The 288,358-nt window shown below is 34.5% G+C and overlaps 1 long non-coding RNA gene across 2 annotated transcripts; it reads left to right on the plus strand.

Annotated features, from left to right (window-relative positions):
- The first annotated feature begins 7,669 nt into the window (after positions 1-7,669).
- Positions 7,670-232,903, plus strand: LOC141581539 (uncharacterized). Of its 2 annotated transcripts, XR_012514237.1 has the most exons (4): positions 7,670-7,762; positions 148,312-148,417; positions 227,909-228,067; positions 232,206-232,903. It is a non-coding gene; the product is annotated as an uncharacterized LOC141581539 (long non-coding RNA). The 2 variants fall into 2 exon arrangements; XR_012514236.1 differs by lacking the exon at positions 7,670-7,762 and having other exon boundaries at positions 148,125-148,417.
- The last annotated feature ends 55,455 nt before the right edge of the window (positions 232,904-288,358 follow it).

The following is a 288,358-nucleotide window of genomic DNA, read 5'->3' on the forward strand; positions in this document are numbered from 1 at the left end:
TTGTCTTGAACATGCTTTATTATCACAAAGAGTAGTGACAAGTAGCTGTATCTCACTTCATGAACACCAAACTTACTGCAGATATGTAAATGAGAAGCTACAAAGCTAGAGAAGAGCCTGGAGATATTAACATCTGTGTGAATGAAACAGCCATTTCACAACTCAGTGGACCTTAAACACAGCAGACACTGAAATCTGTTCAGTACATGGGGTGGATTTTTAAATATGTTCAATTACTGCTTGTCTCCCAGCTGTTGTTTGAGCATGGCTTCTGTAATATTATGGAGTCTGCTTTGACATCACTGACATATAAAAGTCGTGTCCTTGATTAACAGTTACTACTAGACTAAATAGCCATGTAAAATTCATAAGTTCAAATTTGAATTGCACCATGCTCTAAATCTCTCCCTTGGGGTGAAGAGTTTAGAAAATATTTACTAAGAAGTAGAAAAAGATAAGAAGAATGACCTCAGACAGTCTTGCTTGTTGTGAGTTTTAAGTGTTACCTTCTGAGTATGAATATTTAATAACCTGATTGTATGTAAAAACACTTTGACATAAATTATTTTTAATGCTATATTTGGAAATCAAAAACAGTTTTGAGTAGGCAGTGCTCAGTCATAAGAAGGTAATGAGCATTTTGAAAGACTATATTCATTTTTCTCCAAAAGAGTAAAAGTCAAATATTGTATTAATGATCATTTAAAAATAAAGACAATCTTAAGAACTTTGGGATTATTTTATAAAATATGTGTAAGGTTACTACATTATAAATACTTGGAGAGCACAGGAATATGAATGAGAATGATCCAGTATAGTTCTAAAAGCACAACCATCATACTTGTAAAAAAAAATTAAAAATCAAATTGCTATAGCACATAAAGTGCCAAAAACCTTTCCCATTACATTATGGATTCCTGTCTCTTATTAGTTTGAAAGCATGTAATTATAAGTTTTCCAACATAATTTATAGAATTACATTATCTACTCTTTTTAAAAATCAAAATAGTTTTTGTCTTGCTGAATATTTGCAGAAATGTCACCATTACCATTTAAAATGCCAATTATAAGAACTTTGGGGTGTATAATGGTAGTAAATTATTATTTTTCTTTATGGCTGATGTCTTTGCGATTATAATAGTCTATTTCATCAATTAGTCTCTTTCGTAAAATCCAGGTGACATATGTTTTTTAAATTTATGCCAATTATTTATTGTAAAAATATCCTTTAGATTAGGCTGTAAGAACCTAAAGTAAGCAACAAATATTTTAAACAGTCATTCAGACTACTTAAACTCCATGTTTACTTTATAATTGAGAGAATTCTTAGGTAAATTAAAGATGATAGGTTGCATATGAATCTTCAGCTCTCTAAGCTTATCAGACCTAGAAAGTAAGTAAGGACTTTCTATGACACACTTTTAGAGGCCATAACTTTCTCAGAATTATGTTGCAAGTTGTTTTTATTACTCTCAAAACCTTTCTGTAATGTCATTTCTTGGCCTTTAAAAGAGTCATATTTTTATTTCTTCCATGTGAAGGGGTTGTGGATTGCTATGTAAAATAAGTTGGAGTTAATTAGTGTTGCTAAACTTTACGGAAGCTTATGTAAGTGACCTGGATTTGAAGGGTATTATGCTAATCATAATTTTTGAAGCTTAAACTTCTTTGTTTTCCATAAGATATAGAAAATTTGTAGTGAAATAGTAACAGATTCTAAAACATTTTAATAAGTCAAACATAATCATCATTTGTTTGAAGCAGTATGCTACTGACTGACAAAGGTCAGTGCTGTCAAATATCTCAAGAAAAATATTTTTTAGAACAGAATTTCATATAGTAATTTCATCTATTATCAATGTGTTACAGCAAAAGTGGTTGTAAAATTATTTTCTCGTTGCTTTACGTTATAAAAGCTAAGACAATTCCCAAGAGGCAGAACTATAAATGAGCAAATCCTTGCAAAGCAATAAATAACCCAATAACTTTTAGCATATGTGGATATGTTTCTAAACAAGATATTGTTCATTACTATTATTATTACTTTACAAAACAGCTTTTATTCATTTCACATTTTAGGCACCTCATATTTATCAGGTATTCTTCTAGGATTTGTAGATTTAAGGGAAAAAGTCATAAAAATCTTTGCCTTCAAGAAGCTTTCTTGCAGTAAAATATGACAGAAAAATATCCATAAACAAATAAACACAAATGAACAAATATAAATAAAGGGAACAGTTCTGAAGCAGGTTAATTTTGTGTGAGATGGTCAGGGAAGGCATTGCTGAGAATATTCATGTAAGCAAGGACTTGAAGGAGAGGTGTGAGTAAGCCACTTTACTATTTGGGAAAATAATTCTAAGCAGACAGAAGAGCAAATACAAAAACCCTGAGATGGAAACGTACCTGGTTGAGACGATATTGGAACATTCCTTTATGATTGTTCTTTTGATACAAACACACATCAAATTTCAAGATTATTTATCAATAGGAAAAAAAAAATTACAACTAGGGAATAATCAAGTTAAAAATAACCAAGAGAGGGAAGTAGCTTCTAGAAGACTTAGTATGTTTTTAATAAATAATCTGCTATGTCACAAATTAATTGCAAATATAATTAGCAAAATATGCTATGACTCCATTTCAATCTGTCTCACAAATGATACAGAACGCACAAAAACCAAAACTATACTAAGATGCAAAGTTTACAGTTATATCAGCAAGTAATCTTTTGATTGTGGACATCAATAATGTTATGAAAAAAAGAAAACAATAAGTGAAATATTAGGTATGCAGTGTAAACATTACCTTTTTGTTATATTTCTTAAAAAGTTTTTTTCTTCATATTTATCAAGCTTAGAAATATTATACTATAACTCATTAAGCCCCTTAAAATTGTGTGTCTGATTTTTTTTTTTAATAATCTTTTTCTCTTTTTCATTTAGAAAACTGCATTTGTTGTGAAAAGTTATACTGCTTGGATGATTTTTGTCCCTTAATGAATCCTTTTTTTTTTTTTTTTTTTTTTTTAGCAGAATTTAAGAAAGTTCTTTTCTTTCTTGTTTTCTTTTTGAAAAATAAGTATGTAGATTATTTGTGCAATATATATTTACCAAACCCAAGTTATAATTTCACTGAACCCAAGTACAATGTGAATCAATTTTACTTTTTGAGGTCTAGTTATGGGACTATCTCCGAGCAGCCAAGCTGTGTTTAGAAGTCTGTGCATTGCTTATGTGTTCTCTTTTTCATCTTCTAGAGCTCAAGTAGAGAGCTCAGCTGGGACATGGAGAGTCATAATTCATAAGGTTTGTCCCAGCTGTTTTTTGTGTGTAATTTGATTAAAAGCTGTCTATCACTCCTGAGCTAGGCTTTACAGCACAGTCATTTCTACTTTACTTAGGATGAGACATTTGAAGTATTTGTCCAATACAAGGTCAGTCATGAAGCCTTTACTCAGAATGAGAATAATAGCCCTACACGTTTATTTCCGGAGATTCACCCATCTTTACCCTTAAGTATTTTCTATTTTCCTTCTTGCGGTGGGAAAGAAAGGGTTATGAGTTCTGGACATAATATTAATGTAAAATATTTGAAAAGAGAGAGAACTGTGTGCCTCAGCCTTCCTACCCTTACCTGACTTTTTTCTCCTTGTTTATTTTGTTTTTGCCCTTTTCATATTTAAAATCTCACATTTCTATATATTAGAATCTATTAGTTAGAACTCTAATCCTCTTTTTACATTAAAATTATGTTTTGTTATGATGATGAATCACATCATATGCTGTACTTAACTAAGCTCCTTTAATGGCTTCTCAGTACTCTTACAGTAAAATCCAGACTTGTCAGGGAGTATAAACTGTAAATTACCTAGCCCCTAGAAATATTTAACCTCATCTTATTTCACTCTTATTTCCATACACAGCACATCAGTTACACCAATCCTCCTTTCCTAAAATAGTTACAGAAATTGAAACAATTTGTGTGTGTGTGTGTGTGTGTGTGTGTGTGTGTGTGTGCGTGTCTATTTTCTAAATCTGAGTGGTCTTAAAAAAATAACATCCTGATACTGGTGAGGTGGTGCCTGCCTCTAATCCCAGCTATGTGGGAAACAGAGGTGAAGGATCACTTGAACCCAGGAATTTGAGATTAGGCTGGGCAACATAGACTCCCACTCCAACTACAAAAGAATAAGAAATAAACACAACCTGGCAGTGAGAACATCTAGCATCTATATACTGGTTTCTAAATACCATTTCCCAGCAAAACAAAACAAACCTCTTGAAAAAATTCTTAACTCTGGGACTGTGGTCAGGAAAGCGTAAGGTGAGCCTGTAATATGTTGTGCCAGAAAATAATGAATTGCAAAAAAAAAAAAAAAAAAAAAAAAGGAGTGAATTAAAAGATTATGAAGGTTATTTTCAGCAATAAAATAAGCCATGTTGCTATTGGAGTAAAACATAAAATATAAAATAAATATCCATGACCACATAAAGCTATAAATAATAAGGGAAGTGAATTAATGGCAAAGAAAAAAATTCTTTAGAATTCAGAACAATGAAAATAAAAGGAATTGTAGCCATAGACAATCACTAGTGGCAAATACAACATTAAGAATTACTGCAGCCAAGAATAATTAAAGAATGTTAAATTTGGTGCACAAAAATAATAAACAGGATATTTTCATAGTGACAAAAATTCTTCCCTCAAGATAGTGCTAAATTACAAATGAAAAAACAGAAATATATGGTAGAGAATTCTGACACATACATCTCAATAAAATGTTCTAATATTTCTAGGAAGGAGACATGTCAACATTATTTACTGACATAATACCCTGGGAAGAGCAAAACATCACTTCTCTTATACCTGCCAAAATTGCACAAAGTCAGTCTAATTTGAGGAAACATCATATAGATTGATACCAAGGGATATTCTACAAAATAATCAACCACTACTTTTCAAGAGTGTCAAGGTCATATAAGACAAGTAAAATTGAAGGACTATTCACAATTGAAACAGGCTAAGGAGGAATGACAATTAACTGTAATGGACAATCCTGGACAGATCCTGGGTCAGAAAAAGGACAATATTGGGGAAGCTGTTAAAATTTGAATGAGGTCTGTGAATTAGTTAATAATATTGTATCATTGTTAATTTCCTAGTTTTAATAAGTGCACTATGATTATATAAGATGCTAACAGTATGGGAAACTTGCATTAAAGAAATACAGGTTCTTGAAATAGAATTTTTGTAACTTTCTTCAAAAGATCATATTACTTTTTTGCATAAAAATTATCTAATAACTTCCTACTTCACTCATAGCAAATTTCAAGAATATTAACATGGCTTACAAGATACTACATGATCCAGACCTAGATACTTCTCTGACGTCAATCTTTTTTCATACTTCATTGACACATTGTCTTTATTTGTCCCACACAGTTCTAATTATGTCTCATCTTGCCTAAAGCTTTTGAAATATCTGTTATTTCTTGTCTGGAAGTCATTTCCCCAAGTACCCAAATGGATCACTTTCTTATGAAATTCCTTCAGGTTTCTTAAAACCCTATGACATAAAATAACAGTCCTTGTACCTCATTATCACTTACTATCCATTTGACTGGCTTTATTTTGCTTCATAGGACATACCATACCTTGATATATTGTGTCACCAGTTTTAATTTTTGATTCCTTCCTCGTGCATCAAGCAACTAATTGTTTGAAGACACACAGTTCTTTCTAATTAAATAAGACACTTCTTGGAAAGAGAATGTGAGCATGTGATTACATTCCCAATTTCATATTCTAACTTAGTAGAGCCACAGGATTACTAGTAGCAAAGGAAATTTTAGAATAAGTAATGTTTCTTCTGAGTTAACAATCATGTGTACCCTCCCAAGAGGCATTTTTTCCTACCTGTCACTTAATGAAGAGGACTCTGAGGCCTCGCTGATTCACATTATGAAGGAATGATACTTTTTAAAATAGGAGGAAGCCCATGTGACAAGGAGCATTTGTGGTAGATGGTAACATAAGAACATAGGCCAGGCTCTGTGGCTCATGACTGTAATCCCAGCACTTTGGAAAGCTGAGGCAGGCAGATCACCTGAGGTTGAGATTTTGAGACCAGCCTGACCAACAAGGAGAAACCTGTCTCTACTAATAATACAAAAATTAGATGGGCATGGTGGCACATGTCTGTAATCCCAGCTATTTGGGAGGCTGAGGCACAAGAATCAAGAATTGCTTGAACCTGGGGGGCAGAAGTTGCAGTGAGCCGAGATTGCTCCATTTCACTTCAGCCTGATCAACAAGAGCAAAACTCCATCTCAAAAAAAAAAAAAAAATAAAGGTTAATATAAGTTGCTGAGATTTCAGTTTGTATTTTATAACACCTAGAATTACCTAAAATAATGAATTTTTTTTTTTTTTTTTTTTTTTTTTAAGTAGAGCTTAGCTAGGTCATAGGCTTAGTCGGCAGCATAGAAAATAAAATCATTTTGAGATAGACAGGTGGGAGGGCATCCCCAGAGAAACTCCAACCAGCCTGCTGCGCACTTAGGTGGAGCCTCCGGAAGTTCACGTGCCATTTGCTGCCGGGAGGAGCTTGGCCCCGCCTCTTCCTGTGAGGAACCTGGATTCAAACTGCTGAGTGGGAATCCTCTAGTGGAGGGACTCTGGGCTTGCGAGAGTCCCTGTTTCCCGCTCCCCCCACCCTTTTTGCCCAATAAAATCTTGCTTCACTCACCGTTTAAAATGTCTGTAAGCCTGAATTTACGTGGCCAGAAGACAAAGAATGCCCTTTTATGGCTCAACTAAGGAAAAATCCTGGAACTATTTCTGACACAACATTCAAGGCTGAGTATGTACTCTCTGAAATATATACTCTCTGAGTATATACCTCTAAGGAAACATGTTGGAAAGTAGAATGCTAGTTATCTGTTTTTCCTAGTAAAAAATAAACCTGTGACTTTTGAGCATTAATAAAATAGCTCTCTAGTCATAAACTTGGAAAGACTAAAAGCTGACCACAAAAGTGTACATCACTTCATAAAGTCATACGTTCCTATTTTGACTTCAGATGTTGCTAAGGAGAATAAAGCACAAAGGAGAATTCTCTGTTTGCATAGCAGAGCAAAGAATCTTGGGGGAAAAGGGATGAGGGAGTTTCTACTAAAAATAAGAACTGATATCTTGCCTAAATGGGGGGCTATCATCTTCGCACTGCCATGCAACTCAGACAGCATCATTGTTATGAAGCGTAAGTGTTGCATGGCCCCAGTTCTTTTTTCAAGTGTCGTGTTGTTCCTGCTTGCATTAGTTTTAGCCACGGTTAATTTTCCCGGCTCTACTCCTATAGATTCAGAGTTGGAGGGGCAGATATTTATCTATTTTAGCTTACAGTTTGCTACCTTGAGAGAACCACATCGACCTCTTGTGGAGATGACTCTTCATGACCTGGACTTTAAATTGGATACAGTTATTAGAGAAGATTTGAGTTGTCATCTTTGGGGAGAGGACACAATGTTCTGTCTGTGAGAAAAAAAGTCAAAGAGGTATTTGTTCCTTGCAGTATGGGACAGTTGCAATAACAGCTGATGATAATGAGTCTTTATTTCTCTCTACAGAGTATAATTTTGCTTGGAAGCAGTTGTGAAATCAGGAGTGACATTTCCCCGTAGTCCTAAGTGGTGCTCTGAAACTCGTTCTCATCGATGGATGTAAGAAAAAGTGATTTTCCCCTTTCTAACTGAAGCAGGTAAGAGACTGCTGTGGTTTTTCATGTTCTTTCTTCATTGGCCATCTAGGTGTTAAGTTCATTCTATGGTGACATAAACAAGAAATAAGCTTTTATTTGTTTAATCTAATTTGGATTTATCCATTACGGGAACTAGCATTACTTGAATTAAGTATCATATTAGAATGTTAGCTTCATGAAAACTGTGTTGTTGTTGTTCACTGCTTTGTCCACGCATGTGGAACTGTGAGGGGTACTAAATAAATAAAGGTAATAATGAATGAATCGAAGAAGAAAAGGTAGAGGAAAACTAAAATGTATTTATTACCAACTTTTTATTTTTCTATGTGCGAATATTCAAAATAAGAGTAACAATATGCCATTCAATATCAGCATAACTGAGAAGTCTATGCCATTATAATAATCTGTATTATAAGAAGAACCTATAAATTATAAATCACAGCTCTTAAAACTCCACATATTTAAATGTATGTTTATGTGCACGCACATTGTTTTGTTACTGTTTTTGTTCTTACTTTAGTTTGCCAATGGCAGATTGAAAAAACTTTATTGAAACCCCATAAATGTGTACATTGTTGTTTGGGAATGGAAGTTTCTCAAACAAAAGTATCACACTCAGGGTTTTTTTAGCAAATTTAGAATAGACTTAGAATTTAACTTTTAACAAATGTGAAATCTCAGCACATTGCTTGGTACACAGTAGTATTACATAAAATTTGTATAATTTTATTCGCCTCTTAAGTAGTGAGGAAGAGAGCACGCTAATTTATTTGTATTCTTTATAAAAATAAGAAAATCATATTCAGGGATTATTTATCAAGTTTCATGTACAGTTAAGCCATCATTTCACATATATAATGTAGGAACACGAATGTTGAATGCCTTGCAGAAAGTCATATAGCTAGTCTGTAATACAGTGATCTTGAAACTTGTGTTGTTTTCCCCATTATGTTACTAAGCAAGCCTGAAGAGTCATTATGTTCCCGTAAGTAAATGTCTGATAATGCTGTCTACTCCTCACTCTAACACAAAACACTGTGAGCAGAAATTTTCTAGTTTCCTTAACTAAGATGAATTTGTTAGAGCTTGTTATAGTATAGGCTTTGTACATGACTATTCATGCAACAAAAGAATTGAATTTATTTTAAAAAAGAATTCTTCCAAGGCTCTTATAGTAAACATTATATTCTTTCAATATGATTCAAAAATGATAATACATTTTTGTTAGACACCTGAAAAATAATGCATATGCCTTTGACAACAAAAATTACACAGTAGCCTCAAATGAAAACAACATCTCTAGATCATCTAAGCTTTAAGATTACTAGATAAACCTTAAAATAATCTTAATAGCAAGGAAAAAAAGAAATTAATTATAAACCTAACCCCCAAAATACACTATTACAAGACAGTTTTCCAGTTTTACAGGTGGTCTTAGACTGGCGCAGTTCCCTCTTTTCTTGCTGGTTTTATTTTTTCCAGGAATAACTATAGAATGCCCTGGGAATATAATATCTTGAGTAAGAAAGTACTGTCTGAAATAGTGCAGGACTGTTTTTGACACTCTTATGGAATGTAATATCTTGAGTTAGGAGGGAAAGGTTCAGGAAAGCCCAGTCTTTGTTCCTCTTTCCCCTGGAAGCAGAATGCCCATCAAAGCATTGCCCAGCATGTCATATGACTCCTGATTTGTATAACTTAGTGTGGGCCACCTTTTAGGGTTCTTCAGCTGTGGTGCAAAGTGGATCATGTGAAGTCAAGACTTCCTGTATCCTGGGAGGCTTTCTTGAGTCTTAGGAGACCCGTTCACACTGGATTCTAGGGTGTATTTCCACTTGTTGTAAATCCACTTCATGTAATTTGTGTATGAATATGTTCTGTTTCACTAAACTCACACAACTTGGTAACCAGTGCATGATAGACCTGCTATAAACTTTGACCATTTTTTTTTCCTAAAAATTAAAAAGATGCTTTTGCCTATTTGAAATCAATTTAAAGTAAAAAGACATTGTTTTCTTTTTCATTGCATAAACCCAAAGATATTATAATGCAGCTTGGTAAAATGTCCTTAGCATTTAAAGTAATTTTTTAATATAATTCAATGATTTTTTTTCAAAGAAAATCAGTGATTTTCCTCCAAAGGAAAACAGTCACACAATCATGGAACATTAGATTATGTGCGTGCCAACCAAAGAAAGCCAAGGACCAGATGGATTCACAGCCAATTTTTTTTTTTCTTTGAGACAGACTCTTACTCTGTCTCTGGCTGGATTGCAGGGGCACAATCTTGGCTCACTGCAGCCTCTTCCTTCTGGGTTCAAGTGATTCTCCTGCCTCAGCCTCCCAAGGATTAGGGATTATAGGTGTGTGTCACTGTGCCAAGCCCAGATTCTAACAGATGTACAAAAAAGAGCTGGTTCCAATTCTAGTGACACTATTTCAAAAATCCAGGAAGAAGTACACTTACTTAACCCATTCCGTGAAGCCAGCATCACGCTAATACCAAAACATGGTAAAGACACAATGAAAAACAAACTACTGGTCAATGTCCCTGATGAACATAGATACAAACAAATCTTCATCAAAGTACTAGCAAACTCAATACAACAGCAAGTCAAATGTTAATTCACCATGATCAAGTAGGCTTCATTCCTAGGATGCAAGGCTGGTTCAACATATGCAAATTAATAAATCTGATTCACCACATATTGCTTTTAAATAATTAAAAGCAAAAACAAACTGATCATCACAATAGACACTGAAACATTTTTGGGAAATTTCCAACATTTCTTCCTGACCAAAACCCTCAAGAAACCGAGCATCAGAGTAATGTCCCTTAAAATAATGAGAGCCATCTATGACAAACCCACAGCCAACATCCTGCTGAATGGGCAACCATAAACATTCCCCTTGTGAATTGGAACAAGACAAGAATGTTCACTCTCAGGAATCCTATTCAACACAGTATTGGAAGTGCTAGCCAGAGCAATCAGGCATAAAAGGAATCCAAATAGGAAAAGAAGTCAAACTATCTCTCTTCCTGGTTGATACAATGCTATACCTAGAATAATTATGGAAACCATAAAGACTCTGTTAAAAGGCTTCTGGAACTGATAAATTTCAAGGTACGAAATCCATGTACAAAAATCAGTCGCATTTTTATACACCAATAACATGCAAAGTGAGAACCTTATCAAGAATTCAACCCCATTTTAAATATCCATTAAAAAATATTGAGAAATAGATCTAACAAGGAGATAAGAGATCTCTACAAGAAAAATTAGAAAACACTGAAAGAAATTAGAGATGACATAAATAAATGGGGAAAACAATCTATTGGTTATGAATTAAAAGAATCAGTCTCATTAAAATGTCCATACTACTAAAGGCAATTTATAGATTCAACGTTATTTCTATCAAACTACTAACATCATTTTTCATAGAACTAGGAATTAAAAAAAAAAAAAAAAGATCTTAAAGTTCATGTGGAACCACAAAAGAGCTTGAATAGCCAAAGCAATCCTAAGCAAAAAGAACAAAGCTGAAGGCACCAAATTACTCACATGAAACTAAATTATAAAGCTACACTAACCAAAATAGCATGGTACTGGTACAAATACAGACTTATAAAGCAATAGAACAGAATAGAGAGTTCAGGAATAGAGTCACACACCTACAGCCATATGGTTTTTCACAAAGTCAACAAAAATAAGCAATGGGGAAACAATTTTCTATTCAGTAAGTGGTGCTGGGATAGCTCGCTATCCATATACCAAAAATGAAATAATACCCCTACCTTTCACCATATATGAAAATTAACTCAAGATGAACGGAAGTGTTAAATTTAAGGTCTCAAATTATAATGATCTGATATGGTTTGGCTCTGTGTCCTCACCCAAATTTCATCTTGACTTGTACTCCCATAATTCCCATGTGTTGTGGGAGGGACCTGGTGGGAGAAAATTTGAATCATGGGGTGGTTTTACACATACTATTCTCATGGTAGTGAATAAGTCTCAGAAGATGTGATGATTTTATCAGGGTTTCTGCTTTTGAATCTTTGTCATTTTCTCTTGCTGCTGCCATGTAAGAAGTATATTTTGTCTCCTGTTGTGATTCTGAGGCTTCGCCAGCCATGTGGAACTGTAAGTCCAATTAAACCTCTTTTTCTTCCCACTCTCAGGTTTGTCTTTATCAGCAGTGTGAAAGCTCACTAAGACAGTGAATTGGTACGGTAGAGTAGGGCATTGCTGAAAAGATATCCAATAATGTGGAGGCAACTTTGGAAGTGGGTGACAGGCATAGATTGGAACAGTTTTAAGGGCTCAAAAGAAGGCAGGAAAATGTGGGAAAGTTTGAATCTTCCTAGAGACTTGTTGAATGGCTTAGACCAAAAGCCTGATAAAAATATGGACAATAAGGTCCAGACTGAGGTGGTCTCAGATGGAGATGAGGAACTTTCTCGGAAATGGAGCAAAGATGACTTTTCTTACGTTTTAGCAGAGACTACTGGCAGTTTGCTCCTGCCCTAGAGATTTGTGGAACTTTCAACTTGAGAGAAATGATTCAGGATATCTGGCAGAAGAAATTTCTAAGCATCAAAGTATTCAAGAGGTGATTTGGGTGCTGTTAAATGCATTCAGTTTTGTAAGGGAAGCAGAGCATAAAAGTTTGGAAAATTTGCACCATGACAATGCGATAGAAAAGAAAAACTCATTTTCTGAGGAAAAATTCAAGCTGCTGACTGCACAAATTTGCATAAGTAAGGAGGAGCCTAATGTTAATCCCCAAGACCATGGGCAAATGTGTCCAGGGCATGTCAGAGGTCATGATGGCAGCTGCTCCCTTCACAGGCCTCGAGGTTTCATGTGCCGGGCCCAAGGTCCCCATGCTGTGTGTATCCTAGGAACTTGGTGCCCTGTGTTCCAGCTGCTCCAGCTGTGGCTCAAAGGGGTCAATATAAATCTTGGGCTGTGGATTCAGAGGGTGCAAGCCCCAAGGCTTGGCAGCTTTCATGTGGTGTTGAGCCTGCAAGTGCATGGAAGTCAAGAATTGGGGTTTGGGAATGCTTGTCTAAATTTCAGATGGAGTTGAGGGACTTTCTCAGAAATGGAGCAAAGATGACTCTTGTTATGTTTTAGCAAAGAGACTACTGGCATTTTGCTCCTGCCAGTGGAAATGCCTGGATACCTAAGTAGAAGTTTACTGCAGGGCAATGCAGAAGGGAAATGTGGGGTCAGAGCCCCCACAGAGAGTCCCTACTGGGGTATTACCTACTGGAGCTGTGGGAAGAGAGCCACTGTCCTCCAGACCCTAGAATGATAGATTCTCTGACAGCTTGCACCATGCCCCTGGAAAAGCTGCAGATACTCAATACCAGCCTGTAAAGGCTGCTGGGGGCGAGATTGTACCTTGCAAAGCCATGGGGCAGAGTTGCCCAAGATCATAGGAACCCAACACTTGCATCAGTGTGACCTGGCTGTGAGACCTGGAATCAAAGGAGATCATTTTGGAGCTTTTAAATCATCTGGATTTCAGACTTGCACGGACCCTGCAAATTTATTCCATTTAGAATGGCTGTACTTACCCAATACCTGTGCCCCCATTGGATCTAGGAAGTAACTAGCTTGCTTTTGATTTTACAGGCTTATAGGCAGAAGGGACTTGCCTTGTCTCACATGAGACTTTGGACTGTGGACTTTTTGGTTAACACTGAAATAAGTTAAGACTTTGGGTGACTGTAGGGAAGGCATGATTGATTTTGAAATGTGAGGACATGAGATTTGGAGGGGCCAGGGCAGAAACATATAGTTTGGCTGTGTGTCCCCACTCAAATGTCATCTTGAATTTAGCCATAATTCCCATGTGTTGCGGGAGGGACCCAGTGGGAGATAATTTGAATTATGGGAGCAGTTTTCTCATGGTAGTGAATAAGTCTCCTGAGATCTGATGGTTTTTATCAAGGGTTTCCACTTTGGCATCATCCTCATTTTCCCTTACCGCCACCATGTTAAGAAGTACCTTTTGCCTCCTACCATGATTCTGAGGCCTTCACAACCATGTGGAATGCTAAGTCCAGTTAAACCTCTTTTTCTTCCCATTCTCAGTTATGAAAGCATGAAAATGTGCTAATACAGAATCCTAGAGAAAAATCTAGGAAACATCATTCTGGACATCAGCTTTGGGTAAGAATTTAGGACTAGATCCTCAAAAGCAATTGCAAGAACAACGAAAATTGCCAGCTAGATTCATTAAATTTTATATCCAAAAAGGCTATAATGTCATCAATATGATGAATAAACATGGTTTGATTAATAAAATATTACTAAAAATTTTTAATGAATAATAGAATCATAGCAAGTCACCTCATCTTAATCTTGTTCCCAAAACAGAATCTTTCTAATTTTTACTGTTCTTTAGTAGGCTGTGCCTCCATATTTCTAAGTAAAATACTTCTATTTTTAATTTAGAAAATGTAGATTTTATTTATTTGTGTCATTTTGTAAGAATGAGGTTTATCTCTGTTTCAACTTTGTGATGTATTCCTTCTCCAATTCCTTGGGCAGTTAGATTATAATTTTAGTTGATCATTTGTATGTGTTTATATTAATATGACTGTGTAAATACTATACAGCAGAGGGCTGAATGCTAAATGTCCTGTTTGTTATCATGAGATTGATAATTTCTTCACTGTTATTTTGATATCTTTTTGTTAAGTTCTTAATTATTCTCCATTCTTCTTAAATATTTGCCAGTTTTTGCCATATTCTTTCATATTCATTATTTTGAGATTTATCTTGCCTATTTGTCCGATTTCCTGAATCTTGTGTCTTCCTTCATTTTTGCTTTATATTTATTTGGTGAAGAGTGTTCTTCATGTATTCTAAGGAAAGAAAATCGCAAATCTGAATTATCCAATTAGAATTTAATTTGATAAATTATCTAAAAATTTATTACTTTAATTAACTAAATTTTTTTAATTGACAAATTAGCTAAGTTTAAAAATAAATTTTTCTCTCAGAATTTTGAGGCCATTTTACATAGGCCTTTTTTTTTTTTTTAGAATTCAATGCTGCTTTTTACAATCCACATATTATTTCATTTCTCATTTTAACCTATGTACCTTTTCTTCTATCTTCCTGAAAGGTGTTAGCATTTCTAGTATTCTAAAATAATGTAATAATACCATTAGATGGTTCTTCCCTTTTTCTTATATTGTATACAGCATTAAATAAACCTTTAAATTTATATATAACTTTATATTAATTCTGTCAACTTTTCTTAGTTTACTTCATTACTGTTTGCTTCCTTCTGGATTATCTGCAATTCCTGAATCTTCTGTTAGTCTGGATATTGGATCTCCTGGGTTAATTAAATACTTATACTTATTTTCCTTCAAGAAATAGATTTTAACACTAGATTATTCTTGCACATTATTTCTGTTTCTGTTGCCTAGTTTTTTTTTTATTTTAAAGCTACATACAAAGAATTGCTGAACTTCTTAGTTCCATCTTCCAAATTTCTTAGCACTTACGAAGTTTATATGTGTGTATGCATGTGTAAAATTTCTGTACCACCTGAATATAGTAAGTAATTCCCTCTGCTTTATATTCTTCTTCATTAATTCTTTTCTCTGCTGCATGGAGTCTGTTGTTTAATTCTCCACTAGTTTTTTTTTCTTTTTAATAAACATTTTTTTTTTTTTTTTTTGAGACGGAGTTTCGCTCTCGTTACCCAGGCTGGAGTGCAATGGCGCGATCTCGGCTCACCGCAACCTCCGCCTCCTGGGTTCAAGCAATTCTCCTGCCTCAGCCTCCTGAGTAGCTGGGATTACAGGCACGCGCCATGATGCCCAGCTACTTTTTTGTATTTTTAGTAGAGACGGGGTTTCACCATGTTGACCAGGATGGTCTCGATCTCTCGACCTCGTGATCCACCCACCTCGGCCTCTCAATGTGCTGGGATTACAGACTTGAGCCACCGCGCCCGGCTAATAAACATATTTTTATTACCAAAAGTTACTTTTGGCTATCTTTCTTAAATCTATGTTATTTTTCACAATCATTAAAAAATGCGTTTATCTGAATATTATAATCTTATTAATCTGCATAGTCTCATTCAAATAGGGCTTTTTTTTTAAGATTGTAGAGTATCAACCACATTTTTAATGAATACTAATGATGAATACCCTGTGTGTGCACATTGTAATTATACATGACACTGTCTCTTAAGAGTAGTTTTACCATTTTCTTCTGCCAGAGCCAGTAAACTTAACACCAGCTCAGGGAAAATTCCTTGAAATTATCCTTTAAGATTTATAGCAGTTTATTTGCCAATCATATGTACTTAATTTCTCAGGAGAGTTTTTCCATTCTCTAATATATTTTTTTACATTTTATATTGTTTTTGTTCTTTATTTCTTAGGACATAAATATGTATTTGTTCATTTGTTTGTTTTTAGTTAACCTTTATGCATGCAAGAATGGCTCTGTTTTCTCCAAGTTAATTTTGTAATGGAATGGTTTTGGGTTTTTTGGCTTTTTCTTGTTAGATAATTCCCTAAAATACCATGATATTTAGCTCTTGCTTAATTCACTTTATATTGAAAATCAGGGCATAAAAATCTTTGATTGAAAGTTTGCTTTCAGAGGAAACACCTATCGGCTTTTAGTCAGTGATGAGAGTGCCCACCAGATATACTTAATGTCTTTTTTCCCCTGTGATTCCAGCTATCTTTGTCTGAAGGCAAATCTCTTGTCTGCTGCCATTCTTAGTATTAAAAAAATATATAGTGAGTGATTAGGTTCACTGTTCATGATGTAGAATTTTGCTTGTTATCAGAAAGTTTCCTTAGCCACAAATAAGACTTTTGCATTAAAGTATCAAGCCTTTTTGTGGCCAATTCTGTGTTTTATAGTCCCAGTTTTCCATATATACCGATGCTTTAAACTTTATTTTTACTTTAATGGTGCTTCAGAAGGGGAAAAAAATTAAACACGTATATGGCCAAATTACCATCCTTAATTACAAGTCATATTTAGACATAATTAGAAATTGTATTTTTTTCTCAATCTTTGCACTAGGACACAAGCCAAAACTAGGAAGAGCTAAGGGACAACTTTCTGCTTAGATGGCTATAAATTACCACAGCTGTGGAATTAATCATAGATTTTCTCTATTAAAAGGAAGCTGTGTTAAAACAGATATTATATCTTTAATCCAAAAATATTTATTCGATTCTTTTCATATTTACATGTTCCTCTTTTACCCCCTGATCTACTTCAGGTAAATTTAGGTACTATGATTGAGTTACTTAAAAAACATTTCTGTAATATGGTGTAAAGCCACATCATACAGGACATCACTCATTTTTGAACGTCAATATCACTTTGGAAATAATTTGTCTGTTTATCTCCCATCACTGCTAAACTACCATTTAAAGAAGAAATCAAATTTTTGAAGATAAATGTCTAATTAATGTCTATATAATATCTACTATAAACCTTATGATAGAATCACCTAATTCCAAGAAGCCAGTCTTACGGACTTTCACAGAGACTCTTCCCTACAGTGAAAGTATATTCACTTTCTTTAACTACCCACAATTTTAGACGTTGTCATACTATTGGCAACTGGTAAAAGAATCAACCCAGGTCACCCAAGTGAATCGGCTGGGTTTCTTTTGGTCATTCAAATATTGCTACAAAGCTCTACCAGCAAATACTATCTTTCAGAAAAAGTCATTAAAAAGTGGGATCAGATCTGCCATTCCATTTATTACATCATTACTACCTTTTCATTTTCTATACCTTGTACATCTCTGAGCTCTTTTAGGGAGACAAATATTAAACATCAGTAATTCCATTCTGTAATCATTTCTGGTTTTGAATTCTATAGTTTACTAGTTTGGGCCCGCTTTTCAGTTTATTTATAATTTATAAATTATTCACAAGCTTTGAAATTAATTTAAAGAAACGGTAAAATTTCAAAAATAGGTGTCCTCAATTATTTTAGTATACTTTAGTGTTTATTAATCTTATATACTCTACTTGTCACTCTAGCTATGTGACTTGCTCACTTCTACACAACCAGTTAATAATCAGAATCCATAATCAAAAATAAACCTTTAAAAAATTTAATGAGTATTTGATAAAGCAGTTAAAAGGAAATTAACAAATCCATGTCAAAGTTAAATGGTGTTTTAGGTTTTTTTTGAGGAGGGGGTAGGGTTATTGTTTTTATTGTTTTCTGGAGAAAGGGTCTCACTCCATCACCCAGGCTGGGGTGCAGTAGTGCAGTTACAGGTAGTGAGCTGTAATCAACCTCAGCCTCAACATCCTGTGCTCAAGTAATCCTCTCACTAAAGCTTCCCAATTAGCTGAGCCTATAAGCACATGCCTCATGCCCAGCTAATTTTTGTATTTTTGGTACAGATGAGGTTTCACCATGTTGCCCAGGCTGTTTTTTTTTTTTTTTTAAATAGCAATAATGAAATTATTCTAATGGGTTGTATGCATACAGGATAGTAACTGAAGTGTTTGCTACTGAAGCAAATGACATATAAAGAATATTATTGTAATTCAATTACATCACAAAGAAAAAAATAAAGCATTAAACTACCAAATGGAACTCAATAAGAAACACTTGTTTTCAAAAGCAGGACTGTTTAATTCAAAATAATATTTTCTTATTTTTGTCTACAAAGCAGGATTAAAAAAATAATAAAATTCATTCACTAACAAATATTGAAGAACACTCTTGACAGCACTGGATTTATCATTAGGTGGACTACCAGGAGTTTTTCCAACAAAGCAAAATCCTTTTATTATACTCCTTTACACATTTACTGAAATTGAAATGAAAGGAAACTTTTTTTTTTTGTACAACAAATAAGTACCAAATATTAAATTGTTATAGCATTGGCAGATTTAAAGATGCAATATCAAATTATGGGAAATAAAGATTCTTCCTTGGGAGTAGCATTTATAAACTCTATATGTAGAATAGTGTTTACAAATTGTGGTAGACCATTTCTTTGTTGGAAGCACATTCTTTTAGATAGAGAACTTGGTTTCAGAGCTTCTTGATGAACTCCTTGCTATGTATTTGACCCTTCTGAAGATCTATCACTATGCTTCTATGAGCTGTGTAATAACAGTAATGGCAACTAGATATTTGATTTTATGACAAAGGACTACATAATGTGAAAGTTGTCAAGCTGCAGAAGGTGGAGGCTATAAAAAATACACTGGGATGAAAAGCTCTATATATTCTCTTGGTAGAAAACTGCTGTATAATAAAGCAACTACACTAAGATAAAAATATGCATTTCCATAAAAATATCATTATTATGAGAAACATATCATCTTTCTTGTCATCATACCATTTTGAAGACAATCTTGAAGAATCTATGACTATAACTGAACTTTCACTGCATGGAAGAGTGATACTATGAAACCTGACAACTGACCCATATTCAATTCAGTTTGATTCAGTTCAACAAATATTCACTGAGCACCAAGTGCAAGGCATTGGACCAGTCATTTTCAGAAGCACTCTGACGAATAAGGTGTGCAATGATAAATAAAGAGATGTCATTTCCTCCAATGGAGAAGATGACTGACATACATTTATGTATACAGCAATATGGAATGTTGTAAAGGAAAAAAAGCTTTGGAGAATGTTAAATTTTTCATGAAATATATATGTATCAATATAAAGTGAAAGAATTCATAAGTACATTATCTACATAAGCACAATCTAGGAAGTAGAATATTGGCTGTGATGTTACTCGAAGAGCTATGCCAACTTATGACCTTCTGAAAATAGTAATAAATAAATATGTAATTGAAAATGATTAGCTGTGTTATACAGTAGGGTTTTCTCATTAATTTGAAGTTTTTCTCATTTAACAGAGCTAGTATGATTTGGAAAATCATGATGTTACCATGGACATTTGTGTAGATTGTCATGGGAACAATTTAAAGTGGCACTTCACCCTAACCTAAAGGGTAAAATAAAGTTTTAAAAATGATATAGAGGATAATCTATGACCTAAAGACAAATAGGCATTATCTGGAGAAATAATACAAGGAAAAGCACCAGGTAGATGTTGATTATAAACCAGAAACAAGCAAAATCATAAAACTTCTTGAAAATGATAATGCAACCCTGGAAGGGGGTTGTAAAAGCATAAAGGTCTTAGTGAGGTTTATAAGTGCATGAACATTTTTTAAAGGTAGGAGAATTTTAAGTGAGAAAAAGATGTAATCAGATTTTTCTTTAAAATGAAACATTGGCTGGGCGCAGTGACGCCTGTAATCCCAGCACTTTGGGAGGCCGAGGCTGGCAGATCACTTGAGGTCGGGAGTTGGAGACCAGCCTGATCAACATGGTGAAACCTTATGTCTACTAAAAATACAAAATTAGCCAGATGTGGTGGCAAATGCCTCTAATCTCAGCTATTTGGGAGGCTGAGGCAGGAGATTCACTTGAACTCAGGAGGCGGAGGTTGCAGTGAGCTGAGATCATGTTACTGCACTCCAGCCTGGGCAACAAGAGCAAAATTCCATCTCAAAATAAATAAATAAGATAAAATAAAATAAAACATTTGCATTGACTAATTACATAGTTGAAGAGATATTTAGCAATACTATTTAGCGATACTGTGAATAAAATATTTTTCACGTTTATTGGTATTGGGATTTGAATATTGACTATAATAGTTATGGTCCTGAAATCTTCAGATTGAAAGAATGTAGTTGGGATCAAAACTCGGTAGAAAGCATGTCAGTTTTATAAGTCTTTTCTAATTTCTATAAATATTATAGCTGACTCTGTCCCCAAAGTAAGAATTTAAACTTTGAGGGAAACCTACTGGATTTCTACTGGATAATATGGTAGAATTCCTACTGGATAATCCTGAGGAATTCCTATTGAATAGATAAAAATAGACATTTAAAGTATCTAAAATTGATAAGTTTAAATACTTTAAAGGTAAAATAGATATTTAGATTTTAAAGTTTTCCCCAGATGACAAAGGAATGAATAATGATTTATGTCTGGCTTTCTACCAAATACTTTTTGACTGATTTCCTCAAAAGATAAAAATGAGCTTTCTTCTCTTGTCTTGCCTGAAGCAGAAAAAGGCTGACTCAGTTTGGGATTTTCCCCTTATTCTTCCCCAGATTGTTATATCCTACCTTCATTTTCTCCTCTTATCTTGTGACTATCTTCCACATTATTTTTTTGAAGGTTGAAGTTTGAAGGACAATTTGCTCTCTATGATTTTAGTAAACTTGGTGAACCATCACAACACTTTTGAATATTTTATTACAGAAAGAAGTTAAAACACTTCATGCCGAAATTGATTTAAATTTCCAAATATTATATTCATTTAATTTTAAACCAATTATTTAATATATTCTACTTATTTTGTAATATATAGCAAAGTTATAGTGAGATCTTTTCCACGCTAAACACTGTTTTGTAATATCGATATATAGATTTTACTCTATATAAATGCAGGCACCTAAGCTCAAATCAGTTGCTCTATTCTAATGATTTTAGACAGCCCTCATGTATTTAATATCTCTGAACAGTACATTTAAAAATGGCCCAAGATAGTAAATTTTGTAATATATGTATTCATCACAACATAAAAATACCCATGTGTATACCATGAAGAAAAGACTCAATTATTTGCTTTAAGAATATATTATAGCTGCATATACAAAAATAAGTGATTAAAAATTAAAACATTTATGTACACATTGCTTTTATCTACACATCACCAAATAATTTATCTTCTGCTAAAATGTCTTTATACAATATAAAGTCACATCCTATCAAAAATGTAAATGTAGAGTGAGTTAAGATTAGGTTTTATCAATTGTACACAATACAATATGTAAATAATTATCTATATCAAATGGGAGAGTAGTCAAAATATACAGTGGTGCATTAAATGATGGTGAAGGTAGCACACTGTGTTCTCCTCTCATATTTCCTAACAAAATGACTAAAAGTAAAGTGGCTCCAGTAATTTCAAGGTTATACTACCTGTTCCAAATTTGGAAATTACTGTGGGAGATGCTAAACCAAAATTTTTGGCAGAAGCATAGAGATCTTTTATTTAGATTTCTAATAAACTAGAACCTTTTCAAAGAGCATAACATATCATCAATCCCCCATAGTTAAATAAAATAAGGGATTATATCACCTATTTATTTGATTCTAGTATGTACAAACAATAGCAGAGTGTTGAGTTCTTTGTGGTTTCTATTTTCCTCTAGAGAGTAGCTGCTGGTTCTAGTAATTTCAAATACATAGAGTCATTTTGATCAGAATACATTCACTTACAACACTGATTATGCCAATCTGTTATGAGATGCACAGATAAGAAGAGAATTGAATTTAGCCAATCAAGTTTTACCAAGGAAACTATAAAATTATTTTTCTGTACCTTTATTGGTTTAGTTTTAAATGTTAAATGGTAGTTGAAAATTATGTTAGAAATTACCTAATTTACAAGTACTACTTTACACTGGAAAAGCCCACAATAACATCTTTCTTGTTCTAGTATTTCTACTATATAGAAATAGGAGAAGCCATAATATAATATATTTCTAGCACTCTCTGTAAGTTGAATAAAGATAACCAATTCAAAGTAGCTATGAATGTTTTGTTTAAAATTTGCTATGCTTTTTATTATGGAAATAACAGGGTTAAAAGAAGTCTCTTGTACACACACATACACACACACGCACACACAAACACAAATGTAAATTGTTTATATTAACAAAATTTTATTGACTATCATTTTATATGAAAAATTAATAAAATAGAATACAAACTATTCAGTTAATACATTTAAGCTAGAGTGTTGTAATATCTACTTTGTCTTACATCTAATATAGAAACATAATATGCTTAGCTATGTATACCCATGTATATCTGTCACCCTTGAACTCTGTTTCTTTAATTTTTGCATGATTTTTTAAAATGAATTTGACTGGTAGACATTAACTTAATTGGCATTTGGCTGATCTATATAAATGCCAGCAGTCTTTTATTCTCCTGAATAAAAGAAGAACCTGTATAACTAAGGAAAGTGGTCACGATTATTTACTGTGCTTATTATCATCAGTGTATATACCTTGAGGTTTTACTATCTAATGTGATATGTTGCTTTAAATCGTTGCCTTAATATGTAATACAAAAAAGTACATTAGCCTAAAAAGATCTATTGATATATCATAGAAAGTATTAGATTAGTAAATGTTTGGGGAAGACTCTACTATGTGTAGTATAATATAGTATAGCTGTCACATAAACAATTTAGTTTAAAGGCATTCAAATTTGATAATTTCATAATAATTTGTTAAGAAATAGGAAGAAGAGAATTAAAACCACAAGTTAGACTACTAAAATATGCTCTTTATAGTCAATTAGACATATGTTACTTGTTAATTAGCTTTTTGTCAGAGTATAATTTTATGATAGTCAGGATTTTTAGATTGTATTTCAATCAAAGATCACTGACAAAACTCACACTGCTTGATTTAAAGTTTGGCTCTATGCACATGAATGAGCCTGACCTTAAGTCTCACTAACTAGGTTTAGGGTAACTCTATATCTAAGGATTCTAAAAGAATGCGAAAATATTTGATTGATTCCAAAATAATTTATTTTTATATGAAGGTTTCATAAGTATAATGATAAGGAATGTGAACTCTGTATATTTTAACTATTTTAACTTTACAACAATGAAAACAAATTAGAAAAATATAACAAACATTAAACTTCATTATTTATATTTTTTAATGGAATGTCATTTAAATTCATGTTGAGAATTATTACCTGAACAGCAGATTATGTAGATGCTCATATCATACGGATATATTCTGCTTGCTCCATTGGTTAAAACAGGGACTGGAGTACTGAGAATTGTAAAATAAGTGTTTATTCTAAAACTAAAACACTAGTTCACATTCCCTTATTGGGAAGGTGCTTTGACATGGGAAATGGCTCTGGGAAGAACATGCCTTACTTCCTGTTGGAACTGAGGGACTGACATAGGAATCTGTTCTCTATGGCATGTGAGAAGATTCCACAAAATGTGGAGCCTGTGACTAAAGAATAGTCAGCCTAAGAAACATTTTAGTTGCGAGAGTAGAAAGTGATTGCCGTGGGTAATTTTCCAGGGTCTTGGCAAAACCAAGTGAGTATATTTTAAAAAGAAATAATATCACATATGGATGAGTAATTTTTATAGAGATGATTAATGAGCTTCTATGTAGAAGGAACAAAAAAGGATCCAAGAGTTTCAGAATTTATAAATATATGTTAGTAATAATTAGCAGTAATTTGAGTCAAAGCTGTGAAACCCAGATGGCTGTAGAATCACTCCTTGAAATTGATCATAAAATTTTGTATTCTTTTAAATGATCTAAAGAACTTCTCGCTGAAAGGGCATGAGGAAGATGACAATGACACTCAATCATATAATCTGCATTAATTTAACCTTGAATTCTCAGATGTTCCTTGCTGTTCTGACATGGAGACTTTATCAAATTATTTGTTGTCGGTGACATAGCAAGTCACTTAAGCCTAGCAACAGGAACATAGTTTCAGAGACCCAGCAGCTAAGAAAGTAAACAAGTTCATTCAAAAAACAAGTGTCAACTAAAAAATGACAGCCATTATCTATTTCTGTCCAAAATAATAACTAAATACTATTCCACAAATTAATCTACTTATGATTTTTAAATGGTAAATAATCAAGGAAGTTTTGGAAATTATTTTGTGAAAAGTCACTTTTCCTTTCATCATTGTTCCTTTGTTTCCCAGCTTCTCTCCCAGAAGCAACTGTTTCTTATTCATCTCGTTTCTTCTGTATCTTTTTAGAGACATTCTCAGCACAGACATGGAGATAACATTAACAAGGCAGGTGGATCACCTGAGGTCAGGATTTCAAGGCCAGTCTGGCCAACATGGTGAAACCCCATCTCTACTAAAAATGCAGAAAATTAGCTGGTTGTGGTGGTGCATGCCTGTAATTCCAGCTACTTGGGAGGCTGAGGCAGGAGAATTGCTTGAACCTGGGAGGCAGAGATTTCAGTGAGCCAAGATTGTGCCACTGTACTCTAGCCTGGGTAGCAGAGTGAGACTCCATATCAAAAAAAAAAAAAAAAGTAAAAATACTAAAAAAAAAAAAAAATCAGTAAGAAAAACCAAAATGAGTCGTTATTTGCATTGTATGTCTATCATGACTTTCATCTAAGAGTTTTGTTGTTTTATTTTTTAAGACAGAGTTTGCTCTTGTTACCCAGGCTGGAGGGCAATGGCGCAATCTCGGCTCACCGCAACCTCCGCCTCCTGGGTTCAAGCAATTCTCCTGCCTCCAAGAGTTTTTTAAGGTAGAAAGTTTGTAGATTAGGTGGTCCCTCAAAATTTATGCCATAAAATTCTCTTCTCCCTAAACCTGCAATATTGTGACTGCAACCTCAGAAGTGGGGCTAGCACATTATGACTTGACACCTAAAATACTTACAGAAGAAATAATTATATGTCACCTCTGTTCATGTCACAGTGTAGTATGAATGGGCAAGAATTAAAACACCCAAATCATATTACATTATAAGCCATATATATGCATTTCTTCAAAAACATTTATCAGCATTTACTTTAACTAGAAGCATTCTGCTATTTTCTGGGATAAAGAAATAAACAAGACAATATATATGCACCAAAGAGATTAAGAGTTTTGAAGGAAGATAGAAAAGCACATATTCACTCATTCTTTATTTAACCACTTGCAGCTTCATTCTTTCATTTAACTTGTAGTTTTAGAACTAAAATAGAGAATTATGCTAGCATGCAGATGGTGGAGTCAGAATTAATAGATTCTGAAGTCTTTGTCTTATTCAGAATTAAGGTAAATGTATTGATTAATATTTTATTAAGATGAACATACATAAAAATTTAAAATAATATTAAAGCTGTTATGCAATCTAGCAGAGAGCAGCCGATTTATATATAAACATGTTAATATACACATTCATATGACTTTAAGCTCAATAATAGATAATTTTCTAAAATAACAGAAAAATACAGAAAAATCAAACAAATGATAACAAAATTAGACAATAATAACAGAAAATATATTACATGCCAATGCCATTTATGAATATATATGTAAAAATACTAATGAAACAATTAGGACAGAGAGTATAGAAATATATTAAAAGAAAACAGTCAAGAGAAATTAGAAGACAAACCAGAGTGGAAAATAGAATTTGCTAAAGGCATATCTAATCATAAACTGTTACTGAAAATATCCCCAAAACACTTAAAACTTTACATTAGGGAAATGAACAATAATTTTTAAAATAGAGAAAAATAACTGAACAGATGTCTCATCAAAGAAGATATACAAGTAATGCCAAATAAGCATATGAAAAGAAGCTTAATATGATGTTATGAGGGAACTTAAAATTAATTAAAGTAACAATGACATCATAACTACACATCTATTAGAATGGCCAAAATCCACAATGCTGATAGCAAATGCTGGTGAGTATGTGGAGCAACGGTAACTCTCATTCCTTGCTGGTGAGAATCCAAAATGGGACAGCGGCTTTGACAAATAGTTTGGTGGTTTCTTAAAAAACTAAATGTACTCTTTCCATATGATCCAGCAACCACACTCCTTGGTATTTACTCAAAGGAGTTTAAAACTTAGGCCCACACAAAAACCTGCATTTAGATGTTTACAGAAGTCTTATTGATAACTGCCAAAACTTGAGTAGGTGAATAAATATGGTCTATCCAGATAATGAAATATTATTCAGTGATAAAAAGAGGTAAGGAGTCAAACTGAAATGACGCATAGGAAACTTAAATGCATATTAGTGTAAGAACTCACTCTCAAAAGACTATATAGTATACAATTCCAGCTATATGACATTCTTTTTCTCTGGAAAGGCAAAACTATAGGTAGAGTGAAAAGATCAGTAATTTGCGGGGCTTCTCAGAGAGAGAGATGAATAGACAAAGCACAAAGGTATTCAGGGCAGGAAAACTATTTTGCAAGTTACTATAGTAATGGATACATTGTAGTCCAAATTTTTATACATTTGTCTAAACCAATAGAATATACTGACTTTAAAAGCAATAAATTATTAAAATGCCCATACTCTCTGAAGTAATACCATTGACGCTTTTATTAGCCATGGAATAAAACAATTTTAAAGTTCAGATAACTTTAAAAGCAAAATTATAAACATTGAATGATTAACATTTCAATAAAACACAAATTTAAGGATTTTATTATCAATAAAAGGAAAACGATAGATAATATCCAAAGTATATAAATACACATGTGAGAAACAAGAAGCATTGAAAAGTGTATAGGAGCCGTAAAGATGAAAAATAAAAAAGAAAAATATGCAAGTAAGAATATAACAGTTTTTAGACATCTAGAAGAATCTTGTTTCTTTTACTGTTCTTGCATCAGTAAACCTGCTTCTGAAAATATTTGCTTACAGAGATTTTCTGAAAAACCTTGGTTTAATATATGTAGTAGGTTTAACTTTTCAGTCTTTATATTTGAATATGGCTTTTTTGTTGAATTAGACATATCCAGAGATCAATCATTTTTATTTTACTCTGATAAAAAGAATCAATAATATCTGATAATTTCTTTTTTGGTGATTGCTGTATGTTGAAACCTAATCCTCATTGCAATAATATTAACAGGTGTAGGCCTTCAGGAGGTTATTTGGTCATGAAGGTAGAGCCCTTGTGAATGGGATTAGTGCCTTCATAAAGGAGAACCAAGGGAGTTAGTTTGACCCTTCTGCCATGTGAGAATGCAGTAAAAGCACACATGGTATGAGGAAAAGGACTTCACTAGATACTTAATCTCCTGGTACGTTGACCTTCAACTTCCCTGCCTCCAGGACTGTAAGCAATATATTCTACTGTTTATAAATTACCTAGTGTATAGCATTTTGTAACAGCAGCCTGGACAAAGGCCATGATACTGAAAGGCTCAGAACTCTCCTGTTATCTTTGCTAGAATACAAACTTACCCAATTTCAATGTATTTAGGGGTGCATTGGATGGTTGGTGAGACTAGGCAGTCTGTAGTTCTTGATGGCAAAATGAAAAGTGCTGAGTGTTACTATGGGTGAAGATATTTCATGTAATGTCACAGTTGTTAGTCACTTAGAGTCTGACTTTCTAAGGAGAAAAAGTATGGGTTTGGTAGAGCTGAGGGAAGAATTATAGGCCATAAGAGATGAAAGAAGACTGTTAGTTTAATTAAATATAATTTGAAATTTTCTTCGTATTTGTTGAAACTTTCCAAAGATTGTGCAAGATAAGGCAGTCTTTTATTGATTTCAATGTGATTTTAGACTTAAAACTCCATTTACATATTTCTTCTTTCTGTTCACCCCTTTCATAATTTGTCAGGTTCTTATGAAATATAACGTGTTCTCAGTACACTGTTCAGCACCATGAGTGGTGGACTGGGAAAGGACACAATGGAAGATTTTAGAGTGATGTTTTTTATATCTTGATTTTGATAATGAGTATGTTCAAGAATATATGACTTTGACAAAAAAACACAGAACGTATACTTAAAATTGGTGCTTTTTATTGTAAATATACATCAATACAGTTTATTGTATTAAATGATGCTTTGAGTTTTTTTCATGTGTTTCAAGGACCAATAAGAGATTGGAATTCATACCTCAGAAGTAGGCATGTTTGGTTTAAGCTACATTGTTCATGGAATCGTATTTTTGATCTTTAAAATCTTTCACCTTGGAACTGCATATAAAACATTAGAAGAAAAATTAGTGCCATTTCTGCTAGGCTAACTATTGGTTATTTTAAAGTGGCTTACACTATAGAATGATAAGTGTTGTCAAAAAATATTGGCAGAGAGAGTATTTTAATATGGGATTTATAAATTGTTAGACATTTTATTATAACAGCTTCATAACTCACATCATGTGTGGAGAATGCAGTCTTGGTTAATGGTCATTTCAGCAGAGACTGGGAATAAAATGAAAACATAATCAAGATGAAGAATCTCTTATATATTTTAGTTTGACTTAGAAGAACATATACATGTTAGTAAGAAAATTGCAAGGAAGTAATTCAAAATAAATTATTCAACTTTTAAAGAGTAATATTATTGAAGTTGTAGAAACATTTTGATTATATTAAATTGCTTCTGTTAATTATTTCATTTATAGATCAGCAAATAACTTTTATATCTTTAGGCAGACATAGGTTCTGTATTAGAGTTCTCTAGAAAAACAAACAATATTATCTATATCCATCTATCTATATGCCTATCTATAGTCTATCTACAGAGATGTTTATTATTAAAGATACCCCATCTGATTATGGAGGCCTAGAAATTCTACCTATTGCAAGCCAGAGAATTAGGAAAGCAGGTGATGTAATTCAGTGAGTCCAGAGGTATGAGAACCTGGTAAGCCAATGGTGTAACCCTCAGTCTGAAGCTACAGGCTTGAGAACAGTAAGGCTGGGAAGAATGAGGCAGAGAACCAGCTCTGATGTCCAAAGCAGGACAAGACAAATGTCTCAGTTGAAGATTGATGTACAGGGTCAAAATTCATCCTTTTTCTACCTTTCTGTTTTATTCAGGCCCTGAAGGAATTGGATGAAGCCCAGTCACCTTGGTGAGGGCATAGCTTTTTACTCAGTTTACTAATTCAAAGGCTAATGTCTTCTGAAACACCCTTATAGATAGATGCAGAAAGGATGTCTTATCAGCTATCTGAGCATCCCTTAGCTCAGTCAAATTGACACAAAAAATTAACAATTATGATTCCTGTACTTACCAAGCAGGCACTCTAAAGGGGAAGTATAGTAAGTTAATTATGCTGTAATTAATGTTTGTGACAAATGCTGATAAAGAAAAAATAAAGTGCTAATAGAATATATTACAGAAAAATTTCACTTTGAGAATATCTTCTAAAGAAGTGACTTAAGCTGAGCAATAAATTTTATGTATGAATATATAAACTGCTTTTCAGCATACAATATTAACTACAAAGGTGTCAATTTTGCCAAAAGATGACTTTTTTGAAGAATAGTGCATGTTGAATGTTTAGTTAATACCTATTCTTATTTGAATAGGCATTTTTTACATTGGACTGAATTTTAAGATGACTTCAAATGATAGTTTTGGCTGAGTAATAACTTCCTTTTATGTACTATTATGATATGTGATACTATTTTAGAGAAAGAATGACACTAGGAGCACTTTTGAAAACTTAATTCAAAAAAAAGTTAAAATGGAGTTTTTAAAATATACTATTTTATAGCAATGGTAATACTATATTATTAAACACATTTTACAATCAATAATTTTGAATAAAATCAAATAATAACATGTTTTATGCATATGTTGTATCAGTTTCCCATATTAAAACAAAAATATATTTTCATAGAAGCTCTCTTCATCTTGATGTGCCACGGATCTAGCTTGTTTTAATGTTGTGGTCTTTGGGGAAATATTTAGAAGAAAGTCAGTGGATTTAGTATTAATTAATTTGTGACAACACAAACATATGGTAATTTTATAACATTATCTTCATAACCTTTATCATGTGTGGAGAATCCATTCTGACCTAGCAATTGTTTCAGCAGAGGTTGGGATTATGAAGAGAACATGATCAAGATGAGAAATCACTTATGATATTTTTCAGTTTGATTAGGAAGACCAGATGAATGCTAGTAAGGAAATTAGAAGGAAGTACATTCTGTAACCAAATGTTCATATTTCATTAAGTCTCCCTGAATAATTTTTTAAAAGTAAAATTTTCTCTTCTTACATATTAAATTAAAATAATAAAGTCTGAAATTATGTTTGCAATATTGTTAGGGATTGTGTGGCATATGGAATGTTCCAAGACTACAATAATAATTACAATAACTATTTTATTAACCGGTAACAGATAATAATATTCATCATATTGTCCTGCTTTGTTAATTTTCAAATCTTTAACTAGAACTTGTGTTTCTTAAGTTCAAGGTCTTTTTTCTAGCATAGTGTTAGTCACACTTAGTAGGTGATGGGTAAATGTTTGTTTCTTTCATTTATTTTCTTAAAAAATTCTTTAGGCTCGGCCGGGCACAGTGGCTCAAACTTGTAATCCCAGCACTTTGGGAGGCCGAGGCGGGTGGATCACGAGGTCAAGAGATCGAGACCATCCTAGTCAACATGGTGAAACCCCGTCTCTACTAAAAATACAAAAAAATTAGCTGGGCATGGTGGCATGTGCCTGTAATCCCAGCTACTCAGGAGGCTGAGGCAGGAGAATTGCCTGAACCCAGGAGGCGGAGGTTGCGGTGAGCCAAGATCGGGCCCTTGCACTCTAGCCTGGGTAAAAAGAGTGAAACTCCGTCTCAAAAAAAAAAAAAAAAAAAAAATTCTTTAGGCTCATACTAATCAGAAACTATGCTTCTGAAGAATTATTTTATTAGTTTTCACAATACAGGATGGAATCTCACTGTCACCCAGGCTGGAGTACAGTGGTATGATCTTGGCTAATTGCAACCTCCACCTCCCAGGTTCAGATGATTCTCCTGCCTCAGTCTCCTGAGTAGCTAGGACTACAGGCATGCACCACCACACCCAGTTAATGTTTGTATTTTTAGTAGAGACAAGGTTTTGCCCTGCTGGCTAGGCTGGTCTTGAACTCTCAATCTCAAGTGACCTGCCTGCCTTGGACTCCCAGAGTGCTGAGATTACAGGTGTGAGCTACCATGCCTGGCCAGGAAAGGGGTTTAATTGACTCACCATTCCACATGACTGTGGAGGCCTCAGGAAACTTAAAATCATTGTGGGGAGGCAAGGAGAAGGAAGTACCTTCTTTACAAACCAACAGGAAAGAAAGTGTAAAGAAGAAACTGTGAAATACTTATAACACCATTGTATTTTGTGACAATTCACTCACTATCATGAAAATAGCATGGTGTAACCACCCCCATGATCCGATCATCTGCCACCAGGTCCCTTTCTCAACACATGGGGATGATGAGATTACAGTTTAAGATGAAATTTGAGTGGGGACACAGAGCCAGACTGTATCATTCTGACCCTGGACTCTCCAGTATCTCATGTCCTTTTTACACTTCAAAACCAGTCATGACTTCCTGATAGTCCCCAAAAGTCTTAACTCATTCTATCATTAACCCAAAAGTCCAAGTGTAACATCTCATCTGACACAAGGCAAGTGCCTCCTGCCTAGGAGCCTATAAAATCAAAAAGCAAGTTAGTTACTTCCAAGATATAATGACATTGGATAATATAGACATATAGGCATTAGATAAATGCTTCCATTCCAAATGGGAGAAATTGTCCAAAACAAAGGGGCTATAGACCTCATGCAAGTCTGAAATCCAGTCATTAAATCTTAAAACTCTGAAATAGTCTCCTTTGGCTCATTGTCTGACATTCAGGGCATGCTGATGCAAGGGGTGGGCTCCCACAGCCTTGGGCAGACCCCTTGACAGGCTGGCATTGAGTGCCTGTGACTTTTCTAGGTACATGGTTCAAGCTGTCAGTGGATCTACTATTATTCTGGAGTCTGGAGGACAGTGACAATCTTTACACATCCCCACTAGGCAGTACCCTAGGCGATTCTGTGTAAGGGCTCCAACCACACATTTCCTTTCCACACTGCCCTAGCAGAGTTCCTCCATGAGGGCTGCACCCCTGCAGCAGACCTCTGCCTGGACATCCAGGCATTTTCATATGTTCTCTGAAATCTAGGCAGAGGTTCCCAAACCTCAGTTCTTGACTTCTGTGCACCAGCTGGCCCAACACCACATGGAAACTGCCAAGGCTTGGGGATTTCACCCTCTGAAACAATAATCTGAGCTGTACCTGGGCCCCTTTTAGCCATGGCTGGAGCTTCAGTGGCTGGAACACAGGGAGCTAAGTTCTGAACAAAGAACCTGGGCAGTGAGCCAGACCCAAGAAAACATTTTTTCTTTCTAGGTTCTGGGCCTATGATGGGAGGGGCTGTTGTGAATGTCTGTGACATGCCCGGAAGACATTTTTCCCATTTTCTTGGGTATTAACATTTATCACCTTGTTACTTACGCAAATTTCTGCAGAAAGCTTTAATTTCCCCCTAGAAAATATATTTTTCTTTTCTACCACATTGTCAGGCTGCAAAATTTTGAAGCTTTTAAGCTCTGCTTCATTTTTAAACATCTCAAGTTTCAATTTGAGATCATCTCTCTCTAGTTTCAAGTTCCACAGATCTTTGAGGCAGGGGCAGAATGCCACCAGTCTCTTTGCTAAGCATACCAAAAGTGATCTTTGCTCTAGTTTCTCATCTCCATCTAAGACCACTTCTGCCTGGACTTCATTACTTATATTACTTTCAGTATTTTGGTTAAAACAATTCAACAATTCTCCAGAAAGCTCCAAACATTTTCACATCTTCCTGTCTTCTTCTGAGTTCTCCAAACTGTTCCAACCTCTGCCTGTTACCCAGTTCCAAGGTTGCTTTCATGTTTTCAGGTTATCTTTATAGCAGTGCCTCACTTTCTGCAGTACCAATTTACTGTATTAATCCATTTTCTCACTGCTATAAAGATACTATCTGAGAATGGGTAATTCATAAAGGAAATAGGTTTAATTGACTCACATCTTTATATGGCTGTGGAGGTCTCTAGAAACTTACCTTCATGGAGGAAGTCCAAGGAAAAGCTAATGCCTTCTTCCCAAGGTGGCAGGAAAGAGATTTTGTCAAAGACGAACTGTCTTAACACTTGTAAAACCATCATATCTCATGAGAACTCATTTACTGTCACAAGAACAGCATGAAGAAAACTGCCTCCTGGTCCAGTCACCTTCTACTCTGTCCCTCTGTTGACATGTGGGGTTTATGGACATTACAGTTTGCGATGAGATTTGGGCAGGGACATGGAGATAGATTATATTAATTATATTTTAATTTTAACAAAAAAACTATATGAATCAATATCTCAGTTATTAGAAACTGGAATAAATTCTTCCTGACTACTTATGGGAAAAAGGAAGAAAAAGGTGTTGGAAGAGCAAAATAGAAGAAAATAAAAAGATCCATTTAATATACTAGTATTCAATTTGTATGCGTATCATACGCCTCACTATAATGCAAGAAATACCAGCAGCAATACATGCAAACATACCCACATTTTATGTTGTATCACTAGGTTTTTTTCTAATCTGATCTGGATATTAATTTAAATTAATTTCATTGGAATGAAAACATAGTAAGGTGAAAGGGAAGAATTACATGATGGTTTTAAGTCTTTAACCACTGTTAGAAATAGAAAATGATAGAAATAATATTTTAAAAAAGCATTGTGTGCTGGGTGTGGTGGCTCACGCCTGTAATCCCAGCACTTTGGGAGGCCCAGGCCGGTGGATCACGAGGTCAAGAGATCAAGACCATCCTGGTCAACATGGTGAAACCCCGTCTCTACTAAAAATACAAAAAATTAGCTGGGCATGGTGGTGTGTGCCTGTAATCCCAGCTACTCAGGAGGCTGAAGCAGGAGAATTGCTTGAACCTAGGAGGCAGAGGTTGTGGTGAGCCGAGATCGGGCCATTGCACTCCAGCCTGGGTAAAAGGAGCGAAACTCCGTCTCAAAAAAAAAAAAAAAAAAAAAGCATTTTGTAAATTGTGATAGATGACATCATTATTATTTCATCCTTTATCAATTTATAATTTCATAATATGACATTTAAAAATTTAAGACATTTCAGACAGAACCATATCTATATTATCATTCAGTAGATTACGCAATATTTTCAAATCTCTCTTATAGATTTATACTAACATCATATAACTTGGTTAAGTACTCTTTCTTTTGTGACTGTGATGCATATGGAAATGAAGAGGGGCTATTCGCAGACCTCCTTGGAGCACATATTGTCTATAGAAAGATCCAGTGCCTGAGAGAAAGTAAATTATTACCTCAGATTTTGCTTTTCTAAATCTCAGTTGGGTACTGAAAGCCCCTTCGTAATGGTTTGCTTTTCTCCCATTCTGTGGACTAAATATGGTCCTGCATACTCTCCTTTCTATCCTACTTTTTCTTATGCATATATACATTTTTAAATTTCCTGAAATGCTTTTGCTCCAATAAATACAGTATTACATATTGGGAGAAACATAGCAAAAAGTATAATAAATTAAAAAATTTAGTCACCCCAAACATAATGTTGTTAGAACATAATTGGAATATTTGTTGAATTTAATGTCATTTCTTTCAGCTCTTAGGATTCTTCAGTTTTGCCTGTTATACATGATGATTTTATATCCTATCCAAATCTCAAACACCCATTTCTTTCCTAGTGAGAATACTTGAAAAAGTAAAATCAATTTGTTTGTATAAATATTCCATGCAGTTTTTATCTTAAATATCTTTTTAAGAAATTATAATACTGCATATCTTAACAGTTGAAACAATAATACAGTTGCTGCAAAAAAGACAGGATGTTTTGCTTAGACACATAATTATTAATTTCCATGCTTCCTCATTCTCTAGCTCTTTTTTATTTCACAAGAATATTCCTTGACCTTACATTCTTAAATTATTTCTCTAATAACATGTTGAAAATTGGATAAGAATAAAATGTTAATTTTACCTTACGAAATAAGTAATTTTTGGTGTACATGAAGCTCTTAGCATATTCTCAGAAAATACTAAATTTATACCAGGATTTTGTTGTAAACCAATTGCTCCCTGTTTGTTGTATATTCAGTAGAAAGTGAGCACCTAAGGACAGAAATCAGACTCCATTGTCCTACTTTTTAAGTATATAAATAATGAATCACCCTAACAGGCCTCTCATGGGGAAGTCTGTCTATAGCACTTACTAATCATTTTTATACAAAACCTTTACTGCTTAATTTATTCAATTTAATGTCAAGATAATTAGGTCAAGTGAGTCTTAAACTCTTTCTAGTTCTTATGTAACACATTACTATAGCTTGTATTATTCATTTTATAAATACCTGGTAAATATATACTGTAAGGTATTCTTCTTTTCCCTTAAGGTTTAATGTTATTTAATTAAACAGATACACACACACACACACACACACACACACACGCACACACACACACACAATTTGGCCAGTAAGTATGGACTACTGTGACCTCTGAAATAATATTTGTCAAATATCCCAATGATTATCTTTATAATTTAGAAAATTCTGAATAGTGTTAGACAAAGATTCAGAATTCCACTAAATCTTATGTATTGTATTTGATGATGAAACCAAGTGTCATGTATGAGTGATACAACACAATTTTTATTACTGCTGAAACAATTTTAACTGCATGAATACAGTGACTGATACATAGAAGTATTTTTTGTTAGTCAAGTTATTTAGAAATTTAGCAACTTTGAGTCTGCCAGAACCATTTATTTCATAAAGTTATCTTTCTATACCTCTATCAGTCAATAATGTCAAAGACGCCAACAAATAATACAGTAAGTCGTAAGAACTAGTGTTTGTCCAGGTGGGTAACACAAGCCTGTAATTCCAGAACTTTGGAAGGCTGGAAGGTAGGAAGATTGCTGGAAATTCTCTTTGTCAAGCTAAATTTTAAGTGAGTTTGTTTAATTATATAGATTTAAGTAAAAATTATATTCCAGACTAGTTAGCTTCGTAATTTCTTACTTTCTTAGATTTGCTTCTTTTACTGAAAATATACATTATAAATAGATAAAATTTAAAAATTATAAAGCTAAATTACACACACATGCACGCATGCACGCACGCACACACACACAAGCACACACTGGTAGATCAGGAACCAAGCCAAAGCAAACAAACAAAAACAGTGAATGAAGTATAATAAGAGAATAATAGATAATACATGAGGTATAATAATAGAAATTGAGACTCACATTCTTGGTTTTAAAAAAGGGCCTACAAATTCTCTTTATCAAGCTAAAAACTAATGAGTTACGATGAGAAAGTCAAGACTGCAGTGAACCATGATTGTGCCACTGTACTTCAAACTGGGTGACAGAGTCAGACCCTGTTTATCCATGGTGGGTTTTGGAGGGCGGATGACCCACATTAAAGTGCTACTTCATCACATAATAGTGATGTAATCTAGTGAAAGTTACTTAACTGACTTATAGTCTCTGTAAATACAAGTTTATAAATAGTCTGTTTTAATAACATTATAAATAACAGAGTAAGCTTTTATTAACACCATCACCGAAAGGCACATTAATTAATGTATAACATTTAACTAATTACAAATAGTTACATTTTATCTTTAATTTGATATATATAATTATTATCCAGCTATTATTAAAATATCCTTGCTGGAATATGACTGTTTTTCACAAAATTTTTCCTTATCTTATTTTATTATTTTCAAAGGTGGCATACATTGATGCTTGCAGTTAAAAATTTACTTTTGAATACAAGTTTTATTAACATGATGCATATTTATTGTGGACATTTTGTATGATAGCTTTCTTAGTAGATTATGAGCATACAGTGAGAATAACATAGATGAGATTTTGTACTCACAATAACACCATGCACATTGAATATAAACTTCTTAGTGTGCAATATTGCATTATAACCTATAGGTCACATACAGAAAATAATTTACTATTAACTCTTTGACAAGATTGTAGTCTTAATATAACATGATAGAATATATGTAGCACGAAAGAGTTTAATTCTTATGAATTAACTGCAAGTTTCTATATTTAATTTATTTTTTCATTACATTACTGAAACTGTTAATAAGGTTGGAAGAGAGGCATACAGTGCAAGAAAATAAAAACACCTGTCTTGTGAAAGGTATGCATGCTAATTTAATTTGATTTTAGTATTTTTCAGGTTTTAAAAGCATTTTTTGTTGATTTTATTCAACTCATGGAAGGAAATGTATTTTAAGAGTTATACCTTGCTGTGTTACCAAAAGTGCATCTGAAATATAAAATTTGAAACTTCTGTGGGGGGCGAGGCCCTTGGTCTCCCAGAGATTCACTGAAGAATCACTGACGGGAGGAAGATTAATTATAGGAGAAAAAACATACAATTTATCAGAAGACCCAAAGATACAGGGAAATGTGTTCATTTTTATGCTTAAATTCAACAAAGTATGGACAGACATGTAGCAATATAATTGGACGAATAGAGTATAATCTTATATTAGTAGATCGAGCATAGACCCAAGAAGGCCTGTCTCTCTAGCTTCTTCTTGGCCTCTCTGAGCATGCATTACTTCCTTCTGGGCATGTGGCAGGATCCTCTCTGGAATGGTGTTCTTATGACCTACAAACAGGGTAGGTCAGTTAATTTTTTTTGTGGCCAGTTCTCATACAGATAAGGTTGAAGAAACAGAGTAATAATTTTAGGTTTTATGGCTGGCTTTGAGAAAAGGGATTCTGGTTTCTATTAGCTCCCTTGAAGAAAAGGAATTCTAGTTGCTAAGGCTAGCCTTGGTGGAAAATGGGACTGAGGACAGGAGGGAAGAAAAAAGTCAGAGAAAAACTTTTGTTTCTGAGGCTGCTGCTGAAGCCTTCATTTTGAAGTATTGTATCTAAGCTCCAACACTTCAGAAAAAAATGTATTGTTGTAAGTTATTCTTCTTTAGCCTTAAGAAATAAAATGGGCTTGAATTTTCTACATCCACTTTCTATTTATATACTGAGAAATAATTAAAATTGATGCAATAACATATAATTGATACTTTGCTCACTTAAGCACAAAGGAGTTTTTCTAAACACAGATCTGTCTCTGACTTAATTTTATGTTGTTTATAATAATAAATTAAGCCCTTGAAAAAAGAACTTTATATTCATAGAATTATTTGGTTTCTCTTAAATTTAGGAATTATTCTATAGTTGCTGAAACATTTTTTAAAACATAGAATGGTATCACTAAATATTATTTACATGATATTTCCAGTAGCTTGGGGTTTAATTTAATTCAGTCTTCTACCCGTGATTTATGTGACTCTACTTGAATCCTGAATTTTCTGTTTTGAAAAATGAATCACATGTAAACCCTAATTTAATTGAATGTTGTAAAAAGTGAAAGTAAGTAATGTGTAAAACACTTAAATTAGTACTTGGCAAATAGTAAACACTCAATAAATGACAATTAATACCAAATCCTAACGATAGATATACTGTAATAATAATTACGTGTATATAATCCTTTCTATCAAAATAATTAAGATTCATTTGAATACAGTTGTACAAGTTGGTGTTTTGAAAAACAGATGTCAGTTCCTTAGGAACTTTGATTTGTATACTTTTATCATAATTTCTAAGACATCATATATTTACTCAAAACATATTATATCTTTACCATGAATATATATCTCAATAAATTTGAGCTAATCTCATTTCACTTATATAATAAATTGATTTTGCTGATCTAGGCTTAAAATAAAATATAATGCTAAATGCAAAATACTAAAATTAGAATATAAATTAAAAATCAGACTTTTTTTCTTTTCAAAATTATTTTTCTTTTATGTAAATAAATATATTTAGTATTATTTGCATCATTGAGTAAATAATTCAGCAACGTGTTCGAAATAGTTGTATTGCTATCACTTTCTACTATGATAAGCCAGGTATAAATTTTAAGTGAATTTGTTTAATTATCCAAATTTAAGTAAAAATTATATTCGAGACTAGTTAGCTCCTTAATTTCTTGCTTTGATTTGCTTCTTTTACTGAAAATATACATTATACATGGATAAAATTTACAAATAAAACCTTTAAAAATTACAAAGCTAGATCACACACACACACACACACACACACACACACACACACACACGTAGATTAGAAATCAAGCCAAAGCAAACAGACAAAAACAGTGAATGAGGTATAATAATAGAATAATAGCTAATAGATGAAATATAATAATAGAAATTGAGGCTCACATTCCAGGTTTTTAAGAAGGGCCTACAAATTATCAAGCTGAAAACTAATGAGTTATGGCTATAGACACATACAATAGAAAGACAAGAAAATGGCACAGAGAGATATGGCTAAAGGAAAGAAAGGAAAAAAAAAACAATATTCTCTCAGTCAAGCTGAGGCAATAATCAGACTTTCAAAGCACATAAATAAATTCTAAACACACATACACAAACTAAATATAAACAAAGTCCTATTGAAACTAATTTAATCAGAATGTCTAACAAAAACTTTGCAACTACATATTTAGGAGGCTAAATGTAATTGGGAATGAAAGGTTGGCTTCCATTTTCCCTTCAATAGGTTTTCCTGGGGAGAAGAAAAATGAAAAATAAATTATCTGGCCAAATCTCATTAAATAATGAAGAATGAATTTTTACTAAATATTTTCAACAGGATATACCTGTTCTTTCTAGGTTGTTTATAGTCTAAAATCCTCAAATTTATGACTTCATGAGGCATATTAAAATATTAGTACCACCTATGTAATTATCAGAATACAAATCAAACATATTTTGTAACTGAAAAAGTTCCTTCTGTATAAAGGATGCACTACATGCCTTTTTACTGCATCCTCACAGGGTGTAAGTTGGAAGAACAAATAGTAGACTAATGTTGTGTCTTCACATAACAGAAGAAGAGAAGAAAGCAAACCCATTTTCACAAGCTATTTTAATAATGACAATAATCCATTCATGAAAATAAAGTCCTTGTCGCCTAAACATCCCTGATTAAGCCTCACTTCCCAACATCCTTGCACTGGTGATTAAGTTTCCAACACATTAATTAGCGTAGAGGGGGAAATTCAGATCATAGCATGCCCTAAATACTGAAATGTTTTTAATATATCTACAAATTAAAGTTCTGGCTTAATATAATTTGACTAAGCTTTGGCCTAAGCCTCATATTAAAATTACTGGATCTATAATTTTGGAGATACTGACATTTTAGTTGCTAAACTAAGTGATTAAATAAAATGAACTTAAAAAAAATGTTAATTTTACTGATTTTCGATAGCCGATGAGTTGTCTGTACTCATTTATTTCTACAAATCCTGTGACATTTGTATAAGAGTTTATGTCCATAAAATTAAGTGTAGCATGAAAGTATTCAGTTTATATTAATAAATACATACACATATAAATAAATGATACTTATACTAATTGTTTGCCAACTCTACAAAGATTTTCACAGTTTAGGAAGAATATGACAAGGATTCTTTAGCCAAAACAGGGTCATGTTGTTTCAAAAACTGCTAAAATATAGTATTTGGAAATAATGAATGATTTTTGAAGTCTCTTTCATAGACAGAAAGCATTTGTAAAGCATATAATGTTGTAAAAAAGCAATTATTTAAATAATATAAATTCTAAAATTAACTTACCTTAAGGGCTAAAATGCCTCAGGGAATCATCTTAAGTTTTTTTGCACAGTTAATACCAAGAAGATAGATTAGATATAATCTACTAACTTCTCTCTGCAGAGAACACATTGACACAGATGTAGATAATAATTATAAGCCCGAATCTCTGGGCTGAATGCAATTCACTTTTAAATGGTAATTTCCATAATAAATAGCAAACACCAACGTAATACACAAATGAGCAGTGGATTTAATTCAAAGTCATTTTCAAGCCTTAACCAGTAGGCGGAGATAATCTTTTATACATATGTTGGAGTATATTATGGTCATATCATGGTGATTCATTATAGGGTGGATTTTAATATGTTGACAAAAATGTTCAGAATTTTATATTTTACAAAACTATTTACAGCACAGGGAATTGCACTGCAAAAGCTCAGGAGGAAGAAAATTATTTTCAATTCCATATACAAGTGGCAGACTAACCCTGCACTACTATGGCATCATCAAAATAAATCCATACCGCTGTGTAGTCATAAGACCACACTGTCACATTTTGGTGAATGACAGACTATACAACATTGGTCCTAAAAGATTATTATATCATATTTTTAACTGGACCTTTTCTAAGTTTATGTATGTTTAGATACACAAACATGTTCCGTTGTATTGCAATTGCTTACAATATTGAATACAGTAACATTCTGTGGAGGTTTGTAGGCTAGGGGTAATAGCCTAGGCTCTACCATCTCTGTGATGTTCACAAGGTGACAAAATTGCGTGATGACAAATTTATCATGATGTGCCTCCATTGTTGAGTGACATATAACTGTACATAAATAGTGTTTGAGAATCTATGTCCAGATGCTTAATGACAACAGGAAACATTGATAAAAATCTTTTAAGACTGTAAATGAAGTGATTTAAAAGTGACATGGTATTTATTCATGATTAAATTCATGAGAATAAATCAATGCTGACGTAAAAGTGCAAATGACCACTGAAAAAGACTTTGCCTTTCAAAAATACTGAGTTTGGCTCTATTTTCCAAAGGAAGATTTTTAGCAAACTCATATTCTACTCTCTTACGTAAATAGATTAATTTTCACATGTTTTATTTTAGTTCCAAGAGCAAGAGTCATTTTCTTTTCATTTCTTGATTATTGGTGCTTCAAATAGGTGCCCAGAAAAGTTTTAAATATTTTGAAATGTAAAATCTTTTATTTACCTCATAATTTAATTTGCAAACACTGTGCATGTAGTATACTTTTCTGTTTATTAAAAAGTAGAATACTCAAAGTTTTCTCTATTATGTAATGGCAAAAAATAACACAAACAAAATAAATTTTAAAAATTATTTGTATTCAGAATTTTTACTACAGTTCCAAATATTGCTAGTCACATAGATAGAATAACATAATATTCCATTAATCAAATCTCATCAAAAAAGGATATATTTATTCTTCAATATTTCTATTTCATACTGACAAACCTGTAAGTATATGTGAATTTTCTCATTTTTAATGAAATATTCTGAAAATAATTATAAATAGAAGGTGAGAGGAGATTAGAAACATGTTTTAAGTTTAACTTAAAAAAATCACAGTAAGTGCTCTAGAAGAAACTAACGCAATTCAGTAATTGATAATTATATTTTTGACTGGAGTTTCTACTAGCTAACATGGCCAGAAAAAAATATCTCTGAGAAAAGAATGTAAGTTGAGACTTGAAAAGTGAGAAGCAATCAGTTACACAGAAACACCAAGTAGAGACAAGAAACTTTTAGACTGCACAAACCCCCTAAACCATGAAATAGCCTCAACATTAAAGGCACTAAAGGAATATGAGCTAACAGAGGGTGGTGAATATCAGAAAGAGTGAATTCAGAAGAGTTTAGAAAATGATCCACAGGTCAATATCAGATTAAAAATGTGCTTTGTATAGTGTGCTCACTATTTTCCATAATGTTATTCAGTAACCAATGGGAAACCATTGAAAAATGCTAATTTATTTAAATGAATGACAAGATACAATATGTATTAAATAGATTACTGTGGCTTCTATTGGGAGAAAAGACTTGAAGTTTGCAAAAGTAGAGGCAGAGATTATTATGACAGACCTTCCTAGTCTCAACAGTGTCTTCCTGTGTCCCTCTTTCATGCATGCATATATTTTTAGACAAGAAAAAAACCAGATCACAGAATAGAGAGTAATAAGCAAGGTCACTCCTTTCCTCCAGAGAGCAAAATGTGATTATTTGAATGAACTTTTCTCATTGCCAGAGCAAAGTGAGCAGACAGTGTATATTCAGAGGGATTTAATTATTATTCCACATCAGTAACTGCTGTGAGTCTGTCAATATATCCTTCCAAACATCAATGTTTATTGTCATTATCCTTTCCTTTTTTAATCCTTATATATAGAATATAGTATAGTGGGAGAAAGAATTTGTCTTATTAATTCATAGGCCACTGGACTACAGGGACCCACAGACCAAGGAGTTCCACTATCAATACTAAATTAGAAGAAAAACCACTTACTATGTCTTAGCACTGACTAGGCAAGATTGGCATTGATTCTTCATTCTGTCACCAAGTCACAGTACAGGGAGTCAGTGCCCTGAGGGTGAATTTTCTTTCCTCAGTGAAAGGCAGGAAGTAGAAAGAAGCCAGCAGGCAAATTGATTGCCATCTCCCCACACCCCCACCCTGCTCACCCATCCACAATGGACTGTTTGAGACTCAGTGATTTCAATAGTCTCTGGTGACATTTTGCATGACTAAGCAATCATCTGTGACATTGTGGTGCTGTGACAAGTGTTCCTTTTTGGCTGCCTTGCTTCTCCTTTTTTCCCTAATTTTTACTTTTCTGAGATGCCCTCCCACCACCACAATACAACCTAAGTGTTATTAGGTAAGTATTCTCTTAGCCTCTCTTGTATGAAAGCTTGGCTAAGGCAGTCCTGGAAAGTGTAGGATTTCACTGCAAACATTTACATCAGTAAGATTAAACAATTATTGTTGAGTACTTAACACATAAGGCCCCCTAAATCTTTTTTAACCTTATTATTTATTTTGTGTAAATATGTAATAACCATGCCTTCGTATATCTCTTTCACAGATACTTGTAGATAGAAATGTGATCTTATTTTACAAATTACAGTTTCTTGAATATGTCAGTTTTATTCACAGTTATTTTTAATTTGTGAAAACAATGATTTGATAGGAAAAAGACCTTGAAATGGATAGGCTAACACTTTTTAGTTATAATTTATAAATCAGTTTAAGCAGTGAAATTTTAAATTGTCCTTTGAGTACTATGAAATTGCCTAATATAACTTGGCAGTCCTGTTAGTTCATTGCTCAATTAACTGGATAATGCATTTTGTGCCCAGAAATCCCTATTCAAAATTCAATATTATAAGTAGTTTGGTGCTTCATAATTATATACTATAAATACGTGACTAAATTCCAATTTCTACATGGCAATTCATATATTTATACTCTTAGTTGACTCAAGAGTACTACTTTTTTTCCCCTATCCTATTTTGTTATGAAGCTCAGAATTCAGCTTTTGGATATGAAGCCAAAATTCTGGAAGTGAAAAGAAAAAAGTCTAGGGTATTAATTACTTTTCTATTTTAAGTCAAAAGTTAAAGCTGACTTTTAAGAATTTATTATTTGTATATTTGTATATTACATTTAGAGCCTCTACATAGTCTTATCCTGTCCATATTGCTGAACTATTTGAGAATCTGCTGTTTTTCTTTCCTGTCATTTTTACACTCATATATCTATCATTTGTCCTTTTATTCTTGATCATTAATTTACCATAACTTATTGAAAGTATTTGGGCATACTTTTCTTCTTTGAGTACTGACTAAGATGACTTTAACATTCCCTTCATCTTGATTAACCTTTAGAAGGTTTCTTTCTGACCTTATGCCCCTGATTAGCTTTTGCTGGAATATTCACTTTAAAAAACTTGTAATTGCAGATATTTCTCTGCCCCTTTTAAATGTAAATCTTCTCTCAGCCCTTTGCCATTGCAAACCAAGAACAACTTTTTTCTCAAGGACCCCAAAAGTATTTATTTGAAATGTCATCATTGCAATAGCTAGAGACCCTCTCTCCCAGTGTCTATGGGAGGGTGGGATCCTAACAGCAATAAGTGACAGTTACCAAACACAGATCACCTACTCACATTGATCCACTTCTCCCTTTAATGTTCTGTCCTTTTGTATTTTTTCATTAGTTCATCTCAGAGTTTAAAAATTTTCCCATCTTTTGTTTCAGTGGAGTTAAGTTCAGTTTTTCTCCTTTATTGTGATAGTCTTGACCCTTATCATAGTTTTGAATAAAATCTTCCTTGCTTATTTAACTGCATTAATGCAGTTTGTCTTTGACAGCTCATTTTAGGTATTCATTCTCGGCAGACACTTGCTATGAAGAGGCAGGTCTGATTTCCACATTAAGCTGTAGAGCCAGGGGAATTTATGGCCCACCACTACTAAAAAAAGAATAGATAAGTATGTTGTGGTTCTGGATTAATTACATAGTTCTGAGAAAAGAAACTTGTATTTTCTTAACAAAGAGAATAAAACCCCTATGAAAACAATGTTTTAAACACACACACACACACACACACACAGAGATACACACACATATACATATGTACATACATGCATATATATGGTTTAAAAATAAATGTTAATTTATAATTAGCAATTGAAAGAATATTCTACAAATTTGTTATGATTTATATCTTATAAATTCCCAAATCTTGATGTTGAACTTGTTTTTATCTCAGATTTGAACAGATTTTAGCAAATTCATAAAATAATCTCAAGTATTTAAATCTTTAATTCTATCTCCTATATTTCAATGTAATAAGCTCTTGTCTGCATAAATAAAATACTTTATAATTTTTTATTCTTTCTTTTAGTTTGGTTGTTAGAAGTCAAATTTGAAATACATACAAGTAATATTAATATAAAGGGTTTCTAAAAGTCCTAAAATCTAAGGCTACCTTGGCCACCTAAGTAACTGTATTTTGTAGTTTTGATACATGAGCAAATATTTTATTCATTTTTGATAGAGTAAATTTTAATATGATAAAAGAATCACATGACTATAGATACAAACTTGACCCATGCTCTCAATTTTTGCCTTTTCAATCTGTTCACCCATCAGAAGTGAGTGTCCTTATTTCCCCAAATCCATTTAATTATATCACAACAAATACCCTAAAGAATGGGCACAAAATTACTGTGAAACATATGGTGTTAGAGATCAGAGTGTTAATGGGTTTGGGGATTATTTTCTCCTTGTCACTCACTCTGTATATTAAAAAATCAAACACATATATAAATGCAATACGGTTTCCAAGAATAATAAAGTCAAACAAAACTTCTTCCACTACTGCATTGCAACATTTTAAGCATAAAGTGTAACCAAGTTGAGAAAAATATTATAATATTACTAAAATGAGTTATTTTTTTCCTATGTAGACTTGTAGAAAAAAATTATATTAAAGGTTTTTTTCCCTTATCTACATTATGGGCAAAAAAAAAATACATAGATATTAAATCATTTTTTAAATGTAAATTAAAGCCCCACTTTGAGCATTTTTCAGATTTTACACTGTTAGAGCAGAAGAAGAAGGAAACCTGGAAAAAAGAAGACAATAAACTCAAATTATCTTATTAAAAATGGCTTTTTGGTGCACAGAATGAGAATGATGCACTTAATTATTTTTTAAAAACTTTTACCCATAGGCAATCCATTTTTCTTTTCTGGAGTGAGAATGATTCCTAAACATCAGAGACACATGAGATTACAAACCTTATGAGTTCAGAAAACTGTATAGTTTCTATTTTAGTTGTTTTTGTGTGTAAATAAATATTTACTTACATAGAGATACTAATTTGAATCTGTGAAAGCTGGGAGGTAGTATTTTAGTGTTTATAGAACCATAGGTATTAAGGGAAATGACACAGTCACAGCAAGTAGGTGCCATTTTTCCTCCTGTATGTGCAAAGACTTGCAAGACATCAATTACATAAAATAACTCAATATTTTAAATCATAAGTGATAATACACATTGAAATTATTTATTTGAAACAATATAAATATTCTAATATTTGCTGTTTTGTACATGCATGTATAAAATTGTAAAAATAGAAAATAATGCAATTACTTGGAACACTATTAATCTGCTATAATGGCACCTGTCTATGTAGCAGCTCTATTTTAAGTTTGTGTATATATGTCTTTTATTCCATATACTATATATGTCCTTTTTCTGCTTATTTTATATTTGACAAAATTATTTCTTGTCCCATCTTATATACTGCTAAGTATCTATATATGTAGTTTAGTTTAGTTTAGTTTTGTGTTTGAGGTAGAGTCTCACTCTTGTTGTCCAGGCTAGAGTGTAGTGGCCCAATCTTGGCTCACTGCAACCTCTGACTCCCAAGTTCAAGCAATTCTCCTGCCTCAGCCTCCTGAGTAGCTGGGATAATAGGCATGTGCCACCACACCCAGCTAATTTTGTATTTTTTAGCAGACATGGAGTTTCTCCATGCTAGTCAGGCTGGTCTCGAAATCCCAACCTCAGGTGATCTGCACCCCTCAGCCTCCCAAAGTGCTGGGATTATAGGTGTGAACCACCTCACCCAGCCCAGAATTTCTTTAGATGTCTGATGTATCTAACACTTCCAGAGTAAGCCGATAGTCTTTTTATTTTGTAATTACAAATCTTAGAAACGTTTCTGAAGCACTTTCCTGCCTGTAAGGTTGGTGTAAAATCTTCAATTATTTTTCTTCTACTTGCATTGTAAGTGAATAGAAAATAGTATTATGTTAGATGATAATTCTGTTTCACCATTTGTTAGAGAACATTCCACTAATTGATGTCATAGAACTTCAGAATTAAATGTTACAACATAAGCAGGCAGCTATGTTGCAAAAAGAATTTAAAGTTCTGGATTGGGATTATGACTTTGCTATTTATAATTGATACAAGCTTGGATAACCACTTTGTCTCTCTCCACCTCTTGGTCTTTTCAATTAGACTGGGATAACAATTACATTTTTAGTGTAAATTAAATGAGAAAGTGCATCAGATTCTTTGAATTAATTTAAGATGGAGATACTACTGAAATCATGTCAGTTTTGGTAAAATGAAGAAATAAACTCTTGGATGAGATTAGGATGACAATAGGAAATCAAATTTTTAAATGCTAGTTGGATAAACCAAAATAATGTATGATGAGTGCCTACTATGCTGATTACACTATAAATATGAATGTCCAGTGAAAAGAAGAAAATTAGTATTTATTTGTCCACTTAACTGACATTTATATTGTTGAAAACAGATTATTATGATAGATGCTGGTATTTAAGGTAAAACAGAATATCTGTCCCCCAAAAAGCTTACAGACAAGATAGAAGAAGACAAAATAGAGTAATAATGATAGTTATTATTCCTAAATGTAATAGTAGAATCAAAAGGAAAATGCTAAGAAACAAATGAAATATATTATTAACATGTATTAATTATATAATATAAAATACTTTCCCTGCCATATATTTATATTATACTGTTTATATTGAACACTTAAAGTTTGATACAAGATGTTTTAATTTTTAAAATATTTTCATATACTTAACAGTTATTCATGTTTTCTGCAAGACAGTCTTCATTTTTTTTTCATATCTTCTTTTTATTGTGATTGTTAGTTTTTCTTTTTCTACACTTTATGGATTTATTGAAATACTTCTTGCTAATTCATTACTTATTTTTCTATTGCCTTTATAAATTTTGTTTCTATATTTTATTTTAGTGTATTCTATTTTTGTTTTTTACCCAGGTGCTTGAATATAAATCTTGCTTTTCCTGTCAAATTAGCTGAGTGCTTGAACAAATACCTTAGTTGTTAACCCCCGTTCCAGCTTTTGCTTCTGTTGGACTGGGATAAACAATAATATCTACCTGCCAAAACTGTTATGATGATTAAATAATTTAACTTCTCCTGATATTAATAGGTTACATTTTTGGAGTGTATTACCACAATTAATGAATCAATATGGATACACTGTTAGTCACTAAAATCTATACTTTATTTATTTATTTATTTTTTTTGAGACAGAGTTTCACTCTTGTTACCCAGGCTGGAGTGCAATGGCAGGATCTCAGCTCACCGCAACCTCCACCTCCTGGGTTCAGGCAATTCTCCTGCCTCAGCCTCCTGAGTAGCTGGATTACAGGCACGCGCCACCAGGCCCAGCTAATTTTTTGTATTTTTAGTAGAGACGGGGTTTCACCATGTTGACCAGGATGGTCTCGATCTCTTGACCTCGTGATCCACCCGCCTCAGCCTCCCAAAGTGCTTGGATTACAGGCTTGAGCCACCGCGCCCGGCCATATATACGTTATTTAATATATATTTCTTTAGTTTTTACTCAATGACATTTTCTGTTGTAGAATTTTGTCCAGGATACCATATGAAATTTAGTTGTCATGTCTCCTTAGGCACCTCTTGGCTGTTACAGTCTTACTCTTTTTTACTTAAAAATCATAATAGTAATAAATGTTATTTTTAGAGCAGTTTTAGGTTCATAAAATTGAGCAGAAAACAAAGAGAGTTATACCATAGATGGAGCCACCTGCTTCCACACACACATAGTCCCACCTAGTCTGGCCCCTACTCTCAATTTCCTCCACCAGTTTATTTGCTGTAATTGAGGAACCTACATTAATACATTATTATTGCTCAAAGTCCAGAGTTTATTTTAGGATTTAGAGCAGGCATCCCCAAACTACGGCACGAGGGCCGCATGCAACCCCCTGAGGCCATTTATCCGGCCCCCGCTGCACTTCAGGAAGGGGCACCTCTTTCATTGGTGGTCAGTGAGAGGAGCACAGTATGTGGTGGCCCTCCAACGGTCTAAGGGACAGTGAACTGGCCCCCTGTGTAAAAAGTTTGGGGACGCCTGATTTAGAGTATGGGTATTTTAATAATATTTTTTCTTTCAGTTCATACACATGCAGTATCCTTCCACTGATGTTCTTTCATCAGTGATTTACAGTTTTCAGTGTAGAGGTTTTCCATGTCCTTGATTATGTTTATTCTTAGGTATCATTTTTTTTTTTTTTTTTTGGTAACTATTGTAAATGGGATTCTTTTCTAGATTTCTTTTTCATATAGTTTACTACTGGTGTGGCTTGAAGTCTGGGGCAGTGGGGGTCTACCAGGTGCTGAATTGTTTGTATGTGTGTGGCAGGCCTAGTATTGGGGTTCAAGCTAGAGTCCTATGCTCTAAAGAAAAAAAAGAGTCCTTTTTTTCTTTTCCATAAGCATCTGTTATTCTTCTCTGTGATTTGCTGCCTGAGATTAGGGAAGGGGTGATGCAGGTAATATAAAATTTTCCTTCCTGGCTCTTTAAGGCATCCTTTCTTGTTATTTGTGCTACAGCCAGGTACTATGATCTCTCACTTGGCTTTCTTAACTCTTGTGAAGGCATTTTCTGTATATATAGCTGTTCAAATTGATGTTTCTTCTGGGTGACAATTGCTAGAGAGACCTATTTCACCACCTTGCTCTGCCCCTTCTCTCTCAATTACAAGAATTTTTCACACTAGCATCTCATTGTGAAAGATGCAGTCTATTAAATCAGATTTTGTTTTGTTTTGTTTTGTTTCTTATAAGGGAAGCAAAACCACTTATCAAGGTAAACGGTATTATAGATGTAAACACGGTAATTTCAAAGCAGACTTTTTGTTTTTACACAGGAAGACAAACCATTAAATAAATCTTAGCATTTGCTTGTTTCAGGCAGTTATTTGTTGCAGAGTAAGTGGTATTTAATTTCACCACCATTTACAAATCAGATAAACACTTCAGCATGGCATTTATGGGTGAAATCTGTTGAATCATCAACCTATATTGAGAAGATGTTGTTTATTACATGAAACCTCTTCAGCCTCAAGTGACATATCATCAATACATTTATGTATATTACTTTTGTGAGTAGAGCCTTTTCAGTTTCTCATTTTACATCTTGTGTCAGCATTTACTCCATATAATTTACATGCTGGAATTACTAGGTTCTCAGAAGCTGAATGGTATTTCCTTTTTTAGTCATTTAGTTCTGCATCTACAAATTTTGCTTTTTGAGGCTTTCCACTAAATTTTTTTTTTAAAAAGGCATTTTTCTGTTCCATTTGAGAGTCTAATGGCTATATAAAACAATCAGATATTTTACTTGTTAAATGCAGTTTATTTGTAACTACTTGTCTAAAATCACTGCATATTTTAAAGCTGCTTGCCATGTATGACACCAGGTGGAATAGAGTGTCTTAGATTACAGGTCATGTAAATCCATGGATGAATCACTTTTATTGTAACAACTGGTTTTGTGTCTGTGTGCCTTAGAGACATGCTGTGAAATGACTCAGAGGAGTGTTATCTCTCATCATCAGCCTTCTAAGAATTGGTTATAGGCCTAGAATTTTTCTCTGATGTTGTGCCTCACCGCTCCTACACCCATATCACTGTTGCTTGATTCTTTAAATAAAAAATAAATTAACTGCAATAATAAAAATTATATTTTAAAAATACATTTCAAATAATCAGAGTAAGACTTTTGAGTGTACATTTTTTTCAAAAGTGAAGTAACTGACATTCTTGTGGCATCTACTGTAAGTTCAGGTAAAAAGTTAACAAGATAAAATAAATTTATTTTACTGTTGTTGATATGACCACAATGTTTTATAAACCACAGTATAGTATTTAAAACAATATTTTCCCATTAATAAAATAAGTTCTAGGGAGAGGAGGCAGATCAAGATGACAGAATAGAAAGCTCCACCAGTTGTCTCCCACTGCAAGGAGACCTAGCTAACAACCATCTACACAGAACAAATTACCTTCATAAGAACCAAAAGTAGGTGAGTACTCATAGTACCTGGTTTGAACTTCATGTCGCTGAAGGAGGCACTGAAGAAATAGGAAAAAACATCTTGAATCACTGATGTTACCTCTCCCACACCCTCTGCAGTAGTGGTATGGTTGTGGAGAGAGCCTCTGAGTGCTGGACAACGGAGAACATAGCCATTCTGAGGTTTGAACTTTGTGCTGTCCTGTTAGAGAGGAAAGGAAATTAGGACCAAACCTAGCTAATGCCTCCCTATGGAGGGAGCATTAACACCAGACCTAAAAAAGGGGAATTACTGATCCTGGTGGTCCAAACTTGAGTGCCTGCAAACCTTGCCACCAAGGGATACAGCACTCTGTGTCTCTAAGTAAACTTAAAGGCAGTCTAGGCCATAAGGGATGCAAATATTAAGCAAGTCTTGGGGAAGAATTAGGCCCAGAAACAGTGGGCTGAGGCAGGCACACAGCATACGGAGACACCCACTGGGGCAGCTAAGGGAGTGATGGTATCATCCCTCCCCTAATCCCAGGTTCCACAGCTCGAGGCTCCAAAAGAGATGCCTTCCTTCCACTTAAGGAGAGGAGAGGGAAGAGTGGGAAGGACTTTGGCATCTTGGATACCAGCTCAGCCACAGCAGAAGAGAGCAATGATCAGAGTCATGAAGTTCCCATTTCAGATCCTAATTCTCAAGTGACATTTCTAGACATACCCTTGGCAAGGAGGGAAGCCACTACCTTGAAGGAAAGGACCCAGTTCTGGTAGCATTTATCACCTGCTAACTGAAGAGCCAATGGGACCTGAATAAGCAACAGTAATACCCAGGTACTACGTCAAGGGTCTTAGGTGAGGCTTTGAGACTTGCTAGCTTAAAGTGAGACGCAGCATGTTACGAGCTATCATGGCTATAAGACAAAACTCCTTGAGAAAAGCAAAGGAAAAAATAAGGAGATTTTGTCTTGCACCTTAGGTACCAGCACATCCACAGGGGTTAGAGCACCAAACAGGCTCTTGGGGTCCCTAATTCCAGGACTTGACTCCTGGATGGCATTTTTGGACCTACCCTGCACCAGAGGAAAGTCCACTCATTGCCCTAAAGGGTGAGTTCCAGGTCAGGCAGCATTCATGACAAAGCTGACTTAAGAGACCTTGGACCTTAAGAGAACATCTGCAGTAGCCTCACAGTACTCATGGTGGCTACGAGGTGAAACTCCTCTGTCTTTGAAAAGGGAAGAGAAGAGTGGGAAGAACTGCATCTTGTGGTTTGAGTGCCAGCTCAGCCACAATATAGTCTATTATCAGGTAGACTTCTAAGTTTTTTACTCTAGCCTCTGGCTCCTGTAAGGCAGTTCTGGACCATTCCAGGGCCTGGGAGAACTCACTGCCCTAAAGAAAAAGACACAGGCCTATCTGACCTTGCCATTGGCTTGTTATAGAGCCCAAGCCCAAGATCCTAGAACACACTTAAGCAGTAGCTATGAAGGTGTTACAGCCTAGGCCTTGCGCGAGACTGAATGCTGTGCTGACTTTAGGTCTAAACCAGGGAAGCCTGCCACTCCTGAATGGAAACCATTGCCTTAGACTGGGAGGTAGAGGCAAAGGGCAATCCTGTGTTCATAATTGCACCCACTTGAAATAGGGCTTTCATCATGCTGAGCTGGGGAAGAGTGAGGGACAGATCATGGCTCATCTGACGGCCACAGGCTGTCACTGTTTCTAAACTAATGAGCACATTTTCCTTAACGAATATTTTCTCATATCCTATGTATCAACAATTTCCAGAGATATTAAATTGTTGTTTCCTCATATCCTATGTATCTTTATATAGTATTAACAGATGTTTTCTCATATCCTACATCTTCAGGACAATTTCTAGAGATATTCAATTGGGGTATGTGTGTGTGTGTGCGTGTGTGTTTATACCAAATTTTCAACAATTATGGTTGACTCAATGGAAATAAAGTCTGAAAAGCTCTTTATGCCACCATTCTGGAAGTGCATCTCTTCAGAGTGAACAGTTGACCAAAAATGTGAAAATATAGCAAAACACAGCCCCACCTTAAATGTAACATAATTAGCATATCCCACCTATAAAATGTTATGCATTATTAAAGCACCACTTTTATAATTAAAATATTATCTAATGTGTGTACTCTGTATTTTTTTTTCATTTTGAGGGTTATTTCTTCATATACATTTGCCATGATATAATACCCAATTTATGTGAAATTCCATTTTAAGGTTTTTTTTTTTTATAAATTATTATTGGTGTAAGTTATGTTTTCCTTAGCTCTAAGTATAAACCTTATTATCTATACAATTTATTTCCAGAAGTTTGTTGTGTTCTACTTTTTTTGACATAGAGAACACTACAAACTTCTGGAAAGTTTGTATAACTGGAATTGTATATATTCACATATTTTAAGTTTTCTTTTAATGAATTATTTCATTGTTTAAGCTTGAAGAGGTCAGATCCTTTGAAAACTTGGAAGTATCATCAATAATAATTTTATGTCACTCTGTGTTTAATCGTTTTTTGTTTGTTTGTTGTTGGTTTTTTTTTTTGAGACGGAGTTTCGCTCTTGTTACCCAGGCTGGAGTGCAATGGCACGATCTCGGCTCACCACAACCTCCTGGGTTCAAGCAATTCTCCTGCCTCAGCCTCCCGAGTAGCTGGGACTACAGGCACATGCCACCATGCCCAGCTAATTTTTGTATTTTTAGTAGAGACGGGGTTTCACCATGTTGACCAGGATGGTCTTGATCTCTTGACCTTGTGATCCACCCCTCTCAGCCTCCCAAAGTGCCGGGATTATAGGCGTGAGCCACCACGCCCAGCCTTAATCGACTTTTTTAAATTTAACTTTTTTTATCCATTTAATGAATATCGTCATGGGCATACTGAGGCAAAGGTCTAAGCAAATTTATATTTTTCAAAAAATCAAGCATTAATGTAGCTACTTTGAACATTCTTTCCTACTGATTTGAGATGATATATTTTTTTTCTACATTAAGGTATCATACATTGTATACAGTGCTCTCTTTAGGCTACATTAATTTAATCATTGATAATTTATAATAGATTTCAACATTCATGAGGTAAAGTTTCTCATATTTTTAATTTCTTATCTATTCTAGCCTGCTTTTTCCAGATGACATTAGAATCATGCTACAAAATTGAGATACATTAATTCGTAAAGAGTTGTCACACAAAATTCAGATGGGAACTATTCAGACATGCAGCTTGTATGGAGCAAAGCATTTCAGGCAGAAGAGACACCAAGTGGTATTAAGGCATGAGAATGCCTAGAATGTTCCAAGAAGAAAGCACAAAAGCCAGAATGGCTGGAATAAGGTGAATGAGAGCAGGGAGTAGTGGGAGATGATGTCAGAGAATATCATAGAATAGTGGCAAGGGAGCCACATCACACAGGGTAGACATTATTTGCTGAGTGAAGTAGCATACCAAAGATGGATTTTAATTAGAAGAGAGTAAAACGAAATAATAATAAAGAAAAGAAAGAATTACTAAAGCAATGTCCTTTCATATAATTGTCTGCAAAAAAGATATTTTAACCTAGGAAGGAACAAAGCTAGCTCATCTTAAATATAGAGGATGTGGGAACAGACTGAGGTGGCAAAAGAGTGGTGAATATTTCTAAAAATTCAATTTTTTTCAATTTTCTCAGTAAAATATAATTATCATTAGCTACGAAAGTGCGAGGGCATGTTGGAAGTTGGAGAAGAAAAGAGAAAATGTAAAATTATTAAAGGAATGGAAAAGAGATTGAACTAATACTTATAGGTTAGTAATAAAGTGGTTCATTTTCATGCCTGGTGAGTGTTTACCCAAAACTTTATCTACCAGATAAGAATTTTACCTATGACTTGGAACTATTCTATACTTTTTGTATTATTGTTTGTTTTTCTATTTGACCTGATTTTTATAACAGATTTTGTATCCCAGAATAAAAAAATGTATTTAGTACTTTCCATATGATATATATTGTACATCCATTTTTAGGCAGATAAATTTATTACGTTAGAATGTTTGAATAAATACTGAAGGAGCCATTTAGGTTGGGACTTCTTTTTTTTTTTTTTTTTTTTTTTTTGAGACAAGGTCTTAATCTTGTATCCAGGCTGGAGGACAGTGATGCAAACAGAGTTCATTGTAGTCTCGACCTCCGGGGCTCAAGCTATCCTCCCACCTCAACCTCCTAAATAGGTGGAACCACAGGTGCATGCCAGGATGCCAGACTAATTTTTAATTTTTCTGTGGAAACAGTGTCATCATGTTACCTGAGCTAGTCTCAAACTCCTGGGCTCAAGTGATCCTCCCACTTCAGCCTTTCAAAATGTTGTGATTACAGGCCTGAGCCACTGTACCCATCCTGGGCTGAGGCATTTATGTAAATATATTTTATATACCTGAAAAAATGTAGTCTCTTCAGATTTATTTTCTTAATGAATAAATACTCATAACTTGTATTTTAGAAAATTATCCATTCATTTTATTATAGAACATAATTTAAATAAGCAATAAAAGTATTTTATTTCTAGTCCTGATTTATTTTCCAGTATTATTTTCACTAAACCAAACTTTCTCTAAAATGAAAAGCAAAAAACAAAATACAATGAACAGTGAGTGATATTACATTCAAATATTCAATTTTATATGTTGAAAACAGATAATTCATAACACTGCATATACACTCAGGTATTTTGTCCCTTTACAGTTTATCCCCATTCTTCCAGGAATAAGAAAACAAATAAAAACTAACTCTGGTTATATTACTTAAAAATGATAATATGACCCTTTCATGGCAGGACTTTAAATCTTGCCATCAACTAAATTCATTGTGAAGAAGTATATTTATGCTCTTCAAAGCATAAATAATTTTCATATTATATTCTACAATACCTGGGCAAAACAAGATAAGTTAAATATAGAACTGCACCCTTTGCTTCAATTTTGTTGCTTTTATGTATTTAAACCTGACCATTAATGTACTTTTGCTGATTTAATTTCCTACACAATCATACTTAATTGCTTGCCATGTTATATAATGTTCAATAAAGCAAACCAATGAAGCAAAAAATAGCAAGACCTTTTAGAGAGGTTAAAAGAAACCTGTATTAGGACAAGAGTGAAAAACACCTCCATACTAATTCCCACTGAATGGCTGAAGCTTATAAATCGTGAAAACTCTCATTAATGCTATTGAAAGGTAAGTTTCAATTATATATGGTCAGGTAAATCAGTGTAACTTGGTGGTCAGATTACTTCTTAATGTTAACTTGTTATATTTATTTGTATTTTACAAAAGCATTTTTCTCAGTTATGAAAATGCAATAAAAATTATGTATAGTTTTTAAAAAGTTATAAGAACATAATATAAATGGTGTATAATATTGAAAAATATCACAAGATAACAATTTGAAAACAGTAAATAGAAATTGTTATTTTGTGTTTGGAAATATTGTAGATACGCTATTTTTCCAAAAAGCAAAAAAAAAAAAATCTGATAATTGTTTCATTCCTTTCTACCTTTTGAACCACCTGGTTCTATTAATTAATCTGTTTTTATCTATCTATCTATCCATCTATCTATCTATCTATCTATCTGTCTGTCTGTCTGTCTGTCTGTCTGTCTGTCTGTCTGTCTATCTGTTTTGCTTACTAATTTCCCCTAAGTAGCCCTACTGCTCAGGTTAAAAAAATCATTTGTCATCTAAAAAAACCCATTTCTCATCCATTTTTATGTATCTACTCTCATGACTAATGCACTTACATTTGAAAGTCAATGATTATCACAGTGGTAATGAAAAGTCACAGAAGACATTATTGAAGATATGCTTTCATACCAATGCCACAAATTGTGGATGGAGTAGGCATTTTAAACTGTGCTGAAACATGAGTAGAACTTGAATATTCAAAGTAGAACAGGTAGATTCCAGAAAGTGGATAGAAAATGGGAACTCTTGAGGTTGAAATTTAAAGTGGGTTATTGCTGAGATCTATAAAACTAACTTTAGTGGATACTTGTACTGTGACGTGAAAGAAGATAATGTTTAATCTATAATGTAAGAATGGATGTAATATGTGCTACTCAGAGTTTGGATTTTATTCTGTGATCAGTTATTTATATGTTCAACTTATTGAGTAAAAAACTTAAAAAGGAATCAAAGGTACATTTTAAGAAAATGTATTTGGCTATTTTGAGAGATGACTTTTATCACCAGTTGTCAGTATAGTCACAAAAACGTTTGTGACCTTCATCTGTGTGATTGTGGCCTCTGCTAAGAGACAAAAAAAATGAGTTCTAGGAATTTTGCTTACTAACTATGGATGTTTTGAACTTTCCTTACAACTCGTGAATTATGCCAATTAAATTCCCTGCCCAGAAATATGGGTAAGCTCTTTAATACATGAATGATTTTACTCTTTGCAGCTGAGTGATCTCTGTTGAGTACAAAGAGATAAATGAATTACAGAACTTCAAAGTGTTGTGAAAGTGGTATAAAATTAAGCATTATGTAATGGGCTTAAAACTTTAAGGGCCACTTGTAAATTTTAAAGAAATTCATTATTCCCACTTGTGATAGTGACATTTTTTTGTGTCAACTTAGCTAACCTATGGTGCTCAGTTGTTTGTCAGGGACTACTCTGTCTGTTACTAAAAAAGAAATTATAGAGATGTGATTTAAATTTCTCATCAGTGGTTCTTACATAAAGGAGATCATTCTGGATAATGTGGACAGGACTCATTCAATCAGTTGAACGCCTTAAGAGCAAAGACAGGTTTCCCAGAAAAGAAGCAAGTCTGGTTCAATATTGTACTGTTGAAATCCCATTTATCTGTCTATCCTGTTGGCATGCCCTGTGAACCTACAAATTTTGGACTTACCAGCTTCTACAAATCTATGAGCAAATTCCTTAAATTAAATCCTTCTCTAGACACACACATGCACACACACACACACACACACACACACACACTCATTCACACACTGTCCTTCTGGTTCAGCTTTCCTGAAACATATAGACTGATACATCAGTGTTTCCCTAAATTGCCATAATCAGAATGCTACTTTAAAATACAGAATTATAACAACACATTTTATACATTAGTAACATTTACATTAATAAGCCTTATTGAATTATATTATCTAAATAATAATGTTACTTTCATGGAGATAAACAAGAAACAACCCTAAGGATAAGTTCTGTATGTTAGAAAAACATACAAAGCCATTTTTTAAAGAAAGTGTAAGTCATAACCAAATAAAAATACAATTTAATTCACAACAAATATCGATTGTGACATATTAGTTTCCAAATGATGACAATGTTAGTTTTAAACTAATAGTAACCTTAGTGTTAGTCTTTAAAGTGCCTTTAAACATCCTAACGAAAATGTATATGTAAATGTACAATATTTTACATCAGTTAACTTCTTAGAGAGTGTTTATTTGTAATATTGTAAGTATCTTTTGTGTATATTAAAAATTAACTTATTTGGGTGCACTTACTGCCATTCTTAATCATAATAAACACTTAGAGGTTATTTGTTCAAGAAAAAAATCAAACTTAAAAAACAATTAAGTACATATAAGGATAGTATGGATTGCTATAGTTACAAGTAGGTGTCAAAGGATATCAGGTGAAATTCCAAATTTGAAATACATACTTGAGAATTATTAGCCAAGGTATGGTATTTGATGTTGCAAAAACTATTAGTTTATAAAAACTAGAGAGGTATGAGATTAAAAAATATATATAATGAAGAAAAAGAAATATAGATGCAGAAAGTAAAGAAGAAACAATAAAGGGGAAAAGTTGATAAACACGTGAAGAAAAGAAACATAAAAGAAAGATAAGGTTATTTTTGTTGTTTGTTTTTAATAAACAATGGAAAATGCAAAGAAAACATTTAGTAAATCCATTTTAGTAAATGGATTTACTAAAAATATATTAAAACTTCAGAATTAAAATTCTGCATTTTTAAAGGAAACATGTAGTCTTTTATACTTTCTTTAGCTGGCACTTTAAATTTCAGTTGACCTTCCAAAGAAGACTTTTAAATAAAATGTGAGCCTATTATTTATTAGAGTGTTATATAATATATATTTAGTATAATTAATATATTAAAATATACATTTTCTTCAGTAAAGGTCATTAATTATTGAAAAATCATTTGGCAAAAAGGTAATTGAAACTGTTCAATTACTTTCTATACTGTGCTAGTTTCTACATCAGAAGCTTGATTTGTAATCTTCATTAAATCTATAATGCTATAAAATTTACATATATTCAAGTTTTTCAAAGAATAATTGAATTAACCCAAACACTTTTTAAATTTGCGTCAGTAGGTTAGTTAAGTAAAGCCAATCATTCTCTTTTAAGTGCTATTTATATCAAAGGTTTCCAATCTTCTGAGAAATCAATTGTTTATGAATATATTGAGAATTCTCTCCTAACATTGTAAAAGTCATATTCTTAAGATACACTATTTCATTTATTTGTGTATTTTTGAATTTAAATTAATATTGTATATATTTATGGTGCACAATATGATATTTACTATGCATGCATTGTGAAATGGCTAAATCATGCTAATTAATATATACATTAGTTCACATATTTTTTGTGGTGAAAATGTAAAATTTACTTTCTTACCATTTTCAAGTATGTAATATATTAATAACTGCAATCATCATTGTTATTAACTATAGCCAGTACATTGTTGTTAACATAGTAATCTACAATAGATACCTTGAAGTTTTTTTCTATCTAAAATTTCATATCCCTTCACCAAAATCTTCGCACCCCAGTGCCCCAAATCCTCAGCATATGATAAATACCATTCGACTTTCTGTTTCTATGAGTTCAATTGTTTAAGATTTCAAAAATAAATGAGATCTTATTTATATTTCTGTACCTGCCTTATTTCACTGAACATAGTGTTCTCCAAGTTCATCCATTTCTTACTAATTGGAAAAAAATGTCTTCTTACATCTTTGTCATAAAACCAATACTAACAGGCCAATTGCATTACATTGGAAATACAGTTTATTTTTCTTGTCATTTGCCAATGAGATTAATATAATCCCATTTGTCTATTTTTGCCCTTGCTGTCTTTGCTTTTGGGTATGTATTGAAAACATCATTACCTTAGACCAATATTAGAGATTTTCCTCTGTATTTTCTTCTAATAAGTTTGGTAGTTTTAAGTCTTATGTTTTTTTAATCCATTTTGAGTTGGATTTTGTATGCGGTGTGACATGGGATCTAAGTTTATTATTCTGCATGTGGATATCCAGTTTTTCCAATTTCATTTATTGAGAATACTGTCATTTACTCATTTTATATTCTTGAGATTTTTGCCAAAAATCAATTGGTCTGAAATGTATGGATTTATTTCTGGACTCTCTATTCTCTTCCATTGGTCAATTTGTCCTTTTAATGGCAGTACAATGCTCTTTTGAATACTGTATTTTTGTAGTTTATTTTAAAATCAAATAGTATGATATCTGCAGCTTTGTTTTACTTGCTTAATATTCCTTTGATTATTTAGCATCTTTAGTTGTTCCATACAAGTATTAGAATTGTTTTATCTATTTATGTGGAAAAAAATCATTAAAATTTTCATTGGTTTTGCATTGATTTTCTAGATTGCTCTGGTATTATGGGAACTTTAACAATATTGATTCTTTCAATCTATTGCTTTCTCTTCGTATTAATGTTTTCAGAAGGGAGAACATTAGTTGTCTATTACTACTTGGAAAATTAAATCGTTACATCTCTGTTGTAAAACCAATGCTAAAAGGCCGAGGCTATTACACTGAAAACAAAATTTCTTCTTCTTCACATTTGTCATCATTCTGATCATCTCTAATAATGGAACATCAAAACTTTATGTCAATCCTATTTATTATTTTCAAGAAGTAAAAATGTTCAAAGATAGGACTTTATCATCTTAGTTGTGTTAATTCTTCACATGTAATCAGAAACTACTCCACTGCAAATTCTTTATTTCAGCTTTTCTAGCCTCTATCTTTAATATTCTATCATATTCCATTATTCTAATTATGTCATAGTCCAATATTCCATTATTCTAATACTTCAATTTTTTATCTTCATTGACATTCCCAAATCCAACATGCTCATCAATTCTTCACTTTTTGCCAACACATTGATGATCTCTCTTTCTTTTTATTAACATTTTCCATTGGAATATATTTATAGCCATTCTTTTAAATGGACTCAACTGTGTTGGCCGCCTTTCCTGTATACTTACCTCAAAAATTAAAACAGATTAGGGAATCTGTTTTAATCTATCTTTCACATAAACAGTTTTATTTTGTAAAGTAAAGAGACAAAAAAAATACAAATAATTTTGACTTATTTCTCTTTAAATTAATGGGCTCTCAACATTATATGATAATTCAAATATATATTTTTATTTTAAGATTTCTTTTCCCAAAAAGTAATATCAAATTATCTACTCTTATCAAATTTTCAGTGTAGCTACCCAATCCTACTCCCAATGGTTAACTTCATGTTATATTTTTCTTGATAAAAATCTTTGTACCTTTATACAAGTCCTTTGCGTTTAATATTTTCTATAATGTAAAAAAGAGTTTGCTTTGCTTTAACTCATCCACTTAATGCTCTAGATCACATTAGTATTGCTTTTTCCAAATTTTGCCTTTGCATAGATGTCTTCATCATATTTAAAAAATAATTTGCCATTTTCATTAGATTTTTTACATCAGCATAAAAACATGTTCTAATGCCACAATTTATTAATATTTTGTATGATTGTGTTTTTGATAGTCCATTGAAGCCATTGGATCTCTTCTGAAAAAAGTTATTTGCATAAAATAAAACCATGGGATTACAGGGGAAGTTAATTATACTGACATAAACTTACCACATGAGTTAGTGGGAAAGGATCAAGGTGGCTTAATGTATGTACAAAGGGAAAGGTACAGAAATAATGGTAGCTATATGTATAGACATGGATTAGTAAATACATAAATATTCCTTCGCCCTGTCCACTGAGACAGTACAGAAACAGTGATTTCCTAATAACAACACACCCCACACTCGAACTTTGTTTTCTAAGTACCATTCTCCAATAATAGGAATCAGGACTTCTTAAAGAGATAGCTGACATTGGGCTGCAGCAGAATATTATGAGCACAGCATATAAAGCATAGCCTCATATCAGAAATATATCAGAAAAACCCAAATTGAAAGAAATATTGTACAGAATATCTGATCAGATGTATTTCTTCAATCATAAATAATAAAAAACTATGAAAGACCGAAAACTGTCACAGACCACAGATAGTTAAGGAAATATGATCACTAATGTGGCCTATTGACTTAGGTCATGGAACAGAAAAACAATGTCAGTATAAAAACTTGAAATCAGTATTAAGATTAAGAATTTACTTGATAGTAATGTGCTAATGTTTTGTTGTTGTTTGATTTTGACAAGGTTACAGTGGTAATGTAAAATATTGCATTAGTAAAAAGTGGTTGAAGGAACTATGAAATTATTTGTGCAAATTTGTATAAAAATAAATTACAGTTGAACTTTGAATAACATAAGTTTGAAATGTGCAGGTGATTTCTATAAATATATGGGAACAATTTAAGATTTTTGACAAATTGAAAAAACTCGAACTTCACGGAATAGATAAATGTTTTAAAATAAGAAAAAGTTAGATATGTTACGAATGCAAAAATATATTTTAGTCTATTTTATCGTTTACTAGTCTATTTTATCTTTTACTACTATAAATATACAAAAATATATTTTTGTATATTTGTGTTAATTGTGTTAATTTGTGTTAATTCTTCACATGTAATCAGAAACTGCTCCACTGCAAATTCTTGATTTGCTAGTCTATTTTATCTTTTACTACTATAAATATACAAAAACCTATTAAAAGTTAAAAATATACCAAAACTGATGCACACAATCACAGATCATACATAGCTCCATTTGCAGTAGAGATAAATGTAAACAAATACTAAGATACTGTTTTAAATTATAACTACATAAAATTTCCTGAATTGTGTACTGTGCTACTGTAATAATTTTGCAGCTACCTCCCGTTGCTATTGAGGTGAGCTCAAGTGTTGCAAGTATCTGCTTAAAACACCATGTGACACTAATCATTTCCATGTGAGCAGTTCATCTCTTCAGTAAATTGTGTATCACAGTGAAAAATGATCTCTTGTTGTTTTTGTGTTTTTCATCATGTTTGGCACAATACCGTAAACCTTGAATAACAGCATGGGACCCATACAAAGTGCCACTAATGATGCTAGAAGTGCTCCCAAGAAGCATAGAAAAGCTATGACATAGAAAAAGTTAAATTGCTGGGTATGTTTTATAGATTGAGGTCTACAGCTATGATTGCAGAGGATTCATCTTGTTAACAGATGATATAGACTTACAGTATTAACAAGTACGGTAGAATACTATAGATGCATCTTCTCCTGCTTACGATTTTCTTAACATTTCATTTTCTCTAGCTTATTTTGTCACAAGGGTACGGTATGTAATACATATACCAAACAAAGTATGTGTTGACTGTTTAGGTTATTATTAGGCTTCTGGCGAACAGTAAGTTACTAATACTTAGCTTTTTGTGGAGTCAGAAGTTATAGCTGAATTTTCAACTGTGGAGGGTATGTTCCACTAACTCCTGCATTATTCAAAAGTCAAATGTATTTCAAAATGAAAATATTATTTAAAACATTATTAATAACAAAGTTTAGTTATAGTAATGCATGCACTTTATAAAGTAACAATAATTAGCAGCATGACTTGTAACAATAATTTCTGAGTAAGATTGTAAGTAATATATCTGGGGTAACTATGACATTATTTGAAAATGACCAAAATGTAATAAAAAAACGACTGATTTCTACTGCTGATGCAATGACAGATATGGCTAAATTCCTTACATTTTTTTCTCTACATTAATAATTTAAATAAATGTTAAATTTAATTAGAAATTAGTGAAAATTAGCGTGAAGATTTTCTCTTATTCAATTCCATAAACCTTGTGAATTCTATTCACAAACCTTATCTTAAGAATTTCACTCTATCATTTTTCAACTATGAAAATAAGGCAACAAAGCATCATCTCTATTTCCTGGTATACCTTATTTCTCAGTTTCTTATTTTATCAAAATGTCTTAAAAGAAATGATTTACTCTGGTTCTGCATCTCGGGTACAGTTAAGAATTCAAACTGATTTTTATCTGAAATTATTCTTGTCAAGGTTAGTAACAAACTTCATGTCCCTAACTCACTTTTCATTTCTTTATCCTCATCTAATTCAAATTATCCCTAGTGTTTTACCTAATTTTCCATTCTGCCTTCCAAATAGTTTATCCTATTAAGCTTTCCCTGACACCTCACTTTCCTAGCTCTACTCTTACCAAACTGATGGCTCACTCCCAATTATCTTGCTTCTTCTCAGTTTGTTGGGTTTCTTGTCTCTTATCTTATACAACTGGAGACCACAAGCATGTAAACAATTTATATCTGTATTTTTCACTGTAACATGAGTAGCAAAATTCTGGAGATCCATAAATATTTATTATATAAAATGGTATCTCATTAATATGGATGGAAGCGTAATCTGTTCATCTGTGAAACTTTTGCTCTATAAAATGCAATGTTGTTGCTTGAAAAATTATATACTTTCGACTGCTAGAATTGAGTATGCTGACATAGGGAAGTGTAATGAATATGTAAGTCTTTTTCTAACCACTGATATGTAGTGCCCTAATTTCTCTCAGTAAAGCAATTATTATTTTTTTAAATCTTCCAATACCTACTTTATGCCTATTAGAGTGCCTGGAGTATAGCAGCTGCTTAATGTTTTGTTGAAGTAATAAATTAATGCATGACCAGGTACTATCTATCCCTACTTCATGTTTTCAGATTAAAGAATCATGAGATCTGAAGTGAGAGAGTTTAAGGAAGAGAGAAGGCAGGAACTGATATGATCTATGTTCTAAGGCAGTACTTTCTGCCCCACTGAATCATCAACCCCATTATTTGTCTGCATAATTTAAAAGTGCTAATGACATTTTAAAAATTTTTACTAAATTAATTTTAGTCCAATTAAATGCATTATGTGTTAGTTCTTCTCAGGTCACATTTAATAAACTTATTAATATTTTGTTAAATAAATTTTATTTTAATAACCTCAAGGAGAGAATGTGTGTAACCATTTTGAAAGACCTTCATTGGCTTCAAGGGATGAATTAATACAGAAGAGGCTGTTCCCCCAATCTGACAAAATAATATTGTGTCAGATTGGGGGAACAGACTCTTCTGTATTAATTGCGTGCCAGAAATAAATTGCCTTTAAAATTATACTCACAAATAATTTTCAACACACTTTTAAAGAATTGCTTTAGGCATCTTAATGTATTTTCTAGAATGCCACAAGATGCAATTAAATGCTTCCACTTAATAACTTTGTTCATTGGACAACAGTGGGTACCTAGAGTATATTACAAAAACGTTTACCATTGTCTATCAAATTAAGGAATTTAGCAAGTAAAACTAGAGACAAAAACTGTTGGCTCTTGTCTATCTCTGTGTCTCATCAAATCATGTCTGATTATAGCTAGATTCCCTAGTATTTAACTATTATTGAATGCAGTAATGAAAGAAGCCATAGAGATACTTAATTATCCACACAGTGGGTGTCCAATGGAGAAGCTTCTTTTTAACCTTTTCCTCTGTGATAAGATAATTACTGTCTGGTGCAATTGCTACTAATATAAATATTCACTGATTGCAAACTGTGGCCTAAAGGCTGCTCCTGATAAAAGCTTCTCTGTGACCCTGTGGGGGTGCCATTGCTCATTTATAAACAAATAAGGCTTTATCAACCAAAGAACCATCAGTGTTTCTAGAAAATTTAAATAAAATTAGAAGATAATTTCTGGCAAAGCATTATAAATCCATTTTACTAAATCAAATATTCAGTAATGTTTCTTACTTTTTATTTAAAATAGACCCAGATAATCATCCATGAGAATATGAATTAGTGTTAGGATGATTATCCTGTTATGTTTTCGTAAATTATTGTGAAAATGTAATGCAGATTCTTTTCTCCAGGCAGTATTTCTAACCATCTATGTTTAATAAGAGGATATTTCATTGCTCAGGGTAGTGGAATCAATTTGCAGTTTCTTATTATACTAAATATTCAACAAATTATCAATGACAAATAATGATAGATGGTACCTTTATGCTTCATCATTCCGTGCCGAGAAATTGTAAAGATTTTGACCCTAAGAAGTTTTGTGATTCTTTTGAATCAACAGATGAAATTTTGTTCAACTTGGTTTTTATACTGTACACTAATACCGTGCTCGAATTCCTTAAACATGGGTGGTTCGTATATTTCTTGACTTACACTCTTTTGTGGATCAGAATATGCAATTAAAACTCCCATTATTAATTTAATACTATAATGAAGCTGAGTTGATGAGAATGAATATTTTAAAAGAAACATATGTTTTGTTCTCTGACTTCTTGGTATAAAATACATATCCCAAAGAAATCATCATTTTTTATATATTTATGAGTAATCAGACACAAAATTGCATTCCAGTGTTATTTCCTTGTTGGGAAAAGGTAATAGGAACTTACTAAGGTGTAAGTATGTAACAATATTAAAATTACCCACCTCTCAATCCCTCCTAGTGTGCCTTCTGCAACTGTTATTCCAAACTTAGCAAAATCGGTGTATTCTCAATATTTTCACATATCTCTACTAACTGGAATTAAAATCTGGTCCCATTCTAAGGGCGCTCTTCCAGTAGGTTGTGAGAAAGAGCATTTTGATTTTTTTTCTCACAATTTTATGTGGAGAGAGATTTGGTTCATTATTATGTTTGAAATGTATGTTTTTGTGACAAACATTCTAAACTTTAACTTACCTAATAAATACAATATTTTGTTCTTATTGTACTTAATATTAGCATGCTGATTAATAATGATTAGACCAACTTTATTTCTGTTGCCTTTCAGTACAAAACACCAGCTCTCTTCCTGCTCCTTTTTGTGCAGGCGCTTTTACAATGTTATTAAAAATTATTTTCTTTCAAGTCTCAGGTGAAGAACTTCTCTCTTCTTTTGTCCCTTGATGACCCCATCCAATTACCACCTCTATGTGAAATTAGTTTGATATGATTTCCAGACTCACATATCCAACTCATTATATCATATCTTTATTGAAATTTCTCAAAAGTCATCTGACCTTCAAATCATCATTCAGACATTGAAATATTGATCAATGTCTACTCCTCACAGTTATTCTCCAATATTAAGAAAGATTTTGAAATAGACCAAAAGATTACTGGATGTCTTTAATGAAAAATTGGATACTGTCTGGCATAGCTATCTGTGAATTCTGTGAATTTTTTGGCATTATATTGCATTTCCTTGTCTGTGAGCTATTGACAACAGATGACTTATGACTGATAGCAGTTCACATTATTTTTATCCATAGTTACAAGTAAATTTTGTCTGGAAGAAACTCAGTTGATTTCCATTCCTTACTATGAAATAAACCACTTTTGCTATTGAACAAACTCATTTTAGCATTCCATTCCTGATTGCCTATATATTTGTTATGCACTTTTAAACTACAGGTAGTTGTAGCTTCTTAAAAAGTCTCCTAATCAGTAAAATAAAACAAGCCAGCTTGTAATATTAAAAGTTTTGAAATGTGTTTCTTTTAAATTTGCTTGAAAATAATGATTATACCTTTCAAATATTATTCTTAATAAAATTAATAATTACTTTATTATGTAAAATAGAAATAAAAAACACAGATCGACACATTATTCCTCACCTACATTGCCAATTCTAAACAAATCCTGTTTTTACTTTTTTAATATATTTTAGTGCAGTCAACTCCCCATTATTGTCATCTTAGTCAAAATTATCATAATCTCTCTCAAGGACTATTGCAACAGATGTCCCACATCTATTTCTTCTCTCTTCTAAATTACATACTGTATACAAAAAAATCATTTTAAAACCCATTAATATCAATTGTACACCTGAATTTTAACAGTTCAAAAATCTTTTTTAAAGTGAAAATCAAAATATTGAAAGTTTGACATGTTCTCCATTGCACCTGTCTCTAAGATTTCATCTCTCACCATGCCTCACACATTTTTACATTTATCTTATTTTAGTTTGAATTTGTCATAAACCTTCATAGTGCCAGATCTTTGAAAAATGTGATTTCTACTGTTAGGAATGAGTTTATCATAGAAGCCTTCTGTCACAGGATCTTTTGGGTGTCACTTCACCAGCCAGAAGTTTCTGTGGCTGGCAGCACCTCTGCTTGAGTTTTTGCTGATGCATTTCACCTACTCAGCCCAGCAGGCTGCACTTGGCTCCTGCTACTGACCTAGATCCCATGCCTGTTGAGGGCAAACCAGGCACAGAGCATTGAGGAGTGTGTGAGCAAGTGAGTGCAGGGTCCAGCTATTGCACACAGGTGTATTGACTGCTGTGGTGGAGTGGGCAGCTCCCAGTGTTGGCACAGGCACTGGCTCCATGTGAGGCCGCAACTGGACCAAGCATACCACAAACAGCTTTCACTTTTGGTGACAGCATCTGGATGAGGAGAATTTGGTGGCTCCCAAAAAAGAGACACTAGCGACCCTGAAGCCCCAAGGTCAGGGGTGTTCTAAAGCCCTCTTGGAAGAGAGAGCTTCCCGCCATCCACAGCTCAGTGACTGGCAGGGGGCTTGTTTCAGCTGGTATAGTCCTGCTACCTCGCACCAGACCCTGGCTTCCAGGGTGGCCTAGCCCTTTCCATCTCATGGAGTGGCTGCCTGACCCTATCAGAGGGCAGGAGGGCCATAGTGTTTCAGGTCTGGGTCCCCAGAAGAGTCACCACTCTTCATTCCTGCAGTCCAGCAAATGGGAGCATGTCATCACCCACAGCTTGGCACACCCAGCCAAGAACACATTACATTCCTTTTTGCCCCCGCCATCCAGCAGGTCCTGAGTTCTTGTCCCTCATCCAGGAAGAATGAGGTTACCCAGACAATTGAAGAGTCAGCGAGGTGGAGGAGTTTTATTGAGTGGCAGAACAACTCTCAGCAGTAGTGAGTAGTTCCTATCTGCAGGCAGGCAACCCCAACATGTGACTGAATCCAGGGTTTTTATGGGCTCAGAATGGAAGAAGTGTGTGCTGATTGCTCAATGGGTATGAGGACATACATGCTGATTGATCCATGGGCAGGCCTGGAAAAAAACACCATTTGATTGGCTGAAAGATAAATGAAGTTATCACTCCTGATAGTGGATTCCACTTGAAACTGGCAGCCTGGTTTTCAGGCTTGAGGCTGCCTCTGGCCTGAAGTGGGTTCCTCTGGGGACCTGTCCCTATCTGCCTAGAAATTAGTTTGCCTTCTGCCACTTCTCCAACTAGTTCTTTCCTACTCCTCATAAAATAAATCTTAGAGATTTTTTAATAATTCTGCCAATCACGTTTTCTTTTTCTTTTTTCTTTTCTTTTCTTTTTTTTTTTTGAGACGGAGTATCTTGCTTGGTCACCCAGGCTGTAGTGCAGTGGCACCATCTCGGCTCACTGCAACTTCCACCACCTGGGTTCACGTAATTCTCCTGCCTCAGCCTCCCAAGTAGCTGGGACTACAGGTGTGGCGCCACCATGCCCAGCTAATTTTTTGTATTTTTAGTAGAGACAGGGTTTTACCATGTTAGCCAGGATGGTCTCGATCTCCTGAGCTCATGATCTGCCCTCCTTGGCCTCTCAAAATGTTGGGAATACAGGCAGGAGCCACAACATCCCGCCTTTCTTTCTTTTTCAGTGAAAAATACATTTCTGTAGCTGGTAGCAAATTTTATTTATTAAGCAGACATATAAATATGTAAATGTATTTGTCTTTAACTCATTTTACTTAGGCCACAAGTCATCATTTCTGCTAAGTAACAGAAAATAATCGTCCCATTTATAGTAGTTTTCTAGTTTTATAATTAATCATTTGAAGTCATCACCTGAAGTCAATTTGAGTTTTCAATTAATTAATTTCAAAATTATTATTTTTCTTTCTTCCTCCTTTTTCTATGTGGATGTTATAAGTTTTTGGATAGTGAGAGGGAAGAGGAAAGAAATTATACAGCATCCTGGTATGTATATAGGGTACACTGATCATAATTATATAGCAGTTCCTACCTCACCTTGGGCATTTAAACATTTATTATTTCCCAGCAACAAAAGTGAGGTTATTGGTCCAACTAAAATCACTGATCATAATGATCAAGTGCTGTTCATCTTTCTTGCTCCCTGAGTTACTGTGTTCTCCATCAATTATCTCAATATTTTTAATGTTCCCTTTCTGATATGAGTTGTAAGTTAAGTAATATGCTACTACTTTCTCTGAACCTTAATAGCTAAACAGCATTTTTTTTTTTGCTCAAAGATTTCCAAATGTGTCTGGGATTTCTTTACTATTTTCCCATGCATTCCCTCCTACATATGTGTGCACACACCACCCCATGCCCCGCCAACACACCCAGACAGCTCAGTTTGGAGACAACAGAAGGGGGCAGATACAAGGGCTTTCTCTCAAACATCCATTAGTCTATAAATTCTAATTACATTTCTACCAATAGGCCTTGGCTTCTTTGTGTTTTCTTAATGTGTACCTTAAAGTTCTAAAGTCAGTTAAAGCAAACTGCCTTTGACATTTTTATTTAATACTCAGAGACTGGGTATTTTCAGCTGGGTAATTAAATTTATACTTATCTCTCTTGAATAAATATAAGGTATTATAGTGTGGATGTGTCACTTAAAATCTAAGGCTGAATATACATTTACTGTCTAATTTTCAAATCTTCATTTGCCTATAGATGAAATACTCAGCTAAATCAATATAACATATATTATACTTGTACTCTTTCATGATTATCTGACTTTAAAGTATTGCACTCTTTCATGATTATCTGACTTTAAAGAAATACATTCTACTTCTGGTTCATCCAATTCCATGTGCACAATTCCAACAGTGTAGGTCACTAATAAAATATTAAATAAGTATTAAGTATTAAGCTGTAAGTGTTTATGTGTTTGTGCTTAATTCTGAATAGAAACTTTTATATTCCTTAAATTTTAACTATGAAAATAGTAATAAAGTCAGTAAAAAACAAAATGTTATTTTGAATACAATTAAAACATTTTCTCTAAAATATATGTTAAAAATCACCTCTATTACTGTCAATAAAAACTTACTAGACTTTAAACTTTCCCATTCTATTGCATATTTTAATGTCAAGGAACAATTATGTGAAACTTAAATGCAAAGCTCTATATTGAAAATAATTTGATTCTTGGAAAATTATTAATGGACTTTTTTGCTCTCAGAATATTTAATTTTATTTTCTTTAAACCTTTATTCAAAATACCATAGAGAAAAAAAAACCAATATAATGAAATATATCTGATATGGACTGAATTTTGTACCCTCTAAGAGTCATATGTTGAAGTTTTGTACTCTAATGGTACTGTCTTCAGAGATAGAGCCATAAAGGTTAAATACTATCATAAGAATGGGGCTCTAATCCAACAGAAATGTTGTCTTCGTAAGACAACCAGACACTAGGAGTTCATGAGCACAAAGAAAATACTGTGTGGGAACACAACAAGAAGGCAGCCATGTTCAAGGCAGGAAGAGAGGTTTCACTAGAAACCAACCCTGCCAGCACCTTGATCTTAAGATATTTGGTCTCTATAATAGAACGATTTATATTTCTTTGGCTGTATACCCAATAATGAGATTCTTGAGTTGAATGGTATTTCTGTCCTTACGTCTTTGAGGAATCACTACACTGTCTTCCATAATGGTTGAACTAATTTACATTTCTACCAACAGTATAAACATTCCTTTTTCTCCACAACCTCACTAGCATCTGTTATTTTTTTTACTTTTTCGTAATAGCCATTCTGATGGGTGTGAGATGGTATTTCTATAATGATCAGTGATGTTGAACTTTTCTTCATGTGATTGTTGGCTGTGTACATGCATGTTCATTGCAGCACTATTCATAATAGCAAAGACATGAAATTAACCTAAATACTCATCAATGATAGACTAGATAAAGAAAATATAGTACATATATACCATGGAATACTATGCAGCATAAAAAAGAATGAAATCATATCCTTTGCAGGGACATAGAAAACCAAATACTGCATGTTCTTACTTGTAAGTGGGAGTGAAATTATGAGAGCACATGGACATACAGAAGAACAACACACACTGGGGACTTTTGGAGGTTGGATGTTGGAGGAGGCAGAGGATTGGAAAAAAATAGTAATGGGTATGAGGCTTAACACCAGGGTGATGAGATAATCTGTACAGCAAACCCCCATAATACAAGCTTACCTGTGTAACAAACCTGCACATGTATGCTGAATTTTACATAAATGTTTGTTAAAAAATATACCCAGCCTCCATAACTATAAGAAAATGGATTTCTTTTGTTTAAACTGCCTACTCCATGGAATTTTATTATGGCAACCCAAGCAGAGTAACACATGATTGTATAAACGGGTACTGGAAAGAGAAAACTTCGAAGTATCAATAAAATAAGAAATAATTTAATCTTAACATTCTGATAATATATACTCTTTATACTCTTGTCCCAACTTAGTACTAGAAATTTTGGAGTTGAAGATAGTAAAAAAAAAAATGGTAATATTATTATAAAAGGAAGAATAAGAATATGTTCTCGTCATTTAATTCATGTTATATATTTACTACTAATAAGAAATGAGTTTCTGCTTAATTTAGTTTCATATACTGAAGGTATTTTTAGAAACTAATTTATTTGAAATATGTTCAAATTAGAATGCTAAACTCAGCTTTCATGTGTATAAGAACTGTAAAAACATTAAAAGAAAAACAAACAAAAAAAAGAACAAAAATCTCTGCTACTAGATTACTGAACTCAACATAACAGAGAGGTCTTGTAAAATTCAAAGTATAGTCTCTTACTTTGTGGTGGCCTTGAAACATACCTGACATAACTGGTTGCACTATCGCTCAGAAGTCTTGGCTAAAAATTAATTTCAATTAGATCTTAGTTATCTTATTCAGAGTGGCTAAAGTCAATTACACTTTTTCAATGAAGGAACATGTATTAACGGAAGAAGAGTGTCATCTCATCCCCCATCATTTGTTTCCACCTCTTTTTCTTTTCTTATTACCTTAAAACAACTTTTTTTCCTTATCTCAGTATTGACTCCACAGATAGGTTATGTTTGTGATAAAATTGAACAACTTCACTTTGTCCTGTAATTTATCCTCTTCCCACTTGAGGCTAACATACAAAACTTAATATCTGCTGTTCTTCCTGGAAAAACAAACCTCAAACATCATGGGAAAAAAAGGATATTTATATTGTATTTCATGTGAGAAGAATAGAATAGAAGATTAAATGGTGTGTTCTATGGGCAATGCAGGAAGAAAATGTAGTTTATGGTTTCACTAAAATGCTCAATAGTTAACACAAGATGTAAATGTCTCCTTAATTAAAATTAACAATTTATGGAGTTTTACTAACATATATTAAAAAAAAAAAGAAATCCTCACAGCAACACCAAAATTAGTGTTTGATTAAGTAATGGGACACAATAAAGAGCCAAATTGACACAACAAAAAGTTTGCCACATTTCAGTTTATATTATGTTTTACTAAATAGATGAAATAATGTTCTAACTATTACATCATTTGTTTTGCAACTAAAAAGTAATTCGATTCCAATCGGGATTAAACTTTCAATATTTGAAGCAAAATAAATTTATTTATTTCCAGATTTGTCATCACTCATCTGGGTCTTGACATAAGAGACTGGAAAACATTCATTGTTTCATTAAGACAGGCATTCACCAAGGGATGGCAGTGCCAGACAAAGAATAAAGCTACTGGAGGAGCATCAACATCACTGCTGTTAGCATTCTGCTTACACAGGGGAACTCCATCTCTATGTGTCTGCTTGCCATGCAAAGTCCACTGAACTTTTGATTTAGTCAATTGTAAAGATCCTAAAATCAGTACAACATGACTAGAGCAACCTATTTATATCAGAGAGTATAAACTATGCATCAAAAGACTGCACAATGTTGTCTCACAAACATGTATAGCCTATTATACAGGCATTTTCAATAAGATTGAGATGGAAAAAGTCATGGTGTCCAAAGTAATGACAGAGAATAAACAGAAAGTAATCCAGTTTTTCTATCTAGTGACTAAACCTAAAGGAAAAGTCAAGTAGAAACACTTGATCCAAAGAGTGGCTTACCATTAGGTTAATAACTGTGGTTGCATTAAAGGGATGCTTTTAACTTTAATTTATATCCCCTAAGGTAATAATTTATTCTGGAAGCTACATATTTCTGTTTCATTTAGTAATGTATGAAATATGCTTATATCTATTTGCCCTATTATTTGATAATTTAAGAGTAAGCAAGGCGGAGGTTGCAGTGAGCCGAGACCGCGCCATTGCACTCCAGCCTGGGTAACAAGAGCGAAACTCCGTCTCAAAACAAAAAAAAAAAAAAAAAAAAAAAAAAAAGAGTAAGCATAATGTTACATAGTAGTTTCAGTATGAAAAATATTTCATCAGTATTAATAATCTTTATTCTGATACCTAAAGCTACTAATTTCATTTTATATTCTAGGATAAGAAGGATTAGAGACAGCAGCTTATTCATTAATTTTAATGATAATGCCTTATTATCATTAACAACTCTTAATTTCAGAATTTTTCAAACTTTCTCATTTTCAACATTCTTCGTATTTCAATAATTTTTCACTATGCCTCCAGGCCAAAATAAATACCTCAAGTCCTGTTTATTAGAGTTGGGTTCATACCACTTAATGTTTACTTAATATTTGTGCTTTACCAACTCAGTAGTTATTTGTTAAACAATGCATAGATTTAGAGAAAAAATATTGTTAAATAACCTCAATTAGTAATTAGTTGCATTGTTGGAAATGGACACTGTTAGCACTGAGACTGGACACTAAACCCTCATTTCTCTTTCCACATTAGCATTCACATAGTCCTTGCTTTGTATCACAAAAACTGCTAAAAAACCCAATTTGAATGCCATTGGGGAAAAAAATGTATCACAAACATGGAATCTGAACTACCTTGAGCAAATATTTCAAGAGATTTTCTATAGATGTTAAGCATTTTCATGTTCCCCAGGAGCATTTTAGTATATCATGCTGTACTCCTGTGACTGAAGTACCCCAGGGTGCTTCAGTATACATACTGAGACCTGAGGCCTTATTAAGCTGTCAGTTTCTATTTATAAGTATACATTCCTGTGATTTTATAAGCTAATTTGAAAACTATAAATCGTGTGTCTCTGAAATTTAGTATCCCTCTACTAAGGGAGGATATTCTCTTCAAACACAGTAGATATGTATACAGTATTTTAAAATTTGTAGGTAAGAATAACTAACATCTCTTCTATAATGACAATCTCATCATGACAACTCTTAATTTTTGCATAAAACTTGTATACATTTTACTTCACTGTCATGCAATAAGAATACTATACATTCATCAATACCATTTTTTAATTGCTCACTCATGTTACAGCTCATTCCCCAGTGAGTGATTATCTGGTAGATCCACAGATCTGGTTAAGTTAACCTGTAAATGTCTTTACTATAAACTAAAGAACTACAAAAGGCCGGGCGCGGTGGCTCAAGCCTGTAATCCCAGCACTTTGGGAGGCCGAGGCGGGTGGATCACGAGGTCAAGAGATTGAGACCATCCTGGTCAACATGGTGAAACCCCGTCTCTACTAATGGTGCAAAAAATTAGCTGAGCATGGTGGCGTGTGCCTGTAATCCCAGCTACTCAGGAGGCTGAGGCAGGAGAATTGCCTGAACCCAGGAGGCGGAGGTTGCGGTGAGCCGAGATCGCGCCATTGCACTCCAGCCTGGGTAACAAGAGCGAAGAGCGAAACTCCGTCTCAAAAAAAAAAAAAAAAAAAAAAAGAACTACAAAAGATCCGATAATCATGTACAGTAAAATTCTTGTACACAGAGATCAACTATATTTATGTTACTGACACATCAAAAATGATTGCAAACCTTTTACCTTTGGACACTTTTTAAAAAAATATTCAATATACTTGTAAATATAAGAAGTAAATATTGAATATCTAGTAAATATAAGAGAATTTTATAGTCATTGGTTGAAAATGCAGGATGCAAGTTTTTTCCTGAATGTCATAAAACTTAATTCAATTCACACATAAACATAAATCAAATTGAAATATTCAACTTTTAAAAGAATCTTTACAGCAATGAAAAGCAATAATGTTACTGGTAAGTTGGTGAACCTCAGCACTCCAACAATCTTAGAACCTAACTGGTCTACTTTCTTCCTGAAAAATTCAAGGTTGAAGTTATATGTCAACTTTTATTTCAAACCTTCGTTGAAGGAGAAATTTTACTCACTGAGTCTATGTGAGAAGAATCATTTTGAAAATCTTGTTATGATAGTATGTTTTAAAAGAAAGTATATTTTAAGTAATTATCATAAAACTTGAATTTATAAGGGCTTGATGAATGGTTCCTAAATTCATCTGGATCTTCGACCCTCCTTAAATCTTAAAATGTATCACTAAATAACTACTTACATGAAAGTTCTCCCAATGGCTTTGGACCAATGCTATTCTTCCCCTCTTTTTTGCCTACAGTTCTCAAGAATTACTGTAGAATGTGTTCAAAAGGCAACATCTGAGATAGGGAGGTACTGGCTAGAGCAGCCCAGGCTCTGTTCTCGTCCTCTTTCCCGCAAAACAGAATGACCTTGAAAGTTTTAGCTCAGCATATCTCATTGCCCAAGTGTATAAAACCCAGGAGTTGAAGAGAGACTGTTTTTCAGGGCCCTCAGCTGTGGTACAAGTTGGACATGCATTAGACTCTCTCTGCCCTGGCCTAGCATTCTGGAGCTTTGCGGGACCATTTCACAATGAATTCTAAGCTTTTCCTTTTCCTTGCTGCCTATCTGTAAGTAATAAACCCATATCATGTAACTTGTGTGGGGGTGTTCTGTTGTGCCAGACTCAGGCAAGCTGCTAATCAGTGCACAGTGATTAGGTGCACTGGCATCTAATTCACATTACTCTTTTCACATTACTCTTCTTACCATAAGTAGTTTTTCCAATGATTTGTAACATTACAAGAGCATCTGATTTCAGCTTCTTTGTCTCATTCATATGAGACCACTGTGCAAGAATTCTCTCATGCTTCTATTATCACATGAATGATACTTGTATCTTTATCTGGCCCTTGACCATGTCCTTTATTTCTCTCCTAATCAACGTAACACATTTGAAAGGTTAATATTACACTGGAAGACAGTAAATACATAGTATATAAGAATTAAGTTGCCAGAATGAGAATATCTTGGCATTAAATTCCAGATTCTTATTTAGCAGATTTACTTGTGGAAATTACTTAACATTTCCATCTTCCAAATGATATCATTATAGTAATATTTATCTCATAGTTATTTAGAGGCTATTACAGTAAGTACAAAGTGTTTGGCAATTAATAAGTGCCACAGTGTACAACCTGTACTATATATTTCTTCCTGTCAGATTTCCACAAGCAAGTTGGTACACTAGAAAGTACTACCATGTTGTATTTTCAACCATTCTTAGCATTGACTCTTTTAATCTAACAAATGCACACATCCACACCTTTCTTCAAATTTAAGCTCCCGTCAATGAGAAAGCAGTTTTGTTGCTTCTCTGTCAACCTTCTAAACAAAAGAGGCTACAGTTGGTATTTCTAAATCTCCACCTCCTAAGTTGAATTAAGTACAGCCTCTGCCTTAACTATCTTTTAACTGGCAGCTGTGACTTGTTCAGGCCAATAAGTTCCTATTAATTTCCAAATTGAGAGGATGCTTTAATTTTCTTTCTATTGTTTTTAGCACAGATACGACATTTTGTGATTGGAGTGTTTGCCAGACTTTTTAACATTTTTCTTTCTTTCGCTTCTATGGAAAGGAAAAGTTCTTCCTTCAAAATTTTCTTTCCATCTTTCTAATTGTCTTTTCAGTAGGAGCCATTTCCCATAAATATGATGATATCACTTATATTTGAACTCCTATTCTCTTTTCCTATTCTACCACACAACTGAAGTACATTGTACATATTTTATTGTATTTTGGCTACTTATCTATATTTTCTGCAATGGAATGTGGGCAGAGGCACCACGTTCAGCCTTGGTTTACAAAATTTCCCATGCGTGCTTTTCCATAATCTTTCACTTCCACCTAGCTGGGTATACTAAAGACAAGAAGAATCAAATGGAAGAAACTAGGGTTTATCAATAACTGCATGAAGAAAAACATGCCTAAAATCCTTGTTCAGTGTTGTTAAATAAGTAAGAAATAAATTTGTCTTATGTTAAGCAGCTATGCTAGGGTTACAGGTAATACTAGAGCCTAGCCTGCCTTTACTAAAGAATGATCAGCATCCTGGGCTCTTCATGTCTGCCACCTTTCTACCTTATGATCTTCAGCTATGCTCATATTACTCTTCTAACATTGTCATGACTCACATATTCCAAATGTCAGACAACTCATGTTTCCGGAAAATGTTAGGCTTTGTTTTCCCTCAGCACATTTTAATATGATGTTTTCAAATATTTCAGAATTTTTCCAGGTAAATTTGTTACTGATTTCCAGCTTAAAACTCTTATATCTAGAAAACATGCTTTTTATCCTTTTTGTACTTGTATTTATTTAAAAAACATATTTATTTATTTTATTATACTTTAAATTCTGGGTTACATGTGCAGATTTTGCAGGATTGTTAACACATGCCATGGTGGTTTGCTGAATCCATTCCCCTATCACCTACATTAGGTATTTCTCCTAATGTTATCCCTCCCCAATCTCCCCACCCCCTGCTATTACTCCTTTAGCTCCCTCACACCCTAAGAGACCCCAGTGTGTGATGTTCCCCTCCATGTGTCTATGTGTTCTCACTGTTCAACATCCACTTATGAGTGAGAACACAGAGTGTTTGGTTTTCTGTTCTTGTGTCAGTTTGCTGAGAATGATGGTTCTAGCTTCATCCATGTCCCTGCAAAGGACATGGACTCATTCTTTTTTTATGCCTGCATAGTATTTCATGGTATATATTTGCCACATTTTTTTGTCCAGTCTATCATTGATGGGCATTTTGATTGGTTACAAGTCTTTGCTGTTGTAAACAGTACTGCAGTGAACATACATGTGCACGTGTCTTTATAATAGAATGATTTATAATCCTTTGGGTGTGTGCCCAGTAATGGGATTGCTGGGTCAAATGCTATTTCTGGTTCTAGATCCTTGAAGAATCACCACACTGTCTTCCACAATGGTTGAACTAATTTAGATTCCCACCAACAGTGTAAAAGTGTTCCTGTTTCTCCACATCCTCTCCAGAATCTGTCATCTCCAGATTTTTTAATGATCATCATTCTAACTGGTGTGAGATGGATAGCCAAGATGATCCTAAACAACAACAACAAAAAACAAAGCTGGAGGCATCATGATACCAGACTTCAAACTACACTACAAGGCTACAGTAATCAAAACAGCATGGAACTAGTACCAAAACAGAGATATAGACCAATGGAACAAAACAGAGGCCTCAGAATTAAAGCCACACACCTACAACTACCTGATCTTTGACAAACCTGACAAAAACCAGAAATAGGGAAAGGATTCCATGTTTAATAAATGGTGTTGGGAAAACCGGCTAGCCGTGTGCAGAAAGCTGAAACTGGACCCCTTCCTTACACCTTATACACCTTATACACTTTTACACTGTTGGTGGGAATCTAAATTAGTTCAACCATTGTGGAAGACAGTGTGGTGATTCTTCAAGGATCTAGAACCAGAAATAGCATTTGACCCAGCAATCCCATTACTGGGCACACACCCAAAGGATTATAAATCATTCTATTATAAAGACACGTGCACATGTATGTTCACTGCAGTACTGTTTACAACAGCAAAGACTTGTAACCAATCAAAATGCCCATCAATGATAGACTGGACAAAAAAATGTGGCAAATATATACCATTAACTCCAGATGTATTAAAGATTTAAACATAAGACCAAACATTATAAAAACCCTAGAAGAAAACCTAGCTAATACCATTCAGGACATAGGCATAGGCAAGGACTTCATGACAAAAACACCAAAAGCAATGGCAACAAAAGCCAAAATAGACAAATGGGATCTAATTAAACTTAAGAGCTTCTACACAGCCAAAGAAACAATTGTTAGAGTGAACTGGCAACCAACAGAATGGGAAAAGTTTTTTGCAAGCTACCCATCTGACAAAAGGCTAAAATATCCAAAATCTACAAAGAACTAAAACAAATTTATGAGAAAAAACAACTCCATCAAAAAGTGGGCGAAGGATATGAACAGACACTTTTTAAAAGAAGACATTTATGTGGCCAACAGACATATGAAAAAAATGCTCATCATCACTGGTCATTAGAATTGCTCTTTTAAATTTGTTAAGGTTTGTGTTATAACTCAGAATATAATCTATATTGGTTCAATTCCATGTTCATTTGAGAACAGTCTATATTCTGTTCCTGTTGAGTAGACTGTCCTAAAATACATAGGTCACTTTGGCTGATGGTTTTCATTTGGGTCACCATTACGGAATTTAAGCCTATTTGTTCTATTGGTTACCAAGAGAAGCAGGTTGGTGTTCCCACTGTAACTGTTGATTTGTCTATTTCTTCTTTAGGGTCTATCAATTATTGCCTGAAGTATTGCCTGAAACCCCTTGTTAGACACATACAATTAAGATTCTTAAAACTGGGACAATTTGCACTTTTATATTACTCAATGTCAATCTTTATTCCATCCTTCTTTTGAAGTCTACATTTACTCAAATAAATATAGCTAGTCCAGCATTTGTTTCATTAGTATTTGTATTTTACATCTTTCTCCATTCTATTACCTTAATCTGTGTCTTTTTAAAACAAAACAAAGTTTCTTGTGGACAGCATAGTTTCTTCTAATTTTTTAAAATGAAATCTGGCAATCTGGTATTAAGACTAAGTAGAGAAAGGATTTCCTATTTAATCATTGGTGCTGGAAGAACTAGCCAGCCATATGCAGAAAAATGAAACTGGACCCCTTCCTTATACCTTATACAAAAATTAACTCAAGGTTTATTAAAGACTTAAATGTAAAACTCTAAACTATAAAAAACCCGGAAGAAAATCTAGCCAATACCATTCAGGATATAGGCATGGGCAATGATTTTATGACAAAAACATCAAAAGGAATTGCAACAATAGCAAAAATTGACAAAGGGGATCTAATTAAACTAAGGAGCTTCTGCATAGCAAAATAAACTATTATCAGAGTGAACAGACAACCTGCAGAGTGGGAGCCTATTTTTGCAATCTAATCATCTGATAAAGGTCTGATATCCAAAATTTACCAGGAACTTAAATTTATAAGAAAAAAAACTTCATTAAAATGTGGGCAAAGGAAATGAACAGACACTTCTCAAAAAAGATATTCATGTGACCAACAAACATATGAAAAAAAGCTCAACATCACTGATCATTAGAGAAATGCAAATCAAAACCATAATGAGATACCATCTCATGTCAGTCAGAATGAGGTTTATTGAAAAGTCAAGAAACAACAGATGCTGGTGAGGCTGTGGAGAAATAATACTTTCACACTGTTGATGGGAATGAAAGTTAGTTCAACCATTGTGGAAGACAGTGTGGTGATTCCTCAAAGACCTAGTCAATATAATTTGAATGAGCAATCCCATTTCAGGGTATACACCCAAAGTAATATAAATCATTCTGTTACAAAGATCCATGCACATGTATGTTTATTGCAGCACTACTTACAGTAGCAAAAACATGGAATCAACTGAAATGCCCATTAGTGATATATTGGATAAAGAAAATGTGATACATACACACCATGGAATACTATGCAATCATAAGAAGGAACATGGAATACTATGCAATCAGAAGGAAAGAGATCATGCCTTTTGTAAGGATATGGTTGGAACTTAAAGCCATTATCCTTGGCAAACTAATGCAGGAACAGAAAACCAAACACTGCATGTTCTCCCTTATAAGTGGCGACTGAACAATGAGAACACATGGACACAGAGACAGAAAATTTGAGTGGGAAGAGAGGTGGGAGAGAGAGCATCAGGAAAAATAGCTAATGCATGCTGGGCTTAATACCTAGGCAATGGATTGATAGGTGCAACAAACCAAGATGGCACATGTTTACATATGTAACAAACCTGTACATCCTGTATATGTATCCTGGAACTTTAAAATAATAATAAATAAATAAATTTAAAAAATGGATTATTTAAATCACTTCCATGTAAAGTGATTGTTGATATGATTAGACTAAATATTGACAAGTTGCTGCTATGTCCTTTTCATTGCATTTGTTTTTTTTTCTTTTTTATATTTTTCTGTCTTTTATATTATTTTCTGTCTGTTATATATTACATACATAATACTGAGAGATTAAAGGCTGTTACATATTCATATTTTTAATCAACTCTCTATTATTTCTGGTTCTCTTCATTTGTTTTTATGGATTTGAGTTACCATAGGGCATTATTTACTTAGGCTAATATAGCTTAGCTACTACCCACCATTATTAGGTTGTTATTGAAAAAAAATATTACATTACTATATGTTACAGGCCCAACATTACATTGTATACATATTATTTTATAAAATTGCTTTTCAAATCAGTAAAGAGAATTCAGAAAAATAAATCTTTAATTTCTACTATCTTTTGTAATTATATAATTAATTTACTAGGATTATTTGCTTTTTTGTACAGATTCAAATGATACTCTAGGATCACTGGTCACTTGATTTCAGTCTGATAAAATTCCATTAGTATTTATTTTAAGGAAGATATGCTAGCAATAGATTCCCTAGTTTGTTCATTTGTTTTTATCTTGAGATACCACTGTCTTGGTTTCAAGTTTAACAACTTTGTCAGATGTAGCATTTTTAATAGCCAGTTTTTTTTCTTTGAGCTCTTTAAATGCATTTCCCCAACTGTCATCATATCTTTGTCTTTTCTGCTAAGAAGTCAGCTATTAATCATATTTAGGGTTCCTTGTAAGTGATGAATCATTTTCTTCTCTTGCTGCTTATTAGGTGTCCAGCATTTTTGCTATTGTATATTGATTAGTGGATCTCTTTGCATTTATTTCATTTAAAATTTATTGAGCCTCCTTAATGTGAGAGCTAGTGGTTTTCAATAAATTTAAAATGTTTTCACCCTAAACCATTTCTTGAAAAATTTTATCTTCTCATTTCTCTCCCTCTTGTATTCCCATTATGCATATGTTGCTCTGTCTAATGGGGTTCCTTATTCCTCTGATTCCCTGTTTATGTTTATTTATCCTTATTCTTTATATTATCTCTTTTTTGAATTGCATGATCTCTATAGATTTATTTTTATGTTCATTGATTCTTCTGTCAGTTCTGATTTACTGTTCAATTCCTCTAATAAATTTTTTATTTCAGTTATGCTTTTCAACTCCAGAATTTCCTTCGGTTCTTTTTTATAATTTATATTCCTTTGTTGAATATTCTCTGTGTGATGCAATGTGATTCTCATACTTTCATTTTCTTATTTAATTATGACTTCTTTTAATTCTTTGAACATAAGTATTATGGCTACTTTGAAGTCTTTTTTCACTAAATCTGACATCTCACCGGCAGCTCATTTTTTTACTCTCACCGGCAGTTCATTTTTTTCCCCCAGTGGATTAGTTATATGTTCCTGTTTGTTACATGTCTGTAAATGTTTTGTTGGAAAACAGACATTTTTCATAATATTATAGGAACTCTGGATTCTTGTCTCCCTGCTTCAGGACTTGTTATTTTTACTTCATTTATTTTTCAAAATAAATGACAAGATTATTTAGTGAGGTCTTTTCCCCATCCCTCTGTTAAACCTCTCTTGTTGCTCCTGAGAGACATGACTTCGAGTATGCCCACAGCTATCCTGAAATAACAGTGGTTTTGGCAGGGCTCTCTTCCTTTTTTTCAATAATCACACCCAAAAGTTCCACTAATTTCTGGCTAATTATTCTATTGTATTCAAATATTTTCTGAAGATATAAATTCCTCAATAGTCTAATCCAACTATAAAGGGGTAATTTGCAGGGTATTTTCTGAGATCAGTGTATGATTTAAGTTCTAAAGTCAGCTTCTTCTGGCTATCACTTTTCCCAGCTCTCTCCACCAACTAGCTGACTACAGTTTAAACTGTGTCTTCAGTATATTTATCAGTCTTTTTCGAATTGCCTTTTACTGCAGCCACCACTACTTGTGAAAGCTCCCTTAGGTTTGAACTTTTCTACACTCTATTACAAATGAAATCAGTTATTTAGGGAACAGATTAGAAGTTATCTGTTTAATGGTCTGCTTCTCCCCTCAGGCACAATCTCTCAGTATGGGCTTTGGAGCTAAGAAAATAAACCAAATTGACAAATATTATTCATAGTTAATTTTTGAAGAAACAAATTACTTTTGCAGAGTAGAATTCACAATTTAAGATGTGCCTATTAAGCAGTAATAATAGTAACACTTGTATTTTTAAAATAGCAGCTTGTAGCAGCACAATGTAGTAGAGGAATAACATATTTGTTTAATATATGTATTATCTTTTATCTATTGAAAATCTAAAGTTTTTTTTCCTTTTGAGACAGTGTCTTGCTCTGTTGCCAGGTTGGAGTGCAGTGGTGTGATCTTGGCTCACTGCAACCTCCGCCTCTCAGGTTCAAGCGATTCTCCTGTCTCAGCCTCCTGGGTAGCTGGGACTACAGCCATGCCTCCATGCCCAGCTAATTTTTGTATTTTTAGTAGAGAGAGGTTTCACCATATTGGCCAAGATGGTCTCAATCTCCTGACCTCGTGATTTGCCTGCCTCAGGTTCCCAAAGTGCTGGGATTACAGGCATGGGCCACTGTACCTAACCAAAAATTTTCAATCTTGAACACTAGATAGAGATCCATGAATTAACATCAAATAAGAAATTATCTCCTATAGCACTTACATTAGAAACATTATATATCATGGCATTCCAATAAAATGTTGTCTAAGTTGGGTAACATTTTTAGCAACATTCAAAATAGGCTTTTTTCTGGTTATATAACTAGTGCAAATAAAAAGACTCAAGAGAAAAATATTAATACACAATTACTGTGCTATACATACTTTGCTGGTGGGTGTGAAATGTGGTGCAACCACTTGAAAAAATGTTAGGCAGTTTCTTGTAATTGAACACACACCTTATATTAGAGTAATTCCAAGACTTGATAATTTAATCAAATAAATTTAAACACATGAACAGAAAATTTTTTTAAAGCACAAATATTGTACAAAGACATGCAAAAGGTCTTATTCCTAAGAGCAAAAGCTGGAAACATTACTAATATCAATTAATAGGGAAATGTATAAACAAATGATGGTATAGTCATTCAGATCATCATTACTAAGGAATACCACACAGCAATAAGAGGAACAAATTACTGATACGTACAACAGCTTGGATGAATCTCAGAAAGACATTATGTTGAGTGAAAGATACCAGACAGAGAAATACACACTGCATAATTCTGCATATTTGATATCCAAATGGGGCAAAAGTAATTTAGGGGGATGGAAAATGGTTGTCTCCAGGGATGGATAAAAAATGTCTAAAAAGGGGCATGAAGAAAATGTTGGAAATCATGGAAATATTATACGTGTTGTTTTGGATAGTGGTCCCATGGATCATTATCAGAATTCATCAAAGTAGCAAAATTAAACTTTGTACATTTATTGCATGCAAATTATACCGAAATTAAAAATGGAATCTTTGCTGTGAATACATGAGTATTCAGGCATTACACTGAGGTCTGTATCCTGTGGCAGGCAGTTTACCAGTTAAGAACCAGAGAAGGAAAGCTAGACAAACCTCTGTTTCTTTTCCAACTCTGACGTTTAAATTGTTGTATGAGAAACTTGCCATCTCTCAGTGTCCCTTAAACCATTATTGAAAGATCTTTCTCGAAGATCCGTTTTGACAAAGTGATGGTGTGCTTAAAAAATCACCCTTTATAGGCCGGGTGTGGTGGCTCACGCCTATAATGCCAGCACTTTGGGAGGACAAGGCAGGTGAATCACGAGGTCAAGAGATCAAGACCATCTTGGTCAACATGGTGAAACCCCCTCTCTACTAAACATACAAAAAATTAGCCTAGTGTGGTGGTGCACGTCTGTAGTCCCAGCTACTCGAGAGGCTGAGGCAGGAGAATTGCTTGAACCCAGGAGGCAGAGGTTGTGGTGAGCTGAGATCCCACCTTTGCACTCCAGCCTGGGTAACAAGAGTGAAACTCCGTCTCAAAAAAAAAAAAAAAAAAATCACCCATTATATTACCTGAAGGATAAAGTAGTTAGTTATAGCCCTGGTTTTTCCATGTAACACCTTCATTTGTTTTTTGCTTCTTCACATGAGTTCTTCAATCCCCTTATACAATACCTAACCATCATCTCCTGTGAAGAGCACTTCATTATTAATCTTGGGGAAAAAAATCCCCACCATCCATTAAAAAAAATGACTTTAGGAGAGTGTGGCAAATATTTTCATCTCTTACTGTATCAGTCCATTTTCACACTGCTGATAAAGACATACCTGAGACTGGGCAATTTACAAAAGAAAGAGATTTAATGGACTTACAGTTCCACGTGGCTGGGGAAGCCTGATAATCATGGTGGAAAGTGCTTCACATGCCAACAAACAAGAGAAGAAAAGAAAGCTTGTGCAGAAAGACTCCTCTTTTAAAACCATCAGATCTCATGAGACTTACTCACAATCATGAGAACGACACAAGAAAGACCTGCCTCCATGATTGAATTAACTCCCTCCGCATGAATTACAACATGTAGGAATTTAAGATGAGATTTGGGTGGGGACATAGCCAAACCATATCACTTTTACCTGTATGCCTTAGTATTTAGACATGATGAAGTTTTATCAATATGAAATAAAACTATTTTAACTTGTTATGAGGACATTAAGAAATGTCCTCATAACAAATACTTACACTATTAGAATATATTCATTTTATAACAATTACCCAGACTATATACATGACCAAGTAAGCATTTTGCAGTCGATTTTAGCTTATTTTTTTTTCTTTTCTGTTGTTAGATATATACCACATATTCTAGAGCTGTGTGTAAGTTTTCTATGTTGTGAGAAAGAAGGAAGGGAAGAAGTGTAAAAGAATATGGTGAGTCACCTTCCAACTATGTAGCATAGGATGCTGAAGTCATAATAAAACAAAGGAAAGCTTAAGTCAAAGGCATGTTTGTGACAAAGTAACAGCCTAACAATAGTGAAGTAAAGTGATGTCTATATTGCTTTTTTCAACCTGTAATTCAGGGGAATAAAAGATAGATACAATGGACATCAGAAATTCATGAGTCCAATTCAATTAAGAGACATTTTTACAGCGCAAAAATCAGACAACACTATAAATACATTATTATTTTTTGAGACATAATTTTGCTCTGGTCTCCCAGGCTGGAATGCAGTGGTGCAATCATGGCTCATTGCTGCCTCAAACTTTCAAGTGATTCTCCCATCTCAGCAACCCAAGCAGATGAGACAAGGTATGTGCCACCACATCCAGCTAATTAAAAAAAAAATTCTTTTCATTTTTAGTGTAGACAAGGTCTCACTATGTTTCCCAGGCTAGTATCAAACTCCTGAACTCAAGCAGTCCTCCCGCTTCAGCCTCCATAATGATAGGAATTCAGGCATGAGCCACCACACCTGACCAACACCATAATTACATTATTCTACTAAAATATTGTTTAAGTTACCCATACTACTAATAATATTCAGAACAGGCTTTTTTTTTCTGGTTACATAGGTACTTAATTTCTATTTAATGTGACTGCCTGTAAAACTATGCTGTGATTTTTTCTTTAATATGTAATTTTTTTTGAGCTGGAGTTTCACTCTTGTTACCCAGGCTGGAGTGCAATGGTGTGATCTCGGCTCACCGTAACCTTTGCCTCCTGGAGGGTTCGAGCAATTCTCCTGCCTCAGCCTCCTGAGTAGCTGGGACTACAGCGCGCCAGCATGCCCAGCTAATGTGCGGTGATTTTTTAAATGTAGATTTAGAAAACAAAGACATGAAGACAAGGGCTTCCATAAGCATTTTATGCCTTTCCTTTTTTGTTCTTTTTTTCTAAAGTAGGTAAGTGTTGAGAAACAACATATCAATATCTAGAGTCTGTATTGCCAGTTAGATGTGAGATGTTTAAAAAAAAGTTGAGGTAAGAGAGTTTTATGGTCTATATTATAATTAGCAACACCTAAGCGTGCATACTTATGTGAGATTAAAAATAGCAATCTGAGTAATAGGCTACTTTCTTGGAAACTGGAATGTGTTTCTGTTTCACACACACACACACACACACACACACACACACACGTTCAGAAGATAATCTGCTTCACTTAGGATTAATCATTTTATTGCTTTGTTTTACCTAAAGAGAATTCCTAAGAATTTTTTTAAATTAAAATTGTAATTAGTATCTATAGTAGGAAAATAATAACAGTTTTAGAAAAAAAACAAGGCTATGTAACACAGAAAAATAAAGAGTCCAAATAAGAATCATAAATGTTTTGTAAATCATACATAAAAAGTGCTATACCTTAAATATTTGGCTTTCTGAAAATTTTCATCAGGGTCAAGAATGATTGAGTCCTGAGTCAGGCCACAGACCATGCGGTCATTTATAACCAATGTAATTCTAGCTAAATAGCACATAAAATACCTGGCAGATTTTCTAAAACAAATATACATTATTAAAGAATAAAATGCTACAGTATAGGATATTAGCTTGCAGGGAATAATCTGATGGATGATGACCCTGTCATCTTTTATTTTAAAAGCTACAATATTTAACAGAAACCTAAGTTAAAGCTTTTACACTAAAAATATAATTTGGGATATTATGTGAATGTCAAGAGTTGGGTTGCTTAATGCTCTTTAAAGTTTCTAAAATTTAAACAATTATGCCATGAATAAACAATTTTCCACTTACTAAACTTGATAAAATAAAAATTATTGAACTTGTTTTTAAGTAGATTTTTTAATAAAACAGACCTGATGGAAAGGAAAGCACAGAAAGCAAAGGAAATTGGAAACACACCAATATCCACAAAGCCTCTATCCTGTCCCTCCCAGCCACAATCTGTCCCAAAGTTAACTAATCAGATTCTAACACTATATATTGGTTACATATGTTTTTTGAACATTAGATAAATGAAAATATACAGTATATGCTATTTTGTAACTGAATTTATTTTACTGTTTGTGATATTTATCTCTATTATAGAGGATAGCAGTAGTTATTCTTCATTGGTGAGTAGCATAATATTATATAAATATAACACAAAAAATAATTCATTCTACTCCTGAATAACTTCTGGATTTCTCTCATTTTTTAAAATAATGAAAAACATATAAACATTCTTAGTGTTTCTTGATGCATATATTTAGGCATTTCATATGTTATAACCATGGACTTTCTGGGTAATGTACAATGCATATATTTTTACCATCAGTAGATAGAACTACAAATTTTTCAAACAAATTGAGCCAATGTATTTATTTCTACCAGCATCATATGAAATTTTCATTTGTGTCTCAATCTTGCCAACATTTAGCTGTGTGGACATTTAAAAATGTGTCTCTTCTGTTGAATATGTAAATTTATCTCATTGTGATTTCAAATTGCATCATCTGGATGACAAATGATGCTGAACATATTTTATGTTTATTTGATATTTGATTGTTTGAAAAGTGCCTTTTTGAGTATATTGTTTGTTTCATTAAATTGTTTAACTTGCCTTTTTTTAAAATGTGAGAAATATTATTGATGTTGTGTTATCAATCCTTTCTTACATACATGTTTGGCAAATATTTTCCCCCCACTCAAGTATTCAAACATCTTTACTTTTTCAGAAACTCTTCAGGAGTTTTTTCATATCACACCTTTTAAGAGTCTTGACCGGTGGCTAGTAATTGATATAGTAAACTAATATTGGAAAAGTTTTAATGGTAGGTAGTGGAGGTTGGGCTGTCAAACTTCCCATGTAGCCATTTTATTAGAGGATTTTTTTCATTGACTCTATGTGATAAATCAAATAAATGACTCTATTAACAGGGCATATAGGAAGTCTCTCTTAGAAGATATTTATAGACACCTCAATTATCCCTTACAACAGATGTTCTAAGTGACAGTTCATTCCACTTATGTCTATAACCAAACCTGGTTACACTACTGTTTACCTGTCTAATCATCCTAATACCCTAGTGAGTTATTTTAAATAATGCCATGCAGAAGAGTTAACATTTAAATGCTTCCTTTTGTGCTCCTTTAACTTCAGCGATCCTGTTACTGGAATCATAGAATGTCAGTAGTCACATAGTGTTTTTCTGATTATCTGGCTATTGCATTTATAGCATTAAAAAGAATGTTTAGTGCTGTAAACTTTTGTTTTGGAAGTATTAAAATGTGTTGAATGTAAAACAAATTTTTATATTATTTTGCTAATAGATGCAATTGATAACATCAAGAAAAGAAGGTGATTCTAATTACTTGAATAGAAGAGAAGCATTACAAAAAGTTTTGGATAATACAATTTCTTTGCATATGTAGATAAAAAAGATCAAATCTTTGAAAAAACTACCTTGATTAATATTATTAAAATTAAATGAAAAATACAGTTGAACCTCATTATTTGCAGATTCCATATTCATGAATTTGCCTGCTTGCCAAAGCTTTCTTGTAACCCACAAAACAGTACTTAGAGCACTTTCACGCTCATTTTTATGCTTGCACAGAACTGCAAAAAATTTACATTACCCAATGCACAGATTCTCAGCTGAGATGGAACAAGGTGATGTTCTGTCTTTTTATTTGAAATTTTTTTTTCTGTGAACAAGTCTTTATTTGTGATCTGTTTAATGCCACTTTTAAAAAAAAGTGTGCTTTTTGTTAGTGATTCTGCTATTTATAATGTCCCCAAGCATAGCATTAAAGTGTTGTCCTTATGTACAAGAAGGCTGTGATGTGCCTTATGTACTTTCTTACCTGCTCATGTTAAAAAATAATAATAATTTAAAAGAATCATTTACAGTTGAAATGCAAAAATATAATTTCTAGAAATACTATCATGAAGTATAAAGGGTTTTCCCTTAAAGTCTTTTTAAGACTTGTGAAATATAACTCATTAAGAGATTATATAATAGACATATTACCACTAATAAATGAAGAGCAATGTATCTGTGTAATACTACCCAGTTCTGGAAATTGGGTTTTGTCAGTCTTCAAGAAGACTCTAAGATCCACTTCCAAACAAATCTTCTGTGGCCCTACTAAACTAAACCTTGTCTTAATTCTCATAATTACTCATAATTTTTAGTAGACATCACTAATGTCTTATAAGTAACAAAGTTAGTGTTTTGTAAGTAACAAAATTAGTCCAGCAATATATGAAAGAAAATGTAGATTCAGCAATTCATTATTGAGGCTGAAGGCTGGTATCTAGCAAATAAGTGAGGTAAACATTGGTTTTTGTTTGAGGACAAAGTTATTTCACTTCTTATTTTATTTTATTTTATTTATTTAATAGGGTTTTTTTAGAGACAGGGTCTCACTCTGTCACCCAGGCTGGAGTACAGTGTTATGATCACAGTTCAGTGCAACCTTGAACTCCTGGGCTCAAGCAATCCACCCACCTCGGTCTCTGAGTAGCTTCCACTACTGGTATGTACCACTACGCCTGGCTAATCACTTCTCATCTTACAAGTATATACCTGAAATACATTTGTTTACATTTGTACTGGTAGCTCATCTAAAAATGACATAATAACAAGGAATTGCCTGTATAATTCTTTGAGATCTAATCTTAATTTATTTGTCTCCTACATAGAGTTAATTGCAGAAACAAGCCTCCAAAACAGATTTGCCTGATTGTCCTTAAGTTATTATAAATGGTAGGAAAGCGGTTAAGAAGGAGGACTGCTGAGCCATAATGTGGGTTCAAATGCTGGTACCACCATTTAGAACATCTTATTGGCAGGCTATTGATCTTCTGTAGGCATCAGTTTTCTCATCTGTAACATTTGAGAAATAGTAGTTTCCCATCATAAGGTTTCTGAGAAATGAGTAAAAAATGTACTTATTTTAAAATGAGTACATTGTAAAAAAATTTACAAAATGTGTTTCACATATTTTCTGGAACAATAACTTAAGCAAAATTTAGCTATTATTAATAAACAAATATATTTGAATATTTTGAAAATTCAATTAAAGAACACTCTAAGATTTGCAAAGTATCTATAGGTACTTGGCATGTTGTTGCTGTAGTTATTGTTAATATTTTCCAAACATGAGAGACATATGTTCTAATATCTGGTAATAGTGGACAACTGTCATTTTTATTAATATTTAAAATAATTATAAAGTTATTTTAATTCATATTTTAAAATTTTAATATTGCTCATGGTCTGCATTATTTTATAGTATTACATCAATTATTTCAATTATGAATTTCAAAATATTGGCTAGGCCTTTTGGCTCACTCCGATAATTCCAGCACTTTGGGAGGCCAAAGCAGGCCTATCACTTACTGTCAGGAGTTCAAGACTAGCCTGGCCAACAAGGTGAAGCCCTGTCTCTAACAAAAAGTATTAAAATTAGCCCAGTGTGGTGGTAGGCATCTGTAATCCTAGCTACTTGGGAGGCTGAGGCAGAAGAATTGCTTAAACCCAGAAGGTTGGGGTTGCAGTGAACTAAGTTCACACCACTGTACTCCAGCCTGGATAACAGAGTGAGATGCTGTCTCAAAAACAAAAACAAAAAAAAATTAAAATGTCTATTTTAATATGTTAAGTCATAATCTACATACAGGATTTCACAATACCCATATATTTCCTTGATTTTAATAAGTATTAGAAAATGTATTATTTATTGCTATCTTCCTTTTTATATGTCTACAAATTAATTAATAGAAAATAAATGATTTTAAATATAGTTTTAATAACGTCACAGATGACCTCAAAAACCATTATAATTAGAACCAGGAATCAGAACTTGTAATTTAAATCTGTTCTTTTCTTGTGTTGCTAATAATATTTGGCATATTTGTGCATCTTTCTTTTGGACACTTACATATCCTTTATAACACTAAAATTCAACCCAAACCTAAAGTTATTAGGAGTTAATAGTGTATTTACTCCTGACTTCAATTAGGTGAATTAGCAATAAAAGTGTAAATGATTATAAAATAGAGTCGACTAAGACTATTGTGTTTAATTTCACTTTAGTTATAAGCCCTATTTCAAAATTCCATTAGCTAAATTAGAGGTTTATCCTATAACCCATTTCTCCTACTCAAATGGCAACGCTGCATTTGTGCTGATTGTCACTGTATAATTTTATGAGTTTGTCATTTAAAAAAATAAATGTAATTGTACCATCTTACAGCAGAGAAAATGAAGCTATTCAACTATGCTATTTCACAGATATTTACATGAATATTACATATTTTTCTACTGAGTTGTTGTGAGTATAATGAGATTACACCTATTCCTAGTACCTTTCTGGATAATACGACCACTACTGTACAAGATCATTTTCAAAGTTATTGAAAAGTAGAAAATGACTACAGCATACCAATAATGAGGGCACAAGTAAAGTTGCTATTAAATTTTTTCACTATATGGCAACACACTGTATGAAGGGAAATGAAGAGACACTATTATTATTATTATTTAGCTAATGAGAAAATACATTAAAAAATAATTCTAATAGCCATTTTTACTAAGAAGTAATCACGACTTTTACTTCAGAAAACAATGCAAAAATTAATACTTTAAAATAGTGTACCATTTTTATTTACTGGATAAGTAGTCCTGATTTAACCTGAAAAGATAATAATACTGAAAAGATACTCAAAACTGAAAAGATAATAATATATTGCAAATTTATAATAGTGCTACCCTTCATATATGTATTATCAACTAAATTCAGTAAGTAAAGTTAAATTCGTATCCTCAGAGAAATTTTTCAGAAAATTGGTAACCCCTCCTCTATCCAGCTGTGTTCTTTTATCACCATCTGCAATAATTGGACAAGCCAAGTAAATATAATGACTACACTCTTTATAACAGTCATGAAAAACACATAGGATAAATCAAAAGCTTAATTCTGTCTCTGATATTTTCTTATAATTTATTCTAAATGCCTAATTCTCTCTCTGATATTTTCTTATAATTTATTCTAACTGCCATGTTTTGTTAGTCAGCGTTCTCTAGTGGGACAGAACTAATGGAATATTGCTCGTGGGCTACATTATTTCATATTATATCAATTATTGTTTCAAATACGAATTTCAAAATATTGGCTATGCCTCTTGGCTCACACCTATAATTCCAGCACTTTGGGAGGCCAAGGCAGGCCAATCACTTGAAGTCAGGAGTTCAAGACTAGCCTGGCCAACAAGGTGAAACTCTATTAGTATTAACTCACACAACCACAGGCTCCCACAATAGGCCATCTGAAGGCTGAGGGAATATATATATATGTATATATATATATATTCATATTCCACTCCTATATATATATATATATATATATATATACATATATATAAAGGAGTTTATTAAGTATTAACTCACATGATCACAGGCTCCCCCACAATAGGCCATCTGAAGGCTCTCTGAAGGAGAGCCAGTCTGAGCTCCAAAAGTGCAGAATTGGAGTCCAGTGTTCGAAGGCAGAAAGCATCCAACACACCCAGCACAAGAGAAAGGTGTAAGCTGGGAGGCTCGCCTTTTCATAATTTTCTACCTGCTTTATATTTGCTGGCAGCTGAGTAGATGGTGCCCACCAGATTAAGGGTGTGTCTGTCTTTCTGTGCCCAGTGACTCAAATATTAATCTCCTTTGGCAACACCCTCACAGACAGATCCAGGATCAATATTTTGTATCCTTCAATCCAATCAAGTTGTCACTCAGTCTTAGCCATCGCAAGTTCACCCCTGTCAACCTGAACTCATATTCATCTTCTGAGATCATACATAATCTTCAAATAAAGACAATAATAAGGTCATAATTATGCCTAACATAATACAACTATCCTTCCTACCACTGGAAATGTGCCAATCCTCAACCCAAATACTATTACATAAAGTTAACAATACTTAAATGCTGGCATGAAGTCAATAAATCTTATGTTACATGATAAAGGAAAAAGATATAAAATGAAGATATTTTCTCAGTACAAGTGTATACATGCACAAACATGTCTTTATCAAAAGAAGGAGGTAATACTCATGACATTTCTTAATTTTTCATGACACTTACATTTCTCATATCTTCAGCTGCATATGTGGTCATAGTTGCTACTGATGACTATCTTCTCCTACTACTCACTCTGTATTCCCTTTGCCTTCAGCAAGCACCACAGTAGGTCATGGTTGTTCCTGGTGAAATGATCCAAACTTTTATTCCTGAGGGGCCTGGACCATTTGTAGTCCTGCCTGGACTGGGCTGCTGTAGTTTCCTATTGATCTTAATCACAGGGCATGGTAATACTAAGAGATGCCTTAATAGATCTCTTGTATTCCATGTGTACTCTTCCTTACTTCTGCTGTGGAATAGTAGACTGATTTCATCTTGATAGTCTGGATCAGTCACCCCAGCCAACTCTATAAGTCCCTTCTTAGCCTGTTGACTTAAAGGCAGGAGGAGCCCAACTTGTTCAGGTGGCAGTCTTAGCTTCCAGTTTAATAGAATCATTGTGTCTCCTGGTGGCAGCATTCCTCCCTCTGGAACTAAGACCTCTAGGCTAGCAGAACATGATGCTGTGGAAAGAGGAAACACAAATTTTCCTAGTGGATCACTAGCGTGTTGGTGAGTGGTGGCACTTCTACCCCTTGTTTTTGGACTCATGAATCCTGGATATGGGAGAAAAGTACCATATATTGGATGCTGATTCAGAGCATACATGACCTTCTGGAGAACTTTGCCCAGTCTTGCAAAGTATTCTCACCTGTTTGGCATTGTAATTGTGACTTCAAAAGGCCATTCCACTCTTTTATCAATCTGGGTGCTTCAGGCTGATGTGAAACATGGTAAGACCAGTGAATTCCATGAGCATGAGCCCACTGCTGCACTTCTTAGCCATAAAATGAGTGCCTTGATTCGAGGCAATGCTATGTGGAATATCATGACAGTTTATAAGACATTCCATGTGTCTGTAGATGGTAGTCTTGGCAGAGTATTGTGTGCAGGATAGGCAAACCTATAACTGGAGTAAGTGTCTATTCCAGTGAGGACAAATTTCTGCCCTTTCTATGATAGAAAAGGTCCAGTATAATCAACCTGCCTCCAGGTAGCTGGTTGATCAACCTGAGGAATGGTGTCATATCGAGAGCTCAGTGTTGGTCTTAGCTGTTGGCAAACTGGTCACTCAGCAGTGGCAGTAGCCAGGTCAGCCTTTGGCAAGTGCGAGTCCATGTTGCTGAGTGCATGCATAACCTCTGTACCCGCCACCATGGCCACTTTGTTCATGGGCCCATTGGGCCATGACAAGAGTGGCTGGGGAAAGAGTCTGAGTGGTGTCCACAGAACAAGTCATCCTATCCACTTGATTATTAAAATCCTCCTTTACCGAGGTCACCCATCATAGAGCACTCACATAGGCTACAAATATCTTCACAATTTTAGACTGCTCAGAGAGGTCTATCCACATACCATATCCTCAAATTTCTTTGTTATCAATTTTCTGATAATGCTTCTGAATCCCTGTCCATTCATTCAAACCATTGGCTACACCCCATGAATCAATATAGAAATGCACATCTGACCATTCCTCCCTTCAAGGAAAGTACCCAACCAGGTGCACGCTCTAAGTTCTGCCCACTGGGAAGATTTCTCTTCACTGCTGTCTTTCAGGGATGTCCTAGAAAGGGGCTGTAGTGCTGCAGTTCTCCACTTTTAGGTGGTGCCTGGATATCATGCAGAACCATCTGTGAACCAGACCCTAGTCTTCTCTTCCTCTGTCAGCTAATCATAGGGAACTCCCCATGAGGCCATCGGAGCAGGCTCAAGGAGAGAAGGCAGGCTGACAGGAGTGGAGACCATGGGCATTTGATTCACATCATCATGTAACTTACTTGTGCCTTCAGGACCTGCTCAAGACCAATCACATATATACCACTTGCATTTGATGATGGAATGCTGCTGTGCACAACCCACTTTATGGATAGATGGGTCATAAAGCACCCAGTTCATGATAAGCAATTCAGGTCACATGGTGACTTGATGCCTATAGTCAAATGTTCAGTTTCCATTAAAGCCCAGTTATAGCCCAAGAGCTATCTCTCAAAATGAGATTAGTTATTTGTTGAAGATGGCAGGGCCTTGCTCCAAAATCTAGAGGCCTCCACTGTGATCCAACTATGGGGCCTACCAAAGGCTCCAAGCATCATCCCTATCTATCACTGACACCTCAAGCCCCATTGGATCTGCTGTGTCATGTGGACCAAGTAGCAGAGCAGCTTGCAAAGCAGCCTGTACCAATTGCAGAGCCTTCTCCTGTCCTGGACCCTACTCCTGGTACCAAAATTTGTATTAGGGTTCTCTAGAGAAAGAGAATTAATGGAATAGAGATATATAAATAAAGGGGATTTTATTAAGTATTAATTCACACTATCAAAAGGTCCTGCAATAGGCTGTCTGCAGGTAAGGAGCAAGGAGAGCCCATCCGAATTCTGAAACTGAAGAACTTGGAGTCCAATGTTCAAGGGCAGGAAGCATGCAGCACGGGAGAAAGATGTAGGCTGGGAGGATAGACCAGTCTCTCTTTACATATTTTTCTGCCTGCTTATATTCTAGCTGTGCTGGCAGCTGATTAGATTGTGCCCACCAGATTAAAGATGGGTTGGCTTCTCACCTCTCTGACTCAAATGTTAATCTCTTTTTAGGCAACAGCCTCACAGACACACCCAGGATTAATACTTTGTATCCTTCAATCCAATCAAGTTGACCCTCTGTGTTAACTATCACATACCAGCTGCCCAGATTTTTCATAGGGATAAAATACTCAAGTTATTATACCTAAGTGTCATTTCTTCATTCGATCACTAAATGATCGAATGTCAGTGTTGATGACTGAATTCTCAAATGTCTCATCATTTTTTCTTCTTTTTTACTGGTGCCATACACACTACCAGATATACTGGTTCATAAAACCTGCTCTGAATCATCCCAAATTGTGCCATATGTATGATTCTTGAATAGGTATGTTGATGTGCATACATAGTCTATTTATTGTGTCTGACCTTACAGTATCCATTCTTTGAGTGACTTTGTTTTGATCTGACTCAATATCTGTCTGCTCTTGGAACTATAGCTGCCACTAAAACAGCCCTCGTGAAAAGGATCATTCGTTTTTTTCCAGTTCTGACCATAAAGTCTCCTGAGAGCCATGTTCACTAAAAATGTTTGCTGAGAAATAACTGATAAGCAGAAGTGCTTACATTTGCCAAGGGGGATATGCTTATATTCCTGTAATCAAATCCTGCAATATAATGACTTATTTACAATATATTCTGCACATAACCTTTGATCCTCTTATATTTTTAAAATCGGCAGAATCCAAAGTTCTTCTCAGTTATAAACCATTAAAATTCTTTTTGGATTTTACTTTTTAAAAAATGTTAAAGCCTCCCAGATATACTAATAGAAAAAATTTGGATGTAATGGGATAAGAAAATGTAGACAATGTCACTCAGTTATTTCAATGTTATATAGAAATGGTTCTACCTTACTTGTGATGTTTATATTTTAAAATTACCTGTGCATTAGTTTAGTGGTTTAAGGAAGAAGTTAAGCTAAGAAGATAAGCTAGATACCCATGTTGAAAATTATCCTATTTGCAAACAGTAACATTGTATTTCCATTATGATGGTTTTTAATTTCTCAAATGTTTAGATTGATTTTAAAATGTCTAAAATTTATTAAAAATTTCTACTAGATGGCTTTGATTTCTATTTTGATATATAACAAATTCTGTAAGGTCTAAAGAGTGGTTGAGGCCAGGCGCGGTGGCTCAAGCCTGTAATCCCAGCACTTTCGGAGGCTGAGGTGGGCGGATCACAAGGTCAAGAGGTCGAGACCATCCTGGTCAACATGGTGAAACCCCGTCTCTACTAAAAAATACAAAAAATTAGCTGGGCATGGTGGGGCGTGCCTGTAATCCCGGCTACTTGGCAGGCTGAGGCAGGAGAATTGCCTGAACCCAGGAGGTGGAGGTTGCGGTGAACCGAGATCGCGCCATTGCACTCCAGCCTGGATAACAAGAGCAAAACTCCGTCTCAAAAAAAAAAAAAAAGAGTGGTTGAACTGAACTGCTGTATATAAAAACAACAAAGGAAATATTACTAGAATTGATCCAGTAAATAGCCCTATAAATAAATGAATTATTTTAAAATCCCATTTTAACTTCTTAACAGAATTATAAACTACTTTGTAGACAAAACCGAAAAACATATAAAGGATGAAACAAACTGAATAGTTTGAGATAGTTTTGGCATGCTGTAAACTATTTATTAGTGATGATAAAATGTGAAAAGAAAACCTTACTCTTAAATATAAATTTTATAAGAAAACATTCTATCATTAAATGTATTTCAGCTTTCTAAGGCAAAAGAGAGAGCATGCTTATAATTTTAAAACTGTTCATATATTTCAAATACAGTTAGTGTTTTTCCAAGTATTTTATTTTTTATACTTTTATTATGAACACTGATTTCTATTTATAATTAATCTACTTGAACAAATTTATCAACTTATTAAAATGTAATTTTGTTTATATATCTTCAGGCACACACAAATTCCGTGTATTTGGGTATTCAATGATCTGAATTATATTTTACAAAACATATAGTCATGCAGTATCAATTACACAAAGTAAACTTTACTCAATGCAAAATAGTTTCAAATTGAATTCTGAAATATCCTAAATTTAATTTTGCCTCAAATTAAAAAATTGAATTTTTACTTAAAGATAATTTTTAAATTTTTGGAAGAAAATGTCTGGAGTTTTAAAATATATATATTTGTATTAAGTAAGGAGCTATCTCTGAACAAACTGCAAAACTCAGGAATTAAAAAGGTGAGTAAATTCAATTACAAGAAATTAAATATTTTTTCATAGTGAAAATAAAAAGCAAAGATCAAAAGACAAACTTGAAATAATATATGAGTAAATGTCATACAAATTTATTAATTCCCTTAACATATAAGTATGATTCTTAAAATCTAATAAGAAAAATCAAATACCTAAAAAAGAACAGAAGAATAATTTATTCAGAAACCAAAATGCATATTACTTTTAGGCAACAAAATATGCTAAACATTCTCTATAATTTAAAAAGTGAAAAATCAAACCAAACTGATATACCATTTCACATCAAGGTAATTAAGGATCTAAAATTTAATTCACAGTGTGAATGAAAATACGAAGAAAGTGAACCTCTTTGGATAATCATTTGGCAACATCTATCAAACTTTAAAATGAATGTAACCTTTGACTCAACATTTAAACTTCCAGAATATTTTATTAAAGATAGGCTTTATAATATGCAAAAAAAAATCACTGGCCCAAAAATAATCAATAACATTATACTTGCTAAATAGGGAAACAATGAAATATTCCTCAACAAAAAGTAATTAAAGCATAGTTCCATATCCTGGCAATGTGATGTAATGCCACCAGTAGCGTATTTTGGTACATTGCCCAGATTCCTTTTGACAACCAGATAAACTCATCCCCCAGGTTCTGTGAGTTTGGGCTGCTAACCACTTGTAATTTACAACAGCTTACAATGTTTCTAGGGAATTGGCTTCAATAACTGTAATCACCTCACTTGGGAGATTATGTTTCCTTCTGGGAGTTTCAAAGACACGTTGGTTGCCAATTACATAGTGACACTGTAGTGCAAAATCTAGTCCCTTTCCTTAGAGATGAAGCAACTCTGCTGTGCCACTCATACTCCAGAAGTCCCCAAGGATAAAACTGAGGCTAGACTTCAGCTAAAAGTATCTGTGTTTACCTCTTCCCATACCTTATTCAGATTCCTTAATTTTCTCCCAGATTTCTCTTGGGAGCACTCTACTAGTAAATCACATACCCAAAAATCTTTACCTTGGACTCCATTTATAGGCAATCTGGAAAAGGCACTAGAAGAAGTGAGGTAAATGATATATATTATTGATCAATCATTGAGATATATTATATATTTAATATATTGATTAGTATGTTGCTGATGAATCACTGAGAATATTAAGTGGAAGAGCTGTAGAGTGTACTTCTATTTTTAGAAAACCAATAATATAGATGCGTAAATATTAAAATGTTATTTGTGTATGGAAACCTAAGAAACTGTCTATAATGTTGCCTATGCAGCTTGTGACTGTAGACATTGAAGACTTTTTTTAGCTAAATATATATATAATCTAATATTCTAATGTATAGAGTATATTTTCAACATTTTTTATAGTAAGAAATTTTATAAAGTAAAAGGAATTGTAATTAAATGATATAAGGTCAATTTAAATGACAACATGAACTATTTGGTATAAATTGATATGACTTTAAAATATATTTTAAAAGGCAATGGTAGCTAAATGCATTTGCAATTATAAGTATGTGTGTATTGCTCATTTGTATAAAAGGTAAACATGCACCTCTTAAAAATTGGAGATGCATGTATTACTAAAAAATATAGAATGTAAGAAGGGGCTTGGCAAGCTACAATAAACATTATTTATTTTATCAACATGACAACATCGGCCCGTTTTATCACTTACAATTTTCCTATGTGTTATTTTTTATTAATGGTATTTCTGTTCATTTTTTTAAAACTTCAATTAGGATTATCGGGTTTTTTAAACTGCATTAATCCCTCTTATAAATGACAAAATGTAAAAACTAGTGATTTTCCCATCCCTAAAATCTCAAATCACAAATATTTTACTAGGATTCCTTGTCCAATTTATTTTATATGAGTCTGTTTTCTTATCTGAATATATCAGCAATTACAATGAATTATAGAAAGGCACAATCATGATGATTATTTAAACTTTAGTGACTATTACTCTTAAGTATCTTCTTTTTTCTCCTGTTTTCCATTTAAATGCTCAGAAAGGGAAATTGTTTTTTAAAAAGTAATTTTAGTGGCTGTACTTTTCAGGTGACAGTTAATTATACAATCAATATTCTCCTCTCCAGGTGGTCAAGCGCCACAAAGCTACACAGCTATTTCATCACATTAGTCAAGGTTATATTTCTGTAAGGCCCAAAGGAATAGAATAGATTGAGTTTACTTTGTGAAAGTCTAATTGTCATCGAATGTCATGTTTTTATAGAAAAATATCATTATGCTTATAATGCTGATGATGGTATAAGCCATTTGTATGTATTAATTTATCTAAGGTCCACAGAAAGCATATTGATCATATTGGTTGCACTAGCCTTAATGCCTGCAACACTAAAAATTTCAGTTATTAATGTATGTATATTTAATAAAATGTGAAGTTAATTTGAGCATAGTTATTATATATTTATTTTTTTGAATTTGATTTCTGAATTGTCAAACACACACACATATATATCATCTATCTATATATGTATATGCACACATATTTTAATTGAAAATACATACAATCACAAAATTAATTAGGATTTATTCAAATACTCTTAATATTTTCATTGTCAAAAACAATGTTTATCATATATTCAAAAAAGTTATTCATGTATTTGAATTTTAAAAGTTTACTTTTCATAGAGACAGATTGGCATTAATTATAAAATATATAATGCAACATGTAAATGGATTCTATGGAGGAGAATAAAGAGCTATGAAAGCACATAACAAGTACCCCAAAAACTGTCAGGCAGGTGGGGAGGGTCAGTTACTTCTATACTTTCTACTTGTGCTTTTCAAATGTTACCTATTAATCATGTTTCTATTTCTTGTCCATGCAAAGATGCCTTGAATTATGGTGCTTAGGTTACTGTTCTCTCTTCTTTTATTCTTATTTCTGTAACAGTTCCATTATACACAGGAATAAGCCAGTTGTTAAAACTCAGTCAGCAATCTTCCAATTAAATTAGAAATACATATGCAGAAGTTTCATATCATGAAAATAAGTGCTTTCCAAAATTTGCTTCAATAACATTCAAAGAAGTACATTAATTTAGTATTTAACTCTTATGTAAATTAATAAAGTGTCTGTACCTCAAAAGCAGAAAAATGCATATGTGTGTGTAGAACAGACACACACACACACACACACACACACACTCTGCTATAATGATAAATGCTTAACTCACAATTGTCAACTGGTGGACATCTTTAGATGATTCATATACATTTTATTTGATAATATTGAGCCTGTTTAAGATTAAGTTGTTTCTCTTAAATCACATAATATAGAATTGATTTTCAAAAGAGCAAACCGTGAGTTTCAGATTCTTGCAGTCTGAGTCATTTTTAGAAAGCACAATAAAGAAGCAGTGCTGGAATTAAAACTAATATTTCAAATGGTGGTAAAAAGATTGATTTTATCTCAATGGTATATTTTGAGAATCAATGAAAAGTAGAATATAATTTTGTTAAACCCGGGCTATTTTAATATATATAATAGTTGCTCACCAAGAAGAATCAAATTGGTGTGATTCTAAAGTAATGCATAATTGCACAATGTGGAAGAATAGTATGTAAAATGGAATTCAACTTTAAAGAGGATATTTTAAATGTTGTCATCTTGGCTCCTTCTTACTTGCATCAGTGTGACATTGAATTAGGCAGTTGTGCTGTCAACATAATGATCCGCATTTAAATTCTATTTTGTTTGTTGGTCAAGGAAAAATGCTTTTAGTCAGTTTTGGAATCTAGAAAAAACAATCAACCTCAAATTATTTGGCTCTTTACATAATACAGAATTAGAATTTGTGTACTTTATTCATCTATTAATCACGTATTTGGTACCTCTGTCAGAAAAAAAATCATCTTTGAAGAAGATTGATGAGACATGATTATTCAAACATTCATATAATTATTTTAATGTACACATGTAAATAGTTCTACATAGGCCTATGAACCACAACACATTTAATATGTTTATATGTAACAGTATAAAGTATTTAATTATATTAATGCTATTATGCAAATGGACATTTTCTGTATTCTCTTTATTAAAATATTATTTACAGAACAAAATCGTTAATATTTATCATTAGGGACTTTTCAGAAGAATCTGAGCACATGAATTTTGGCTTTGCCCACATGACATACATGGAAAATGTTCTCAGTGCTTGCTGTGGTTTAAATATCTTTAAATGTCCTTGCCAAAACCCCTGTTGAAATTTAATTGCCTATGTAACAGTATTGGGACATGGGAGCTTTAAGAGGAACAACTCAGCAGCATCACCTATACTGTTTTTAGAATTTTTCTGTGAGGTCAAACCCGGAAGGTAATTTGACATTGCACTCACAGTTGTCACACTTTGCTACTTTACTAGCAGCTTAACATTCTATAAATCGCTTTCACTCAATCATTATCTTAGGCTCTATTTCTGAGGAACTCAATTTGTTTTTGAGATAGGGTCTTGCTTTGGTGCCCAGCTGGACTGCTGTGACATGGTCATGGCCCACTGCAGACTCACCCTCCTAGGTTCAAGTGATCTTCCTACCTCAGACTCCGGAGTAGCTGGGACTACAGGGGTGTGCCACTACATCTAATTTTTGTACTTTTTGTTAGAGCCAGGGTTTCTCCATGTTGTCCAGGGTGGTCTCAAACTCCTAGGCTCAAGCAATCTACCTGCCTCAGCCTTGAAAAATGCTAGGATTATAGTTATGAGACCATGTGCCTGGTTAAGAACTGAAATTTATGGATAATCCAATTAGATGTTTAGACAACGGCAGATTTATTTCATAAATTTCTGGATAGAACTATTAATCTTTTATTTCAGAGATACTCTTCAACATTCCTTCTGTTAAAATTTCTATAATGTTCTAACTCCACCCTAACATTTAAAAAATTTAATTGTCTGGATGATAGGCCAAGAAGTATTTCTCTATTTTGTTTTACATTACCCAGGTGATGCTATTTTGTAGGAATTCTAGTTAGAGAATTATACAGATGAGCAGCCTACTTCAGATTTTCTAGTATAGGGAAGATGTCTGTGAAAGTTGCATTTGAAGAGATCATTTGATAATAATAAGGGGCCAAACATGTAAAACATACTGTGAAAGAGTGTCGCAGAAAAATTCAGGAGCCAGTTCCAAGCCTCTGAGGCAGGCAAACCATGGAGGTGGGAAGAACAGAAGGAAGGCTGGCATGGCTGGAGCCTGGTGAATGCTCAGAGTGTATGAGATGATGCCAAAGAGATCAGCAGTTAGGGCATGACATCATTGTAAGCCACAGTAGGGAGCTTTGAATTCCTTCCCAGTTCAATTGAAAACCATTGGAGTGTTTTACCTAGAGTGATGTAATCTAATTTAGGTTTAAAATTATGCTGACAGTTATATGACAAATGAATGAAAGTATTCAGAAGTGGAAAGGAGAAGGCCATTTGGAGGCTATTGTGTATTCAAGAAGGGAGATACCTTTTTAAAACTATAGCCAGCATGCCAGTAATAGTAAGATGCACAATGGCAGATGGTAGCACTTTATAACAAGGCAGTCAGAAACTTGTACACTGGGGTTGCTAGCAAGCAGTAACATGGAAGAATGATGAGCTGAACACAAATAAGATTACATTTCTCTGCTGCAAAACTTCTCTTTTTGGTCTCACCTTAAATTACTGCAGCATTCAATGGCAGAAACAGAAAAATAAAAACTACTGAAACACTTTTCTTAAATCTCTTCTCTTAAAAATTTTATGCTCTTCTATCTAGCAGACTGCGTTAGTAAGAGTGTACTCTTTTGTAAAGTTATATCTCTGTTATGTCAATTGAATTAGAAATATCCAGTGACTTCACTTCAACAACTAGAATGCTCAAATAGTATCACTTCCTACACTTTTTTATTTCTGAGCGATCCTCATGAAAGGTAAGTAAAAATAATAAATGTCCCATAACAAAAATATTATCTTTTGTTTTGTTTTTGGCTGATGCTGAGACTGATACATTTGAATAGCTGATACATAAAGTTAAGTATAAGTTCAGGTATAATATACATAAGAATTTATATAACAATGATTAGAATAATAATCATTATTTGAACACTTCCATTGAGTCATTACTATTTGCTGAGTCCCTACTGTGCATTTTAAAGCACTTTACAAGTAATGACACATTTAAGTTTTATAAGTCTTTAAGAGAGAAGTGCTAATTGCCTTTAGGGTTTAAGTAACTTCTACTAGTATGCATATAGAAAAAAAGATAGAGAAATACCATGGGATTTCTGTATCATCTGTCACTACAAAATATTCATTTACACCTTATTAATTTATGTTTCAAAAGCTTTAGTGTCACAGCATATGCTAACAAGGTTTTGAAATGTAAACTAGTTAAATACTTCTTATGTAACCATTATTTTAAAAATATTCCTGCCCTAGTATGCTTATTATTTCTTCACTGAACAGTTTGGCAAAGGAAAACAATAGCAAAGGTGAATTCTGAGATATTTGTGTCAAGTGAGTCACCAGAAAATGAAGCCTAATTCCAAATGAAAGCAATTTCACAATATTTCCTTAATTATTTTTAAACAATTTCTGGCACCAAGTTTCAAGTTCATCACCTTACATTTTTAATTTACTATAAAGATAGAGGATGCTTTTATCTTTGTACCAACTGTTTAGCAAGAAGGAAAAAGAGATGTATTGGTGATCAAGAGGAACAGATTCTATTGTGGTTCTTCTATATAATGAGCCATATTTGTGATTTATAAAAGGATTTATTTTCATTTACATAAGGCACTTTCATTAAACACTAAATCTATAACAAAAAATTAACACCAAAAGATTTTATTTAAGTATCAATAATCCTATTTACAGAAGAGGAACATGAATTAGCATCATAATCATAATTTTTTTCATAATCACCAATTATTGAGCATAAAACTCATGCTTGGATTTATTTTAAACATTTTACAAATATAGTATCTTTCAGTTGCTACAACCATGTTATTAGGGAGGTTTAACATTTTTTCTACTTTTAAATTGTAAAGCTTGCCAATATGACACACAATTAGGAAGGGAGATCTATTCTCAACTACTACACGTTCTGTCTAAAAATGTGACTGTTGGCCAGGCACGGTGGCTCACGCCTGTAATCTCAGCACTTTGGGAGGCTGAGGCAGGTGAATCACGTGATCAAGAGATCAAGACCATCTTAACAGGGTCAAACCCCATCTCCACTAAAAAATATTAGCTAGGCCTGGTGGCGCGCACCTGTAGTCCCAGCTACTCGGGAGGCTGAGGTGGGAGAATTGCTTGAACCCAGGAGGCGGGGATTGCAGTGAGCCAAGACTGTGCCACTGCACTCTAGCCTGGTGACAGAGTACGACTCTGTCTCAAAAAAAAAAAAAAAAAAAGGTGGCGGGGGGGGAGAAATGCCAGATATAGGTGACAGGGAGGAAGGCAGCAAACCATATTGCCATGTATGTACCTGTGCAACAATCTTGCATGTTCTTCACATGTGCCTCAAAACCTAAAATGCAATAAAATACATATTTTTAAAAATGTGACTGTGGAAAAAGGAGTACTTAGGATTCCAATTCTCAGTGAAGCAAACCATAATCACATGTTATACCTATACTTATAAATATAACAGGTATAGATAGAGCTGATAGAGACAAAGATACAGATTTATCTGTCAATATATGCAGAGGAGAGGCTTCCTGAGATTAGTATTTTCATGGCTTATTTTATGTTATGAAATAAGGTTCATTTTAAAATTTTACACTTTGTCTTTTAACATCTCAATAATAATTATACCAAATCAACTGGTAACTGAGTATATGGTTGTAAGAAAAGTATATTGCTAGATGAAATAAAAACTTTCCTATGATACATCAACCTCATGATGCTAGTGATCTCACACATCACCAGTTCTATATGATCAGTTAATACGAACTTATTTTTACTCACCCCATGAGAATCCATTTGCAATTCCTTCTTCCTCTGCCATTATGGCTAATACTCATCTTTGCAATAATAACATTATTTCAACTGGATCCCGTTTGGGGCTTTAGAGAATAGAACACCAAAAAGCTTAAGGTCCACAGGATGTTCAGTGTTCTCATTTCAAGAGAATAATTTAAAAAAAAAATTCTAAAAATTACCAGAGCCCAAAATTGAATGAAATAGAGCAGTGGGTTCCTGCCAAGTCATTTTGGGGGAACATGACAATTTTCTTTTCCTATAGAGTAAAACCTGCAGTGTTACTTCTATTTTTCTGTAGGCTTTTGAATATCGATGCACTACTATGGTTCACACTTTCTGAAATGTTGATGACTACAAATTTTCAACTAAACTCCCAGTGTTGGTGGCCTTCTATATCTACAAGGCATAGGAAAAGGAGATAACTCTTTGGGGCATTGAATCAAATTCATGAACTCTGTTCTGTTTATTTACCATTTTTTTTCAGTTGTCTCTCTTTATTGTGTCATTCCTAATAGAGACATTAGAAATATTGAACAACCATACTGTATTAGACTGTAAGAGGACTTCAATTTATTTATCTCTATGTCTTATTTTTTTCCAAAAAGAATAATAAATATTAGATACAAAAGAAAAGACATTGAGCTTACAAAGTGAGTAAATGCTAGAGTGTGAATTTACATGACATATTCAGAATATTTACTTACCTTCAAAATAAACAATCCTATATAAGCCTTTTTTAAGGTTTAACTCTATTTCTTATTTGATGCTCAGTTTAGTGTCAGATAAGAAAACCACTTTGAAAATACTTAAATCTTAATACAAAATATAATTTTATAAAACCATGATCTTTTCAAGATTTTGCACTTAAAATAGAAAAACACATTTCTTTCTCAGTCTGTGAAAAGCATCCTCAACTTTCCTCAAACCTTTACGTTTGTGTTCTTGGGACCCAAATTTCTAACATGCAGGGCTGCTGGCAGTGATATCATAAACCAGCAACCATACTCGGCAGCTTGAGTGTATTGACAGGCCTTTTCTAGACATCTCATTTGTAGTTAAAAACAGTCATGATGCTCTTTGAGCCATTGACAGTCCTTGATTCATGTTTAAACTGCTTATCAAAAGCCAGAGTTATTACTATGAACAGCATTGAACTCTGAGTAAGTCAAGCAAAAACACTCTGCTAACTGTTTTGAAAGGTGTTTTTCTAAGATGCTGTATGTGGAAGGTGATTCTTTTCTAAACATAAACAGAGAAAAATGTTAAGTGAAAATATGGGTGATGTTCTTAGGAGAACTTTCACAGGTCACATATTTTCAGCATATTATAAAAGACTAACTCAAGGTACAGATTTAGATTCAGCAAATGAAAATAAAATAGGCACTTTATTAAAAGCAAGTTATATAAGAAATATGCTGAGAAGTGGTTTTCCTTTACTTCCTTCCATCCAACCCTACTAAGCAGATAATGCCAACACATTTCTAAGTTTAAAAAACTGAAACGAACATTCCCATTTAGAAGACAAAAATAATAATTCACATTATAGGCCAAATTGCGTCCCTCACAAAATTCCTAACCTTCATCACCTCAGAATGTTTTTCCAACAGGGTTCCTATTAGGATAACTAAGCTGACATGATTTCATTAGGAGTACCCTCATCCAACATGACTGGTATTCTTTAAGAGGAGGAAATTTAAATTTACTAATTTGAATTTACAAAAAAGAAAATTTAAATTTAGTTTCCCTTTACTAACAAGGCATACATTCTAAGAACCACCATGGTGCCTGAAATTATGGACAGTACAGAATCTTTTATGTACTGTGCTTTCTCCTATACCTTTATACATATGGTATAGATTATTTTTTAAATTACGTATGATAAGAGATTGACAATAACTAATAAAGAAGGAGAACAATTATAAAAATATACTAAAATAAACATTATTCTGGCTGAGGATGGTGGCTCATGCGTATAATTCCAGCACTTTGGGAGGCTGAGGCAAGCAGATCATGAAGTTAGGAGTTTGAGACCAACCTGACCAACATGATGAAACCCCATCTCTACTAAAAATACAAAAATTAGCTGGACATGGTGACATGTGCCTGTAATCCCAACTACTCAGGAGGCTGAGGCAGAAGAATCACTTGAACCTGGAAAGTGGAGTTTGCAGTGAGCTGAGATGGCGCCACTGCACTCCAGCCTGAGTGACAGAGTGAGACTCTGTCTCAGAAAATTAAAAAAAAAATGTGAATGTGGTCTTTCTCTCAAAATATCTTATTGTACTGGCATCATCCTTCTTCTTGTGATAGTGTTAGATGATAAAATTCCCACATAATGAAATGAAATAATGAAGGATTTAGATATTGTAACATAATGTTAAGCTACCATTGACCTTCTGAAATTTATCAGAAGGGGAATTACCTGCTTCTGGTAATCCTGGATCATTGAGCCATGAAGACGTTGATGGTTAGATGCCATGAGCAGACAATGTCAATGACTACACAGGAAGGTAGAGTACATAGCATAGATAAGCTGGACAAAGGGATAATTCACATTCCAGGAGGGACAGAGTGGTATGATACCAGATTTCATTACACAAATCACAACAGAGCATAATGTAAAACATGTAAGTTGTTTGTTTCTGTAACTTTCCAGTTAATACTTTTGGACTGTGGTTGAATGTAGATAATTAAATCTGTGAAAATTGAAACCATGGATACAGGGGGATGACTGAATACACCTACAGAGGTAAGACTATATATAAAGACAGAGAGAATGATGGCAGTCAAGCCAAGGAGAAACACCTATAATAGATTCTTCTCTCATATCCCTGAGAGGTAACCAACCTGCCGATAGCTTGTTCCTATACTTTTAGCCTCAAGCATGGTGAGAAAAAAATTATATTGTTAATTTGACACAATCTGTGGTACTTTGTTACAGTATCCCTAGCAAACTAATACATTCAGTATAAAGAAATATACTCATGAATTAGATAGCAGATAAATCTGTGTTTTCTTTGTAACTTTTAGCATTCCACATTGTTGTCATTATTATAATTGTCACCAAGTTAATAAAGACTACCAAATGTACACTTCATAGACACACACACACATACACACAGGTTTCTGTGTAGGACTGATAGAGCTATGTTTACACATAAAAATGATAATAATAGATTCAAATTAACTGCCTCTTTTCTTCTACCTACATAACACAGTAACTCAAAACCCATTAAAAGTCCTCTCTGCTGAATCATTTTTAGTCATCTTTCAGAGAATATCAACTATAATTACAAATGATATTTTGAATTGTATTGCCTTTCTTTCATTTTACTCTACTTTGTATTATCAAGTCCTGACATAGGCTTTTGAAAACTAGTGCTGCTCCTTTCCTCTTTTCACTGCCACCTACGTCCTTAAAAAGAGAAACTGAGTTCCTGAGGTGGAAGAAGCCCAAATGGCATAACCTGTTTCTTCCACTCATTACCCAAATAAATAAATAAATAAACTCTCTGCTTCACGGTTCCCAATTATTCTCATGACATAGATGAAAGAAAAAGATAGAAAAAAAGAGAGAAAGAGAAAAAGGGAGAAGAGGGAGAAATAAAGGAAAGAAAGAAAGAAAAAAGAAAACGTGAAACGAAATAATAGAAAAGAAAAAAGATTAGTTCATCCCCCGGTCGAAATGTCTGTTTAAATTTTGTTTTGTTTTATAATTCTTTCAGCTTTATTGATGGATTTAAGGTACACAAAGTAATGGTTTGAGAAATGCATACATTATGAAACAATGACCACAATCAAGTTAATTAACACATCCATCACCTCACATAGTATTTATACAAATTTATTCTACATCTTGGCTAATACAAAAAATGCTACAGTAAATATGGAAATGATGATATTACTTCAACATATTGCATTTATTTTCTTTGCATGTATGCCCAGAAGTGGGATTGCTGGATAATATAATAGTAATATTTTTAATTATTTAAAAATGTTCATGCTGTTTTCATAGTAAGTGTACCAATTTACAATGGTTGAACTCTCATTGTGGAATAATAATAATAATTTACACTCCCAACAACAGTGTAAAAGCATTCATATTTCTCCACGTCCTCTCCAGCATATGTTGTCTCCTGATTTTTTAATGATTGCCATTCTAACTGGCATGAGATGGTGTCTCAGTGTGGTTTTGATTTGCATTTCTCTAATGACCAGTGATGATGAGCTTTTTTTCATATGTTTGTTGGCTGCATAAATGTCTTCTTTTGAAAAGTGTCTGTTCATATCCTTCGTCTACTTTTTGATGGAGTTGTTTTTTTTTCCTTGTAAAATTATTTTAAGTTTTTTGTAGATTCTAGTTATTAGTCCTTTGTCAGATGGGTTGATTGCAAAAATTTTTTCCCGTTCTCTTGGTTGCCGGTTCACTCTATTGATAGTTTTTGTTGTTGTTTGTTTGTTTGTTTGTTTGTTTTTTGCTGTGCAGAAGCTCTGAAGTTCAATTAGATCCCATTTGTCTATTTTGGCTTTTGTTGCCATTGCTTTTGGTGTTTTAGTCATGAAGTCTTTGGCAATGCTGATGTCCCAAATCATATTGTCTAGGTTTTCTTTTACAGTTTTTATGGCGTTAGGTCTTATGTTTAAATCTTTAATCCATCTGAAGTTAATTTTTGTATAAGGTGTAAGGAAGGGATCCAGTTTCAGCTTTCTGCATATGGCTAAGGAGTTTTCCCAACGCCATTTATTAAATAGGGAATCCTTTCCCCACTGCAGTTTTTTGTCAGGTTTGTCAAAAATCAGATGGTCTTAGATGTGTGGCATTATTTTTGAGGCCTCTGTTTTGTTCCATTAGTCTATTTCTCTGTTTTTGTTCCATTGGTCTGTAACTCTGTTTTTGTACCAGTACCATGATGTTTTGTACCAGTACCATGATGTTTTGATTACCATAGGCTTGTAGTATAGTTTAAAGTCAGGTAATATGATACTACCAGCTTTTTTTTTTCTTTCTTAGAATTGTCTTGTCTATGTGGGCTCTTTTTTGGTTCCATATGAAATTTAAGGTGTTTTTTTCCAATTCTGTGTGGAAAGTCAATGGTAGCTTGATGGGAATAGCATTGAATCTATAAATTACTTTGTACAGTATGGCCATTTTCACAATATTGATTCTTCCTAACCATGAGCTTGGAATATTTTTCCATCTGTTTCTGTCCTCTCTTATTTCCTTGAGGAACAGTTTGTAGTTCTCCTTGAAGAGGTCTTTCACATCTCTTGTTAATTTATTCATAGGTATTTTATTCTCTTTGTAATAATTGTGAATGGGAGTTTACTAATAATTTGGTTGTTTGTCTGTTATTGGTTTATAGGAATGCTTGTGATTTTTGCACATGGATTTTGTATCCTGAGACTTTGCTGAAGTTGCTTATCAGCTTAAGCAGATTTTGGGCTGAGACAATGGGGTCTTCTAAATATATAATCGTTTCATCTGCAGATAGAGACAATTTGACTTGCTCTTTTCCTAATTGAATATGCTTTATTTCTTTTTCTTGCCTGATTGCCCTGGCCAGAACTTTCAATACAATGTTGAATAGGAGTGGTGAGAGAGGGTATCCTTGTCTTGTGCCAGTTTTCAGAGGGAATGCTTCCAGTTTCTGCCCATTCAGTATGATATTGGCTGCGGGTTTGTCACAAATAGCTGTTATTATTTTGACATATGTTCCATCAATACCTAGTTTATTGAGAGTTTTTAGCATAAAGGGCTGTTGAAGTTTGTTGAAGGCCTTCTCTACATCTATTGAGATAATCATGTGGTTTTTATCTTTGGTTCTGTTTATGTGATGGATTACATTCATAGATTTGCATATGTTGAACGAGCCTTCCATCCCAAGGATGAAACTGACTTGATCATGATAGATAAGCTTTTTTATATGATTTTGGATTTGGTTTTCCAGTATTTTATTGAGGACTTTTACATTAATGTTTATTATGGATATTGGCCTGAAATTTCCTTTTTCAGTTGTGCCAGCAGGACTGCATCTACAATGCTACTGAGAGGGGCTGGAGTCAGTTTATAGGCTGCTTCAGGATCTTCAGCTCATATGAGGTTCAGTGACTCTGTTAACTGAGTTATGAGTGTGCATGGGTCCTCTCTAGTCCCTTGGTGGATGGTCTTGGTGGCAAAATCAAGGCAAACAAGTGCTGTAGCTGAGGAACAGGAGAAGTTTCTGTTTCCAGATATGTAGCCAAGTCATTGAATCTGCCGCTTGGATGTGGGATTGCCTTCACAAAATGGCTCTTTTTTGTCTATAGCTTTAGTGGGGTTTTTCAACCTCTTACCTAGATCCCAAAGCTCCTACAAAGTCACTTTTGTTGGAGGCTGGTTACCAAATTACTGTTGCTATGGGACAATATGAGTTAGGGACCTTATATTATGCCACCTTGTGTAGGTTTTGTTTTTATAAAATTATTCTTGCTGTTGTTCAGAACTATTCTATGTTTAAGAGATGTCACATTGATTCATTCTGTCTACAAGTGCCTGTTTACTAATGTCTTCTTTGCAGACTCCATTTTCTCTATACAGATTACATTATGGATTTTTGAGGTTCAAAGACTCACAAATCTAGATATGTCAATATACATTCCCATGTATATTACTGTTTAACTTATTGCCTATACCTGTGTGACTATTTATCCATCTGTCTAAATTTATTACCACTAATTTTTTCAGAATTTTTATATACTATGTATAAAATGTAAATAATATAAATCTAGTAGACCATATTTTAAATGAATTTTTTTGTAAATTAAATTGAATACATTTAAACAATTGACCCTAAGAAATATGAGAGCAGCTTTAGTATTTCAGATGAATTATAATTATTATTACTGATTGAGTCATTTTATCATATTGTCAAACTGACAGAATAAGACATGCTTCATACACAGTAGGAATTTATTTAATAGTTCTCTCCTTGAGTAAAAAATAAAATCAACCGTGTGTATGTCATAAAAAGTATTTTTAAGTTTAAGGTATTCAGTCAATATATTCAGTTGATAGTCATATGAAGATGACTATAACAGGAATTTATTCCCTGCTTCAAGATAAATAGACTCTTCTAAGGTATTTTCCCTGGAGTGGTAAATAATTTTTCAGCATCCTGATTAAAACAAAATTTGATTTGTGGTTTAAATGAACTTTAGTTTTCTCTTATCTGCCCAAGCTCTCCTCCTTTAGCATGGATATTCAAGAGACTACTACATTATAATTGCAAAAAATGCTTTGCTGAAGTTCAAATCAATGTGTTTAAATAAGACCTGCCTCACAAGGGTAGACAGGTGAAGCATCTGTTTATGAGTAGTCAAGGGGTGTAAATCAAAAAGGTGTTTAAATCTCAGAATCCCTTACCTACGTGATTTGCTTCTTTGTTAATGTCTACTTTCTGTCTCAGTAGACTGTTTTAGCATGCTTATTGTGTAAAATCATGACAGATTTATGGTACATTCACTCAGCACTAATCCCATAAATTTTTAAGGCTTTCATTTATCCTGATTCAGATTGTTTTTTACTGCCTGCATTAATTGGAAGATGTTTTTCCATAGCAATTAGGGTTTGAACAGAATTATATTGAGATACAAAAAAATATATTTTATAAAATAAGAACTTTTTATTCCAAATAATAGGCCAAGTCATTTTTATATTGTCTACAATTGCATTATGTGTGAATATTTGAATTTCAAAATGCCATTTCTCTCTGAAGGAAAATCAAATAAACTTATGGTTGTCACATGCATATCTATCTGAAAAGTCATTGAGTCTTCAATGTCTGCTCAGTTATGTACTTTGTTAGTAAAGGCCATTAGATGATAAGATATAAAGACTCCTGATCAGTTACTGATAGTGTTATAAAACATTTTGAGATGTATTGTGTTTGCAGTCTTCAGTCTAAATAAATAATTTGTATTGTTTAAATATCCTGGTTATTATTTTATGGTGACAAGATAAATATTTAATTTTCCTTATATGTTCTTTCTGAAACAAAAAATAGTGGTTTAACTCAGGTCATTGTTTCTCCATTAAAACAATAAAGCACTGAAAGTTTATGGACACAACAGTGAAGCTGAAATTGGTCAATAGGACAGCCATAATAAATGTATATTATTCAAGTGTTCTCTCTTTGTACACATTGAGAGTGGGAGACAAGGTGTTTTATCAGTAGCAAATATAATGCAAGAGTAACATTCTGAGACATACTATAAAAACAACATATCCTATATTAAAATATGTGTTTTGAGACATTGTGAATTGTGATGATTTTTCTTGGGCCTTACATTTGGTGGAGGGCAATTTGGCGTACTACTAAACTAGAGTAGAAAGGCTGTCTAAGAAGGGTTAGTTGCAGAAAAAGCCCTCTGCTAGAGAATCACCTTCCTCTTCCATCTCCCAAGCTAATTTATGACCACCACCAAAGCTAAATTGGTGGAAGTGCCCTCACGTTGAAACTTTCAACTCAAGGATGTCCAAAAGAGTACAAATGGAGAAGCAAACAAATAAATAAGTAGAGTTTCGCAGAGAAACATCAACTAAAAAATATTTTGGTGAAAAGCACATGCTGTAAATCGTCTTTATTGCTGTGTCCCCTTGGAGGCACATCAAATCTTGAACTTTTTAATAGCAGCTACTACTTCTGTCTATTTGTTTATATAATCTTATCTCTGAATCAAAGATAAGATTGTGTCTCTAAATTAGGTAAAATATATTCATATATTGAGCTCCCAGAAAAACACAGCTCTACAAACAAGTACAACAGAACCCAAACAGACCTAGTCATTTGCTTTTTTCTTTTAGATTTTTCAGTTAATTTGAAAATATACAAACAAAGGAAAACACTGAATAAAATAATCTAAAGAAAATACTAAAGATCTTATGAGAAAATAGAGGAGAGTCAGTGATTCTTGAAGTCTGAGAAAATTTTCTTAGAATCTAACATGATGCAGAGTAGGAGAGAACTAGGCTCAACATGGTGGTCAGGGTAGTCAAGAGAAGGAAATGTGTGGGAAGAACTCTGTGGTGGTGCTAGACTTATAAAGAGTTTATTATTAACATAGATTATTTCACAGAGTCAGTCAGGGACATTAGTCCAAGATTCCAAAGATGTTAATGTTTCAACATAATTTACATCTGCAAACTACTAACAGTAACATCTGCTAAAGAAAATGATTATGTGGAAAGAGACTACCACCACAGGGAGGGTAGAGGAGGCATGCAATATTAAAGAATGCGTCTCTCATCTTATCATTCTAATGTTTTACTAATGACATGTTCCACAGTAACTGGTGTAACTTTATAAATAGACTGAAATTCAGAGTGTTTGATGATCAAATAGTCCATGAATGCTACATTTCAAATGTGTGTGATATTTATAATAGGATGTAAAACACATTTAAAAGCAAGCTGTGCTCATTTATATTCATAGTCAGGGCATAAGAGATAAAGCAAAAGGGAATGTGTTCTTGGTGTGCTAACTTATCCTATAGAAGGCACGAGCTGAGGATATGTTTCTCATCATTTAAATTAGGCAACATAACCTGAACTGAGACACACAGAGAAAAGTTTCACCTGCTATAGGAAACTTCATTCTTCTATGAGAAAACATCTCTGAGAGGTTATAAGTCAGATATGTGAAGAGAGAATGTGTGATGTTGATTGTGGATAGCTGCTTTGAAACATTTCTTGTTCCTATCTTGCTCCTAATTTACAGAATAAATTAGCACAGTTTGGTGGAGGGCAATTGGGCATGTATAAAATTCACATGTATAAATTTATTCATGGATCAGATGGTATCAGGAGATGGGGATGTTAGAAAATTATTGTGACATGTGATTACTGCTCTTATAAGTGAGGCCCCAGAGAGCTGCCTTGATCCTTTTCCACCATGTGAAAACCCAATTAGAAGACAGCATCTATGACCCAGAAAGTGGGTCCTCACCAGACAGTGAGTCTGCCAGCACCCTGAGCATGGACATCCCAGCCTCCAGACCTGTAAGAAACACATTTCTATTATTTGTAAGCTACCCAGCTTATGGTATTATGGTATATAGCAGTCTGAATTGACTAAGACAACACACCAAATATCAAATTATCTTATGTTCCATCTTTTATGCCCTGATTATGAATATAAATGAACACTCTAATTTTTAATAGGTTTGAAGTTCAACTATACAATTTCACATATACATAGAATATTACACTTAGGGACTATTTGGTTACCAAATCTCTTTGGATCTCAGGTTATTCATAAAGTAACAGTAGCAATGGTATGGCATGCCTCTATCAAGACATTTTAGAATTATTTGATAGGAGATTTAATATTTAAATCTCCATCCTTCCTTTTTACCCCGGAGTGATGATCTCTTTCCAAACAATATTTTTTGAGAGATGTTACTGATAGAAATATAGGTTTATTAAAACAGATTAAGTATTTTAAGAATAATTATTGTTCATGTGAACCCAGTTTATATCTTATCATAAGCAGCAAGAAATAATCATCTGGGGAATGCAAGCTTCAGATGCTAAGCAGAATCTAATGTGAATAATTGCAGAGAACACTAAATAGTGGTTAAGAATAAGATTTCCCTTTCAATTGCTTCAACTGAGGGAGAGAAGGGAAATGAACTAATAAGATAGGGGAGGGCATGTATGTTTATTGGGTAGAATATATACCAAATATTCAAAAGGGTTTGTTTGTGTAATCTTGTTCCTTGTATTTCATCAAGTTCCTGTTATCTTTTAGAGGTCTAATTGCTACTATGTAAGGCATCATTAATTTTTTTTGAAAAAATATGATTGTCACATTGCAGGGAAATCTATATTTTTGTATGATGTAGGAGCAAAAGTTGATAATTCCTCCATAGATTTATTGGCATCAAGTGTCGTTTACCAGTAAAGGACAGAATGATCTTGGGAGTACATATTGTACTTTTTGCTTCATAAAACTGAAATGAAAGGTGTTAAGAGCTTTTACTTCCACCAAGTGTCCTTGTTTTTCTATCACCCTCTTTCATGTTCCCATTATGAGAATTTTCTCAGATGTGTAGATCCCCACTACAGTCTCACTCAAATGCACTGCCAAAGAGCTTTCAGGAATGTTACAGAAGCTTTTTTGGATCACATCGCAAGTTCAATTCAGTCATCACATAATCTGATCCAGTGAAGTAACTCTGAAGAAAAGAAATGAAAATAAAGTCGGAAGTCCTATTTTATGCCAGTACCGTGCTGATTTGGTTAATGTAGCCTGGTAGAACATTTTGAAGTCAGGTAGTGTGATACCTCCAGCTTCATTCTTACGTATTATGAGTTTTTTCAGACTGAGAGTGGGTCTGCCTCTCCCAGTCCACTGTTCATCTCTTTTGGCAACACCCTCACATATGCGCCCTGGAACAATACTTTGCATCCTTCAATCCAATCATGTTGGCACTCAGTATTAACCATCACATGCAGTAAATGGTGATTAGTATAAGCTTCATGTTTTCAGCCTAGGTAGCTGGGAAGACTGGGGGCTATTGATAAAATGGGGTTTCTATATAAGGATAAGGGAGATTTTTATGCTAGCATACAAAAATTCAAAAGTTCGTACTTTTTCTCTTATAAGAAATACACTAATTGTGCTTGTGAATTAATGTTTTTGTTTTTAGTATTAGTCTTTTTATTTTAAATAAATAATATTCAAATGTATTTCTTAAATTGTGAAAAAGGGTAGAACAAAAATTATAATTCTTTATATAAATAATGTAACTTCTAAGTTTACCAGTGTTGGAAATTCCACTGGTCAGGTTTAGTGGGTAAGGAAGACTTCATTTAAGACAATTATGATATAAGAGATAGATTGATATGCACTCTGTTGAAACAAAGCAGGAGAGTTTTTAAGCACAGGGTGAGCTAATCTAGTGAAAGAGTACTAGAGGCTGTTAGTTAGGAGGGTAGTTGGCTGATAGTATTAGGCCATCTGGGTTTGCTAGGTGATACTTACAACAATTAGGCTCTCACTTACCAGCATAGACTAGGAGAAAGCACTATCTTTCTTCATGATTATATTTCAAAGGGATACCTCCCAGGTTCTTGGGAAAGACTTTCATGGATTATAAAACTGGCAAGAGGCTGGCAGAAGATTTATGTCTTCCCCCAAGGGCAGAAAAAAAAATTTAGAATTGCAAGTATTCTAAAGTGAATGCTTTAAAAATAAAAAAAGGAGATCAAGAGCCTGTAGTCAGGAAGAAACGTTTATTCAAGCTGAGGCAAAATGTAAGACTGTCTTGGTCCTTTACAAAGTGAACTGGTGTAAGTGTATGATTTGGAGGATGAAGTAAAAAGTTTAAGAAATAACTCAAAAGAAAATGTGTCTGACATGAGGGACAGTCAGATCTAATTACAGAAAACAAATCTGTGTTCTAATATAAGTAGTGACTAATATTGGTAAAAAAGTAATTGCTTTTGCAGAATTTAGAAAAAAATTCTTTGAACATTACATTAATGTGTGGGAATAAGTTGAGTTTCTATAAGAAACCAAGGTTCTCTTATAGTTAGAAAGTGGGAAAATATTATAAAACATGTCAAAAGTCAGTTAGAAATCCAAACAGTGCATTGCATTATTAAGGTAAATAGAATGGCATTCTTAAGCAGTTTGTAATGCTGCATTTTAAAATTATTTCAAATTATTCAGTAATTACATATCTTTCTCATTGTGAAAAAGATTTCAGGACTGACAGTGATAAATGATCTTAAATTCAGTTATTCAGTGGATGATAATGCCCTATTCACAAATGAATAGCTTTATCTGCTAGTCATTTTTAAAAAGTCCTTTGTACAACTGAGCTGCTGTAATAGAAAGTCACTGTACTCCTTACTGCAGTTACCATTGTGCAGTGTTTCTCCTGAATTCAAAGAATGACAGAGGCCCATCATATTCTATTTATTCTAGGTGCAAACTATAATCTTAAGGTAATGATCCAAGTTTCTAATTCAAAGTGGAAATCATCCTATTGTAAGATTCCATTTCTTTTTATCATGTTTTTTAGTCATTGATAAATACTCATGAGATTAGTGTTGAAAAAGGAACAATACCTGAAGTTTAAGCCTACTTATGATTCAATTTCTTTTATTTGATATTATCTAACCACTAATTTCTTTGATGTAAAAAATGTTTGTCACTCAATTCACTCAAAAATAAGAACTAGGATTTTATTGTATTAACTTTTTGCAGTTATATGATTACTTTTCAGTCTTAAAGATTGAGGCTTTAAGAATTTTCTGAGCAAACCAGTAGAACCCATGTATGCTGATTCTTAATACCTCTAATCCTTTACTTGTATCTCCCTTATGGAAACTAATTCATGAATAGATAAAGATAAAACAATGCCCGGTAAATAAAAACTAGGATTTTAGGTTTTTCCTACTTATTCTAGTTATAGAAATGTGTGTTACAGTTATATTTGTGTTTAAGAATTTAATTGACTTATTGTTTTAAATAAGAAAGATTGGAGAAGTGTTAAATTTCAAAGACCAAAATATTACTATAAAAATACTTATTTTGGTCCAGGCACTGTGCTCATGCCTTTAATCCCAGCACTTTGGGAGGCCAAGGCAGGTGGAACACAAGCTCAGGAGCCTGACCAACATGGTGAAACTCCGTCTCTAATAAAAACACAAAAAGCAGCTTGGGTGGCGGTGCACACCTGTAGTCCCAGCTACTTAGGAGGCTGAGGCAGGAGAATTGCTTGAAGCTGGGAGGCGGAGGTTGCAGGGAGCTGTGACTGAGCCACAGCACTCTAGTCTGGGCGACAGAGTGAGACTCCATCTTAAAACAAACAAACCAACAAACAAACATATTTTTGGGTACCAGTCAAATGGAATAAAGGTCTTTCTTAAAAATAAAATATACCTTCTCCCTTTCTGTTATCTTGGTTTCAGAGTCTTTATGATTTTTTTTTTAATAGTGACTATAAATAAAACAAAATATTTTCCAAGATATGTTTTATTGGTCAGGACATAAATATAATAGAATAAACATATAACCTTAAAAATATTTATTATAGATGCATGTATTTGTTCTCTTAAATTAGGAAAAAATTTTTTTCCTATGAACACACAAAATTGTTTTTCATTGTTCCATTTGTATGTGTTAAATTATTTTCTTAGATTGTGAGAAGTTTGATTGGCTATCTTTTATACATGTAGAAAAATTCAAACTCTAAAAATCTATTTCAACCACTATATTAAGATAGATTATTTCACTCGACCTCCAATGTAAGGCTTTGCCTATTTGCATAATTATGTAATAATTCCTTTATTATATCCATGCAACTTCATATAATTTTATTTATAGCTATATTTAATAGGGTATTGCTTGCATCTGCATAGTCATCACAATGTTCATTTTAGCAGCACAAAATAAATGCATGTAAGTTTCATAGTGCACTAAACCAGTGGTTCTCAAACATTAGCTTGCATCAGAATCAACTGAAGGGGTTGTTAAAACAGATTCTTGGGCTCTCCTTTCAGAGTTTCTGGTTCAGTAAATCTGACATCTCAAAATGTGCCTTTATTTGATTGTGTTAATGCTGCTGAATTGGGAACCACACTTTAGAAATTATTTTATTACTATATTATTGTGCAAACATACTGTTTTTAAATATTTGCTGTGATATATTGCAATACACATTTTTGTGAATTTACTTAACTGCTTTTATTGATTCATATTGTTATCTGCTCCAATCTGAGGTCTTTACTGTTTTCTTTTTTAGAGGATGAGAAGTATAAAGATTAGATTTGGAGTCAGTGCATTTCATGGTTAAAAAAAGAGATGTAGATCTGATTATTTGAATTCAAATTGGTCTAGTTTCTCATCCTTTGATTTTTGCTTAACCTTGATATAATAAATAATTGATAAGTTTCTATTGATTTTAAAGCTCTTTTTATACATTAAGAGTTTTTACAATTTAACATAGTCTCTCTTATGTGAACAAGCAAAGGCCTCACTTTAACATTAGACACCTGGCAAGGCTGTGCATGCACCTTTCTTTGCAAGTCAGCCACTTGCATGATAAGACCTTATGTCTGGTTTTCCACAATTTCAGCCTTTCTCAACATTGCCCTGACTCTCAGGGCATACTTATTAGATTTGAGGCTCAGTATCTGCTTCTGAAGCCTGGAGAAGGAATCCCTGAGTTCATAATTTTCTTTTGTAACAGGAGTAGTGCAGCCGGATTCCCTGGTTCCCACAATGGGGAGTTGAACCCGGGACACCTGCATAAAAACTAGGAGTCCTCACTGCTAGGCCACCACAGAAGTGGAGCCACTGCAGCCTGAACTTAGGCTCTTGGCCTTCCTAACCCTGAAGAATGGGGAAAGGGGCCTCAGTGGCATGGTACTACAACTCAGATAGAACTTGTGGACCCAAAGAGTGGTGATAGTGCAATTTATTAGGCAGAGTGAAAGGACAGCTTCCACACTGTCGTGGAAGGGGACCCGGGGAGAGGGTGTTGTCCAGGCTGGAGTGGCTAAAGCTTTTACCCCTGAGTTATTCCCTCCCTATTTATATTCTCATCCAATGAGAGGGGTTCTTTCAAACTTCCTCTGGATTAATTGATCTTTGAATCCTTTACCGAATTGGTTACCATTTTACAATCCTGAGTCACAGAGCCCCTACCTCCATGAGCTAGAGGTGGGGAAAATAGAAACAAAGGCCCTACCTAGCCTGCCAGAGGTGGGAAAGTGGAAACAAAGGGCCGTAGCTGGCCAGAGGCAGGAAAAACCAGAGAAGTCCTGCCCTGGAAGCAACACCCCCAGCCAACCCCGGAAAGTCCCTCTAACACAGTCCCTCACTTTCATCACTTTGTCCATTGAACTTAGGAGCAACCAACTAGCTTCATTGGTTGGTTGGTTTTCCACATATGGTCAAAGGTATTATGTATTATAGATGACTAATCTCCTTCCCTCTCATGAGTGGTGAATCAAGAGTGTCAAATGCATTTATTTTGCCTAACTGTCTAAATAGTTCATGCCAAGTACTATCAGTGTTCAACATACTATTAGAAATAGAGTTATTAGCATTTTGGGGTCTAATCATATTAAGCACCCAATTCCAGAAACCCCAAAACCAATGAAAAAACTCCATCCTTAATATTCTGTGTCTCTAGAACCACTCCTGGTACCAAAATCTGTATTAGTTAGGGTCTCCTAAAAGGACAAAACTAATAAGAAACACGTACACACACACACACACACACACACACACACACACACACACACACATAGGGGAGTTTATTATTAACTTACAAGATCTCAAGGTCCCACAGTAGGGTATCTGCAAGCTTGAGGAGCAAGGATAGCCAGTCCAAGTCTCAAAACGGAAGAACTTGGAATCCAATGTTCGAGGGCGGGAAGAATCCAACAGGTGAGAAAGATGTAAGCTGGGAGGCTAGGCCAGTCTTACCTTTCCATGTTTTTCTGCTGGCTTTATATTTGCTGGCAGCTGATTAGATTGTGCCCACCAGATTAAGGCTGAGTCTAACTTCCCCAGTTCACTGACTCAAATGTTAATCTCCTTTGCCAACGCTCTCATAGACACATCCAGGATTGATACTTTACATTCTCCAGTCCAATCCAGTTGACACTCAGTATTAACAATCACAGAGATTTAATAGATAAATTATTTCTTCTCTCAGTTCTTTATTAATGGTCGTTTAGCAGTCCACTATATTCCCTCTTCTCTCTGTTACCTGTGGAAGGTATCTGAGTGACTGGCAGCAAATCCATATGGGTCTGCAGCGACCTCAATTCTTGCCTTCTCAAGAGGAGTAATTCCACTAAGGGGCATAAAGCAGAAAAAGAGACCAAGGCAAGTTTCAGAGCAGGGTGGAAGCTGATTAAAAAGCTTTAGAGCAGGAAAGAAAAGAAGTGAACTTGGAAGAAATCCAGCTGGGCAACTTGAAGAACAAGTGCGGTCTCTAACTGTGATCGTAGTGTGGCCCCTTTCCAGTGTCTTGCACCGCTTTCTCATGACCCTTCCCTTGGAGTGGGCTTCCCACACATGCATTTTCCTCCATACACTTGGGACGTGAGCATGGGAGGTGTGTTTAGACAGTTGTGCACATTCCTATCAGAGGCTTTTTTTTTCCCTTTTCTGGTGGAACCTAGAAAAGGGAAATACATTCCTAGAAGGTCATACTCTGTTATTTTGTCTCTTAATGCCTGTGCTGGAGAACTTGCATCTCCCTGGCATCTGCATTCAATTAACACTTTAATGTTAACAGCTGTGGACTATTAGAAGATTGTTCCCTGGTGCTGGCTGCAAATTTATCACTTCTAAAGAGACAATGAGATGATTGCCAAACCATCACCTGACATTCCTAGTGGGTAGGGGAGAGCCGTCTGCCCTGCTCATGCCTGTCTGATTACCTGTAATATCCCAAAGGACATTGTTAGGACTAAATATTTGTGTTCTCCCAGTGTAGTATCGTTAGGAGGTAGGGATTTGGGGGGATGATTAATTCATGAAGATGGAGCCCTCATAAATGGCATTAGCAACCTATTAAAAGAGACCCCAGGGAGCTCTTTTTCCCTTTCTTCCATGAGAATACACAAGAAGTCAGCAGTCTGCAACCCCAAAGAGAACCCTTATCAGAACCTGACCATATTGACACTCTCATCTTGGACTTCCAGCCTCCAAACTGGCGAGAAATACATTTCTGAGTTTTTGTTTTTGTTTTTTTGTTTGTTTGTTTTTTGAGACAGAGTCTTGTTCTGTTGCCGAGGCTGGAGTGCAGTGGTGCAATCTCGGCTCACTGCAACCTCTTCCTCCCCAGTTCAAACAATTCTCCTCCCTCAGCCTCCCAAGCAGCTGGGACTGCTATGTGGTCATAGCTCTTTCAAGTACAGGCATGCCTCATTTTGTTGTGCTTTGCTTTGTTGTGTTTTGTAGATTTTTTTTTTAATTGGATTTGTGTGGCAATCCTGCATTTAATAAGTCTATCAGCATCTTTTTTCCAACAGCATGTGTTCATTTTGTGTCCTTGTGACATGTTTTAGTAATTCTCACAATATTTTAGACTTTTTCATTAATATTTTATCAGTTATGGTGGTCTGTAATCAGTGACCTTTGATGATGCTATTGTAATTGTTGTGGGATGCTATGAATTGCATTCATATAGGACAGAAAACTTAATTGCTAAATGTGATGTGTCTTCTGACTATCCCATTAACTAGCCATTCCCCTTATCTCTCTCCTTTTCCTCAGGACTTTTTATTCCTTGAGGTGCAACAACACTGAAATTGGTACATAATTACCATACAGTTGCCTCTAGTGTTCAAGTGAAAGGAAGAGTCTTATGTCTCTCATATTAAATCAAAATCTAGAAATGATTAAGCTTAGTGAGGAAGGGATGGTCATCAAAAGACCTGGCAGCCTGACAGCTAGGTCTTTTGAACCAGCAGTTAGCTAAATTGTGAAAACAAAGAAAAAATTCTTGAAGAAAATAAAACACTACTAAAATCAACACACAAATAAGTAAGCAAAATAGACTTATTGCTGATATGGAGAAAGTTTTTGTAGTCTGGATAAAGGATAAAACCAGCCACAGCATTCTACAGCAAGGCCAAAACTCTTAAGCCAAAGCCTAATCCAGAACAAGGCCAGAACTCTCTTCAATTTCATGAAGGCTGAGAGAGGAGGAGGAAGCTGCAGAAGTTTGAAGCAGATAGTTCAGGAGGTTCAAGGAAAGAAGCTGTCTTTGTAACACAAAAATGATACAGTTGGTAGCTAGTCAGACATGAGCAGAGCAGAAGAGGGCCCCTCAACCACACACACGCACACCAGGCGACCGACAAGTGATGGTCAGGCTGTTGTTAACTGTCTCTCTAAAATAGTAATTAATTACAGCCAGTACCAGGAAAAGGCAGTCCTCCAGGAAACAGAAACACATGAAACTGGTCATTAGCAGTTTCCCAGTAAGATTTCAGGATTTGGGTGAGTGGGCTCACACATGCACACTAGGAGGCAAAATGGTATTTAACTGGTATATGACCTCCTAGGGACATTCAGCTGGTAAGGGAAGAATGCCTCAAGTGAACAAGCATACAAATCCAGTAAACACACTGTACATGCTCCTCTCCCAAGTGCCAGCAGGCCACTACACATGTCAACAGCCCACCCCAAGGAAAGAATCAGGAGAGAAGGAACACAAGACCCTGGAAGTATGGCAACATATAAAACCCCATGTCAAATGGTCAAATCGTGCACTTGTCTTTCATATTGCCCACTTGGCCCTCTTCCAAGTATACTTTCTTTTCATTCCTGCGCTAAGACATTTTATTAAACTTTCACTCCTGTTCTCAAACATGCCTCAGTCTCTCCTTCTGCCTTATGCCCCTTAGTCAAATTATTTCTTCTGAGGAGGCAAGAATTGAGATTGATGTACACCCATATGGATTTGCTGCTGGTAACAAAAATAGAAGGTGAAGCAGCGAGTGCTAATGTAGAGGCTGCAGCAAGTTATGCAGAAGACCTAGCCACGAGGAAGGTGACTACATTAACCAAGATTTTCAACATAGATGGACTGGCCTTCTATTGGAAGAAAATGCCATGTAGGACTTTCATAGCTCAAATGTTTGAATTTCCTTTTTCTGTGGTTATTTATGTTTGTGAAATGAACTTTGATTCAAAACACCTTCCTCCCTGGACTGTCTAGAACAAGTCTTGGTCCTATTTTCTATATGCCATTTTAAAAATAAAAAGTTAATGTAGGCATATGATAGTTTATCAGATACATTTAGGTATTTTCAAGGTCCTCCAAGATGTGGAAACCACTCATGTCAAGTCAGCTGTATATTAAAATGAGAATTGACTTTTGAAGAAAATACTTTTAAATAATTATACTAGTTATGAAATATACAAATTGTATAAACAGGGTAAAGTAATTAAATCTCTCTGAACCTGAATTTTCTCACTTGTAAAAGTGCAATAATAATACTCACTTTGTAAGGTTGTGGAAAAATTAAAGAGGCTATGAGAGGAACATATGACAGGTATCCCCAGCATTTTTTCTTTTGATGTCCATGCATTTTGATAATCCTTTTCCCTTAATTGATGATGGAACCTATGAGAAGTTTCTAACCAATTGAATATAGCAAAAGTAACAAATACCAGTCTCTTGATTAGGTTATATTATATGAAACTAGGTCTTAGATAAATAATATGAGAACATCTTTTACTAGCCGTGAAAAAGTGAAGAACCATGTTATAAACTGCCTATAGAGAGGGTGCTTGGAACTCATTTAGAGGCTAAGGTTCATCTTCAGCCAAAATTCACTAAATGGCTGGGGTCTTGGTAATGTAGACTCAAGAAAATGACATTTTGAAATAATCTAAGTGAACTTGACGGTGAAATTTTCTCTAGTTGAGACTCCAGACCAAAACTCAGTCTAGTAGATATATTGATTGCAGCCTCAGGATACTTTTAGCAGAAGGCTCAACCAAGTTGTGCCTAGTCCTCTGATCCTAGAAACTGTGAGATAATAACATGTATTATTCAACTCCTTAAATTTGTGATGGTTTGTCATGCAGAGTAGAAAGTAGAAACTGGACTGGCAATACTTTAAAAATATATATGTCTGTGCTAAAATTAAGAAATATTACTAATATGAATGAATATTAATGCTAATATTAAATGTCGGACCTAAGTAATCATGATCATAAATTATTAGAATTAGATGGTCTTGATAATTATCTATTTAATATTAAATATAAATTGTCAATTAGTATTATCAGAGAAAATAACGAAATAATTTTTAAGTGTGTGTATTGAGTTTATAATCTTCTAATGTTTTGATGGATTAATGATTTTCTCTTTACAACAACATATAGACTTTTTTTGCAGGATCGAATCTAATCTTTTTCAAACCTAAGTAAATATCCACAAATGCAGTGCCCAGGAAATGAACTGTGAAGCAATATATACATATATTCTTGGATCCTGTTATTGGACACTGCATTTGTGCCGTGTTACTTTCCTTTAATACTTATTTTCATTATTTTTTCAGTTACCATTTTAGACTGAATTAAGCCACAGTTTGAGCTCTTAGTTTATGTGATGATGATGATGCTATTCTGCATATAATGGTCGCTCATCTCAGTTTTTAGTCATCTGTTACTGACACAGTATGAATAACAAGATCATAAACATCCCTAATTAAGCCATAAGACATGACAGGTTGTGAATTGTGTTGTAATATTTCACACCTAGTGTGTTGCCAACTATGAGGCTGAAGGCTTAGAACTATCAATGTACCTGGGCGTGAATTAACACTGTGCAATTCATGTCCCAAAGAATATGACTTTGATTGTGAAATAGTGAGTTTCATAATTTAAAAAAAAACTTTATTTTCATTTTCCTTGATTTTAATTTATATGCACAGTGTAGACAATACCAATTGCTTGGGATTAAAAGATATTTCTAATAATTTAAGATAAATCATGGAATATAATATTTTAAAATAAAAGATAAAACCATTGAAATTTACTTCCTGTATACACTTATAGGAGACTTTCGCTTGTTATTTCAGTGCAATGATTTTTGACAATGATTGGGATTATTTCATAAAAATGGTTTTTCAGGCCTCTGATAACTCTTACCTGATGCCTATCATATTTTGAATGATTCTTACTCAGTACTTACCTTAATGCTATAAGTGTATGACATGCATAAGAAAGGGTGGTTCACAGGAGGCAGAGGTTGTGGTGAGCCGAAATCGTGCCATTGCACTCCAGCCTGGGTAACAAGAGTGATACTTTGTCTCAAAAAAAGAAAAAAGAAAAAAGAAAAAGAAAGGGGGGTTCATGGTTAAAAAGAAACTCCATACCAGCAGCAGTTGATTTAGAAAAGAATACAGCGATATACCTTGTCTTATTCAGATAGTACCCCTTGTTATGCCTTGAAAGTAAAGTCATTGAAGACAAAATAATAGCTAAAACATCAAGTTAACATCTTAGCTTTCAACTTGTAGGTATAATGTAAATTCACATCATATGTAATATAAATTATAAAAATTGATCAGTTGCTAATGAGGAAATAAATGTCAGATAATTTAAATAAATCTTTTTAAGTGAAGACCCATTATCCTGATAAAAATATTGTTTCTATCAATTTTGTCTTTATTAATTATCTTTCTTTTCCTAACAGTTCATTTTCACTACAGATTCCCAAAAGATGCATCAGAAATGGTCCCCCTAGACTTCAATGGTAATACAATATTAGTTGAACAACATAGGTTTTGATGATGATAAAAATAACATTGCACCTTAGATCTGTGGCTTACTAAAGTATGACTTTGAAGAACTATTGAACTTTTGTTAGTCTCGGTTTAACTCTGGGTTTTAGGAAAGAACAATAATGCTTTCTTTATAGTATTGCTATGAAAATAAGTAAAATACGTATTTGAAGTAGAATGTTTATCACATCATTAAGCATCTTGGTTATTTATGTACCAAATAACATGTATTATTTAATTTTAATACTATTTTATTAACTCCATTGGGAGGCAGTGTTCCATAAATTTTTCACATTCCTTCCTGGTTCAGAATGTATTATTAAATGGCAGTTGTCTCCTGGAAGATAGAGATAATGCTTTGGGGATATTTAGAAACAATTTCCCCGGAGTTAGTTGTGTACATTGTAAAGATAATAACCTTAAGATTCTTTCTCCTCTATTCCAGAAGCATTTGCTTTTATTCCAGGGTTTTCATAACCTAGAGTACTTTTATTCTCTTCCTTGGAGAGAATTTACTCCAGAGATGTTAAAGGGCAGATGTACCTGCCACCATATTGAAGCTTTGAGTCTTAGAATTTTGAGGTTTCTCTCATATGCTGCAAAATCTGCTGCATGTTCAGATCTGGCCCTCAGTGCATCACTATGTGGGGAATTGAGGAATAAGAAACCAATGCAAGCTGTATGAAGTCTTTATTTTAGAATGATCTTTTCCTGGATTCCAAGCTATAGTCACAAGTCAATAATTGGTTGACCTTTGGAAAGTAACTGATTGACTTATTTTTCTGGTTTATCTTAACTATTAATATGTGAATTCCTTGAAGAACACTTTTAATTATTTTTCTTCATAAATCCTATTGTATTGCCTTATTAACTATATTAACTAATTAATGAATTCCTGAATTTTTTAAGATATTGAGACAGAATATATTGACTATAAATTAGTGAGAATGCCTGAATGAGAGCAAAGACTTTAGAAATAGATACAGAAAGAAAAAACTTAATTTAGTCATAGAATCTGGAGCTTAGTTTTTATTTTAGGTATTGTAATGTCATTCATTAATGAAAGTAGTTGTTTAGAAAGTAGTTCTTGATTTTATATATATACATGTATAAGTTGATTTATATTTTGAGTGTGGATGTGAGAGCATGCAGGTGAAGCTGTCAAGTAGTCAATTGGAAAATTAAGCATTTATAATTTTTATTATTTTCTTTTAATGAAATAGGTGCTGACTATGGAGAGGCAATAAGTTTGTCTGAGGTCACATGGCCTGTGAGTCATGTATGAAACCAGCAGTAGTTTCAGATTTCTGCCCTTACCTTCTGTAATATGCTGACTCTAAAACTTAAATTACTGCCATAATGTCTTTTAATGTTCCCTATCAAAAACTAGCTACAGTGACAACCTTCTTCTTGTGTCTGAGACACAGTTAAAGGTCATCTTTGATTTAGCTTGAAAGTCCCTGAAATAAGAGCATAATCTTAACTCCTTAAGAATTCTGGTATCATCCAACCCCTTTTAATTTCTAGTTATCATGAAATAGAGTAATATATCTCTTTCTAAACTGGTCAATTACAATAGCATATCAGTTATTCTTCCCCTCTTCTTTAGACCCCTTATATTAGTGCTAGTTGAAGTGTGGCCCTTGGACTAATGCCAGTCCCAGACTGTTACAGGTCTGCAACAAATGTTTAACTTTAAATTTTCAATGTACTTATGCATCAGTAAAAAAGAAGATAGGAATTTTGTAATTTTTTTAACAATTTGATGAAATTATTTAATGTTTATAGGATCTAGTAAAGATTAAGGGCTTGTATTGTATGTACCAATATACCTTCATTTTGCTAGTAATTTCACTTGTATTTTGTAAAAGTATTTATCCTAAGTAAGTTGGGAGGAAAAAAAATGATTGTCTATAACCAGTAATTTTCAAGGAACTGATTTATTACTGTACACTTATCTGGGACTCCATTATTTACAAAAGGAAATCCAATATTCCTTGATATCCATGATCTTTTTCTCTCTTTTGCTTCTCTCCTTTTCTGTTCTGATATTTTTTGTATCACTCTTTATGAATTATAACTCTAACATAACTCATACTTCTAACATTAATCTACTTGTAATTTCCTATATAAATGTATGCATTTATGCTATTCTCTGGAATTTGAATGTTCTGTCTCCAAAATGACTAACACCACACTAATAAAGTTGGCTTACTTTCTCTGACTGAAGGTTTAGGTAGTGATATGTGTGTTTTCAATCCTTCTGTGACTCAACTTAGTATTAATTGTAATTCCAATTTTTTCCAAATAGCTTTGTTTATTTCTAAAACTGACCTAAACCAATATACCCTTATATTTGCTTTGTTGACTATTTTTCAAATATGATATAAGGAAAGAGCCTCTCTCTTAGTTTTGTTAAAGTATCCAGAGCTTAACTGGTATTTAGAATACTAACTTTGAAAATCAGAAAATCATAACGAGAACAAGATGGGCTGCGAATAGCAAACTATTAGAAGTTTATCTGTAAAAAGAGAATTTTAGGCTATGTGGATATTCAAGTTAATATTGTTGTACGGTAAACAACTTCAAATTTAATGGTTAACTAAAACCATTTAATTATTTTCAAATATTCTATGGGCCACAAATTTAGGCAGGGTTTAAGATAAAAGCAGTTTATTTGAGATAAAAATGGTAGCGTAATATTTCTGCTACTCACTTTATTATCTGACGTTACTCTGTGATACGTAGGTGGCTGGAGTGGTCTGAATGATATAAGATGGCTTCACTCACATTTCTCATGTGTAGGCAGAAAAGGTTGGGAGGGTGAATGGAGCTGATAATGTCAGATCCTTCGGCATGGTAGTCTCAGTACAATTGGATTTCTTATATCACAACTAGCTTTCATCAGAGTGAATGTTCTGAAGGAAAAATGTGAAAGTTGATAGCTGTTTTTGACTTAGCCTTGGAAGATATATGGCTGTCTTTTTTGATATTCTATTGATCAAAGCAATTTAAAAACTTATCAAGATTGAAAAAGAAGGATATTAGGTTCTTCTCCTGATGGGGAAATGGCATGTATACATTGAAGAAGAACGTTTGGGATGGGAGATATTGTTGATACCTTTTGAAAATATAATGTTACAGTGGAAATAGGTGTTATCACCAAAGTAACATCAAGAAAGTCAAAGGCTGATGTCTGAATTTTGAGCATGATTTCATTTGTCAAATATCAAAAAAGGTAAACTGAGTCAGCCATCTGAATAGTGAATTAGGAAGAAAATTAGAAAATTGAAAATGAGAAAGGCCAAAACAAGTAAACAATTATGCAGTTATCCACAAAGAGAAACATACCCTAATAATTTAATTAAAGGGACCAGACATCTGATTTACTAAATATATTAATAATGAAGAAAGTAAAATGTATATATAATACAGTATTAATATACCAATGTATATATTAATAAAATAATTATAAAACTAATTATATGTAAGACCTAAATATGTAATATATAACTATGCATGTTGCATTTATACTAGTGAAGAAATAGGGAACACCGTTTTTTGAAATTGTAAACCATGATTAACAATAGTATTACCAATGAAAGGTGAAATTAGCAAGATAGAATAAAATTGTAGAACTAAAATAAAATAGAACAAAATATTTTGTCTTAATAGAAAAGATGTCAAATAGTAATAAAAGAATATTAAATGTGAAGATGCAAAAATATTTCCAAATGCAGTAAAATGAAATGGAAAGTGCACATATTGAATTATCTTGTATTTGATTAAATATTAATGGGAAATAGTTATCCATACAAAAGATATATAGATATTCAATATGGTTGAAAATGAGTATAATTATGGCTTAAGAATTATAGTTCTAAGATGTTTTGTATAGATAACTATTCTATAACACAATGTGTGGTGACATATTCTACTGATTTATTGAGGTGTATATGTTTAGGTGAAGAACTAAGGCAAATAACAACATTTTTATTGATTAATTTTTATTTTTAGAGAAAGTAGCATCATATTTCAGATAGAATAAAAATATTATACATGCATTGAAAGGGAACCTGAAGAAAATCCATTAACATGGATTTCACAGGACAGATGAAAAGCTGTTTGAAAAAGACATGGTAAGGAACATTTTGCTAGGTGGCATAGGCTGGTTCTTAGAGACCACTGGTGACAGCTTCATGATGACTCTAGTTGCAAATTTAAGAGGGAGAAACAATCTCAATCTTATTGGTAGCATTAAGAATTTCTTTCCAAATGCAAAGTTTTAATCTTAGTTACTTCATTTACAAGCCATGTGAACATGAAAAAAGTACTTAAATCGCTGTGCATTATGTTCTCATTCACTGGCTTGTTATGAGGATTAAAATAGTTTACATACGCTTAGAATAAAGCCTGAAAAATTACTTTCTATATAACACACACACACACACACACACACACACACACACACACATATGTAGACTATGTTTGTGTGACCCATGAATCAAACATACTAACAGTGAGTAATTTAGGAAGAAAATTAGGAAATGGAAAATGAGAAAAGCTGATCAAAGTAAACAAATAATGTGGAGTTATCCAGGAGGAAAAAAACAGCATGACTATTTAATAAGGGGACCAAAAATCTAATTTACCAAATAATTAATAAAGACACACTTTTTTGTTCAATTAATATATTTTAAAAATATTTCAATTCATCAGTTGGATTTACTGTTTGAGCCAACATTGTCATAGTAGGAGTTCAGAGTGAACAACACCAGATTTTAAGTTCCCTGTAGACCAAGAAGTATTTGCATGCTCTTACCTCACTAATACACAGAGTCATCTTCAGCCCCTACCTCTGTAACTGAATTGTAAAATGTATTTCATAGTTGTGGAGGCTGAAGCAATTCTATCCTAGAGGCTAATTTGGTGACTTCTGATTAACTCCAGTTCCAGGAAGACCTCTAACATTTCCAGTTTATCTATTGTTCCTTGTGAAAGAGCACATATTTACCATACATTCTGTCCTCAGGCCAAAACAACCTTGATGGTATCATACTTCCACTGTCCTACACATCCTTTTGGAATCACTTATAACTCTTCCCTGTGGTATATAAGCACTGTGTCGCGGGGAGGGGGTAATGGCGTGGGGAGCTACCACTTTAAACCTCTGACACCTGAGACACAGACATGGTTTCTTTTCATAAATTTCTATTAAATGTTTCCTTCTGTGAAACTGTATATATCATCCTGTTTCTTTGGCCTCTCAGCTTCCTGGGATTTTTCGGGATAGGTTTGCATAAACCTGCCCACTGTGGCACAACATTATACATCTAACAGCCCAAACGAAATACCTTTATCTTCCTAAAAGGGAAGGAGAACAACAAAGACATTCTTTAGGTGCCCATTCACAGTTAAAATAGCATGTGACCTCTCTAAGTCTATCAACTGGTCTTTAGACATTTGCTTTTATTAGCATCAATTATACCTTATTACATACCATGATTGTACTATATCCATGCTGTATTTGCTTAACTATTCTAGATGCAAACAACATTCTATGATTTTAACAAGGATTTAGTTTGTGATTTCAAAGAAATTAGAAGATCCATTGAAAAAATTATGCAACCTTTAGATCACCAAGTTGTACTTTTCAGTAATACTAATTTTGTTATAATCTTTTTTTTAATTGCATTTTAGGTTTTGGGGTACATGTGAAGAACATGCAAGATTGTTGCATAGGTACACGCATGGCAGTGTGGTTTGCTGCCTTCCGTCCCCTCACCTGTATCTGTCATTTATCCCCATGCTATCTCTTCCCACCTCCCCACCCCCGTCCCTCCCCCATTTACCCCCAACGGACCCCAGTGTGTAGTGCTCCCCTCCCTGTGTCCATGTGTTCTCATTGTTCAACACCCGCCTATGAGTGAGAATATGTGGTGTTTGATTTTCTGCTCTTGCGTCAGTTTGCTGAGAATGATGGTTTCCAGGTTCATCCATGTCCCTACAAAGGACGTGAACTCATCGTTTTTGATGGCTGCGTAATATTCCATGGTGTATATGTACCACATTTTCCCTATCCAGTCTATCATCGTTGGGCATTTGGGTTGGTTCCAGGTCTTTGCTATTGGAAACAGTGCTGCTATGAACATTCGTGTGCATGTGTCCTTATAGTAGAATGATTTATAATCCTTTGGATATATACCCAGTAATGGGATTGCTGGGTCAAATGGGATTTCTATTTTTAGGTCCTTGAGGAATCGCCACACTGTCTTCCACAATGGTTGAATTAATTTACATTCCCACCAACAGTGTAAAAGTGTTCCTATTTCTCCACATCCTCTCCAGCATCTGTTGTTTCCAGATTTTTTAATGATCGCCATTCTAACTGGTTCGAGATGGTATCTCAATGTGATTTTGATTTGCATTTCTCTATTGACCAGTGATGATGAGCATTTTTTCATATGTTTGTTGGCCTCCTGTATGTCTTCTTTTGTAAACTATCTGTTCATATCTTTCTCCCATTTTTGAATGGGCTTGTTTGTTTTTTTCTTGTAGATCTGTTTTAGTTCTTTGTAAATTCTGGATATCAGCCCCTTGTCAGATGGGTAGACTGCAAAAATTTTTTCCCATTCTGTTGGTTGCCAATTCACTCTATTGTTTCTTTTGCCGTGCAGAAGCTGTGGAGTTTGATTAGGTCCCATTTGTCTATTTTGGCTTTTGTTGCCATTGCTTTTGGCGTTTTGGTCATGAAGTCCTTGCCTACGCCTATATCCTGAATGGTTTTGCCTAGATTTTCTTCTAGGGTTTTTATGGTGTTAGGTCTGATGTTTAAGTCTTTAATGCATCTGGAGTTAATTTTGGTGTAAGGTGTCAGGAAGGGGTCCTGTTTCTGCTTTCTGCACATGGCTAGCCAGTTTTCCCAACACCATTTATTAAACAGGGAGTCCTTTCCCCATTGCTTGTTTTTGTCAGGTTTGTCGAAGATCAGATGGTTGTGGGTATGTTGTATTTCCTCTGAGGCCTCTGTTCTGTTCCACTGGTCTATATCTCTGTTTTGGTACCAGTACCATGCTGTTTTGATTACTGTAGCCTTGTAGTATAGTTTGAAGTCCGGTAGTGTGATGCCTCCTGCTTTGTTCTTTTTGCTTAGAATTGACTTGGCTATGCGGGCTCTCTTTTGGTTCCATATGAAGTTTAAGGTGTTTTTTTTCCAGTTCTGTGAAGAAAGTCATTCGTAGCTTGATGGGAATAGCGTTGAATCTGTAAATTACTTTGGGCAGTATGGCCATTTTCACGATGTTGATTCTTCCTAACCATGAACATGGAATGTTTTTCCATTTGTTTGTGTCCTCTCTTATTTCGTCGAGCAATGGCTTGTAGTTCTCCTTGAAAAAGTCCTTTACGTTCCTTGTTAGTTGTATTCCTACGTATTTTATTCTCTTTGTAGCAATTGTGAATGGCAGTTCGTTCTTGATTTGGCTCTCTTTAAGTCTGTTACTGGTGTATAGGAATGCTTGTGATTTTCGCATGTTGATTTTGTATCCTGAGACTTTGCTGAAGTTGTTTATCAGTTTCAGGAGATTTTGGGCTGAGACGATGGGGTCTTCTACATATACAATCATGTCATCTGCAAATAGAGACAATTTTATTTCCTCCTTTCTAATTTGGATACCCTTTATTTCTTTTTTTTTTTTTTTGCCTGATTGCTCTGGCTAGAACTTCCAGTACTATATTGAATAGGAGTGGTGAGAGAGGGCATCCTTGTCTAGTGCCAGATTTCAAAGGGAATGCTTCCAGTTTTTGCCCATTCAGTATGATATTGGCTGTTGGTTTGTCGTAAATAGCTTTTATTGTTTTGAGATACGTTCCGTCAATACTTAGTTTATTGAGGGTTTTTAGCATAAAGAGCTGTTGAATTTTATCAAAAACCTTCTCTGCATCAATTGAGATAATCATGTGGTTTTTGTCTTTGGTTCTGTTTATGTGGCGAATTACGTTTATGGACTTGCGTATGTTGAACCAGCCTTGCATCCCCGGGATGAATCCTACTTGATCATGGTGGATGAGCTTTTTGATATGCTGCTGCAATCAGTTTGCCGGTATTTTATTGCAGATTTTTGCATCTATGTTCATCATGGATATTGGCCTGAAATTTTCTTTTCTTGTTGAGTCTCTCCCAGGTTTTGGTATCAGGATGATGTTTGTCTCATAAAATGATTTGGGAAGGATTCCCTCTTTTTGGATTGTCTGGAATAGTTTTAGAAGGAACGGTATCAGCTCCTCTTTGTATGTTTGGTAGAATTCGGCTGTGAACCCATCTAGACCTGCGCTTTTTTTGGGTGGTAGGCTCTTTATTGCTGCCTCGACTTCAGACCTTGTTATTGGTCTATTCAGGGTTTCGGCTTCTTCCGGGTTTAGGCTTGGGAGGATGCAGGTGTCTAGGAATTTATCCATTTCTTCCAGGTTTACTAGTTTATGTGCATAGAGTTGTTTGTAATAATCTGTGATGATGGTTTGGATTTCTGTGGAATCTGTGGTGATATCCCCTTTATCATTTTTTATTGCATCAATTTGGTTATTCTCTCTTTTCTTTTTTATTAATCTGGCTAGTGGTCTGTCTATTTTGTTGATCTTTTCAAAAAACCAGCTCCTGGATTTATTGATTTTTTTTGAAGAGTTTTTTGTGTCTCTATTTCCTTTAGTGCTGCTCTGATCTTAGTTATTTCCTGTCTTCTGCTAGGTTTTGAGTTTTTTTGATCTTGCTCCTCTAGCTCTTTCAGTTTTGATGATAGGGTGTCAATGTTAGATCTCTCCTTTCTTCTCATGTGGGCACTCATTGCTATATATTTTCCTCTACAGACTGCTTTAAATGTGTCCCAGAGATTCTGGTATGTTGTGTCTTCGTTCTCATTGGTTTCGAAGAACATCTTTATTTCTGCCTTCATTTCATTGTTTATCCAATCAAAATTTAAGAGCAAGTTGTTCAGTTTCCATGAAGCTGTGTGGTTCTGAGTTAGTTTCTGCATTCTGAGTTCTAACTCGATTGCACTGTGGTCTGAGAGACCGTTTGTTATGATTTCCATTCTTTTGCATTTGCTGAGGAGTGATTTATTGCCAATTATGTGGTCAATTTTAGAGTAGGTGTGATGTGGTGCTGAGAAGAATGTATATTCTGTGGATTTGGGGCGGAGAGTTCTGTAAATGTCTATTAGGTTTGCTTGTTCCAGGTCTGAGTTCAGGTCCTGGATGTCCTTGTTGATTTTCTGTCTGGTTGATCTGTCTAATATTGACAATGGGGTGTTAAAGTCTCCCACTATTATTGTGTGGTAGTCTAAGTCTCTTTGTAAGTCATTAAGAACTTGCCTTATGTATCTGGGTGCTCCTGTATTGGGTGCATATATATTTAGGATCGTTAGCTCTTCTTGTTGCAGTGATCCTTTTACCATTATGTAATGTCCTTCTTTGTCTCTTTTGATCTTTGTTGCTTTAAAGTCTATTTTATCAGAGATGAGAATTGCAACTCCTGCTTTTTTTTGCTCTCCATTTGCTTGGTAGATCTTCCTCCATCCCTTTATTTTGAGCCTTTGTGTATCCTTGCATGTAAGATGGGTTTTCTGGATACAGCACACTGATGGGTTTTGGCTTTTTATCCAATTTGCCAGTCTGTGTCTTTTGATTTGGGCATTTAGTCCATTGACATTTAGGGATAATATTGTTATCTGTTAATTTGATACTGTCATTTTGATGCTACCTGGCTGTTTTGTTGGTTAGTTGATGCAGATTCTTGATTGTGTTGATGCTCTTTTACCATTTGGTGTGTTTTTAGAGTGGCTGGTACTGGTTGTTCCTTTATATGTGTAGAGCCTCTTTCAGGAGTTCTTGTAGAGCAGGTTTGGTGGTGATGAAATCTCTGAGTGCTTGCTTGTTCACAAAGGATTTTATTTTTCCTTCACTTATGAAGCTTAGTTTGGCTGGATAGGAGATTCTGGGTTGAAAGTTCTTTTCTTTAAGGATGTTGAATATTGACCCCCAATCTCTTCTGGCTTGTAGGGTTTCTGCTGAGAGATCTGCTGTGAGTCTAATGGGCTTCCCTTTGTGGGTAACCCGACCTTTCTCTCTGGCTGCCCTCAGCATTTTCTCTTTCCTTTCAACCCTGGTGAATCTGACGATTATGTGCCTTGGGGTTACTCTTCTTGAGGAATATCTTTGTGGTGTTCTCTGTGTTTCCTGTATTTGAATATTGGTCTGCCTTGCTAGGTTGGGGAAGTTTTCCTGGATAATATCCTGTAGAGTATTTTCAGCTTGGATTCATTCTCTTCATCACATTCAGGTACACCTATCAAACGTAGATTAGGTCTTTTCACATAGTCCCACACTTCTTGAAGATTTCGTTCTTTCCTTTTTGCACCTTTTTCTCTGTTCTTGCGTTCTCTTTTTATTTCATTAAGTTGATCTTCGATCTCTGATATCCTTTCTTCTGCTTGATCAATTCGGCTCTTGAAGCTTGTACATGCTTCACGAAGTTCTCGTGTTGTGTTTTTCAGCTCCATCAATTCACTTACATTCCTCTCTATGCTGTCCATTCTCGTTAGCATTTCGTCCAATCTTTTTTCAAGGTTCCTAGTTTCTTTGTGTTGGGTTAGAACATGTTCTTTTAGCTCACTGTAGTTTCTTACTACCCACCTTTGAAAGTCTGATTCTGTCATTTCATCACCCTCCTTCTCCATCCGGTCTGGTTCCCTTGCTGGTGAGGAGTTGTGATCCCTTTTAGGAGGAGAGGTGTTCTGGTTTCGGGAGTTCTCATCCTTTTTGCACTGGTTTCTTCCCATTTTTGTGGGTTTATCCACCTGTTGTCTTTGTAGTTACTGTCTTTCAGATTGGGTCTCTGAGTGAGCTTCTAGTTCGTGGATGCTGAAGTTACTTTTTTCTTTTTTTTTTTTAAAGCTTTCCTTCTAACAGTCTGGCCCCTCTGCTGTAGGACTGCTGAGGTCCTCTTGGCCCTGCTTGCCTGGCGATCACCTGCAGCAGCTGCAGAACAGTAAGGGTTGCTAACAGTTTCCTCTTCCGCTATCTTTGTCCCAGAAGGATGCTCGCCTACTGTCAGTCCGTTCTCTCCTTTATGAGGTAAGGCTTTGGTTCTATGGGGGTCAGGAAGCTACTTGAGGAGACAGTCTACCTTTTATTGGGGCTTAAGTCCTGAGTTGTGAGCTCCGTTGTTCGTTCAGAGCTGCTGGGCAGGTACGTTTAGGTCTGCTGCAGCTGAACTCATAAAGCACTTTTTGTTCCCAGGTGCTCTGTCCCAGGGAATTGGAGCTTTATGAGTTTCCGTTGCACTACTGCCTTTTTTGATTTTTCTTTCAGGTCTGACCCGCCCAGATAGCAGCATGCCTAGCCACTGCCTGCCTGGAGGGGCTTTGCTGAGCTGCTGTGGGCTCCGCCCAGCTGCCCTGTGCTCTTCCCTGCAGTCCTATTTATATGGGCGTAGTTAGAACTGTCTCAGCAATGGTGGCCCCGCCTCTGTTATGGCGGACTCTCTCTGTTGTGGAAGGTTGCCTCGGCAACTGCGGGTTGCCTCGGCGCCGGCGGCCGGCCTCCGTAGAGGTGGAGGCGGAAGCTCCTCCCTCACCGAGCGCGACCGTCCTGTCCCAGGTTCAGCTGTGCTTGGTTTGAAGGGCTCAACCCAGAGGGTTTCCAATTACTGTTTTTGTTTTCGTTGTTGTTGGGGGTGGAGGGGTGGGACCAACCGAGCCTGATCACCTGGCTCCCTGACTCAGAGTCTTTTCTTTTAAGTTGAATGACCCCGCGTTCCGGTCGCTTGTTGAAAAGGCTCCGGGATCTCCCGTGCTGTGACTCACTGACTCGGCTCAAACTGCGGCGCCGGCTCCTGGCGGATTTTTTGCCTAGGAATCTCCTGGCCTGGCTCACTATTTCAGATGAATGGGCAACTCTGCCATCTTCGGTCTCCGATCGCCAGCTAAGAGGGCTGCCAGACCAGTGCCTTTTGTACGGAGAACCGGAGAACCGCAGCAACAGGGCATGGTCACAGCAGCCGTTCCAGCAGAGTTAGCCCCGGGGGGGCCAAAACAGCGGCACAGGCTGGGACTGCGACACTGGCGACCCCTCTGCCTGGGTATCTCCTGGTCTGTGGACAATAAAAATTCGTCTGTAAATGCGGCGTCCACTCACCCTCTGCACTTTCACTGGGAGCTGAAGTCCTGAGCTGTTCTTAGGCAGCCATCTTCCCAGCATTCCCCCATTTTGTTATAATCTTTAAAACTATGAGGCATCAATCATCCCTCACTTCAGAATGGTGAGTGTTAATGCCTATATATAGATTAAGAAAGTACAGTTTCATACAGAAGACCAGATTTTGCTGGTCTCACACATCCTGCTTTAATTTAACTGCCACCCAACAATGCAGTTTCAAATATAAACATGGTACTGGTCTATTTTAAAAGCTCATTTATTTCTTTCATGTTAGATTATGAAGCAAGGTATATGAAATCGTGGAACAACAACAAAGCCAGAGTTCAGCTGGCCCAAAAAGCATGTAACATGGTTATATGTTTTAAGGCAACAATTGCTTAAGTGGAAGTTCTAAACCAGCAGCATCAGTATCACCTGAAATTTTGTTTAAAATTTTGTTTAAACTTATTAAAAATGCAAATTCTCAGTCTCCACCTCAGGCCTACTGAATAAGAAATTTTGCAAGCCCGGCAATCTGTGTTTCACTAACCTTTCCAGATGATTCTGATATATTCTTAAATGCAACTAGGGAATAGTTTTAACTGGAATATAGACTCACAGAGTTTTTAACAACATATTACAAATGTAATGAGTGTGAAATTTTACATTTATTGAATCAGATGTTTTAAGAATTATCTATCTTTGAATCTCTTTTAGTAAAAGTCTTGAGATCTCGTTGTTATTGATTGCAGAATAATTACTATTGCCCATTAAGGAAAGATAAGATTGATGTTATTTTATTTGGAACTGAGTTCTTTTAGTCATAACCACTTGTTTAATTGGTTGTTTTTATGTTTCTCTCCCTTCACCTTACTTATCTTGTATTTCTCCCTGGGATTTGTGGGTTTACATATCTTATTTACTTCAAGACGGAAAGAAGTAAGTAGTCTCTTAATTATCTTCTGCCTATACTGACCTCTGAGTGGCATTACTTACACTTTAATCTTCAAAGCTGTGTACCTCACTCATTATTAAAACCTCAGACCTGCTGTGTACTCAGGCAGCCAACTATAGTACTCTATTACTGCCTTGTTCCTATTCCAGAATACCTTGGGGGCTCTATTTAATCTAACTTGTACTTTCATTCCTTTAGAGGACATCCAAAGATTTAGAGAAACCTCTTATACTGCACTGGAGTGTGCTGCACTCAGCACACTGCCCTGGGGCAGCCGATTCAACCTATGTCTGCAATTTCGCTTATGTTTTTATTCTCCCTCTCAGACAATATGTTGTATGCAGGACTTCTCCAGATACCTCTGATTCTTAAGTGCTAAATGGTCTTCCTTTCCACCAGTTACTTGGGGATTTGGCCCAAGGGTTGGTATATCAGACCACTTCTCAAGAAGTATAGATTCCTTAGATCATCCTCCTGCCTGGTCTTAGAATTGGGAAGGGATTCACTCAAAACTAAGTTTGCATAATTTTCTATTCTTTTTCTATAGCACCTTGTCCTTCATGGTTTGATATTTAGTAGGTGTAGTTTAACATTTTGGACCCCCATTATTAAACCTATTTTTCAAGTTTTTACACTTGTCAATCTCAGTTTTCTTATGTAGAATCTACATTTTCGAATATGTACATAAACCAAACCTATATGAACTATGCAACATTAAAATTTGCCTTAAAATCTATTATCTCTATAAAGGGTATCAAATAAAATATAAAAAGAGTCCACTGGCTTTTTCATCCTAAATGTATTCATCCTGTCCTTAAGACAAAGCATGCTACTGGTTTTATAACATTAGGGACGCCTGCAAAGAAAGTAACTAAAAACTCTCTTTAAATTTTGCTTCAGTGCATAAAGAAGAAGCAACCTTGGGCTGAAGAGCATACATTAATCACCAATTAATTTGTGTATTTAATTATTTAGTGAAACAATTTGATTTTTACAGACTGTGGTTAAGTACTAGTTTTAGAAACTAGAAATATAACACAAGACAAAAATCAAGGCAAATTAAGAAATTCTTATCCACATGTAGTTTATAATCTGTAAGAAACCTGAATTAAAGAATGTAATCTTTTTTGCTATTGACATTTCTTATTATTTAGTTCTGATGATCTGATTGCCATTTTGAAACATGTAGTTGAGCATACTTAGAGGAGGCCAATCTCTTTCAAAGACATAGCTTTATAAATTTTCTCTGTGTAGAAATGCATCTCAAGTGAAAAAAAAAAAAGGTCTTGGTTAGTTTTACCTTTTTGACAAGACTGTACAAACAGATCATGATATATGATCCATGTGTGTAATTCACACATATATTTTGTTTTGTAATAGTGACTACATATAGCCTAACATATGAAAATATATGACAGTCTTATGTGAGAGGTTCTGACAATCTAGAATCAACTTTCAGGCTTTTAAAATTATAAATATTGTCACGAAAGGAAAAAACCTACTTATTGAATTGTGTCATATAACTTACTGTGAAAGTATAGTATCAAAGAAATAATTTTGGAGAAAATATAATTTATATAATTTCTTTTGTGGTATACAGAAATAAAAATGACATATTGAATTATAAAATGTTATATGTTATATCTTTTTAAATTTTTCATCCATAGCAGATACTGATGAAGGTTAAATCCTAACATTAAAAATATTCTTCTCTAAAGAACTTTAGGGAATACCTTCCAATTTTTAGGAAATATGTCTTCCTATCTATATATTATTGTATACCTAGATATGTTTTTATCTCTATAAACAACAAGCTATTTGTTACTTTGCATATTATTATTGACATGAAAACAGGTCATATTACATTTGATCTAGAAAAAACAAACTGAAATTTATCTCATCATAAGTTTAAAGTGTTTCAATGATAAACATTTGTTATATTTCATAGTCTAATACAAAGCAGATGTTGAGAAGTGAAATAAAAAATAAATTGTATATTCTGCTAATGGTGCAAAGTAGTCTGAAAGAACAGACAACTTGAAAAAGGAAAAGCCAATAAGGTAATCAACAAACTCAAAGAAGGATGAAATAGAGGATATACAGGCCCCTTAATTAGTAAACAGACAACAAATCATAGCAATCTTCCTACAAAAAAATACAGTCTGTTTTTCTTACATTTGGAAAAGAAACAAAATTTGAATCTGAACATAAATGTAAACTCTCAATCCAATAGGTACATTTTTGGAAAAATGAAATCAAATAATCACATGTAAAAAACATGTACAGGTGGAAGACTGCTTTTTGGATTCTTTATTGTTAACTTTATTATTTTAAAATATATTTTTATAATGAAATACTTCATGTAATCTAGCACTTCAAAAGTCTTTACTTGTTATGCTTGATTAAACTTTAAATTAATAAAGACTGCTAAACATCCATTCTATATAGCACCACCGTGATTTTCCCCCTTTTCAACTTTATGGCTGTATACTTTTTAATTTAACAGAGAATGAAAATTATTTCAAGCAAAAAAGAAAAAGTGTGAGAACATTTTTGAGTTAAATACGCTCTAATTAAATCCTAGATATATATTAAATCTATCCTCAGGCTGACCAGCAACATATAATTTTCATCATTTTACTCAATAAAATATATTGGAGTTGCAAATACATATTTATACATTTAAATACAAAATAAGAAAAATAACAGTAATAAAGTCATAAAAACTGTTTCTAAATGGCATGTCTCTATTTATGTATTTCTCTATATTCTTGACCAACTTTAGCTTCTCTTGCTCTTTCCCCACAAATTTGTTTCCTTAGAAAACAATCAAAAAGAACTGGTAGCTAAAGAATATTTAATTCTACATATAAGTACATTTCCTATAAATGCCAGTTCTGGCAAGAATTAGCCAAGACAGAAATTCCTATTCTACATATTCATCCTTCTCTTTCTTTATAACAAAGCCCCCTTAAGAAATATTTGGAGTGTCTCAGTCTCTTCTTCTTTGACTCTTTTCCTAATCAAAATATATATTGGAGAAATCATATTTTCATTAATCCTTTATGCATAAATACACATTTGTCATTGTTACATATGGCAGTCTGTCACTCTGTTAAAACACATACAAAGGCAGGAGAGATATATCTGTTTTACTCTATCAGTACATAATTGCCCGTCTAAAATTATGTTCAGTATAGAGTAAAATCAGTGAGCTAAAATAGAAATATCTGTTTTACTAGTAGGCACTATTTTGTTTACCTAACATTTGTTCCTCTCTACTTTGTTTCTAATGAAGATTCATTTTATTGCAGTCTCTGCTGAACACCACAAATGCACAAATTTAAGGCATCTTCCTCAGTCCCCTGCTCCTGACTTCCTGGGCTTCACACAGATTAAGCCAGTTGATGCATGGGCAAGGTAAGCAAGAATGAACCAGATAGAAGGGGAGGACTAGAGTTTGCTCTGACATGTAATACTATATGGAATTATACACTATTTTATTCTTTAAATTTTTAAAGGTTGGATTCGAGTTTCTGTTATTTGCAGCCAAAGATAAACATTTTAATTTTTTTGTTTGTTTGTTTGTTTTGTTTTTGCTTTTGTTTTGTTTCGTTTTTGAGATGGGGTCTTGTTCTGTTGTCCAGGCTAGAGTACAGTGGTGCAGTCACAGCTCACTGAGACCTTAAATTCCTGGGCTCAAGCGATCCTCCTGCCTTAACCTCTGGAGTAGCTGAGACTCCAGGCGTGAGCCACCACCAGGCTAATTTTAGTATTTTTTTTCGTAGAGACGGGATTTTGCCATGCTGTCCAGGCTGGTCTCAAATTCCTTTCCCAAGAAAGCCTCCCTCTTTGGCCTCCCAAAGTTCTGGGCTTGCAGGTCTGAACCACTATGTCCAACCAGCATTTTAATTTTTGATGATGGCACTCACGATGAAAAGACTTAATATCTCAGTTTGAAGTTAGCAACTTTCTTCCTAAAGTATACAGATGACTTATTTTCCCAATATGACTTTTTCTTCAAAATACATTTTTGATTTTATGTGTATCTACGTTTTCTCCAGTACTTGTGTTATAAGGTGAGTGATTGCTAAGGTTTATTGGGCACTTTGTTCATTACAGGCATACATGTGAACACTACTTGAACTTACCTGTTTAACAAATATTTGCAACACCTTTTTAAGGAGGTACTTATATTCTCACCCCAAGATGACGCCAGAGAAAAGAAAAATTAAGTAAGTTTATTAAGTGGCAGATCCAGGACTAAACTCAAGCTGTGTGAACTTATAATCCTTTTCCTTAGGACCTTTTTATATTTCTATAACATAAATACTCCTTAAGGTTATTCAGTAACTCACAGTAATAATATTATGATAGATAATACTACATCTCTGATACAGTGTATACTTTTCTAATAGGTCTGATCAACTCTTATTCTGGCATACACTATACTGAATAACAAGAGATTGTAGTGATAAAATGAAAACCAACAACACTTAAGTGTTTACTCTAGCAGTCTTCCCTATCTAATCTCTTTGTTTTCACAGTTATTTACTTCATTAATTTTGGCTGACATAGTTCTAATTTTATTTTCTGGTAAATTCATGACATTATATTTCTTTTCTTCTGTAAATGTAAGTACTAGATAGAAATAGAAACCAAAGTCAGCAAGGAAATAAAACTCTTTCTGGATTCTAGAGAGAAAAGCAAAACAATTACCAGAAGGTAATTGAAAGAGAAATTGGTTGATGTTACATATGTTGCATAAAAATAGGGCATTTTGTGAGTGTTTCTTGGCTGGCAATCAGAGAGAGCTTAAATAACCCTTTGAAATGAGGATAAATCATAAGTTGCAATGGTTTTCTTGGCTCCTTGACTCTGTGTCATGCTAATTTTGAATTTTGGAGCATTTAATGCCACCTTATGTTTTTGCCATTCACCAGATTCTGTGACTAATCTGCTAAAAAGAAGAGTTAATACAAAGAGATCTAGATTGTTGGTTTTATTCATTAAATCTTTGTTCAGTTGCTCACACTCTGACCTTGTATTATAATACCAGGAGCTGATTCTAATCACTTGTGATTAGGTCCTGACCTCTCCCTCATTTTCCATGTCTAGGTTCCTAACTTACTTCCTGTTTCCAGGCATTTGCCTTGTTTTAAAGCCCATTAGCCGAATTTCCTACAGAATTAAATTTTAATTGTTACAACATACAACTTGACATTTTTCAAGCATCTTCATCCTATATCTATGCTTGTTCCTCAGACTTGTGACAGATGTGTTTCGGAGTGTCTATGATCTGTCTATTGGGATGTTTCTCTATGCTTCTTACTAGTTCTGTTTGAAAGTAACTGCTGAGCAACCAGGACTTCATCTTGCTGCCTATGGCTTGAAATTCCTTTGGTACGGACGACCTTTCACACAGAGCTCAGTATCATCTCCTTGACTTAGCCAGCCAAACTCTACTTAAGGAAAAACTGTCACAGAAAATAGCCTCTTCAGTGTCAGATCTGAAACAACTTCAAAGCACTTAGCACTCTTGGCCCAGCGTAATGGCTATGGATGCAAAAGCTGTATCCAGTGGGAGAAAAAAATGTACCATTTCTTCATCACTAAGTATGCCTTAAGTAGAAAATAACACTAATATAATTGAAATGGAACTATCAATATTATAAAAATGTTAGTTTTTATAACTTTAGATTTTTTAGAGAAAAGATAGTACTCGTACCACATAAAGAGGAATCTATAAGACAATGTATTTAGAAATTAACCACTTGTAAGTCATGTAAGAAAGAGAATATCATATAGAAATCCTGACATAAATATTTATGAATGACTTTCAACATTAGCAATTATTTCTTCAGAATTGTTTAAAGAGACTAAGTGGGGATTTTCATTTTGACACCCAACAACATTAAACATAATTGCCTTAGAAGTGGAACCAATCTGTATACTCAAATTATATGTTTTGATTTTTGAGATTATGGTTTTAAACTTTTTATTTATCTGGGGAAGAGTTTATAAAACTCTCTCAGTAAAAAGTCCAGATTGAAAATATTCTAGTGTTAGTAGGCCATATGGACTACTGTCTCCTTGCAATTACTCAACTTTGCCACTTAGTGTGAAAGAAGAATGAAGACATTGTGTCCCCATAAAGTTTTATTTACCAAAAACTGTGGCAAACCAGATTTAGATAGAGTTCTATAGCTTATAGATCTTTCATCTATTGATACAATTTGAAATTTACAGGAACAATGCTTGAAAGTTTCTAAAATAAATTTCAATTAAATTTCTTCTTAATGATATCCCATACCACCAGCTTTACTTTTCATGATTATTAGGTTGATCTTTCCTGTAATTTACCCAATTGTTGACTACAGGAAGTAGTTATTTCTGTTATTTAGTGATGCATTTCAAAATATAATTCCTGGCCAATATTAATTTACAAAAACAAGAATACATTTCTGATTTATTTTTGCTCATTTTTTTAAAGCACTTATTAAGCCTATACTGCATTTTTGGCACTATACATGCAATAGGGAGACAAAGGTGATTAAGAAAATGATTGTCTTAAAAGGAGTTTAGAGTAAGTGGCATATTTATATCTCTTCAGAGAATGGAATAAGCAAAAAGGCATTTCAGTGAGCAAAGACACAAAAGTAAAAAATCTTTGGGTACTTAAACAGTAAAAGATTAATTTATTAGATCAGGGCTGCCCAAAATCTACCTGTACATTCCAATATAAAGTCGAACATGCTTCCAGTGTCTAGAAAACAATGTTGAATGCCTTGGATTCTTATGCCTGTTAACAATGTCTTTGTTTACCTAAGACTTTGGGCCATGCCAGATAAATTATGCTAAAAATGTGAATTTTGTTTGAGACTTGGGCCACACAGTAGTAGTTTGAACTTGTGAGTGACTGGAGATTGAATAACTAAGATTAGACCTTTAGGAAGTCACTCATCTCTATATGATCAGTCCCACCCCCAAAAAATCTGGACAAGAACGCTTTTGTGAGCTTCCATTTCTGTCAATAATTCATGCATATTTATACACATTGTTGCTGGAAGAATTAGTGTTCTTTATATGATTTTACTGGTAGAGGACAATTGGAAGCTTGCACCTGGTCTCTCCCAGAGCCTGTGCTATTCATCTTTTTCTGTTGTAGATGTTTTGTTTTTTGAGACAGAGTCTTGCTCCATTGCCCAGGCTGGAGTGCAGTGGTGCAGTCTTGGCTCACTGAAACCTCTGCCTCCTGGGTTTGAGCAATTCTCCTTCCTCAGCCTCAGAGGAGCTAGGACTACAGGCTCACAACATCACACCCGGCTGATTTTTATATTTTCAGTAGAGATGGGATTTCACCATATTGGCCAGGCTAGTCTCAAACTGCTGACCTTGTGATCCCCCCAACTTGGCCTCCCAAAGTGCTGGGATTGTTGCAGATTTTAAGTTGTATCCATTAGTTGTAGTAAACTATAACTTTAAGAGTATAAGAGCTCTGCTGAGTTCTGTGATTCCATCTAGTGAATTGTTGAATGCGAAATGGTCTTAGAGATCCCCCATCATAGTGCCTTTAAAGGAAAACTAATATACCAGCTCCTCTTCACCTTCTGCAGAAATTTTAAGCTTTCTGAGTCCTTCATAAAAAGCAGATGATAGTACCAGGATTCTTGTACAAACCTACAGAACTGGGAGCCTATAAAACCTCTTTCTTTAACAATTACTCAGTGTCTGGTATTTATTTATAGCAATGCAAGAACAGCCTGACACAGAAAATTGGTACCAAAGCTGTTAAAATTGTCTAGGCTGTTATAATCAGAAGCAGAGACTAGTGGTAACTGTGAATGAATTCTGCAGGTTCTGTAGGTTGGGCAGGTACAAAAGTCTTTAGTAAAGCATTCCTAAGATTATGGATTTTTCCCACTATGTGTTAGAGGTTGTCAAATCTGCCCTGCCACCATTTTTGTAAATAAAGTTTCATTGGAATGCAGCCATATTCTTTCATGGAAGTATTGGCTATGACTGTGTTTATGCTATAGCAGAGTTATGTGTTTATGACAAAGACTGTATGCTCCATAATGCCTAAGATATTTACTACCTGATCCTTACAGAAACAGTCACCAATCTCTTTATATATAATGGGAAGTTACTGCAAGATATAAGCATGGGAAACACAAGGTAATATAGTTTGGCTGTTTTGTCTTCTCTAAATCTCATGTTGAAGTGTGACCTCCAGCATTGGAGCTGGGCTGAGTGGGAGGTTGATAATGATTTGGCTCTGTGTCCCCACCCAAATATCACCTTGAATTTTAATAATCTCCACATGTCAAGGACAGGACCAGGTGGAGATATTTGAATCATGGGAGGCATTTTCCCTCATACTGTTCTCATGATAGTGAGTGACTTCTCATGAGATCTGATGGTTTTATAAGGGATTTCCCTCTTCACTTGATTTTCAGTTCTCACTTGCCTGCAACCATGTAAGACATGCCTTTGCTCTTCCTTCACCTTCTACTATGATTGTGAGGCCTACCCAACCATGTGGAACTGTAAGTTTAGTAGACGTCTTTTTCTTTATAAATTATCCAGTCTTGGATATATATTTATTAGCAGCATGAAATTGGACTAATACAGTAAATTTGTGCTGGTAGAGTGGGGTGCTGCTGTAAAGGTATCCCAAAATGTGGAAGGTGACTTTGGAACTGGGTAACATGCAGAGGCTGGAACAGTTTGGAAGGTTCAGAAGAAAAACGGAAAATGTAGGAAAGTTGGAAATTCATAGAGACTTGTTGAATGGCTTTGAACAAAGTGGTGATAATGATATGGTCAATGAAATTCAGGCTGAGGTGGATTCAAATGCAGATGAGGCACCTGTTGGCAACTGAAATAAAAGTGACTCTTACTATGCTTTAGCAAAGAGACTGGTGGCATTTTGCCCCTGCCCAAGAGATCTGTGCAACTTTGAACTTGTGGGAGATGATTTAGGGCAGGCATCCCCAAACTATGGCCCGCAGGCCACATGCGGCCCCCTGAGGCCATTTATCCGGCCCCCTGCTGCACTTCAGGAAGGGGCACCTCTCTCATTGGTGGTCATTGAGAGGAGCACAGTATGTGGTGGCCCTCCAACGGTCTGAGGGACAGTGAACTGGCCCCCTGTGTAAAAAGTTTGAGGATGCCTGATTTAGGGTATCTGGCAGGGGAAATTTCTAAGCAGCAAAGCATTAAAGAAGTGACCTGGGTGCTGTTAAAAGCATTCAATTTTAAAAGAAAAACAGAGCATAAAAGTTTGGAAAATTTGCAGCCTGGTGATGCTATAGAAAAAAACTATTTTCTGAGGAAAAACTCAACCTGGCTGCAGAAATTGGCATAAGTAATGAGCAGCCAAATGTGAACATTGCCAAGACAATAGGGAAAATACCACCGAGGCATGTCAAAAAACTTTGAGGCAGCCCCTCCTGTCACAGATCCAGAGGCATAGGAGGGAAAAATGGTTCCAGGCCCAGGGCCCCTCTGCTTTGTGCAGCCTAGGTGCTTTGTGCCGTGCAGCCTAGGTACTTTGTGCCCTGCATCCCAGAAACTCTAGCTATGCCTAAAAAGAGTCAAGGTACAGCTCAGGCCATGGCTTCAGACAGTGCAAACCCCAAGCCTTGGCAGCTACCATGTGGTGTTGAGCCTGCAGGTACACAGAAGTCAAGAATTGAGGTTTGGGAACTTCTGCCTAGATTTCAGAGAATATGTGGAAATGCCTAGATGTCCAGGCCAAAGTTTGCTGAAGGGGAGGTACCCTCATGGAAAACCTCTGCTAGGGCAGTGCAAAAAGGAAATGTGGGGTTGAAGTTCCCATACAGAGTCCCCACTGGGGGTACTGCCTAGTGAAGCTGTGAGAAAAGAGCTACCATTCTCCAGATCCCGGATGGTAGATCCACTGACAGCTTGCAAGGTGCTCCTGAAAAACCTCAGACACTCAATGTCAGCCTGTGAAAGCAGCTAGGAGCGAGGCTAGACCCTGCAAAGCCACAGGGGTGGAGATGCCAAAGACCATGGGACCCTACCTCTTGCATCAGCATTACTTGGATGTGAGACCTGGAGTCAAAGGAGATTATTGTAGAGCTTTAAGACGTGACTGCCTCACTGGATTTTGGACTTGCATGGAGCCTTTAGCCCCTTCATTTTAGCCAATTTTTTCCATTTGAAATGGGTGTAGTTATCCAATGCCTGTGACCCCATTGTATCTAGGAAGTAACTAACTTGTTTTGATTTTACAGGCTCATAGGTGGAAAGGACTTTCCTTGTCTCAGAGGAGACTTTGGACTTGGACTTTTGGGTTTATGCTGGAATGAGTTAAGATTTTGGGATACTGTTCCTGGAAAGGCATGATTATGTTTTGAAATATTAGGAAATGAGATTTAGGAGGGGTGGGAGTGACATGATGTGGTTTGGCTCTGTGTTCCCACCCAAATCTCACCTTGTGTTGTAATAATCCCTACATGTCAAGGGTGGGACCAGGTAGAGATAATGAAATCATGAGGACGCTTTCTCCCGTACATATCATAAAAAGTTCTCACAAGATCTGATGGTTTTATAAGGGGTGTCCTTCCTCACTTGGGTTTCATTTCTCTCTTTTCTGCCACCATGTAAGATGTACCTTCATCTTCCTCAATGATTGTGAGGTCTGCCCAGCCATGTGAAACTGCAAGTCAATCAAACTTTTCTCTATAAATTGTCCAGTCCATGAAAATGAACTAATACTGTAACTGGGTCACGGGATGCAGGGAGATCAGAGAGGCGTCCCAAAGACACTCCCAATTCCCTGATCGGGAAGGTGATGCACTCAGCTCCCTCCCTGTCACATTCTTTTCCCAATGTATCAGTGGTTCTTGGGCTCCCTGGACCCAGGAATGGGGAAGAAGCCCTGGTGGCCTGGTGAGGTAACTGGTCGAGTAAATATTGGACCCAAAGAGTTTTGCAGAGAGTGATTTATTAGGCAGGGAGAAAAAGAGAGAGAAGTAGAGAGAGCTCCCACACTGTTGTGGGAGGGGATCCCAGAGAGGGAAATCTGCACAGGTGGAGAGGGAGAGACAGCTCCCACATTGCCATGGGAGGGGAATCCAGAGAAGGAGTCCGCACAGGTAAGGGGCAATGGGGTTTTAACTTTGAAGTTATTCTCATCCCATTTATGTTCTTGTCCAATGAGAGAAGTTCTTTCAAACTTCCTCTGGAATGACTGATCTTCGACTTTGATGCTGGATTGGCTGTCCTGCCCAGAACAGAGGCCCTTCCTCCCAGAGCTTTTCTCAGTTTTTTAAACAAAGGAGCACACCTGAAATTTTACCTAGCCTGCACTCGGGCAAGTTAGACAAAGAACTTTAGGTTCCTGGAGGGGGAGGTGGATGGAGGCATGGTGCTGGGAAGTTCTTGCCTTTGAAACCATGCCCCTTGTGGACCTGGGAAGACAAGTTTTTTCTTTTAACACAGTCCCTCAATACAGAGGTTTTGGGTCATGGTGCCAGATCCCTCATGAATATCTTAGCACAATGCTGTGGTTGCTAAGTTCTCACTCAGTGAGTTTATGTGCAATCTGGTTGTTTAAGAGTGTGGTACCTCCCTCCTCCTCTCTCACTTTTTCCCACTTTTGCCATGTGATATACAGGCTCTCTCTTCACTTTCTGCTTTCACTTTAAGCTTTCTGAGGCCCTCATAAGAAGCAGACGCTAGCACCCTGCCTCCTATACTGCTTGCAGAACTGTAAGCCAATTAAACTTCTCTTCTTTATCAATTATCCAGCCCCTGGTATTTCTTTATAGCAATGCAAGAACAGACTATCACAGCAAATTAGTATCAAGGAGTAAGGCATTGCTATAAAGATACGTGTAAATGTGGAAGAGGCTTTGAAACTCGGTAATGGACAGAGCTTGGAAGAGTTTGGGGGTCTTGGAAGAAAACAGAAAGACGAAAAAATATTTGTAACTACTTAGAGACTTGTTGAGTTGATGTGACCAAAATGCTTATAGAAATATGGATGGTAAAGTCCAGGTTCAGGAGGTCTCAGATAGAAGGATGGAGGATATTAAGAACTAGAGCAAAGATCACCACTGTTACATCCTAGCAGAGAACTTACCTGTATTCTGTTCATGTGCTAGGAATCTGTAAAAGTTTGAAGTTAAGATTGGTGATGTAGACAATCTGGCAGAAGAAATATCTTAAGCAGTAAAGCTTTTAAGAGGTAGCCTGGTTGCTTCTAACAGACGTGAGAGCAAAGGATTGACTTAAGGTTGAAAATTTATATTTTAAAGGAAAGCAATGTAAAATTTTGGAAAAGTTACAACCTGGCCACGAGATAGAGAACAAAAAAAGTCATTTTCAGTGAGTAATTCGATCAGGCTGTGGAGCAATCACCTGCTAGAGAGATTAGCATGACTAAAAAGGAGTGAAGTGGTGCTGTTCAAAACAATGGGAAAAAGTCATCGAAGACATTTCAGTAAAAATTATATGGGTTAGGACTTGGTGGGGGCCTCACTCAATAAAATTGTAGTCGGCAACAAAGCTACTATAGCAATAACTGGGCTGAAATACATGGCCAAAGAACTAGGAGATAGGGTAGGATCTGAAGTGCAGAAGAATGCTTTATGTAAATATCAGGAGCATTAACATTTTTTCATAAATGTCATTTTTTATTTTATGTTTTATATTTGAGAGATAAAAATATTTAAATGTATATAATCTGATATCTTCAGTTTAAAAATATTTTATTGGATTGAATTTATATCCCATCTAGTTGTATATATCATATTTTGTTAGCATAAGCCCAGAACTTTTCCTTAAGGGCAGTTTTAAAAAAAATTATCTCCCTATTAAGATTGGTGTTTCTAATATTTTTAAACATAATTTCATTCAAAACGTGATATTCTGTTATTGTTAAAGAAAAGCAATTGAAAACATTAATATGACAGAAATGTAGATGAATTTAACATTACTTGACTACTTATGGTTATGAAACAAGAATGACATTTATACATTTAATTAATTAAATAACATTTTTCAATAGATATTTTTCTTGTACCACAAAGCAGGCACGTATTTGTCTTATTTTCCTCTCTTCTGAAATATGTTTTAAAATAAAATTCTGACAATGATCTCACAGTTAAAATATTTCACCAAAATAATGTCATGAGCATTTTTTAGAAATTATTATTTCTGACTATAAAGGGCTATTGAATTCCCTACTCCTTTGTTATACATGACATTAGAAATGGAATTGAGTTCTATAATTATTGCCATAAATTCTTGTCTTTTATAGGAGGGATATTTTATGGTTGATTGCAAGCTCAATGTCCTTTATTAGCAATTCATCATTTTATAATATTAATATTCATTTTTACTAAATATAGAAACTTCATATAATCAGCAATTTCCTCATCAATTTGAGGAAATCAAATTCCTTATTAAGAGTTAGTATAATATTAACAACAAAATGCCATTCCTGGTATAAAAATAAACAAGTCTTGATTCACCTATTATGTTTAATTCTGCATAATATAAAAGACAGAAAATTATAATGTAATTCTTAGGTAATTTTAAATGTATCTAGTGAAATAACTCATTCAACATATAGCCTAAATAAGTGGGAGAAGAAGAGAAAAAAAAACAGAAGGAAGAAGGAAGGAAGGAAGGAAGGAAAGAAAGAAAGATCAATAAACTAAAAACTACTGTTTATTTTTTTCTAAAGATAAGTACAGAAGTTTTTCCCATATTCTAAACCCTAATCTTGCTCTTAGTTTACATAAATCTTTTTCTTGCCAATATAAATCCAAAATTTATATTTAATTTTTATTTAGTTACTTTGAAAACTATCTAGGTGTTTGAGGGTAAAACTATTAACACTAGAGCTATATGTATTTTTATTCAATGAGTATACAAGGCTGGAAAGGGTGTAATTATGCACACTCAGGTGAAAGCAAAGGTCTCATGCTGCTGGAGGTAAAGTGGTTAGAGATATTCCACAGAAACTTTGTGGATATATATCAACATTCAATTGCCATATTCTGTGATTCTCAAATGCATAGTTAATTAAATGGTAGTTTACATTAAAAAAAAAATAGCTGTGCTTATGCACAAGACAGCCCTAGTGCTTATTTTTATTTTTAGTAGGAAATTAGCAGCCTTTATCCCTTCTGAAAGAGGCATGTAAGGACCTTTCAAAAAAAAAAATCCAATCTGTAACTAAGTTTTTCATTGTTAGAAAGGTAATTCCATGATTATTTTTAATGAAAAGATTTAGGAAAGAGACAATATAAATACTGTTTTATAGGACAATCAAAATTTAAGTGAATAAAGTGAATCGGGTACTTACCCATAATATGCAAATTCTCAGTTTTTCCTCAGGCTTTTGAATAGGATTTATTGTTTTCTGCTTTGGATGGCTAACTACTAAAATCCTTGGTTTCAGTGGAGCTTCTTGGTTTTTCTACCAATCAAAAGTTGAACTGTACTAATATTTAGAATCTATAAGAAACTTAAATCACCACGCAGAAACCAATTAATCCCATTTAAAAATGGGCAAAGAATATGAACAGACACTCTCAAAGAGAGACATACAAGGAGTCTACAAACATATAAAAAAATGCCCCACATCACTAGTCATCAGAAAAATGCAAATCAAAACCACAGTGAGATACTATTGTCAGAGGATCCTTAGGGTTTTGCTTTTCCAGCCAGAAACCTCCGTGGTCAGTGGCACATTTGCCCTAGTTTTGCTTGGGTCTACTGGGCTTGTTCTGTCCACTTGGTCCAGCAGGCTGCATTCAGCTTGCACAATCAGAATGAATCTTAAACCTGCCAAGGATGAAACAAGTGGGAAGCCACAAGGGGTGTGTGAGCAAGCACAGCGTCCAGCCACTGCACATAGGCAGGTGTGCCAGCTGCGGTGGGGTGGGCAGCTCCAGGTGCCAGTACAGACCCTGGCTCTGAACAAGGTTGCAGTTAGACCAGGCATATTGCAAGTGGCTTCCACTGTGGGCATCAGGGAATACAATGGTACCCAGGAGCTTGGAGACACCAGAAATTGCAGAGCCTTAAAGAAGGTGTCACAAGGTTGACTCAGAGAGCCCCTAGGTCTGGGCTTCCCCAAAGAACCACATCTCTTCTTTCTTTGTTGCCTGCAGTGTGGTGAGCAGAGGAGTGGTGGAAGGGGCATGTTTCAGCCCTGTTTCTGTTACAGCTTTTTCAGTCCTGCCATTTGATGGGTCCCAAGTTCTTGTCCCATGTCTGGGAAGAATTAGGTAGGCAAACAACTGGAGGGTGAGCAAGGTGAACAGGAGAGTCCCTGAATGACAGAACAGCTCTTAGGAGACTTCAAAGTGGGTAGCTCCTTTCTGCATGCAGGCCATCCCAATGAGTCAAGAAAACCTGAAGTGGGTAGCTCCTTCCTACACCCAGTAGTCCCAACATCTGTGTGAGTCTGTCTAGATCCTGGGTTTTTATGGTCTCAGAAGTAAGGAAGTATATAATGACTGGTCCATGGGTGGCCATGAGTGGGCCTAGAAAAAGCACAATAAGTACTCACTCCAGGCTGCGGACTCCACTCAGAAGTGGCAGTCAGGGCTCCAGGCTTCAGGCTGTGCCTGGTTTGAAGGTGAGGTTTCACTAGGAACCTGCCCCTTTCTGTCCAGGATCCTGTCTGTCTCCCACCATCAACATACCATTCACAACACCCAGATTGTTCATGCTGAGGGGAGTCTGCAGGCTTATACATAACCACCCTCAACTCCCCCTCATCCTCCCTGTTATACTTATTGGCACACAAAGTCCACAGGGAGCTGAGGTGTCAGGCGGCTGGCATGTCAGCACTGCCTAGAGCGTGCACACACATGGTTGGGTCATGACAGTACCTAGTCTTGGCTACAACTTTGGTCCACACCAGAGCAGATACTGGGAATGGGGAGAGCACAGGGAGTGAGAGGAGACAATTTTCAAGCCTGCAGGAGCAGAGGCTTCCAGGGCACCTGAGAGCACAGGGATGTCTATGTCTAGAGGTGTGGCTGGATAACTCCAGCTATGCCTGGGGGTGTGGGGCTCCCACCCCACCAACTTGGTAGGGTACAGGGCTCCCACCAGTTCCTGGCTCCCACAGGGCCTAAGGAGCATGCAGTCCTGGCTACACCATCCCCACTGCAGCTGATGTCTTTTCAGAGGCCTGTTTACATGGCCCACTGCTGTCACCACCAAGGGAATGTTGGGTCAAATGGTAGCTTTGTTTTAAGTGCTTTGAGAAATCTCCAGATTGCTTTCCACAGTGGCTGAAGTGATTAACATTCCCATCAACAGTATATAATTGTTTGCTGTCCTCCACAGCCCTGCCAGAATCTGTTGTTTTTTGACTTTTTAACAATAGCCATTCTGACTGGTGTGAGATGGTGGTGGCAGCCGTCAGGTTAGAGAGCCAAGCAAAACAGAGGGGTAGAGGAAGCAGTAGAAAAAGCCCTGTGGGCTCTCTGGGTCCATAGGGAAACCATTTTTAACTTGTGTCATGGGAGTCCTTGGGGAAGGCTGCCAGAAGAACTGGGAAAAGACCACAGAGAAAATAAAACCTCCAGCTGAACTTTGTAACAATTCCAACTGAACACAAAGTCTCCTGGCCAGAGCTCAGGGGAAGGTGGCATAAATCCTGTGTGCAGACTCAACAGGCAGGCAGGGAGGCACAAAAAGCTCTGACCTTTTTGGTAGCATGGGAGCTAGGTGAGGCCTATAACTGCCGGCTTTCTCCCACTTCCCTCACAACCTGCATGACACAGCAGAGGCAGCTGTAATTTTACCAGGAACATAACTCCATTGACCTGCAAAACAGAACTGCATCCCCTACAGCAGCCACAACAAGCCTGGTCTGAGGAGAGTCTGAGCTCAGACATGCCTAACCTTGCTCCCACCCCACATGTTGGTCATTTCCTATCTGCCCTGGTAGCTGAAGATAAAGAGTATATTCTCTTGGGAGTTCTAAGGCCTGACCTACCACCTGATTCTCCCTATACTACCATAGCTGATAATCTCTTGAAAGTGCCAACCAGCACAAAATTAGTGAATTAAACAGCTTCAACTAAGGACCTTCACAGAGTTCATTTCACTACCCTGCCAACTCCACTGGAGCAGGTGCTGGTATACACAGCTGAGAGACTTTAAGAGGATTCACATCACAGGGCTCTGTGAAGACAAGTCCCGGTACCAGCACGGACTTTGGTAGCCCTACTGGGTGGCTAGATTGAGAAGAGAAAAAAACTATGATGGTTTGACTCTCAAAAAGCCACATCCTTAGGAAAAGAGGTAGAGCAATAATCAAGGGAACACCCCATGGTACAAAAAAAAAATCTGAACAGCAGACTTGAGCCTCAGATGTTCCCTCTGACAGCCTACCCAAATGAGAAGGAAGCAGAAAAGCAATTCTGGTAACATGATAAAGCAAAGTTCTTTACCACCCCCTAAAAATTACACTAGCTCATCAGCAATGGATCCAAATTAATTTACCTGAAAAAGAATTCAGAAGGTTGATTATTAAGTTAATTAAGGGGACACCAGGGAAAAGTAAAGTCCAATTTTAGAAAAATAATGATACAAGATATCAGCAAAGAAACCTTCGGTGAGATAGGTAGCATAAATAAAAAACAAATCACAACTTCAGGAAATAAAGGGCATACTTAGAGAAATGCAAAATATAATGGAAAGTCTCAGCAATATAATTGAACAAGCTGAAGAACTTCAGAACTTGAATTCAAGGTTTCCAATTAACCCAAACCAACAAAGAGAAAGAAAAAATAATTTTTTAAAAAATGAACAAACACTCCAAGAAGTTTGTGATGATATGAAATGACCAAACCTGAGAATAATTAGTGTTCTTGAGGAAGAAGAGAACTCTAAAAGTTTGGAAAACATTTAGGGAAACAATGAGGAAATCTTGTCTGGCCTTGTTAGAGATCTAGACATCCAATACAAGAAGCTCAAAGAACACCCAGAAGATTCACTACAAAAAGCTTACCACCTAGGCGCATCGTCATCAGGTTATCTAAAGTCATAACAAAGGAAAGAATCTTAAGAGCTGTGAGACAAAAGCACTGGATAACCTATAAAATAAAACATAACAGATTAACAGCAGATTTCTCCGCAGAAACTCTGTAAGCTAGAAGGAACTGGGGCCTCCCAATTTCTTCAGCCTCCTTAAACAACACAATTATCAGCCAAGAATTTTGTATTTAGTGAAACTAAACTTCATAAATGAAGGAAAGTTACAGTGTTTTTCAGTGCTGAGAGAATTCATCACTACCAAACCAGCACTACAAGAACTGCTAAAGAGAGCTCTAAATATTGAAACAAATTAAGGAAACAAATTGAAATAGAGCCTCTTTAAAGCACAAATCTCACAGGACCTATAAAACAAAAATACAAGAAAAACCCACCATGGTATACAGGCAACAAATAGTATAATGAATTGAATAGCACCTCACATCTCAAAACTATTGTTGAATATAAATGGCCTAATGCTGCACTTAAAAGATACACAATTGTGTAATAGATAAGAATTCACCAAACAAGTGTCTGCTGCCTTCAAAAGACTTACCTAACACATAAGGACTCACATAAACTAAAGATAAAGGAATAGAAAAAGACCTTCCATGCAAATGGACACCACAAGTGATCAGGAGTAGCTATTCTTATACCAGACAAAACAAACTTTAAAGCAACAGCAGTTAAAAAAGGACAAAGAGGGACATTATATAATGATAAAAGACCTTGTGCAACAGGAAAATATCACAATTCTAAATATGTATGCACCTAACATGGAGCTCCTAAATTTATAAAACAATTACTACTAGACCTAAGAAATGAGTTAGATGGTAGCACAATAATGGGGGACTTCAATGCCCCATTGACAGTAGCAGACAGATTATCAAGACCTAAAGTCAACAGAGAAAGAATGAATTTAAACTATACCCTGGAACAAATGGACTTAACAAATATTTAAGGAACATTCTACCCAACAACTGCAGAATATACATTCTATTCATTCAGCACATAGAACTGTCTCCAAGACAGACCATATGATGGGCCACAAAAAAGTTTCAATAAATTTAAGAAAACTGAAATGATATCAAGGACTCTCTCAGACCACAGTGGAATAAAATTGGAAATCCACTCCAAAAGAAACTCTCAGAACCATGGAGATTAAATAATCTGCTCCTGAATGATCATAGGGTCAACAATGAAATCAAGATGAAAATTAAAATTCCTCAAACTGGGCTGGGTGCGGTGGCTCAAGCCTGTAATCCCAGCACTTTGGGAGGCCGAGGCGGGTGGATCACCAGTTCAAGAGATCAAGACCGTCCTGGTCAATATGGTGAAACCCCGTCTCTACTAAAAATACAAAAAAAAAGTAGCTGGGCATGGTGGCACATGCCTGTAATCCGAACTACTCAGGAGGCTGAGGCAGGAGAATTGCCTGAACCCAGGAGGTGGAGGTTGCGGTGAGCCGAGATCACGCCATTGCACTCCAGCTTGGGTAACAAGAGCGAAACTCCGTCTCAAAAAAAAAAAAAAATTCCTCAAACTGAATAACTATAGTGACACAACCTATTAAAACCTCTGGGATACAGCAAAGGCAGTGCTAAGAGGAAAGTTCATAGCCCTAAATGCCTACATCAAAAAGTGTGAAAAATCACAAAGAGACAAACTAAGGTCACAACTCAAGAAACTAGAGAAACAAGAACAAATCAACCTAAACCCAGCAGAAAAAAGGAAATAACCAATACTGGAGCAGAACTAAATAAAATTTAAACAACAAAACAAAAAATACAAAATGTTAATGAAACAAAAAGCTGGTTCTTTGAAAGATAAACTGATAGATCATTAACACTATTTACTAAGAAAAGAAAAAGGATCCAAATAAGCTCAATTAGAAATAAAACAGGTGATATTACAACCTTCACCACAGAAATACAAAAGATCATTCAAGGCTACTATGAGCAACTTTATGCACATAAACTAGAAAACGTAGAGTAGAGGATAAATTCCTGGGAAGATACTACCCTCCCAGCTGAAATCAGGAAGAACTAGAAGCCCCAAGCAGACCAATAACAAGCAGTGAGTTTCAAATGATGTTAGAAAACTTAACACCATGAACCAAAAAAAAAAAAAAAATAGGAATAATCAAAATTAAATCATGCCATCATTGTCAAATTGTAAAAAAAGGATTTGAGCATGATAATACTCAGTGTTGGTGATGACAGTGTAGTACAATAAGAGCGCTCATATTCTGATTCAAAAATTAAAATTTGTGTAAACCTTTAGGAGATAAAATTGGCACTGCTGTTTTTTGAAAACCTCTATATGTGCAGTTTGAATCAATGCATGTATATTTATGTGTATTCATATGTTCCCTTACTCATTTATATATGTGTGTGTATATATGTACGTGTGTGTATATGTGTGTGTGTGTGAGTGTGTATATATGTGTGTAATTCTTGTTCATATGCACTAGGAAAGTGTTCAAAGAAGGGTATTGTAGTGTTACTTTCTCTAACAGCTAAACTTGGAACTAAACTAAATAATTATCATGAAGAAATGAATAAATTAGTATGATATACTCATGTAATAGTAGACAAATTGAGAAATAGATGAAACAGATCTATGTGTATAAAATGCATAGATATCTAATATAAAAGGTAGTAGAAAATATTTAAGTCTTATAAAGATGTCAGAGATGTATAATTTAACATATATACATTATTGCATGCATCTTTAAGAATAGGTCTATAAATGTAGACTGTAAGAGATACACAAAATTCTTACTGCTAATTTGAGGAAAAAAGTGGAAGGAAATTAAGAAAGATACAAAGGGTACATTACACCTGAGTTAAAATATATAGATAAATAGGTCAATATCAAAATTATGCCCTATATGTTTTTATATGTATTAAGAGAAGGAAAGTTTTTACTTCCTTTCTTGCTTCCTCCCTTCCTCCACTCCCTTCTCCCTTCTGTCAGAAAACTTTAATACGTGTAGAGTATTGACAGCCACTGTTACAAATGCAGAGGATTTACCAGTGAAAGAAATCTCTTCCCTCAAGTATTTCATATACTGTGGTGTTAAAAAATTAGTATATAAACAAATGAAACATATAGCAGATAAGCTTTATGAATAAATTACTAGAGAAGGGGCATAGAGAGTATTGAAGGAAAGGTGGGAATATGACATTTTCCTATTCAATGACAGCCTTAATCATAAACTGGCATTTGAAGTGAAGGATATGTATGTGTTTTCCTTAAAAATTTAGCCTTAAGAATATGTTTACAATTCATAAAACAGTCCCAATTTTTGATCCCATGAAAAATTGAGCAATTAAAATTTGCTTTATATTCAGTAATCCCAAATGCTTAAATGAATTATGTTATGCCCCAAGAAAGCACTAATTGATTAATGGCAATTTTTGGATGATAGTTACATGCAAAGATTGCTCATGACACAATATTAATATACCCCTCTGGCATTTTTTTCTAATTTAGATATGACACATTCTCATTATAGATTTCTTTAGCAAGCAAATTGAAGACACTTTATTCTTGTCCATTCCACTATAATATTAAGCCAAAGTTATTTAAAAGTCATATTGTATTTCCCACAAGGTTGATTTGAAAGCATTTATAATCTTTTAATCCTTGTGTAACCCTAAATTTATTACAATTTGGCATGTTAATAGTTAACGCCTGAAAATTTTAATTTGTTGGAAAGTTTGTGATAGTTTCTTCTTTTGTTAGTTAATTTGGCAATATTTATAGCATGAGGAGTAGTATATTAGAAGAAATTACCTGGCTTATGGCACTAGACTTTTTTTCACACTTGTTATCAAGAAATACCCCAAACTGGGTAATTTATTTAAAAAAAAAAAAAACAGGTTTAATTGACTCACAGTTCCACAGGGATGGGGGGTGCTTCAGGAAACTTAAAATTAGGGCAGAAGGTGAAGCAAGCACCTTCTTCACAGGCAGCAGGAGGGAGACAAGCATGTTTGAGTGCAGGAAAAACTACCATTTAAAAAACCATCCGATCTTGTGCGAATTCCCTCACTATCACGAGAACAGCATGGGGAAAACCACCCCCATAATTCAATCGTTTCTCACCAGATCTCTTCCTAAACATCTAGGGACTAAAATTCAAAATGAGATTTGAGTAGAGACATAAAACCTAACTATATCACTTATATTAAACAGTTTTCCACAACCTTGACAAAGTATATGCTTTTAAATGTTGTTCTTTTCCTATTCCATTCATTTTACGTATGTGTTTTGGGTTACTTTATTCTTAATTATAGAGATCAATTCATTTTGGGTGAATTTGTAATATTTAATGTGTACTATGTTTTTATTAAATTGAAATCCTGGTTAATTCATTGAATAACACAAAATAATCATATTTACCTAGTAGCAGGAATTCCAAAAATACTAATTATAGTACTACTACTATTAATACAGAGTCTAAAACTAAGGCAAAGTCTAATAACAAGTAGTTAACTAAATGTTAAAAGTATGTTTATTTGAACTGTATTATTATTGAATGAGCTGCTATTCTACAAATGTACATGCTATTATTTCCCCCTCTAAACCTAATTTAAATATCAATGGATTATTAAGAACATCAGCAAAAAAAACAGGAACAATGTTTAAATTCTTATCATGTATTTATAACAATTTTATTGAGATAAAATGGACATATCATAAACTCAAAGTATGAAATTTAGTTTTTATTGCATTCACAGTTATGCAAGCATTATAATCACCTAATTTTTGAAAATATACATCCCCCAAGAGGAGTCTCCATATCTCTTAGCAGTCATTTTCTTTTCCCTTTGCCCACTTTTCCTAGCAACCACAACTCAACTTTCTGTCACTATGGATTTGTGTATTCTGAACATTTTATATAACTTGAATCATATAATATGTAGTCTTTTTTAGCTGGCTTATTTTACAGAGTATAATGTTTTCAAGGTACATCCATGTTGTAGCATGTATCAGTATTTCATTCCATTTTATCGTGGAATAATAGTCTATTGTATAAATATACTATATTTGTTTATGCAGAATCAGATACTTGGGCTTTTTATAAATTTTTGCTAGTATATGTAATATTTCTATAACCTTTCATTTGCAAGCTTGGAATTTTTTTTTGTTTCTATTGAATATTTTTCAATGAGTGAAACTGTCTGGTCATATGGAGACCTTATCTATAAATATCATATTTTTATCAGCAATATCTGAGCTATTCAATTTCTCCATATTCTAGTCAGCACTTAAAATTATCTATCTTCTCTTTTTAGTTATGACTAATGAATATGAAATTAATTGGTTTGCCTTTCTGAGACAGCTAATGATTTTGAGCATCCTTTCATGGCATTTTGTATATACTTTTGGAGAAATGTCTGTTTAAATCATTTTTACATTTTTAAGTAGACGTTTTGTTTTTAAGGGTATAATTGTAATAATTTTCTATGTATTCTGGATACAAGTCCTTTGTCAGATATATAATTTGCAAGTTTTTCCATTCTGTGGGTTGTCTTTTTGCATTTTCAATGGTGTGCTTTGACGCACAAACATTTTTAACATTGATGAAGTTTAATTCATGTACTTTTTCATTGTAACTTATGCTTTTGTTGCCACATCTAAGAAATAAAATGAACTGATATGTGCATATAATAGAAGAAAAATAATTTTTGAATTATTAAATACCTCTAATATCATGGTGGTAATTTTAACAGTTACAATTACATCTGTTGATTGGTTTAAAATCACAAAATTATTATGGCCAAAAAGTCAACTTAAAAATTTGAACTCAGGTTGCAAAACCAAAGAAATTATCTATTTAGTACATTACATTTTGTATAAATATCCCCAGAAACTGACCTACCAATTAATAAAGAATGCACAATTCATAATGTTACAAGATCAATTAAAATAATTTTGTCAAATAAAGTTCTATAGAAAATTTCTCATTGATTTCCTCAAAATAAATCATTTGCTGTTTATAAAATCTAAGGAGTGATTAGACTGTTACTCTTACAAAATAGTAGTAAAAATTATTCTAAGACTCTCTTTTGGAATTTCATCCTAAATCTGAAAGGTATTCTCTAAGACAAACCTTTTTATTTATACTTTCTTTTTAATTTTAAAATGTATTTTACTAATATGAGTACTATATAAGGAGCATATAATGTATTAGAAGGTAAGTTTGACATATAACTTCAGAACTGTAAGTCCCTCTATCTGTCACATATTTCAAATTTTGTTATTTACAAAAATAGTCTACAATTATTAATATGTTTTCTGGAAAAAAGTACTCATGATTTTTACCTTACTGCTAAACTACATTTATCCTAATAAAATACAAATTTTGTCTGTTGCTTGTTATAGATTGAATTGAATTCCCTCAAAATTGATGTTTTGAAGTCTTATCCCCCAATTTGACTATGGTTGGAGACAAGTGATTTTTAAAATATAATTAAGAAAGCTAGGTGCAGTGGCTGACACCTGTAATCCCAGCACTTTGGGAGGCCAAGGTGGGCAGATCACTTAAAGCCAGTTCAAGACTGGTGTGGCCAACATAAAGAAACCCTGTCTCTAATAAAAATACAAAATATGCTAGGCATGGTGGCTCGCCTGTAGTCACAGCTACTTGGGTGGCTGAGGCACAAGATTTGCTTGAACCCAGAAGGTGGAGGTTGCAGTGAGCCAAGATTGCAGCACCACTGCACTCCAGCCTGGGTGACAGAGGAGACTCTGTTTCAAAAACAAAAAAGAATTAAGAATCAATGAGGTCATTAGGTTGTGACCCTAAATCAGCCAGGTTTGGTTCTTATAAGAAGAGGAAGAGACACAAGAGAGCTCTTTCTCTCCATGAGCATGCATAGAAGGCCCTGTGAGGATACAGGGAAAAGGCTGCCATCTGCAAGCAAGGCGGAATACCCTTACCAGAAACCAATCCTGTTGGTTCCTTGATCCTGGACTTGTAGTTGTCTATTTAGATTTTGGACTTCTCAACTATGAGAAAATAAATTTCTGTTGTTAAAACAAACCACCTATTCTGTGGGATTTTATTGTAGTATCCTAAGCTGACTTATACATCAATTACATCTAATTCATAAGCAGAGAATGAGATCAGATTTTATTTGATATAAAATTTGGAAGAAAATATTTTCAGAATAATCACATTTATTTATATGTACTGAAGTCAACTCTTTTGCTGGAAAATTTATAAAAAATTTAGGAGAGGTTTTTAATGCCACACTTAAGCCACTCATTTATTTTAGCAAATTCATTCATTTTAATATATTGTTTTCTCAAAAGCATTATTTGTTCTTATCAATGAAATAAGAAATTTCATGTTATTAGAGCTATATATCAAATAGACGTCACAAGCTATTGTTAGTTTAATTGAAATAGCAATCAAATACATTATAGTTTTTATCAACTTTGATTAGACCACTATGAAGAAACCTTTATCATATTTGTCAATCAACAATAGTCATCAAACAGAATCACAAATGAATTTTCACAAAAATATTTATAAACTAATTGGTCAACATGTCTAGTCATTCTATTATTCTTACTTTTATTTTTTATAGACAATTTTATTTTCTCTCTAACCAAATCTCAAATTGTGCTGGTCATCTTCCCTTTACTCCTCTAGATCTATTCCTCACCATTCTCCACCCAACTTTGCTCTGGAAGGTTGGCTTATAATACCCTATCAATAGAATTCTTATTTTCTAGCTGACAGTTTGGTTCAGTCAATGATATCCCCTGGCAGGAGATGAACTAAAAGTAGGGGAACGAAGTAAGAACATTTATTCTTTTGACTCTTTCTTGCAGAATACCCTAGTTTGGTTGGGTTCCATAATCGAAGGTCATTGCTCTTCACAAGACACCCTTTTCTGTGTAATTTTCTCCCAGGTCTTGGTTATGACTTTATCTCTTCCTTCTTTTAGTGCTGGAAGTGGTAATAGCTTTGCTACTATAAGCTCCTCAGAACTATATTATTCTTTCAGATTTGCTTATACTCTGCTTACATGTTTATAAATATTATGTTTGTTAAATACTCTCTGAAATATTCTAATTTGACTCTGCCTTCTGTTTCACATTGGTACCCAGTCTGAACAGAGAAGTAACTTCCAAAACAGATATTTTGGATTTTCAGGAAGTTTATGTAAGTCGTGTTAATAATGTGAAACTAATGCAGTCAAATTAAAGCATAATCTAAACATTTATTTAAACTGACTTTCTCCAAATTATGTATGTGTAAGCTTAGAATTACTAATCTCAGTAACCAAAAAGTATGAGGCTTATTTCTGTAATGAGTCTTGCAGGACTTTCCTGGTACGGAAAATGCATTCTGAAATCTAATATGTAACAATATTCAACAAATAAGTAAAGTTCATGATTTATACTTGTGAAATTGTGAATTCTATTGTGTGATTAAAATGATGATTTTTAATATTGGCTTGATTTGAGATTGCATTTTATGCAGCTCTTTTTAATATTAAATGAATGGTTTGTGAACCAGAGGAAGTAAAACATTCTTTTCATGATATAGAGACGTTCCAGGTATTAACTTGACAAATTTCCTTTCATGGATATAGTATAAAACTTGTTGTTTATACTTACAAAAAAGAAACCCAAGATGTTTATGAGCTTCTTTTAGAAATCAATACAATACTTGAATTTTCTATTGTAGAACATTTTTGTCTTTTAAGTCTGAGTTTACATTCTGTCACTTCTGCATAACTTTCTGTAAGAACATCAACCAGTAGATATTTCCTCAGGGTATTTAGCATTTCATTCTTGTGCATCACTGATTCTTTCATCTGTGCTGCTGTTTCATCTTGTGTGCTGTATCTGGAGGAAAAAAGGAAAGAAGCAAAAAGTTCACAATGTAGTATGGAGGGTACTATTAGACATCAGAGAATTCCCATCTAATTCCCTATATTTCCCAGCCTCCAGTGAGATTACTTAGAGCTATATGACAAATTCTGTGATGAAAAATTTGAGTACAAGTGATACTGTAATTGGTACCAAAAGGTGGTACAGCTCTCAATAACAATACTATTAATAGAAGGCTAGAATAATTATTGAATTAGGCAATGACAAAAATATTTAGTAATACTGCCATTGGTTCTAAGTAGGAAAAGATACTGTTTTCTCACTCAGCTGGGAGTTTTAAGAGAACAAATTAGAAAACAGAGTGAGAAAAATATGAGTTGGTTGCTATTGACTATATAGAACAAGATACCATTTAAAAGAGATTGGTTTGGGGGAAAAAAACCAGCAGATTCAATAATATAAATGAAAAGGCAGACAGGAGTTTGCAGGGCTGTATGAAATTACTGATTCTAGATCCCAAATTGATTCACAATGGATTGACACAATCTTTAAATAAAATGATCAAAATAACTGAATAATAAAATCAATTCAGGATGAAGAATTTACAACCTGATATTCTCATTGTAGATACCATTAGTTTGGGAGAGAGACATGAACCAAGAAAACTAAAAACTAAAGCAGAATCATTGCATCTGTAATACACCATTGAATTTGACTGCTATATTTTCAACTAAACTACAAATTGAGGAAGAGAAGTTTTTGGTGTGACTTAAAATCACCTTTGAGCCCTGAAACTGCATTGGTGTTGTTGACGCCTGGTGTTCCTCTTCCCCTCAGGCGGCTCTTCTCATTTTCATACTGGCCTCCCCCTGCCTTCCAGCTGGACTTCGCACCCAAACTACTCTACATTTCCTTTGTAAACAAGGTTACATAATCTTATAGTTTTTTAACTAAAAACAGATTTTGACTAATTTTTAACAATATTAAAATGTACAGAGTCCTAAGCTTCACAACAATATTCAAATGTCTATGTGACCTATTCACTTCGTTATATAATCCTCTCAAATTTAAACCATCTAGAACAGAGCTCTTGTTTTTGCTCACCCCATATTTTCCTGCTTCAAAGATGTCCTCCAGGTCGCCCAGGACCTGTACCCTGGGTTTCCCATCTCAGGAAACAGTGCCACAATCAACCCATATTCTCAAGCTAAAAAGAAAGAAAAGAGTAAAAATAAAATCCCTTCTGGGACTATAACCATAGATTCTTCTTATTTCCAAAGTATAGGGAGGTAATACAATTCTCCCACATTTGAACTCATGCTTCCCCACTAGTAGAACTTAAAATAAACTGTCTACCTTCACTTTTTAGAAATCCCACATATGAACTCATGTTACCCCACTCTCAGAACTTGAAATAAACTTTCTAGGTAGTTTATGACCTTAATCTCACTGTATAGCCTTAGTGCTTAAATTTCCATTTTATTCAGTGTCTTTCTTTTATTTCCTTTAGTCCACCAGTTACTCTCCCTATTTTTCTTCATCATAACATGCCATTCATAGTCCTTGCCTTAGTACTCATATTTTATAGCAATCCAATCTCATTCATCAAGTTTCAGGTCATATGACACCTCCTCAAAGAGGCTTCCTTTCATATAAAATAGCAACATTATCCCTTTGAAATTTCATCACTCTATTAATTTCCTTCAGCATTAATTGAAATTTGAATTAGATAATTTATTTATTCATTGCTAGTCTTTAAAGCTTGAATAATCTACATGGGGCAAAGTTCTTAATTGTATTGTTTACTACTGTGTCTCTAATGCCTTACTTTGGGAAACAAAACAAAAAAAATGAAACAAAACAAAACAGAAAATCCATACTGTTTGAATAAAAAAAGAAAGATAATTATTAGATTGAAAATAATTAATATTCTATACTTGATTATTATAGAATAAGCAATAATATGATGAAGAAACCTATTATGTTTTTCTCTTTGGCTTAAGTCTAATTATTCTGAGATTTGATAATGTTTAATATTTTTTAAAATTAAATTTTAGATTATTTCATTATATAGAAATTTGAGGACTTTTCATTGAGAATAATATCCAGAGTTCAGTAATAAATGTTTATATGTTTAGAATTTCATAAGTTCTGTTTTTAAGAGATTTTGTACATCTGGCCATCTCCAAATAGACATATATTTTGTGTACTTGGTGATAACTATAATAATAAATACACCCGCCAATGACATGAATAAATTTATTTTCTGTCATATCAAGAATGCTCAGTACATAATATGAAGAAATCTTATATTCAAGGATCTATAAAGCAATGATAAGTTTCTACCTATTTCATAGTGTCACTGGAGGAACTACATGAGTAAACAGAGGTATAGCACTAGGAATTCTAGCTACTCACTCATAGTGTTTTAAATCTATACAGAAAAATAACTTTTTAAAAATGTTTTATGAGATATTATGCCTGATTTTCTTTGATTCTGTAAAAAATAGATACCAATTGAAATAAGCACAGAAACTACATACCAACTTTACCTAGATTTCTACTAAAACAATATATTACCATATTAAATCTCAGATTCTTATATAAGAAAAAATTTAATGCAAAAGTCACTGAATAATGCAACTTTTTAACTACATCTGAACATCTGCTATACTAGTAAAAAAACCAGATCTGTATTTTAGTCTATAAACAAGTTCATTTAACTATTAATTTAAGATGAAGAAAGAAAGCTCTTAAATGACCTTACAAAAGACCCAATGTATAAATATTAATTTTTATTTTAAATATGAGCTTGGGCCTGGCTCATTCCTGTAATCTCAGAGTTTGAGAGGCAAAGGCAGGAAGATTGCTTGATGCCAGGAGTTCAAGTCTAGCCTGGGCAACAAAATGAGACCTAATTTCTACAAAAAAGTAATAGTAAAAACAATGAGTCAAGCATGGTGGCACAATTCCTGTAGTCCTAACTACTTGGGAGGCTGAGGCAGGAGGATCTCTTAAACCCTGGAATTAGAGGCTACAGTGAGCTCTGTACTACTTCATCAACTTGGGTAACAAAGTGACATCCTGTTTCTAAAAATAAATAAATAAATAAAATGAATTTTAAATTATATGAACTTATAGATTCATGATGCATACAGTTTTTTTCTAAATTAGATATATTGATAAAGCCAATAATACTCTCTAAATGCTAAACATTTTAATGATGAATATGAAGTTTTCCTAAATGTTGCTGTAAATAAGAATCATGGGGATTTATCTTAGAAAGGTTTGTGGAGAAGGAAGCAAAGAGGGAGGGAGGGAAGAAGGTTGTCGAGTCTTTTTTGTAATTCAGATGCAGTAGGTATTCAATAGTACCCAAAAATGTCAGGCATCTACAGCAGTTACTATATGGTAAGGAAAATTTCTTTAATTCTTAAAGTAATTTATAAGACATATTTTAAAAGATCATTGGGAAGTTAATAAATAATGAATAAAATTCAGTACCTGTCTTTCGTTTTAAAATAGGATTTTTCAAATCCTTTACATATTTAGATGTAGATTTTAGCAAATGTTTGAATTCTTTTTGTTAGAAAGAAGATAGTTTAATAAAATATTTCCCCATTGGAATTATCAGATGATATAAAATTTATTTTGAAACTATTTATTTAGCTCTTTAATACCAATTCTATTTGACATAAAAAGATGGATATTTATTTGTTAAAGTATGCAAAGTAGAATAAATAAAATAAATATATTTTATATAGTCTGCCTGTGATTGTCTAAGGAATCTATTTAATATGTGAGTTAATATTTTATTCATCAGTTTATGTTCCATAATAGTTTATAATTTGGTAATGATTATAAAAATGCTGTTTGTATATCAAGGTCAAACACAGTAGTTTGTAGATTATAAAACTGGGTCTAGAAAATATGAAGTGATTTCCTTTCCAGGGATTGGATAGCTAATTACTATATCATATTGCATGTTAAAATATTATAATCTCCATATATGTATTAGTGTATATACATATATATCGGGATGTACTTCAAAATAAAATTGAGTGAATGAAAAGTAAAATATTAAAATTAATCCATAGGTACTATATTATATAAAAATGTTAAATGAAAAACAACTTAATTTTATAATATATTTTTCAGAAGCTTTTTAAGGATCCCAGAGATCATAGAAACACATCATACAGTCATAAGGATTTATAAGCTGCTAAACGAACTTCAGGGCAGATGCAGAGAACATGTAACACCTGGCATAGATAGTATGTGTAACGATAATACAAATCCTTTATGGTATATTAACACCTTCAAAAAATGAGTAATGTCCTAAGATTAACTCCAGAGAAAATTACAGATGAGGGTAAATATAAAATGTAATTTTGTGAAACAGAGTCAGCAATATAATTCATTTTATGTTGTTCTGTTAGATCTGTTGACATTAATATTTTCCAGTAAACTTGATTTAAGGTGTGTCTATGATGGATATTTATTTCTTTTAGGATCTGGGCTATTTTGCTATTTATCTGAATTAGGAATATTATGTATTCTGTTCCTCATTATGTGCCCAATTAATTCGCTGTATTAAAAATTCATCCTACTTTGCTCAGATCAGGAAAGCTAAAACCTTTTAATTTCATTGTGCTCAAAATTAATTCTTCCTACTACTTTAAGAGTAAAGCACTTATTCATATTATTCAAATCAATCAGAAAATTCATACATTTTTCTCTTAACTTTTTGTGAAACTAAAAGAATTTTATGTAAGTTCCTTTTTTCTTCTCATAAAATATTCAAGCTTAAGATAGATAGCTTAGAATTAAGAACCAAATTATTCAGTATTTTACTTTATCTTATTTTTACTGTGTATTGTATTAGTATGAAGTGTAATATGAAGAATGATTTTATTTGGTTAAATTGCCAAAAATCTTTTTATAATCATTTTTTAATATAAATTGTTCTTTAAGTTAAAATATCAATATTCTACCTTTTAAATATTTGTAGAAAGTTATCTCCTGTTTATTGCATATCTGAAAATGAATTAGAATAGATAGGATGAGATTTGTTAAGCTTAAATAATCAATAATGTATCAACAGAAACAACTGGATGGTAAAATTTGAATATGATATTACAATTATTATAAAAAATGCCAAAAAATATTTTTCATTGACTATTTGCAAGAAAGAAGTAGGAAGCAAATACAAATGTGCATGAGGATTTTTTGGGAGGGATGAAATGTTATGAAGTCAGCAATGGTAGTCACACAATCAGTGTATATACCAAAATCATCAGATTGCATGCGTTAGAAAAAGGTTTATATTGTGGCATATAATGATGTCACAATAAAACTCTAATGAAATGAATAGGCATTGGAACACCCTGTATCAGGTGGTGAGGAAGAGTAGGGGACAAAGAATAAATAGACCAGTACAACATGGAAAACATAACCTAAAGATAGCAAGAAATGTGTAATGCAGGAAAGCGAAAATTCAGAAATGTGCAACTTGGTAAGAATAAATCAGGAAGACAGTTACAGAGTAACCTGAAACCAATTTGTTTTGCTGTTTTTTCCCATGGAGATAAGATATATATATGATGTCACATGAGGCACAAAGAATGGTTTAAAAATGCATGTCATTGTCTCAGGTAATCTTAGGGCAAAATTGCAAATTCTATGTAGGTTAAAATATAAGAGAATACAGTGAAGTAAACCTGTTCAGTTAATAATTATCGTCAATGTAGTATTCAACTGCAGATTTTTTTTGTGGTATTTGAAATTCTCAATGAAAGAGGTAGTCATAAATTTCCAGATGTGTGTGTGTGTGTATGTGTGTGTGTGTGTGTGTGTGTAAGACAGAAAGTGTATGTATGTTTCAGCATATTTTGGAGACTGAAAAATTGCATGGTAAGTTAAGAGGAAGAAATCTAGGGCTTTGCTTTGGGCTCACACATTACTTAATCTGCTATAGAAATCAAACATTCAATCAGTAAAATATTAAATCACAGAATATGACAGAGAAAGGCTCATATTTTGAGAATTGCTAGACAAAAATTTAAGAACAAAGTCAGATTGTAAGGAGAAAGATCAGGTTCACTTTCCAATAAAATTTTTAATTCAAATTTAACACTTTTTAAATAACTTTTAAAATCTATTATTTTATCTTTGAAGTTCAAGCACATGTCCTCTCCTGCAAGCCTTTAATATTAGATCTGATAAGAAAATCATTGGTACACTGGCAAAACCAAATTTACTAAGTTGTTATGTCTCGCAGATATAATCTTTAGATAGGAATTTTTTTTCCAGAAATTCAGTTTATTTTGTTTATTAATTAAAATATAGTCCTCTCTAGAAAATCTGTGTTTATATAAAGTCATGATATAGATATGAATCACCCCATCCTCAAAATTAAAGATAGATTTTTATAATGAGAATGAACAAAAACAGTGAGAGTGGAAATAAACAACTAATTTAAATGCATTACAGATTTTGGTCATTGAAATTAATTTAGTTTGGCTATTAATGTATCAGTCAGGATAGATTGTAATGTGGTTGCTTAGAAAACATAGCCCTACATCTTATAGCTAAACAACAACAAAGCTTATTTTGTATTTATACCACATAACTAAGAGGGAATAGTCACAATGGGATTAAACTTGAAAGAGGCCCTCTACAAGGCTGACAAGGAAAATGTAGTCTGACACTTTTCCACAGGACACTGAAAACTAGGTTTTGTTCTCAGACAGTGGAAATCTTGTGGCCATGCTTATTTTCAAGAGCATTGGGAAAGTAAAATTGTGTTTAAAGTGGGAAAAATAATTTTAAGAAACCTAATGAATATCCTTGATAATTTCTGAGGTCACATCTTCATGTGCTACTTCAGGCTGGAGATAAATTTTCTGTCTCTCTTTTTATAAGACAATTTGAGAGATCAGGAACAAGGCAAGGGCACCTACTCTTACCACTTCTATTACACATATTACAGTATTGAAAGTACCACCCAGAGCAATTAGGCAAGAAAAATAAATAAGTGGCACCCCAATCAGAATGGAAGAAGTAAAATTATATTCACATGTGGAAAATCCTAAAGATTCTACCAAAAAATTGTAAGAGCTAATAAGTGAATTCAGTAAGATTGCAGAATACATAAACATACAAATATCAGTTACAATGCTCTATAAAAATGAATTATTCAAAAATAAAACTTAAAAATCCCATTTACAATAGCATTAAAATGAATGAAATAGGAAAAAAGTTGATCAAGGAAGTGTAAGACCTACACAGTAAAAATTACAAAACATTGATAAAAGAAATTATGGAAGACACTAACATATGAAAAGACATCCCATGTTCATAAATTGGAAGACTTATTGTTGAAATGTCCATATCACCCAAAGTTATCTAGAGGGTCAAAGCTATTTCCATCAAATTCCAGTAATGTCTTTTATAGTCATTGAGAAAAATAAATGTTAAAATTCTTATGGAACCTTGAAAGACAAGAAATCACCAAAACAATCTGAGAATGAAAAAAAAAAGCTGGAGGTATTATTCTTTCTGATTTCAAAATATATGACCAACCTACAGTAATTAAGACACTGTGGTACTGACACAAAGATAGACCTACAGACCAATAGAAAAGAATAGAGTCTAGAAATAAAGCCACACACATATGATCAACTGATATTTGACAAGTGTGCCAGCAATACCCAACAGGGAAAGGACTGTCTGTTCAACAGATGATGTTGAGAACACTGGATATCTACATGAGAAACAAGGAAATAGGACTGTTATGTTACACCATGCAGATAAATCAACCCAGAATGACTTAAAGATTTAAACATTAAGTCCTAAAACTTTAAAACTCCTAGAAGAAAATGAGAAAAGCTTTTTGACATTGGTCTTGTAAATGATTCCTTAGATATGAAACAAAAAATACAAGCTTTAGTTAAAAAAAAAAAAAAAAAAAAAAAAAAAAAGTTGGCCAGAGGTGGTGACTTCTGCCTATAATTTAAGTACTTTGGGATGCAAGAGCAGGAGGATAGCTTGAAACCAGGTGTTTTAGAATGGCCTGGGCAACATAGCAAGACCCTGTCTCTATTAAAAATAAGTAAATAACTGGATGTGGTGGCATGTTGCCTGTAGTACTAGCTACTCAGAAGACTGAGGCAGGAGGATCACGTGAGCCCAAGAATGAGAGTCTGCAGCGAGCTATGATCATGCCATTGCACTCAAGCCTGGATGACAGAGGAGATCCTGTTTCTAAAAAAGGAAGAAAGAAAAAAGAAAAAGAAAGGCAGAAAGAGAGAGAGAGAGAAGGAAGAAATTCTGCCATATGCGGCAGTATAGGTAAATGTGGAGAACATTAAGTTAAGGGAAATAAACAAATCACAAAATGATAAATTCTCCATATTTTCACTTATATAAGTTATTTGAAATAGTCAACTTCATTAAAAGAACAATAAGTGGTTGTTAAGAGCTGAGCGGGGAGGGGAAATGAAGAGCTGCTATCCAACAGATATGCAGGTATAAAGTTTTAGTTATGTCAGACAAGTCCTAGGAATTTGCTGTACATTGTGCTTATAGTTAACAATACTGTAGTGTACACATAAAAATTTGTTATAAGGTTTGATATTGAGTTATCTTAAATAGTCAGATTCAAAGAAGCAGAAAATAAACAGTGGTTGCCAAGAGCTGAGAGGTGAATAAAATGGGGAGATGCTGTCCAACAGTTGTGAAGTTTCTGTTATGCAAGGTAAATTCTAAAAATCTGTGTACACTCTGCTTATGGTTGACAATATTGTTGTATACATTTAAACATTTATTAAAAGGATAGACCTTATGCTGTTTGTTCTTACCAAAATAAAAAACAAACCAATTTCCAGATATTTGAGCCTGAAACATATAGTAGTAATGATAATATCATTTTATGTTTAAAGCTCACCATATCACCAAGAACATTTAGGGTTAGAGTGAGGGTTAGGTTCCCTAAACAGGGCATAAAAGTAATTAAAACAACTAAACTTCCTTGGAATGAAGACCTCTTTTCACTATATCTCAATAATAACAACTAAACATAATAAATATATCTAGCTAGACAAGCTGGGTGCAGTTGTTCATACCTGTAATCCCAGCACTTTGGGAGGCCAAAGTGGGCTGATCACTTGAGGTCTGGAGTTTGAAACGAGCATGGCCAACGTGGTGAAACCCTGTTATCAATTAAAAATACAAAAATTAGCTGAGTATCTTGGCTCACACCTGAGGTCCCAGCCACTGGGGAAGCTCAGACACAAAAATTAATCACACCACTGCATTCCATCCTGTGGAAAGGAGGGAGATCATCTCAACAACAAAGACGACAACAACAACAATATATATGCAAACATATGCATATATACATATATACACACACGTACATACATACACATACACACATATATATATATGCACATATAAATACCTATATTTCAATTATTGTCATTGCTATAAGAGCAAAGTGCTACCCCAAAAAACCTGGATACATTTAAAAAATCTCTTTAGTCTTTGGAATATTAATTGAGATAAATAATTTATACAAAGGTAGTTCACAAGTGCTTATTAAATGAAAGCTAGAATTATAAACCAAACCAATGAATCAATTTAACCTTTGCTTTATATAAACAATTACAAAGATTGGTTTTTCAGTGTATTAATTTATGCTTATTATAACAAATGTACGTAAATGTAGTGGCTTAAAATAAAACAATTGTAGTATCTTCCAGTTAAGTTCAGAAGACCTAAAATCAAGATGTTGCTTGTATTCTTTCTAGAGTTTCTAAGGGACAATTTGTTTTCTTGCCCTTTCCAACTTCGAAGGACCACTTGGCAAGTAACCCCTTCCTTCTTTTTAAAGGTCAGCAATGTAGCATCTTCAAATTTCTTTCACCTTTTCTTCTATCAGCAGATCTACTATTCTTTTACAGACTCTTATCTCTCTCTTATCAGGACCCTTTCCATTAGGTTGGGCCCAATGAGATAATGAAGGACATTCAATTCCTTATCTTAATTACATCAACTAAAGAGATTTATGCCATCTAAGGTAACATATTTACTGATACCAAGGATTAAGATGTGGTCATTTTGGAGGAGGCAGATGTATTTTTCTATCTACCATATATGGGCAAGATATGTTTTTGAATAGGATTTTAATTTGAGAAGCAAACATGCTTTGTTTCATACTTAAAAATACTGCTTTTTCTATCTTTTCTCAATTTTTATGATTTAAAGGATGTCCTTTAAAAATAGTACTTAAACATTATTATTTTAAATAAGTAACATGGCTGGGCATAGTAGCCATACCTGTAATCCCAGAATTTTGGAAGGCCAAGTTGGGCAGATTGCTTAAGTCCAGGAGTTCAAGACCAGCCTAAGCAACATAAATAAACTGTCTCTACCAAAAAAAAAAAAATACAAAAATTAGCCAGATACGATGGCATGTTCCTGTAATTCCACCTAGTGAGGAGGTTGAGATGGGAGAATCACCTGAGCCCAGAAGGCCGAGGCTGTGGTGAGCTCAAATTGTACTGCTGCACTCCTGCCCCCTGGTTGACAAAGGGTGACCCTGTCTCAAAAATAAAAATAAAAATAAGTAATGCAAGCACATGGTTTAAACATTTTAAAAAATCAAAACAAATGTATACCATAAAGCATTCCTTTGACTCCTGACCTTTGTCTGCCCTATTCTTAATCACTCAACACCATCATTAATTTCTTAATTTTTTCAGAGATATTGAATAACCACCATAATTTTAAAAATAAAAATACTTATATACTATTTTCAATAAAGAGTTTTTTATAAACTCCATATATCTTGCAGAATTTTTATTGCACCATATAAAAAAATCTTTTTATTCAACTTTAAAGTTATGTAGTATCTTAAGGATTTGCAGTTACTTAGTTCTCTACTGAAGACATTGTTAAGCATTTGTAGTATGTTGCCATTAGAAATCATTGTGTATGTATTAGTCAGGGTTCTCCTGAGGGACAGAACCAATAGGATAGATGCATATATAAAGAGGAGTTTATTAAGGCGTATAGACTCACAGTGTCACAAGGTGAGGTCCCACAATAGAGTGTCTGCAAGCAGAGGAACAAGGAAGCCAGTCTGAGGCACAAATATGAAGAACTTGGAGTCCAGTGATCAAGGGGAGGAAGCATCCAGCACAAGACAAAGATGTACACTGGGAGACTGAGCCAGTCGAGCCTTTTCATGTTCTTCTGCCTGCTTTTTTTCTGGCTGTGATGACAGCTGATTAGATTGTGCCCACTCAGGTTAAGGGTGGGTCTGCCTTTCCCAGTCCACTGACCCATATGTTAATCTCCTTTGGCAACACCCAGGATTAATACTTTGCATTCTTCAATCCAATCAAGTTGGCATTCAATATTAATCATTATAGTATATTATATATCTTTGTATGTACATTACTTCAGGTGTATTATAGACACACCTAGGATTAATACTTTGCATTCTTCAATCCAATCAAGTTGGCATTCAATATTAATCATTATAGTATATTATATATCTTGGTATGTACATTACTTCAGGTATATTTGTAGCAATAATTCCTATAAATGGAATAATTTAATTGAAGAAAACATTTTGTATTTCTAATTTTTTAATACTACATTGAGTCATTCTTATTTTATAATAAATTTATGTATGTATTAAATGACATCTCCCTAAATTGCTAAATTTTCAGAGATTCCCTAAATATTCTTCTTGACTGATTTTTATGAATGCATTTTAGAATCATTTTGTGAAGTTTGAAAACCAAAGTAAATTAAACAAAACAATCCATCTTGAAATTACATTTTTTGGATATTATTAAATTTATGACAACTAATAAATTGATACATTTTAGCTGTGAAATGTTTTGGTTTAAGAGCAGGTATAATTTTCATTGTCATGTCTTTTTTGATGTCCTTCACAGGTGTTGTAAGTTTTCTTTATATTGTCCTCTCTTTTTTTGCCTCTCCTGTAAACATTATATTCATCATATGCACTTTACAGCATACTATTTTGCTGCTTATTTTTTGAGTGAAATAATCTCATAAAATGTAAAACATAACATGTGAACTGGGGATTTTAAAATCTTTAGCACAGACCTACCTGTAGGTGGAAAACTCCTGCATTGTAACTATTACTGCAGTCATGAAACAGAATGTATTCTTCGCCAGAAAAATCTAAATTGGTTAGTTGGTTGGCTATTTGGCTTTTAGTTTTTTTTTTTTTTTGCTGTGTCTAAATATACATATTAAAATTTACCAAGGTAACCATTTTAAGTGGACAATTCTGTTGCGTCAAGTACATTTATCTTGTTGTGCAACCATCACCACCATCTATCTCCAGAAAGTTTTCATCTTACTCAACTGAAAATTCATACCCATTGAACACTAACTCCTCATTTCCTCCAGCCCTCTGTTCCCTGCCAATCAGCATTCTATTTTCTATATCTATAAATTTAAATGTTTTAGGAATCTCATATGAGTCAAATCATGAAACACTTGTCCAATTGTGACTGGCTTATTTTATTTAATTGCTTGAAGAATAATGTCTTCAAGATTCTTTCATGTGTTAGCAAGTATCAGAGTTTATTTGCGGCTGGGTAATATTCCACTATATATACATACGGTATTTTATTCATTCATTCATCTGCTGATGGACTCTTGAGTTGCTTCAGTCTCTTCACTATTATAAATTATGCTGTTATGAACATAGCTGCACAAAACTGAGGTCTTGCTTTCATTTATTTTAACTAAGTAGCCAGAAATGGAATTGCTGAATTATGTGGTAATTCTACATTCATTTTTTTTTTTTAGGAATATTGCTACTGTTCCTAGAGTGACTGCATAATTTTACATTCCCATCATTGATGCACAAATTTTCCAATGTCTTCACACACTTGCCAACAATAGTTATTTTTGTGTTTATGCCAATGTTGATCATAATGTATGTGATCAACAGGAGATAGCTTTCCACATATCTATGTCTTCTTTAACTTTTTCAGTAATATTTTCTGGTTTTCAGCACACAAATCTTTTGCCTCCTTGGTTAAGTATATTAAGTACTTTATTCTTTTGGACGATGTTGTAAATTAAATAGCTCAGTTTTCTATTCAAATGTTTACTTTTAGAGTGTAGAAATGCAACTGATTTTTGCATGTTGATTTTGTATCCTCTAACCTTGCTGAAATCTTTTATTAGTTCTAATAGTTTGTGTTCATATTTTCTTTGGTGTTTTCTGCAGAAAATATCATGACATTAATAAACAGAAAAATAATTTACTTCTCCCTTTGCAGTGTAGATGCTTTATATTTCTTTGCTACCTAATTGCTCTGCTAGAACTTACAGGAACAGGTTGAATAGAAGTGGAGACAGTGGGCATTCTTGCCTTGCTCTTGATCTTGAGGAAAAGCTTTCAGCCTTTCAGCATTAAGTATGATGTTAGCTATGGATTTTATATGTGGTCTTTGTTTCATAGAATACTTTACTTATCTTCCTATTTTGTTGAAGACAACTTTCCAACAAAAAATCCTACTTTCTTAAAAATAATTAACATGTTGAATTTGTCAAATGTTTATTCTGCATAAATATACATATTTTTCACTTTATTATTTTGAAGTATTTCATCAATTAATTTTTTTAAATACTTTCATTTAAAAAATAAATCTCACTTGATCATAATGTATAATCCTTTTGAGAGGCTGTTGAATTTGGTTTTCTAGTATAATTTTTGAGGGCTTTTGCATTAATGTTTATAGGAGATACTGGTCTGTAGTTTTCTCGTAGTGTCTTTTTCTGGCTTGGCCTCAGAGAAGGAGTTAGAGAGGGGTCTTTTCCTCCTCTTTACTTATTTATTTGGAAAACTAAGAAGTACTGGCATTTACTCTTTTGATGTTTGGTACAATTCAACAGAGAAGCCATCTGGCTGTAGGCTTTTCTTCATTTGTAGTTTTTAAATTATGAATTAAATGCCCTTACCAGTTATATGCCTATTCAGCATCTCTATTTCTTTATGATACAGTCTTGGTAAATTGTCTGTTCCTAGGAATGTTTTCATTTCTTCCAGGTCATTTAATTTGTTGATATGCAATTTTTATAGTATTTTCCTATTAATCCTTTTTAGTGGTATGTGTTACTTCATGATAATCAGTTTTTATACAAATGAGCAACTAAGATTATAAAAATTGGATTGTTGTCTTTTTCCATGATATTGCTCAGGATGCTAAGGGAAAAACTATCCTGGTACCAGAAATTGCCTAGCATAATAAAAAGTGATGATAAAATTGCAATCTTGGATAAAATAAAAGTGTTTCCCTATATGAAGCCAGTCTGACATTTTTATAGACTGGTTTAGTTTCAGAACAAAATTTGCACATCCCAAAATAGATATGTTCTTAGCACACAACACTTAGATAACAATAATCTTCATAAAGTTAAATATAAAACCAAAGGTGAAAAGAAAAATCATAAGCTGGTAATGGCCCTTGATTTAAATACTTACTATTTTTCCATCTTCTGTAGGAGAGTGTAGGGATAAGGATAACTTATTACCAACATATTAAATTTTCTTACACTTGTTTGTGTGTGAATTTTCTAAAAGTCTGCAGTTACTCACAATTAGAATTTTTTCTGTGACTATATAGTTTACTAGATTTTTTATTTGTGATTTTTAAAAATATATATACTAATCCAAGTCTTTAATTACCAGTACTAGAAAAGGGTTTCAATGCACCAAGAAGATTAACTGAAGAAAGAAGATGGATAATAAGTGAGAATTGTATTCTCCTGTGAAAATACTTTTTATATTTTTTCACAAAACAAACAAACAAGAAAAGTAAGCAAAAATATAACCTGCAAATAATTGTTAATATATTCTCTTATTTAAACATTTTAATTGAACAAAAAATTATTTTTTTTAGTTTTCTAAATTTAGTTAACTTAGTTAAGTTTAGAAAACTAGCAATCATTTAGTTAAGTTTATAAACTATTTAATTAACCATCCAGTGAGGTTAAGATCATATTGCCAATTGCTGAATCTAGTAATTGTTTTGCTGAAATGTGTCACTTTGTCTCTAATAGCATAAGGATAAAGAGTACCACATCCACAGATTAAGTATTGCAATGATATAGACAATTAATAACTGAAGTCAATACTCTGAAAAATGCTTGAAAACAACCTGCTAACAAATGACCTGTATTGACTATTGATATAATATACTCTCTGCAATTCATTCTTTTTATCTTTGCCTTGTTATCCGAATTGATAATATTAATGAAATAAAGGTGATGCAGTCAGTTTCTCTACATGCTAAATGAATCACTTTTATACTCCAAATGATAATATTAGAAGAAAGACTCACTAAATTTTGAAGCACACGTCAGGGAATATTGGCATGTAAAGTGTGAATACAAATACTAACCTAGTAGTAGTTGCAGTAGTGGTGGTGATGATGATATTAGTATTAGGTTAAAAATGCATGGAAACCACGAAGAAGGCTGGATGGTTATCAGTTTGGGAAACAATACAAGTTGCTTATTGCATCCCATCAGGCAATACACAAAGTGAAAAATTATGTGGCATCAAAAAGAAGTTTAAATCATAAATATGAATTTCTGAAATTTGTTTTCCATTTACGAAGATGTGACTATGGAAGAGAAAATATTTGGAGAATCCCCAGAAACATAGTTCTGCTATACAGAAAGTAAATACAGAATAAATTAAGTCTGACACAGAGTAAGTTTTGGAGGCCAGGAGCTGTGGCTCATGCCTGTAATACTAGTACTTTGAGAGGCTGAGGCAGGTGGATTGCCTGAGCTCAGCAGCTCAAGACCAGTCTGAGCAACATGGTGAAACCCTGTCTCTACTAAAATATGAAAGAAATTAGTGGGGCATGGTGGCCTGTGCCTGTAGCCCCAGCTACTTGGGAGGATGAGGCAGGAGAATTGCTTGAACCTGGGAGGCAGAGGTTGCAGTGAGTTGAGATCACACCACTGCACTCCTGCCTGGGTGACAGAGCAAAACTGTCTCTCCAAAAAAAAAAAAGAAGGTTTGGAATATCTTTTCACAGAAAATGAGAAGTCTGAATTTTCTAAAAGTTTTGGTTTATGAGTAATGTCTAAGGCATAATTTTAAAATGTAAGAATTTGTTTTGTGTGAATATACATTTTGGCTATGCTCAATAATAAGTTAAGAAGTATATGCCTATATATGTTTCTAAAAGTTACCAGCTTACATGGAGCACTAATAAACAACAGGAAAAAATTAAATTAAATTTTTTTTCTTACAAACATTTTGAGAAGTTAGTAACTCCGTAAAATTTTGTGTAGTATGTGTCACTTTTTTTTACATCTCTTTACTTTTAATATTTTAAATTCTCTAATAAATGCAAAATATATCTAGCCATCAATTCTTCTTTTGTACATAGTAAGCAATATTTGTTTTATATTTAAAATACCGACTCTAATTTACGTATTTATATGAATGTATGTGCACTGTATTTCCAGCTATGCCACACAATAACCTCATGAATACTTAAAGCTTTTTATTCAGAATTTACATAGATTTCCTAAATTTCCCTATTACTGCATAAACCAGCAGGATCTGTCTGTATAAGTACATTTTAAAATTTATCTGCTAGTAAATTTTAATTATGTAGCCAAGTGATATTATCCTGCTTGTATGTTGCCCATAGATTTTGAAGACAACATTGTGACTAGCCATAAATTCTTTTATAATATAGGTTATATAAAATAAAACATAAAATGTCTGTGTTATTGTATAAGTATGCTGTGATTTTTTTGACCCTTATTAGAAATAATTAATAGAAGCTTATTGCTAGAGTAATGGTAATTATTTCTTTCTCTGACATGAAATGTATACTGACATCATGCTGTGAAAAGAGAAAGAATAAGAGAAAAATCCCCCCTACCACTCTTATAAAAAATTCGTCATACATAGTGATCATGATTGGACATCATTACATGATCCATGCTTTCAGTATTTTCTTTTCAGCTTGTTTACCATTAAACAGGCAATTGAGTTATTTTGTGTAATAGATCTATTTTCTACAAAAGTCCAAATCATGTCAACAGTCCACTGAATGAAGAGAAACTATGTGACATAACAACAGACAATTTTTCTACATATATTTATCAAACTTAGCAATAAGGGGAAAACTTACAATTATTTAACACTAGTGAATTCTGCCTAAATAATGACAAATTGCAATAGTGTGAGTGAATGTGGCTGTTACAGCTGACAAGAAAGTGACAGTAGTGCTAGAGAAGCAATGTTTCTAGAGAATAACAAAATTAAGTGGAATCAAGTATCATAAAATCAGGTACACTGGAAGAATTACAGAAGAATACAAGTTGTGTTAGTGATAGCAGTTTCTGGCAATATCTACTTGATAATGGAGTTTATTACACAACTTCTCTGCTGAATGCAGTTAATAGCCATTTAAGCTGAAAGATAATAATTGTATATCATCATGCCTTGTACTGGATACAAGGGAGAAAAATAATAGCTTGAAACATTGCATTTTCAAAGAGTAAATAGGAAGACAGTCGTTAGATACCTGCTTTTATATCCCTGGCCCGACACTTACATCCTCTGCTACCATGTCTCTTCTCCATTTGCATGCAAACATTGAAAGCTACTGATTTTGTTTGTAATAATGGAAGTACAGTATTATTTTATCATGTCACTGTGCACATTTTATGAGAAATAACACAGGCAGACATTTAAAGACAACTACTAATCTTTATCAGCAGCTGAAATTTAAAAGTAAATGACTTTGTTATTTTATTTATGTTACACTTTGACTCACTACATTTAATTTAATGTTTATTTTTCAGAACTATATATCAAAATCTTAGTTCAAATCCACACTTGGAAGATAGCATTTCCCAAAGTTAGTGATTCTCAAAATTGGCTGCCCAGTAGAATCACCATGAGAAGTATTGGGCTAGGGAGAAATCAAAATGTTTTGTTGAGCTCTACAGCCTTGGATCTTTTTAAATTCCGAGTTCCTTAGGTGAAATAATATATTATCAAATGGTTGAGATGCAGTAATTATAAGATGGTTTTTACATCATAGTTGTATCAAACCATAGGATAAAGGGTTTCTTGAATGGTGAAACATGAATCGGGGAATACACACACACATACACACAGACACACACAAATCAACTTTAATGATACATACACTTGTATTCTTAATACAACAGGTTAAGAGTAGTAGTCTCAATGCCGCCACTAATGACTCAGCATCTAAATGGGTGCAACTGCTTAAACCTAATGTACCTGGAATTGTATGGGGTAAATCACCATATAGATTATGGGCAGAGATAAAGGTATGGATATATTAAAATTGTCTGCCATTATAACATTCTAATATATTCCACATGGAAAGATCACTAAGTTTTGAATTATGATTGGAAGTCTATTTACTAAATTCCTTGTTATGTCCTGTATGTTAAAATCTAAGTTTCACTGTATAAAATCACTGAAAGTTTTTAACAGTTTGATTCCAAACTACCTTTCTAAATATGTCTGGCTATGTACCTTTCTCCAAAATACTATGAACTTGCATATATCTGTTAGTAATAATTTCTCTGCTGTTCCCTCCCCATCTCAGCTTAGGAACACAATGTTTATTTCTAAGCACAAATATTATTTCTGCAAATTGTTCTACTTCAAGGCAGAAGTAACCACGGCCCTTCTAAACCTACACCGCACATCATGGTCTTTGCTTAAGTAGATCTTATCATCCTTGCCAGTGTTGTGAAATGTTCAAGCTCAGAAACTTAGCTTAAAACCTGCACTTAAAATCCTGACTTAACAACTTATTAGGTGTTTGATTTTAGACAAATTACTTCAACTAGATAAATTTTACTTTCCTTATTCTAAATGAAGAGTTTGTTTTTCATTAAAGATGTTGCAAAAAATAGATAAGGTGAGTCCCATCAAATGCACATTACATTGTTCGTTATAAGCAAATTATATCAGTTAGTTTTTTTAAAAAATTTTATGGCAAAGTCAGCTTTCTGAGACAACATCACTATGTAATCTAATAGATATACAATTATATATATACTAAGTGAATATATTTTCAAACATTTTTAAATCCATATTTTCAATTTGTTTCATTTGTTTGAAGAAAATAAGTTTCATAGTTTTAGCATCTCCTTCAATCACAAAGTATCAGGTTTTCCAAGATTGGGAGACTTTTTATAAGTTCAATTCACCATATTTATTATTTTTCATTTGTTCAAAGACAAAAGAGAAAATTTCTGCTGCCCTTTCCAAATTCTGCAACATTAGTAAACTAAAGCAACTCCTCCACTAATGGACCAAATTCAAATTCCTTATTTTACTGACTGTTTAATTTCTGGAAAATTATGCCACCTGCTTACTTAGTACAACATTCCATTAACTCATTTTGATTATACTGCAGACTGCAAGTGCCAATGTAAATAGGGAGTAGGCATTTCTCCAAAATATTTCCTAGCAGAATATTCTGTGCTCTATGGACACTTTCAACCAACCTATGGCTTGATAGTTGTTTAGTAGTAGGCAGCAAAACTGGTAGCATAAAGTAAAATCACTAAAAATAGGGAAAAGCAACAAGCAAAAGCTAGCCAGTAATAATAAGAAAATTTGCATAGAATCTGGAAATTTAACATGTAAAATGTTACCTCAATTTACTTCCCTGAAGACTAAAATCAATACATCATGTAATGATGTTCATGTGTAGTGAGTTGCATCTTCTTTGATCAACTTGTTTATAACAATACACTTCAGTGGCTACATAAATTATAGACATGTATTCAAATGTTTAACAAAAAATAATCCTGAATTTTCATGATCTAAATTCATCAATACACTGCCAAATTATTCAAACATTCTTGGCCTTTTAGAAAATGTGCATAATGTGTCTTTTATTATCATTTTTAAAATTGACAAATTAAAATTGTATATATTTATGGTGTACAACATATTTGAAAATATGTATAGTTTAACCATTAATACATATATTAATTCAAGCTAATTAATTCATATATTAATCAGCGTTAATACATATATTAATCCAAGTTGATTAATATATGTATTACTTCACATAGTTATTATTTAATGTCATGAAAATACTTAAAATCTACTCTCGTCAATTTTCACATATACAATATATTATTATTAACTATGGTCACCATATTGTACAAGGGATCTCTTGAACTTAACTGAAGTTTTGTATCTTTTCAACAACATCTCTGCAATTTCCACTTATCCTGCCACCTGCTTCCCAGAACATACCTCTTGATGGTCTTATATTTCAGGAATATTCAGGAACCATTTACATTACATTCATCCAGATTTTCCCCCAGCTACCTAAATTATCTTTGATTAAATTGTTTCTAAAATAACAGACAAAATTGTGTGATACTTTGAAGTACATATGAATTGTGGAATGGCCAAAGCTTGCTAATTGACATATACATTACCTCATACAGTTAATTTAGTGGTGAGAACACTTTCATTCACTCAGCATTTTCAAGATTATAATATATTATTAACTATAATCACCATGTTGTACAACAGATATCTTAATCTTGCTCCTCCTATCTAACCAAAATTTTGTATTTTTTAATGAGCTTTCCCCAACCCTACCCCCTTCCACCCAACCCCTAGTGATGTGCTTTTATCATTTTTAATTGACACATAATAATTGTACGTATTTATGGGGAACATATTTTGATACATGTATACAATATACAATTATCAAATCAAGGTAATTGGCATATCCATTACCTCAGATATTTATCGGGTTTTTTTGGTATTGAGAAATTTGAGAATCCCCTCTTCTAGCTATTTGAAAATATTCAACATATTGTTGTTAACTATAACTTCTATGTTGCTACAGAACACTAGAATTTACTTCTCCTATGTAGCTGTAATTTTGTATCTGTTGCTGGCTCTCCACCTTCTCACCTTCCTCACCTCCAATAACCACTCTTCTACTTTCTACTTCTATGAGATTGATAGCAGCAGGAGGCAGACAAATCCTAGGCAGATGGGACAAGTCCTCAGTGAAACCCAGCCTTTAAGTCAAAGACAGTTTAAAGCTTAGCTAACAGTTCTAGATAAATCCATGCACCACGTTGAGAACCTCTTTTCCTGTTTCATATGCTTTCCTCTGTTTGATCCCCACTCTTTGCCTATTTGACATATAGCTGCCATTCCCTAATTGGTTTTATTACACGTTTGTGCCCACTTCATTGGTGTTTTTCTTTTAGCCTCTTTTGCACACTCACAAATCAACCAGCATGTACTTCCTCATTCTGAGCCCATAAAAGCCCGAGACCCAGCCAACTGAGAAAAAGACCACCCGACTTCAGGTGGGAGACCACCCTTGAGTCCCTTCTCTGTGGATAGCTGCTTTCTCACTCAATAAAACACTTCTCCCTCCTCACCCTCTGGTTGTCAGTGTAATGTCATTCTTCTTGGATGCAGGACAAGAATTTGGGACCATGACAAATGTGGGTATGAATAAGGCAGTAACACTGTAGGTCTCCAACCCATCACCCCTGGGGGGTGTGGACTTAGTAGCTGCCCCATGTGATGGGAAGCAGCAGTGAGGCCAGACCAGCCCCAGAGCCATGGGCCAGAGTTGGGCAACAGGACTGACAATGTTGTTAACATGCCCCCATTCATCAAGCTGCAGATGGAGGAGCTAAAAGAGCTGTTAGCATGTTGTAACACTCTATCTGGAGCTTTGGGCTCATGTGCATTCCTGTTTGGGAACTATCACGTTCCTTTCATCTGAACTCTGAAGTCCACCACAGGAGTCATTGGTGACACAGTCTAGCCACAAACCCTTCACTGAACCCACTCTTGTGCCAGCACTTAGAACAGCCAGGCTGGACCTCTTGCTCACACACCCCTTCCCACCAGTGGCTGAGTGCACAGTCCTGGCCACGGGACCAACCCTGGAGCACAAGCCCAGGCACAGCCTGGCCGGTTGAGTGGGCAGGTGCCTTCTGTGGCAAGCCCAGGCCTGAGCGAGGCCCAGGAAGGGACTTCACCAGCTGCAAAGGTCTCTGGCAAAGTGGCACCAAAAAAATTGTGTCAAGATCCACTTTTTAAAGATTCCACACAGAGATAACATCCTGTGATATTTGTCTTTCTATGCCTGGCTTTTTTCACTTAACATAATGTCTCCAGGTTCATCCATGTTGCCACAAATGACAGGATACACTATCTTTGACAGTTTAAAAGTATTTATTATCAACAGCATGATCAACAGCATATCATTTGCATTCCAAAGTTGTTGTCAAATTTGATTGAAACAATAATATTTCATGCTTATCTATAGCACAGAAAATAAAATTCGCCCCTTATTCTATTATGAAACATAACAACTTTTATAAACTATGATAGTATCTTCAGAAAGTCACGCATAGACTATACATTCAAAGCTATAGTTTACAGTTTGAATATAAAAATTATAATCTATAGAGAGAGATAACAATAATTTATAAAACCTAAAGATCAATTTTCCAGGTTTGCTTCTAATATGTAAAATCAGCATTGTTTATTGAATTACAGACCTGAATTTCTAAATCAAATATTTTGCATAAAGATCAAGAATATTTGTAGTAGAGTTACTGTAGAAATAAGTATCATTTTACCTATTAAACTATTATAGTTGACATACTGGACAAAGCAGATTAAATATTATGTCCATATTATGAATAATACCCTGTAATTATGGAAAAATAACTTGTACTTTATATTAATGTCCTGTTAGATCTTAGGTTCTTAGATTGTTATTAGAAAGCATTATTGAAAATGGATTAGGGTCATAAATATTAGAAACTGAGGTTGTGCCATTGCCCTTTTTTATCATTTAAACTCAGATAATTAGGCAAAGTTGGATATATGTTCTACTGTCATAAGAAACAGGAAAAAAAAAGGCATTTTTTATACTTATGACCTTTCAATCGTATTCTAGGAATGTGAATACACAAAAAAACTGAAACTATTACTGAATGGAAGTATAACTCACTTGTCAAGTGTGCTAAAAACATAGTTTGACAGACATTTCATTTATAAGGATAATATCAAACATATTTTCTATCTAATAATGGTGGACTTTATATGTCTCAGCTTCCTCTCATTAACTGTAGAAACATTTGACTTTCCTCACACATTTTGGATCACAATGATCAGTTTTATTACAAACTTTGCCTCCTTACTTCATTTACTTTTCCTCTTTTCTTCTAGAAGGTACATCTTTCAAAGTCTAACTTAATTATAAATACATTCTTTAGTCTCTCTTGTCATAAATATTGTCTATTATAAACTCATGTTCATTTGTTTTCATTTCTTAATAGTGGTAAAATTAAAATAACATAAAATTTGCCATTTGAACCACTTATAAATGTACCGTTCAGTAGCCACAAATGCATTCAAAATTTAGCATAACCATTACCACTATTATTTTTCAAGATTTAAAAAATTACCCCAAATAAAAATTCTATGTTCTCTAAGCAATAACTCAACATTCTTCCCTCCTCTCATCCCTAGCAAACTCTGTATTCAACTTTCTGTCTCAATGAATTTGAGTAGTCTAGATACCTTATGCAAGTGGAATCATATGGCATTTGTCTGATATTTCACTTGGCATAATGTCCTCAAGGTTTATCTATTCTCTATGTAGCATGTCTCAGAATTCTTTTTATTTTTAAGACTGAATAATATTTCATTATATCTCTATACCACATTTTCATTATCCATTATTCATCAGTGAATTTTTTGGGTTTCTTCTGTCTTTTGACTATTGTGAATAATGTTGCTAAGAATACAGTTTTAAAAATATCTATGTGAATCTATAAAGTGAAAAGAATTATATAGCCTAATAATATTGAGTCATCCTAACCATGAAAATGGCTCTCCTTCTTCATAGTTTTATAAGTTTTCTTCATATAAATTCTGTACATATTTTGTTGGATTTATTCCTAAGCATTTATATTTTGTTGCAAATTTAAATGGTTTTATAATTTTAATTTCAAATTCCAATTGTCCATTGCTGGTATATAGAAAAATTATTGTCTTTTGACATTGTATCCTGGAAACTTACTATAATAACTTATTAATTCAAAACTTTATTATTGCTTCATTGAAATTTGCCACCTAGACATGCCTTTTTAGATATTTAGAATTTTTAAGGAGATATGAAATTATAAATTATTTCCTATAAGCATTGTTTTTGTTTTTAAATAAGATTGCTCATCACCCCCATTCAAACTTTTAGCAGAAATTTTTGAGTAGTCTCTATCACAACTATACCTAACACAAATAGCATATGTGAAATTCAACTACGTGCAAGTGAAGGCAACATTTTTTCCACTAGTCTAGAGTAATTATTAAAATAAAGGGAACTTTGTCTTTGATTTATTAATCTTTGCTGTTTGAACATTTGCTGTTTACTTTTAAAATTAATTATTATTATTATTCTTTAAGTTCTGAGATGCATGTGCAGAATGTGCAGGTTTGTTACATATGTATACACATGCCATGGCAGTTTGCTGCACACATCAACCCATCATCTACATTAGGTATTTCTCCTAATGCAATCCCCACTCCAGCCCCCAAACCCCTAGCAGGCCCCAGTGTTTGTTATTCCCCTTCCTGTGTCCATTATGTTGTCATTGTCAAACTCTCACTTATGAGAACATACAATGTTTGTTTTTCTGTTCTTGTGTTAGTCTGGTGAGAATGATAATTTGCAGATTCATTCATGTCCCTGTAAAGAACATGAACTCACCCTTTTTATGGCTGCATAGTATTCCGTGCTGTATATGTGTCATATATTCTTTATCCAGTCTATCATTAATGGGCATTTGAGTTGATTCCAAGTCTTTGCTATTGTGAACAGTGCTGCAATAAACATATGGCATGTGTCTTTATTATAGAATGCTTTATAATCCTTTGGGTATATACCCAGTAAAGTTATTGCTGGGTCAAATGGTATTTCTAATACTAGATCCTTGAAGAGCTGCAACACTGTTTTTCACAATGGTTGAGGTAATTTACACTCCCACCAATAGTGTAAAAGTGTTTCTATTTCTCCACATTCTCTCCAGCATCTCTTGATTCCTGACTTTTTAATGATCGCTTTGCCAACTGGCATGAAATGATATCTCATTGTAGTTCTAATGTGCATTTCTCTAAGAACCAGCGATGATGAGGTTTTTTTAATATGTTTGTTGGCCGCATGAAGGTCTTATTTTGAGAAGTGTCTGTTCATATCCTTCGCTCACTTTTTGATGCAGTTTTTTCTCTTGTGAATTTGTTTAAGGTCCTTGTAGATTCTGGATATTAGCCCTCTCTCAGATGGATAGATTACTGAAAATTACTCCCATTCTGTAGGTTGCCTGTTCACTCTGATGATAGTTTATTTTGCTATGCAGATGCTCTTTAGTTTAATTGGGTCCTATTTGTCAATTTTGACTTCTGTTGCCACTGCTTTTGGTGTTTTAGTTATGAAGTCTTTGCCCATGCTTATGTCTTGAATGCTGTTGCCTAGGTTTTTTGGTTTTCTAGGGTTTTTATGGTTTTAGGTCTTACATTTAAGTCTTTAATCCATCTTGACTTAATTTTGTATAAGGTGTAAGGAAGAGGTCCGTTTTTAGTTTTCTGCTTAAGGCTAGCCAGTTTTCCCAACACCATTTATTAAATAGGGAATCCTCTGTCTACTTGAACAAAATTCTGAATTTTAAAATTTGCCGAAAACACAACTTGTTAATTATAACAAAACTTAATATGATTTATTTTATTGGGAGTAAACAAGTTGCTAATATAACACATTCTATGTCAACATCAACTTTGTTCACATCCTTAAGTGTCATTGACCAATTTGGGGATAAAGTTTGTGATAAAGAAATCTAAAATCACTTCATAAATAATATCCAAATTTGCAATTAAGTTTTCAAAATATTAATGTTTTCTACATCTTTTTTTTTTTCTTTTGAGACAGTCTCACTCTGTCTACAGGTTGGAGTGCAGTGGCACAGTCCAGGCTCACTGCAACCTCTGCCTCCCTAGTTCAAGTGATTCTCCTGCCTCAGCCTCCCTGAGTAGCTGGGACTACAGGTGCGTGCCACCACATTGGCTAATTTTTGTATTTTAGTAGTGATGGGATTTCACCATGTTGGACAGACTGGTCTCAAACCCCTGACCTCATGATCTGCCTGCCTTGGCCTCCCCAAGTGCTGGGATTACAGGAGTGAGCCACCACTCACAGTCTATATCATTTCTTAAATGGAGAGAATAATTCCATCTCTGTGATATCATTGTATCTATCTTCCTATTTTTAATAGGAAGAATGCCTTTAACTGGGGAACCTGTTCCTCATATTGAATGCCAATAAACAATTTCCTTATTCCCTAATGATAGTTACTTCACTTTTTTTTTCTATAAAACTAAAAAAAAAAAAAGATGAATAAATTGTGCTTGCTTCCTTTAACAGACTTGTGGCATGAATATTGCATTCTTCAATAGAAAAGCAAGTTTTATTTCACATCTCTATTTCACATCTTCCAGCAACTAAGTCTACATTCTATGATAAATATTTATCTTTGACCTATATGTTAATACCCATTATTAAACAACAGGGGATAACCTTCAACATAATTAAATTGACAATTGTTAATAACATCAAAAATGTAACTGTTATTTGATATAACTGTCTTGGCAGTATTGGTATCTGAAGTTCAATGACGTTTTTACTTATCACAGTTTTACTTTGATTTTCTAATACATTACTTTGAACCTTATGAAGTAGCATCTGAGACACTCATTACTTTTGACTACAGATAGCTTCAGAATTGATGGAAAAGCTAATTTACATAGCACAATAAATAAAAAGGCCTCTTTTAAGACCTCTTGATGACAGACCTTAGTGACAAGAAATGTATGTGTCTTCCTGAATAATATAAAACAGAATTCTACATTGCAATTTTAACTTCCAGAGAAATAAAGAGAAAATTGAAGATTATACATTGATTTCTGGCATAATCATATTCAGTGTAAAATAATCTCATATAGTGGAATATGTCTCAGAGTAGGTTTAATACTAAAATTAGACAAATTCACTTACAGTTGGCAACAAAATAAGAAGTGATTAAAACACAAGTTCTGAGATTAAAATTAAAAAATGGAAAAATTCACATATATATTTATTACCCAGAGCTAATGTAAGAAGATAAGGTGCTGAATGGCCAATGTCCATATTAAAGGAGGAAAAAAAGTAGAGCTTAAATTAGAACAAGTACACAAGATCCGTATGTTCCTAAGCAGTGAGGTTAATTCACGTGATAAAATACTTCTACTATGGCATTATCATGTGCTAATCATGGCAGTATTCTCAATCAAAGCTTCTAATATTCAAAGTAAGTAATTTTAAGTAAAATCGGTCGATAAAAGTTCTAATGTTTTTCTTTTGGGGACCACTATTTTTTATTTATGAGTTTTATTGAGAAACAATTTCTATACAAAAATGTTGTACATATTTAATGTATTTGACTTTATCAGTTTAGACAGATGCAAACTTCCATGAAGCCATCATCACAATCATAGCAATAGATACATTCAATACCTCTGAAAGTACTCTCCTGTTCATTGGTAGACTGAAGCATGGGGCTGCTGAAGTGTATGGAAAGCCATTAAATTTCTATATTTCACCTATATCTGGCATTTCTCCCCATGTTATTCCTCCCGAACCTCCCTACCCCACACTGTCCCTCCCCTATTCTCCCCCAACAGACTCCAGTGTGTGATGCTCACCTCACTGTGTCCATGTGTTCTCATTGTTCAACACTTGCCTATGAGTGAGGACATTCAGTGTTTGATTTTCTGTTCTTGTGTCAGTTTGCTGAGAATGATGGTTTCCAGATCCTGAAAACCCAGCAGAGTCTCAACCAAAAAAGAAAACTTCAGGCCAGTATTCATGATGAACATAGATGACAAATCTTGCCAATAAAATACTGGCAAACCGATTGCAACAGCACATCAAAAAGCTTATCCATTACAATCAAGTAGACTTCATCCTGGAGATGCAAGGCTGGTTCAACATATGCAAGTCGATAAATGTGATCCACCACATAAACAGAACCAAAGACAAAAACCACATGATTATCTCAATAGATGCAGAGAAGACCTTTGACAAGATTCAACAGCCCTTTATGCTAAAAACTCAATAAACTAGGTATCGATGGAACATCTCTCAAAATAATAAAAGCTATTTATGACAGACTCACAGCCAGTATCATACTGAATGAGAAATTATTTTTAGTAGTGGCAAGAAACATAACATTTAGCATGTTAACTATTTTTAAGTGTACAATTCAGTGATATTAAATACATTCACATTGTGTGCAACAATTATCACCCTTCATTTCTAGAACTCTTTTTTTCTTGAAAAACTAAAACTGTACACATTAAAAATTTCAAATCCTTCTCTCGCCAAACCCCATCTCCCAGCACCCACCATTCTACTTTCCATCTCCATGAATTTGATCACTCAATATTCCTCATGTAAGTGATACCATGTTTTTATTTTTTGTGTGTGACTGATTTACTTCACTTAACATTGCTTTGTGGTTTTGTTTCTTTATTTATTTTGAGTTTCTTTTGTGAGACCAAAGTGTAGAGAGGGACAAGAACCACTGAATGACAAACAAGTAAAAAAAATCAAATGAAATTTCTAATCTGGATAACTAAGCAGTATTTTTATCATTAGATATTAATAGAAAATTCAAGACAAAAGTTATTTAATGAGAGATGATGAATGCCTACATAAAACATTTGAATAGAGAAAAGCAAAACTTTAATTTTAAGTGTATCATGGAAAAGATGAGAAGCAGAAAGGAAAGACTAAAGAGAGAAATTAAAGGAATATATAGAAAACTAGTTAGGGTGACATAATGAAGCTAATGAGACTAAATGAGAAGCTAATGAGAAAAAAACATGGTAAGAGAGATACGAACTTTTTAGACATTATATAAATTCCAAAATATGTACAGAGAATGGTGAGACACATTTAATGGGTATTTTATTTAATTTACATACCAGGTATATATTCATACTTAAACACTGTGCTGTAAGTGCATTTCATAGATGAATCAGAAATTATAACTCAAAAAGATTACCAGTTGACAGCGTATAGATGATAAATAAAGATCATCAGTGTTTTTGGAAACTGATTTCAGTGCTCATTTCCTGTGGCTAGTGCATGTAGAAATCTGAATGGGAAATAATTTAAGGCAGTTGAAAAAACAGCTTTAAAGTTCAAGTTGGAGATACAGAGTAACAATGTAGTTTGTCCCTGTCTAAGCACTTAAAGTAATGGGGGTCAAAAGTAATGCTATCCTATCCTGCTCAATTACTGTTATCAGTATTATTAATATCATCAGTATTACTACTACTATTACTAGTACCAATATCCTCCCAGGATCAGAAAGAGGAAAAATAAGAAAAGGATATTGAAAACAGATTTTTAGGGTGAGAAGACTGAAGGAAGACATTGAACTGAATTTCTGAGAATTAGATATGTTTAGAAGTAATGTAATTAAATTTTTAAAAAAGACATCTATTAACTTCTTAAAACCAGAGCTTTTCATCATATGTAATTGTGACATATCAGTTATATACAATGATAAATACAATAAGTGATACGAAGTTTTTTAAGGGTGAGCATAGTGGCTCATGCCTCTAATCCCAGCACTTTGGGAGGGTGAGGTAGGCGGATCACCAGAGGTTGGCACTTCGAGACCAGCCTGGCCAACATGGTGAAACCCTGTCTCTACTAAAAATAAAAAAGTAAGCCATGCATAGTGACAGGCACCTGTAATCCTAACTACTCTGGAGGCTGAGGCAGGAGAATCACTAGAACCCTGGAGGTGGAGGTTGCAATGAGCCAAGATGGAGCCGTTGCACTCCAGTCTGGAGGACAGAGTGAGCCTCTGTCTCAAAAAAAAAAAAAAAAAAAAATTGTTAATTGTTTAGTTACAACAATAGTTCCACATTTTGGGAGATCTGTCACAGAGAGGGTGTGCAGGTTCTTGAGCACAGTGTTGCAGTAAACAGCTTAAATATTGCAGTATTGCAGATGTGACTATGGAACTATCCAGGAATTCAGAAAATCTTCTGGAATTTCATCACATCTTTATAAATATAAAAATATGAAACATACCTTTTATGGTTTGAACTTATGTATTCTAAACATACATTCTATTATCAGTTGGGAAGAGCCAAATTCTATATATTGTATAACTTGACATTGACCAAGTGCATGTTTTATAGGCAAGCCTTGATTGCTTTGCAACTTTTTCAAGTATTAAGATTTGAGCAAATAATTTCACCATGAGATAAAATTTTATGCTACAAGAATACTATTTAACATTCCTTTCCTTTTTTCTTTCTAACATTCCTTTCTATCTTATGTTAGAAATGAACATAGTGTCTCCTTTTGAAGTATTCATTATGTTTATTTACATAGCTCAAGTGCTTCAAGGGGAAAAAGCCACTTTGCCAAATAAATTTAGGTAAAAACCACGAAATATAAACCCTTATAAAAATGAAAGAAGCTGAGAACACCTACAAGAGAAAAACTTTAAATATATTTTTTAACCTAGAATTTTACAGAAAGTTTTTGAACATGGGATACTTTTACTGTTCAGATTATCTGTTAGCTTGTGTTCTCTAAAACAAATTGGAAAAATACTTTTTGATTATAAATATGAAACATATTAGCTATGTAGCTTAGGACCAATTGGCACTGTGTCATGCTTAAAATCTTATTGCCCAAGTGACTTCATAAAGGATGTACATTTACATTTACAGCTAAAGTCAGAAAGACTTCATTCTTAAACTGTACTATGAAAATATTTTTTTCAGCATTAACATATACAATGATGTAAAGCTGGAATACTCATAACTTGACTGAGTTTTTAAAATAAACTGAATTATCTAATATGAAGAAATATTTAGGTCTTTTTTTTAGTTTTGGTTGTACTTTGGTTGTCTTACCATCATACATTTTTTTTCTAAATATTTAAATACATACTAAGTTTATATGCAAATGTTATTTCCACTTTGTAATTATTAAATTTATTTATCTTTTTAATCAACTACTCCAGCAAATAATATTTAAGACACTTAAAAGACACGATAAATTTAAATTTATTATTTTTAAGCATAATGTAATTTGGATTTGAAAAAATGCTTTCCATAATTAAATATTTCATAAACTTCCTTTATTATATGTTCATGTTAGAATTTCAAGCCCACATGAAATGTATACCTATGTCAAAATCATAAAACAAATATTTCCCAAATATTAATATTTAATATTATATTAATATGTGGTAATGGAGTGGCATTATAGTATAAATCATAACTAGGGTGGCTTCTTAATATTATATTTAATAATTATTAAATATTAAATATGTATTATATTTATATATAAATTTGTATACATACAAAATCACACCATCAAACTTAATTTGTGCTAATATTCTCAAGTAATTGAAGGAAAATAAAGAAATTTTAAGCAGTGTTTTTAAAAATTTACCAAGTTGAGGCAAAACTTTTTGTCAACTTTGTTGAAAGTTGAAAAATAGCCAGAAAAATCTTTATCTCCCTTCCTATTACTGATACTAACCTAGAAAACAATCAGTCTATATTGTTCAGAAGCAAGTGACTATGATATAAAATTTATATTTATTCCATGCAAAATTTATTGAAGAATTGGGCTTTTCAAAAATCACACAATTGACATATTATCTTCACAATAGTAAAGAGACATTAAACAAAGTGTTTTAAGAACTGAAAGAGCTTAACAATGTCAGGAATGTGGTAATCGAGTGGCATTGTAAGGGTATCAAGGTATAAATCATAACTAGGGTGGTTATCTTCCCAATGTCATTAATAGTACCTTTGAAAAGTATCCTATAATCTGCTTTGGGTTTTAAGTAATAATAGTGTCCATATAATAAGGAAGTGAAAATTGAGATTTGTCTTGAAAGATAATCATATTCATAAACTAAAAGTAGGTAGTGTCCCAAAATTAAACTTCAGTTTCAAAATTTTCTTCCATGATGCCTGGCTTTTGGATGCTACAGAGGGATCCTGGAACATCCAGAAGAGAGGTAAATAGGATTACCTGACATGTTTATATACATGGGATTGCTAAAATGATGTTTCATCTTCTTCAGGTTATATTTTAGGAAATATTTTTAATGTATGTTCCAAAACTGTATGAGATTTTAAAAATTTGAATGTCTAACACTGTCATTCACAATAAAGGTTGTTAAGTTATTGTAAAGCACATAAATAATGAAATTTCTTTGTCAATGATGTCTATAACTGTAACTATAACTGTCCTGGACATTTTGTTATTCACTGGCAATTGTCTTGTTTTGATCCCCTTCAAAGGATGTTTTATAGCCATCTACAGAATGTTGACAGGTGCTCTCAAATGCAGGTTTCTGATAACTTTGGAGATTGTGACACTGGAATAAAAGAAAAATGTACAGAACTCCTGAAGAGCTAAAATGTTCATGAATGTCAAACAAAACAAGAGTTAACAGAATGGACTGAAGTAATAGAAATCTGAAGTAATCTTTTGACTTCTGCCTGAAACATTGCTGATCCTCATTTTGCTTTTCAGAGTCAAGGAAACTTATTTTGAGCTTTTTATGGCCTTTAATAATTGAGTAAGATATATCCTCATAAACAGAATTTGGAGCATGTATTTATCACACTGCTGATAAAGACATACCTGAGTCTGGGAAGAAAAACAGATTTAATCAACTTATAGTTCCTCGTGGCTGGAGAGGTCTCACAATCATGATGGAAGGCAAGGAGGAGCAAGTCACATCTTACATGGATGGTAGCAGGCAAAGAGAGACAGAGCTACTACAGGAGAACTCCTGTTTTTAAAACCATGAGATCTCATGAGACCTAATCACTATCACAAGAACAGCACGGGAAGGGCTTGTCCCCATAATTCAATTACCTCCCACTGGGTTCCTCCCACAACATGTGGAAATTGTGGGAGTTACAGTTCAAGATGAGATTTGAGTAGTGACACAGCCAAACCATATCAGAACATATTTGTTTCTTTCTCTGCCTGGCTTCTCCAGAAATTGGAAACTTAATTCTGTAAGTTCTGTTTGGTTCTTCTTTAAGATATGAATCTCCTTAGTAAATTTGCTATTCACATTCTGAATAGATTTTCTGCTTTCTTTTTATTGGTTTTCAGATTTCTTTTGGGTCTCATTGAGATTTTTAAAATCACTATTTTGTATTTTTTTTTTTTTTTAGACAGAGCCTTGCTCTGTCACCCAGGCTGGAGTGCAGTGGCATAATCTCAGCTCACTGCAATTCTCCTGTTTCCGCCTCCTGAGTAGCTGGGACTATAGGCTTAGGCCACCACACCTGGCTAATTTTTTGTATTTTTAGTAGAGATGGGGTTTCACCATATTGGTCAGGCTGGTCTCAAAATCCTCACCTCAGGTGATTCACCCACCTCAGCCTCCCAGAATGCTGGGATTACAGGCATGAGCCACTATGACTTGCTGTTTTTACTTCTTTGGCATTTCAGAGATTTCATTTTCATTAGAATCCATTGCTAGGGAGTTAGTGTGATCCTTTGGGGGGTGTCATGATTACACCCTGTTTTTGCATACTTCCAATACTATTGTGCTTATTTCTTCACATCTGAAGTAAAGTATATTTCTTATTTTTTAGTTTACTTTCATTTGAATAGAGGTTTTTTTTTTCCTTTTTCTTTTTCCTTTCTTGAGGATGTGATGATAAGGTATATTGAATAGAGCAGTTTTGCTTTGTTTCTGGGAGTATTCAGTGGTGAAGAATCTGTATAAATACCCTTTGTAACACATCATTTTAGTGTGGTAGCTTTCTCAAATGCCAGATGTAGTAGTAATGTACTGGTCATGTGAGTCAGCTCAAGGCCTTCTTAGCAGCTGTGGTGGTGTGAGTAATGATGTTAACAGTGGTCACATGAAGCTTGTCTGCTTCCTAAGCATTGTTTCAGTGTTTCAGCACATCTTATAATTGACTTTTTTTTTTTTTTGACCTTCAAGAATCAGAAATTGACCTCTTCACCAGTAGGTTGCTGTTGTAGTTGCAGTAGGGTTTATACTTGACCTGTGTTAATTGGAAATACTCTGTGTCTCAGGCAGTGCGCTGTGCCGTGGAACCCCCAAGATTCCTGGACCCATGCTCTGATGTTAAGGCAGATGATAGGGGAGCAAAGCCATGCAAGGCTGGGCTGGACAAGTCTGGCTTTGAACCCTCCAGTGACAGACACAAACACTGGCCCCAGTGGGGGCCAGAAGGTAGTTCTTAGGCCCGAGAGCAATGCTCCAGGAAAAAGCTGAGCAACTGCTGTTGTACCAAACAGCTAGCATAAAGAAGGAGGGTTGGCTTTGGTTCAAGACTGTCAGTTGGCAAGGCTCCCTCCCACTGTCAGACAGCCAAATCACCAGAGTTCTGTCCTCAGGTTATGAAACCTCCTGCCCAGCAAATCCGTGGCTCCCAGGCCACACATCTTCTCATTGGACACCACAAAGTGAATCACCCAATTCTTACACTTGTTACTGAGCACATGCTATACCCACTCTCAATTCTAGCCATGAGGGCTTCTCCTCCACTTGACACTAGATTGCAAATTCTAGTCTGGAGACTCTCCAAGCCTGTGACTGCTGCTTGTGCTGGCTGGCAGGTTTCTGCTCAGCCATTTACAAGTGAAGATCAGCAGTGGCTTCCTTCTATTCGGACCAGGGTCTTGGGAGTGCGTGTATAGGACTTCCTGTTGCTGTTCCTTCTCACATTCGCTCTATTGCTCCCAAAGTCAAATCCAGTGCTTGGTAGGAGCAAGAAGTTCCCCTGTGACCTGGATTGCCTAGCTCCTTAATGGAAAATGATATCACAGACACATTCTCTTCCCATCACACGCTGTGGATTCACTCATATTTTTCCCACCAGACCCACAGTGCAGGTTGCTTCCTGCCATATATTCCAAAGTATCTGGTTTCTTTTATGTTGAGCTCCCAACTTCTTTCTTGTATATATGTTCATAGTGTGAATATTTTTCTATTTCCAAGTGAATGAGACATCTAACAAGGCTTCTAAGCTGACAGCTGGGAGGAAAAAAATAAAAACTAAGTTCATGTATTTATACACATTATAACATGAAAAATCTCAAAATAATACTGAAGCAATACAAACAAGTAAACGTTGTTTAATTTTATTTTCTCATAATATAGAAAATGCAAGCTAAGCTGTAGAAACACAAAGCCTATCTATCACTGGGATGGAGGGTAGGTGTAAGCGTTGGTGCAAGAAAACAAGGGAAGAAAAAAGTATAAAGCTATAGAAACATCTAAGTGTGATGTATCTACAAATTATCTAGATTGTTACGATGTTTTGCTTGTGTACCTATCAGATATGCCAACACTTTTCAAATTGTATACTTGAGAATGTGTATTTTACTGCGTGTCAATTGCACCTCAATAAAGTTGTTTTAAAAAGATGGCAGTGATAAGCTGGGTTTAGAGTAGTTGTGATAACAATTTGAAAATAATGAGTATTCATTTAATTAGGTAACAGGTTAGTCATCAGACATGTATCATGAGTGACTGTGATGGGATGGGTTGGATGGGAAGCTAGATGAGAGAGGAATGAAAAGTGAATATGAGTAATGTCAGAAACTAGACAGTTATTGCCTCAGGACATGTATGGTAGAAAACCATGGGAAGGTATCAGGGAATAGAAAATGACTACAAATTATTATGGAGTTTCTTCATTGGATGATTAAAATGTTTTAAAATTAATTGTGGCAAATGTTGCACAACTCTGTGAACATACTAAAAATCATTGGACTATTCATTTTAAGTGGATAAATTTTAGGACCTGCAAACTATAGCTCAATAAAGCTCTTAAAAATGAGTAATTAGAATATTATATAAAGAACAATGTAAATTGGTCTTTATGGAAATGTAAACTTCCAAAAGGAATTTTCTGCATATGTTGATCTGAGAATAATAGAAGGTGATAAGGCAGTAATAGGATATTATAATATTTTAGTGTATTTTAGAATTAAATAGCAGATTTTGAAACTATGCTATGTACCTAATATGAACAATATTATATGTCAATTAAAAATAAAATGTAAAAATAAATAAATAAGTAAATAGCAGAAATAGAGATCTAGAAACCCTGGGAAGAAAAATGTAAAAGAAAGTGAATTTTATCGTGGCATCTTAAAAGAAAAACTTCAGCCGAATTATATTTAAAGGAGTTTAATATAGCAATGAATAATTTGTGAATTGAGCAGATGCCAGAATCACAGCAGATTCAGAGAGTTTCCAGAGATGCCTCATGGTCGGAACAAAATTTATAGGCACAAAAAGGATAGTGATGTACAGAAATTGACTGTATTCATCACAGGTTGACGTTTCCCTGTGTTATTTGAACTCAGTCTATGAATGATTGAAGTATAGCTGCTGGGATTGGCCAAAACTAAGCTATTGTTTACTGACACCTACTCCTAAATTAGGTTTTCAGTCAATGGGAAGCTAGATGAGAGAGGAATGAAAAGTGTTTAAGAATAATATCAGAAACTAGACAATTATTGTCTCAGGACAATTATGAATCTATGCTATGTATCTAATAAATATGAACACTATTATATATCAATTTAAAAAGTAAAATGTAAATATAAATAAATAAAAACTACAAATAAAGCTAGGTTAAGGTTCATCCACAAGGACTGAAATCTAGAAATATGGAGTCCTTCTCAGGCCATTTTTATTTTGCTTTAATGAGGCACTGAGAAGATGTTGAGAATGTATGACTTTCATGATGAAGAGTTTTAATTTGGATAGGAGGAAGAACATGTCTTCCATTCTTACTAGAAAGATAAGAAAGAACAGAAAATCAGTCAATAAAAGATTGACTAAAATAAGCAACCTTCTTTATTGTACACAAAGTAGTAATATGGTACATCAAGTAATCTTTGGCATAGAAATTATAGAAAATAATTTTAACTTAGTTGAAAAAATACTAAAATAAATAAATATACTAAATATACAGATATTTTAAGAAATATTTTCATGTATCTGCTTTAATGAAATATACCAATTAAAATTGATTGTTGTGTGACCGAACAATTTTTATGTAAGTTACACAAATTCTATAAACTCATTTCTCCATAAACATAAGAGCAACAATATATATACACTGTGGGTTGTGAAGCTAAATGATTTTAAAAATAAATATGTACCATATAAAAGGCACTTTTGTGAGAAAAGAAATATGTGCTAAGTATAATTTTATTATTCAAGGATGATAAAATATATACACAATATCTAAAAAAGAAAATTTAAAGTATTGAGAAAGGTTTAAATTTGTATTTTTAAAAGTATGCATATTTTAGCCCCCTGAATCAGATGTGGAAACTAAAAAGGTACTGTAATTTCCGGGGGCACATAATTAATACACTCTGTTGATCAATTCTATTTTTTAATTAGGTAATCAGGTAAGTACAGCTTGACTGAGCCTGCCAAATTGTGGGCACATAATATGAAGAATAATATTACATTCAAATTGAGCAACTAAACATAATTGATAATTATAAAATCAATGTAAATGTTTTCTCTCCATTTAATAATCAATGGAGTTACAAGTAATAATCCGGAATTCACTATATACTCTCTATACATTAATAGTAGTCATCTCAAATGCATTTTCTTTGATTTTAATAGCAGAAAAAAAGGCAATTTAATTGTTCACACAGAAGAAATATATGAACATGTTTTTTGATTAAATATGATGTGAAACTCTGCTCTTTTGTCTGATACATCTTAAATCACCTGATCACTTCTAAAATTTTATAAACTTAGTTATTTGTGATGGCTTACATGAATAGTATTTAGCACAATAAAAATAGCATCTGAGGAAAAAGAAATGAAAGAAGTGATACCTAATCAAAAAGTTAATTACCAATAACAGTAATTTATTACTTTCCATATCATTTGCCTTATTATGCTTTCTCTATGTCCACCGTTATACACAGACAGAAATAAACAAAAAAAGTGAGATGTTGAGATTCACAGGGTTTTTAAAACAGACTTAATTAGAAATATTTTCATATTATCTACTGAAACTGTCAAAAGTTAGAGTAAATGAGCCATTTTTTTCAGTTAAACTAGGAAAGCAATTATTTTGCCTTAATTTATTATTTTAAAATAAAGAATTTATAAACTATAGATTCAAATGCTTCTAAATAATTATATTTAAAATTTCTCCAGTGTTAGTCACTGAAGGTGTTCTTTGAATTTTTTGGTTGAATTATTTCCTTTACTATACAGTGCTCAAAATGGTAAATAACAGATGGAAGAAATGCATCTTCCTACAAAACCATGAGGGAAAAATGCATAAAGCAGAGAAAATGTTGGTTAAAAAAATCTAAATATCCTACAATTCATCAAGCTCTTTTCTTCATAAAACTTTTGATCACTAAATATGTGTTTTAATTACTTCCTAGAGAGTTACAATGAATCCAAATCCACGGTTTACTTGGTGGGTCATTCTGTATGTTTATGGGTCTCTGAATGAGGAAAGATTTCTTGACATCTGTTCTGCATTCTTTCTAAACCCATTTGTGACACATTGTTTTGTTCATGGTGGAAATAAGAAAGTATCAACTTGAGTGCATTATGCTTTTCAGAAACATTACGTTATGAAAAACGTATTTGCTATTTCTGCTACAAATCTCATTTGTTATGTAACTTGTTCCTTCTCCTATATATCACCAGTTATTCTTCTCTGACTGTTTCTGTAAATGAATAGTCCTTGTTCTTACTGAAAGCCAGTGTCTCTACTTGTGGTTTGCAACTTCATCTTCCCCTATGCCTTCTGAAAGACCTATTTCCAGCAATTCTTCCCTCTTTTTCTCAGAATATTTTCTCTCTTTACTTGACTATTTCAATAAACAGAAACTTATGTTTTTATTTCTCTCACTTAAATATAAGCAACAATCTCTTTTGATCCATCTTTTCCTTGCTAGTTACAGTTCCAATCTATATCTTTTATTTGCCAGGGCTTTACAAAAGTCCTGGGAAAAGTTTTCTGTATTCTGTTCCTATTTTTAATCATCTTTTTCTTTGTCTCACTCCCTCTCTCTCTCTCTTTTTTCTCCCTCCCTCCCTCCCTCTTCCTTCCTTTCTTCCCTCTCTCCCCCTTTCTTCTTTCCCTCCCTCCCTCCCCCTTCCTTCTTTCCCTCCTTCCTTCCCACCTTCCAATCCTCCTTTTTTCTCTCCTTCCTTCCTTCCTTCTTTTGAGTCTCGCTCTATTGCCCACACAGGAGTACAGTGGCACTCTTGGCTCACTGCAACCTCCACCTCCCAGATTCAAGCAATTCTTCTGCCTCAGCCTCCCAAATACCTGGGATTAATGCACTCGGCTAATTTTTGTATTTTTAATAGAGACAGGGTTTCACCATGTTGGCCAGGCTGGTCTTGAACTTCTGACCTCAGGTGATCTGCCCACCTCAGCCTCCCAAAGCACTGGGAATTCAGGTATGAGCCGCTGTACCCAGCCTCTTTTTTCCTTAAATTTACTTTAAACAGAAATTTACAGCCATCATGCTAATGAACTTTTGTTTTGTCTTTTTGTCTGTTCATTTTGATCAAGCTCATGAATGATCTCTGCATGTTTTAGCCTAGTGATGTTTTTACCTTATTTGACATACCATCAGCATTTGACCCACCTACTCACTTTCTTTACCTGATATTTTAAAATATGCTTCCTCTTAGTTGTCTTCTCATGTAATTGGCCCCTCCTTCTAAGTTTCCTGTGTTTGTTCCTGTCTTCTTTCTCTTTATTTTGAAATGTCACAGTTTATTCTGTGTTACAGTTTGTTTTCTCTATGTACTTTCATTGGCTAGCTGATCATGTTTAACTCTGTGGTTTAAAAAACAAACAAATCACCAGTGTGATGGATGCAGCAAACCACCATGGCACATATGTACCTAGGTAACAAACCTGCATGTTCTGCATATGTACCCCAGACCTTAGTATATAATAATGGAGAAAGAAAACAATAGAATATTTTCATAAAAACAAAACAAACAAACAAAACCATACATTGAAGACTAACAAATCTGTTTGTATAATTCGGCTCAGCTTCCCTACAATAAGATGTAAACTCAACTATAAAAGGTTTTGGGTTACTGAACCATTCCAGTGACCTAAAACTGTTTAGTCTAAAGTAGATGTCCAATACATATTTGTGTAGTGAACTTATTAATCTTGTGTTTTGAATGCCTAACAAAAACAATTAGTATAAAGCAGACACTAAATTAGTATTAGGATATAAATGCATATGTGCATTCATGAATGAGTGAGAGTTTCAACCAAAGAGATTTGGTGACATGTAATGAAAGATGGCTTAGAATATTTAGAAAATTTTATTAGTAGTAAATGTTAATTAATATTAATTTAAAAATTATTAGCTGAAATATAAAAAAGTTATATTTAATAAATATGAAATATTAGTTGAACTTGTAAACACTAACTACAATAAATATTAACTTAGCAAAATTGATGGATTAAATAAAAAGAGAAAACATTGACATAACTATGTCATAGAATGGTTTCACAGTTGAGGAATTTGAGCCAGTATGTGAAGACAGCATTAAAAACTATGCAAAGCATAATTAAGGGGAAAATGTTCATGGATTTTGTAGGGGACTTTTTGCTTTTAATTTATAGGCAAAAATGAAGGAGTATCAGAGAAAAATAGCAGTTGTATGGAAGACTGAAAGTAACTGGAACAGCATTCTGATAAACAGAGGGATTAACAAGTATCTGGAAAGGGAGAAATATAGAAACAAACAAACACAAAAACATTGTTTAATGCTTGGCTGGCTCTCTGATATGTATATCATTTTGCTTTTACTTAATTATAATGTAGTGCATAGAAAATAAGCATTATTATCTAAAATGAAAATCCTCCTCCTCAATATCCCTGGAATATTTTTTTCTTCTCTAGCTTCTCATCTTCCCTGGAATATTTTTTTCTTCTCTAGCTTCTCATCTTAATTAAAGGACTTCACTGTTTCACTTCGTCTCTCAATCTTGAGAGTTTGTGGTCATATTTGATTCCTTACTCTTCATTAATTTATTCACAACCGTGATTTTCATTATTATAGTACTGATGTTTATAATCTGTAGTTATATAATGTAATTGCTGGCAAAGTGCTTTGTAAGCATTAACTAATTTAATTCACATGACAATCGTGTGCTGGATATACCATTATTATTTAATAGAAGATAAGAGTAATTTCAATTTTAGCTCACAATACATATTAAAGCATAGATACCTAATACATTACAAAATCAAAGTTTAAACTCTAATTTTTCTGCCACCAAAGTCCACACGACTGATTATTCTGTGGTATTCCTTCATAGTGTTTCCCGATTCTACTTAGATCTATTTTAATTGCCCTTTTACAGTCTCAATTAGCATTATATCTCATTTGTATTTTTCAGCAGTTCACTAACTTGACTTTCCACATCCGCTCTTGTTTTCCTCAAGAACATTCTCCCTACTGAACTCAGACAGATATTTGTGAATTAAAAATATAATCATGTTATTGCCTGTTCCAAAATACATCAAATGCCCACCGTCTTTCCTTAGGAGAAAAGCTTAAACAAAAACCTTATGGTGGACATAATTTTGAGCTTTGCAATAACTGTTGATAACTTTGTCTTAGATCAGTCAACTCTCATATCTCACTCAAAGTAAGACTTTCTTCCTTTTGTTGCTCTTTCACAGCTATACACATAGTTCCTATGGCCCAAATTAGAACTTCTGTTTGTCCATATCTTGTGTTTACCTGAATATGTTCAATCTTTAAATTTCAGTTTAAACATTGTTTCCTCACAGATGGCCAAGATTTCACTGTCAGGTGACACAAAGCACTGTGCAGGTTTTCATAACCTTCATTCCCTTTCTAAGTGACTATATTTTATGTCTGTTTTTTCCATTAGTTAATAACCTCTGTGAAGACAGGAACCAAACTTTTCTTGTTCATTGATCGTCCACTCCACATTTCTAATACCTAGCTCTTCACTTGTTCAGAGTTCTCAGTAAAGAAAGATTCAGTTGCAATTAGGCACACAGTGGAAGTTTTGAATTTCTTCAGTTTATATTGTAATAGCTACACCATTGTGAATCTACATCTTTCATTCTTTTAATCATGTGCTAAATATTAAATATTCATTATATGTAGAATTTATTATTGTATTATCAGTGTGTACATCTCAAACTAATTTGAAAACACCAAAAATATAATGTTGCAAAACCACTGAGCAACACTGTTCTATCATTAATTGCATACATAAATTTTAATACCTCACTTTTTCAGCAAAAATAATATTTTCATTATTTTTTCTTCTGAAAATTGCAAGCTTATATGTACATGCAGGCATACCTTGTGTTATTGCACTTTGCTTTATTGCATTTCGCAGATGTTACACTTTTCAACAATTGAAGGTTTGTGGCAGCCAGATGTGGAACATGTGTCTATTGGCACCAGTTTTCTAACAGCATGTGCTCACTTTGTGTTGCTATGCCACATTTTGGTAATTCTTTCAATATTTCAAACTTTTGTTGTTGCTGTTATATCTGTTTTAATGACCTATGATTAGTAGTTGCTTTGAGGCAGTTCATAAGATGAAAAACTTGATCAAAAAATGCGTGTGTTCTGAGTCCTCCACAAGCTGGCCATTCTCCTCTCTGTAATCCTCCCTTCCACTCCCTATTTGCTGAAAAACAATAATATTGAAATAGACCAATTAATAAACCTGCAAAGATTTCTAAGCATTCAAGTAAAAGGAGCAGTTGCATGTCTCCCACTTTTAATCAAAAGCTCGAAATGATTAAGCTTAGTGAAGAAAGGATATCCAAAGCCAAGATAGGTTGAAAGCCAGGCCTCTTGTACCACAATTAGCCAACTTGTGAATGCAAATGAAAAGTTATTGAAGACATTTAAAAGAAAGCAGAATTGTCTGATTGTTGATGTGGAGAAAGTTCTGACAGTCTCAATAGAAGCTCAAACCAGTCACAAGATTCCCTTAAGCCAAAGATCCATCTGTTTTCAATTCTTTAAAGTCTGTGAGAGGTGAGGAAGCTGCAGAAGAAAAACTTTAAGGTAGCAGTATTGGTTTACAAGGTTTAAAAAAGAAGCCATCTCTGTATCATCAAAGTGAAGCATCAAGTGTCAATGTATATGCTACATACAGCAAATTATTGAGAGGATTTAGTTAAGATATTTGATGAAGTTGGCTACTCTAAACAACATATTCAATATAGATTGAACAGCCTCCTATTGGAAGAAGGTGCCAGCTAGGACTTTCACAACTAGAAAGAAATCAGTGCTTGGTTTCAAAGCTTCAAAGGACAGGTTGACTCTCATTAGAGAATAATGCAGATAATGACTTTAGTTGAAGCAAATGCTTGTTTACTATTTTTTAAATCCTAGGGCCCTTAATAACAATGCTAAAATTTATCCTGCCGATGGTCTAGAAATGGAACAATTTCCTGGATGAGAGCACATCCTTTAATAGCATATTTTACTGAATCTTTTAACCCCACTGTTAAGACCTACTGCTCAGATTTTTTTTCAAAATGTTACTGCCCTTTGACAATGTATCTGGTCAGGGAAGAGCTTTGATGCAGATGTATACAATTAATTTTTTTATATATACCTTCTAACATAACATTCTTTCTGAAACAGATGGATCAAAGAGTAATTTTGACATTTAAGTTGTATTATTTAATAAATTTATCTTTTAAGACTATAGCAGCCATAGATAGTAATTACTTTGATGATTCTAGACAGAGTAAATTTGGAAACCTACTGAAAATGCTGTATCATTCTATCTGCCATTAAGAACATTTATAATTCATAGGAGTTTGTCATAATATCAAAATTAACAGGAGTTTGATAGAAGTAGATTCCAACCTACAGGAATGACTTTAAGCAGTTCAAGACTTTAGTGAAGGAAGTAACCTGCAAATGTGGTAAAAGTAGCAAGAGAACTAGAATTAGAAGTGGAATTTAAAGATGTGACAGTGTTGCCACAGCCTGACAATTAAACTTCAAAAGATGAGAAGTTGCTTCTTATGGATGAACAGAGTTGTTTCTTGAGATGGAAACAACTCCTGGTAAGCATTCTAAGAACATTGTTGAAAAAACAGAAAAAAGATTTAGAATATTTGATAAACTTTGTTAACAAAGCAGTGGCAGGGTTTGAATGGATTGGTTCTAATTTTTAAAGAAGTTCTACTTTGAGTAAAATTCTATCAAACAGCAGCACATGCTAACAAAATAATGTATAAATGCTTCAGGTGATGGACACTTCATTTACTCTGACGTGCTTATCAGATATCGTATGCCTGTATCAAAATATCCTATGTACTCCATACATCTATACATCTACCATATACCCACTAAGACCAGTTACTTGATAAAGCAAATTTTATTGATTGTGGCCCTATTTTAAGAAATTGCTTAGCTATCCCAGCCTTCAACACACATCACTCTAATCAGACTGAGATAAGATCTTCCACTAGCAAAAAGATGACAACTCATCACAGTCTCAGGTAATAGGATATATGTTAGAAATAAAATATATTTAATTAATACATGCACATTGATTTTTAAATATAGTGCTATAGTACGCTTAATACATTATAGTGTAAACATAACTTTCATATGCATAGTAAACCATAAGTGGTTTATTATACTTGAACTTTTTTTTACTTGACACATATACCAAAATTTTTCAATATATCATTTGCAATTTCTTCTCAGATTCCAATGCTGTGGCCTCCTTATCTCTTTTAGATGCTAGAATATCTTATTACATTTGTACCCTTTAAATATATGCAAATAATAAATAGGTTAATTAAAAGTCTGTCTTGACATTTCCAAAATTATTCTTTCATTTCCCTCTGCCCGTCAGTTCCTTTTCCATAGTTCACAATTTCTAAAAATGGCCCTACCTGGTTGTTTAAGCCCCCTTTTTTCCAAATGTAATTATCATTTTTTTTCCCCTCTCTTCTATACCATAGCACATCCATTAGCAGTTCTGGTTAACCAAACTAGGGTATCTCAAAGATCTTTATAGAGTCGTTCTCTATGTATTAGTCCATTGTCACGCTGATAATAAAGACATACCTAAGATTGGGTTATTTATAAAGAAAAAAAGGTTTAATGGACTCAGTTTCACATGGCTAGGGAGGCTTCACAATCACAGCGGAAGCCAGGCAGGAGCACATTACATCTTACATGATGGCAGGGAAGAGAAAAAAGAGAACCAGGAGTTCAAATTATATTTTTAGAAGATATATCTTGCCAGACGACTTTTTTTTTAATTTTCAAATTTATTTGCAAGCTCAAGCCACTATTATTACTTACGTTTGATCAGTCTCTCATTTTTAATTCTTGAGTCTAGCCTCCTATTACACATTCTCCCATAAGGAGTAAAAATAAACCTCCCAATGAGATGCTTCTCTACTTAAATCCCTTCAGAGGCCTCTCCAGATATTTAGATATAAATGCAAAGCCTTACTTGAATTACAAGGTTATTCAAGGAGAACAGTAACTTTTTAAATGTGTTTTCTGTCAATGCTTTCCTTCATTCTACTCTAAATAAATAATACCTATGCTTTTTTGAGAACACATTAAGCATATCCCACCCAACGTTATGAATTCCTTCTAAAATCTGCTTCTTGATATTCGTTTCATAGGTATTCATTTTGTTGCATTTTATTTCTCTTTATTTTATACAAATCATGACTATTCTTGAAAAATTTCCAGCAAAATTAATAATAAATTTAAGTATGAGGATGCCACATGTTAAGACAATTTAATTAGCAAATACAATGATAAACCATAATTTTAACAGAGGTTAATAGTATGTCTAAAATGTTTATATAATAAGTAATAATTTACAAGGTGAATTTAGGGAATAAATTCATAATCATGAACTGGAATTTAAGATAAAAAGCAATGTAATATGTGTATATATATATATACATTTATGTGTATATAGAATATATATTTATATATATGACATTTAGATGTGGAAAATAAATTATAGAGTTTTTTGATGGTTGAATATAGCATTTAACCTGTTATTTAAAAATGGTTAAATATACCATTTTGTAATTATGAAATAGAGTTTAAGAACTCTAGCTCTGCAGCAAAGCACCCTAGGTTTAAATTCTACTTGCAACATCACCTTGTAAAAACTAATCAATTCTCTCTTTTTTAGTTATCAGATTTTTACAAATGCTGCACAACATCGTGGGGATTTTTTGAGGTTTAAGATATTAATACATTCAAAAATAGGACACTGTATGATGCATAATTATTGATTCAAAATATTAGCTAGTATGCTTCTAGTAAGTACAATAAAAAGAATAATTCATACTCAATGTTTTCCTCAGGCTCTGAAATATAAAATGTACATTCTTGTAATGATCATATGTCATCTTATCTCATACAAGGTATAGTGGTGGCTATGGTGTATGCTGCTTAACAGCCTTGATTTTATGCTACCATTACCAATGCAGACAATAAATTTATTGAAGATTAACTTAAGAAAAATATAGAAAATACAGGCAAACTTTAAGTATATTGTGGGTAGGTTCCAGACCTCCTCAGTGAAGTAAGTATCACATTAAAGTGAGTTGCTTTCCTATGCATATGAAAGTTATGTTTATACTATACTGTAATCTATTAAGTGTACACAGAGTCCATTTCACCGCCCCGCCCCCCCCCCCCACCATCTCTACTGGAACAGGTGCTGGTATCCACAGCTGAGAGACCTATGGATGATTTATGTCACAGGGCTCTGTGCAGACAGCCCCCAATACCAGCCTGGAATCTGGTAGACTTGATGGGTGGCTAGCCCCAGAAGAGAAATAATCTCTACAGCTCAACTCTCAGGAAACCATATCCATAGGAAAAGGGGAGAGTACTACCTCAGGAGAACATCCCATGAGACAAAAGAATCTGAACAGTAGCCTTCAGCCCTAGACCTTCCCTCTGACAGAGGCTACCCAAATCAGAAGGAACCAGAAAACCAACTCGGTAATATGACAAAACAAGACTCTTTAATACCTTTAAAATATCACAGTAGCTCACCAGCAATAGATCCAAACCAAAAGGAAATTCCTGATTTACCTGAAAAAGAATTCAGGAGGATGGTTACTAAATCAATCAAGGTGGGACCAGAGAAAGGTGAAGCCCAATGCAAGGAAATCCAAAAATAAAAAATAAAAAAATACAAGAAGTGAAGGGAGAAATATTCAAAGAGATAGATGGTATAAAGAAAAAACAAAACTTTAGTAAACACTGGACACATTTGTAGAACTGCAAAATGCTCTCAAAAGTTTCAGCAATCAAATTGAACAAGTAGAAGAAAGCAATTCAGAACTCAAAGACAAGGTCTTTGAATTAACTCAATCCAACAAAGGCAAAGAGAAAAAATAAGAAAACATGAACAAATATTTATTTATTTGTTTATCCCACTAAATACTATATATCAGCTTGTAGCTGGTACAGCATGGGATGGTTCAGCTTCCAAAATCACTTCAGCCAATATTTATGTATTTATTATAAGGTATTCATTTTAAAACATTTTCATAGGTAATTACGAAAGATAAAAAGTCCCATGATGTGCTTTCTGCAAGGTGAAGACCCAGGAAGCTGGAGGTGTAGTGTAGTTCAAAGAACTAATGGTGTAAATTCCAGTCCAGGTCTGAAGACCTAAGTGTGCCAAGCACAGGAAAAGATCAGTGTTCCAGTTCATATTGTCAAACAGAGAAAGGGAAGATTCTCCCTTCCCCTATCTTTTTGCTCTATTTTGGATTTCAATGGATTGGATGGTTTCTACTCACATAAGTGAGTATGACGTGTCTACTAATTCAAATATTACCTCCTCTGGGAAACACCCTCACAGACACACCCAGAAATAACATTAAATTAGATGTCTGTGCATCTTGTGATCCTGTCAAGTTGACACATAAAATTAATAATTACAATAATCACCAATAAATAATTATTCAGTATGTAACAGGTGTCAAACACTGTATCACAATTGGAAATACAGTATTGAACAAGCAGAAGAGAAAGTGGCCTAATGAAGCTTATATTTTATTGGTCTAGAAACACAATAAGCATAACAAATAATGATCCATCACTATGTTAAAAAGAAAAAGACAATTGATGTATTAAAACGAACAAACAAAAGTTGGAATTTATCTTTTTGTTATATGTGGAATGTCCTGGCTCTGATGAGCTGCTCTTACTCAGAATTTATCTCATTGCTGCGTTCAGTTGTTTGCTGAGACTGCAATAGACATTTGAAAGTTTAACTAGGCTGGATATCCAAGAGAGTTCATGCATGTGTGCATTAGTACATTCTTGCATTGCTATAAAGAAATACCTGAGACTGGGTAATTTATAAAGAAAAGAGGATTAATTGGCTCACAGTTCTGCAGGCTGCATAGGAAGCATGATGCTGGCATCTGCATGATTTCTGGAAAGGCCTCAGGAAATTTTCAATCATGGCAGAAAGGTTAGGGGAAGCAGAATGTCTTACATGGTGGGAGCAGGAGAAAGAGAGGAAAGAAGTACCAGAAATCATCATAATTCACACATGATTGTGAGTATAGCACTGAGGGTATGGTGCTAAACCATTCATAAGAACTCTGCCCCCATAATTCAATCACATCCCACCAGGCCTCACGTCCAACCTTGGGGACTACAATTCAACATAAGATTTGGGTGGAGTCACAGATTTAAACCATTATCAATGTGTCTGCCAGTAAATGTTGGATGTCAGTTGAAAGCTCCGCTGGAGCTTGGATTGGTGCATATATTACAAGTAATGGCAAAAACCACAATTATTTTTGCACCAACCTAATTATTTAGCTGCTCCATGTGACTTGAGCATCACACAGTATAGTGCTTGCATTTCGAAAGGGAGTGTTCCAAGAACAAGCATTCTAAGAGAATTGTGTGGAGGCTACAAGACAAGTTATAATATAGTCATGTAATTCTCAGAAAACACCTTCTCCTGCATTCTATAATTCAAGCAGTCACTCGAATGCCAGTTTGGATTCAAGAGGAGAACAATTAGACCTACAGATGTCAGACTGCTAAAATGTAAAAGTGAAGATGGTACCATCTTTGGAAAATATGGTCGGTCACAGATTGCGTATTAGAAGTTGACAAGCATAAATGGGTGGTGGGAGGATAAATTAGGAATGATGGAAAAGATCTAGGGAGATGTAATTTTTAATAGGAGTGTCGGTAGATCTCACTAAAAATGCAGAATATCAGTGAAAATCGCATAGCAAAGTGCTGCTCAGCACATAATTTTTATGTCCCCAAACATTGCCTCAACACCTTGCCAGATAATACATTGAAGTCCGTTTTTCACTCTCAATCTTTGGAAGATATGTATAGATATTACTTCATCACTAAAACACCACACATTAGTATCTTGAAATCAGTATGACTGTGGTGAAGTAAATGAAAAGAGTAAAATAACACAATGATGTCCCAGTCATAATTGCTGTTCTATTCAGTTCGAGTCCTTTAGGTATTACATGACCTTAGCTTTCTTTTTCTTTGAGTTAGCTGTGTTTAAACATGACTACTGTCCTATTCTAACTTGCCTTATGTTTAAATTGGAATGTAGCTGCTCATGACAATGAGCAATGATCAAAAAAGGACAAGATGGAACTAGGAAAACTAGCTAAGAAGCAATTGGAATAATACAATAGATAAGGGTGGCATGTACGGAGGTGATACAAAGAGAAGCGATGAGAGGTTATGTACATATTTTGATAGAATGGCCATCAGGCTTTTCTAGGGCAGCATAATTATTCTGGGAGTAGGTAAAGAGTTTTGATGGCGATAAAGAGGTCAAAGAACTGAGAAGCACTGAAAGACACAGAGTAGGTAGGTATAAATCTCTAGAGATAGAGGTAATACCTAATCTGTCTTCTTAGTATCATTTTAATATTTGTATTAATGGTGATATATTAGATATGTAATTCTGTATCTAATTTTACCAAAAGTACTAAACTATCTAACTAAAAATATTGTGGAATTGGCTGTGTTTCAAAGGTGATGAAAATGTCTGCACTAGTTTCTCACTTTTTTCTACAATTTCACACTATATAACTTCTTCAAAGATGTGATTACATAGAAAGTGCAATCCCATAGGAAATGAGTTTAAAGTTCTGATTAACTTTCCTGACAGATTTTTTAATGCAAGTAATAATGACTTCACTAACACACTCCTGCTTTATGACACATAAGTACAATTATTTTAAAAACTCAGAGGAATCAACACATATTTGCTATTTAATTGCAAGTAAATTTGGTCAACAACTAAAATGAAATGTAAGGTGCTTAACATGTTAGCTATATATGCACTCGGAAAAACACAACTATATTCCTAAAGAAAAATTGAAAAGTTGGAAGGGGTATTCATAAAAAAAAAAAAAAAAAACATTTCCATGTGGCTGAAAATTTGTTTGGTTAGGTGGCTTGTAGTTAGACAGCTTTTTGTTTAACAGTTCATTATCACCTTCAAGAGGAATTAGAGATACAATATAGAAATGTAGTTAGAGAAGATAAGGTGACAAATATCTTTTCCATCCCATCCACTATTTACCTTTCAATAGGTATGCCATGATAAACTACAAATATGCTAGGTTTTGGTGCATTTGATAACCATTCTATGTTGTGATATTATAATCAACATATTAATACATAGATATATTTTTATGGATATAGACTATGATTTCTATGAAGTGCTGGCTGACCCAAGTTGTATGTTACTGTGGAATTTTGAATACTGAGTATTTTTTCTCAAAAAATTAAACTATCAATGGCAGTGTTTCTTACAATGTAGGAAAATTACCCTCTTTTTATAGCACAGCCAACTTTAATACTGAACTTTTCAGATTTCTATCTTATCACTTTATTTTTAAAATTTATTTTTAAATTTTAACCTATTTGGATAGAGAATTTATTCATAAATATATTGATTATTTGAAATTTTGATTGAAAGTTTTAGGTTTTCAACCATTTTTTATTTAGATTTATTTTCAAGATAAATTTATTACATTTTAATAGCTATTGACATTAATATACATGTACTAGAATATTTGAGGATAAATTTTATCTTAAAAAAAGGAAGAAGGGCAGTGTGACAGAGAGAGAAAGAAAAGAAGAAGGAGCAGGAGCAGGAAGAGGAAGAGGAGGAGGAGGAGGAAGAGGAGGAGAAACCGAAGCAGCTGAAAGATAGAGGTCATTTAAAGTAGTGCCATTATTTGCTACAGGATAAAAGTGAGGCTATTGAGAGAAATTAAGCATAGAAGAAAAATAATCAGATTTGCATTTTGCAAAGGTTTTTCTGGGTTACTCTGAATTATAGATTAGAGGAGTAGGTCATGTATATGCACAGTTAATCGTCTATTGCAGTAGGCTGGGAGATAAAAGTTGGTAGCTTAAACTAGCTTATGGAGGTGGTAATGAAGATAATTACATGGATTTCAGGGATGCTTAGAAAGCATATTACCAGGTTATACTGTTCTATTGTAAAATAAATGTGAAAAATACAAGTGTTTCTCCATTTTTAACTTGTGCATCGGGATGCATGATAGTGACTTTTCAAATGTAGTAACTCAGAAAGAACTAGTGTGACCATAATTGAGACTTGGGAAAAGATAAACACTACTAAATTTTAAAAAAATTTAATTAAGATTTTCCTCTAATTCACGCTTTAGAATTATGTGCTCATGTGTCATTTCAGGTGAGGCCACTTTCTCGGTTTTTTTACAGTTAGTACTTTATCTTAATTCTCAAGGGATACTTTCCAATATCTCCAGTGGATGCTGGAAACCATACATAGCAGCAAACTCTACATATGTTTTGGGGATTTCCTATACAAACACATCTATAATAATGTTTGAGTTATAAATTAGGCATAGAAAGAAATAAATAATAACTAATAAAATTATAAATATGTACTATAACAAGTTATGTGAATGTCGTCTCTTTCTCTCTTGGTCTCAAAATATCTTACTGTACTGTACTGCAATCAACTGAAATTAGATACACTATGACACATTGTTCTAGGACTCCCTCTTTTATATATACTTAGTTTTCTTCCTCTTTGCCTCATCCTACTTACCAGAAAATCATAACTCTGATGAAAACCAGCTTTTTGAGATCTTTGTGTCTATCCATAAGCAAAGACACAGAGCTGAAGAGAAGTGCATAACTTTGTTTACTGATCTTTAAATTTATTACTAAATAATTCAAATGAAACCTCAGTTAACTGGAAGACAAATTGCAGATTAGGGTGGAATGCTGTAGTTTTTGCACTTCAAATGTTACAAATTTTCTTCATTAATCATATCTGCCATTTTACTTAGGTATATGATTTTGTAACTGTCTATATTCATTATTACATAATTCAAGAATTCCTATTTAGAAGTGACAGAGTTTCATCTTATCAAAATATATTCCCATTTTGAATTAGGTTAAAAAATGTGGAAATTCAGAGTTTCTTCTAACTAAGAATTAATGTTGTTCCTGCTTAGTACCCAGCCTCTTTTGAAAATGTTTCTTGTAGAAAATCGGTTGGTGTCCTAGGAAATTGGTATTAATTAATCATTTGTGTTCTTAGGTAGCAAACAAAGCAATGGACCTGACAGCCAAAAATATGCAGTCATTATACCAGAGAAAAAGGGAAGTTCTCTCTGCAGTAACAAAACTTGGGACCTCTTTGTTTCCAAACTTTCACAAAAAATAAAGCTCTCAACTCAGCCATAAAACAAATGTTTTACGTATACAGACTGTCTCAATTTTAGATACTTTAACATAAAAAGTTATACTTCTTAACCTAAACTTTGTGCTACTCTGTTCAGATTTATCTTTGATCTTTTTGAAACAAAAATCATTATGCAGAAATTGACTCAGATGGCTAATGCCACTACATAATTCCGTATTATGTAAAACCCTATTGCGCTATCTGGGGCAAAAGTATAATGTTGTGTGTTTGACAAATATAATATAAAATTCTACTGATCAGGCCGGGCACGGTGGCTCAAGCCTGTAATCCCAGCACTTTGGGAGGCCGAGGCGGTTGGATCACGAGGTCAAGAGATCGAGACCATCCTGGTCGACATGGTGAAACCCCGTCTCTACTAAAGGTGCAAAAAATTAGCTGGGCATGGTGGCACGTGCCTGTAATCCCAGCTACTCAGGAGGCTGAGGCAGGAGAATTGCCTGAACCCAGGAGGCGGAGGTTGCGGTGAGCCGAGATCGCGCCATTGCACTCCAGCCTGGGTAACAAGAGCGAAACTCCGTCTCAAAAAAAAAAAAAAAAAAATTCTACTGATCAATATCTTGCTTTTAGGCAAGGCTTTTAATATTAGTAAGCTATGTCTATCTTCAAGGTAGTCTATGATAACATCTATAATCAATTTTGGCTCCGTTTTATATCATTGTTGATTTTCTTTCTGGGGAAAAAGATCTTTAGATAATTTAGTGCAGAAAGAAGAAAGAATAAAAGAAAAAAACTAGAACAGGATTTGAAATTAAACATTCTAACTACTGAAGTGTAATTTTGGAGTCTTTTCTTCTGCTTCCAAATCAGTTTATTAATTATTCTATCCGGTTAAAATCAAACTTTTGAATAAAAAATTATCTATATGTGTCCTGTCTACACAAAGTTTATATTTATTGCCATTGTTAATATTTATAATTTAAGGTCAATTAATTATTAAATTTTATTTTAATAGTCTTTTAAAAAGTATTTTGAAAATATATACACTTTTCTGTCTTTTCTAAGACAATTATACTTTTGGTTATTTGTTGTTTCTAATAAGTAAACATTAAGCTTGTGAAATATTGATTCAAAAATTTTTGTCAGTTCCAGACTCAAAATCCAGCTGTTAAATATAATTTTTTTGAGAATGTGCACCCATTCATGGGTTTAGATTGTATTAGTTTACAAGTTCAATCTTCATCTCTGATAAAGGCGTGATGTCAACTTTTAAATTACCTTGACCTTCTAGCTGCTAGGACACTACTAGCAATTGTTGTACTTTTCTGCAAGCAATCACATTTAAAAAGCTAACTGGTTCATGTTAGTGTCTCTGACAATTAAATTAGATTGCCACATGAAATTTTAATTGATGTAGACGTGGCACCTAATCAGGAAACTAATGAGAATGCTAAGATGCCCTGTGTCAGCTTCTTTTGTTGTTAGGTTTGTTAAAATACTCTGTTCCTGAGTTAAATACATTATAATAATAATGTTAGTACCACAAAGGCATGTGGAAATACCTGTTGAAGACAGTATGTACAGTACTTACACAATAATATATAAACATAGTTTGAGTTTATAACTGTCATAAAATATGCCCTGTAGTCCCTTCAACAGTTAAAGTAAGTGAGAACAAAAGCCTTTGTGCTATTGTTGAAACATACTTCAAAATGGAATTTTAGACTCTTCACAAGGTCTTTCAAAATGAATTTGGAAAACTAGTAAATACATGGTAATAATAAATATTGAGATACTAATTTTTGGAATTAACGTATATAAGTGGGTGTTTCTATTTTTAAAAATACATGTACAAATAATGGTTTCTAAAATTATTTGTTTTAAATGTTTTGGGAATTCACTATACTGACTCATTGCCATAAGCCAAGAAATACTATGAAATTTAACAGTACTAAGCACTAAATGTAGAACATTAAGTATATCATGCCTGACTAATAAAGCTCCTAGTGATGCTAAACTGTGTCTGTGACACAAAAGTTGAGTTTACTGTGTTCTATCACTACGTAAGGTGTTTAAAAAATCCCCTGGATATGAAGCGTCACATTTTGATAGGAGAGAAAATAAATTCTAACAAATACATTATGCCACTTTGAATGCGATGACATTGTCAAAAACCAGGGTGTTTTATTCACTTGTTTGTTTACTGAGATAACCATGTGTGTTAGTATGACATTACAAAATGCCAGGAAATAATTTAACAACAGAAATTGAAATATGATTGAGAATAGCCATAGAAGGACCCAATAAGAACTGACCAAATGTTGCTCATTCTTTGAAATATATATTTAATTAGAAAAGAGTCAAAGATAAATTGCCTACCTTCATTTGTAGTAATTAGTAAGAAAATAGTGAATTGGAATATCAAGACAACATTCTCTAGAGATCAAAAATTGAATGAAGAAAATGCTTATTAAATAAGTTGCTAATATGTTCTATGTATTAATAAAAAGTAAAAAGGAATACAAAATTACAAATATCTAAGACATATACCTCTAGTCTATTTAGAATCAAAAAAATTAAAATAATTACACTACAAAATTAAGTATAATAAAAAGCCTACTTGTAGAAGAGACTTATTTCTTCTAAGAGTCATGCACCTTTCTGGACTTGAGTAGTCAAGTAAGTTTAACTTTTATATGGCAAGTAGTTACAGAAATCATATGTTGTCAATGGGATAATGGTTCCCCAAACATATCCATGTCCTAATCCCTGGAGCCTGCGAGTATATTACCTCATATGTTGAAAAGAACTGGTTGAATTATAGGCTGAATTATATTTCTCCTAAGTGTATATGTTGAATCCCTACACCCAGAGTGTGATTATATTTAGAAATGGGGCCTTTAGAGATATAATTAAGTTAGAATGTGGCTGTTAGAATGGGGCCTAATCCAATCTTTTTTTTTTTCTTTAATAAAAAGAGGAAATTTGTCAGAGGAGGAGACAGCAGAGATATATGCATGTAGAAATGACCATGCCAGGAGAGAGAAAGAAGATGACCACCTGCAAGCCAAGAAGAGAGGCCTTGGACAATGTGAATTTGACAACACCTTGTTCTTTGACTTTTCGCCTCCATAACGGTAAGAAAATAAATTTTTGTTTTTTCAGATGCCTATTCTGGGTTAGTTTGTTATGGCAGCCTTGGCAAACTGATATGGGAACTTCCTTGTTAGAATAAATTAAAGATACTGATATAGGAAGATTATGCTAGACTGAGTGGGCACAATGTAATCATGGGTGTTCTTTTAAGAGAAAAGGAGGAGATTCAGGGTGGAGAGTGAGAATCAGAAAAATAAAGGAAACAGAGATTTGATGCACAAAGTCACGCATTTAAAATGCAGGAATGGGCCATGGGCCACAGGATGCAGGTGTTCTCTAAAAGCTGAAAATATCAAGGATGGATTCTCCCCTAGTATCTCTAAAAGGAACACAACTTTCTTAACACTTTGATTTAGCCTGTAATTTGTACTTCATACTCTTGACCTTCAGAACTGTATGATGACAAATTTGTATTGTTTTGAGCCACAGATTGTTTTGTAAATTGTAACAGTAGCAATAGGAAGCTGATATATAATAATAAGTCTCCAAAATCCGTGAGAAAAATATTTCAACAAAATACTAATGAAAATAATTGTTTTCCGATTAAGGGAATAAATTTCTTTAATTGAACTAATAAAAATTCAGGCACTATTTATAGTGTTCTATATTTTTTCATAAGGAATACATCTAATAATATACTGTACTCAGTATTTATGAGCAATCACATCATATTATTCATGAGTTTATATAACTTCCTAGAGGTTACATGAATGAAGTTTCAGCAAATTTTGTCAACACTTTAACATTTTATAACATCATGTTGAAATCAAGAGTTATAAAAAAGTTCCAGAAGTCATAGTAATCATTTCTAGAAAAAAAGACAGTAAAGTTTGTAACTTATGAATTGCACATCTTGCTTTAAAAAATTTTTCAACTTAGAATATTCAGTATTAGGAGAATTTGAGCCACCTTACATATTTTTTTCTGATACTTGAAAAAAATATTTAATTAATTTCCTAGTTCCTGTGTCTGATATATAGTAAGCTGTCAAATAATAAGTAGTTGACTAACATTTTTATGGTAATATTTAAATTGAATATAATCTACTTTAACTTGCATAAATTTAATATTTATGAAGAAATGTGATCATAGTATTAGGCATGTTTGCAGAAAATAAAAGAAAACAAAAAGTCCCTGCATATGCTATATTCCTTGATCATTAAATGTTTCATTTTAAAATAATGAACATTGTTAAGTTATAACTTAATTCAATAGGTGTCTACTGAGTATTTGCCCCAGTCCAGGGTCTGGGTAAACAGTAGAAGGCAGCAATAATCAAAACAAAAAGAGGTTAACAGGAGACAAATAATGAAAATATTAATTACAAAAAGACAATTACAATATTATTTTTATGGTATATATACATTCAAGCAGAGAAAGAAGACACCTTCCATTGTATGCTCAAAAAAGACAATAGAATTTTATTTAAAAAAATCAGATTTGTGCTTTGTCTTAATGGCTGAATAGAATAGAAAGGAGGAACAGAGAGCTTCCCATGATCAATACTAGAAAATATGAGAGAACCTGACTAAAGGTATTTTAGTATTAGTGCACTGTTTATAGGATAGAAATATATGCTGGGAAAATTCATGTAAAGCAGTAAATGAAATATTTTGTAATTATAATTTTATTCTGAATGAAACATGGGTAAATAATATACAATTGATGGCAAAACAAGATGCCAAAAAATGTCTAAGGCAAAGTTTATACCCTCCATATATAGCTCTCTTTGGACTATGACCATCAAACTAAAGTTGTCTTTGTCTGTTAGGATTAAAGACACAGAGTAAAATGTGTCATGTTCTAATTACTTTAATGATACCAAATTTATATCAAAAATTTAAAAATTTCACAAAGAAAAGTAAATAAAATTGTTTAAAGAGACCAAAAGCACTTAATTTTTAGTAATTCCTCATAGTGAAATCTTGCAGATTTTTTCAACCATACAGAAATAAATTCCCGACAAATTCCATAGTTAAACATTAGTAATAAAACAATAAAGCTTTGAAGAAAAACACAGGAGAACATATTACTAAACTGGATTAGGCAAAGATTCTGTAAACAAACTGGTAAAAATGAGTAGCGTAAGCTGTGCAATAATTAATTATCAAATGAAAGCATTAAAACAGTAAAAATATAATTCAAAATTAAAAAGATAATACATATGCTAAAGTACCTTTTAAACAAATTGTAGTTTAGAATTTTCAAATGATTAAAAGGACTTAGATACTTGAAAAGAGGAAGTAAAATTGACCAAAAACCTGTGAAAATGTGCTCATATTCATTAGACATTGAAAATCCAAAGTAAATCTTCATGAGAGAGCATCACTGGCAACAGTGAAAAAAAATGTAATATCCCAGGTGTTGGTAATGAATAGCCAGAACTCTTATACTTGTATAGAGGAAGTAAATGGATAAAACCACTTTGAAAAATTGTTTGGTATCATCATTTGAAAGTGGACATGAGCCTGCCCTATGGCCCAACAATTCCACTCTAATAATATATACAGCAGACATGAACATGTTTATTATATATGTATATACACATATATTAAAATGTATTAGAAACTAAAAAGAAACACCAATTCTATATTTATGGAATTGTCTATGGTTCATATGCAATATTTTCTTCAAGACTGTTTTTTATTAGATTTTACTATTCTCTACTCTGTGGACATATTTTTCATAAACTGCTTGTTTAATTATGTATTTTAGATCTCTACTAGTTTGCTTTCAACTGTTGTGTCTTTCCAAAATCTACTCTTTATTTTCTAGGATCAGTGTTTCCATTTATTGAGAAGTATTTGCAAATCGTTATTTCTACACCTCTTAGCTTTAATTTTATGACCATTTAAAAGAAAGTAAATAATTTCAAAGCTCAGAATTCAGAAGATTTTATGAGAAGTTATTGAAAATAATCGGAGAAAGGACAATAAAAGTTTTTTTAATCTTAAAATATTTTGACATTGATCAGCAGCTGCAGGTGATGATTGTGATTATTCTGGCCTTCCTCTTTCATCTCCAAGGACTTTTTTCAGTTTAAAGTGTGAATTATAGAATTTAAATGTATAATGTCTAAGTTTAATTTCAATCATAGCCTGTAACATTCCTATTTTAGTGTCAATGTGGATATAGTACTACAGAGATAGTACTACGGAATTGCACTTCCTGTGGCCCTTTCAGTTCTTTCTAGAACATACCAGTTTATATAGAAACAAATAATTTATTGAGACTTTTAGAAATGTTCACTTAGGGCTAGGAGCGGTGGCTCACACCTGTAATCCCAGCACTTTGGGAAGTCAAGGCAGGTGGATCATGAGATCAAGAGATAGAGACCATCTGGCTAGCACAGTGAAACCCCATCTCTATTAAAAATAGAAAAAGAAAAAGCAGCAGGGCATGGTGGTGGGTGCCTGTAGTCCCAGCTACTTGGGAGGCCAAGGCAGGTAAATCCCCTGAACCTGGGAGGCGGAGGTTGCAGTGAACCGAGATCAAACCACTGCACTCCAGCCTGGGCTGGAGAACAAGACTCTATCTCAAAAAAAAAAAAAAAAAAAAAAAAAAAAAAAAGGAATACTCACTTACATTTCAAGACATTATCCATCTTTTTTATGTCACAGTTGTTCATGCTCCCTGATTTAAGAACAAATAGATTATTCTTCATTTATTGTCACCATTTTTTGTGGTGATTTTAACCCTTCATGGATGGTATCATTATTCCATCTCCTTCACACTACTTTTGTTGTTTTCTGTGTGTTATAGTGTCAAGAAGAGTAAAATATGCCCTTTTCTACAATCTTAAATAACCCCATAGTTTTTTAACTTCACCTTTGTTATTAATATTATCCTGAAAATCTTCTGAGTGTCATAACCCTATGAGTTTTACTTTTCTATTCTGCTTAACATATTTAGAAAGTCTTTTTCCCCAATTTTATTACTAATACATAGATATGTTTGTACTGTAACCACAAAACAAGTTTTGTGATTCTAGTTTTCACAATTTAAACTTTACTCTTTGTTGAATATAACTTTCTTGATAATTCTATGTAAGTAAAGTCAAGTCTGTACCAGTAAGCAGGAAGGTCTTTTTAATTTTTTTTTTTTTTTTTTTTTTTACAGATTCACCCCATCAGAACCTCCCCCCACCTTTTGGAGTCCCCAGTAACTCAGAAACAAAAAATCAAATACTACCGCCTATCATTTATAAGTGGTAGCTAAACAATGGGTTCACATGGACCTACAGAGGAGGAAAGTCATGAATGTATTTTTGATAACCTAGAGAGATGATGTCTACAATGTCTTTATAAGAACTATATACATTTTTTTGTCCTTATGCTGGGTAAACCCCATGTTAACAGATATGGCTCAATTTTAAAAAATACTTTTTTCACTATTAAATGTATTTAGTATTCTTTTTTTTTTTTGGAAACTGAATTGAAAGATCTGACTACCATAACTATACTTTGTGTTCTATGAGACTTTGTGCATGAAGGTTTTTAATCATATAATTTCATTTTAAAATAATTTCTTCAGGGACATTTTGCACATCATATAATTCACACTTTCAAGTGTCTAGTTCAATAATTGGTCTTAGTAAATTTGCTAAGTTATGCAACCTTCACTATAAATCCAAATTCAGACATGTTCATCATCCCATTGGGCCCAATCAATGAAAGTTTTAGATATTATGGTAAATTTATTTTTACAATTTTAAGAAATCACCAAAGTGTTTGCCATTATACAATCCCAGCAGAAGTATAAAAGGGTTAGCAATTTTTCATATTTTTGGCAACATTTGTTATTTTTAGTTTTATTTATTTTAGTCATTCTGCTGTGTGTAAAATGGTATGTAAAATTATAGTTTTAACATGCAAGTTCTTCATGGTTAATGATGTTAAGGTTCTCTTGATGCAGAAATCCTTGCCTTACACAAGGTCTCAAAGATTTTCTTCTATATGTTATTCTAAAAGTTATATTTGTTTGGCTTTTATATTTAAGTCATTTAAACCATTTGAGGTATTTTTTGTGTGTACAGTGTGAAATAAATTTTAAGTTCATTTTGTAATGTGAATATCCAATTGTTCCAGGACCATTTGTTAAAATGTTATACTTTTTCATTAACAGCTTTGTCAATAACCATTTGACAATAACTATAAAGATGTATTTCTAGATTATCACTTCTGTTCCACTAATCTACATGCTTTTCCTTATGCCAATGCAATTATATTTTAATTGTTGTAGCTTTGTATCAGTTTCGAAAACAAGAAATAGAAATCCCACTTTTTCTTTTCTTTTTAAAACATTTAGGCTATTCTGCATCTTTTGCATTTCCATTCAAATTTTAAGATAAGCCTATTCGTTTTATTTAAAAAATGTTTTAAAAATTTGCCATCTATATTCATCAAAGATATTGGTCTTTAATTTTATTTGATTTGTATGTCTTTTCCTGGCTATCCTATGAGAATGATACTGGCCTAATAGAATGTATCAGGAAGCATTTCATTATCCTTACATATTTTGGTTGTTAATTCAAGGTCAGAGGAATCGTTTGCGGATATTTTCTACCATTTTATGGATTGTCTGTTGACTTTATTGATTATTTTCTTTGCTGTGTAGTATCATTTTTATTTAATGTGATTTCATTTGCCCATTTTTGCTTTGGTTGCCAGTTCCTGTGGCATACTATTCAAAAAGTCTTTGCCCACTCCAGTGTCCTAGAGATTTTCCCCAGTATTTTCTTTCAGTTGTTGCATAGTTTGTGGCTTCTAGTTAAGCCTTCATTACAGTTTGATTGGATTTTTGTATGTGGTAAAAGAAAGGGGTCTAGTTTCTTTCTTCTGCATAGAGACATACAGTTTCCCCAACAAAATTTATTAAAGTGATTGTCATTTCCCCAATATATGTTCTTGGAACTGTTTTTCAAAATGAGTTCACTGTAGGTGTCTTGATTTATTTCTGGATCTCTATTTTGTTCCATTGGTCCATGTTTTTATGCCAGTACCATGCTGTTTTGGTTACTATAGCTCTATATTACAATTTGAAGATAATGTGATTCTTTAGTTTTGTTCTTTTTGCTTAGGATATTCTGAGTCTTTTTCGGTTCCATATAAATTTGACGATTGTATTTTTGTTTCTCTGAAGAGTGTCATTGGTATTTTGATACGGATTGTATTATTAACTCTGTTGATTGCTTTGGGGAATATGGAAATTTCTAACAATAAGTTGTTCCAAACTGTAAACATGGAATATCATTCCATCTTTTTGTGTCCTCAATTTCTTGGATCAATGTTTTATAGTTTTCATTGAAGAGTTCTTTTACTTCTTTGATTAACTTAATTCCTAGGTATTTTATTTTATTAATGGCTACTGTAAATGGGATTAAATTTGTTTATCAGATTGTTCTCTGTTAGCATATAGAAATGTTACTGATTTTTGTAAACATTGATTATGTATGCTGCAACTTTAAGAAATTTGTTCATCAGTTCTAATAGTTTCTTTTTTTATTTGGTGGACTCTAGTTTTTTCCAAATATAAGATCCAATCATTTGCAAACAAGGATAATTTGACTTCTTCCTTTCCAATTTGGATGCCCTATATTTTCTTCTCTTGTATGATTGTTCTAGCTAAGATTTCCAGCACTATCTTAAATAACAGCAATGACAGTGGGCATACTTGTTGTTTTTCAGATCTTAGAGGAAAGGCTTTCAACTTTTCCCCATTAGTGCGATACTAGCTGTGGGTCTGTTGTTTATGGCTTTTAATATATTGAGGTATGTTCTTTCTCTTCCCAGTTTATTAAGGGTTTTTATCATGAAGGGATGTTAACATTTATCAAATGCTTTCTCAACATCAATTGAAATAATCATTGTTTTTTGTCCTTCATTCTGTTGATATGATGTATCACATTGATTTTTGTATGTGTAACTATCCTTTTATCCCTGAGGTATTTGGTTATGATGAAGGATCTTTTAAGTATGTTGTTGCATTTGGTTTGCTACAATTTTGTTGAGGATTTCTGCATCAGTATTCATTAAGAGATATTGCCCTGTAGTTTCTTTTTCTTTCTTTCTTTCTTTTTTTTTTTTATGTTTCTTTGTCTAGTTTTTGTATCAGGGAAATTAGTGACCTTACAGAATGAGTTCGGAAGTATTCCCTTCTCCTCTACTTTTTAGAATAGTTACAATAGAGTAGGATTGATATTAATTATTTAAATGCTTGGTAGGATTCAGTGATGAAGTCATGGACTCTAGGGAAATTAGTGACCTTACAGAATGAGTTCGAAAGTATTCCCTTCTCCTCTACTTTTTAGAATAGTTACAATAGAGTAGGATTGATATTAATTATTTAAATGCTTGGTAGGATTCAGTGATGAAGTCATGGACTCCTGAGTTTGCTAGAAAAGTTTTTATTATGGTTTCAATCACATTACTTGTTATTAGTCTATTCAGGTTTTGGATTTCTTCATGGTTCAGTCTTGGTAAGTTGTATGTGTTTAGGATTTATCCATTTCCTTTAGATTTTGCAATTTACTGGTGGATATTTGCTCATAGTAGCCATAATGATTCTTCAAATTTCTGCACTATCAATTGTAATCTCTCAGTTTTCATCTCTAGTTTTACTTAGTTGAATCTGCTCTCTTTTTTTCTTAATCTGGCTAAATGTTTGTTAGTTTTGTTTACCTTTTTAAAAAACTAACTTCTTGTTTCATTGATCTTTTATATTGTCTTCTTCATTTTCAATTCATTTATTTCTGCTCTGATCTTTATTATTTGTTTTCTTCTACTGATTTGGGATTTGGTTTGCTCTTATATTTCTAGTACTTTAAGAAATTTTTCTCCTTCTTTAATGTATCCCCATATAGTTATATACTTCCTTAGTACTGCTTTTGTTGTCTCCCATAGGATTTGGTATGTTGTTTTTCCATTATAATTTGTTTCAAGAAAACTTCTAATTTCTTTATTATTTTTTTCATTGACACACTAGTAATTAAGGGGAATATTGATTAATTTTCATGTGTTTTTATTTTCCAGAATTTCTCAAATTATTAAGGTCTAGCTTTATCACATTATGGTCAGAGAAGATGCTTAATATTATTTCGTTTCTTTTGACTGTTTTAAGATTTGTTTAGTGAACTAATGTATGCTTTATACTTGTGAATGTTCCATGTGCTGAGGAAAAGAATGTGTTTTTCTGCAACTGTTTGATTTAAGTGTTCTTTATCTATTATGTCTATTTGTGGTACAGTACAGGTTAATGTTTCATTGTTGTTTTTTGTCTGGAAGATCTGTTTAATGCTGAAATTAAGAGTGTTGAAGTCTCCAGCTATTATTGTTTTGGTGCCTATCTCTCTCTTTAGCTGTACTAATATTCACTTTATATATCTGGGTACTCTAGTGTTGGGTGCATGTGTATTTTAAATTGTTATTTCCTTTTGCTGAATTGACCACTTTATCATTAAATAGTGACCGTATTTGTCTCTTCTTACAGTTTTTGTCTTGAAATATATTTTGTTTGATATCAGTATAGCTACTTCTGCTCCTTTTAAGTTTCCATTGGCATAGAGTATCTTTTTCTATGCCTTTATTTTCAATCTGTGTATGTTTTTATAGAAATATGTTTCTTGTAGGCAGCAGATCATTGGACCTTTTATCCATTCAGCCACTCTATGGCTTTTTATTAGAGTGTTTAGTTCATTTATATCCATTGTTATTATTGATAAGTGCGGACCAACTTCTGCCATTTTTTTTCTTATTTGTTTTCTGGTCATTTTATGTTCTTCTCTTCCTGCTTTCCTTCCTGTCTTCCTAAATACATCATGCTACTGCCTCCTGGCCTGTACGCTTTCACTGGAAAGTCTGTTGCCAGACACATTGGAACTCCATAATATGTTGTTTCTTTTCTCTTACTACATTTAGGATCCTTTCTTTATCCTTGACCTTTGGAAGTTCGATTATTAAATGTCTTGAGGTACTCTTTCTTACGTTAAATCTGCTTGGTGTTCTACAAGATTCTTATGCTCAGATGCTATCTTTTTCTAGGTTTGGATAGTACTCTGTTACTATCCCTTTGAATGAACTTTCTATCTTTATATCTCTCTACCTCCTTTTTAAGGCCAATTACTCTTATATTTGTACTTTGGAGGATATTTTCTAGATCCTGTAGGCATGTTTCACTGTTTTTTATTATTTTTTCTTTTGTGTCCTATGATTGTGTATTTTCAAATAGCCTGTCTTCAGGCTCACTAAATCAATACTGCTACTAAAAGACTCTGATGACCTCAATATGTCCATTGTATTTTTCAGCTCCAGAAATTCTGCTTGATTCTTTTAAATTATTTCAACCTCTTTGTTAAATTTATCTGAAAAAATTCTGAATTTCTTCTTTATGCCATCTTGAATTTCTTTGAATTTTTGCAAAACAAGTATTTTGTATTCTCTGCCTTAAGGGCAAAATACTGCTGTTTCTCTAGAACTGGTCCCTGCCACCTTTTTTCTTTACTTTGGTGAGGTCAGGATTTCCTGAATGATATTGAAGTTTGTAGATATTTATCTGTGTCTGGGCATTGAAGAGTTATGTCTTTTTTGTAGTCTGGGCTTATTTTTACATGTTTTTCATAGGAAGCCTTTCCAGCATTTAAAAGGACTTGGATGTTGTGATCTAAGCCATATCTGCTTAGGGAGCACCTCAATAATGTCATGTTCTTGCAATCTTGTAGAGGTACCACATTGCTAGTATTGGATAAGGTCCAGAAGAATTCTCAAGATTATAAGACATAGATTCTTCTTTTCTTCCCTTGTTTTCTCCCAAATAAATGGAGTTTCTTTCTCTCTCTCTCTCTCTCTCTCTCTCTCTCTGTCTGTCTCCTTTGTCCTGAGTAGGCCGAAGCTGGGGATGGGGTGACACCTGAAGTTGGGATGGGGTGACACAAGAATGCCTGTGGCCAACACCACTGAGACTACACTGGGTCAGACCTGAATACAGTGCAGCACTGGATCTTGCCAGAAACCTACTATAACCACTACCTGGCTACCACCTATGTTTGCTCAATGTCCTAGGGCTGTACAGTCAGAAGGTGGTGAAGCCACACAGACTTGTGTTTTTGTCTTCCCAAAGTGCTGTGCAGTGCCCAGGCCCAGATGAATCCAGAGATGCTTTCCAGGAGCCAAGGATTAGAGCCAAAAACCTTAAAAATTTACATGGTATCCTGTACTGCTGTTGAGCTGGCACTCAAACCACAAGATGCAATTCTTCCCACTCTTCTCTCCCCTTTCCACAGGCAGAGGAGGCTCACCGCATGTTTACCACAGACCCTGTGGGAGTACTGACAGGCTACCATCAATGTTCACTTAAGCCCTAGGGGCTCTTCAGTCACCTCTGGTAATGTAGCCAGGCCTGGGACTCACTCTTCAGGGATGTGTGGTCCCCTCTGGCCCACATCAGGTCCATAAATGTTATCCAATTGCCGATTGTGCTCAGATGTTGATATCTTTCTCTAGGTTTGGAAAGTACTCTGTTACTATCCCTTTGAATGAACTTTCTACCCTTATCTCTCTCTCTACCTCCTCTTTAAGGAGGTACTTCAAGGGCACACCTGGCGCTCTACCCTAATTTTGCTCAGCTAGTTTCTAAATATGAAGAAAAATACTTTACTTTTCCGTCTGCTTTTCTCAAGCAGGTAGGAGTCTCTTGCCACCACAGCTTTGTATGTCTGTGTCTCAGCTGAAACTAGCAGGTTTCAGAGTCTCACGTGAGGGCCATGACATACTACCTGATTCTCTCTGCTGGTTATTCAGGGCCCAAGGACTCTTTAGTAAGCAGGTGATAGGTCTGGCCAGGAATGGGTCCTCCCCTTCCAGGTAACAGGCTCACTTCTGGCCCAGGGTGTGCATAGAAATGTTGCCTATGAGTTAGGGCCTGCAATAGAGTCCTCATGACTTTGCTTGGTATCCCATCCTACTGTGGCTTAGCTGATGTCCAAGATAAAAGAAAAAGTCCTCTTTGCTCTTCCCCGTCCTTTCCTCAAGCAGAAAGAGGAAGTCTCTTTTGGAACTGTGAGCTGTACAGCCTGGGGTTGGGGGAAATGTGCTGCAAGCACTCTTAGCTGCTGTTGCTGGTATCTCAGTATGTTGTCTGCCCCCCACCACAGTCCACTGGCTCTAAACCCAGCTCACCATTACGACTTACCTAGGAGTTGCAGTCATTGTGGCCTTGACTGTCTTTCAAGTTCTTATAGGGACTCATGTGGTGAGGCTGACTGGAACTCAAGTTCCAACAACCCAGATGGACAATTCCCGTCTCTGTGGCTAGGGCTGTTTTAAATGCTCCTTCCATGGCTGGGCATCAGCTAAGTGTAGCCTGGTTCTGCTTTAACAAGGCAGCACTGAATTCAGTGCAAAGTCTCACAATCACTGTGTTCTGCCTCCCTGAAGCATGCAGACTCTCTGTGCCCTGCAGCCCCACTGCCAGGGAATGGGGAAGGAGTGGTGTCAACAATTCAAGACTGTCTTTCTTGCTCTCTTCAGTGCATCTTTCAGTAATAAGAAATTAAAATCAGTTACTGTTAGTGCTCACCTAATTTTTGGTCTTTATGCAATTTCCTTTTTTTGTGTAGATAGATGTTAACTTTGGTATTCCTGCAGGGAAGACAATTAGTACAGCCTCCTATTCTGCCATCTTGTTCCACCCATCCTCAATTTGAAAAGGTGAATTTGTGTGTTAATTTGAAACATTTTATATCATTTAAATCTAAAAATTTGGCTCTAAACACAGCTTATTTATATAGCATAAATTTGGCTATGGTGTGTTCTCATTTTTCTTGTAATTTCTTCCTTAACAAGAGGGTTACTTAGAACTGTGTTATTTTCCAAATATTTTCAGAGATACCAAATTTCTTTCTATCATTTTCCAATTTTATTTCATTGTAACCAGAGACAATACTTTGAATATCTCAATTCTTTTAAGTTGATTAAGACCTTAATGGCCTCTGAGCCCAAAGTGCATTTCTTACAGAAAATATAATTGGAGCTTATTTTTTTTCTTTTAATCCAGAATGATAAGCTTAGCATTTACTCAAAAAATGTTAACATTAAATGTAATTATTTATAGGCTATTAATTACAGCTATTTGTTACTTACATGCTGTTTTGCACTGTGGCATGCCTCTTTTCTTTCTCTGTACCTCCATTGCTGCCTTATTTTGTGTTACATGTTTTTTGGTGTATATGTTAAGTTCCTTTCATTAACTATATATTTGAATCATATTCTTTGTCATTTCTCAGGATTTTTTTTTTTTTTTTGAGGTGAAGTTTTGCTCTTGTTGCCTGGCTGGAGTGCAATGGTGCAATCTTGGCTCACTGCAACATACACCTCCCAGGTTCAAGTGATTCTCTTGCCTCAGACTCCCAAGTGGCTGAGGTTACAGGCACCTGCCATCATGCCTGGCTACTTACCTTTTTCTTTTTCTTTTTAGTAGAGTCAGGGTTTCACTGTGTTGGCCAGGCTGATCTGGAACTCCTGACCTCAGGTGATCCACCCACCTTGCCCTCCCACAGTACTGGGATTACAGGTGTGAGCCACTGTGCATGACCATTTCTCAGGTTATTTTTTATTTTATTTTATTTTTTTTGAGACGGGGTTTCACTCTTGTTACCCAGGCTGGAGTACAATGGCGCGATCTCGGCTCACCGCAACCTCCGCCTCCTGGGTTCAAGCAATTCTCCTGCCTCAGTCTCCCTAGTAGCTGGGACTACAGGTGTGCACCACCATGCCCAGCTAATTTTTGTATTTTTAGTAGAGACGGGGTTTCACCATGTTGACCAGGATGGTCTCGATCTCTTGACCTCGTGATCCACCCGCCTCGGCCTCCCAAAGTGCTGGAATTACAGGCGTGAGCCACCGCGCCCGGCCATTTCTCAGGTTATTAATGCACATCTTAACTTCTAAAAAAGTCTAATTCAAATTAATAATAGCAATTAAAATAGTACATATAAATGTTCCTCTAATATATTTTTTTCTCTCCCTCCTTTATGCTATTTTAGACATACAAATTTATACCTTGTAAGTCCATTAGACTGTTTTGTAACTAATTGTGTAAAACATTAGTTATAGTTATATTGACCTTTGTAAATAACTTTGCCGGTGCTATTTATTCCTCTCTTTCAGACTGAAGGACTCCCCTTTAGTGTTTCTCAAAGAGCATTTCTGCTGGTGACAGATTTTCTCTGTTTTAGTTTATGTGAGAATTTCTTTATTTCCCCTTCATTTAAAAAATTAAAAATAGGCCAGATGTGGTGGCTCACACCTGTAATCCCAGCACTTGTGAGGCCGAGGCAGGCAGATAACCTGAGGTCAGGAGTTTGAGACCAGCCTGGCCACATGACAAAATCCCATCTCTATTAAAAGTACAAAATTAGCTGGACATGGTGGTAGGTACCTGTACTCCCAGTTACTCGGGAGATTGAGGCAGCAGAATCACTTGAACACAGGAGGTGGAGTTTGCAGTGAGCTGAGATCTTGCCACTGCACTCCAGCCTAGACAACGAAGTGAAACTGTCCCAAAATATAAAAATAGTCTTTTCACACAGAGTCCTTCAAACTATTAACAGTTTACTCTAGTGTTATAAATTTGTCACAATTGATGAACCTATATTGATACAATATTATTTGCTGAAGTATATTGTTCTGTGTTTTAAAAAGTGGATAACGTTAGGAGGCTGAGGCAGGAGAATTGCCTGAACCCAGGAAGCGAAGGTTGCGGTGAGCCGAGATCGTGCCATTGCACTCCAGCCTGGGTAACAAGAGTGAAACTCCATCTCAAAAAAAAAAAAAAAGAAAAAGTGGATAATGTTAAATATATACCATCAAAATATACAGAATAGTTTCCTTACCCTAGAACTCCCCGTGCTTATCTCTGTGCACATCTTCCTCTGCCACCAAACCTCTAACAATAACTTACCATTTTACTGTCACTACAGTGTCTTTTCCAGAACTTTATACCATTGAAGTAAAATGTAGACTTTCAAACTGGCTTCTTTCAGTTAGCAATATTCATATTCATTTAAGTATCCTCTATGCCTTTTTGTGGCTTCATAACTACATTTTCTTTCTATGTAGTATCCCATTGTGCAAAAGTACTACAGGTTTTTTAAATCCATTTACATATTGGTTGCCTCCAGTTACAGAAAGTATAAATAGCTGCTATAAACATTCATGTAAAGGTCTTGTTTTGACATCAGTGTTAATCTCATTTGAGTAAATACCTAGGAGCATGATTGCTGGATCATTGGATAGGCTATGTTTAGCTTTTTAAGAAATTGCCAAACTGTATTCCAAAGTGGCTGTGCCATTTTTGCATTTGTACCAGCAATGAATGACAGCTTCTGTTCTAAATTCTTGCCAGCAGTTGGTATTATTGCCTTTCGTTTTTGAAGGGTAGTATTGCCAGACATGGAATTCTTGATTTCTTAGCCTTTTTCTTCCCCACACTTTTAGTATGTCATCTCACTGTCTTCTCATGCCAATGATTTCCAATAATAAGTCAGCTATTTTTCTTATTAAGGATCACTTATAAATGATATATTGTTTTACTATTGTCATTTTCAGTTTTTTAATTGACCTTTGACTTTTGTGAGTTTGACTATGATATGTAGATCTCTTTCATTTAGTCTACTTGGAATTAATGTAGCTTGGTGGTTTGTAGAGAAAAGTTTTTCTTTAAATTTGAAACGTTTCTGGGCATTATATCTTCAAGTACTATTTCAGTCTCTTTCATTTTTGCCTCTTATTCTGGGACTTCAATTATCCATACTTAGGTATGTTTCATGGGTTCCCACAGGCCTCTGAGATTTCTCTTATTTTTCTTCCCTTTTCTTTGGTTCCTCAATGTGGATAATCTTTATTTACTGGTTCTTTCTTCTGCCAGCTAAAATATCTTGGTAATTTGGAGTTAATATTATTTACAATTATTTTAATTTGCCATTCAGAATTTCTATTTGGTTTCTAAAAATATATTCTATCCCTTGGTTGATAGGCTATATTTCGTAAAATAGTTTCATACTTCGTTTTAAATATTTCTGTATAGTTTCTTTAGTTTTATGAACATGTTAATCAGAGATGATTAAAATAATTATCTTTAAATCTATCATCTGATCTCCTTCAGGGACTTTTTTTTCTGTGTATGAGGAATAATTTTCAACATTTGCATATTTCATAATCTTTTCTTAAAAAGTGGATAAATAATAGAATAATTATGGTAAAAGATCTCTTCCCCTATAACAGTTTGATGTTTTAGCTGTGATTGTAATTGTTTTTCTTTTTATTTTTGCTGTTTGTTTAATTTGTCACTTTCTAGACTAATTCTGTAGATTCCATATTCTCTGCAGTCTGCAGCCACAGAGTTCTGTGTCACCTATTTTCTCTTCTTTATTCTTTTAAAACTGGCTTCCTTGTATGTTTATTAGATCAGTATAATTTAATTTTCAGCCAAATGTCTTTCAATAAGACATTTTTCTTAAAATCTTTCAGACTGTAAATCTTCCACCTTTAGCCGAAAGATCAATTCTATTTGAAAATGTAAGCTTTCAAAAAACAGGCAATTAAGTCATCCTGAGGTGAGGAATTCGAGACCAGCCTGGCCAACATGGTGAAATACAAAATTAGCCAGGCGTGGTGCCAGGCTCCTGTAATCCTGGTTACTAGGGAGGCTGAGGCAGGAGAATTGCATGAACCCAGGTGGCAGCAGTTACAGTGACTCAAGATTGAGCCATTGCTCTTCAGCCTGGGCAACAAAGCAAGACTCTGTCTCAAAATAAATAAATAAAAGTATTAATAAATTAATCTTAGTTTACTTGTAACATTTTTACTTTATTAACTTTTAATTTTTAAACTTTTTTGTTAGGTAATAACAACATAAAGTTGTACAAAAATATATTCTCCTCTTTAAATTCTTATTCTGTGCCGGGAACTCTTGACCAGCAAGAGGGTTCCAACCTGAATGTGGAGTGTGCAGGAAGAAAAAAAGGACAGGAAAGCAGGGTCAGGAGGGATGAGGCAACGTTGCTCCAACCTCATCAAATTTATTTCTCAAGACTCAGAATTTATACATTTTCAGGTTCTGATTTACGTCATGGTAAGGAGAAAGCAGGTAGCTAAATCATCAATTCTATACAATAAATTGACAGCTAAGCAATGAATGGTTATAGAAGATAATAATATCTTTGGTGCTCATAAGCAAGTTTCTGTAGCAAAAATATTGTTCCTCATGACTGCTGGCCGTCTGATTTTGCCCATCTGGTTATCTTTTAACTAGATTCTCTTTTTTTTTTTTTTTTTTTTTGGCCCCGACTTCCCTATCTCGACTTCCCTCTGCCTGGGGCTCTGCTCCTGGGCTCAACCTCCCGTATTGTGAATACCTGCTTTGAAGTTATCACACAGCGGGCTGGAGGGACTCCCAACAATTCTGTAAGTGGTTATTTTTAATTTTTTTTTTTTTTTTTACTTTTTGAACTTTTTTGTTGAAAACTAATAAACACACACCTTAGCCTAAGCTTACACAAGTTCAGGATCATCAATGCACTGTCTTCCACCTCCACATCTTGTCTCACCGGAAGGTCTTCAGGGGCAATAAGGTGCATGAAGCTGTCATTCCATATGACAACAATGCCTTCTTCTGGAATACCTCCTGAAGGACCTACCTGAAACTGTTTTACAATAACTTTTGTATAAGTAGAAGGAGTGAGTACACTTGGAAGTGATAATAAAAAGTATAGTATTGTAAATATCTAAACCAGTAACATAGTTATTTATGACTATTATCAAGTATTATGTACTGTATGTGATTGTATGTGCTGTACTTTTATAAAACAGGTAGTGCAGTAGATTTGTTTACACCAGTATCACCACAAACCAGTGAGTAATGTGTTGTGCTATGACAGCTGTACCTTCCCTAGGTAATAGGAGATTTGTTGCTCCATTATAACCTTATGGAACCACCATTGTATATGTGGTCTGCTGTTAACTGGAACATTGTTATGCTGCATATAACTCGTGTGTGTGTGTATGTGTGTGTGTGTGCGTGTGTGTGTGTGTCATTTGTATACACGATATTCCCTTTTTCTTTCTTTCTTTTTTTTTTTTTTTTTTAAAAGACGGGGTTTCACTATGTTGGTCAGGCTGGTCTTAAACTCCTGACCTCAGGTAATCCGCCCGCCTTGGCCTCCAAAGTGCTTGGATTACAGCCTTGAGCCACCACCCCCGGCCGACATTCTTTTTTTCTAATTGTAAATTTAGGTTTATGAGGTTTTCAAAATTAGGCAAGTTTTATATGTTCTCTAATGACTCAATTTTCCCCAAGATCTTGGTGATATTTTCTTTTCTTTCTTTTTTTTTTTTTAGATTTTTTTTATTGCATTTTAGGTTTTGGGGTACATGTGAAGAACATTCAAGATTGTTGCATAGGTACACACATGGCAGTGTGGTTTGCTGCTTTCCGTCCCCTCACCTATATCTGTCATTTCTCCCCATGCTATCTCTTCCCACCTCCCCACCCCCCGACCCTCCCCCATTTCCCCCCAACGGACCCCAGTGTGTAGTGCTCCCCTCCCTGTGTCCGTGTGTTCTCATTGTTCAACACCCGGCTATGAGTGAGAATATGCAGTGTTTGATTTTCTGCTCTTGTGTCAGTTTGCTGAGAATGATGGTTTCCAGGTTCATCCATGTCCCTACAAAGGATGTGAACTCATCGTTTTTGATGGCTGCATAATATTCCATGGTGTACATGTACCACATTTTCCCTATCCAGTCTATCATCGTTGGGCATTTGGGTTGGTTCCAGGTCTTTGCTATTGTAAACAGTGCTGCAATGAACATTCGTGTGCACGTGTCCTCATAGTAGAATGATTTATAATCCTTTGGATATATACCCAGTAATGGGATTGCTAGGTCAAATGGGATTTCTATTTTTAGGTCCTTGAGGAATTGCCACACTGTCTTCCACAATGGTTGAATTAATTTACATTCCCACCAACAGTGTAAAAGTGTTCCTATTTCTCCACATCCTCTCCAGCATCTGTTGTTTCCAGATTTTTTAATGATCGCCATTCTAACTGGTGCGAGATGGTATCTCAATGTGGTTTTGATTTGCATTTCTCTGATGACCAGTGATGATGAGCATTTTTTCATATGTTTGTTGGCCTCCTGTATGTCTTCTTTTGTAAAGTATCTGTCCATATCCTTTGCCCATTTTTGAATGGGCTTGTTTGTTTTTTTCTTGTAGATCTGTTTTAGTTCTTTGTAAATTCTGGATATCAGCCCCTTGTCAGATGGGTAGACTGCAAAAATTTTTTCCCATTCTGTTGGTTGCCAATTCACTCTATTGTTTCTTTTGCCGTGCAGAAGCTGTGGAGTTTGATTAGGTCCCATTTGTCTATTTTGGCTTTTGTTGCCATTGCTTTTGGCGTTTTGGTTATGAAGTCCTTGCCTATGCCTATGTCCTGAATGGTTTTGCCTAGATTTTCTTCTAGGGTTTTTATGGTGTTAGGTCTGATGTTTAAGTCTTTAATCCATCTGGAGTTAATTTTGGTGTAAGGTGTCAGGAAGGGGTCCTGTTTCTGCTTTCTGCACATGGCTAGCCAGTTTTCCCAACACCATTTATTAAACAAGGAATCCTTTCCCCATTGCTTGTTTTTGTCAGGTTTGTCGAAGATCAGATGGTTGTGGGTATGTTGTATTTCCTGTGAGGCCTCTGTTCTGTTCCATTGGTCTATATCTGTTTTGGTACCAGTACCATGCTGTTTTGATTACTGTAGCCTTGTAGTATAGTTTGAAGTCCAGTAGTGTGATGCCTCCTGCTTTGTTCTTTTTGCTTAGAATTGACTTGGCTATGCGGGCTCTCTTTTGGTTCCATATGAAGTTTAAGGTGTTTTTTTCCAGTTCTGTGAAGAAGGTCATTGGTAGCTTGATGGGAATAGCGTTGAAGCTGTAAATTACTTTGGGCAGTATGGCCATTTTCACGATGTTGATTCTTCCTAACCATGAACATGGAATGTTTCTCCATCTGTTTGTGTCCTCTCTTATTTCGTCGAGCAATGGCTTGTAGTTCTCCTTAAAGAGGTCCTTTACGTTCCTTGTTAGTTGTATTCCTAGGTATTTTATTCTCTTTGTAGCAATTATGAATGGCAGTTCGTTCTTGATTTGCTCTCTTTAAGTCTGTTACTGGTGTATAGGAATGCTTGTGATTTTTGCATGTTGATTTTGTATCCTGAGACTTTGCTGAAGTTGTTTATCAGTTTCAGGAGATTTTGGGCTGAGATGATGGGGTCTTCTAGATATACAATCATGTCATCTGCAAATAGAGACAATTTGATTTCCTCCTTTCCAATTTGGATACCCTTTGTTTCTTTTTCTTGCCTGATTGCTCTGGCTAGAACTTCCAGTACTATATTGAATAGGAGTGGTGAGAGAGGGCATCCTTGTCTATTGCCAAATTTCAAAGGGAATGCTTCCAGCTTTTTGATATGCTGCTGCAATCGGTTTGCCAGAATTTTATTGCAGATTTTTGCATCTATGTTCATCATGGATATTGGCCTGAAATTTTCTTTTCTTGTTGAGTCTCTGTCGGGTTTTGGTATCAGGATGATGTTTGTCTCATAAAATGATTTGGGAAGGATTCCCACTTTTTGGATTGTCTGGAATAATTTCAGAAGGAATGGTATCAGCTCCTCTTTGTAGGTCTGGTAGAATTCGTCTGTGAACCCATCTGGACCTGTGCTTTTTTTGGGTGGTAGGCTCTTTATTGCTGCCTCGACTTCAGACCTTGTTATTGGTCTATTCAGGGTTTCGGCTTCTTCCGGGTTTAGGCTTGGGAGGATGCAGGTGTCCGGGAATTTATCTATTTCTTCCAGGTTTACTAGTTTATGTGCATAGAGTTGTTTGTAATAATCTCTGATGATGGTTTGGATTTCTGTGGAATCTGTGGTGATATCCCCTTTATCGTTTTTTATTGCATCAATTTGGTTATTCTCTCTTTTCTTTTTTATTAATCTGGCTAGTGGTCTATTTTGTTGATCTTTTCGAAAAACCAGCTCCTGGATTTATTGATTTTTTGAAGAGTTTTTTGTGTCTCTATTTCCTTCAGTTCTGCTCTGATCTTAGTTATTTCCTGTCTTCTGCTAGGTTTTGAGTTTTTTTGATCTTGCTCCTCTAGCTCTTTCAATTTTGATGATAGTGTGTCAATTTTAGATCTCTCCTTTCTTCTCATGTGGGCACTCATTGCTATATATTTTCCTCTAGAGACTGCTTTAAATGTGTCCCAGAGATTCTGGTGCGTTGTGTCTTCGTTCTCACTGGTTTCGAAGAACATCTTTATTTCTGCCTTCATTTCATTGTTTATCCAGTCAACATTCAAGAGCAAGTTGTTTAGTTTCCATGAAGCTGTGCGGTTCTGAGTTAGTTTCTGCATTCTGAGTTCTAACTCGATTGCACCGTGGTCTGAGAGACTGTTTGTTATGATTTCTGTTCTTTTGCATTTGCTGAGGAGTGATTTATTGCCAATTAAACGTGGTCAATTTTAGAGTAGGTGTGATGTGGTGCTGAGAAGAATGTACATTCTGTGGATTTGGGGTGGAGAGTTCTGTAAATGTCTATTAGGTTTGCTTCTTCCAGGTCCTGGATATCCTTGTTGATTTTCTGTCTGGTTGATCTGTCTAATATTGACAATGGGGTGTTAAAGTCTCCCACTATTATTGTGTGGGAGTCTAAGTCTCTTTGTAAGTCATTAAGAACTTGCCTTATGTATCTGGGTGCTCCTGTATTAGGTGCGTATATATTTAGGATCATTAGCTCTTCTTGTTGCAGTGATCCTTTTACCATTATGTAATGTCCTTCTTTGTCTCTTTTGATCTTTGTTGCTTTAAAGTCTATTTTATCAGAGATGAGATTTGCAACTCCTGCTTTTTTTTTGCTCTCCATTTGCTTGGTAGGTCTTCCTCCATCCCTTTATTTTGAGCCTTTGTGTATCCTTGCATGTAAGATGGGTTTCCTGGATACAGCACCCTGATGGGTTTTGGCTTTTTATCCAATTTGCCAGTCTGTGTCTTTTGATTGGGGCATTTAGTCCATTGACATTTAGGGATAGTATGGTTATGTGTGAATTTGATACTGTCATTTTGATGCTACCTGGCTGTTTTGTTGGTTGGTTGATGCAGCTTCTTGATTGTGTTGATGTTCTTTTACCATTTGGTGTGTTTTTGGAGTGGCTGGTACTGGTTGTTCCTTTATAAGTGTAGAGCCTCTTTCAGGAATTCTTGTAGAGCAGGTTTGATGGTGATGAAATCTCTGAGTGCTTGCTTGTTCACAAAGGATTTTATTTTTCCTTCACTTATGAAGCTTAGTTTGGCTGGATAGGAGATTCTGGGTTGAAAGTTCTTTTCTTTAAGGATGTTGAATATTGGCCCCCCATCTCTTCTGGCTTGTAGGGTTTCTACTGAGAGATCTGCTGTGAGTCTAATGGGCTTCCCTTTGTGGGTAACCCGACTTATCTCTCTGGCTGCCCTCAGCATTTTCTCTTTCATTTCAACCCTGGTGAATCTGACGATTATGTGCCTTGGGGTTGCTCTTCTTGAGGAATATCTTTGCGGTGTTCTCTGTATTTCCTGTGTTTGAATATTGGTCTGCCTTGCTAGGTTGGGGAAGTTTTCCTGGATAATATCCTGAAAAGTATTTTCCAGCTTGGATTCATTCTCTTCATCACATTCAGGTACACCTATCAGACGTAGATCAGGTCTTTTCACATAGTCCCACATTTCTTGAAGATTTTGCTCATTCCTTTTTGTGCCTAGCCACTGTCTGCCTGCAGAGGCTTTGCTGAGCTGCTGTGGGCTCCGCCCAGCTGCCCTGAGCTCTTCCCTGCAGTCGTGTTTATATGGGCGTAGTTAGAACTGTCTAGGCAACGGTGGCCCCGCCTCTGTTATGGCGGACTCTCTCTGTTGTGGCAGGTTGCCTTGGCAACAGCAGGTTGCCTCGGCGACGGCGGCCTGCCTCTGTAGCAGTGGAAAGTCTCAGTAATGATGAAAGCCCCTCCCCCACCGATCCGGCCCTTCCCAGGTTCAGCTGTGCTTGGTTTGAAGGGCTCAACCCAGAGGGTTTCCAATTACTGTTTTTGTTTTCCTTGTTGTGGGGGTGGGGGGTGGGACCAACCGAGCCTGATCACCTGGCTTCCTGACTCAGAGTCTTTTAAGTTGAACGACCCCGCGTTCCAGTCGCTTGTTGAAAATGCGCCGGGATCTCCCGTGCTGCGACTCACTGAGTCGGCTCAAACCGCGGACCCGGCTTCTGGCGGATTTTTTGCCTAGGAATCTCCTGGCCTGGCTCGCTATTTCAGATGAATGGGCAACTCTGCAGTCTCAGGGCTCCGATTGCCAGCTAAGAGGGCTCCCAGACCAGTGGCTTTTGTACGGAGAACCGCAGCAACAAGGCGTGGTCAAAGCAGCCGCGCGGGCCAAATCAGCCCCGTGAGGGCCAAAACAGCAGCAACGGCCGGGACTGTGGCGCTGGCAGCCCCTCTGCCTGGGTATCTCCTGGTTTGTGGGCATAAGAAATTCGTCTGGAAATGCAGCGTCCACTTACCCTCTGCAGTTTCACTGGGAGCTGAAGTCCTGAGCTGTTCTTAGGCGGCCATCTTCCCAACATTTGATATTTTCAGTTATCATGGTAAGAATTCATTGCACAATGTGGGTACACAATATTGTTGAGTTAAAACCTACAGAGGTATACTAAAAAATATGAGAGGACGGAAAATGTTAAATGTGTACTGTCTTCAAACGAGTCATTCTAACGTGACAATAAAAGGTATTTCTGAAATTTGCAAAATTTAAAAGAACATTGTTTGATGTTTTATTAACAAAAATACCTAAAATTAATTGATAATATATGTTGCTATTAAATATAGTGAAATAGCAGTCATTCTATAGATAGCTTTTGTTTTTTTGAAAGAGTTATCAATTCATTGCTACATTTTATATAGAAAAATTAAACACATTGCCTTACAAAATGTTATAATTCTGAAAAACTCCTTAAACTCCACTCTCATAAATTAGGAACAACTGTATCTCATTTTAAATAAGACATCACTGTACAATTTGGAAATCCATTATAGAAAACACATTTCTATATTTATTCTATTTTCCTCAACTGTGATAGAGTACATGAGTATAAATGCATGTGAAATTAATTCAGCCTGTGAGCAACACCTGTGAGAGATGTTGAAGTGTTTGAAATATTTATAGCTATCAAGGTCATCATTTGCCTTTTAACATATTAAAAATTTTGCCAAACATATTTGGTGTTTCTAGTATAACAAGTTCAGTATTATTTCAAAATAGCCAATCTTTACTTTCAGTTTAAGTCCTGACTTTCATTTTAATATAGAATTTAAGTGGATAATACTGCATCATCATAGTTTTATCTTAATGTAATAAAATGCTAGTAATTGGTGTTATGTTACTGAAATTATAAAATCTATTTTTATGACTATTAATATTAACCCCATTTCTATACAAGAGAACAGCCAAATGTTAAATTCATCTAGATAGATAGAACAGTAATGGAAAGGACATTTCTCATCAAGGAATTTTGAATGGCAAAATTACTAGTGAACACCTCAAAGACTGGCTGATTCTACTTAAAAGATTTTTAACTTGAAGAACAGAATAAAATAATTGCTCGAAAAATATCCTAATTCACTCTTCCATGTTTGGACTATGATATTGGCAGGGCAATTTTCAGCACTAGCTTCAGCAGCTGACTGTGAAGCTAAAGGTCAAATAAAACCCCTTAGAAATGTATGCCCTATAACCCTTGATTTCTAAATACACGTGAGGATTCCACATGCCTAGTAAGTCTAGCTTCTGCTCCCCTTAGGACATAATCGGAAGAAGAGTTTAACTCTGGATATTGATGTTAAGTATTCTTGCACTGAGGTTGAGGTTGCTAATGAGAAAATCCCAGGAGTCCGTTATAAGTCCTGCCGTTTACTACCTGTGTAATTTTGGGGAAGTTACAGAAAAATATGTGCCTCAGTTCCCTTTTTTGTAAAAAGGAAGATTGAAAATAACACTTATCTCATAAAACTCATGAAGATATAATGAGTATATAATCATTCAGAAGATTGACTAATGTATAACTAAATTAGCGTTGTATATAATGCCTCTGCTGTACCTTACAATGTGTGACAGTTTATAGGTACAGTCCATTACTGAGGATGCAATATTAGTAATAGATAAATATAAAGACACAAGCAATCTTATTTGTTACTACCAAATATCATTGAGTTCCAACAGACACAGTGTAGAATTAGTTAACTAATCAGAGTCCATTTTCTGTCTTTGTTTGTGTTCTTCTTTCAATGTCTCTTCTATTATTATACCTCTCTAGTCTCCTAAGCAAAGAATAAAAATTTTCCATCTCATTATGCAGTAAGACAGTCATTGAACACTCATCTGGAGAGTTTGACATTCCATATCTATTGCTCCAGGAATATTTTACTTTTGATTCCCTCAAGGAGTCCTGGGCCCTCTCTGCCACCTCTTGAATGATATGCTGTTGCAGAGAATTTGAGGCTGCTTTCCTAACAGCTTGAAGCATTTGTAGCATATATGACACAGTTTTATCCTTGTACTGAAGGGATCTCTCTATAACACTGATCTCCGAAGGCTAACATGTTGTTTTATGTTATCATAATAACTAAGGCTGTCATTGCAACCATTATGACTCTTAGAAGTAAACATGGATCCTAACCAGTGCCCGTCAGAGATAGACTCTGCTTGTAGTAGACCATTACCAGTGCTCATTTTGAAATCACAAATGTAGCAAAATGCCACATGTGCCTTATTCCTGTTACCTCGTCTGTAGGGCAGAGTGTCTTTTTGATCATTTGCTATTATAATTAGCAGCCATACTCCCCAGTAGATGTGATACTTAGAGATTAATCATCAATTTAGTTACATACTAGGTGAGACACTATATTAGCTTTTACATTTGCTAAGTTTCCAAAACAGTCTGGTCCAGTATTTCTGAAACCTGCTAATATTGCCTCTACTCCTCTCTTCCCATATTGCTCAGTTCAATAGGGTACAAATTGCTTTTCTCCCCTCAAACTAGTGTTTGCTGCTCCACTGCTCTAAAAGAGTCTTGGGGTCTGCCAGAGGATCCCTAGCTAAATTAGGTAGAGAGTTGTCAATATGGGCAAAAAATAGAGTTTTCCAAGTTTCCATGATAGGGTCAGTTTAATGGAGGCAGAAATAATTAGTGGATTTATATTTATACATCTTTTTGAAAATAAAAATTTCTTATACTTAATAAATTATGGCAGGTTTAACACTAAGTGTTGATTTTAACCAATATACCTTAAGGTACTTGAGAAATTTTAGTAATTTTTTATTTTTTTCAAAGTCCTCAAAGACATATTGTTTAGAGATAGAAATACTTCAAATAATTATCTGTTCTGGCTATTTAAAAGGAGTAGGATTTCAGAAATGCTATGAGCCAACCTCTTAATCATCACCTACTTTGTAGCAGAGCTATAGGAATATTCTCCCTATCTTTACCAATAAACAGATAAGTAGTACACATTTCTTCATTTCCACTGAGAAACACCTGCTCTCTGCAATTGAGGCTAAGGCATTCCAAATTCAATGAAGGGTGCACTAATTAGTCTCAGTCAATTGGTCCGCAGGCTGGCTGCTTTTCCCAGATTTCCTAATGTCACTACAGGCTGCTACTGAAAGCCTTTTTTGACCATCTTTGGCATGATTCCAGGTTTCTAGCACTGTGGGTAAATGTGTAAACCCTTGTCTTAGTTTGCTTGGGCTGCTACAATAAATTATTGTAGAGTGGGTAGCTTAAAGCACAAACATTCATTTTTCATAGTTCTGCAGGCTGGAAGTCCAAGATTAGAGTGCCAGCATGGTCAGGTTCTTGTTGAAGGGCTTTCTTCCTTGTTGAAGACTGTCTCCTGTTGAAATGAGCACCTTCTCATTGTACTCTTACATGGTGTAGAGCAGATAGAAAGATCATCTCTCTCCTGTATCTTCTTACAAGAGCACAATTCCACTCATGACTGTTTCATCCTCATTACCTACTTACCTCCAAAAGGCCCAGTCTTTAAAAAGTCATTACATTGAAGTTTTAGGCTTCAACATAACAATTTTTGAGACACACATACCTTCAGTACCCCTGTTCTTCTCTCTTTCTCTGAGGGACAGAGTTTAAGGTTTCTTTTGGGTCTCACTCATTCCTTCCATAAAGGACAGATGTTAAATGTCTTTCATTCTGAAATTGCAGTATCCTATTTTATTTTTTTATCCTCAATGAGAAAAATTACCCAAAACCTTTTCCACTTGCTGGAGTAAGTAATATTTTGTTCTTTTTCTGAAAGAAAGCATTTATCCCTTCCATTTTCTTTTCTCTTTTTTTTTTTTTTTTGGATGGTCAAAAACTTAGTTTATGATTCCATAGCATTGTTTACAGTGATGAAGGCTATTATTGTTTACAGTTTCTACTTTTTTCACCACCTTGAGGACCACATCCCTTAAATTTGTAATATAATCATAAAGTTTGTCTCTAGTATATTCTATTCATAAACTATTTCTGTCATTAATTAAATTCATAGTTAAAATATTGTCTCATTATGACCATAATAAATTACTGCCTATCAGATGCTGAGGTTTCAGTATCTCTCTACAATGGTGGGCTGAGTCTATTACTGTGTTTCTTTTCCAAGACCCTTCATGCAAGTTCCAGATTTAATATAGTAGCATTTTAACAAATGATTTTACAATTTACTAATGGATTTTCATGGCTTCTCCAAGACCAATTATCCAAATGAGTTTTTATATTTCAAAATCACTAAAAAAATTAATAGTAAATGTTCTCATCACAAAGAAAAGCTAAGTATGTGAGGTTACAGATATGCTAATTAGACTGATGTACTCATTCCACAATGTATACATACATCATAACACTATACTCACATACACATATAAAAATATTTATCAATTAAAAATAAAATAAGGCTAGGCATGGTGGCTTACATCTGCAATTCCAACACTTTGGGAGGCTGAGGCAGTTGGATCACATGAGGCCAGGAGTTTGTAAGCAGCCTGGCCAACATTGTGAAACCCTGTCTCTACTAAAAATACAAAAATTAGCTGAATGTGGTGTTACACACCTGTAATCACAGCTGCTCCGGAAGCTGAGGCATAAGAATCTCTCGAACCTGGGAGGTGGAGATTGCAGTAAGCCAAGATCACACCGCTGCACTCCAGCCTGGGAAATAGAACGAGACTGTCTCAAAATGAATAAATAAATAAATAAAATAAAATAAAATGTTTAAAAAGATTAAGTTATAGCCCTCAGAATGACCTTTGAACTATGCAATAAACACTTGAAATTTTTTTTAACTGAAAGAGTGTAGCACATTTAATTGTTGCAGTTGATTTAAATTTAAGATCTTACTATTTATTCTAGGGACAAATATTGAATGAAGAGGCTAAATTATCCTTGTTGAAAATAAAAAACCCCTCTCCCACCTTTTCTGTAGAACATGTACTCTAGAAAACTTAAAATTCTAAGTACTCTTCCCCTCTTTGAAACATATGTAAATGTTTCTAAAAACTAGATTGGCCTTTTGTAAATTTAACAGCTTGGAAATATCTTTCTCAAGGACCTAGGAGAGATCTTTGAATTGTAGTCATCAAGGGAGATAGCTCCACTACATTTTACTTTCTCTGGTATAGTTGGAGTCTAACTTTTGTAGGCCTTTTTCTCTAAGTTTGAAAACTGCTTTCTATCATACAGATATGAGAAGTTTGTTTTTCATCCAGATAAAACCAATTAGCTAACACAGAATGTCACCTCAATTTCCAGGTAATGTTAGTATGAACAACAATTGACAAATGGTGCTGTCAAGTCATCTTACCTGTGGACGTGTATGAAATGGGACATAGCTGCTTGGCTATATGAAAGAGTGAGTATTCATTGTTTTTGTTTTTGCAATGCATTAACTTGGAAATGAGAAAATATTTATGTTTCTGCATTTAGGGCTTTCTGAGTAATTCTTACTGAAACTTGAAAACTGCACAGAAAAACAAGCCTTGAAAGGTCATTTAAAACTGAGTAAAGAGAGAACCCCAGAGATCTCTAACCCTCCTGAGATATGCATTTCTATTATAAGGAAGGATGAAATCCTGTAGATATATTCTTGGGTGACAAAGTTGGCAACTCAGGTTTTATCTTTTCTTTGGGGAGATTTATTTATGTACAAAACAGAATAGGAAACTAAGAATTTTTCCCATTATGGTTCAAGCAAATTTTCTCGGATAAGAAGATAAAGTCTCTTTCTCCTATATTACAAGGAAATTACTTTGTGGATGTAATTTTATCCAAAAAAATTACTTTATGGATGTCTCTTGACTATGACATAGATCCTAAAAGTATAAGATGCTATCTGGATTTTACCATGTCACTCCAGAGGTAAGAATTGGGACACAGGAAGCCATGAAGATATTATTTTTTTCAATAAGGAAAAATAAACTGTTCTGCTTCATAAACATTGTGTATATTCAGAATAATGTTAATAAATATAGATATTAAAAACTTAAAGTTGTATGATTATGGTTTATGCTCATTCTATGAGTAAATTTATATGTATGACTATAGGTTATTTTATTTTTAGTAAGTCTACAGAAATGTTCAGCAATAGTGTAAAATATATGGATAATAATTGTTATCGAAGCAAATATGGAATTGCAATAACATTCTCACAGTGCGCTTGTGTAAGTTATTTTTAATAGCAGTCATGAAAATTTAACATCCAAGCATTTTAAACTTTACAAAAGATATTCAGTTAGTTATGAGTTTAAATTATTTTCATTTTTATTTGTAACTTCTCATACCCTGCAGAGAGCAGAGGGAAAGCTTAGAAAGATACAAAGAATATTATTGAGTTTTTGAACCTCAAAATAAAAAATAAATTACATATATAATATGCATCAAGCTGTGCATCTGGGTTATATAGCTTAATTAACTTGAAAATAAATGTTTTAATTAATATTATTTTGTAATATGTTTATTTCTTTTATTTGAAGATGAAACTATATTTGCCTGGAGATCTGACTAAAATAGCTCAGAACAGCTTCGGCTTTGGAATTCCTTAGGCATAAGATATACATCTGTAACTAAAATAGCATTTTATGATGTGAATCTTTTTTTTTTTTTCTTTTTTGTATGCCTTATTTTCCCAGAGAATTTTATTCTTTTTGTCTTAGGAAAGAGACAAGGCAGGCCATTGCATGATATGATTTGCCTATCAAACACTTTCCAGTTTTCTCCTCCAAAATCTTAAATAAGAGTTAAGGCTATTCTTTATACTTTTGCTCAAACTGAGAATTGAGATTCTAGTTTCATGGTGGTTTACTTTATTTCTGCCTCAGCATGACATTAGTTAATAGTATTTATTGTACCTATAAGATCACTAGGTTCAAGGAGTTGGGAAAAGAGAAGATTGAGTACTAGAATGTGGAATTCTAGCAGAACACCTCAAAGTCCTGACTTTTTCTGCTTTTTTTCTTGCGGAGTTTCTTTTGCCTCATCTGTCTCCTTTGATGTCTCAATATTTTGTCATCTACCTGTGAAATTGAGTGTGGCAGGCCATGTATTCAGATTCCAGGTGCATCCCTAAGTGTCTGTGTCTTACAAACTGCCTAGACACTCTACTGTGATGAATTTCTAAACTGAGAAAAAAATTGCATTGCCTAAATTGTCTTGGGTATTCTTAAAATAATTCTTAATGTTTAATATTTTTATTTTACTTTTTTTTTTTTTTTTTTTAATGGAGTCTCACTCTTTTGCCAGGCTGGAGTGCAGCAGTGCAATCTTGGCTCACTGCAACCTTTGCCTCTTGGGTTCAAGTGATTCTCCTGCCTTAGCCTCCCTAATTTTTTTTTTTTTTTTAAGTAGAGATGGGTTTTCATCACATTGACCAGAATGGTCTCGATCTCTTAACCTTGTGATCCGCCCACCTTGGCCTCACAAAGTGCTGGGATTACAGGTGTGAGCCACAGTGCCTGACCTTTTTATTTTACTTTTATACAAGTTTAATTTATATAGAACAATGTGTACAAATTTTAATATGCAACTTGGTTCTTTTTACATAATTTTATAGATCTCAAAAATCCAATCAAATCAAGATATAGAACATTTTCATAACCTCAGCTAGTTCCTATATTCCCTTTTCCAGTCAATGCTTCCATCATATCCCCATCTCACAGAAATATCTATTCTGAATCCTGTCTCTATGCTTTAATGATGAAGAGAATTTAAAGCCATTTCCCCTGCTTGCCTCACAATGCAAGTAACTGCCTAAAACACTGTAATAAGAGACTGCAAATATTTCTCTTTGGAACGTAAAGCAACCTAGATAGATGACTTATTGAAAAAAAAAATTGTGGTCTGTTTTTCAAAAAGTGGCAGACCATCCAGTTTTTCTATAAAGAGCTCTTGCTAAAGAGTTTAAACCAGCCAACAAATGCATGAAAGAAAGCTCATCATCACTGGTCATTAGAGAAATGTAAATCTAAACCACATTGAGATACCATCTCATGCCAGTTAAAATGGTGATCATTAAGAAATTGAGAGACAACAGATGCTGGAGAGGATGTGGAGAAACAGGAAAACTTTTACACTGTTGGCGGGGGTGTAAATTAGTTCAACCATTGTGGAAGACAGTGTGGCAATACCTCAAGGATCTAGAAATAGAAAAATCATATGACCCAGCAATCCCATTACTGGGTATATGTTGATGAGAGATTATATGAAGAAACATTGACAAGGAATGATGTGAGCCATTGCAGAATAAGAAAAATGGAAAAATCTACAATAATCTGATCTTTGACAAACCTGAGAAAAACAAGCAATGGGGAAAGGATTCCCCATTTAATAAGTGGTGTTGGAAAACATGGCTAGCCACGTGCAGAAAGCAGAAACCGGAACCCTTCTTGACACATTACACTCAAATTAATTCCAGATGGATTAAAGATCTAAACATAAGACCTAGCACCCTAAAAACCCTAGAAGAAAACCGAGGCAAAACCATTCAGGACATAGGCATAGACAAGGACTTCATGGCTAAAACAGCAAAACCAATGGCAACAAAAGCCAAAATAGACAAATGGGATCTAACTAAACTCCAGAGCTTCTGTAAAGCAAAGGAAACAATCATTAGAGTGAACCGGCAACCAACAGAATGGAAAAAAATTTTGTAATCTACCTATCTGACAAAGGGCTAATATCCAGAATCTACAAAGAACTAAAACAGATTTATAAGAAAAAAGCAAACCCATTCAAAAGTGGGCAAAGGATATGAACAGACACTTTACAAAAGAAGACATCTATGCAGCCAATAAACATGGAAAAATGCTCATCATACTGGTCATTAGAGAAATACAAATCAAAACCATATTGAGATACCATCTCATGCCAGTTAGAATGGCAATCATTAAAAAATCTGGAGACAACAGATGCTGGAGAGGATGTGGAGAAATAGGAACACTTTTACACTGTTGGTGAGAGTGTAAATTAGTTCAACCACTGTGGAAGACAGTGTGGCGATTCCTCAAGGACCTAGAAATAGAAATTCCATTTGACCCAGCAATTCCATCAATGATAGACTGGACAAAGAAAATATGGCACATATACACCATGGAATACTATGTAGCCATAAAAGAATGATGAGTTTGTGTCCTTTGTAGGGACATGGATGAACCTAGAAACCATCATTCTCAGCAAACGGACACAAGAACAGAACATCAAACACCACATGTTCTCGCTCATAGGTGGGTGTTGAACATTGAGAAGATGTGGACACAGAGAGGAGAGCATCACACACTAGGGTCCGTTGTGGGGACTAGAGGAGGGATAGTGGGAGGTAGGGTGGGGAGGGATAATGTGGGAAGAAATTTCAGGTATAGGTGATGGGGGGATGGAGGCAGCAAACCACCTTGCCATGGATGTACCTATGCAACAGTCTTTCATGATTTGCACATGTGCCCCAGAATCTAACATACAATAAAAAAAAAAGAATATATTCATGTAACCAAAACCATCTGCACCCCCAAAAGTATTGAATGAAAAATTATAATTATTGCTTTATATGTAATTCTAACATAAGTGTATAGAAGTTATGTTTAATTTACTCATTCAACTCAATATTCACAGAATATATATACACAATCTATGCAAGGGCAAATAATTCTGTTTAAAATTTAGAGCGTGTGAAAATACACTGGATGCATGTTTATTTTTTATTCCTTCTTACTTATAATTAAATAGTCATTTCAAAGGAATATATGGAGTATACCACTACAGAAGTAGAAATTTGAAAGAGGGTGCTTTAATTGTAATGTATGAAATAATTCAAATACAACATTGAGTGACTTTTAATATTATACCTTTGTATGGCAAGTTTAAACATTATTTTTAAAGCATGCATTTCAGGTGCCAAATATTTTTGGTGAAATATCCTATGTATGGCAAGTTTAATAAGTATATTTTCAAGGCCTAGATTTTATGTGGTAAATACTCTGCTAATGCTTTCTTTTTAAAATAAAACTGAACTAATACCACAAATTCCATTTGTCTGGTAATCTGTCTGCTTCAATTTTACCTGTTATTTCTACATTCTTACCTGTTTTCCAACAACTCAAACCAAGTGTCTAGCAGATCCATGAGAATAATAATTTTACAGTAGATCAAAGATGAAATAGTAGGCATGAAGTGCACTGAAAATATTGTTTGATTGCCTTTCCTTCTTCATCTTCAGAAAGACAAATAATAACTAAAGACATCCTTAGTTCACTAAAAATTGCATTCAACTTGACATTCAAAAGTCTTGGATTACGTATCTACTGTTCTCTACCTGTGTGAACTTGATAAACTCACTGATGATTTATGAGTTTCCTTTGCTTGTTATATAAAGTAAATGATACTACTTTGAACAATATAAAATTATCTGTATTTTATCATTTTTGACCTTCAAAACAAAAATTTCATATTGTACAATCTTATGGAAGTTATTTCACTCTGTTGCTCTGTGTAATAAATCAGGACATGCATGGGGAAATGTTTAATAAAGTCCCATGTAGGAACATAAAGTTGGTTTACTTGAAAATACTCTATTTAAATTAAAGCTGTGTTATTGGCATTACAATTTGTCTCTAAATGTTTTTATCCAAAGTAAAAGAATAAGAGAGAAATAAACTGAAATTATAGTAGTATTAGCTGGTTGAAACATTGCTACCATTAATAATTAGTTGTGGAATTCTTGAAACACAAAACTTTAGAGTATCTAACTGATGAGTAGCAGAATTTAATGGAAAGCACAAGTGTGTTAGAATCAAGTAGATCTCAGCTCAAAGTCCTACTTCTACATTTACTAGTTACTTTATTTTCTGAAAGTCACATAATCTCATCAGAATCAATCTTATTTATAAAATATCAAATTTGTAAGTATTAAAAGATATATCAGATTATATATGCAAATGACTGACATATAGCATGCATTCAATAAGTATTGATTTATTTAACTTCCCCTTCATCTTTCATTTTGTTTTATAGTAACTTGAAATTTCCTCAGTTACTTAAGATTCTCTTGCACCCTAAGTCTTCAATGAAATTAGCTAAGAAATCCTGAATATGTGGGTCATATCTCATAGGGCTATTCAGTAGATGTTAGATATTTAATTAGTACATTAAATAAATAAAATATACATAATTATGCCTTGAAAACATAAAAAGTACAGTTGTTCAGGGTTAGTACCTTTTGAATAATTACAGTCACAGATACATTTCAGATTTTGTAAATTTAGTCAATTGCTTCAAGACACAAACATACACTATAAAACGTGTAAGGAATTGATTCTGTTAATGTCAAGTATTATTCAAATAATTTGTGAAGTTAAATTCTGTCATTCTAGTCTAACTGCCCAAAAGAATCAGAGTGTATATGTAAGAATACATATAATGTTTGCATTTGAAATTTTTAAGCACATTTACTGATAGGATTTTACTTATATAGTAAAACCCCACCCAAATGCCATCTCAAATTGTAATTCCCATGTGTTGAAGGAGGGATCTGTAATCTTCACAATTCAGGGGAGGGAGGTTATTGGATAATGGGGGTGGTTTTCTCCTTGCTCTTCTCCTGATAGTGAGTTTTCGCGAGATCTGTTTGTTTTATGTGTTTGGAAGTTCCTCCTTTGCTCTTCTCTTTCCTGCTGCCATTTGAAGGAGGCGCTTGCTTCCTCTTCACCTTCAGGCATGACTGTTCATTTTCTGAGGTCTCCCAAATGATGTGGAACTGTGAGTCAATTAAACCTGTTTCCTTTTTATATTACCCAATCTTCGGTATTCCTTATAGCAGTGTGAAAACAGACTAATACAATTACTAAGTATTAGTCTTCATTAATTTATTATATAAACCATGTATAACTTCTAAGGAAACATGTAGATCCAGTCTGCTGGATATTTCTTGAGGGATTTAGTTTTACATATTTTAAGTATAGGACTGTAGTGGAAAAATTATTCCAAAGAAGGTATAATGCACTTCTGCGACCATGGTATCTCATCATTATTGTTAATGCTCTGATCCTAAGCTGACCCTCTTTTCTTAAAATGAGAGAAGCTGACCACTGACTCAAATAATATTGAGTTTATATATATATATATATATATATATATATATATATATATATATATCTCCAAGGAAATATTGAGTTTATTTTAATTACTCTTTTACAGCTCAGTTACACACAAAAATAAGACTACAGCTATCCCGCTTATCTGTGAAGTATACACTTGAAGACCCACAGTGGATGCCTAAAACTGTTAATAGTGCTGGATCCTAGATATACCATGATTTTTCAATCTATTAACTGAAATGGCTACTCAGTGACTAAGGAGCAGGTAGCATATATAGTGTGGATATGCTAGACAAGGGGATTATTCACATCTCAGTATGACATGGAATCATGCTAAACAGAACAGACAGAAGCTTCAATGGCTTCCACCTAATGGTAAGCCTTCAAGTGCACACAGTGCAAGAATGAATGAAGCTTTTTGATTATGGCTATTCTTGAAGGAGTAAGTTGGTATTGCATTGTGGTTTTGATTTGCATTTCCCCGATCGTGAGTGATGTTGAGCATTTTTTTATGTGTTTGTTGGCTTTTTTTGTATATATTCTCTTAATAATTGTCTACTCATGTCCCTAGCCCACTTTTTGATGGAATTGTTTGTGTTTTTCTTACTGATTCGTTTGAGTTTGTTGTAGATTCTGGATATTAGTTCTTTGTCAGATGTATAGATTGTGAAGACTCTCTTAATATGTTGTCTGTTTACTCTGTTGACTGTTCTTTTTACCATAAAAAAAGCTCTTTAGCTTAATTAAGTCCCAGCTATTTATCTTTGTTTTTATTGCATTTGCTTTTGGATACTTGGTTATGAGATCCTTGCTTAAGCTAATGTCCAGAAGAGTTTTTCCAGTGTTGTCTTGTTGAATTTTTATAGTTTCAGGTCTTATATTTAAGTATTTATACCACCTTGAGCTGATTCTTGTATAAGATGAGAGATGAGGATCCAGTTTCATTCTCCTACATGTGGCTAACCAATTATCCCAGCACCATTTGTTGAAAAGGGTGTTCTTTCCCTACTTTATGTTTCTGTTTGCTTCATCGCAGATCAGTTGGCTTTAAGTATCTGGGTTTATTTCTGGGTTCTCTATTTTGTTCCATTGGTCCATATGCCTGTTTTTATATCAGTACCATGCTGTTTTGGTGACCATGGCCTTATAGTACAGTTTCAAATCAGGTAGTGTGATGCCTTCAGATTTATTCTTTTTTGTTTATTCTTGCTTTGGCTATGTGGGCTTTGTATTAGTTCCATATGAATTTTAGAATTGTTTTTTGTAATTCTGTGAAAATTGATGGTGGGATTTTGATGGGGACTGCGTTGAATTTTTAGACTACTCTTGGCAGTATGGTCATTTTCACAATATTGATTCCATCCATCCATGAGCATGGAATGTGTTTCCATTTGTTTGTATTGTCTATGATTTCTTTCAGCAGTGTTTCATAGTTTTCCTTGTGAGATCTTTTGCTTCCTTGGTTAAGTATATTCCTAAGTATTTATTTTTTTTTTGGAGCTATTGTAAAAGAGGTTGAATTCTTGTATTGATTTCTCTGCTTGGTTGCTGTTGGTGTATAGAAGAGCTACTGATTTCTGTACATCAAACTTGCAGCTGGAAACTTTGCTGAATTTGTTTTATCAGTTCTGTGAGCTTTACGGAAGAGGCTTTAGGGTTTTTGAGGTAAACAATCATATCATCAGCTAAACAGTGATAATTTGACTTACTCTTTACAAGTTTGGATGCACTTTCTTTCTTTCTCTTGTCTGGTTGCTCTGGCTAGGAATTCGAGTACTACATTGAAGAGGAGTGGTGAGAGTGGACATCCTTGTCTTGTTCCAGTACTCACAGGGAATGCTTTCAACATTTCCCCATTCAGTATTAGGTTGTCTGTGGATTTGTCATAAATGGCTTATATTACGTTAAGTTATGTCCCTTGTCTACCCATTTTGCTGAGTTTTAATCATAAGGGGATGCTGGGTTTTGTCAAATGCTTTTTCTGCATTTATTGAGATGAGCATGGGATTTTTGTTTTTAATTCTGTTTATGTGGTGTGTCACATTTACTGACTTGAATATGTTAAACCATCCCTGCATCCCTAGTATGAAATCTACTTGATCATGGTGGATTATCTTTTTGCTATGTTGTTGGATTCAGTCAATAAGTAAAAAATAAAAATAACAGTAGATGTTGGCATGGCTGCAGTTATCAAGGAACACTTCTACACTGCTGGTGGGAATGTAAACTAGTACAGCCACTATGGAAGACAGTGTGCATATTGCTTAAAGAACTAAAAGTAGAACTGTCATTTGATCCAGACATTCCACTACTGGATATCTATCCAGAGGAGGAGAAGTACTTATTAAAAAAAAAAAAGATACTTACACAATAGCGATAACAGCAGCAAAATTTGCAATTGCAAAATCATGGAACCAACCCAAATGCCTATCAATCAAGTTGTAAAAGAAACCGTGAGTTTTATACATATATATATATATATATATATATATATATATGTATTTCATAATACCACTCAGTCATAAAAATAAATGAATTAATGGCATTGCAGTGACCTGAATGAAATTGGAGATTGTTATTTTATGTGAAGTAACTCAGAAATGGAAAACCAAACATTTTATGTTCTTACTGTTGTGTGGAAGATAAGCTATGAGGATGCAAAGGCATGAAAATAAAACAATAGACTTTGGGGACTTGTGGGGAAGGGTGGCAGGGGGTCAAAGGATAAAGGAATACAATAGGTTGCTGTGTATACTGCTCTGACAATATGTACACCAAAACCTCACAAATCACCACTACAGAACTTACTCATGTAACCGAACACTACCTGTATCTCAATAACGTATGGAAAAAAAAGGAGTGAAGCTTGAGAGTCTCTTGCTGGATTTCAGAGGATATATGGAATAGTCTGGGTGGCCAGGCAGAAGTCTATTTCAGGATTGAAGCGTTCATAGAGAACCTCTACTAGAGCAGTGTGGAGGGAAAATGTGGGTTAAGAGCTTCCCCACAGTGTCCCCACTGGGGTACTGCCTAGTGACACTTCAAGAAGAGAGCCGCAATCCTCCAGATCCCCACATAGTAAATCTAATAGCAGCTTGCGCTCTCATTATGAAAACGCTGCATGTGCTCAACAACCTGTGAGAGTAGCCTCCAGGGATGAACACTGCAAAGCCGTAGGGGCAGAGCTACCCAAGGCCTTCGGAGCCCACCTTCTGCATTGATGTGCACTAGGTGTTGTACATAGAATCAAAAGAGATTATTTTAGAGCTCCAAGATTTAATGACTACCCTACTGGGTTCTGGCCTTGCGTTGGACCTTTAGCCACTTTCTTTTGGCTGATTTCTCTTTTGGAATGGGAATGTTTACTCAATGCTGACCTACCATTGTATCTCGGAAGTAACTAACTTGTTTTAGATTTTATGGGCTTATATGTGGAAGGGACTTGGTTTGTCTCCGATGAGACTTCTGATTTTGGACTTTAGAGTTAATGTTGGAATGAGTTAAGATAAATACAGAATACATGAGGAAATAAACACAGATGTATAAAGTCAGCAATCCCAGTAATCAGAATCATTTCACACTATGAGCTAGGGTATATAATTGTCAGTGTATGAAGCAGTTGGAAAACATGTTTTTTGTTGCAGCCATGTGGCAGAATCCACAATTGTCTAGTGAAAGCAGAGTTCAGGCTCTGCCTTGGGTATATATATTGCATAGCTTTATTCTATCTGAGAAACAAAGAACACTTTTCAGATTTCAAAATATCAGTTATCAAATGAATTTTAGTCATATTACTAGGGTTTTGGTTAAATTAAGAATAAAACACTTGTTTCTTTTCATAGCTGTGTAAAAATATGAATCACAATGAGAGAGTTAGCTTTTATTATTAACTCGGATGGTATATTTGTGGTATATAATATTGTAATAGACTAAATATTGTAATAGACTAAATGCTTTTTTGTCTTCTCAAATTCATACATTAAAGCTTTAGGAAGCAATGTGATGGTATTTGGAGATGGTGCTGCTGGGATGAGTCAGGTCTCCCATGAGGGAATTAGTATCCTTTTAAGAAGAGGAGGAGATCAGAGTTCTCTTTCCAGCATGTGAGGACATAGTACAAAAGAACCAGTTTGGCAGCCAGTAAGAAACTTTCACCAAAAACTGTTGTTTCAACCACCCAGTCTATGGCAAATTGTTACAGCACCTTAAGCTGATTAAGACAATTATTTTAAGTTAAATAAATTCACTGAATGTTGATATGGTTTGGATCTGTGTCCCCACCAAAACTCATGTCATATTTTAATCCCAAATATTGGATATGGGGTCTGGTGGGAGGTTATTTGATTATGGGGGCAGGTTTCTCATGAATAGTTTGGCACTAACCTCCTTGGTATTCTCCTTGCAGTGGTGAGTGAGTTCTTATGAGATCTGGTTGTCACAAAAGTATATCACTTATCCCTTATTCTCTCTTGGATCTTCCCAAGCCATGTGATGAGCCTAATTCCCTTTGCCTTCCATCATAATTAGAAGCTTCCTGAGGCCTCTCCAGAAGCTGAGCAGATGCCAGCATTATGCTTCCTGTGCAGCCTGCAGAAACCATGAGCCAATTAAACCTCTTTTCTTATTAATTACCCAGTCTCAGGAATTTCTTTATAGCAATGCAAGACAGACTAACAGAAAATTGGTACCAAGGGGTTGAGCATTACTATAATGCTGGAAATGTAGAAGTCACTTTGGAATGGTGTAACAGGCAAAGTATAGAAGAGGTTGGAAGTTTTAGAAGAGAGGAAGATTTAAAAATTTTGAAACTTTGTAGAGGCTGGTAGGATGGTTCTGACCAAAATGCTGATAGTAATATGGACAGTGAAGTCCAGGCTGATGAGTTCTTACATGGGAATGAGGAATTTATTGGGAACTGGAACAAAGATCACTTTTCTTATGCCTTAGCAAAGGGCCTGGCTGCATTGTGCCCATGCTCTAGGGATCTGTGAAACTTTGAACTTGAAAATGATGATTTAGAGTATTTCCTTGAAGAAATTTCTAAGGAGCAAAATGTTCAAGAAGTAGCCTGACTGCTTATAAGAGTCTATGCTCATAGGCATGAGCAAAGAAATGACCTAAAGTTGGAAATTATATTTAAAAGGGTGGCAGAGCCTAAAAGTTTGGAAAATTTGTACCCTGACCAGGTGGTAGAAAAGAAAATTCCATTTTCAGGGGAGGAATTCAAGCATGCTGTTGAAACTTGTTTAAGTAAAGAGAAGCCAAGTGCTAACAGCCAAGACAGTGAAGAAAAGAATTTAAAGGCAGATCCGACTTTCAAGATGGCCGCCTAAGAACAGCTCAGGACTTCAGCTCCCAGTGAAAGTGCAGAGGGTGAGTGGACGCCGCATTTCCAGACGAACTCTTATTGCCCACAGACCAGGAGATACCCAGGCAGAGGGGTCGCCAGCGTCGCAGTCCCAGCCGGTGCGGCTGTTTTGGCCCCCGCGGGGCTGATTCCGCCCGCGCGGCTGCTGTGACCACTCCCTGTTGCTGCGGTTCTCCGTACAAAAGCCACTGGTCTGGGAGCCCTCTTAGCTGGCGAGCAGAGCCCTGAGACGGCAGAATAGCCCATTCATCTGAAATAGCGAGTCAGGCCAGGAGACTCCTAGGCAAAAAATCCGCCAGGAGCCGGCGCCGCGGTTCGAGCCGACTCCGTGAGTCGCAGCACGGTAGATCCGGGCGCCTTTTCAACAAGGGACCGGAACGCGGGGTCGTTCAACTTAAAAGAAAAGACTCTGAGTCAGGGAGCCAGGTGATCAGGCTCGGTTGGTCCCACCCCTCCACCCCCAACAACAACGAAAACAAAAACAGTAATTGGAAACCCTCTGGGTTGAGCCCTTCAAACCAAGCACAGCTGAACCGGGACGGTCCGGCTCCGTGGGGGAGGGGCTTCCGCCATTACTGAGACTCTCCACCGCTAGGGAGGCAGGCTGCCGTTGCCGAGGCAACCCGCCATTGCCGAGGCAACCTGCCACAACAGAGAGAGTCCGCCATAACAGAGGCGGGGCCACCATTGCCCAGACAGTTCTAACTACGCCCATATAAAAAGGACTACAGGGAAGAGCTCAGGGCAGCTGGGCGGAGCCCACAGCAGCTCAGCAAAGCCCCTGCGGGCAGGCAGAGGCTAGGCGTGCTGCTAGCTGGGCGGGTCCGACCTGGAAAAAAAAAAAAAAAATCAAAAAAAGCAGTAGTGCAACGGAAACTCATAAAGCTCCAACTCCCTGGGACAGAGACAGACAACAGGTGGATAAACCCACAAAAATGGGTAGAAACCAGCGTAAAAAGGATGAAAACTCCCGAAACCAGAACACCTCTCCTCCTAAAAGGGATCACAACTCCTCACCAGCAAGGGAACCAGACCGGATGGAGAAGGAGGGTGATGAAATGACAGAATCAGACTTCAGAAGATGGGTAGTAAGAAACTACAATGAGCTAAAAGAACATGTTCTAACCCATCGCAAAGAAAATAGGAACCTTGAAAAAAGATTGGACGAACTGCTGACGAGAATGGACAGCATAGAGAGGAGAATAAGTGAATTGATGGAGCTGAAAAACGCAACACGAGAACTTCGTGAAGCATGCACAAGCTTCAACAGCCGAATTGACCAAGCAGAAGAAAGGATATCAGAGGTCGAAGACCAACTCAATGAAATAAAAAGAGAAGGCAAGAACAGAGAAAAAAGCGCAAAAAGGAATGAACAAAATCTTCAAGAAATGTGGGACTATGTGAAAAGACCTAATCTACGTCTGATAGGTGTACCTGAATGTGATGAAGAGAATGAATCCAAGCTGGAAAATACTCTTCAGGATATTATCCAGGAAAACTTCCCCAACCTAGCAAGGCAGACCAATATTCAAATCCAGGAAATACAGAGAACACCACAGAGATATTCCTCAAGAAGAGCAACCCCAAGGCACATAATCGTCAGATTCACCAGGGTTGAAATGAAAGAGAAAATGCTAAGGGCAGCCAGAGAGAAAGGTCGGGTTACCCACAAAGGGAAGCCCATTAGACTCACAGCAGATCTCTCAGCAGAAACCCTACAAGCCAGAAGAGACTGGGGGCCAATATTCAACATTCTTAAAGAAAAGAACTTTCAACCCAGAATCTCCTATCCAGCCAAACTCAGCTTCATAAGTGAAGGAAAAATAAAATCCTTTGTGAACAAGCAAGCACTCAGAGATTTCATCACCACCAAACCTGCTCTACAAGAACTCCTGAAAGAGGCTCTACACACATAAAGGAAAAACCAGTACCAGCCACTCCAAAAACACACCAAATGGTAAAAAAGCAGCAACACAATCAAGAATCTGCATCAACTAACCAACAAAACAGCCAGGTAGCATCAAAATGACAGCATCAAATTCACACATCACAATACTATCCCTAAATGTCAATGGACTAAATGCCCCAATCAAAAGACACAGACTGGCAAATTGGATAAAAAGCCAAAACCCATCAGTGTGCTGTATCCAGGAAACCCATCTTACATGCAAGGATACACAAAGGCTCAAAATAAAGGGATGGAGGAAGATCTACCAAGCAAATGGAGAGCAAAAAAAGGCAGGAGTTGCAATTCTCATCTCTGATAAAATAGACTTTAAAGCAACAAAGATCAAAAGAGACAAAGAAGGACATTACATAATGGTAAAAGGATCACTGCAACAAGAAGAGCTAACGATCCTAAATATATATGCACCCAATACAGGAGCACCCAGATACATAAGGCAAGTTCTTAATGACTTACAAAGAGACTTAGACTCCCACACAATAATAGTGGGAGACTTTAACACCCCATTGTCAATATTAGACAGATCAACCAGACAGAAAATCAACAAGGATATCCAGGACCTGAACACAGACCTGGAACGAGCAAACCTAATAGACATTTACAGAACTCTCCACCCCAAATCCACAGAATATACATTCTTCTCAGCACCACATCACACCTACTCTAAAATTGACCACATAATTGGCAATAAATCACTCCTCAGCAAATGCAAAAGAACGGAAATCATAACAAACGGTCTCTCAGACCACAGTGCAATCGAGTTAGAACTCAGAATGCAGAAACTAACTCAGAACCGCACAGCTTCATGGAAACTGAACAACTTGCTCTTGAATGTTGACTGGATAAACAATGAAATGAAGGCAGAAATAAAGATGTTCTTCGAAACCAATGAGAACGAAGACACAACATACCAGAATCTCTGGGACACATTTAAAGCAGTCTCTAGAGGAAAATATATAGCAATGAGTGCCCACATGAGAAGAAAGGAGAGATCTAAAATTGACACCCTATCATCAAAATTGAAAGAGCTAGAGGAGCAAGATCAAAAAAACTCAAAACCTAGCAGAAGACAGGAAATAACTAAGATCAGAGCAGAACTGAAGGAAATAGAGACACAAAAAACTCTTCAAAAAATCAATAAATCCAGGAGCTGGTTTTTTGAAAAGATCAACAAAATAGACAGACCACTAGCCAGATTAATAAAAAAGAAAAGAGAGAATAACCAAATTGATGCAATAAAAAACGATAAAGGGGATATCACCACAGATTCCACAGAAATCCAAACCATCATCAGAGATTATTACAAACAACTCTATGCACATAAACTAGTAAACCTGGAAGAAATGGATAAATTCCTGGACACCTGCAACCTCCCAAGCCTAAACCTGGAAGAAGCCGAAACCCTGAATAGACCAATAACATGGTCTGAAGTCGAGGCAGCAATAAAGAGCCTACCACCCAAAAAAAGCCCAGGTCCAGATGGGTTCACAGCTGAATTCTACCAGACATACAAGGAGGAGCTGATACCATTCCTTCTGAAACTATTCCAGACAATCCAAAAAGAGGGAATCCTTCCCAAATCATTTTACGAGACAAACATCATCCTGATACCAAAACCCGGCAGAGACTCAACAAGAAAAGAAAATTTCAGGCCAATATCCATGATGAACATAGATGCAAAAATCTTCAATAAAATACTGGCAAACCGATTGCAACAGCATATCAAAAAGCTCATCCACCATGATCAAGTAGGATTCATCCCGGGGATGCAAGGCTGGTTCAACATACGGAAGTCCATAAACGTAATTCACCACATAAACAGAACCAAAGACAAAAACCACATGATTATCTCGATTGATGCAGAGAAGGCTTTTGACAAAATTCAACAACCCTTTATGCTAAAAACCCTCAATAATCTAGGTATTGACGGAACGTATCTCAAAACAATAAAAGCTATTTACGACAAACCAACAGCCAATATCATACTGAATGGGCAAAAACTGGAAGCATTCCCTTTGAAATCTGGCACTAGACAAGGATGCCCTCTCTCACCACTCCTATTCAATATAGTACTGGAAGTTCTAGCCAGAGCAATCAGGCAAGAAAAAGAAATAAAGGGTATCCAAATTGGAAAGGAGGAAATCAAATTGTCTCTATTTGCAGATGACATGATCGTATATCTGGAAGACCCCATCATCTCAGCCCAAAATCTCCTGAAACTGATAAACAACTTCAGCAAAGTCTCAGGATACAAAATCAACGTGCAAAAATCACAAGCATTCCTATACACCAGTAATAGACTTCAAGAGAGCCAAATCAAGAACGAACTGCCATTCACAATTGCTACAAAGAGAATAAAGTACCTAGGAATACAACTAACAAGGAACGTAAAGGACCTCTTCAAGGAGAACTACAAGCCATTGCTCAACGAAATAAGAGAGGATACAAACAGATGGAGAAACATTCCATGTTCATGGTTAGGAAGAATCAACATCGTGAAAATGGCCATACTGCCCAAAGTAATTTACAGATTCAATGCTATTCCCATCAAGCTACCAATGACCTTCTTCACAGAACTGGAAAAAAACACCTTAAACTTCATATGGAACCAAAAGAGAGCCCGCATAGCCAAGTCAATTCTAAGCAAAAAGAACAAAGCGGGAGGCATCACACTACCGGACTTCAAACTATACTACAAGGCTACAGTAATCAAAACAGCATGGTACTGGTACCAAAACAGAGATATAGACCAATGGAACAGAACAGAGGCCTCACAGGAAATACACCATACCCACAACCATCTGATCTTCGACAAACCTGACAAAAACAAGCAATGGGGAAAGGACTCCCTGTTTAATAAATGGTGTTGGGAAAACTGGCTAGCCATGTGCAGAAAGCAGAAACAGGACCCCTTCCTGACACCTTACACCAAAATTAACTCCAGATGGATTAAAGACTTAAACATCAGACCTAATACCATAAAAACCTTAGAAGAAAATCTAGGCAAAACCATTCAGGACATAGGTGTAGGCAAGGACTTCATGACCAAAACGCCAAAAGCAATGGCAACAAAAGCCAAAATAGACAAATGGGACCTAATCAAACTCCACAGCTTCTGCACGGCAAAAGAAACAGTCAGTAGAGTGAATCGGCAACCAACAGAATGGGAAAAAATTTTTGCAGTCTACCCATCTGACAAGGGGCTGATATCCAGAATTTACAAAGAACTAAAGCAGATCTACAAGAAAAAAACAAACAAGCCCATTCAAAAATGGGCAAAGGATATGAACAGATACTTTACAAAAGAAGACATACAGGAGGCCAACAAACATATGAAAAAATGCTCATCATCACTGGTCATCAGAGAAATGCAAATCAAAACCACATTGAGATACCATCTCACACCAGTTAGAATGGCGATCATTAAAAAATCGGGAAACAACAGATGCTGGAGAGGATGTGGAGAAATAGGAACACTTTTACACTGTTGGTGGGAATGTAAATTAATTCAACCATTGTGGAAGACAGTGTGGCGATTCCTCAAGGACCTAAAAATAGAAATCCTATTTGACCCAGCAATCCCATTACTGGGTATATATCCAAAGGATTATAAATCATTCTACTACGAGGACACGTGCACACGAATGTTCATTGCAGCACTGTTTACAATAGCAAAGACCTGGAACCAACCCAAATGCCCAACGATGATAGACTGGATAGGGAAAATGTGGTACATATACACCATGGAATATTATGCAGCCATCAAAAACGATGAGTTCACGTCCTTTATAGGGACATGGATGAACCTGGAAACCATCATTCTCAGCAAACTGACACAAGAGCAGAAAATCAAACACCGTATATTCTCGCTCATAGGCGGGTGTTGAACAATGAGAACACATGGACACAGGGAGGGGAGCACTACACACTGGGGTCTGTTGGGGGGAAATGGGGGAGGGGCGGGGGGTGGGGAGGTGGGAAGAGATAGCATGGGGAGAAATGACAGATACAGGTGAGGGGACGGAAGGCAGCAAAGCACACTGCCATGTGTGTACCTATGCAACAATCTTGCATGTTCATCACATGTACCCCAAAACCTAAAAGGCAATAAAAAAAAAAAAAAGAAAAAAAAAAAAAAAAAAAAAAAAAAAAAAAAGAATTTAAAGGCAGAGACTGTTGCAGCCCCTCCCATTAGAGGACCAGAGGCCCAGGAGGACTTGGGACATGATTTCCTTCATCCCAGTTACTCCGGCTCCAGAAGTGGCTCAAAGGGACCTACATATATCAAGCTGCTGCTTCAGAGGGTGAAATACTTAAGCCTTAGGGGCTTCCATGTGGTGTTAAGCCTGCAGGTGTGCAGACTGCAAGAGTGGAGGCTTGGGAGGTTTCATCTAGATTTTGGAAGATGTATGGAAAGCCCGGGTGTCCAGACAGAAGCCTGCTACAGGGGTAGAACCCTCATGGAGAATAATCACTAGGGCACAGTGGAGAGGAAATCTGAGATTGGATCCTCCACACAGAGTCCTCACTGGGTCACTGTCTAGTGGAGCTGTTAGAAGAGGGCCACCATTCTCCAGATTCCAGAATGGTAGCTCCATCAACAGTTAGTACCATGTACCTGGAAAAGTCACAGGCACTCAATGCCAGCCTGTGAGAGTAGCCTCAGAGGCTGAAGCCTGCAAAGCCACAGGAGCAGAGCGACTCTTGGCTTTGGGAGTTCACCCCTCAGACCACTGTACCCTGGATGTTGGACGTGGAGTCAAAAGAGATTTGAATGCTGAAATAAGTTAAGACTTTAGGGGACTATTGAGAGGAGATGATTGTATTTTGCAATGTAAGAAGGACATGAGGTTGGGGAAGAGCCAGAGCTAAAATAATATGGTTTGATCTATGTCCCCATCAAATCTCATTTCAAATTGTAATCCCTAATGTTGGAGATGGGGCTTGCTGTGTGATGATTGGATCATGAGGGTGAGTTTCTCATGAATGCTTTAGCACCATCCCACTTGCTACTGTCCTCATGGTAATGTGTGAGCTCTTGTGAGACTTTATTGTTCAAAAGTGTTTATCACCTTCCCGCTCATTCTCTCTTGCTACTTTTCTGTCCATGTGATGTGCCTACTTCCCCTCCACTTTCTGCCATGATTAGAAGCTTCCTGAAGCCTCCTGAAGCCAAACAGATGCTTTCTGTATAGCTTGTGGAACCATAAGCCAATTAAACCGCTTCTCTTTATAAATTATCCAGTCTGAAGTAATACTTTATAATAATACAAGAATAGAGTAATACAAATAAACAAATTGTGATTTTCTGAAAAGGATTTCTTCATTCCAACCTGATTTCTATGTTAAAAGCTAGATTTGCATAAAAGTTTTCCTATTCTGTTTACGTTTCCTTATTTGTGAATGAATTTGAAGATATTCTCAAATTCTTTCTGTAAGACCTTTAAGGCAACATTTATTATCAAAAAAGAGGAAATTGTAAATGTAAAATCAAAAGGACAACCACTGTAACTCCTTTAAGATGGCTTAAATCCTAATTGCTCAAAAAGCACTAGGGAGTTCTTTTCCCCCAATTTGTTTGTCTCTGATCATAATATAAGTCAGGTGTCCCCAAACTATGGCCTGCGGGCTACATGCAGCCCCCTGAGGCCATTTATCTGGCCTCCCGCCGCACTTCAGGAAGGGGCACCTCTTTCATTGGTGGTCAGTGAGAGGAGCACAGTGTGTGGTGGCCCTCCAACGGTCTGAGGGACAGTGAACTGGCCCCCTGTGTAAAAAGTTTGGGGACGCCTGAATTATAAGTAATCACATAGCCTAATAATACTTTGAGTTTTTGTTATTTCTTCTAGATCTTTGTCTGCAATTGTTTTTGTATATGTGACTGTGTTCAATGACTTCCCATATAATACAAAATCTCATTACAGTTTTAGCTTTCAATTAAAAGTTAGAATGTTATAAGCCTATTTACGAGCTAATAACAAAGCCTGATTATATGGGGCTGAATAAGCAAAAGCAGCAATCACAGTATTTTTTACAATATTAAGGGGAAACTGTTTGAATGAAATTTTATTGACACTGAAAAGACACTATTTATCATAGTAGCTGTATACAAGGAATATAGCAAAAAGCCATTTCCAGATTTTAAAACAGTCTAGTCTTATATTTCAAATTTTGACTAGAAGGCAAGGAAAAAAAATCCCCGTAAAAATGTGTTGGTACTTTGTTACTTGAGTAAGCTAAAGGCAGTTATGTAGGTGGGATTGCCTTCACATAAAAATGTCGTATGGGTGCAATTATTGCACACACATAATGGTTTTCCACAATTATAAAACTCATTTTCTACTTGTCAATGTTTGTATTTTACTGCTTGTTAGCAAATTTACTCCCCAAGATAATATTTTTTGTTTTACTATAAGTTTTATGCTTGCTATACAGTAGTCTGTCTAGTGGAAATATCGATAAAGCTCATACCTTGATGCACATTGACTAGTGCATGAACACATATTTAGCAAATAGATTAATTTCTTACAAGGTCAGTTGTTATTTTCTAAATCCATTCAGTAATAGCATAATTTAATAGTGTGAAAATTCTGGATAAATTATTTATTTTACTGTGTTTAATTTGTGGTCTGGCACTAAACTCAAATTATTTAAATTAGTTTTATTCCCAAGTAAAGATGATTGAGATTATTGGTAGCTTGATTTTCTAAAGAACCACTGAATTTGGTTTTGGAATGCCTAGTCAGCTAGTGTCTCCTAAAACAGAATATAGCTGATAATGACAAAGTAAGCAGGTCAGCATTTTGAGTAGCAGTCAACTCTGGAAATGTGATATATGTAACACATAATGTGTTTAAACCAAATCTGGGTCACTAAGTGACCTATTCATATCCTTGGAAGCCATTAGTCTGGGAAAATCCAGCTGGCTGGGAACTTGTGCAACTAAGGTTCATGGTATAGTAGCATAATATATTCTATAAGAAGGAAAATAACCAGAAATAATCACAGAAACATGTATTCAAGAAAACAGAATAAATGTACAGATACCATTACGAAGAGGAATATTGGGCCATGGCATTGACTAGTACATATACCTTCCTACTGTAAGATGCACATCCTGGACCTTAGTCTTAGCCTCTTATAATAGTGGGCTTGATTAGAACAACTTGGTAAAGTCATTTCCTACAAGTTTTGAATCATTAACGGGTAACTGATATCCATAGTTTTTAGAGGAGACTTGCAGTGATTTCCAGATCTACAAAAAGTAGGATCTCTCCCAATTAATTAGTGTCTTGCAATAATGTTTTGGAATATTATTAGTAGAATGTTGGTGCTGCTTTTGGGATCATATTTGGATTTCTCCTTAAATATTTCACTGAGGTTCAAAAGCAGATTTTTGTTCTCATATATGTTAAGGTTTCCTTGGCTCCAAAAATGTTAACTTAGGTTTTTATAAGAATTTTACTTTTTTCTACTGCTCTTGTCAATAAGAATGGTAGTGACACCCAATTTCTATTGGAAGAATTTTAAGAACTCTCGAATTAAATTTACAATAAAATAAGTGACGTTTCCTTTTCCTATCCTCAGTGGGGGGATTCAAGAAAAGCTAATATGGCTGGAGTTTGTAAGGGCTTAACAAGTGAGTCATGTTCAAAATACTCCCAAGGAATCCAGTATGATAAGGTGTTAAGTCTGGGGTCCGGTCATGACTGGATAATATCAGGAGGTACTAACAAAGAGATCATATCCCAGACGTGCCTAGGTTGGAAACAGTTCAATTCGTGTAGCTGATTTGTGGACATGCTATATAAAGTATTCATAAAGAGATAATAATCTCATGTATACATAATACAAATATAACAAAATATAAGATTATTAATATATGGCACTCATATAAGCTCAGGGATAAAAATATCAAGTTTAAATTATTTCCAAAGAGGGAGAGAGAAAAAAAGAATAGGGATTCAAAAAAATCCCTACCCTTGTATAGTTTAAGCACTATATCTCTTAGCTAAAAGCAAAGGGATACCAGTTGTCAATGTGAATAGTGATGCATACACAACATACAGGTGAGCACTAAAGACCAAGTGAACAGACAAAAATCCCACACATAAAATATCAGTAAGGATGGGGGTTCATTTAGTGACTTCAAGAAGAGAGATACACTATTTTAATAATACCTAAGAGATCCTAGAAAAATAAGTACACCTGTATCCCAGGTTTTTTTTGGCGGGGGGCGAATTATGGTTTTGTAAGGACCATTTCAAAGACTACAGTATCCTTCTACAGAAGGGAGTCATTGATGGGTTTCTGTCTTCTCTGAGACAGGATATTGAGGAAGACAGAAATGTTACTAAACTCATTGTATAAATAACGTGTCATAAATTAGAATGATTAAATTTACAAGAAACTAGACTGATTATGTTTCTGATTCTAAAAGAGAGAATACATCTGGCATTCTGATGAGAATGTGAGTAGAACCTGAGCTATCTCTTCAGAGGAAATGAAAATATTTAGATTAATGTTATCTGTCAGTCTTCAGATCAAATATTTCAAATGGTTTAAATGGCCTCACTGTGATTAACCTGCGAGTAAGAAAAAATTTATGATAAAAGAGATCAAAGGCATAGATGAAAAAATTAGCAATATGGTTAGAAAACCTATGAGCATGGACAATTTGGAGAGGAAAGCAATTCAAAATTTTTTCTTTAGACCATATAATATCATTATTTGCATTGTCTGAGAGGTAGATTTCATGAGCTGTAATTTCACAATGGAAAAAACCCTTCTTTAGAAATACAAGAATAGTTAAATTGAAGTGTGATTTTTTTATAGGCTGGCCAACAGGGTGGTTGCCAGTTCTTTTTCAGCATATTTTGGGAATGTTTTTTAATAGAATTATTGGTAGACTTGACTTTGTTGTCCGTCATGCTCAATGGAATGGCATACTCCAGGTTGAATTAAAAATGTATTAACTCTTTGATTTTCCTCTCTTTTCATCTAACTTCCCTTGTTCTTGAAAGCCCTATATCACCATCATCAGTGATTTAAACTGAAATGTGAAATTTCACATGCCATTAACTTAGCCCCTCTATCTCTTCTAATTCAGTTACATCCTTCACAATGTTCTGCTAGTTTTACCAATTTGTCTATGGTTTGTGATGATCAGCTTTTCAGATGGTTGCAGTGATCTTACATTGCTCTTGAAATATAAATAAATGACCATGGAACAATAGAATATCTAAAACTCAAAGAGGCTTTTCAAAAAAAAAATGTGTTTTAGGACTTTCATCTGCCTATTAATTTTGTCTATTTTTAAAAACTTGTTAATATTTTAGGAATAGAATGTAAATAATATATCCACTCATTTATCTTGTCTGCTTCTAGAAATTCCCATAATTCTAAGGGATTTGTTTATTGGCCAGTCTACTCTGTATATACTTTGCAGAATTTGTCTGCTGGAAAAACAACTTTGAGTAATTAATTATAATCTGGTCAGTGAAGTACATAACAGCTCACAGTGGTTTGTAACTCCTCCTGAAAATGTTAAAGGTCATTGGTAATTTGGAGAAAATTGAGGACATGAAGTTTTATAAATCTGTGACAGACCATGAATTTTTTTTATCTGTTGCAGAAAAGTGAACATACTCTTGGATGTACATAATAATGTAACTGAGAGGGGCCTGACACTTGGCCCAGAGGCTTACATTTAATAATGATGCAGGATTCAGCTGAATCAGGGTTCTTATTTCACAATCAGGAAAAATTAGGTATACAGGGGTCCTGCACAGAGGTTTCCACTTTACAGATTGAATACCCAGCCACTACAACCAGTTGGAGAGGCCAGGCTCCTCCCAGGATAAGGTGCGAATTCCTGGTGGCTCCAACCCATTTCCCCAGTTCCTATGGGCCTCCAGTCTGTACCCGACATGCCCAGCCAAGACCTTGTGCACAAAATCATCTGGCATAAACCCTTGTGGGGCAAGGTGGAGATTCTCTGGGGATCTTTCCTTTTCTTCCTAGGGATTTGACTGCCTCCTGTATTTATCAATAAGATTTAATTTACTTGTGTTTATATTTGAGTCAAAAAATGCATTTCACATCCTACTGTGATAAATATCATGTTTCAAAAAAGACAAAGATGAATGTATGAGTCCTGAAATAAGTCTAGAGCAAATCCTGACAGAAGGTGAAGGAGGCAGCCATAAGCAGGAGCCTCTGAGATCTCTGAATAGAGAGAGTGAAACTGACTTACAATATTCCTGTCTCTAGGTCCAGCTCTATGTTTCTGCTGAGGTTTCATTTCTCACAGGTGTCTCCCAACCATGAATGATGTGGCAGGGATAGTGAAGTAGTCTCTTTCTGGGAAGATGTTGGACTCTTCTAATGGGATATTGGTTCAAAGACTTCTCATTGACTATGTTGGCACTTTCCTAAGAAGTACACCACAGTCTATCATGCTTCCATTCAATCCTCCTTCCATTCCTTTCATCTTCATGCAAGCTCCCATCTTCATGGCTATCAGCTCTCCCAGCCACTCCTGCATCTCTCTTCACTTTTTCTTAAAGGCAGTTCTCCTAATAAACTTTCTTTGTGCATCTAATTACTTCTTGGCATTTGCTTCTTGGGGGACCTGGACTGAATAGTGATGGGCAAAGCTTTTAGAACATTGTTTATTATATAAATATGTGGCCTTAAACCAGTTTAAGGAACTCCTCTAGGTTTAGGATGTGTGTGTGTGTGTGTGTGTGTGTGTGTGTGTGTGTGTGTGTGTTCTTTGTGTTTTGCATTTAAGAACTGATCAGAGTTGAACAATAAAAACACATGGACACAGGGAGAGGAGCACTACACACTGGGGTTTGTTGGGGGGAAATAGGGAGGGACAGCCGGGGGTGGGGAGTTTTGGAGAGATGGAATGGGGAGAAATGCCAGATATAGGTGAAGGGGAGGAAGGCAGCAAATCACACTGCCATGTGTGTACCTATGCAACAATCTTGCATGTTCTTCACAGGTACCTCAAAACCTAAAATGCAATAAAAAAAAATCAGAGTTGCCTGTGGGGATTATGACTTCTAGCTGGCAAAAAAATATGTTTTCTGTTCATATTCTTTTTATGGAAATTTTTTGTTTCTAATATGTGTGTTGTTTTATAAAGTTGGTTCCTTGTACCAATTAATCTAGTGTGACCAGTGAAAATATGTCAAGAGATATAAGTAAACCAACAGAGGGCACAGCTGGGTTCTGGACACCAGTCAACATTAATAGACCACTGACAAAATGGGCTTGATCTGTAAACTTTCAAGGCCACACTAAAGTTGCTAAGTATACTGAGGTAAATAGGACAGTTGGAAACAAAGCTATCGACATTGCTTATTTCTGTTAATTCAAATCTGTTTTTAAGTAAATCAATGATGGTTTTTTTGATAATTTTAAGTGTATATTAAGCTTAGAAGACTTTATAAGGAATTGTGATGTTTTAATATTGTATATTACCCATGGTGCAGTATAAACCGTTGCTTGTTTTTTTATTTTCCCTACATTCTTGAAGAAACACAATTAAAAGCTTTTCTTTGGCAAAGATAGAACAAAACACAAATGAGTTTTAAATTATCACTAAAAGGTACTTTGAAGTATCTTGCTTATTATTTTTATTTTTCTGAAAATTTCATTGGGTCTTTCTTCTGGCACACAGAGAAATATTTGAAAATTCCTTGGTGACCTGATAGCATATCAATTCTGTTATTTAAGTGGATAAAGTGGCTACTTATGTTGGCTCACAATCTAAATTAAGGCAGTCTCTCTGTTTTAACCAAAATAAAAGAATTTTCATTCTTTGTAATAGTTCGCAAACACGCAGAACTATGCTAGTATCCACTTAATGGGTTAAAAGAGGTCATGTTCTCTAACTTTGGTTTATGCAATGCACAGTTTTATACAACTAGAAATACCTCCCCCTTCACATATTTCAGGATTTAGCAGAATTTATTTGTGGGTGTGTTTTAGTGTGTGTGTGTACATATAATTCATAGATAAAGAGATAGATTGAATATATACTCAAGTTTCTCAGCTCTCCAAAGACTTATAAGGTCTTATTTAAATAAGATGAATTGAAAAATGTTCTGACCAATGCTTTCTGACCTACTTCGTGCCTTTGTTCATGCATAGTCCATTAAAAGTTTATCTAGACTTACTATTAGATAGCTACTGAAGCAGGCTTTAGCTATATAAAGGTAGATAAGATTTCCTTTCCCTCGAAGAGTTCCTAGGCCAAGAGGGGATATATCAGCATGTACTTGCACTAACTTATAAGAACATTGTATTTTGAAGGTTTTTGATGAGCACAGTTTAAATATCTATATACAACATTCAAGGCTTGAAGAAATTTGGTAAATTTCTGAAAGAATAATTGGTTACCTATTATTTTCATTGTGTATTTATCATGTATATACTTTAGGCCAGTTACTATGTTAGGTGCTGCAGATACAGTGGGTAAGAGATAAGGCAGAAATTATCTGTGTAAATAAAAAGCATGCAGACTAGAATAGAAAAAGTGTTAAATTTATTATAATGATGTCTACTGAGAGCTAGATTTAGGGAGTTACTTGATGCAATGATGAAGATAGTAAGGATGTCTACTTTAGTTTGGGAATTCAGGAAAGACCTTCCAGATGAAAGACTGGAACAACTCCAGGTGTTTCTCATGTTACTTATTCTCTACCAATTACTTTAGTGTGGCTTCTATTTCAACAGGTAGGTGCTGGAAGTTGTTATTCTTATAGAAAACAGTGACACAGCACTGATTTTACAGGTGACTTTATAGGAAGGCACAACAGGGGAATGTGACTGGACTTCTCCATGGTAGTACCTTTAATAATCTCTGAATTCTACAATAGTGGTAAATAATCCAAAAGAAATGTTCTTGATGATTAATCAAATTTACCAAAAAATCTGTATATCTAATGTTATAAATAAAGCATTGTCAGTTTGTCTCTATTCTTGTTTTTTTTTTTCTGACTTATGATTGGTAATGTATTTAAACACCGCTTCTAGACTTTTGTTTTTATTTATGTTTTTTGAGATGGAGTTTCACACTGTGGTGTGATCTGGCTTACTGCAGTCTCCACCTCCTGGGTTCAGGCAATTCTCCTGCCTCAACCTCTCAAGTAGCTGATATTACAGGCATGTGCCACCACACCCAGCTAAATTTTTTGTGTATTTTTAGGAGAAATGCAGTCTCACCAGGATGGTCTCAATCTTGTGACCTCGTGATCTGCCCACCTTGGCCTCCCAAAGTGCTGGGATTACAGGCGTGAGCCACTGCACTGACTGTTTTTATACAGATGGTTTTCTTTCATAGTTACTTTAACTTTGTAGGTATCTTAGTTTTTCTTACCTGTTTTAGAAGTGTCTCTAGTGCGGAGAAAGGCACTAGAGACACTCCTAAAACAGGCAAGAAAAGGCAAGAAAGGTAAGCATACATAATTCGAAAGTACTACAGAATTGTTTTAATCAAGAAGAAAATAAGCAGCTGACTAAGTATAAATCAGGTGGATTAAGTCAATGAGATTTTAAGAGAAAAAATTTTCAACTATTGAAAAGTTAAATGAAAGTAACAATTAGAAAATGTCGTCTAAAAATGTTGCTTTAAAGAATGAGCATGCTTCTGAAATGACAATTATTAGCTACATATTTGCTTGCCTTATCCATGCAATCCTATCTGGAAAATTAGTTTTCTTAAAGTTGTTAATTTACAATACAGATTCTAATTACCTTAATGGTATTGCTGAATATTGTTTTCAATTAGAACAGTGTAGCACATTTAGTGGATAGATGCTATCACTTCATAAGGTTCAGCTCAACACTATACCAGGCTTTTTATTAGTATAATGTTAAAGGTTCAAAAGAGAAAAGAAAATTGTCTTGATAACAAACTTTTATAAAGTTACTACTTTAAATGTTATATAAGAGCACACCGCTGTTTTTGTCTTATGTCACTACTTTGTTATTTTATTTATTAAACTTTAGGGTAGAGGGACACATGGAGCCCTTATTAACAATGTAATTTAACAACTATTTGGAAACATAATTAAACTAAACTGTTTACGTGACTGTTCTTTCTATTGAATTTATATTAAATTGTATTAAATGTTTAAACAGCCAGTTTTATGCCAGCTATCCAGCCAGGTGCAATGGACAAAAAATAAGCAAATAAACTTCTGGTTCTGTAAGTTGCTCATATTCTAGAATAGGAAAAAGAATGTGTAAATAAACAGGATTCAGAATATTAATTTTGTATTTTTTCAATGTAGTTTTTAAAAAAAAATTTAACTGAGAATTAGTACAGTTATATAATTTAAAATAAAATAACAAATCATACTGTGAGAAACCATATCATCTGTCCAAATAGTCCTGTCAGTTATTCATTATGCCACACATTTTAACAATACAATACACCCCTCTGTGCATTAGTAGTTATGATTTCTGCTATTTGCTCCATTCTTGTTTTTGTGCTGATAACATTATATTGAAGTTTGCTGATTTTCCATTATCATAGATAATGGAAATTTTATTTGCTAAAATGCAAATTATTCCCCTTGCAGCCCAACAATTTGTTCTCATAAAAGTCTGTGCTAACACACACACACACACACACACGTGTGCAAGTGTATGTACACAGGATAGAGATCTTCAGTCTATGACATCCTTCTTCAACAAAATTTTGTGTTATATAGCTAAATTGTTGATGCCAGTTAGATATATATAGTTTTGAAACCTAGCATTGCCCTTAGCTCTACAAACTTATTGCCTAAGTAATAAAATAATATTATCTCAAAATGTATGAATGAGGTATAAGCTTTAAATATTAAGTAACTAGACGAGTGTCTGTTATACTGAAGGTGAACACAATATATTGTTTCTTTCACGTAAGTGTCATTTGGCTACAAATCTTTTTGTACAATTTAACGAATCCTAGACAAATAGGAAAGAATCTAAAACATATACTATTTATGATATATACATTTTTTTAAAATCCTAGACAACAATTATTTCAAACAGAAAACACTGGAAATCTTTCCATTGCTCCAGGAAGATCAGATGCAGACTGTAATGCAATGTGAGTACATTTAAATTTTTCTAAGCAGAGATAGAATCCAAACCACACAAAGGAAATTGTCAATGGAAAGAAAGATAGCAGAGCTGAAGGCCAAAGGAATAATAACTAAATACACAGTATGAATATAGAGGTTCCTTTTCTCAGTATTTCCTTACCCATGGTAAAACAAAACGTAGCATGTTCTGAAAATAAAAAAACAGGCTATGATGGTCTAAATCCCAAATTTAGTTGATACTGATAATATTAGAAAGAAAACAGAAGATCTTCTTTAAGCATTATAGCAATAAAAAGTAAACTAATTTTATCAGAAAATCACGAAAATCACCCAAATTATTAATGAAATAGTAAGGCATTTTCACTAAAGTCAAACCAAAAAAGAAGAAAAGGTATAAGTGTTGTAAAAAAGATTACATAAATAATTTGGGGAAAGAAAAAGGTATTTGGTTGATAGAGTAAATTAGTAAATCAGTTAGTTTACTTTAAACAAGGTCAATATGAAAAATATCAAAATATTTCTAGGACAGTAATAACCAATTATCAATGTAATGATTAAAAAGTTCATTGAAATAACAAAACATAAATCACAATGTATAATAGTATTTTAAGAAATCAATCAACAATAATCTCAAAATTTTAAAATATGGCCATATCTTTGTTTTGAAAAATTATAATTCTTTTTTATTTTTGTTTGCTGATTTATTTAATCACCATTCAAAGTTTATTGGCTACATGGGGTTTTTTTTTAATTTTCTAGCATAGAACAATTGTATATTTTACCATTTTTCTATTATTTTTGTCTTTTATAAATTAATTTTCCTTACACTGATAATAAAATTTTTGCCCAGAAGACTTTATCCATTTGAGGTAACAATTTTAAATGACACTGAGTACTTGAATGACTTTCTTGTTATGCTTATTTTTGACATACTATTAAATCCAAATATGTTTTTCCTCAATAACCAAATAAACCAATATTGAAATTGAAGTGGAGCTTTTACAATATTTGCATAATCCCCCCACAAGAGCAGAAGAGGGGAAACAGAAAATTTTTTAAAAAGACAAAAACCAAACCCAAACAAAATAGTATACATAATTCCAACCACACCAATAATTATATTAATAAAAATAACCTAAAAAACAAGTTAAAAGACCAAGATTTTCTAGTTGGATTAAGAAAATATGGCCTAACAATGTATTGTGAATAACAAAAATTTAACAATGAAACTTCTATTCCTAAAATAATATGTCATGCGAACATAATCCAAAGAAAGCTAAAGTGGCTCTATCAATGTCAATAATGTAGTCATTAAACAAGTATATTACAATGCATAACAAGAAAGTCTAAAACTAATTAGAAGGGTTAATTTACTAAGAAGACATAACAATTTTAAATATAAATGCAACTAACAACAGAGTATCCATGTATATGTAATAAATCCTGATAGAACTTTGAAAGGAGAAATGGACCTATTTTTTTTTTTTTTTTTTTTTTGGAGACGGAGTTTCGCTCTTGTTACCCAGGCTAGAGTGCAATGGCGCGATCTCGGCTCACCGCAACCTCCGCCTCCTGGGTTCAGGCAATTCTCCTGCCTCAGCCTCCTGAGTAGCTGGGATTACAGGCACACGCCACCATGCCCAGCTAATTTTTGTATTTTTATTAGAGACAGGGTTTCACCATGTTGACCACGTTGGTCTCGATCTCTTGACCTCGTGATCCACCCGCCTCGGCCTCCCAAAATGCTGGGATTACAGGCTTAAGCCACCGCGCCCGGCCTTGAAATGGACCTATGTATAAGATAATCTTCTCTTAGTAACCAATAGAACAAACAGGCAGAAAATCATTAAAGATTAGAAGACCAGAACAACTCTATCAACCAGTTGGTCTAATTGGCATCTATAAAAGAACACTTCTCATAATAAGAGCAGTTTACTTTTGTTCTGTAGATTGGATATTATAATAGAATGCCCCATAAAGAAGTTAAGAATAGGCTCCAGACACCTCCAATGCAGTCTGCCTTGGAGGACGAATGGTTTTAAATCCATTAGACAGGAGAACAAATTGTGCCAAGATACATGTCTTGTCAAACTCTGAAAGGAAGTCACTTGGTTTAGTCCAAATTCTGAGGACAATGATTAGAGCTTTTCCTAAGCCCTGTTCAGACTTATGAGTAACTGTGGTCCTATATTTAAACTGACTAGTTTAATGAAGTGGTTAGGATAACTTCTTGAAAATGGAATATAATTAAAAGTAGTAAGATGGAATAAATTGGGAAAAAAATTCACTAACCAAGATGAGCATCAGTGAAAAATGGCACTGAGTTCCTTTTTAGAAGCCTTTCTCTTAATAGCAGAATAAAGCAAAAAGAACAAAGGTGGAGGCATCAATAGCAACCATTTAAAGCAAAAAGAACAAAGCTGGAGGCATCATGCTACCTGACCTCGAACTATACTACAGGCTACAGTAGTCAAAACAGCATGGTACTGGTACCAAAACAGAGATGTAGACCAATGGAACAGAACAAAGGCCTCGGAGGCAACACCACACATCTACAACCATCCGATCTTTGACAAACCTGACAAAAACAAGCAATGAGGAAAGGATTCACTGTTTAATAAATGGTGTTGGGGAAACTATCTAGCCATGTGCAGAAAACAGAAACTGGACTCCTTCCTGACACCTTACAGTAAAATTAACTCCAGATGGATTAAAGACTTAAACATAAGACCTAACACCATAAAAACCCTAGAAGAAAACGTAGGCAAAACCATTCAGGACATAGGCATAGGCAAGGACTTCATGGCTAAAATACCAAAAGCATTGGCAGCAAAAGCCAAAATAGAAAAATGGGATCTAATTAAATTCCAGAGCTTCTGTACAGCAAAAGAAACAATCATTAGAGAGAACCGACAACAAACAGAATGGGGAAAATTTTTGCAAGCTACCCATCTGACAAAGAGCTAATATCCAGAATCTACAAAGAACTAAAACAAATATACAAGAAAAAAACAAACCCACCCAAAAGTGGGCAAAGGATATGAACAGACACTTTACAAAAAAGACATATATGAAGCCAACAAA

Source organism: Saimiri boliviensis, chromosome 16, assembly GCF_048565385.1.
Source record: "Saimiri boliviensis isolate mSaiBol1 chromosome 16, mSaiBol1.pri, whole genome shotgun sequence".
In the NCBI taxonomy this organism is placed as follows: domain Eukaryota; kingdom Metazoa; phylum Chordata; class Mammalia; order Primates; family Cebidae; genus Saimiri; species Saimiri boliviensis.